Source organism: Aphelocoma coerulescens, chromosome 1A, assembly GCF_041296385.1.
Source record: "Aphelocoma coerulescens isolate FSJ_1873_10779 chromosome 1A, UR_Acoe_1.0, whole genome shotgun sequence".
Classification (NCBI taxonomy): domain Eukaryota; kingdom Metazoa; phylum Chordata; class Aves; order Passeriformes; family Corvidae; genus Aphelocoma; species Aphelocoma coerulescens.
In genome coordinates, this window is record NC_091014.1 from 63,349,772 (window position 1) to 63,631,129 (window position 281,358).

Consider the following 281,358-nt stretch of genomic DNA (forward strand, 5'->3'; position numbering starts at 1 on the left):
GGCCACGGCGATGCTGCTGTGTGCGCCCACCTCTGATCCCTGGTCAGCCAGACGTCCTGCCGAGCACACCCAGGGAAGACGAGATGGACACTCGGCAGCTGGGATCTGCTCCCAGAGCTCCCAACCCAGGCAGAGGATGGGACAGCGGTGTTCCCGAGGATTAGAAGGGGTCCCCATGTCTGCTGAGCCAGACCCGACCCTTCTCTAGTCTGGAGCACCCTGTGTAAACAGAGCACCAGCCTGGGCAGCCCAAGGCCTAAGTGCTGTCAGTGGAAAAAACACGGAGGTTTCATCGATCCTAGCGATCGATTCTTTTAGTTACCACTACAGTTACAGCCAGCAGGTTAACATGGGAATTTTGGAAGCGTCTGGCGCTGCCGCACGGTTCGTGTTTGTGAGGATTCACCCCAAAGCCGCAGCGCTGCTGTTTGCATCCCGTTCGTTTCTCGCTGGAATGCCGCCGGCCCCGCGGTCCCGTGTTTACCCCGCCTTTCCCCGCTGCCGGGAAGGACCCGCAGCCCCCCCGGCAGTGGCGTCCCACCCCATTCCACAGCCGGGGGTGCGCGGGGCTCCTCCTGTCCCGGCGCTCGCGGTTCCCCGCTCCCGGGACCGGTCCGGCGGGGGCGGCGCCGCCACTGCGCTCCCGCGCCACCAGGGGGCGCTGCTGCTGCGGCGGGCGGGGCCGCGGCGGAGGGGGCGGGGCCCGAGCCCACGTCCGAGTTCCCAGGGCGACGGGGCGGTCGCGCCGTGACGTCACGGTGCTTCCCGGTGACGTCAGGCAGGCCCATTCGCCGTGGCCGCGGCGATTCTGTGTGACGTCACGAGGCCGGTCGTGACGCGCCGGCGGCGCTGGGAGCGGGCCGGGACCGCGCTCGCCGCCCGCCCCTCGCACTACGGGTCGCGGCTGGGGCCGCCCCGGCGGCGGGGACGCGGCCGCCCCCGGCCCCGCCCTCGCCCCGGCGCTCCGGCCCAAGATGGCGGCGCTGAGCAGCGGCGGCAGCGCGGAGGGGGCCTCGCTCTTCAACGGGGACATGGAGCCCGAGCCGCCCGCGCTCGGCGCCGGCTACGCGGGGGGCGGCAGCGGGGACCCGGCCATCCCGGAGGAGGTGAGGCCACGCGGCGGCCGCGGCGGCCGCCCGCCCCCGGGGCTCGGGCCCGGCCGTGCCGGGGGCGGCCCGTGCCGGCGGGGGCAGGGAGCGGGGGCCGCGGTGGGGATGGTGCGGGTCCCGGCCGGGTTGCAGAGAAGCCCGGCTCGGTGCCCCTGCGGCCGTGGCTGCCGTGCCCGGCGGAGGTTTTATGTGGGGCTTTGCCATCGTTTCCCTCGATGGTTTTGAAACACTCGAAATGCATCTTAAAACAAGGTTGGGTTCGCTTCGCTTTGTGGACGTGCCTTTTGTGGACGTTTCAGCACAAAGCGTCTTAGGAAATGTAAACGGACAGGGCACCGTGGAGGCAGTGAGGATGTCAGGCCTCTGGTTGGTGTCTTTTCTTACATACTTCCTGTGTTTTTGGGGCTTATTACTTAACTTCCCAATCCCACGGGGAGCGAGCGGTACTACCTGTTTTGCTGGGGTTGAAATGTGAGTTGCGAACGCTTCTGAAATGTTTTCGGAAGGGGGAATAAACTGTGCGGTAACAACACAAGGTGCTTCGCAGATTCAAGCACTGTAGGCATCCAAGGCAGACCAAACTGCCATATGCCATGCCTCGAGTCTGTTCTGGAGGTAAATACAGATGCCAGAAGCTCTGCTGTTTTGTTCTCAACGTTACTCGCTGGAGAGTATTTCAGCTCAGCTTTCCCTGGTGTGTCTGTGCAGTTGGTACGCGACCTCTCATCTCTGAGCAGCCCTGTTGCCCTGTGAGGAGCCCAGCCCACCTGCTAGCCTCCCCTTCTGGCTCTGGAGGGAGAGCCTCCAGCAGGGAAAATGAGCTGGCTTGGATCAGCCACTCTCAGAGGGGTCCAGTTTGATTTTATTTATTAATAGTATACTGGATTATAATGGAATTAGTGAGTTGAGAAGTTTGAGAAGTGCTAGAGCTCATGCTGGGTAGATAGCCAGAAAGGAGAAATAGGAAAAGAGTCCGTCCCTTTGGATGTTTGCAAGACGTGAGGTTGATTCCCTCATCTTAAGGAGTTCCTGACTTATTTGTTGAAGGCAGGCAAAACTCAGCAGTACACATCTATTTTACACCTACCCAGCATGGTGATTAAATGCCTTGAGTAATGCCAGTCCAGTCTGAACTTTCCTGAGTAAGGAGAAACTCTCAGCTGGTTGAGAAACCCAAACACCTGAAGAGTGGGGTTTAACAAACGCATGCTTTTAGCAGCAAAAGGTTAAAAAGCTTCTGAATTTCTCAGTTATTTCTGCCATTTAGAATAAAATCTATGGAATTAATCCAGTAACTGGTTTATAGTGTGGCCCTCGAAACAATAACATCAATACAGCTGAGCTGCTTAGTTAAACTGTAGTATAAGAGAGAAGAGAGGGAAAAGCAGTTGCAAGAGGCAAGAATTTTTTAAAAAATAAGTTTTCATACTAAAGGGGGTATTTGTGACACTGCACTAAGTCACTTGAACCTCAAAAATGTTTTAGAGTACGTCAGTCATTAGATTTGATTCCAGTTGGTAAATTACGTAGTGTGGCTGCTTCTGCTCTCATCCTGAATATCTCCCCTGGAGGAGGCAGAGACAAGTGGTCCACCTGCCAAGCAGAAAGGTTGATGTGTTGTTGGTATGGGTGGAAGTATTTGGGAAGTGTGTGGGGGCTAGTCTTGTATTATTTAAAAGCCAGCTTCTTATGTGTTGGAAATACTGAAGCACACAGGTCTCAAGGCAGAGCTGGTTGTAGAGTTTTTATTTTCTGATGTGGTTTTGTTCTGTAGTTAGCTAGTTCTTCCTCAAGTTGTAGGTAATTAAGTTTTGTTTACAGTATAAGTCCACCTATTACTTCACCTAGATCTGTACCTTAATGAAGTTCAAGCCCAAAAAATTGCTGACACAGTTAAAATGGAAACTATCCTTAATACTAAAACAAGCCAACCTAAAGTGTAATGCAAGTTCAAAGTGACATAAGTCAGAAAAACACCGAAGTGCTTGTAACTGACTCATGCTTGTAATGTAAGTACATGTTCTAGTGTTTTGTTTCATTGCTTCAAGACAAGGTAAATCTAGGCTTAAAAGTAACCTTGCTAGGGAAGCCTGTCAAGGACCATGACCTTACTTATTTAAGGTGATACCTGAAAGTGTTTCAGTTCCTATAGTCTTTAGGGAAATGCAGTCCTGATTTCCAGAAGGCAAACTTTCAGTCCTGCACTCAGTTTCTGCTTTTGAAAGGGGAGCAGACAAGAAGAATTTCTGACAGATGTTGAAGTCATCTTACACACACTTGTATATTAGAGCCCTCTGGTAGAGGAGATGTTCTGTACTGAGATTTTAATCAAGTGCTCTCTGTTGGTTACATCTATATCACTGGCCCTTATGAATTCTTAAGGGTTGGGGCTTTGAAAAAGAAGTTTAATCAATGTTGTTCAGCTCATGACCAGTTCTTAGTCAAATAGTGAATTTATGTCTTTAAAAGTTGCTTTGGTAGCCTAAGTACCATTACTAAAAATCTTCTAATAATGAGTATTATAACTCTTCTAATAAATAGTATAATAATTACTAAACCTTTTTTTTCCCTATATAAAATTCAAAGTTGGTAAGGGTAGTTGCCCATGCAGTCATAATGATGTAGGAACTGGGTACTTATTGGAGACAGAAGGGTTTGGAAAGGGTAGGGGCAAGTGCATTTAGCAGGAATTTTTTCCTCTTCCACTCATGGTTTGGTTGCTGGTCCTGGGAGGCCTTGGATGCGAGCTGGCGTCTGCAGGCACAGAGGTTGGCTTCTTCCCCAGCATGAATTCTCGGGACAAGAGATTGTTTGGATGGAAGGTTTTCAGAGCATTACAGGGTTGTTGATAATAGTAAGGAGTGTGTGACAGCTGGGAGGAAGGGTTCTGCTCTTGTTGCTGGAGATTATTTACACTAATATTAAATAATTCAAATGGGATTTTCTGTACTCGGAGCTTTGTGCCCTAAACTGCTCTTTGTAAGACAAAAATTACTTTGAAGGCTGTGAAGTGAGGGCCTGAGCTGCTGGATGGTCATTTTCTAGGCAGCAGTGCTGGAATTTATCCTGCATGAATATTAGTTATAAATTTAGAAACCTTAACCCTATGAAACGGATTTAAGAGTAAAATGGAGAATGGATGAAAAGATATATAAAATGAAGATAGAATGAAAAGGCACCTCTAACCTTACAATGTGAAGTAAGTGGTGGGTTCTCATAAGGCAATGTAGGTACATGAAGCAAAAGTGGGGTTGATTTTGTTGCAGTAACATTTAGGGAGCCTCGGTTCCTGGGTATTAGAACAACTTTTCTTTAGAGTATCTATTTCTCTAAAGAGTTTACAATTAAACATGCTATTTATTTGGAAACTTGAAACCATATGAGTGGTTTTTTACTTCACTGCTTTTACAGTTTTGGGAATACATTTTATGTTCAATCTCAATTGTTTCCTTGCATTTGTATTTAGTTGTTGAACGAACTTCATAATCTGTGAACGGCATCCTATTTAATTGTGAGGACAAGTTAAAGTGGAGCTGCATATGAAGCATCTTGTAGATAATATTCTGCAGTAATATATCTGAAAAGATAAGTGAAATAATTGTTTCTTTTACATAGCATGGGAAAGGCTGTAGCTGAATACTATGTCTGACTTTGGGTCACAGCTTCAAGAAATGCGTGGTCTAGCTGAGGGGAGTCTAGAGTAGAATACTAGCAGTGATGTAAAGTCTAGAAGGTCAAAGCTTTGAAGACTCAATAAAATCTGAAGTTGTTTTAAAAAGAAATGGAAATTGTCAAGTCTGATGCAAAGAAGAATGCAAATAACCTGTTTGCCAGGCTTGTGGTGATTACTGCCAGAAGTAGTGAGTTTAACTGGTGGCAGAGGAGATGGTTCCGTGTTACTATGAGATGTTTTTCTTTATGGCTAGGAATAGTGAAACATGAAAACAGACTTACCAAGCTTATCTATAAGCTGTTCATTAGTAGACTGTCACCTCAACGGGCAAATATATGTCAGGAGTGATGGGGGAAGGTTGATCCAGGTGTAAAAAAAGTCAAAGACTTTGGTAACCTCTCATCTTCTTTTCCATAGGTTTTTTATGATTTATTTCTAGCAAGGTAGATTGAACATTAGAACACAACCTTGAAATACTTAGGTTTAGTGGGGGTAGTAGAAACTTCTGCTTATGATGCTTTTCCCAAAAGGGAATAGGATTAACATCTCTGTCCTGTGGTGGCTTGTTTGATTACACAAAACTTGCTTAATAGAGTGGTGGCTCCTTCTGGAAAGTTGTGATGTCTTGGGAGGCTTGTTTCTTATCTGTGTGAATATCTACAAACTGGTTGGGAACAAAATGTTTACTACTGATTTTTTTTTTTCTGATTTATGGTCTTGCTTCTTCATTCCCATTTGTATTTTGTTGTAGTTTTTAAACTCAAAGATCTCTTATTTTTAAAGCTGTTCTAATAATACCTTTCTTGACACTTGCTTAGCCAGGAACGGCAACTCTTGTTGCATGAAGTTAAAAGTACTGTAGACCAAATGAGATTTGGTTTGTGGTTGGTTGTTTTGTGTTTGGTTGGGGTCTTCTTAATGCAGTTATCTTTTAACACAGACTGATAACCCCCAAAATTTCCTTAAGGCTGCAATATTCCACTAACAAATCTCTAGTTCAGTTTAATTGTTACATCTGTAGAAAAATTTGACTGCATGAAGTATTTTGGAGGGAATTTTATTTAGAAAGAAATCTAATTTTATTTTTACTTACAAGGGAAAAAAAAAAAGGTTTTGATTGACCATTAAATTGCTAATTCTCTTCCAGTCCAGCCTTCCAAGGAAGCTGTTTCAGGTTTAATGGAGGGGATTTTTTTGAAACACAGTTTTGGCCAAGTGCAAGTTTTATTTTCAGTTTGAACCACTCACTTCTGAAGGGTGGTGAAATGTACAGTATATCAGAAATGCCCTGTCATAATTGTAGTCCCTATGGTTGCTGCTGCTCCCTGTCACTGCAGTTAGATCCAAGTCAACCAAATGGTGCTGTGAACACGCAGAGCTGGAGGTTTTGCCCTTTCCTGTGCCCACGTTCCACCTCTCAGCCAGATCTACTCCCTTGTGCCCACTTGGTACCACATAAGTCCTGTCCTGAATTGACTGCACTCACTAGTACTGAAGAAAATCAGCATTGCTTTTGCTGGATTCATTTTCTGCAAACTCGGTGAATGCAATCTCCTCTACGTGAGGTGCACCCAGTGAGTTCCAAAATGCTTGTGACATCTGAAACTAAAGGAACGTGGTTAGGGGGAATAGTGGTAGTATGGTGTGTGTGTCCCCCCTTTTCTGTTTGGTTTTTGTAAATCATTTGTCCCATAAAGCTGCATTGGGGCCTTAATTTTTTTATATTTGAATGAGAAGTTTTGCTCAGATGAAACTTCCTTAGCTGGACTTGGCCAGGTTTAGGTCCTGACACCTTAGACTTTATGGTCTTGAGCTTCTCCTGCCAGATTGTAACAATCTTCCTTGGTCTCTCTGGAGTCCTTCTGAGCATGCCTTTTACAGAAATAGGATTGCATGCCATAGCTTTGCCAGTGTGCCAGGGATGTGAAGGTGTCTGTGAGCTTCTTGTGTAGCAAGTGTTCGTTTCCAACAGCCTTGACCACGTGAGAGTTCTGGGTACAGTATTTCGTTTTGTGAGGTGTGAGATGCTTTTCATCATTTTCAACTGTTCACACATCTGCGTGTGAACACAGCTACTTTCTCATAGCTAGTGCAGGATAAAGTCAGCATGCAGTATACATTTTCCTTTGCTTCAGCTTTTTTATTCCAGTTGCTCTTGAGCTTTTTGGGCATACAATGGAATCCTCCTAATCCTCCCTCCTGTGCACGGCTTCTTTCCAAAACGATGAAACACGTATTCCTTCAACTGATTCTCTCTTCTGTGGCTAGTGCTAACGAAGGCTGGTTGATGCAGAATTACATGCCTTTTCTTTTTTTTTTTTTTCCTCCTGCTTAAGCCCCCCCTTGCTGCAAGGGTTTGGCTTGTTACTCCACCTTTTTAGCATTTGCGAGTTTTGGAGGAGTGGCAGCAATGCCTTTCTTTATTCTGTTTCTGATGATGTTTTATGAACATGGACCCCAGCAAAAAAGAGCAAAACAGGCAAAAGTCTAATTTGTAACCTTTCTCTTTGACTAGGTGCTGTCAGTTCAGGCAGGAGTTTGGAGGGAGCAATGCTGCCAGTTATCCCACCATGACACTCCCCAACCAACATGAGCATTTAAGATCAGAAAACAGAAACTCCCTTCAAAATGGAGTTTGTTGTGCAGTGCCAGATACAGTGCTCAGTATCAAATGAATTTTCCACACTATCTGTATGAAATTCAGGAGATCATATGAGTGTGTTTGAGCACTGAAAGGCACTCTTGTTTTTCTAAGGCTCTGATTGAGTTAAATATTTTTGTGGGTTCTCCCATTATACCTGCACAAAGCTTAGCATGAAGGGGCAATTCAACTTCTACATGAAACATACCAACTTGGTTTAAAATCTTTCTTCTGGGAGACAAGCAAAAAAGGCTGGTAATGAACGACTGAACTTAGTTTTCAAAATGTATTGCATAACTAAGTGGCTAGGAATTTTTTTTTTTACCCTAGAAAGGGGGATACCAGCTCTAATATCTTGATCTGTTACATAGTGAGGCCTCTTGAACAGTATAGTTATTAGTAAAGCTATTGTTAGATGCATCCATAAGTAATAAAGTAAGTAGTAAATACTTTCCAAATGCAGTTACATTGTGTTCAGGCAACATTTTCTGACACTTGGAGCACAGACACGGTAATTTTTTTCTCCCCTTTAGCTCAGATAAAGGGTTTGTTTTGAAGGCAGGCATTTCTGGAGGCTGAATAGTGTGTCTAGGTTTTTTTCCTCTCTCTAGGACAAGTTATTCATTAATGGTGTTTGAAAAGTGCTATAAAATCAACCTGAAATAAAATACATCATTATGACTAGGAACTTGGTAGTATCTAGATGTTTGGAACTGGATGGTTGTATATTGGTACCTCAATCTGTGATCTGGTTTTGCAAATTTATTCATTAAACTTAATAGGTCAAATATTCTCTATAATAGGTTTAAGTAATGTAGATTTAAATATGAGTCTTTAGTATCATCTGAGGTAGCTTTCAGAAAGGATTTCTTTAAGTGTTCTATGATTCTGCTAGAATAGTTTGTACTGTCTCTTGTGACATTTTTAAGCCTATGTAAATCATTGAAAATTGATGTAACTTTTTCCAGATTCTAGGTTAAGTAGTTAGTGTAATTTTTTTTAACTCTCCTAATTCTACAGTGGGTGGCAAGGAGCCAATTCTGCCCTTTAATTTATTTCATTTTCCGAGGTGGTACTGGAGTTGCTAAGGCAGGGTGGTCTGCTGAGTAGAACACAGAGTGCCATTAAGGAGAATGTGGTTTCTGTGGCAGTTCCTGCTTGACTGTTTCCTTTGACTAGGAGCATATTACTTGTGTTTTAAAAATAAAAAGAATAAACCAAGTACGTTTGCTCTATTTCAGCTTTGGAGATCTGTTTGTGATAAAAATAGGATACCTTAATTTCTTTATTGGATCAGAGATATTTCTAAACAAGCAGAATATATTTGTACTTGACCAACAATTCCAGCTGTCTTGTACATTTTCTAATCAGCTGGTAGGAAACTATGCACAGTAGTTACTATGTAGCAACAGTTTAGTGGTGGAATATTGCAAAGTGTATAACAAATTATTTTATGGATTGATAATATGAACTTTTAAATAGGTGCTGATTATCTTTTCTGGATAGTCTAATTAATTGTGTACTCCAGCAAGGAGAGAGAAGAATTAAGTTCAGCTGAAACTGAGTTTATTTGTTTTGTCATTTTAATGAATGTGGCCCAAGCTGTGCAAGAGCTCTGCTGGACGAGCATTTACTTCTCATAGGCAATTATTGTAATTAGCTGTCTGGCTGCTTGCTTTCCATCACAAATGTGACTTGTGTTCAGCTTAAGGTGTGCAGAGAAATAGTCTGGTGTATTCATGATAATCTTTTTTAAATGTCACGGATGCATGGATTTAGTGTTATTGAGATTCTGTGGTAGTTACCTGGCTAAAGCAAAATTACCTTCTTAAATGGGTTAGAAGATCTGGATAGTTTATTTCCTCTTTTATTTTTTTTTTTAAGCCTATTACTGTCTCGGGAGAAGGTGTTGAATTCATGCATGTAAATACAGTGAATTGTTCCCGAACTCGGTCTGTGCGTGATCCTCGTGACTACTGAATTAGTATCAAAGTGAATAAGAGGGACTAGTAGTACTGCAACACAAAAGCCATGAGAAATATGGAATTAAAGATTTAGTTGTGCAACTGGTGGTTAATGATTTAAATGAAGGGTAGAGGCAGCTCTTATTTTTCCACACACTGCTGTTCTACTGTGGTACAGAACATTTGTTAACTTTCCTTTTTATAGTGCTTGGAGGCAAATTCTACTTAGCGGCAAGCAGCAAAGATGGCAGGTGGTGGAAAAAGTAGGAGAATGAAAGAGAATTGAAACCTAAACAGGAAGGCTGCTGCTTCATGGTAGCCTGAATCCATCTAACTGTGAGCTATAGAGAGGAAAGGTGACTTTTTTCACCAGCTGAGGTGATCACTGGGTCCTTTGCCAAGCTGTTTTAACACAGTAGACTGGCAGAAAGCTTACCTTGACAAAGAGAACAATTTTTTACTTGTTTAACGTATTGAAATGGTTCAGCCAAAGGTTTGTGTTATGGAGAAGGAGTAAGGAAGAGAGCAGGGGTAAATAGCCAAGGACAGTGTGATAATTGCACCCACCATCTCAGCTGGTGTTAGCTGCAAAGCAGTCAGTGCCTAAGGCTTTTGGTGGCTTCATTCTTACAGAGAAACTGCTTGGTTATTGTTGCTAGCAACAGGTTATGTTACAAGGACAGACTTCACTGAGCTTTATGCTTTATAATTTTTGAATTTATTTTAAAATATGTTTTTAAACACTTGTAAGGAGCATTTGAAGTCTGAATTCCTTTGTTAAATAGGAGGCAGCTTAAGGGGCAAAGGCCTGACAGACTGAAAGGCTGTTTATTCTGCTTTAAGAGTAGAGCTAAATGATGAGCAATTGAGTTTGTGTTTAGAATTAATGAAAGCAGAAGACATAGATTACTCTCAGTTGCAACTGATGGTTTGCAAAGAAATGAGTTTCTGCTGTGAAGTCTTCGAAGATGGCACTTTGATACTTGAGTGTTAACTTAGTCAGATGCTTCCTAGTTCTTTGGAGAAGGGTGGAAGTTTTTGGGTGTTTGGTTTTGGGGGGATGGATTTGTTCAACAGGAGCAGTGTCAGACGCAGCTGGAACCTGCACTGCTAGTTACAGGTTAGTCTTTCCTTCCTAAAAATTGTTACCTGTTAAACAGAAAATAGATTCTCATCTTGAAACCTTTTTAATATTTAATTAACTGTTGTGCTTACAGCAGATGCTCACTGATCACATTACTGTATTAATTGACCTAGTTATGATCCTAGTTGTCAGACAGGATAGTACTGAAAATGTTGTACCTCTTCTTGAGGATTTTCCTTCCTAAACGTAGTCCTGTACATCTTCGCTAAGGCCATTCGTTGTGAGTCTAGAAAAATACCTTCATAGGCTTTTGTGGAAAAAGAGGTAACGAATCCTTTTTCTCCTGGCTGCAGTTGCTTCTGTAGATATTGTTGTTTGTAACTTATTTACTAGTCTGTGGTTGTAAATTTTACTGACTCATTTTGAACTGCCTACATACAGACTTTGAGAGTGTTCCATTGTTGGCTATCTCAGACATTGTAAAGGACCTATAAATAAAAAGGATAAAAATGATTCACTGAGATTAATAAAAAGTTGGGAACTAGGAACTAGGAAAGGCAAGCTTGATGTTGACCTTCATGTCACATGTGTAAACTCTCATGTGAGAGCCATTGCAAGCTGGTTTTCAATTCAGTGAAGTTTTTCAGCTGTTGTTTTCAAGTGTTGTCACACTTGTTTTATAAAAGCTTTAACTGCACTGTTGAAAATGTGGTAAGCATGAAGAGCCAGGAGAGTAGGAAAAGTGGAGAAATTAACACAGTGGATGTGCAACTTGCAAGAAGCTTCCACAGTGGGATGGAGAGGAGCTATAGCCTGGAATATTGGCAGAAGGAAAGGACTCTCCATCCCACTGGCTGTGCTTGTTGCAGCACATGCCTGCAGAAAATGAGAAGCAAGCTTAGTAAGAGTTAAGAGGACTTGGGACTAAGACAAGTGAGGGGGGAAAGTACCTGAAGGAGGTACCAAAGTGTGAGAGAGAGGCCACAGTGATTGTCAGCATAGAAACTCAAACCCACATATTCTGCATCCTGCCATGCAAATGGTTTGGTGGAGCACTCTGTTATTAACCCCATTCCTATGTCCTCTTGCCTATCTTTCACCCAAGCATCTCACTTTCAATTCAGTTAATATGTTAGTCCAGCTAAGGACAATCTCATACATGGCAGCATTCTTAAGTGTTTTCTGACAAAGTGGATCCTTGCTCAGTGGAGCAAACAATTGAATTGGTTGTGTAAGAAAGAAGCCTGAAAGGACTGATTGGAATAGTATTGGATAGATATTGATGATTTTGTCCTTCTTATGAAGCAGCTTCCAAATGAAATGCTTAATTTTTTAACTTGTTTGTTCTTTAATTACATTGTTAGTTCTATCAGAGTATTCTCTGTCATCACTAAGTGTGGTGATCCAAATTCAGGACGTACTGTTCCTGGACAAATAAAGGCTTTTTTTTTTTTTTTTTTTTTTTCTTACAGAATAGATTTGAACTTTCAGTGTCTTCTACCAAATATGAATCATACAGCTTAGAGTTGGGATGTGCTGCAAGATTTGAGTAGTGATGCCAGGTGCAGAAAGTATGAAAGATAAGTTTGCTTTGTGATGTCTCAGGCGCTGCACATTTTGACAAGCAGCAAGGGATGCGAAAATAACTTTGTAACTTAACCTTACATGTACCCGAGATTATTGTCCAAAAGGCTTCTTGAGCTCTCTCAGGCTTGGTGTTGTGACCACTTCCCTGGGGGGCACTGGAACAGGCTCCTGATGTGACTCCTGGGGATGGTCCTATGCAGGGCTGGGAGCTGGACTCAATGATCCTTGTGGGTACCTTCCAGCTCAACATATTCTGTGATTTGTGCAGCCATAGTCTTCCCTGAATAGAATGGGTTTAAGCTTCTACTGTATCTGACTTGCCTCCGGCTTGAAATAGGTCATCATCTTTATTGCATTGTAGGGGAGTGCTTATTTGCAAAATTAATGCACAATTATCCACAATAGGCAGATTCAAGTTGATATATTCCAGTGTATCTGGAATATTTCCAGTTGTCTGGCTGCCTGTGTCTGTTAGCCTGCGTCAGCTTCCTTGTGTCAGCAGCACTAAAAGGAGAATCAAATCTAATCTCTTGTGATAGAGAATAACCTTAACCTAATGCTACAAGATAGGCCAGAAACATTTATTTGATGCTTTTTTTGGAAAAATGATATGGTTATCCAAGCTGTAAAGGATTCATTACTTTTTTATAGAACTACAGTTCAGACAGTGTCTCAAATCCCTATTCTGTTTGCTATGGAAAGGGACCGGACTCGCATGCGGGCAGTACTGGATGCACTGCAGGTTTACTTTAAAATTCATTAAGATTTCCAGCAACTGTCTCTGAGGCTGCCATCGATTTTTGTTTTTCTGTAAGATATTTCACAATTGTGGTTTTACAGTTTCCTACAGGTGTGGGTTTCATAAATAAAGTGGAGTGCTCATAAGAATAAGAAAAAAATAGGTCTGTTCTTTCTTAATAACTTTCAGGCAGTTTTCTTTTACTTCTCAAAAAGTGTGAATAAAGGGTGGATAAAGGGATTACTTTAATCTTTAAAAACTTGGGTTTATTCTGTGTAGGAACAAGCTCTTTGGTCCGGAACCGATTGATGAAAGGATTCCGTATGCCATGTTTTCGGTGTCTCTGTTGTTAGGCAGTTCTTTGCTGCTGTCCTGGAATGTATGGGCTTATGGGCAATGAGACCCTTGCTAGGCCAATTTTGCAGAGTTGGATTTTATTTGGATAGTTTAAAGGAACCTGTATATCTGTGAGTGCTGCTGAACTCCAGAGGTGTAACTCTTAAGAGCTTTGTGCTTCAGGGTGCTTTCCACAGCGAAGATGGGGCTCTATCTTGGCTCAAGTTCTGCAAGGCTGGGCTGTGCTTATGCCACAAACTAAGCTGAGTTGTCTGAACAAGCAAATCTGCAAGGAGGAAAGATGGGCTGAAGTTGCTGGCTCTGCTGTCTGTGAAAATGCAACAGAGATGGTGGAGTTTTCGTGAAGCAAAAGCTGTGGGTGCTGTGGTGGGCAGCAGCAGACTTTTCTGAGTCACGTGAGGTCATTTGTTCTGGGTTCCAGTTAGGAAAAGACTCGAGTTCCTTCAATTGAATTGAAGTAGCAATAGATCCTGCATAGTAAGATGCAGTATACCTGCACAGGGGTTATCAAGCCAGCTACTTAAGGATTGCTCTGGACCACAAAAAAATATCTTAGAGTATTCACAGATGTGGGAAGCCAGAAGGTAAATTTGCTCTAAGTAAGTAGAAGTTCAAGTTGCCACTTAAAAGGAAATTGTGAAGCTTGGAAATTTGTTATGGCATATGTGTTCTTGTGCTAGAATATGTGTTCTTAGGCTAGAATATGCTAGTCAATACTAGATTTGTGAAAGTTCTCATCTTGTCAGAAGACTTTTGATGAATATGGCACACAAAATAGCTTTTCCATTTCTATGAACAACAAGTAATTATTTGTTGCTATGGCTGACTTTGATAAATTTCCTTCTGCCTTCAGTGTACTTTTAACTATATGAGGAGCCTTTCTAAGATTATAGAAATCCATATTAAGTTTGACTGTAAGATTCACTTGTGAAAAGGCTCTTGGTTTACTGCAGAGATATATACTAGGTAATTCAGGGCAATGTTTTCTGTTCCTCTGAGAAATTTTGTCTTCCATTAAACTGTAATTTCAGCTTCTTCAAGTAAAGATATTTTTACAGTGAGTTTACATTTTTTTTTCATCAAAAGATCACAGAATGGTTTGGGTTGGAAGGGACCTTAAAGATCATCTTGCTTCAACTGCCCTGTCATGGACAAGGAACCTTCCACTAGACCAGGTTGCTCAAAGCCCTGTCCAACCTGGCCTTGAACATTGTCAGGGATGGGGCACCCACAATTTTTCTGGGCAACCTAAATTAGTCAGGTTCCACTTGTCATGATACTAACTTTGCAGGAAGATCTCTGCCCTTGTTAGAGGCTGTTTGATTCTCTTGCCAATGTTTTCAAAATAACATGCTTCCATTGTGCATATTGCTGGTGGTGTTATATTTGTTTTTTGATATTTTTACTGTAAGAGAAGAGAGAAGCGAGGTTCTGGTTATGGGCACAAAACAGAAAATAACATGAGCAGAGAAGTTACTCATTATCAATAATGAAAAAAGTATTTGGAAACTCATGTGGCAGGGGGTCATTCTCCTTGGCACTGGTGAGGCCTTGCCTGAAGTACTCTGTCCAGTTCAGGGCTCCCCAGTACAAGAGAAACACGGTTATACTGGAAAGCTGTGCTGGCTGTACTGTCCAGTGAAGAGCCACAGAGATGATGGGCAATGGAAAATGGAGCAGGCTGTCTTCAGCAGTGCCCAGTGACAAGACCAGAGGCAGTGGACACAAAATGAAACACAAGGAGGTTCCTTCTGAACATCAGGAAACATTTTTACTGTGAGGGTGACTGAGCACTGGCACAGCCCCAGGGAGGTTGTGGAGTCTCCATCCTTGGAGATATTCAAAAACCATCTGGACATGGTTCTGGGCATCTTGCTTGAGGAGGAGCTTGGACCAGATGACCTCAAGAGTTCCCTTCCAACCTCAAATCCTTCTGCAATTCTGTGTTGCTTTGTCAGTGAAGAATCTTCCCTCTTCACCTTCCTCATTGCCAGGCAGTTAAACAGTAAATTGTTCATTTTGATGAGGAAAACCTATGCTGGGTAAAATTCCCAGAATAACCAAATAACTGACATTTCATTAGGTACTAATAAACCTATTCCTGAAGGTAATCCTGAGGTAATTCCTAAGATTGCCAGGAATTTTCAGTATCTGCAGCCCAAGTTAACAGCATGTTACCAGTTACATGGTAAGCAAACATCCTAATCCTTATATTGAACAGGTTGATTGATACAGTGTTGATTCATGCTTGTTCTTTTCACCAAGCATACAACTAGCCCTTGCCATCTTGGGAAAAACCAACCAAATACAGAAAACCTTCTCTTTGCTGCTGGCTGTCAGTCCTAGGTTCAGTGATAAATGATTGCAAGTTGAGAAGCAAGTTGACTCCCACCATTGCCTCAAGGGAATTTACATACGGAATACTTGAGTAGCACATTCTTTGGTATCCCCCCACTCTCACTTTTTGTAGTTTGGTTTGCTTGTTCCTGAGTGAACTATTTTTGCTCAACTGTAGCTTCTTAATGAAATCTTTGTTCTGGTACCTGTTCAAAAAATTGGGCTAGAAGTGAATCAATCATTAGTTTACTTCAGGAAATTGCTGGCAGATAACTGATACCTAGAAATAGAATGGGTAAATAAGGTGATGTGCAAAATGCAAGTTCAGTATTTTAGAATTTATTTGTTTATTTGTGAACTTCTCAATTTACATATTAAAACTTGTTTTGATCCATCTTGAATTGCATCCTATTATTGGTGCCTACTTTAGAATATGAAGTTATTTGCATGGGTTTTTTTGCTGAGGTAGGTTGTCACAATTTGTACATGCAGACTTGATCTTGAGACTATATATTATATGTTATAATGCATGAAGTAGAAAAGAGTTAAGCTGGAAAAGGTAACAGGAATCTTTAAACTATCTTTGGAAGAAGCATCCTGGGGTGACCCATCCTAGTTCTAAAAACTGATTGAATAATTTTTTCTGATAAGTAGTCTGAATTACAGTATGTATGAAGGAGCAATTCTCCTCTCTTCCTTCCTCATCCTCTGCTATAAGTTTCTCATTTTGCTTGGACTTGCTTCTTACATCAGTGTGGCATTATTGCTTTAAAGGTTTAGTCTTGTGCTTTGCTGCCTTTTTTAGGTATAAATTTGGATTCATAATACTGTTCACCTACAGTAGTGTCCAAGTCCTAAAGTGAACTCTTCCCAGTTGTGAAGAATGAGTAGCAACATGAGTGCTTTCACAGTACAATGCTGTAGGTCATCTCTGTGCACAGGAGGTAAATGTCTTTTTCAGGTCATGTCCAAGGTCTGTAGCTCGCAGGGTAGACTGAATATGGAAGTTGAGATACAGAAGGTGCTCTTTAAAATCAAGACATTCTATTGCCATGTAAATTGAACACTAGGTCTGGGTTTGTGAGTGTTGTTTACATACGTTGCTTAAGGTTTCATAGAAAAACTCCTTAACTAAATGCTGTAGTACTGTACAAATTGGCTTACTAAGTCTTGCAAGGAAAATACTTAATATGATTTATAAACAAGGAAAACAAGCCATTCTTAGAAGTTGTTTATTCAATAGGTCCTGAATTTTAAAACTAAATTTAAGGTTTTTTCTGTTTATTTCAGAAGCAAGCTGTTACTGAAATTGGATGAACAGGATAGCCTTTTGCACTCCTTTATTGATAATTAAAATTTTTATTATGGACTTCTCTTACTAAATATCAAGAGATTCTCGTTTTGTTCTAAGACAGGTTCTGTAGGCTTCTTTTGATGATTAAATATTTTAATTTTCTGTTCTAGGTGTGGAACATCAAACAGATGATTAAATTGACACAAGAACATATAGAAGCACTGCTAGACAAGTTTGGAGGAGAGCATAACCCACCATCAATATATTTAGAGGTAAGTTACATTCAAACAAATATGGTTAGATTAATGTTGTGTTATCTTCATCTTATGGGAAGCATCTGAGGTTAAAGCTGAGAATACCTGCAGTAAAGGGGAATATTCTCCTTGTGCATTACAAACTTTACTCTTTTCTAAGAGATAGAAAGGAACTGTATAGGATTCAGTAGGGGAAGATCAGTGGCATGGTGTAAAAATAATGTTGGTGCAATTGAAATGTCAAGCCCCTTTGTAGGGGCCAGGGGAAAGAAGATTGTGTTTATAATGGAGAAGGTCATGCTCTGTTAAAAGCCAATATATACACATGAAAACATTTTGTAAGACTAGCTTTGCCTTTAAAGCAGCTGACTTCCCTTTTTTTCTCTTTGAAAAATGATCATGTATAATCCAAAAAATTGCATAAGTAGAAGGGGACTTCTTAAAGAAATACATAAAATTGTGGGGTGGAATAAAATTTTTAAGCCATTTTTAATTTGTAAACTAACTACAAATTCAATGTGTGTATTCTTTCATCATTCCAAATTCACAGTTTCATTGACATAGGACCATTAAGAGCTTAAAGAGCTGCATGCAAAAGTTACCTCTATTAGGAATTAAATGGGCATCATGTGCTTCAAACCTGCCCTTCTCATACTTCTCTCAAGTATTGAAATAACTGGAGGTCAACCAGATTTCTTTTGTAGTCCTTTTATTTGTAATTGCTGCCTAAAGGTACTGGGTAATTAAAAATAAAGATCTCATTATTTGAGGTACTTCTAGCTTTTAGCTTAATATGTCAGAGCAGGGTGCTAGGTTGATTATACAAATGTTGACATTACGTCTTTAAGGTCAAATGAGGCCCTCAGCAGTTGCTTTACTTATTGCTAATGTGAAATGGGAGTATTGAATCAGTACTATCACTATTTTATCCACTCTGCTATATTTAAGCACACCTCTGTTTTCACATGAACCGGTTTGTTCCATATATCTAGAATTATTATTGCCACATGCAAGTGGGTTTTGTTAGATTGTGTATCAAACCTCAATAATAATAATAATGAACTTAGTCTGTACTAAGTCTGGATTTCAGGTAGGGAAGTTGTTAGTTCATCACAGCCATTTGTCACTTGCTTTTATTGAAACTCTAACCAAGATCCATCACTGGAAGCTCTGTGTTTGTTCTGTGGGTCAATGATAGGGAAAAGAGCATTTGCAGTTGTAAATATGTACTGGGAAATTATTATGGCAGCATAAAGAGTAAGTCTGGAATAGTTGGTGACCATAAACAGTGAAGCTGAAAGCAATGAGCACGTTCAGGGGATCCATGTGCCCCCTAGATGAAGCTGCAGCTCTGGCTCATCAGCGTGGTAGGGCAGCCCTGTGAGGCAGAGCCGGCTGTTCCTCTGCTGCAGTGAGTTCCGCTGGATCATGAGCGGGGCTTGGGACAAGTAGTGCTGGTACTGACTAGGGAGCCACAAGCCATTGGGAGGAAGGTGAAAGGGGCTGACAGTGTGCTTTTTCAGTTGAGTTATCCCATGGGACAGTGAGCCCTGTGGAAAGAGCCTGCCATTGTTGAAATGAAAAGCTTGTTCTTCCCAGCTCTTTGCTGTGTGGTTCTTCCGCTTCCTTTGTTCACGTACTTGCAGTACTGGCAGTGACTAAGCCACTGCCAGTCACTAACCTGTAAGGAAAATATTCTGGTTTTGCTTGATTACTTTACCATCCAGGTAGTAGTTTGAACTTGATCATGATGAAGTCAGTGAACCCCAAAGCTGGGGTTAAGATGAGGAAAGGGAAAAGAGTTTGCAGCTGTGAGCCAAGAACTAGAAGATGGTGTGAGAGAGGAAAGGAACCTTTTATTTGGATGGTCACTAGCATAGATTAGATCATCCTCAGATGCATTTATCAAGGTGAACAGGATTAAATGCTGCAGACTTGTAATTTGTTTAGTGTGTAGGCTTCCTGTGGTAGAACTAAAGTGTGAAAGAAAAAAAAAGAAGAAATCTATTACTGAGTGCCAGATACAGTTAGAAGCGAGATTACTCTCTACCCTTGACTGTTCGTTTCAATCCAATAGCAGTTGTCTAGTGTGTCCTTTCTGCACCTTTCCCACCTTTTGGCTGCTTTTGGCTTGGTCAAGACAGGACTTGCTTTCTGTTCTCAGTATTTACTTGGCAGCAATTTATCTGAATCTAACCTGTCACTGCTAGAGCTCATGACTTCCTGTATTCCATCACTTGTCAGAGAAAGGGCCAGAAAAACTCTGGTTGCAGCATGGAAGGACAAAGCTATATGTAAAAAGTTTTGAATGTAGTGTGATAAAGTGTGAAAGAATGTGTCTGCCTCTAGGAGATGCAGAACTAAGAAAACACAGTAGTTTTGATACAAATAAAAAGATGTCTGTCTGACATGTGTTAGAAATAGCAAACTTCCCATGTACAGAGTTAGTGTGTGATAGTGAGTTTGGGGCTCAAGTTCTGTACCTGGGTGTCATCACTGGCTTCTGTGGAGGGCTCCTCTTTCCCCTTAAGCTTTTACCTCTAGTCTGTGTCTAGGTCTTGGTGCTGTGGTCTGTGTACTCTCACCAAAATGCTCAAGTGGGAAGGTAATGGAACTTAGACTCTGTCCATCATCTTCTGAGCTTTGTATTTTTATTGCTTTGCCAGAGATTCATTTCTGGCTGTAATATAGTCCTGCTTTTACACAGAATCTTTATGGGTAATTTTGCTAGTGTGTTACTTGAATTGCATCATCCTTCCCTTTGTTGCCTTAGATTCATAGAATGGGTTGGGTTGGAAGGGATCTTTAAAGGTTGTCCAGTTTAACCCCCTCTGCAATAAGCAGGGGCATCTTCAACTACATCAGGTTGCTCAGAGCCCCATCCAACCTGGCCTTGAACATTTCCAGGGATGGGGCATCTACCACCTGTGCCAGTGTTTTACCACCCTCATCATAAAAGTTTTCTTGCTTATGTCTAGTATGGATCTAATCTCTTTTAGTTTAAAACCATCACCCCTTGGCCTGTCACAGCAGGCCCTGCTAAAAAGTCTGTCCCCATCTTTCTCATAGATGACCTTAAATATCAAAGGCCCTTTAACTATTCCAGGCTGAACAACCACAGCTCTCTCAACCTGTCTTCATAGGAGAGGTGCTCCAGCCCTCTCACCATCTTTCTCACCTTCCTTTGTACCCTCTCCAACAGGTCAATGTCCTTCTTATATTGGGAGCCCAGAGCTGGATGCAGCACTCTGGTGGGGTCTGACAAGAGCCACACAGGGAGGCAGAATCACCTCCCTTCACCTGCTGGCCATGCTGCTTTGGATGCAGCCCAGGATGTGGTTGGCTTTCTGGGCTGAGTGCACTTTGCCAGCTCATGTCCAACTTTCCATTCACCAGTACCTATTTTGCAGGGTTGCTCTCAATCCCTTCATCTCTCAGCCTGTATTGATACTGATTTTAAAATCCTTCTGCTGCTCTAATCTCTATGCATTTTCCATAAAACGTGAGTGACTCTTAAGGACTCCTGTAGATTGTGTCTCTTGATTATCTCTTGATGTTGCTATCAGCAAGCATGTTGTCTTCTTTTAGCAGAAGCTGAAATTAGCCAGAGCTAATTGCTAGGTAAGCATCTGCAAATGAACACTTTTGCTTTCACCTATATTGCCTTTCACTAGATGTAAACATCTAGTTTTATTGTAATGCTTTCTGCAAAAACATGGCTTTTTTTACGCTTCTGACAAGTTTGACAGCTGTCCATCCGTCTTCCAGTGTGTAGATTTTCAGTACCATAGCGTTTGTTTGGTTCTTTTGTACTCCTGTCTGGCTTTATATCTCTAATTTACTACAGTTCTCACTACCAGCTTGTGTTCAGAGAACTTGCAGCACCCTGTGCACTGGCTCCTGGCCTGTGTTGGAGCTGCCTCTGAAGACCTGTCAAGAGAAGTTGTGGTTGAACCTAGTGACAGCATTGCCTTCCAGTTAAAAGTGAAAGGAAGGGGTGGGGGGAGCAGAAGCTCATGAGAAAGCAGAAGAATTCAACAAGAAAATAATTCTGAACATTTAGCATTCAAAGGTTATAGTAAAATTATTTGTGCATTGAATATAAAACATACATCTCTTAAAAATAAAAAGGAATTTATGCCATAGTTACAGCTGCTCAAGACTTTTTGAAGCTTTTGTTTCTATGTTCATCTGAGAGTGAAGACAAAATTTTCACCCCCCTCAGATTTTTTTATTTCCTCCAAATTCAGGAGAGGGTGTCAACGCATTTTACGTCAAAAGAACTTTAAAACTGACAGCTGTTGTTGGAGCCATCATTTTGGGTTTCATCAACTGACTACGAAAGAGGAATGCTTTCCTTGAAATACCGAAAGTGATTGACATGTGCTGTGTTGAGTTCAGCATATATTTAATTATTCCTGCAAGAGGGAATACTCAGATGTAGGGGTATCTCCCTGCTTTGATCCATCACTCCTCAGTGATGGTCTTATAAAGGTGAGTGTGGAGCAGGGGGAGTAGAGCAGAGAGTGCAAGCCTGGGTGGAAAATGTAGTGTGAAGCTGGAGGGCAGCAAGTTGCTTGCCTTGGTCCTCCCTGGGCAGGAAAATTAGGGCTCAGGAGGGAGACCAGAGCTGCAGAGAGACTTCTGAGTGTTTGTCTAAGGTACAGAGGCAGGAAACAAAATGTACAGAAAAAAGAAAAGAACATTTGTCATTAACGACACAATTTTCTTCTAATCATTATAATTAGTAATAGCTTTGGGAATCTTGTCAATGTTCTCTAATATGATGTTAAGAAAAACTTTTCTGTTTGTTCTGTCTGAAGGAAAGAATCAATCTAGTAAGCAATGACTGTATTAAAATCCAAAAATGGCTTGTAGCCAGATTTCCTTCTTATGTAATCTTGGCTTTTAACTTCTGCCAATCACTGTGTGTGAACTCAGCTCAAACAGACCCCTGGAAATCACTGTCAAACCACAGAATGGTTTGGGTTGGAAGCAACCTTCAAGATCGTCAAGTTCCAACCCCCCTGCCGTGGGCTGGTAACCTTTCACTAAACCAACTAGAACAATGGCTCAAAGCCCCATCCCTAGAGCAGTTCACGGACAGGCTGTCCTCAGTTTCTCTGGGCAACCTGCTCCATACATCACCATGCTCAGAGTGAAGAATTTCTTCCTAATATCTAATCTAAACACACCCTCTTTCAATTTAAAGCCATTGCCCCTTGTCCTGTCACTACATGCCTGTGTAAAAAGCCCCTCTCCAGCTTTCCTGTAGGGCCTCTTTAGGTGCTGTAAGGTCTCCTGGAGCCTTCTCCAAGCTGAAGAACCCCAACTCTCTCAGCCTGTCTTCATAGGAGAGGTGCTCCAAATATTTGAAATAACTGCTTGACTCAGTAGATGTAGAAATATCATTAATTGTATTTCATTTTCTCCTCGAAAAGAGGCTGCAGGAGCTTCTCAATAGGTTTTACCACACTTGTTGGAAGCACTCTGTATCTTGGTAGCTGAAAACATCAATGATTTTTGTCTTCCCACATAATTTCTTAGTGCCTTATATCAGTCCTTGAAGTGCTGTTTCCCAAAATACATAGTTTGTGACTCACCATGGAAAAACCCTTTTCCTAAGGGTTTTTCTAAGCATTGTAAATATTGGAAATCTTTACTGCAAAGAAGGCTGCTATTATGATACTGGCAAAACCTGGGATTCACTTAGCAAAAATGGTTAAAATATGCACTGACATATTCTTTGGAACGTCCATCAAAATTTGTATTTCTTTTGTCTCTACCAACAAAATACTGATGAAAAGGATAACCTGAGTTAAGGAAAGGAGAATAAAGGCCTGTGTATTGGTAACAAATGCAGTGTACAAACTGAAATGGGTTGCACAGACCCAGGCTGGCCAGAAGCACTCAGCTCAAACTCAGAAGGTAGGGATCGTGGTTAAATGACTTAATCAGATTTGTTAGCCTTTGTAGACTCTTAATGACTGTTCAGGGAGGCCTTACCTTTTTAAAGTTCCCAGCTGCTGTGTCCTTTTTACCCCATAGTCATGTGTACAGTATTACCTACCAGCACTTACCTCTGAGAACTGAAAGAGTTTTGGCCCATTCGCATGTAAATTCTTGTCTGGGATGGGGTTGCATTCTGGACCAGTAGGTTACTTCAGTTAACAGTCCAAGACTAAGCTGCCAGGTCTTTTGAGGTTTGTTTGGTTTGATTTTGTTTTTTTAATTTGGACTCCACACAAAATGGAACATTATGCAAATGCACAGAATTACAGTGGTATCAAAATAAGTTTTAAAACTCGGTCAGCTTTCTAATACTGTCTTGAAGGAATCATTCTCTTTCTTACTCCTACTCTTGGAAGCAATTTAAAATGAGAATCGTGGGGGTAGAGGCATGTTTGCCCCCAGCTACCGTGATTTTTATTTTTTTCCTGGCTTTCTCTTTGCCTGCATGTGTTTTATTCAGAGGCATTGCTGTTCTCAGTTTTGAGAGTTCAGCTGTTGAACATCAGGAGGGTATTTAATTTCTTATTCCTGTATATCTGAAGAATCCATGCAGGAGGTCAAATTAGTTAATTAAAGAAGATTACCTCTTTGCTGATCTGAAGTATGCTTATTGCAACAGCAGGCAGGTACAGTCTGAAATAGATCTTGGTGATGAATCTTAGATTGTTCCAGACTGTGGGATTCCAGGAAAATGCTAACACTGCATACAGACACTGGGAAACCTGGTGGCCCTCTGGGGAATTTCAGATTGGTTTTTACCAGGCTCCTAACAGATGCTGTTCAAATATTTTGGACCAAAACTGGAGTGTCTAAAGTTAGACTAAGTACAGATTTAGGAGTCTTACTAAATGAAGAAGTCGTGACATATGTTACTGTCTATCTTCAGCTCCCATTTAACTTAGTGGGATTTGCATTTGATCAACAGCCTAAAAGGTCAGACATCTTTTAAATAGAAACACAATCTCAGTTTCAAAGACCAGGAACCTGCAGTTCAGGCTTTTAAGTCTTGTGTGGATAGTATCTAAAGTTGACTGAGGAAGAGAGGGAGCGTGACAAAGACAGTTACCTGCTTGAGTTTAGACTGGTGTTCTAACCAGATGTAGTAAGGGGCAGAGAGAAGGAGAAATCACATTTTTCTACTTGGGTTTCTCACTGATTAATTAAAATTTTTAAATTGTTGCTTTTTATTTCCTTAGATGATGTCACTAGAATGTATAGCCTGGTCATGGCCCAAGAAAACAAATTTCAAATAGAATATAAATTATATGTAAGAAAAAAATAGGCGTATTTTTGATAAAACCCTTTGTCCTCATCTTGTCATCAGAACTCTTTTGGCATATCTGCATTACATCTTTCAAATTCTGTTGACTTCTGAGGTCATTTTCTTTTGTCAGTAGGTTGCAACGTTTAGGAAGTAACTTTAAGGTTGCTGCTCCTGAGTATATACAACAGTTAAAACTGCAGAATGTATACAGCAGAATAAGACAGCAGTTGTATTTCAGCATGTGTGCACACTGAATATAAACATGCCATCTTATAATGCTTTAGTTGGACTTTGTAGCTTATCAGGCCTTGATGCCTTTTACTTAGCTGAAGTTTCAGGGGTATTCTCACATGTATAAGACTATTATATGGTATGCAAATATACTGATGTGCAATATAATTAAAATTCACTTTTTGTTCTATTTTTGATAGCCACAGGATTATGTGTAGATTTACAAGTTCTGCCAATTTTAATCTAATATTCAACTTTTCAAATACATACTTTGTGAAATAAAACTAAGTTCACATTAGGCTGGGAGCAGTCTGAGCTGTCAGTGACCCACCCTGACGATGCCAGCAGCAAACTGCACGCTGGGCTGCATCAGCAAATGTGGCCAGCATGAAGAGGCACCCATCCATCCACTCATTACCTGTGTGGCATTACCTGTGAGGCCCTGAGCAGCCTCATTGAACTTAAAATAATGTCTGTGCTAAACACTTGTTTGGACTAGATGACTTCTGCGGATATCTTCCAACCTTTTTTATTCCTTTTTTTTTTTTCTGTCTTGTGATTCTATATCAAGCAAGATTTAAGTTTTACATAGAACATTACTTCTTAATGGGAGTATGTAAACTGATTGGATTGCAGTCTAGATTTCATAAACTCTTCCTTCTGAAATGCCTTCAGAATCCTTGATTTAATGGTTTGTTTGAATATTCATCTTATGATTCTGTGACCTAATTTTAATTTTTACAGTTTGTTTTTGAAAAACACTGTCAGAAATAAACCTCATGGTTGACCTAGAGGGCCTTGACTGACTTGAAGGTTTGTGTAGCTGTTGATGCCCATCTGCTAAGGTGGCTGTGCTACTGCAGATCAGTTTTGTAGATAGCCAAATCTGCAGTATAATCTTTCTTTTAGCTAGAAATACTTGCCATATGTCAGCTTTGCTGATGTAACAATCATTGAATTTAACTCTGTAGAGTAATTCTGTCTTGACTGGGTGCTGTTGCCTTTTTAAGGTCTATTTGTGGTAATCATCAGATGAAACTTTGTTTCTCCAAAGTACTTAACCTTAGCGAAATGAAATTTTATTGGAGGTATTCTGTTTCTGCTGCATGTACTGTTGCTCTTTTTGTATAAGGAGATTTTTTTTTTCTTTTTTTTAGAGAGAAAATTGTACTTAAAGTTCAGCAATGCATTTCTGCTTCCTTTATGTTTTACTAGGGGATCTTCTGCTATGACACTGAATTGCTGTAGCATAATTGAGAGCTTTTGTTCTCACAAAAAATACAGGGCTTTTTGCAGAAATCAGTGGTATAGAACCCAAAGCCAGCAGCAGCTCCCAGCTTTCCATACTCATTGTTTATTCTCTTAAGATAAATCATTTGACTTGGAGTTTGCATTAGTGACAGATTAAGCTGCCAATGTAAACATTGTAGGATTGAGTATTTTGAAAGTTGTGTGTAATTTTGTGAAGGAACTAACCCACAAGTGTCCGGAAGCAATGTAATGTTGCGTGTGTTTGAATAATATTTTGCAATGTTCATGAGAAAGGGAAGTAAGTATTTAGAGAAGTATTGGTGAAATGGTAACAGTTTATGTTTCCTAATTTTTGTTTACTGAAAATAATTTCTTGACACATGGAGCTTTTACTCAAGTTTCCATTAGAGGTTGATCCTGGAAGTAGGAGAGACACATGTGTTACTCTAAAGCCAAAAAATGCCATTTTTTGTAACCTTTCAATTTACTTTTTGACAGTACAATTGGGTTAGAGTGAAGATGTTTTGATTTTAAGTCTCAGAGTTTGGGGTCTATTTGTGAAATGCTAGACATCTTCTGTCTTAAAAGAAATAGAAAATAGTTTTCAGTTTCTTGCAGCTTATATATGTTTATCAGAAGTGGAACCCATAAAATTTAGAATTTGCAACTGTGATGTTCACCACCATTCTTTAAAATGCTTTTTCTTTCTTATTCCTCACTGTCAAACTATCATTTCTTTGTTAATGCTGTTGGGGTGATGACTCATTTTGAACATAGGTCCATCCTGGGAGGATGCTAAGCTTTCTTAAAAAGGGAGGGGTGAGCCACTGTTTACTCAGCAAAACCAGTTTGGATTAGATGAGCCTGCACATTTAACCTGGAGAAATAAATTGGAGAAATAAACTCCTAATAAAATGTCATACTTGTGGCTACAGTACTGAATGCTGGTTATTTTTTCTCTATTTTTCTTTTTCCACGTGTAGATGCTGCAGACTTTTTGGTCAGTTAAATTCTCCTGTAACTTTAATTAGCAAGATGTTATGAACAAAAAACTAGGAAAGGAAATAAAATTAATAATTTTAAACAACAGAACCAGAAAGTATTTTTCTTTTGTATAAATACACTTGAAAATATCATTGAAGAATTTATGCATATTGGTATGGATCTTGGCCTTGCTGTAGAGAGAAGTAGAAAATTCCGTTCCCTATTGCTTACGTGTTAGGTTTGGAAGATCTTTGTTTCTTCTTTTCTGTAAAGGTCTAAACATTCCAGTTAACACTGACACGCTTCTGTAGCGTGAAACACAGGTTGCTAAACTGTTTCAGGTTTTTAAAGATATTCTACTAATTTATATACTGAAGAAATGGTTCTAGTACTTGAATACTTTTCTTGTTACAAAGTTGTGGGTAACAAACTTGAAATAAAAATATATACTGATTATGTATTTGTTTTATAGATCTTGGCACTATTGTTTAACCTGACTACATTTAATAAAGACTTAATGGGCAAATTTAATATTACTGATTTTTTTGTTTGTTTGTTTAAGAAACTTGATCTGTGTAATCAGGTTTTACATAAACATGCTGAAAAGATGTTAAAAAAACTTTCAAAGGAACACTTTTCCATGTTTTTCGTTGGCTTTGAAACAGGGCAAACTATGTTGTGTTCTAAATGAAAAACATTTTTTGTCCCATTTGGTATGAAAGGATGGTGCCAGAGGTGAACGATGGTGAACAGTGAGCTAGGTGAGTTGTCAGATACAGATGATTAAAAGCAGATTTGAGCTTTCTCTTAGTTATTGCATTAGAGGTATTTAACTGTCATTCCAACAGAATGATAAATTTATCTGGAGCACAGTAATTTCAGCAGTGCAGCTGACAACATTTGTTAAAGATTTCAGGTTTTTTTTAAAGAGACTGTGTATTAGAATCTTCAGTGCAGGTGCTTTGAAACTGTAACTTACGATTTCTTTTATCCATTTCTTCATCTAATTTATTAAAACATTACTTGTTGGTTCAGAAGGTTTAACATGATGTATTGAAAGCCATTCCTTCATTGTGTCCTGAAAAATTTGACCAGGCCATTTTGTTCCTATTCCTGGGAAATTTGTATTAGTTTAGGAAGTGTTTTGTTTCGTGTTTGTTCCAAATTTAGATTTCTGGTTTTGTCTGAGGCTACTGCTTGATTAAAACAGCTGCTGTTCCTTTACAGGCCTATGAAGAGTACACCAGCAAGCTCGATGCTCTACAGCAGAGAGAACAGCAGTTACTGGAATCCATGGGGAATGGAACTGATTTCTCTGTCTCCAGTTCAGCTTCTACAGACACAGTTGCATCATCTTCCTCCTCTAGCCTCTCTGTAGCACCTTCATCCCTTTCAGTTTATCAAAACCCTGCTGATATGTCACGGAATAACCCTAAGTCTCCACAGAAGCCTATTGTTAGAGTCTTCCTGCCCAACAAGCAAAGGACTGTGGTGAGTCAGTTTCTATTCACATACTTGTAGCTTGAATATTTCCTGTATCTCTCTCCCTCTGTATGCAAAAGTTAATTTAAGAGCTGAAAAACTACCTGTGAGGAGGTCAGAGAAAGTGTCATGATAACTGTGCTCTGCCACACTCAGTTGTTTTGATCTAGTGAATGTTTTTGACAGGATTAATGCAAAGAAGTCCATTAGAGCAATAATACAGAATACAGAACCTTCAGGAGTTTTATAACTATGGAGATACCTCAAGAAATAGTCTTCTCAAACCAGCTTTTGGATAAATAGTAATTTACCATTTTACAGTAGTTAGAAAGGGACAGTGAGGGCTATTTCTCGTATTATACAAAATTATTGACTAGTTTAACAGGGCAAGATGGAGGAAGTGTTTTCTATGTTGTCAGAGTTACTTGCAGCATTGGTTCTTTAGAGCAAGAACCAGCCTCTTGCAGCTAAGAAGGGCTGTGCAGGATTGCTTGGGGGTTTTTCTTTTTTTGTTTTTCCTCCCTACTTACTGTGGTGAGTGTTTGTGTGGAGACCATGATGCTCTCAGGCCTTGTGTAGAGAACTGGCATGGGGAGGGGCATGGTTGCTATTAGAGGGGTCAAGAAATGTTGCCCACAAACTGTTTGAAACCTGGCATTTATCAGTTTTGACAATGTTACAGTGATTCCTGAAGTCATGGAAGAGTAGTTGACTTTTTGCTGCTAGAGAAGGGATTTTTTTAATCAGTTAAGAGCTGCCAACTGAAGAGCCTTGATATGTGCTTTAGAGTAATACACTGCAAACTGTGATACATGAAATTATTGCCAAGCCATAGTCTAGGCTCTATTTTGCAAGGTGGTACGTAATCCAAATTTAGCAGGGGAGCTGTATTTCCAGAGAGGGTGGGAAATGAATGGACAACAAGAGTCCATGTCAATCCAGGATGTTTTGCAGCGGTCAGTCAGGTGTCAGCTATCTCTGGATTGTTACTGCCTGTTGAAATTGAGTTGCTGGTAAAAAGAAGATAACATAAACTGAGTAGTGCTGAGCATTGGAACATGCCCTCACCCTTTCTCTACCACTTTCCTTTCATCCTTCCCCCACCCTACTGAGCAAGAGACTTAAAGTGGGAACAGCATTGGAGGGCGGTTGTTTTCACCTGATTTTCTTTTTTAATATTGCTTAATTATTCAAGATATTGCTGAAGATTGAAAGTAATACTGGGTTTTTGACCTAGGGAATGGGAGTTTAGTGTAGACTGTGACCACTGCAGAATGTACAGTGTAAAGCCAGGTGATTCTGTTATCTGTCTCTTGAGGAAAGTCTAAGCACACAGTACTACCCACAGAGTAAAATCTGGAGAGAAGGTACTGGATTTTGGAGGGACTCTGGTTTCTTCATGTGTTCTGTCCCACTCTGTCTGGCTATTTGCAGCCCCTGTCATGGGGCTCACAAGTCGGTTTTGTTTCTTTCCTGTAAAGGATCACAGCATATCACTTCCTGAGCTGTTCTGTGCATTACCTTTTTTGTCTCTCCTATGTGTTCTCCTGTCCTCTAAACCACATAGTATAATTCTACTCTTACTCTTTTCCCCTCATCTGCAATACTCTTGTTCTGCTTCTTTGTCTCTCCTTTTTTACCTCCTCCTCAATCCTGTTCTTTTTTTCCCAGCACTGAATCTAGATGCTCCTTCTAGCAGGTCAATGTGGTTTAACTTGGGTATAGTCAGGTAGAGGCTCTTGATTCTGTCCCCAGCTTTCTACTGGAGGCTGAACAAGTCCAGCTTTGCAACTAGTTTCCAGCTTGCTTTGGTTCTTTTTATTTCAGTTTTACATATTGCTTGGATCAAGTTGTGTTACTAAGTTGAACTTTTTTCCTTATTTTTTTTTTTTTTCAAATACTGTTAAATTATCTCTGGTTTAAAGCTGAGAAATGGTGCTTATAGGAGCTCTTGAGTGTGGGGGTTATTGGCCTTGGAACTGAAGTTCATTTCTCTGAAACTTGAACCAGTGCTCATTTTATTGAGAAAGTCAGGAATTTCTTATATGATGACTCTTAATGGAATTACTTTGGTTTTAGTATTTATTGATCCTATATATGTAGTCTGTTGGAAACTGAGGAAATGCCAGGAGCAACCACAATTCAGAAGGAACTGCAGCAGCTTACTGAATGCTGGGGAGCATCAAGCACAGCATCACTAGCTAGAGGTGATTCTCCTCCTCTACTCAAGTGTGGCCTCACCTTGAGCACTGTGTGCAGTTTTGGGTGCCATAATGTAAGATTCTGTGATTTACAGTGCAGTTTTAATGGCTAGCAGTCAGATGATAGGTTACTAGCCTAAAAAAGCATCCAGCATTTTTTTCAGTAAACACTGAGACTGCTTCCTTCATTCTCTCAGTGGATAGAGAAGTGTTGCACACATTTGTCTTCCTTCGTAACCTCTGGCTTCAGAAACAGACCGGTTGTGTCTCACTTGTGCCCATTAACTGAGCCATTTGCTTATGTAGCTGTGATGGTAGTTCAGCATGTTCAAGTATACCGGGCAGCTTGTGATGGGTTGAAGCAGGAAGATGATTCCTTGTGGAAGTACATGGTACCTGCCATTAGAGCCTTCCCCCTGCCCTAGTTCCCATTCCTTATGGCTGTTACAGTAAGGCTGATGTGTTCTACAGTCAAGCAGGTGGCTGGAAAGGAGAGATACTGGTAAAGTTGCAGTGTTGCAGCAATCTTCTCCCCACCTCAATTGCTTTCAATTAATACTTACTTCTGAAAGAAAATCTTGTTAATAACACCATAATAATTTCAGTCTTTACTTCCAGTTCAGGAGGGGAGAAATGTTGTCAGATCCTAAGGAGTCTGTTTATTTTTGTCTGGGAATGCCATAACATTTCTTAAACTGACTTAAAGTGACTGGAATTGAGTTGGTAATGGAGAAACAACCTTGTTATTTATCTTTGATCACTCTGAAGCAATCCCAAGTGCTCCAACAGCCTTCTACTATTTGTTTAGAGCTCCTAAAAATGCAGGAAATGGGGGGGAGTTGCTTGCATATCTTACATTTTTGACTAGCAACTGCCTTGTTAGTTGAGAGTTCTCTATGTGTTATTGTTTGTGTAGGATCAAGCAAATACATCTGTTGGAGCTAACTCCAGTTCAAAATACAATTTAAGGAAACTGATGGGAGTACAAAGAAATGAGACCGTGGTGTTCAGTGTGATTGTGGTGCAGAGGTGGTGTAGCTGATGGGAAGTTTCTTTGTGTGTGTCATGACAAGGCAGAGTGTTCACGAACCTTTTCCTCATGGAGGACAAGGTGTGAAGGTGCTTGCCTGAAAGCCTGACTGGTCTGTGGCAAAGCCTAACGCTGCTCATCATTTTGGTTCAGCTCGCTACAGGACACGGTTCAGAAGTAACTTTTTTTTGAAAGCAAAACCACATAGTCACCTCAGTGAGCTGGAGGGGAATCAATGAATAAGTAGTGTCAGAAATAAAATATTATTTTCCTTGGCCTGGAAAGGGACGAAGAGAAGTTTCTTTCTCTGAACAACTTCCTAGAAGAAACAAGATTGTTTTTTCTTCTCTGTGCTGGGGGAATTTTTTCCCCCTATAATGCAGAGAGATAAACATGTATACTTCTTTCCTTATTGGCTTAGTTCAACTGGCAAGACACATGTCCTTTGGAGAAGCATTCCACACAAATATGACTGGGATAAGTCTGTGCAGGTGGGTTTGTTCCATTTTGTTCTAGGCCAGAGAGGAGGATGCTGAAATCATAAAAATGCAAGATGGTGAAAGTCCACCTGAGATGAAAAGTTGCTTTGTAGAACAAGTTGATGAGGCTTATCCAAGCGGTGGCAGAATTTGGGGAAATACTAGTTTAACACTGGGTTAGGAATCTAAATGTCTGTGGTATGCATAGTAACAACTCTGCTAATTGAGGGAGAGCTTCTGGAGGTGGAAGGAAAGTACAAGAACTCTGATATCCTGCTGAATGCTGAAAGTCTGAGAGATCATGTTACATGCTAAGACTAGGTTTTGGTAGAAGGGAGCACAGCCTTGGGCATTCTTAGTTGTGGTGTGGATTAGGATTTTTTTTCCCAAATTGTCCGACTGAATGTGCATGCAGAGAGAGAAAAGAGACAGAAGACAGTGCTCATGCAAATAAACAGAAGTAGACACATAGCTGCTTGTTGAGAAGGGACAGTAATTCAAGGAGAATGGTGATTATCAACTGATCCAGAGGTATGGAACAAATAGGATGACTTCAGCTTTATATAGGAGGAAGAAGACACTGAAAAAGTTTAAAATGAAGTGAAGGAGTTACAGGCAATGAATATAAAAACTTTCTGTGAGTGTAAAGAATACAGGAATGTGGTATTTGCATATAGGGCAGGATTTAAGCATTTTGTGGGATTGCTTTGAGTTGTGTGGGGATTTTTTTGGGGGGGAGGATTGTTGTTTTGGTTGTTTTGTTGTTTTATTTTTTGTTTGGTTTTTTTCTTTGAGGGTTGCGGGAATGTTCTTTGAGGACCTGGGTAAAGTATCTTTTGTACATCAATTTTTAACGGGTAGATTTGGGATAAGGAAAAAACCTCCATTCCCAATTGCAAAAACAGATCCGAGTTTTGCTCTGTGGAAGCTGACAAAATAGTTTAAATGATTAATCCAATTACATTGCTTGCTCACTGTAGACCTTAAAATGCTAGTACAAATTTTTAGACAGTTTTCCTGTGGTCCATCAGTTGATGCTGGTCTCTTGGAGGAAAGCATTCTGAAACCTGGAATGGAATAAACATTTTGTGGACATATCTGGAGTATCTCTCTGTCATGATGAAAGAGCAGAAGAATAGGTCAGGCATGTACGGTATTTTCCGTGGGTTGTCTTCCAAATTTGAGCTATTTGTCACTCAGGAATTTTAGGAGTTTAAGTGTTTTCTATTTGGAAACGCTCTGTTCAGCCTCCATTAAATGCATGCTATGGATACTAGAAATTTGTGTCTTGTGGTTAGGAATTCCATGGGCGTGGTTACGTGTAGTGTGAGTAATCATGTTCTGTGCCACATGCTGCTTTATACTGAGTGACATAAGGGCTTCTGAGAAATGCCATTTAATGCAAGGCATGGTATAAAAACAAGTAGCTAAAACTGGCCATAACTCCTCAGAGGAACAATATTAGGAAGTTTCTGATGTTGTAGTGAAGTCCTAGCAAAAGGGAAGAAGGAGAGAATTCTAGGAAAGGAGAGTGCAGTAAGTGGGATTCTAACTCAAGTACTTCATGAACAAGATCATATAACTTGCTGAGTAGCAGCCCTGAATATTTCTGATTACCCAAGAAATCCCTTCTGGACAACTACTTAGAGTGGGAAAAAATCCAGTCTGAAAGCAAATGAACTCTACTGAGTGATGGTATGGAACGTGGAAAGTTACAGGAAAACAGTGATGAGGTGTAAGAAATGATGGGCATTTGAAAGGCATCAGGTGGTGATAGGTCTTGTGCTTCATTGCTGTAGTCTGTTGCTGCTTTCTGCACATTACCAGCTTCCAGAGGATGTGTTCACTTCATGTCTTCTGGCCTTCTTGGTGGAGTGGCTGTGAGGGTGGTAAGGAGTCTCCACTGCTCTTCCCAGTTGCATTTATAAAGGATCCTCTCCCAGCTCCAGTGCCTTCTTTCTCTCTGTCAGCATGAGCAGGGAGTGGATTTGGTCAGTTTGAATTCCATTTCTATCTATAGTGATCTGAGGGGGGACAGTGAAGCAAGGGGGAACAAAAAAAAAAACCACAGATGCTGTGCATGCTTTGAGAAAGCTTGGTGGCCTCCAAGTACTTCAGTTGCCTGCAGATTCTTGATAGGTAGGATCAAACCATTGTGTGTTATCACCCAGCACAAGGTCAAAAAATTTCCATGGTAGCTTCTAAACTGAAAGTAATGCTTCGGGTAACAAAAGAAGTTACCCTTTCTTCTATGTTCAGCTACAGAATATTGTGTGGGCTTTGGTTGTTCTTTGTTTTGCTTTATTTTGAAGTTTAAGAGTAATTAGAGATGCTTTGTGTAAAAACTCAGCATAAATCTGGGCCAGCAAAGCTTTTCTGCTTGGTTTTGTGTTGGTATGCTTCATATGTGTCTCATAGTTACACATATATTGGAAAGTTAATGGAAGTTCTCAAAATGTGAATGTGAGACTGTTTTTAAAAGTGACAATTTGAACATTTAAGAGTTAAAGGAACTAAACAGGACTGTGAATGCTGTGCATGGGGACAATTCTTAAGTGTCTCACTCTTGTCACACCTTGGTTTATTAGTACATCTGCCTTTTAATTAGGTAAGCAATCATGTGATGATCTCTGCAGTCATGAAGACTAGAAGAATAAGCTATTTTTATTCTATGTAAATTCTTAGCATAAATTAATTCATCATGCATGCACAACTGGGATCCTTCAAATATTCTGTTTTTAAATCTGGTACTTGATTCATTTCTGTTGACTTCAGATTTGCATCTTGCTTTCTGTAGTTTATGCTATGAGTTTGTGCCTCAAGCTTGCTAAGTAGTAAGCACTGGATTTCTGTAGGCATTTAAGCTGCCCTACCAGTTTCACCTGTCAAGTATAAGGAAAATTTAGAGAAGGGATGTTCAAGCAGCTGAATAAACCAGTTTCTTGCTTTTAATTACACACCTGGTTTGACATGATTAGGTTTTTCTAATCAAAAATACAATTAAAACCTCCCATGTTATATCAAACATGCAGCGGAAATTGAGTTTATTTTTAGCCTGTGCCAATGGCTGATTGCTGAATGTATCTGAATACTTTGGAATTTTATGCATCTTATTCACAGACTGGTGGCATGAAATAAATGTTAGTTTACTTTCAAGTAAATTTGACTTGATACTTCTGTATCACTAGGAAAATTTATTCTGTCACTTATAAAATTGTCTTTTATCCTCCCAAAGGAGTTTTCTTTCTTTTGTCCTTCCAGTTCTCTTCTCCCCTCCCACTGATAAGGGAGTGAGCAACCAGCTAGGTGGTGCTTAGCTGCCTGCCAGGGATAACTCACCACAAGCTACCCTCAAATGCTGGATAAATTCAAAGGCATATGTGTTGAAAAGAGTAATTTAATCTACTACAGTTTTATTGACACACTGTCTTAGATTGCAAAGTGAAACAATTTTGAAAACTTGCCATTATAAAACTGATGGCCTGTCATCTGGAATGCCATGTGCAACATTGATCGCTGTTTTTTACTCAAGTAAGGAGTGTTTAGTGATTCCTTATGAGATGAAAAGTCTTTCTGTCGAAAGTAATGAATGATAGAAAAAAATACTGTTTGGAGCATGCTTCCTTTACCTCATAATGTGCTAGGCAGGCACTCAGTGAAATGGAATGCAAGTCACAAATCTGAAAATAATCATAATAAATGTTTTAATTCCATGTCTAGTAAGTAATACTTAAATTCATGCTTCTTGTGTTGTTTAAGCAAACTAGCCAGAGAGAGTTTTAATATTTGTAGAGAATGTCTATACTACCTGAAGATGGTTTTAGGATCAGTTGCAAGCGTTTAGAGAAGGATGTGAATTTTAGCCCTTCTGCTGTAGTTTCTTGCCCCCACGCTTCCTTTAGAGCACTTGGAGTGTGATCAGCTGAGACAGAAATCTAAAGTGAACTCTGGGTCTGACCTATTTCAAGGATTTATTTCAACTATTTTGTACCTTAAATTTCTAATGCCTGTGGGTTTTGGTTTGGAGAGCAGCCAGCTGACTTTTTTGTCTTTTGAACAGAAACCACAAGGTCCTGGCATTTCATGCCCGTTTAGTGGCTACAGCTATTTTTCTAGATGAGCATTTCTCTCAAGTCTGAAATCTAAAGCCATATTTTCCAAACTTTATTTTACTAGAAGGTCACTGTCAGCCTTCACAATTTCTGCCACTGGTATTCACCCTAACTAAAATTTGAAGATGGTGATCTGCTCTCCACTGTCCCCTTTAAAATGATCAGTACTCTCCGGAACACAGTTCAGGAGCTGTCTCTCAAAAGCTTGAAAAATTATACGTGGAGGGCCTTGATTAGGTACAACAGGTTTCATCCAGTGTGGTTGAGTGATGGTATATTTTTGAGAAAGTATTTCTGCACTGACATAGATCAGTCTGTTGTGTTCTACACGCAGGGACACATAATTGCATCGGAGGTGCCAATGGGTGCTGGTAACCCATGTCTTTACAAGTTAAAGGAAATGCATTTGATTTAATGGTAACAGCTTTGTAAAACAGGTAAATTCTGTTCAATTTCCATTGGAAAAAAGATTTAATGCAATGAAACTGCCTCTCATTTGTCTCACTAATATGCTTCATTAAGAATGTGTTTTCTTGCTGCTTTCTCCTGGAAACTGGACAGAGCTTCATGTCCTGATATCCAGAACAGCTGTTTCTGAAAGCTGTGCTCTTTGTTTTCTAGAGGATGTGATGTTCAATGTCATCTTATGTCCTTTTTGCCACAAAGGAGGGTAATTTTATCTGTTAGTGCTGTAGGAATTGGCTTACTGATTTGGTGAAATATTTGTCCTCCATAGGTAAGATGAAAAATTAAATGTGGATCTCATGTTTGGATTTTACCAGAAAACCTGACATGCTGGCAGGCCAAACTAATTATTTGGCAAAAGTACAGTTTAGCTTAACTTTCTCCCAACACAATGAATTCTGTGAACATGTGGCTGAAATTTTTTAGTCTTGGATATCGAGGAGAAAAAAGTGTGATCTTTCAGAGGGTGTATGTTGTGGTAAGCAAATACTTTGAAGTGATATTTCAAATCCATTCTACTTGGCGTATTTCCACTGTTGTACCCAGTAGTCTGCTTGATTGTTTGGAATTGCTCTGAATCTCTAAGGTATATTACGCATACCTTACATACCATACATACATTACACTTGGCTAAAGTGAGTTGAACTGCAATGCTAGGCTGAGGGAAAAATAAAGCCAGCTAACTAGGTTTGAGAAGTGTAATACTGGATATTCAGGGCTGACCAGCCTCTCCACTTTCAGAGAATACCTTTGCATTGCTTTTTTGAGGTACTTCTCAGTCTCTTCAGTCTCTCTATTGCTCTAAAATATTGGAAACTACACTGGTATAAGGAAGCATTTTTAACTTACTGAGACTATGCCAGTTTCTAGTCTGATGTTAGAAAAGTGATGTAAGAGTTATTTAGGGACGTAGCCCTGAATTTCTTACTGAATCGGGAATGACCTGATTTACAGAAATAAATTATTTATTATGCATTGCTTAAATACTTGTGGCTGCAGTACTAAATATATATCAATAATATTGTTACAAATACTTACTGTCCTTAGAAACAGTTCAGGTGAGTAAAAGAAATGAGGACATTAAGGGCTATAGTTCTGTTTAATCTGTCTAGGTAATAAGACTGCTTTGAAAATTTTTACAATCTGGAATAATTTTCAATCTTATTCCCTGGGGCTTAACATTTGCAAACTTGAGCATGTGTTTTGGTGTCTCCCTGAGTTGCTACTTGCCAATTTAGGATGCTCAAGTAAATTATCTTCTCTGGTGTTTTATTAAGCTACACACTGAATACACCTTGCAGTGTGTGTTGGCAGCTTCTGAACTGTTTCTTAGTGTTGTATAGCCCACACTTTCATACTCTTCACTTTTGAAAGTTGCTTGCTGAATCAACTTTCTAATTGCTATAAAAACCTAAACCTTTTTTGGTCTACAAACCTTAGGTATATAAGGAACCTGAAAAGAAAGCCCTTAACAGTCACGATTTGGAAGTATATCCCCTGCTCAGCAACATGAGTTTCTAGGTGGTAACCATTGTGAAATATATTTGAATTGTCTTAGTTATAAAACAGAGGGATCGAGAGATAATGGATGGATGCAAACAAAATAGATTTTAAATAATATTAAATATTCTGTGTTTCAATAAAATGCCAGCTTTGTCCAGTGTAGTGGATTGCAGGCCTAAGAGTGCTGTGTTTTGGAGTCGATGAGAAATTTTCTCCTGGGGAACTGATTTTGTCGAAAAATGCTGATGTGATTCAGTTAAAAGGCTCTGTGGGAATCCTGGCAAAACTCTTGATGGAATTGATAACCCGCCTTGGTGCCTTCCTGCCGTGCTGGAGCTGCCGGCTCCTGGCAGGCACACGGGGGCTGCGCCGTGTGGGGCTCCTGCTCCCCGCTCCCCTCCCAGGCTGTGGGGCCACGCACCCTCCCTCTGCCTGGGGGTGAGGAAGAAGCTGTTCCGAAACTCCTGCTTCGGAATCAGCAGGAGTCTATTAGCTGGGAAAAAAGAGCTGCGTTTGGGTTTTGTTTTTCTAAAGACCGAGGTGGTCTCCAAATCACTTTCTTGGAACCAGCTTTTTCTTTTTATTTGCCGTAATTTGGGGGTGAAAAGAAGATGGGGGCAAAAAGAGGTTTCAGAGGGAATGCTTTGGAGGGTGAGATTTCTGATTTACAGCAGGCACTAGTAGGGACTGAAGGAGGGGGCTGAAGGGCTACATGCACAGATGGTGATAGACCATGCTGTACCAGTCTGGGAAAATGATTAATCAATACTACAGGGACTTATTCTAGCACTAAGTTCTTTTAATTTGGCCTTATGTTTCTCTGCTCAGGAGCTCTGTAAGAGAATGTTCTAAATGCGATGCTGATTCAGGATCATGATGGTTTTTGAAAGTAATAAAAACAGATCTTTGCATTTTAGCTGGATCTCGATGCAAATGGCAGTGAAGAGAACAAATGTTCTACCCATGTTTCTAATTGCAAGTTGCATAAATAGGACTTGGATTTTAATGAAGGGGACTTGGGATACTAATACTGAGGAATAGCAAATGATAAGTGATCAGGGTATTTAATGCACTTGTGTTGCTGTAGGTAACCTTCATTCTGATGCTTCCCAAATTTTGAGAGTTTGCATTTCCAGCTTTATTGATCTCTTAAAAGAAGCCCTGTAACTTCACAAGTCTTGTTTTTAGCAAAATTAAAAGGAAAAAAAATTACACCAGTGTAATTAATTAATGCCATTGGAACTTCTAGGTTCCTGATGCATTTCTTTGCTTCATGAGTTACTGGAGGATGTTGTCATCATTTGTGGAGGATCAGTGCTGCAGGAAGAAAATGTTTTCCAGTGACCACAAGACTGCTTATCTCTTCTTTAATGTTAGTCATCTTCCTACTGCTTGACTTTTCCTCCTTGTCCTGTTCCACTCCCTCACATAGGTCAAGATTTTACTAACCTGGTTGCCTTTAATCCTGACTGCTTTGGAGTTTTCTGCCTAAGCTAGAACCTCTTCCTACTCTGTGCTGGGTTCTATTGCTGCTCTTAGGCACTTCCTTCCCCCGATGTTCCTTGTCCAAAAAAAGCCACCTTTTCTCCTAATCATAGCTTGAAAGCTTCCTGTTCAGGATGTACTTCCAGTACTTCCCCAAGTGTTGGGAAACAGTTCTCCCTTCAAGGTGGTTCATCACATCTTTTTTTTTCCTGCCCTCAGCCTCAGCTCTTCAGTCTGTCCTCCCTCTGACTTGCATGTCTAATTCCCACCAACCTGCTGATTAGCAATTCCCTCTCCCAGTATACACATGCTTTCCCCAGTAAGTTCCTAAAGTTTGTCCTGGCCCTCTCCTCCCATTTCTCCTTCATGCCCAACCTCTTTCCTGACTCTCTTCATTCTCCTTTCTGTCCCCATCATCTGTCTCCCACCTTTGAAGTATTTCAGTTTCTTCTGCCACTGTGGATATCAGTGGTGAAGTGACTGAGGTTGCTGGAAAGGCAGACCTGAACTGTCTGTGGGGACTCAACCTCAATCCAGCAGGAGCTATACTTTGTGGAAAAATAGCCTTGAGCCAAAGACCACTTGCTTCCTGCATTGAAATGGCTTGTGATTGGATCTAATGTGTGTGGGAGGTTGGAGCACACCTCTGAAATCCTCAGAGATTTTAGTCAGATTGTTAAAAATATTTACTCTCTATTTGTAATTATGTATATTGGAGGCAGGGAGAAGGACACTTAAGGGACAGACAGGTTCTTTCAGGGAACTTTGGCAGAATGATGATGGCACTAAATCATAGGGACAATTAAAGAGTTATTTTCTCAACAATCTTATGATTAGTATAGCACAGAATTTATTATTAGAATGGCACATGAGTTCTACAAGCAGAATCAATATTGTGCAATGTATAAGTAGCATAATACAGAATTTATAATAGAACTTCAGTTATAATTTCTAATCACTTTTGCAGATTAAGACAAATCTTTAATAGATGTTTTACTGTATGAATACAACAGTCATAATCTAGACTCAATATTTGTATGAAAGAATACAAGCCACACCTTCCATCCTTGCAGAATGGAGAGGACTTCCCGGGCACTGGTGGGTCCCAGGTCTGTGTCCAGCAGCTGCTCTGGTCCAAGACCCTCATTTAGACTGGTAACTGCTCAATTTATACACAGGGCTCTGGGTGCTGTTACCCATCCGTGTTCTGTGACCAGGCCAGCACCACCTCCTGGTGGCCATGTGCCCTTGGGACCTTGAGGAGGGTTGGCAAGGGAAGGAGTAGTCAGCTGGGTGCCCAGGGACCTTGAGGCCAGTGGGGAGGGGAAGAAGAAATCTCTTCTGTTGGTCACCTGGGTTGACAGGACCTTCAGTATCTGATAATGAGGGGAAAGAGAAAAAATGCATGACCCACTCAGTCACGGGGAATGACTGCATGCCTGGTAACATGGTGCTGGTTATGCTAACCACGTGTCCAGGTCTTGGGAGCAGGGGCTACCAGTCACAGAACAACCCTATAAAAAATGGTTTCGGTGTGAACAATTAATTTGAAAAAAACATAAGCAACAGAGGGCTAGTTTACAGTGGAATGTTGTTGAGCATGTTGACAATAATAGGTGCTCCCAGGCTCCCTCTTAGTACCAGTGATGGGTATTATTAACAATTAAGGATGTTTTATGCTGGAAGAATGAGCTACAGGTGATTGAATACCATGGTGTTAACTTCTGGGATGGGAAAAAGTTACTTAGATTAATAAAAAGATACATTAAAAAAGAATGCAATGTGTAAACCAAAGTCACCTAAGGCTGAATATCAAGACTATAAAGTAGTACGCTATAGAATGTTTTTACAAGGAATTAAGAAAAATTCCCTTTTTTTTTAGATGTTTGTGTTGACCAATGAAATGCACAAATATCCTGTAAAGAGGCACTTTGACATTAATGAGAGAAAGAGAGTGAAGCAAAATATTCCTTTAATTTGTATCTTCTGAAAGAGCATATGTTTGAGCTCTAGAAATGCAATAGATAGTGTGACCTGAAGTGGTGTTCACAAAGCTACTTGAAACAGACTGCTACCTTGCACTGTCATGCTTAAGTAGGACATAGAGCCCCTAAATACCCATGGAAATTTAAACACGAGGAACAAAAACTAGGCTCTGATCCAAAGCCAGTTGAAGCTGATTAAAAGACTGCTTTTGGCTACTGAGTGCTCTGGCTTAAGCCACTTGCAAGCTAGAATTGAGTTTCAGGTGTTCAGACAGACTTGTCAGGTTTGTTAAGTTGGTGGGTTTTTCTTCTGATTTGTGTTTGAGGTACTGTCCATGATTATAGGAGATATCCCAGTGTGTACAGTGCCTGAAGCCTTCAATATTTTCACTATTGAGTTCTAAAAATAGTAGATAATATTCAATACCTTAACTACACTTAATCACCAGATCATGTATTATTCTTTTTTTATGGCTTGTAACTATACGCAGTTAAATGACAGGTATACCTAGAGATGATCTACTTACTTGTGTAAGATATACCTACAATTAGAATAGAGGTGAGGAAAATACCTTTACGTAGTGTGCAGTTCTTGATTTGGCTAGTTTTAATGTGCTCCTCCATTCTTCCCATCCTGTTAGTTATCTGAACTTTTCAAGCAAGGAAACAGAAGAGAGTAATACGTTTTTCATTTAAGACGTATCTGTAGAGTTACAAATATAGGTTAAAGTGAGTGGTGATGGTCTGCCTGACTCAGATGACTGTTTTGTTTCACTTGTTTGCATGCTTATCTTCTGTTTTAGAAATAGAAAATAAAATACTTACATTTTATCATAATGGTTTTTTGAGTGCAGTCCAAGTTAGTTCCTTCACTTAATTTCACTTGGCATGTTTCCCCACTTATGTTCAGGCCAGCCTGTAACATTAAAGCTGTATGTGGTTACTAGCTCTCTGTGAGCTGTGTCTCCAGTTTCTTCCAGTTGAGTGAAGTTTGAAAGTCACTTTTGGAACTGAGTGAAGATTTCGTTCTAAATGTTAAAAGAAGTGTAGAGCTTGTTCTCTCTTTTAGCTGAGCTCCTTTCCTCATATACTATTCAGCAATAAAATTTGCCTCAGTACAAAAAAGGTTTTGAAAAACTACTCTGACCTACAATTCTGTAAAGCATCCTCATGAGTGGGTTTTAGCACTTGAGAGTCAAAATGTTTGCATCAGTTTGGGGGGATAAATTGGAAATTGTTTTAACTCATTTCTTTTATATTTGGCTTCTAGGTTCCAGCAAGATGTGGAGTGACAGTCCGAGACAGCCTAAAAAAAGCGCTGATGATGAGAGGACTTATTCCAGAATGCTGTGCTGTTTACAGAATACAAGATGGGTATGGTTTGTGTAGGGTGCTTTTTTGCTCTTAGAATCTCTTATTGGAGCTACTCAAGATGGCGAGTTGTATCCAGAAGCTGTTTACAAACTTCAGAATTAGTGATACTTTGCACTAAACAGTTTGCACATCACAGGTGTGTTGAAAAGAGTGTCTAACTCCTAGGAAAATGCTCAGAGAAAGGAAAAATAATATGAGATTATAGCAAAACACTCATTAATCAAACTCAGGCTAACCAAACAAGTATTAGATAGGTTGTGTTAACATCTTGGTTTTGTTTCATTTGTCTATAATGCATTCTTAACTAAAGACAGAGTTCCCTTGGGATGAAAAGAGAAAGAGTCTTCAGCCCTAAAAATTTGTGTATTATCTTCATGTAGACAATTAGCCATCTCTGTTGGAACTCTTACAAAACAGGTACCTTCACAAACACTTTATCTGATCAAAAAGGCATCTGCCACGTTGGAAACAAGGAATTGGCCACTACTGGAGCTGGTTGAAAAAGTGCATGTCCTTCATGCAGTTTGTCCAGGGAAGGTGTGTTTTGTTTGCTATGTACTGAGCCTAAAGTCTTGCTTCTGAAGTTTCCTGCAGGTAGACTGGGTAGCAACCCCCCACAGTGTAACTTTTTAGCTGATCTCCCAACTTTGGCAAGAGACATGCAAGGGCTTGTGTGCTGATGCTAATGAGAGGCTTATTTGCACTTTAGAGAGAAGAAGCCCATTGGCTGGGACACAGACATTTCCTGGCTCACGGGAGAGGAGTTGCATGTGGAAGTTTTGGAGAATGTGCCACTTACGACACACAATTTCGTATGTACTGGGTTTTGTGAGATGTTGAGTGGGGTTACATCAACTTTGTACTTTCAAATTCAAATTACCAACTTGGAATATTTTGCATCTGTGGGATGTGGTGGGAGTTGCAAAAGAAGTTTTTAATCACAGTAGCTTAAGTGAATTAGATAGAATTGTATTTGAAATAAGTGATGTTAGAGTACTTGATCACCCTTAAAACTTTCACATTTGGTTGGAATACACCCTCTAAAATCTATAAATGTAGGGGGTTTAAATCAGCACTGCATTGCAGAGCTGTAATAATAATCTACTATTTTTGTATTGCTGTATCTATAAAATGTATTCTGGGCCTCCCTGCTGGCTCTGCAGCAGCAATTAACTAATGAACTAACTATTCCCAGAGCAGTGCTGACATCATCAGTGATGCAGTGCACAAATATGTTTTGACCTGATAAGGCACCAAGTAAATGGAAGCTGCTAAACAGAATCTGTCTAAATGTTTCCAGCTACATACAGAATCCTGGAAATAATGTTTGTCACATCAGGAAGAAAGACCTTCTATTTCAGTTTAAAACAGCAAAATTCTATCTGCAAGCTGAGTCAACCTCAACAAGCTGTTTGGGCTATGGCTAGTCAAGTGAACTCTAGTAGGCTTGACATTTTGTATATCCCTCTGAAATTCTGATTATCACATGTAATAATAGAACTAAGAATGTGTTTTTAGGGTAGGTATTGCTAAATTTGAAAATTAACTAAATCATTTACCCCCTATAATTTGGGGATGATGCATGATCACTTTTCTGTGAGTCTAAATGTTTGAGTTTCAGTAGTCAAAATTACAGCTCTATGTGTAACTGTACACTGAAGCCCTGTATATATATATACACATATATCTATGCCAGGGTGTATTTCCAGTCCTGTGAGTATTGGATAGAAATGTTCTTTGGCTTCTGGAAAAATCAGAATATGAAATAATATTTCAGCAGCTTTTGTTTTTATAGGTTGTATCCAAATAAATTCTGAATGTTTATGTCTAACATGATAATAGTGAAGTTCTGCTTCAGGTTTTTTGCTCTTATTCTTACTGCTAGTGAAGTAAGCATTAATTCCAAGAAACAGTTGGAAAAAGTTTTAATGCATGAGAACTGTTTAAGAAGGAGACAATCTTTTGTGTAAATCTGTTTGATACATAAAACTGTAGCTCCAGCATGACAAAAGAGGCTTGTAATTTCACCTGAGGGAGGTAAGAGCAAATAGCCTATCTTGGGCTTACAGAAGGACTCTAGGTAATTGTGACTGTTTTTGACAATGTAGGTACGAAAAACGTTCTTCACGTTAGCGTTCTGCGACTTCTGTCGGAAGCTGCTGTTCCAGGGATTCCGGTGCCAGACCTGTGGCTACAAATTTCACCAGCGCTGTAGTACAGAAGTGCCACTGATGTGTGTTAATTATGACCAACTTGAGTAAGTAATCACAATTGATTTTCAAGTTGAGCCTTTTAATGAGTTTACAGCTGTCAGTGATTTCTTGTGTTAAATCTGTAATTCAGGAAGTCAGAGGAGGTGCCTGAAAAAAAAAAAACAGGAGTTCAACTGTTCTTGTGAGACTGCTTAATTCATACTCTTTCTGTGCCAGCTCAGACAACCAGTTCATATTTCTTTGCTGGTCTATGAAGTGGTTTTTTTTGAAGCATGAATAGGGTTGCTGAGTACTTGACTGTATCAGACAGACTTCTCATTGTTCACAGTTGTTATTATTAATCAAAACTGGTTCTTTATTATGTGATCGCTAGGCCCCTGTTTAAAATTTAGCTGTGGGTTTATTCTCCACGACCTTAGAAAGTGTTAAGAGACACTAGTTGATTATAGTGAAATTGCAGTTGCTTTTACAATAATTGAAAATAAATCTGCTAGCAAGATTAATGCCTAGGTAAGAAACATAAAAGAGAATGTCCCAAACACTCCAGTGTTCTTGGATAGAGTTACTGATCTATTTGTGTAAGTCTTTGATGTAGGTTTAGGATCTGGTGTAAACTGGTTCTGTTCTATTTGATTCGTTTCAGCAGAGGCTATTAAGTCTTTTAAATAGACTTTTGTATAAGGAATAATTTAAAATGCTATTTTTCTCCCCAAGAATGAATTTAATTTCAGTTTATTTTGGTATTTGTAACTGTTTCCGCTGGCATCTCTGGAGTTTGTTCTCAGGGTATAAGTTTCTGTACTCACAGATATAAGTTGTGCATTCTTGAAGAACCAGATGTTTGCAATTCCAGCTAAAAGATTAAAAAATTAATTTCCACAAAGTTTATATTTCAGGCATGATCTTTTGATCCTTTATGAAGCAAATAATACTTCTAACAAATCTTGAGATTTAATGTGTTAGTGTAATCTTTACTGTAAAATTTAGAATTTAATCAATGAGGTTTTGGGGTTTGGGGTCTTTTTTGAAATCTTTGAGTATTATATTGTGAAACTTCTGGGTTTTGCACAAGTTAGGTTGTTTTTGTTTTGTTCTTGCCTCACAGTTTGCTGTTTGTCTCCAAGTTCTTTGAACACCACCCCATACCACCGGAGGAGGCCTCCTTAGGAGAGACCACCCCAGCATCTGGATCATACCCCTCAGTGCCCCCCTCAGATTCTGTTGGGTATGACCTTATTCGTGCTGTTTAATAACATAACATTTCAGTACTGTGCTAAGAAACACTCAAATACTGCTTTGCAACTCTGCATTTTTGTAATCTGGCTTCTCATGCAGGTATATTCACCTATGCTTAACCTAAAAAAGTGAATGTTTTCATTCACATGAATTCTGTAAATTAGTAATGAGCCTAAGTTAAATGTGTGTGTAACTGTCTGTAGAATTGGGGCATTACCTGTTAAACTGATTTCTTCTACATGATATCTTAGACCTGGTCTAAACTGGAAAGATTTTATACTTAAAATTAATATAAACAAAAATTATATTCTCACAGATTCTCTTAGTTGGTTGTCAAACTACAATTTATATGCCTTGAAGTGTCATACCTCAGTTTCAAAATAAACCACATTATTATAAGGCTGATGTGAACAGGTGCCAGTTTCAGGTTCATAACACTGCTTTAGTAGCTTTTCCACATACACTGCTCTAGTATCCTCCAGACCAGCTGTCTTCTTCCTGTTCGTGTTGGGGCATACCAATAGCAATTGTTTGCTGCAGCTCCAGGTTTTGTAAAAGCAGACCTCTAAAACTGACCATACCCCTGTATTTCCAACAAAGATTCTGGACCCTTTCTCCACGAAGAGATAAGGAACCATATTTAGATTATGTTCCCAGTAGCAAAGGGATCAATGACACCATCCACCATTAGGTAGTTGAACAAATCTCCAGGGAAGAGTAACTCAGGCATTTATACCACACTCAAGAAATTTGATGCATATTTATTAAGAACACCAAATACAGAAGCCTTCAGAAAACCATTCCCAGGACATGTGTGCTGTGTGGAGTTGAGCTGAATGTGGCAGAGATGCTCTCCTGGAATCGTGAACATTGTTCCTAAGCTAAAGCAGAAACACACTGGAAGCTACGCAGGCACCTCTGGACTCTCAACCAGAAGATAAATTCTCTGGACAGCCAAGACTGTTTTATGGAAGATCAAATACAATGTCTCCCAGGAAAACAGATTGACAGTCCTGCAGAGCATACCTCACTTGGTAAGTACAGAGATTATGTTCTTATTTGTTCTATTTTGTGCAGATTCAAGTGAATTCAAAAGTACTTCTTCAAGGTAATGAATGTTGCCTTTAGATCCTGTGGATATTAGTACACCAGAGTGTGGACAAGGCTGCTTGTCAAGTCTTTGTCAGGGTACAGCCAAAATTGTAACTGGGCTAGAACTATTAATTCATGAAGCAACTTGTTCATACCAATTGCGTTAAATGCTAGTAGATATCAAAGGCACTATATAGCCCTAATCCTGATATTCTGAATTGTCCTGCTTTTCAATTGCCTTAGCCTCACATTGGTCCATTGTTACCAGCTTGTGAGGTTACAACAATATGGATTGTCTTGACACATGCACTACTTCAGGCAGTCTTAGTTTTGTGAAGTGAAAACAGAAGGAAAAAACTTGAGCCCGAAGCTGATTAATGCCTTGAGGTCTTTAACTTCATATATATAAAAATGTTAATATTTAAATATACTTGCTGGTTGCTGTTCAGGAGCTTTTCCCATGTTGCATCTATAAGTGTTTGTAATTGCAGACGCTGTAAAAGGTTTCTTGTTTTCTCCTTTTTGTTTTGCTGTACATTTTGTTAAACAAACAAAAAAAAGGCATACATCATGCCTGCAAAGTCATGTTCATTTTGAAAATGGTTTATGATTATCAGCTGGTGTTCATATGTAATACGCTTGTTAGTCATACAGTTTTCCCCAAGCATCTGTGCATGTAATATTTCCTTTCTAGAAGTAGCTCAGATGTTACTGAATGAGCATATAGCACTGTCCATACATCTTTCCAGTTATCTTTCTTGCCTTTCTTTAATAATACTTCTCTGCTTTTTAAAAACATAATTGAGGAAATGTTAATCTAGCTGAATTTAAAAAGCTTGCCTTTTCTATAAAAACGTATACTCACCTGTGGTTTTGTTAAAGAGGACTGCTACAGTATGGGAAAACAGCTCAACTGGAATAAAAAAAAGGCTGACATATGAGCTTATCTTGTCTAGGAGGAGAATACAGGATTGAAAGTTGAGAGTTGAAGAATGGGATGGAAAATATGAGGAACTAGCACTTTAATAACTCTTCCTAGATTAATAATTGTTCCTTTGATTTCTCTGTTCTCCTAGCATCTTTGATGGCACAGCTCACAGAGGAGGGGATGTTACTAATCGTTTGGTAAACCTGAGGAAAGAGAAGGCAATCATCCCTCTTCATCTCTAGCCTTGTGAAGGGATCCCAGCGGGAGGCAAAGTGCCCAAAAGAAGGAAGTTTGTGTTGCAAGACAAGTTGGAGAGCAAAGGCATGTGTGACATGCTGACACACTGTCAAGGGATCAAATGGAAAAGTTTGAAAGAGAAAGGAACATAAAGAAAAAGACCATTGGACATGATGCAAAAGCTGCTAAACATGCTGGAGAACTGTTTCACTTTGCTCATGTGTAACATCCTAAAGCAAGCCTTTTCATTCTTCCAACTGTGAGCCATAGGCAGTTCCTCCAGGTTTTCCACCCCAAGATGAGGGAGCACATATGGTCCCATTTCACATTTCTGAACCTCTTATAAAAATGTGTCCAGCCTCCACATTAGGTTTTGTGTCCCATTTTGGTTCTTTCCATTTGCAGTATCCTGTTGTGCTAAAACAGCCATTTGAGTTACAATCTGCAGTTAACTGGAAAGAAGAGAAGTGTAGGTCTCCCTGCTAAGAGCCATTTGTAATAAAATTGAAGTAAGCAAACTGTATATCATACATTGTATTTGTTTCATTCGTTGCACTGTCATGAAGTTTCTTCTCCATCTTGGCTCATAAAATATGAGCACAGAATTTCTGTGAACCCAGTTCCCTCAATCTCAGATACATGAAAAAGAGAGAAATAAGCAAGTTGGCAACATCTTGGCTCTTTGAAAAACAACATTTCCCAATATGCTTCATCTTCTAAGTTGGAGGAAGAAAAGGGGAATGTCTGGTGCACCATTCTTGGAAGCTTGCCAGTCCTTGCCTTTGAGCAGGCTCCAGCTTGTGATTAAACACCTCTGCTTTCCTTTCTGTCTTCCAAATGTTCACTGATCATTCTGCTTCAGCCAAAGATATTTGAATGTCTAGAAAACTTCTGAAAAGCCAAGGAAGCAAAGAATACTGTCTTACGATATTACATTTTATACTACAATGCCATTTAGATCCTGTGGTGTGTGAGTTAGCAAAAGCTTTGTGTTTTAATTCATGAAACAATGAACATTTTCCCCTAAAAGTTCTGGCACCAGGCCTTTTCCAGGCTTCTCCTTGTAAATGTTCCCAAAGTTCCTAAAATATGCAACTTGATATGCATTCTTGCTGGACAGAAAAGGTTTGGTATCAGAATCTTTAGAAAACCCTTTCAGTCCATACAACAGGTGAGGGAAGCCTCTTGCTCTCCAAAACTTTTTTTGCAAAAACATGCTAGCAAACGGGAGCTGGTTTGAAGGACTAACAGCAACAGTGTGGGTCTCTTGATAACCCCTGGTATGTGAAGCTATCGGGAATTTTAGGTTCATCAGCTTTGGTATGTGCCCAAAGGCCACTGTAAATAAGTGCACCCCATTGTAATCATCCTGGCAGTTGTTTTTCACCTACAAGCCAACATGGATGAAAACAAGTTATCCTGGTGTAAAAATCTGCACTAATGTGTGAGGTAATGGCTGTTACAGAGCTGTCCCATGGCACTTCCAGACTGACTTCAAAGGGTGCTGCAAGAATGATTTTTACCTTGTCGTTCCAAATTGGTACTGCTGTCCATTTCTCCAAATCAGCGTTTGATTTGGGATTATTGAGTATTTCCAGGCTGCAGGGATGAGGAAAGAAAAAGATTACAGTGTTTTCTGGCAATGTCTGTGGAGTACCTCAATAATTAAATCAGCACCTGTTTGGCCTCCACAATTTAGATTTACCAGCTTGCTACTATAGCTGAAATACCATTGTATCCCAGATCCTTAGCAGTCCTTAGAAACTACTTGGAACTGGAAGTGCACTGTGTTCTTCATTAACAGCAGTAACAAAAACCAAATCCAGTCTGATCTTAACACTCTGGTGTAAAGAAAAAAAAATTTAAAACCTTGATGCTCATTTTAGCTTGCAGTAGGTTTGGTTTGGATATGAGTGTGCAGCCTGCCAGGTAAATAGTGTGTGCAGCACTGAGCTCCGTGGCTAAACTAAGGTGGACTTGTTCAGGCTGTGAGGAGGAGAAAGAAATCTCAGTCTGGGAGAGATGCTGTCATTTTAAAAAGGAACTGGTACATGCCTTGTAATTGAAGCTAGGTGAATATGAATTTTCAGTTCAAGCATTTGCTCAACTACAGCAAAATAAAAATACAGTCAACAAAAACTTGAATCCCAAATGCACCTATTGTAAGAAAAATTTCAAGAAAAATCTTTCCTGAGTAGACCAGCTCTTAAACACTTGAAAAACATCACATTGGTGAGTAAAGGACATTGAGGAAAATCTGTATTAATATTTTATTTTGCATTTGTAAAGTGAACTAATTTATATCATTGCAAGTTCTAAAATGAAGTAGACATACTGAATATGATTTTAAAAAAATGTTTGTTTATATGTAAGATAACATGTGCAGATACTTTCCTGAGTTATCTTACTCTTTCTTGTGGACCCAGTTTTGTGGAATAGTAAATCTGTGGACACATGGGCACTTGCTGTACTTGGTAAAGGGTATAAAAATTTTACATCTTATCAGTTATTCTTGTTTCCTGATAAAACATCTTTCTGTTTTGCCTGATAAAAAGGGAAGGAACAATGTGCTAATCACAAACATATGGTCCAAGGTAAAAAGCATGTTCTGTCATACTGCCTGGAAAGGTTATAACATATTAGATTGAGATTGGATAACTATCAGCTTGTTGCCTCAGAAGCAGAGAATCATTTGTTAAAAGAATGCCCACATCTAGGAGGCTGGGAGAAAGTGATTAATCTACTTACTTGTAGAAGGTCTCCTTTACCAAGGTGGCTGTAAAACCATTCACAAAGGCCACAGGAACAACAGAAACTGAGCTCCTGATATTCAAACTGCATGTTCCTTTAAGTCATTTATTTTTTGGGATTTTATTTGATCTTTATTTTTGGAGAGATTGGGTTTTTATTTGTTTGGGGGGTTTTTTTGTGTGTTTGGCTCTTCTTGGGTTTTTTTTGGGGGGTTGGGGTTTTTTTTTGGTCGTTTCTTGGGGTTTTTCGCAGTGTGTTTTTTCAGCACTGTGCTTCCATAGCCTAAGAACTAGTTTTGGAACTGGCCTGGAATAGACAGTGTCACCCTTTTGCAGATGGTGATATCTGGCCCTTTGAGTTCCAGTGTCACTTCTGCTCCTCTCGAGTAGTTACAATTTAGGAATACTGTAGGAAGGGCCTTTTGGTAGCTCAGAGGATCACTGCGTTCTTTGTGGTGATGTGCTCTAGATAGGTCAAGATCTTGATGCAGATCAAGATCCAGCTTTTACCACACACGGGCAGAAACTGAGCTTGTGATCTCAGTAGGCTGTCTTAGCTAGCAAACCCCTTGTCTCTTTTACTTCACTAGTTATCTTTTTCAAGAAAAATTTCCATTTAGCAGAAATAACCTACTTTTTTCAAAGTGTCTCAAGGACATCCATTAATAAAATCATTATGGAGCACATGGCTAACGGCTTCTGAGGTTCCCATCTCCAGATTCTTTGTTGTCTAAAGCCCAGAGACACTCCAAGTAATAGCTTAGAGACTGGGAAAAAAAAAAAATCTTTACCATCCTGTAATTATTTTCTAAAGATCTGGACTTCCCCCAGTAAGAATTTAATTATTAGAAAAAGCTATTCAAGTTGTTTTTAAACATGGTATGATGTAGCATGCTATCTGTGTTAGCAATATGATGGACATGATGACCTGTGACCAGAAATACAGAAGTAGCAGATGACCATTTATGACTCAAAGGAGGATGTAATTGAAACAATATTGCCTCAATCTGGTTTTCTCTCCCTCAGCTTACTCATGATCACAGAATATCTGATGGCTTCTGTTTTTGTTATGTGGCAGAGCTCAGATGGTGTGTCACAGTCGCTCCTGGTGCAATGTTCTGATGGATGTTGTTATATATTTCCCTTCGTTTCCTTGTTACCTGAGAACTCTCAGGAAGTTTAAGCAGGAGTTACCTATGCCAGCAGTGACAGTATTGGCCTGGGGTTGAGACACTTTTTAGACTTCTGATGCTTTTGTGTAGCATTTGACACTCTTGCTTTAATATGAAAATAGAGTGCCTTTAAATGTCAGTCAGGTCCTGCATTTGGATCTGTGCGGTGTCCCATGTCCTGATGTGTGTTCTAGTTGCATGATTTACTTACAAAAACATTCAGAAGTTCAGAACTTCCTCACCTACAATATTTTACCTGAAGGCACTTGGGTAGCAGTGAATGAAAACTTCAGTTTATGTGTATGTACAACAACTGCATTTTTAAATATAGTTCTGAAATTACAAACAACTTCTGAAATGCTGGGCTTTTCGAGGCCCTTTCTCAGAGATTTGACTATTGGTTGTTTCAGTTCATTGTTTCCCAGTATCTTTCCAATATCTATATCCTATCATGTGACAGTAGGTAACTGCTTTTTTTTTTTTAAGTTAAGCAGGGTTAAACCCCCTGCCTCTTCTCTCCTGCCCCACTCCCAATCATATTCAAATATTTCATTGGAAGACTTACTAGACTGTTACTTGAGTTAATTTGCAAGCACCTTGTTTTGCCATTTTCAATTGTGAGATTGTTGGCCAGGAAGGAAAAGATGACAGCTACTTGGGATACAGATAGTGCTGAGTTCTGGGATCAGTGCCAAACTGGATTAACTTTTCAATGAAAGATAGGATAGTAGGCTATAAAGCAAATGTGTTGCTGAAAAAATGCCAAGATCTCCTATTGAAAATGTTAGTTTCCCCAAAGACCTTTGGAGAGGCCAAGGAGCATTTGCTTACAGGAGGTGGCATCAGGACCTATTGCTGCTATATGCTGCTGTCTGTTTTATTTCTGAAGCTTCTCCCTGTGGACGTTGCCTTTGTGGGCATGGTAATTAATCCATGAGTCATTGAATGGCTGGAGGACTCCACTCCTGTTTTAGAACTGACAAAAAGAAACCAACTCTTAAAAACCTTGTTGTCAGATACCATGTATATTTTAACATAAAGTTTTCTTTGACAAAGGTGGCAAATGTTTTCATTAGCCTTTTGCCTTACATCCATTAGATTGGATCATTTGGCTTAACAGTGACTGACCTTGACTAGACTAAGAGATAATTGCCAGTTTATTGCACTTTAACAAAATTAATGGATAACCAAAGAAGTGACTTTATGCCTTTTTACAAACAACCCAAATGTTTAGTTGTTTTGTCTTTTGAATATTCAATTCATTATACCATAAATTAAAGACTTTATCTACATTTATGACTGGCAGCATTTGCATTTCTTCAGGAAGCTTGTTTGTGTATTCTGAACACTTATCTTTTAAGTCAAACCTATTGCATTGTAGCACTGTAAATAACATTTGAAATGTTGTGCTATTCAAAGTTATTTCTTAAAGGTTGAGGTTAAAAGGTGATATGTTTATTTTTAGTGTCAATAATACATTGGCCATGTTATTTTTAGTATCAATAATACATTATTATTAATCAATTAGGTTGAATGACCAGATTTAATTTTCACTCTGTCTTCTCTGAAAAATAATCCCATCCATACATTTTGTTTTATGACATTTTCTGACTGTAACATTAATATGAGATGTTAAGCATTTTTAGTTCTCAATTGCTTACCATTAAAATGAGTGTATTGCATTGACTCAGAGGTGAGGAAACTGCAGAGTACCTTGCTGTCTGCAATGCATGCTGGGCAGCATGAATTTTTCAGATCAGGATTTATTATTGCTAGTTTGGTATGGTATGGTAGAGTTTTCTTTGTTTTAACTCAGGACACTTCACAGCCATGTAATTAGCTAGTTGATGCAACAGAGAGTTGTTGCAATTGATCATAGGGGAGTAGAGACCGTTCATTATCAATTGTTTTTATTCAGGGCTTTAGATCAGTTTTTTTGTGTATGTATTATTATAGTTGAAAAGGACTTACCACACCCACTATGCAGTGCTTGAAGCCATTTGTAGACCTAAATCCTCTTTTTCCTTGACTTTGTTTCTCAGACCACCAATTCTCCCTAGTCCTTCTCCTTCAAAATCCATTCCAATCCCACAGCCCCTCCGACCAGCAGATGAAGACCATCGGAATCAATTTGGGCAACGCGACCGATCCTCTTCAGCTCCCAACGTCCACATCAATACAATCGAGCCAGTCAATATTGATGTAAGTATCACTAACAATTAGATCAGGAATAGTAGATTTGGTGTGTTCCTTGTGAATATCAGTGTGTTAAATTCTCAGTGTACACACAAGTGCTGTGTTTCTAAGATAATCCTCAGTGGTCTGTCAGAATCTTCAAAGATCATTCATTTTTCTTTTTTTTCGTAGATTCTTTTTTGCTGTTGACAGCTGTAAGAACACAAATAACCCATTCTCCAAAAGGAGAACTGCCTTTTGACAGTCCTGTCCTTTTCATTTTCAAAGAAACATTCTGCCCCAAACAACTGCTTTTTTTTCCCTGTCATTAGTCCCAAGGCTCATGGTGTTAGCTGTAGTAAGTAACCACTCTTGCAAACCATTCTGTGTGTTAAACACATTTTTATGCAAGATAGAGATTTTTTAGTATTTTTATTCCAAGTAATATTTTTGGCATTGGAGAAAACTAAATAATTAAATTAAGCTGAGTTCACATATACTAACAGTTCCTTAAGAGTTTAAGGAGCCCAGTATATGTTGTTCTGAGAATTCCTTTGGAGTGTTCAGAAACTGCTACGCTTAAGTTTTTTTCCACAATTTTGAAATCTCTGGATGGTGAAATGTAACTAATAATAATGGTTGGTGTTAGCATAAGAACAGTTAGGACCTTTCAAGATGTTGCCTTTTGCTGATTTTGCTAACATACACAGTTCGTATTTTAGCCCTAAGTCTGCTCGCTAGAAATTAGTCATTTGTCAGATGAGCAGTCTTGAAATCTGCCTGGACACTGAGGCACAAAATCTGTTTTACATGTGAGCTAAGGGAAAGGTGAAATGTTGATTTTAAGAGTTGTGGCTATGTAGACATTTGCACGTGGTATATGGCGAGTGGTGCAGCTGAGGCATAGCCAGTGCTTTTGGCAAAGCATAGGTGTGTAAGGGAACAAATATGATTATGGAACAAGAAGGGAACAAATATAATAATCTAAAAAAAAAAAAAGCTTCATTATGGAAACAGACATACAGAAGGAAACTGCTAGAATTTTCTACTTCTGTTTATAAAATCCTTAGAGTAGTTTGCTTTTAGTCTGGACATGTTGCAAAAGATTCTCTCAGTTCACAGAGGATTGCAAGTGAAGCAAGCCTTCTGCAGTTAGTCATTTCTGAGAAGAACAGGGTGCCTGGCTATGCAAATCAGGTGTGTTGTTACAAGAAAAAATGAAGTAGGACTCATTTGACTGATGTACCTCAGTACAGGAAATTGATGTCCCAGGTTCTGATAAGACAATTCAATTCATTTGTGCTACTGTAACAGGAACATTTGACTCAATATTTCTTTGTATGTTTTGGCCAACTGCATTTTTAAATCAATACTTTCCTGTCAGCATCTCTTTTGGGTGGTGTACATTTCACTTTACTACTGAGAGATGCTGTTTTAAAGCAACTTAATTTTGAGAAATGTGGTAGTTCTTTGGAGTCATTGATATTAGTAAGTCAGGGTAGGAAACCACTTTTATTTCATGGGCAACATATGACATTATGAATTCTCAAACTTATCAGTCTCAATTGATTCCAGAATATAAATGTTAATACCTGAATTAAACACAGTTTTTTAATTTTTTACAGGACTTGATTAGAGACCAGAGTTTACGAGGAGAGGGAGGTAAGTAGCATTTAAACTAACTACTGTGTTACATTTAATTACACAACTGCTTTGTCCCTTCTCATTACCCTACTTCTTCTACAAATCACAGACACAATGCAAAATATGACTAGAACAAAAAGTGAATTTACATTTGCTTGTCCATGAACTTAGTATTTGTTTCACAAAGAATTGAGTCATTTGCTGGTCATTCTGGGAGTGGGGGAGACAGAAGGAGAAAAGGTTTTGAAGTAGTACTTAGTTTTTTTAGTTTTAAAATTACTTAGTACTTTCACTTTTTTACTCTCTCTCACACACACAGATATACACCCACACTTATTCACTCACATGGCTGCACACAGATACACTACAACTTCCCAAAGATTTTTATGCCTGTTGTTACCTCTTCACCCATGGAAACAAAAGGGGTTTTCAACGAAAACCATTGTGGTAGATGGGCCTTCCATATGAACTGCTGCATCCTAAAGCAGCTTGAAATACTCCGGTTCTTCTCCCCCTCTACCCCTGCTGAAGTTGCTGCTTTGCTGTACTGCATGCCTGTGCTATTCTTGGAAGTGGATTATTAGGATCTTACACTAAAGCCAGGTCTTTTTATGTTTCCTTCAGTAACTCACTGCTCTAATTCACAGTTAAGTCAGAACTAGTGCCAGGAGGTTTATTTTTCTTCATGTGTTGTGCACGGGCCTCTTAAGTCACTTCTCCCACTGGTTGTCAAGGTCCTAAAGAGGGCTTCTTACGTGCTGTATTTATTCCTATGAATATAAGAATAAAGCAGAAATATTGAAAATAGAGAAATAGTAAGTAGGGCAGGCATATGACAGTTTTTCCAACTCCAAATCAGTAACACAGTTGTCTCCTACTAATTATAACTTGCTTCAGCCATAAGTATGGTCTGAATTACTATAGAATACCCTTTTCTGATCTCAATGGTTTTGTACTGTGGGCTTTCACTGACTTTGTTTCTCCCATGCAAATCTGGTATTTGGTAGGATGTGTTGTGTTTGATGGAGCTGTCTTTAATAATGCCAGCAAAATGCACTTTTAAAAAAGAAACTTCCTTTACTCCTGCAAGCTTGTAATTGAAAGTTGCCAGTTTAGCTATTTTTGTATGTGTTGATAGGTGTGGCTCTCCAGAGTTTTGCCCATTTTGTCCAACATTTAAATGTTGTGCAATCATGTTGGTTTTAACTTTTGATCATAAACTGTCTGCTTGGCATCTGAAAACAATTGGCTATTCCAGTCCTGAAACGGTGTTCTTGGGAATTGACTTTTTTTCCTTCAAAGTACAGAAGCAATCTATGATTAGGAGTCAAAGCATCCTAGTTATTTCCCATGACTTCTTTCATTTCTTCTGTATGTCTGTCTTTCTGTCTCTGCCTGCCCGTCTCTTTCTCTCTAACAGCCCCTTTGAACCAGCTGATGCGCTGTCTTCGGAAATACCAATCCCGGACTCCCAGTCCCCTCCTTCATTCTGTCCCCAGTGAAATAGTGTTTGATTTTGAGCCTGGCCCAGTGTTCAGAGGTAGTTGGGCTCTTCTTTCTTGTTTTCACCCAAACAAAATAAGTAAAACCACAGATGCTGTTTGTGCCTCACCCTCACACCGTGTGTATGTAAGTGTGTGAGTTTATCAAAACACCTCTGTTTTTTGCTTGGCCTGGCTGGAATGCTTTGAATGTGCTTTTCACACATACTCACTTTCACCTTTACACGCTTGAAAATTATTATAAGTGAAGTCTGACTTAAATCTTCAAAAGCAAGGAATTTCATAGTTGAGGTTTTTCTGTGGACCTTAACATAATTTTTCTAAACAAAGGTCATTGGATTGCATTGCAGTGATTTTAAAGATAAAATGATGCCCTTAACTTAGAATTTCCTTGACTGTTCAGTTTAAGTCAGTTCAGTGCTATAACAGTCTTCTGTATTTAATATTCTTTGTTTTGAAAAGTAATGTAGGAAATCAAATGTGAATTACGAACATTTCCATTGATATCTTGTTAGGTCTCAAGCTTTTCAAGTAATGTGTCATGTCAGCTTTCAACAAATACTTCACTTTGACAATGTGCTATTGACACCACATCAGGGCTCTAGATGGTTTGAGTAGTTTTTATTTAGTTAGTAAATTTGACTGAAACAGTATTTCTGTCCTGTACGATGTCAAATAAGACACTTAGATTTTCATGTCATTGACCGTGGGGGTAATTCAGGCCTTAAGCTGTCAATGGATCTGTTGTATTGCACAAAATCCCAAAAAACCTCTGTGGGATTTCACATGCTGGAGAAACCAACTATTGAAGTAATAGCATGAAATGTTTGTACCTGTGTCTATACATAATACATGTAGAAATGGTTAGTTCAGTGCATGTAGTGTGGTTTTCAAATGCTACCATCTTGGCTGTTTCAAAGACTTTTGTTTCAGAATATATCAAGAGCAGTTCACCTTTTGAACTTGTAAAGATCTTCCAGAAGTCTTTGTAAGAAGACAGGTGTTCCCAACAAGCAAACTGGCTACAGAATGAAATATGTTACATGCGGCTTCAGAGTCCAAGCTATTGACTTAAATCCAGCATTATCTGAAGTATTCTACTCTAATAACTTGGAAAACAGGCCATCTGGTATTATTATGAACAGATTAACTACAGTGTTCTGCCGTGTGCTGTAAGCGTTTTTGGTGAAGGGTGAATATTGTGCTAGTGTTCCTATATTGCAGTATTAAAATTGAAGTAGGAGATTTTAGTTACTACAAAGAAAATGCATCCCAGATCTTTGCTATTGCAGAGAAAATCTGTAGCCCACTAAACTTTTGGAAAATTGCTCATGTTCTGGGAACATCATACATTTAATTCCATGTATGTTTGATTTCAGATGAATCATATAAAAATAAATGACAATGTAGTGGCCGTAACATGATCATGAGTCCATCCTTCAGGTCACTGGCTTCCAGCTGCTAATAAATGTAGTTAGGATGCCCAATATGCATCATTATTGTTGCTTTAATATGTGGGACAGAGTTTACAGATGCTGTGTCCCATTTTGTATTGTTGGTTGTTATTTTGTGCATCCACTTCTACGTGCATAGATTTTAGCTTACTGAGTCCAGTGATGGATACATATAGTCTAATAAATTAGCATGCACTGAGTGACTGAACTTAAGCAACAGTTTTAAAAGTCGCAAAGTTGGGTTTTGAACTCTAATTGATGTTAGGAGACACTTTTTGCTTAAGAGGGGAGCTTCTAGGAGAATGAGGAGTATTGTCTTCCACCACTTCCCAGAGCACTGATGTGAGAGAAAGCAGTGGAATGTTAGAGGTCTTGTTCAATGACATACATTGTTTAGCAAAGCAGCATGAATTTAATTAACAGTTGACCCTATTTTATGTCCTTTGCATTGGAAGGGTCAGCATAACCTTGTTACGAATAATTGTGATGTATTTTAAAAAGCAGTGTCTAGGTGAAGTGCTCTATTTGAAAAGGGCCACTGGGGCTCTGAAACAGCTCTCTTAGTAACATTTTCCTGCATAGATTTGTTTAGATAACCTACAGGCTACAGACATACTGTTCTTTTTGTGTTTCCTAGAATATGCTTCAAATAGCTAACTAAAGTACTTGTTCTTTTTTAATCCTTTCTAAAGTCTAATATTTATTTTTAAATCATAGTTCTCTGCTAACAGATAGCTTTAAAACAGCCAAATCATTTTCAGGTGGCACTTGGAGACTCAATCAGAAAACAGTTCAATTATTTGCACTTAGTCTATTTTGATTCCAAAGTACAGTAGTTCAGCTATTTGTTGGGTTCCTAAAAGCTTAGCTACAAGAACTATCAGAAGTAGATGCTGCCAACTAAAATGCTACTGCTCTTCTCAAAGAAACAAATGAAATTTAAAAAATACATTTTAAATTATTTTTTTCTTGCTTAAAAAGACATTGTCCTTTTGTTAATTCATGAACAAGAGACTGGGGACTATCTATACAGGGATGTTTGCTATAGACTTGTCTCTTCCTGAAATCAGACTTGAGCACTAATCTAATATTAGGGCAATATTCCTGTGTATGTTTGTTCTTTCTTAACATTTACATTGATGTTTAGAGATACTGCATCTTAAACACAAATCTTGCAGCTAATGTCAATACATTCTTGTAGACTGCATTCTTACTGATAAAACTATCCTGTTTCTGAAATTTAGGCTCAGCTGCAGGCTTGTCTGCAACACCTCCTGCTTCTTTGCCTGGGTCACTAACCAATGTGAAAGCGTTACAGAAATCACCAGGACCCCAACGGGAAAGGAAATCATCCTCATCCTCAGAAGACAGAAATAGAATGGTAAGGGAAAGATCAGCTGTTTTCTTTTTGTAGAAATATTACACAGCCATATTCCTCTCACTTTTCTTTCACCCAACTTTTCTAAATTATTTTGAAGATGACTATGACAATGATCAAGGACTTGAAACCAATAGATAATAGAGTGGGATAACCACTTTAAAACCACTTTAAGCTAGTAAATAATTGTGGGACTGATATATAAATAATTTAAATAATTGACTAATTCACTTTGACTGGTGTGCCTCATATTGTAATGCCACTTTCCCTTCATATAAGAGCTTAACTTTTCCCACCATGATTCATAAACTTTGAAAGTAATTAATGTATGTAACAATTCATAAAAACATAAAAAATCCACTTTTTTTAAATTCACAGTTTAGTATTACGATTAAGAATTTAAAATCAAATACTGCTTTCTTTTTGGTAAGCATGTCTTAATATTTTCTGGTTTTAACACTCCCAGAAAGCTGTTGCAAATGTTTCATGCCAGGTAATAATTTGGCATACCCATGTCCTGAGATTTTGTGTGTGGCTAACTTAAAAGTCAAGAGACAACATGTGAAAAAGAAAACCCTTTTAGGACATTAATGATGGGAAATGCTGGTGAGAAATTTTTAACAAAGGAGCTGTTTTCAGAGACATTAATGCACTTGTTTTCTCCCTTGTTATTGTTTTTGCACATACATGAAGAAAACTCTTGGTCGACGGGATTCAAGTGATGATTGGGAGATACCAGATGGACAGATCACAGTTGGACAGAGGATAGGATCCGGATCATTTGGAACGGTCTACAAAGGAAAGTGGCATGGTATGTGGCCATCACAGCAAGCAGCTGTTCTTGAGGAGGTCACAGTGCCTGCCCAGGCACACCCAGCTGGACAGCAGCTTCCCAGAAACACACCTGGGGTTCTGGTGGGCACAGGAGGCTGAAGGGGAGCCAGCACTGTGCCCATGCCACAGAGAGGGAGGATGGGGTCCTGGGCTGCAGTAGGCATTGCCAGCAGGTTAAGGGAGGCAATCCTCCTCCTCAGCACTGGTGAGGCCACACCTGGAATGCTGGGTCCAGTTCTGGGCTCCTCAGAACAAGAGAGACATGGACATAATGGGGAGAGTGCAGTCAAGGGCAGTAAATATGATTTTTAAATTAATACGTAGCGTGCTAAATAACTAGTGTAAAAGCTTCATATTGCTTAGAAACTCAACTCTTGCATGTTGTTATGAAGGGAGAAATTATTAGGGCAAAGATGAAACATAGAAAGGCAGGAAGAAGTATCCATCTTGATGAATGAGGATTTCAAATGTGTATTTTTAATAGCTTTGGCTTGGCTATGATTTCTCAGAGTAAAGTAAGAAGAGTATTTTTACATTTGACTGAATATTGACTTTTTTTAAAATTGTATGATTTATTTCATGTAAGCTAAAAATCAGGGTATCCCAAAATTTCTGATGCTCCGTATAGCATTTTCTCAAGAGAGGAATATGTATCAATGGCACTTACTAAAAATTGCTGTTTTAAAGGTGATGTGGCAGTGAAAATGTTGAATGTTACAGCACCCACACCTCAACAGTTGCAGGCTTTCAAAAATGAAGTAGGAGTGCTCAGGTAAGAATATTTTTAATGGCATAAAATAATGTGTGTAGATTTGTGCTTCATTAATCATTGAATTTTAGCTCTCCATTAGAACATGTTGGTCTCACTCCTACGTGACGATGCTTCAGGCAGAAAAAATAGCCATTTAAAAATATTTCTTTGTACCCACTGCTAGTTCTTCCCTGTATGTGTTTGTCTGCACATCTGTGTTGTCAGTACATGTATGTCCAAACACTCAGGACTGGTTTTTGCTATTGTACTACCCCCAGGGTACAGTCAAGCCTAAGTGTGAGCTGTAGGCCTTTCTTTCCTCTCATTCACATTTTGAAATTGAAGGAGAGCATGACTAATGGCTGATTTTCAGCTACAGTACTGCCCATATTATCTGTTGTTTAATAGTTTCTGTTCAGTAACATTAATTTCTCTGAGGTTGTTTTTTTTTTAATGTAATTCTCGTGAAGTAACTTCTTGATTTCCTTTTCTCATGTCTACTGCTTCTACTATCTCAGAGGAGGTATTTGGTTTGGGTTCAGCTCTTAAAAGAAGATCCATCAGCATGATATGATAGAAAATATATTGTAAGGAAACATTATATCAAAGTACAATCTTGACTAGAGTCGAGCTTAATTCTGTTTTAAGAAACAAAATAGCAAGAAGGTTTTTACCCCTGGAAACCTGATGTGTTGACCTGGGCACCCATGCTGCAGAAGCATCCCAAATAAGCTACATGGTGAAAGGGAATGGTCAGCCTTTTACCCCAGGAAAATGTTCGTTCCAAAAACTCTTATGCTCATGGTTGTGGAAGTAGAGGCATTCTGAGGTGTGCAACTTTGGATATCTCTTCATTTTTTGGACAGAATTTTGACAGAACTTAAATCAAATCAAACATCTTAGTCCAGCTTTCTGCTGGGAGTCCCATAGATGGAGTCCAGCATTTTTGTTTGTTGATTGTTTCAGCACTTATGTAGTCACTTGTTCTATCCTTTGACCCAGACAAGGCATGTAGTTGTGCCTACTCCATTATGATTCAACATTACATAGCTTTGTGGTAGGATTTGCAGGGAACTGCTTATTTTTTGTTTCCTCAGCAGTTACTCTCAGCATCACTTGACACATTCTTCAACCTGAAAAAGGCACAGTCACATAGCACAGAACTGTCCTAGTCCACATTGCTGCAAGGGCAAAGGCTCTGGGACACTCTGGGATGCCATGTTAATTTTTTCATACAAGAAATCATAAAAGAGCTCTGACATTTTTCGCCTACCCCAGAGTAGTTATTCCATGTTAGTATGATAAGAAGGCTAACTGCAGGAGTAATTAATTAAATGAATCTAGCAAGAGGTTATCATGTTATCTTAGTAACAGTTGAGATTGACTCAACCCCTTCTGTTTGGAAATACTTATGTAGACTGTGATAGATCTGCCTGGGTTTTTCTTATTTCCTGATCTGATTTCCTCCTGGTTCTTATTTTTTTGTAAACAGGAAAACACGACATGTGAATATCCTGCTTTTCATGGGTTATTCAACAAAACCCCAGTTGGCCATTGTTACACAATGGTGTGAAGGGTCCAGTTTGTATCACCATCTACACATCATTGAGACCAAATTTGAAATGATCAAGCTAATTGATATTGCACGACAGACTGCACAAGGCATGGAGTAAGTATTGAATTACTTGTCTGCAAATGAGCACTGGGGCAATGTTTACTTATCCCCTTCACACTCTGGCTGCCATTGGCAAATAAGGCCAGCTCTTTGCTCACTTTGCTGAGCCCAGGGTCCTGTGTCAATCATCAAAGCATTTGGTGAAAGTATCAGAGCTCTCTAAATAACAGGTTTCAACATCTGAAGAAAACATACCTATTTTGTTCTAATGATTGTAAATAATCCTTACTCCCAGAGAGGGTCATTGAGTTAGAATTTACAAAACTAGGCAAATATTGTGTGTCAAAATCAGAACACTGCTGTAAGACCAGAGAAATCACACTCCAGCTGAAAAACCACTATGATTGCAGTTCATTGTGCCATTCTTCTACTCAGTACTCCCATTACATTTTCAGTCAACAGGTGTGGAGGTGTTTGCAGCAACCAGCCTTAGCCTTCTGTTAGCCTGTGCATCTCCCAAGGCTCCATCTGTAGGTAGGGGAGATGCAGAAGCTGTTTTATGAACACGATTCAAAGCAGAGACACAAATTGGGGCTTTTCCCACAGTTTTGTGCCAATCTCATTGACTAAACAAAGAGCCATGGGAGACTAGTTGCCTAATTCAGGCTGTATCTGCTGTGGGGCAAGTACACTCCCCTGTGTTCCCTGCCATCTGTTTATCCAGGCTGCAGTCAGGAGATCTTTTTTCCACTCCTCTACTAAAAAGCAGTCAGTGTATCTGAGTACACATTGAGACTGGGAAAAACATTTAGCTGCTGCAATTTAGAAACACCTTATCTAAAGCTGTGACTGGCTCACAAAGTGTCTTGACAGTCACCATTAAGGCTGGAAGGCAGAACTTTCAGCGTGGAATTGCATGAAAAAAATTACTGAAGTTCTTTTTACTGTGAATATTGAGTTAGTATTGAAAAGCAGAAGTTGGAGCATAATTGTTATTCATCAGTAGTATCAGATTTGAGCTGAAAATTTTTAATTTTTTTTTTTCCTGTGAATGTTCCAGGAACTGTCATGGGTAACCGAAGTTTTACTACCTGCATAAATGTGCAGCTTGAATGTCTACAGAATTTATGTTTCAGTAGTACAGTGAATTTTGAGTTGTTGATTAGTGACGTATTACCTAACCCACCTAATCTGTGATATTACTTTTCAGTTATTTGCATGCCAAGTCAATCATCCACAGAGACCTCAAGAGTAATAGTATCCTTTCCCAGAGCTGTAATTCTGGAAAATGAAAGCATTCTTGGTTTCTTTTTTTTTTTTCTGCCAGAAATTAACTTACTGATGTGAAAAGCTGTTCATGTGTGAATATTTGCCAAAAAGAAATTTCGTTGAGAAGGGGTAATATCACTAGTAACAAAATAAGAGATGCTTACTGTGTCTTTTGATTTGATTGCAATAACATAGGGAGTTTTAGTTGGTATCACAAAGATTTTTCTGCATCCTTTGGTTTCTTCATGTAATGAAAGATTACGTGAGCTGGCTCATGGAACATTTTCAGCTTTTCTCATACTTGGCACTTCAAGAAAGCCACCTGGCCATGGTCTGTTCAGCACTGGCCCAGTCATTACTTATGTAACCCTTACATGCCATAATTCACCATGCTGGCTGCCTAACACCTGTGTGATATGGAAACCTTCTTCAGTGACAGTGAATGGTTAAAATTGTCGTGTTCGTGTTGCAAATTTGTAGCTGTTTATTGTTTTTTTAGGACAGGCACAGCACTGCTTGTCTGTTTTCCCTTAACATTCCCCCCTTAGATATTTTTCTTCATGAAGACCTCACAGTAAAAATAGGTGATTTTGGTCTAGCTACAGTGAAGTCACGATGGAGTGGATCCCAACAGTTTGAACAGTTGTCTGGTTCCATTCTATGGATGGTAAGCAAGGGGGAAGTGGTGAGCTTGTTTCAACAAATTTATTTACCTTTGGCCAAAGTTTCTGCTCCTATGCCTCTGGCATGCTGGCTTAAGCTGGGAAAGACAAGCAGTAATGCAAAGTAGTAAATGAATGTTTTTCAATTCTTCTTTAAGCATGTGTTTTCCAGTAGTCAGCAGAAAAACTGTAGTGTTTCCATCTTTTATTCTGAGGTTTAAACTGAAATGAAAATGGTGGCTAAGGAAAAAGAGTATCATTAATCCAGGGCTGAGAAGGTGAGAAAAGCCTTGCAAAACATCCTGCAAAAGAGTAGAGGAACTAGCTCAGTGAAAAGTAAGACGGTCTTAAGTTTTAAGGATTCAAGAAGAGTTACTTCATACTGCAATCTCCTGTGCAGCTCCACTTCCTCCTTTTCTCCCTGGAAAAAATTAAGTTCTGTTAGCTGACATTATTTTAAGTGTCATTGGAATTCTAGTTTCTAAATACCTTCTCAGCCTGGACAAGGTCATTTTGCTCTGTCACAGAGGAGTAAAAGGGATCAGCAAGCTGAAATGAAGCAATGAATTTTGAGATTCATGTCAACATCCACTCTCTTAGGACCCAGTAACATCTGAAGGCAAGAGTGGGCCTTGCACCTGTACCCTGGACAAGTCCATGTTTGTTCCTGGTATGTGAGGTGCAGCACAATGTAGAGAAATAAAAACTAATTCTTGCCTTTCATGATACAGGCACCAGAAGTTATTAGGATGCAAGATAAAAACCCGTACAGCTTTCAGTCGGATGTGTATGCGTTTGGGATTGTTCTCTATGAATTGATGACTGGACAGTTGCCATACTCCAACATCAACAACAGGGACCAGGTAAGGGGAGGCATTGACTTCAGTCAAGTGTAGCCTGAAACAGAGATTGATTCAGCCTTGGGTGGTGAACATTCTGATGTTCTGTGTGTTTGGTGTTTCTGATTCTGGTGCTGTGAGATGACATTTCTGCATTTTCTAGATCTGCCTCAGCCACATAGCAGCAATTTACTTACTTCTCTTGAGGTATTTTTTGTGTTCTTTTTATTTTAAATACAGATTTTCAGCTTCTGAACTGGTTGCCAGGATACTTATTAGGGAGAGAGCAGATTACTTAATAGTGATCTAGTTTAGAATAGTTCTGCAAAGTGATCCCCCATATATGTGTTCAGTTATTCCTCTTGTTCCCCCCACCTCTCCACTTGCAGTGAATAACAAATAGTGCAGCTACAGGATTAACAAAACAGAAGAGCAGTCATCTCACCGAATGTTTTGTATTCATTTCTACTTTGAGAGAGCACACACACCATCTAACTGAATTGCAGGATACCAGCATTTCTCAAATCCTGCTTGATGGAGTATATAACTTTCCAGAGTGTGGGAATCCTGTAAGAAGATTACTTAATTGTGAACAAAGATTCCTTAAGTCTTAATGATCCCACACGCTGTAATACATCTCCACAGGATAGGCACGTTTGGGAAGGCATACCTGATTCATTATTTCTGTCTAACCTGAAAATAGTATCTATGCATCAAGATCTTTGGTGTAAACTATTCTGTGTCTGAGCAGTGATGTATTTATGTTGCTTCTGTGTCCTCATCCCTTGTTTTTTCACTGTCAGTACTTGAGAATTGAAACCATAGCAACGTTCATCTGTGAATGCCGTTTTATAAGGCTGCTTCCATATCTGCCAGAACACTTCATCCCAATTCATCAAATTTGGAATGACTCCTTTTTAATTTTTTTTTTCTTTTTTGTAATTTTGGTTTTGCCTTTTGAAAGAAAGGAAACGTCTGGATTCCTGGCCAGATGGATCCAGCCTTCTAAAAACAGTATTTGGCCTTGTTTAGCTTTTACCTTTTGAGATCTGAAAGATGAACCCAGTGATGTGGGTGCTTACAGTGAAGTGCTGAAACAAATTTTAAAATGCAAGTGAAGCCAACATATAAGATGTGATCTAATATCTTGAGTTTTGTCACTCCTTGTCTATTATCTGAGAAGTTGTGAATATTCCTCACTCTCTGGTGCATCTACATAAGCTACTATGATACAGCCAAGCTTCTTAGTGAGCAAAGTGTCATTCTTGTTATACCTCAGAGTGTTTCTCTCACTTTAACAGATTTTTCTAGACTGTTCTTGTAGTGATACTCTCTTTTCTCTAGTTTAAAATAAAAGATTAGCCCCTATATTATTTGTAAAGAAACTATTTAAAACATAAACAGTAATGAATTTTGAATAATTTCAACTTGTACCATTATTTAGAAAATACTAGCTGCTAGATAATGGTAAGTCTGATTCCAATAGAGGTAAGGGATGCAGTACACAAGTCTCTACTACGAAATCCTGCTCTGGCACATGGGGATTTCTAAAGAAACCATATGGGAGTTTTCTATTCCTCCTTGATGCCAGCACAGATGCAACTGAAGCAGAAAGTTAAAAAAGGACTAGGATTGTGTTAGTATAAATAACATGTACAGCATACTTGAGATGTGAGGGGTTTTCTGTTGGTGTTTTTTTTCCCTAGTGTCAAGGTATGAAATAGTTACACTTCATTAGATAGAAGGTGTGGTATTACCTGCTGGGTTTGTCTGAGTACTCAGAAAAGGCAGTGATTACTGCTGCAGCATGAATGGGTCTATGATGAGCTGGTTTGGGAGGGCTTTTTAGTATCAGTGCTACTGCAGTACTCAAACCACATTGCAATTGACCTTGGCTTGACATGATGATGTTTGATGGTTTTTTTATATATACAAGAGATGATTAACCATATTTGTTTTGTTTTCTTGCTTCCTATCTTTGTTGTTTACTTTGTTTTATGCTTAAGTTTTATCCTTAGGCAAAGTATAACATGGTCTTCCATGTTCAAAGAATTACTGTAAAAATACCAAGCCTGTCTGTCTCCTCTTCTACAGAGAAGAGGCAGGTTCTGTTTTTCTTTTGTGGGTTTCTTTTTTTTTCTATTTTTTTGTGGAAGTGGGGGAGGTGGTCAGATGTCAAGAATAAGCTTTTGTGTTGGAAAAGTATATGATGGAATTAATTTTCAGAAGGTGAAGGGTTTTAACATCCGAAGTCCATGTGTTTCTTCAAATACCTTTCAATGTGAAGTTGTTGTTGATTTGTAATATAAAACAGAATATTTCTTTTTACAGAATCTTTATTTTTAGACATTCTGTTGCTGCCACAGAGTTGCTTATTCTTGTTTTTGTCAGTTTTTGATACCATAGAACCATTCCTTAGATGGTTATTGCTATAAATGGTAACCATTTACTAGTGTTCAAGTTTCACAGAAATCTCCCTGAGGAGGAGGAAAGATCTGATTTTTTTTCTCTGTACTAAATAGGTTAGCAAGCATTACTCTAAGAAATTTGTCAATTCCAATACCAGATAATGCTTCCTGGGAGCAGAAAGCTTGCTGCTGCAGCTGAAATAGTCTAGCAAAATGTTCACCTTTTGTTACTGTTTATTTTATCAACTTAGCTTCTTCCTCTTTCATCTTTTTTCCCCTTAAATAAAGATAATTTTTATGGTGGGACGAGGATACCTATCTCCAGACCTCAGCAAAGTACGGAGCAACTGTCCAAAAGCTATGAAGAGACTAATGGCAGAATGCTTAAAAAAGAAAAGAGATGAGAGACCCCTTTTTCCACAGGTGAGAAATGTTCCTCTTTAGCTTTCAACAGACTTTACAATTCAAAGTTGTGAACTCACTGGCCAGTTAAAAATTTTTTTGATTAGTGCTATATCAGGATTTCATAAGAGCACTGGTTCGGTACCTGGTTAGTTCTGTTTAATTAGAAATGCTCATTTTAATTTCAAAATGCAGGTATTAAAATGACCTGTGTATTTGGAAAAGTATTTACATGTTGGAGAAAGTTTCAGCTGGGAGATAATGGAAGTAATAGTCACAGTTAGACACACAAATTAGTACTTGGTGTGTGTACTCAGAAATGCTTACACTGCCCTCGTTGCTCTCCCCTAAGTTTCATGAGGGGAAACCGATAGTTTTGCCACAAAACTTGATTTTTATCATGCCTGCTGAGGAAGGTTTGGGTTGAAAAAGCTTGAGGGGGAGGAGGGCAGTAATCTGATTTTTTCTGTTTCAAATGTAACCAAATCGTTTTCGAAAGATAAGGAGCTCCCCCTGCTGACTTTGCGGTGAATGTTATTAAGCAAAATGCTCCCGGAGCTGGGTTTGTTTGCAGCAGTGGCAGGTACAGGTACTAGGACACAGACAAGGAGCCCAATAAAAAGCAAGTGTTTTCACTGTGCTTAGAGGGAATCGGTGTGTCTTTATAAACGGGGAAAATCCCCAACTGTCCTTTTCAACTTCCTTAGAATATATACATCAAGAGTGCAGTGCAAAAAGCTGTATTTGAAAAATTCTTTTTTTAGTATGTGTTTAAATATTTTTCTGTAGTTAATTGATATTGTGCCTTTAGTTTTAAGAGAGAGTTACAGCTTTGGAACACCAGGTTTGATCACTTATTTTCTGTGTTTTAGATTCTTGCCTCCATTGAGCTTCTGGCCCGGTCATTGCCAAAAATTCACCGCAGTGCATCTGAGCCCTCACTGAACAGAGCTGGCTTCCAGACAGAGGATTTTAGTCTATATGCTTGTGCTTCTCCAAAAACACCCATCCAAGCAGGGGGATACGGTGGGTTTCCAGTGCACTGAAACAAAATGTGAAAGCATGTGCCTGTGTGTCCGTGTGCTGGTGTGTCCTGTGAATGCAAGGTGCTTTTTCTCAGTTCCTGCCAGCTCCGATTGTAAGGTTTACTGAGGGAACAAAGACTCACTTCCTAACACTGGGCATTGAATGTTCCCAGCACAGAGTCTGTGTTGGTAACGAGTGCCCTGGGAACAGCTGGCACAAGAAGAACTGTAATGTCACATAAGAGACGTGGGAAAAGTCACTTCAAAACAAGCAAAAATCTTCTTAAGGTCATCAGGTGTCATTTTTGCCTAGTTTATTGATTGGAATTAGTTACTCAGGAGTGTATTTGATTTTAATCTACTCGAGCTGTGGTGGTGTGTCGTTTTGGGGTTTGGTTTTTTTTTACTTCAGTTGAGGTCATTATATTTGAGCAATAAGCTTTAGATTCTTCATTTTGTAGTGCTACTCGTGGGAAACACTTGGAAAAATAAACTTAGCTTCAAGGCTGAGCACAGCCAAAACTTTATTGTGGTCAGCAGAAGTAAGCAGATGCAACACAATCCAAAGAAAGCCCTGAATAACATGTGACTCTTATCTTGAAAGTTGAAGTTTAAATGAGTGCTGTTCAGGGAACATCTCTTCCTGCAGAAGAGTGGTGAATGGGTTGGGGTTTTCTTATGTTACATTTTTCCCTAAGTGTTCTGACCTGCCAATGTTCTGTTACAATGCAACACAGAAGAGATTCTGAATCCGCTTTTGCCAAGCTGCAAGGCTACTACTGGTAATGGTGCCTGTATCCTTCAATTAGCACGGATTTCAAAATTTAAAAAACATTTTAAATCTCAAGCATGACCAAATGCTTTAAGAAAAAAATGCTGCTAACACCCATAATAGGAAAAGAAGATTTGAAAAAGCAGTTTTGTTCATGGAAATCAGTGTTATACCATGAATTTTGTTAAGATGAAAGGTGTTAATTATTTTAATATTGTTAAGAATACACTGAACATGCTTCTCTTCGGTGACAAATTGATTTTCTCACTTCCATGTAAAAGCTGCTAGTTTGACTAGGCAGAAGTGAATCAGTTAGACTAGATATCTAACTGAGAAAGTTAAATACCTTACCAAAATCCTGCCAGCTCACGTTGGAGACTGTATTTTTCTCTGAAGCGTTGCTCAGAAACAAGTGCGTCAGAGTAGTGGTTCAGGTTATATCAGCCTTTAATGTCAGATACAAACAAAAAGATGTACTGACAGTGTTCTTGCATGTTTTGAGATGAGATATGTGGTTTTACTTGGATTAAGCTGCTGAACTGTTAATTTTCACAGATTCCTCTGCATTAGAAACAATCTATTGCTGCTCTTGTTAGGACTTCAAGGGCCAGGAGTGTTCATAGTGGCTTCTGATTTACATACTCGTGGAGAAGTTTGCGTGTTGCTAGCAATACGTTTTTGAAACAGATCAGGAATTCCAAAATGTTTTGGTTTTCTGCTGTCTGGCAGCTGAGCCTTTTAAAATGGGAAGCAGAGTTAGCTTGAAGAGGTATAGGCAATTTTTACATTTTCTGAAAGGATTGTAATGGTCTTTTTGGCTTCTGCAGTTTGAGTAGTTTGGGAACTAACTTTTCTCATTTTCTTAGTCAAGAAAATTTAGCTGTTGAAATCTCTCTCTGTGGAAGTAGTTCTGGAGGACAAAAGTTGTTATTGTTACAGAAAATCTGTTTCCCACGTTCCTGGTAGCTTCACCTCATTTTGGCAGACTTACCTTAAAATGAAAACAGGGCTTAAGTGTTGTTTTCCTCTCTCATTCTTTATGTATCTATTCTACTAATGATGAGGAGTGCTTTCAAAGCTGTGGGGTATGGTACTCAGTACAGAGCAACAGGATGCTACTGGGTGTCATGCAGAATCTAGAAATGGGGCATCCCACACAGAAAAGTCTTAACCACACAGGGAGTTGCAGAGAGTGCAGAGCAATCACCATTGCCCTGCCCATGCTTATTCTTTTTCAGGTCTGCCAGATCAGTTCAAACCAGTTATTCCTCGGAGTAGTGCTATCCTTCTTGTTGTGAAGATTGTTCATCTGTGCTTTAGGAGCTACAGTTATAGGGGGGGAAAGTGCTTCCATCCTTAGACACGTTTGGCCCCATTCCTGTTGTATGGTCAGTGCATTCTTCCTGTGTCACCTGTTCTTACACACTGAGCATTTTGGGGTCCATGGCCACCATGTGATTTTAGCTTCTCCCTAAACATTTTATGGAGCCCAAAAGGAGGCTGTGTTTTGTGGATCATTAACTTTATCTGACAGAGAGGCATTTAGAGGCCTCATTTCTGTAAGATGTAATTGCTGCTTCAGTGAGATTTGGGAGTATCTGTGGGGTGAAGATGCCTAACTACACCTGTGGATTTGGGTCAGAGTTCTTAAAAGTGTTACTCAGCTGTATTGTTTAGAAACAGATACCTTTTGGTTCAGAAAACAGGCCTGTAGGATCCTAGGCTTTTCTAGAGGAGTAATTTATACTAGGTGAGATTCCTTTTTATTTTACTTCCTTATATATCAGTACAGAAACAAAATCTGTCTTGGTACCTTCAACAGGTTTCACAATTTTATTTACCCAGTGGATAGTACCCATACTAAAGATGAGCACAAGGTCCAACAGAAAACTACCTCTTTTTTTTTTTTTTTTTTCTGTGTCTGTGAATGTAATGCAGGCATGGTGTTGGAATCTGGTGTTTCCCTTCGGGAAGTCAGTCAGTCTCTGCTTCAGTAGATAAGGCTGGCACAGGCCTGGAAGGGAACCATTCTTCTCCTTTTGATTCTTCTGAGAAACATGTCATCTACCCCAGGATAAGGAGTACAGTTAAGATGATGTGTGTACACCTTAGTAACCTCATGAATTTAGGTAACTTACAAATTTGTGAGAGTACAGGATGGTAGCTGCATTTTAAATCCTTCCAGGAATCGGGGGCAGCAGGTTCACTCAGAACATGCCCTTGTAATATATAGTTGGAGGCAACATGAAAGATCTTGATCATCTTTTTAGTACAGATATTTTGAAAGTGTGCATTTAAAATAGTTTCCACTTGCTCTGCATGAGACGAGCACGAAAAGACTGTAGTAGCTGACTTGAAAGGCATTTATAAGAAGTGTGTATTTTCAGATGCTATCCATTCTTTGGAAAGGAACTGCTTTGCTACCAGTCAAAGCAAGTATGCAGTTCTGCTTGATAAAAAGCACCTCAGATGTCTGGCTCACAAGGAATATAAATATCTGGGTTTTTTTCACGTAGCAAGTTGCTAAGCATGTGGTTTCATAGCTTGATGTGGATAGGTATAGCCATGTACATACCTCACCTAGGGAAAGCTGTCACTGGCAAGTGCATTTTATACATGTTCAACCTACATAATCCCCTTTTTAGATGACCATGTTACCTATTTTGGTCTCCTGTTGATTTGAGATCAGATTAACACTGCAATTTTGAAAGGGAGATTTAGCATTAGCTTGTCAAAGAAAATATATTTGCTAAGGTTTCATTTAAATGGCAGGAAAGTCTGAAAATTACCTTTTTAAAGCTACTATTCTATCTCAAATAATTCTTTACTTCTGGTGCTGTTTTTCCATTGCCCTTTCCCAATTAAAGGTTCATCTTTTTTTTTTTTGAAGTCCCTATATGACTATTAAAATCTGAATTATTACCAGAAATGGGCAGAAGGACAAGATGAGTAATGAGGGAGCAATCTCTTGTTTATAAATTGATCTTTAATCAGCAGTTTAGAAAGGCAGACTGAAAAATAAATTAAATAGAGCATGTTTTGAAAGTGCAGCTAAGCATGAATGTCACACTTAAAAATTGGCCTCACAGGCAATACTTGATGACTTTTTTGTCCTTCTCTTAAAAGAAAACATGTACAAAACTTGAGGTGTTTCTAGAAGATACTGTGAAGAGAATTGGAAGGTCAGTGAAATGTAGCAGAAGGAAGCAAGGAAAAATGATCCAATATTTAGAGTATTTAGAGCAAGAGTTTCATCTGTTGGTGGAACTAGTAAAATAGGCAATTAGATCCATCATGAAGCTTTTATTCTACTGTTGTTATAACTTAAGCCTGCCATCACAGTCTATAAAGACACACAGAGGTTGAGGTTTGTCACAACTCCCTGTGCCACCCTTACTTTGGACTTCAGGTGTACTCCCTTCTCATTTCCTACAAGACACAGCCCTTTCCCTGCTTTCTTGAAGTTCCCTTAGAACTGGGTCAGCTGTTCCTCCCAGGCCTTTTAGATGCCTTCCCCCTCCTAGTGCGGACTGCTGACGGCTCTGCTTGGTTCTCCTCTTTGTAGAGCAAGACATTCCACAGAATTAATGCTATAAGCCTCGAATTTTGTTTGCAGGGATGTTTCTCTTTTGTTCCCAATATTCAGAATAAGAATCTTGAGAAAAAACAAAGCCAACAATACAGTCACTCTTGAAAAGATGGAAGGACACCAGATAGGGAGCAGCTGTTTGAATGTAATGGCTTTCAATACACTTGTGTTGAACAGAACAAAGGCTCTCTTACGTCTGCTTATCATTCCTTCAGTATTGAGAAAGCTCTGAGAAGTGCTGTCAAGAAAGTGGCATAAACTAACCCAAAATGCATATGAAGCCCAACATGGGAAAGTTATATGTATGTTTCTTTTCTTTTTCCTGAGTCCTTTTGATTATGCTTAGTTAGACATCCCTCACTAAAAAGTCCTATAGAATACAATTTCTTTGTGGGTGGCAGGGAAATTTTTTTTTGTTAAAGTATAGGATTAAGAGGATTAATACCTTAGACTCAGCTTCTCTTCAGTCTCTGTCAGACTCCTTAAAGACTTTGGGTAGCAATTTTACTCTGTGCCATAGTTGCATCCCCTCAGAAGTGGGACTACGAGTCTGTCTCACAGCATGGTGACACTAAATAAATTATGTAGGATTTCAGGACATCATCACATGTGAAAGCACTGCATATGATTATTCAGTAATTCTGAAGGAAGGATGGAGTTGTTTTGTTATCTTCCATGTTAGTGAGGCCTAATTTCTGGTCTGGGATTGAGTAGACAATTCTTATATTTCTCTCAGTAGGTTGCTATGTTGGTCTCTAAACCAAATCCTAGCACTCTGTAACACTGGTTTTCTGTTCAGGCGCTTTACTGTGTACAGTCTTTAAAGCATAATGGATGTGTCATATAGTTCTTTGTTATTAAAGTAGTTTTACAACAGACCAGAAACTAGTTTGCAGTTGGATGCATTTATTGAAACTGTTGCTTCTCAGGAGGACATATGTGCAATAAGGAATTTAAAGTAAAATTAAGCTGACACGTTTAATTTTCAGATGCATGATGACTTAGACTTTGCTTGAACTTTCACTTTCTTGGGAAGAATGGGTATGGCTTGCTTTCAAGAAATCCTTTGTTGGTTAAATATTCTGGGTCTGTATTCAATGTTCTCTCACTGTGTATTCTCTTGTGCTTTAATTTTAACAGTTTGCATTTTTTAACATCTTTTATATTCAACCTGATGTTCAACTAGTCTAGTAACTGAAATCACCTTTTTAAACCAAGCTCTTGTCCTCCCTCTACAGGAGAATTTGCAGCGTTCAAGTAGCCACAGCACCATGGCAGCACCCACTCTGTTATTTAAGTCTTGTGTTCCTACAGTTTCTTAACATCAAAACTCCATTCTGCTCCGCAAAACCTAAAGTAATTTAGAAAAGATATCCATAAGCTTAAAAGTGGAGCAGAATGGAACTGCCAGTCCAACACAATGGGAAAAAGTACCTTTTTGGGAACCAGAGTCCTCTGCTGCCAGTGTTTCTCCTTCAACACAAACCACCACGTGCATTCGGAGACCTGCAGTGGCTGCCTGTGCCGTTGGCCTCATTCCCAGGAGAGCGGAGAGGGCGCTCGTGGTGTGACTGTGGTGCTCGGGCGTGAGGGGATGGAGCTGCTGCTGCTGCTGCAACTTAGGAGACTTGCTTTGGATGGTCTGCTGGTCGGCTTTCTCCCTCTAACAGTGTAACCATCAGAGGCTGAACGTCTGATGAGTGCTAATTTCAGAGAATCATTTTCCATTCTGATCCTTTTTTTCCTGGTGTACTTACTGATTTATGGACAACGCAGTATCCCCTTTTCACTGTATTACAGTGTCAAACACCTCAATCTGTGTATATTACTGGGTTTTATTCCTTTAAAATTAAAAGTGTGGGGCAGTGGGAGCTGGAGATGTTATTCTGAAGGCAGAGAGGTTCATCTGAAGGAAAAGGGGATGCTGCCACACCTCTTCTTCAGATTTACTTTACCACTTCTTAAAAAGAACAAACAACAACCACCATCCTTAACTTTTTTCCTTTTCCAGTATTTTCTTGGTGTGTGCATATACATCTTATTGAAGGATTAGGTCAATCCTTCTTTTGTTGGTCCAGCAACAAACTGAAGTTTAAAAAAAATGTAGCGAGATTGTCCTCTCTTTTATTTTTTTTTGTATCATATGATACAATGTATTTATCAAAGATGCTACTGCAGCATGTAAAGTCTGTAGAAATCCTCATACAGACTGTGAATGGTGTATGTACCTACTTTAAAAGTTTTATTTTAAAAGAGGGTGCAGGTTAATGCCAGGTACCTTACTAATACGTAATGTTTTCATAAATGAGGAAAAAAGTTCTCAGGTTGAATTGAATACAAATACAAACCCCCCTAGAATTAGACATTCCAAAAATTATGTTTTGGTACTTTCAAGAGCTTTTTTTAAAGGATTTTTATCCTGTTAACTAAACGTCCTCTGATAAGTGTGTGTGTATATGTGGAGCATCTTGTCCTAATGGCAAGTTGTTAGACCAAAACAGAACGGTACTTGCTGGATCCACGCTGACTACTCCTCCTCTCATTGCTTTCCTCCCTGTCATCTCTTCCCTTCTGTTTGTCTTTCCCTTCTGTACACTTTGCAAACTAGGGTGAAGGTGGCGGTATCTCCATTAGAGAGTTTGTTTTCCTGTCCTCCAGTTCTGGTTTTCAAATGGTAGGTAGCTTTTTGACAAGTTACCCAGTCAGGGAAAACAATAACTCATAAAGTTCTGCACATCATTTACCTCTAGTAGAATATCTCTTGGTGTGAGCTGTTTGCAGAGTTCTCTGGTATGTGGTATTACCTGTAAATTATTTGTACAGAGGCAAGGCAGACCACATTGGAAAGAAACTCAAGCTCAGACAGAAGTTTCCAGAATTTGATTCGTATCAGCCCTGTACCACTCCAGGTGAGGCAGGAGAACTGACCCCCCTCTAGCAGGGAGGTTCTCGCTGGGAGGAGGTGGGGAGTGTTTAACAAAATCGTCACAAATAAATGAAGGATTTAAATGTGTGTGAATGTGGTGTCCATGCTAAACATGGATTTACCAAGTGAGGATGCTGTCCTTCCCTGCGTAGGGAAAGTTGGACTGTTCCTGTCTGCAGAAGGTTGCTCCCAGATGAAGGGAGAAAAGCACATTGAAAGTAGAAGGTGCTTTTAATACCCTGGAATTTTGCGGTGTTGCTGGTAGTCTGTTACGTTTTCAGTAAATATTTACTGGGGCTATAGGGACCGGACTAATCTGAAGTGGGAATTAAAACTGAAATACTGTGTATTCATATTAATTCCACAAACATTAGCAAGATAGCAATAGTGAATGACTTAATAGTCACTACAAGAATGAAGCGATTCATGTTGGTACATGAATAGAATTGATTTTGTGTACAGGACGCATTTTAAAAACAAAGGGAAAAAAAAGCACAAATTCTTTTCTTGTCTGCTGTGGGTCTTCAGATGCTGTAAGGTTTTTTCCTTATTGCGATTGGCAGGAATTTAAAACGTAGCAATAGCCACTTTCCAGTGTGGAGAAGCTGATGCACGAGCAGTGCTGTGCAGATGGTGCAGTCAGAGTGCTCCCTGGTGATCATCTGAGGCCAGTACCTGAGAGGTGGAGGGAGCCTGGAGCCACTGGTGTCAGCAGGCAGGTGAGAGCATTTACCAGATACAGGCTCCTGGAGGAGGAAGCAGTCACTGCTTCTCCTTTCACCCCGTGCTTGGCTCCAGCCCTTCTGGTGGTCCCATTTGTACATGTCGGGGATACTGGGGTAAATGTTCTCTCGAAAGAACAGAGCAAGTATGGACAGGTGGTTCAACACTCCTTTGTTTCACAGAGCTTCTTGAAAGCCCTTGTTTCCTTCCACAAAGTCATGCTGGCAGAAGATTTGCTGTTAGGAACTTCATTCTGTCTTTGCTTAAAATGAACTTACTTTGGTGAAGATTCATTACCATTAGTCTACAATATGCTTCTTGAGCCCATAGGAAAAGCACAAGGAAAATTGCTATCCTTGTCCATGCAAAGCACTTTATAAGTAACACATGATCTCTGGGGTTTTTTTTATTGGGGTTGGTTTATTTGGAGTTTTGTTTTTCTGTTTTGTTTCTGGTTTTGTTTTATTTCTTTTCCCTGAGGAATGTGCAAGTTGTTTGGCTGCTGTTTAGAGAAGTCCTTTCAGGATGCATTTCTACTGGTTTTCTTTGTTTGTTTGTTTGTTTGTTTGTTTCCCTCCAGATAGCTGTAGTAATGTGTGTTTGTCTGTAAGAGTTCCCAGGTAATGCTCATGCAAAACTTTGGAAGAAATGTGGTTTGTAAATAATTGGGATTATTTTTGGTTTTATCTTTTCCTTCAGGAGTTTTTTCTGGATGTCTTGCATGCCATCAGAACCAGTCTTAAAGATGCCCTGTAGATGTTTAGTGAATGGGGAAACAAAAATAGGTGAGAAATGAGTACTCTCTGTAGCAGTGGGATGAAGGAAGTAAACTGAAATGACCAATACATTCATGCCTGTTACCCCAAATTCCTTAAGCTTCTTTGAGGTGTCCCAACCACAAGCACATGCCATAACATGGAAATGTGAGTGCATATTTTGTGTGCACATGTTGGGACAAACTTCTAGAGAGTCATACTGCTTATTTTAGCTCTACAGTATCTTGTATTTCATAATCATTTGCAAAAGTACCAGTATCCAGTCCCAGCTATTCATGTCTTTATCAACCAGGCACAGACCTTCCCCTCTGCCTCTCCTTTTCCATTCACTTGACAGAGGCCTGTTACCTGTTACACCTTCCTGTTCAGTATGTGTTTCCCCTGGCATATTTGCTAGAACTGCAACATTGTGGAGGAGCTCAAACCAAATGGGAGGAATATACAGACCAGGTTACTTTGAAAGTAATTTCTGTGTCAATTAAGTCCTACATGGCCCCAGATAAAATCAGCCCAGTCATTTCTTTTTTTTGCTAAACTCATGCAAGTCATTAAATGAATCTACTTCTGGTTTTTATGCTTACCCAAAATAATCTTTTCTTGTACTTGAATGCTCTAGCAGCTGATGATGATGCAGAATGTTTGAGAACAAACACTGCCATTTTACAATGGCATCATAGCATCGCTTGGATTAGTATGTGCTCATTAGAGGCAGAATTTGGCCTTTGTGACATAAAATGAGTGAAATTTTGATTGTTGATAAATACTATGTCTTTCCATAAATGCCCAAATTGGGGGAAAAGTACCCTGAAGATCACACATAAATAGCTTTTCTTCTGTGCTTGCCTGGTGATATAAATACATCCAGCATTTTACAGAAGGCTGAGGGAAGCCAGATCCCCAGATGCCTCACAAACAAGTACAGATTGAAGCTTCAATATCTGGAGGGGCTAAATTTAGGGAAGAAGCATGTGGACATTTCAGACTTTTGCAGCCTCTAGATTTCATTCCCTTCTTGACTGTGAGTGCAGCGTGTGTAGCACAAACTCTTCGTAGTACTGTAGACAACATGTCCTCTGTTGATAAAATGTATCACCAGTAGCACAGTGGGACAGGCAAAGCTTCTAGGTACAGTCAAGTTAAAAAGCAGCTGCATGAGTGGACTCCTATGGCATCACTCTGAAGGTGCTGAGTTGTTCTGGTTTTCTGTGATGCATTTTACGTAGAAGTTTATGAAACAAACTTTGTTTACTGCAGGTTTGTTACTGTGCATTTGCACTTGGTGTTCGTTTTGGCATGCATCTGAAATACCTTTCTTCACTGCTTCATTACTTCATACCAACTTCATACCCACCATATGAAGTTTGACAAGGGCAGGTCCCCGATTCTGCACCTGGGATGGGTAACCCTGGTTGTGTGTATAGACTGGGGAATGAGAGGCTGGAGAGCACAAAGGGACCCTGGGGTCCTGGTCAGTGGCAAGTTGAACATGAGTCAGCAGTGCCCTGGTAGCCAGGAGGGCCAACCCTGTCCTGGGGCGCATCAGGCACAGCATCACCAGCTGGGCAAGGGAGGGGATTGTCCCCTCTGCTCTGCACTGGGGCGGCCTCACCTCCAGTGCTGGGGGCAGTTTTGGGTGCCACAGTATAAGATATAAAGCTGTTAGAGAGTGTCCAGAGAAGGCTGTGAGGATGCTGAAGGGTGTGGAGGGGAAGCTGTACAGGGAGCAGCTGAGGGCACTTGGTCTGTTCAGCCTGGAGAAGATGAGACTGAGGGGAGACCTCATTGTAGTTAACACCTTCCTCATGAGGGGAAGAGTAGGAGCAGATTCTGATCCCTTTTCTGTGGTGATCGGTGACAGGACCCAAGGGAATGGCCTGAAGTTGCATCGGGGATGTTTAGGTTGAATATCAGGAAAAGATTCTTCATCCAGAGGGTGGTCAGACACTGGAACAGGCTTCCCAGGGCAGTGGTCACAGCACCAAGCCTGACAGTTCAAGAAGCGTTTGGACAATGGTCTCGGGCACATGGGATGATTCTTGGGGTGTCCTGTGCTGGGCCAGGAGCTGGACTTTGATGACCCTTGTGGGTCCCTTCCAACTTACCATACTCTATGATGCTATGATTCTTACCTAATAAATTATCAGAAGAGCAGAGCCAGGTTGTTAAAATGAAAAAGTTTGCATTTAAGTTTCAAGGATGCTAACACAAAAGCTACTAAGTCAGCACGGTGACAGCAGTAACTACAAGCCTGTGGAAGGAGGAAGCTTTAAAAGCTGCAGAATACAGACTACACCAAGAGTGAACTCAGATGAAAACTAACATCTCTCTTTTGTTTAGAAAAGAGAGCTACTGAGACCCTCTGTTCAGTGGTTTACATAGGGATCCCCCAAAACAGATTTTGTAGTTTGCCAAATGCTCATGTGCCTTTGCAACCTTAAAAAGTACAATGGAATGTAAACCAGGTGCTTTGTAACTAGAGCAGTGTCTTTGGTTTACATCTGCTGCAGTAGTTTTTGTATATAGCTATCCCTGTAGGTAGGTAGGTTGGAGTTGGTCAACTCCTGTAAAGGAGCAAGGAGGGCAGAGAGCATTCCCCAAAATACCTATTAGCATTTCAAAGCTAAGAATTGAAGGGTACCAAATTTAGTTACAGCAAACCTGCTGCTTGAAATCTGCTCTGTCAACAGTTAATGAGGTTCATTTAACTTAAAAACAAGCCCTCCTTCCTCTCCAAGGATGCAGAGATCTTGTTAAGGAAAGCTCCAAAGAGGCCCAAAGTCACACTCTCATAGCATCTTGGAGTGAGATGGTAGATGAAGAATGAGAGCTAGATGAGGAGAAACTGATGACTAGTACACATGTAATCAAAGTTCACATGTATCAGGCCAAACAATTAGTTCCTTGTCCCAGAAAATGCAGTAAGTTTTGTTTCTAGAATATCAACAGGTTTCCTCAGTTCTGCCTTGGGCCTCTTGTAGTTGCTGTTCAGTGATCACATCCTGTTATTGCACATGAACTGTGGGAGATGGTAGGTGTCTTGTCAGCTGAGGGACAACCAGTAGGTGTGAATTTGAGTTGTTCAAATTTCAGGCTGGTGACATAGACTTCTGGCAGTACCTACATATCAGTGTCATATTTAACCTACTTGTCCATGAAGGACAAAATAATCGGTTTGGATATTAGTGCTTTTTCAGATCTTTTCCTTTTCTTCCTTGGGGCAAGACTTTTGGCATAATTGTAAATTATGAAGTTATGTCTAAATGCACAGTTCTTATGAAATATCAGACCGATTTTAATTTGGGTTTGTTCCTTTTAGAAAACAAAGCATAAAGATGTTTTACTTAAGTTCCAGTAACTATCTGGAATCCTACCTACTCCAAATTCTGCACTAAAAGTACACGTGATGGTTATTTTGTCTTTTTGTTGTTGTTGGTTTTGTTGGGTTTTTTTTTGTTTAGGAACTTCTAAACTACCTAATACTTGCTTCATAGCATCCAGCAGCAGTGTGTTCAGCTCACCCAGCCTCCTCAAGAGCCAACAGTGGCCTGTCCAGTCATTTTGTCTAGTTTGTCATGTTTGCAGCAAGCAGCTGTACTTTAGAATAAGCCTTGTGTGACATTTACTTTTGAGCAAGTAAACCACAAAAATAACTGTTTTCTTTTTTTGTTGTTTATTTGGGTTTGGAAGATGGTCAGGTTTTGTTTTGATAAATGTCATTCTGTGTTGCATTTGTGTATTCACCCTTGTTGAAGAGAAAAATCCATCTGTGTGTCTGGGAGTTTAGTGGAACATTAGAAGAATTGGAGCCCATCATCTGGGCATGGATGTTGTGTCTAGGGGGAAAAATGGACCAAACTTGGGTGTTGGGTTATTTTGGGATGGTGGGGGGTTGTGAGAGCATAATTTAAATTAACTCTGTCTAAACTAAAGTGTAAGTGCAATAAATGTGCTTTTTTATTCAAAGCTGTGAACCTTTAGGAAAAAAAAAAAAACAAAAACACACAAAAAAAATCAACCAAAAAAAAAAGCACATCATTCTTTCATGAGCCTTGTGTCCTACCTGCCTCCCCTTCCTCCCCCTGTCCTCACTTCTCAACTGACAGAAACCTGACAGTGGCCAACTTGCATGTGTTGGCAACCCAAATTAACATTTCTGTTCTAATCTCATTTGTTGGGATTGGGGAAAGTCCTGCCCCCTACTTCTTTTCCACTCTTGAAATCCTCTTGGGATCCAGTACTGCCCTGTGCCTCTAGAACAGGGTCTACCACTACCTGGGATGCACGAGCCAGCCCATCTGCTCTGTGGTCATCCTGACTCCAAGTGCAGTGCTCCTCCTGGCCCTCCATTCTCCAGGTGTACCCCTCCTCCCCACCTCACTCCAGGTGCAGTGATGGGTCTCCCCGGGCTGGGCAGTGACATCCTTCTGGAGCAATTGCAAAAGGAATCAGCCAGCAGCTGCCCAATTGGATCCCTTTTCCCCTGCCCCAGCACACATCCAGGCTGGCCACTGTTGCCTTCTGTGACTCTGCCTTGTTCTGCAGGAGCAGGTGTAGGTGTGTGTAACCTGTTGTGCATTACTTGCACTGTCTCTTTTTCTTACTTGAGCACAGGCTGCTTTTCCTAGATTAGGAAAGGGGCACAGGTCTCCTGGGCTTCCCAGGAGAGCGCCATGCATTGAGCAGTGACGGAGGGGGTAGCACTCAGTGGTTGGACCCCAGGGGGGAGTAAGAGACGACTGGCTTGTTTAAAGTTTATAGATACCCAGATCTATATCCTTTAAACTTTATTATTTTTATATATAGTCAAGACAATGGCATTACCTCATAATACAGAGGCTTGTTTATGAGAGGCAAAGTACGTAGTAAGGAGAGGAAAGGGAAATTTATATACAGATTTGATTTCTTTTGTTTGTTTGTTCCTTAGTGCAATGAAATGTATGTCCCACCACTTTAAACTCTGTGCTAACACATTCCTTTCAGCTGTATTCTTTTTTTTTTTTTTTTTTGACCACCAGAGGTTTGCAAGGGGCTTATGACTGCAAAGTAGAAGGTCCAGTCTGGTTACTTAAAAAAAAAAAACAACAACCCATTGTGTTAGTAGATTTCCATAGCTGCTTTTTAAAATCTACAATGGAGTAATTGTTTTGAAACCTGTATTTATTTTTTAATTCATAACAAAATGTTTATTTTTGGTTTCCTGTTATGTGGGTCATGGCAACTCCCCTTTGTTCCTTCTCAAGTTTCCCCTGTAATTGCCAATACAACTTATTTTTCTTGTTTGTTCCTTCTCCCTTTACTTTTGTTGTCCCTTCATTTGTACTTTGGAGTTTTTCTCATGTAAATTTGTACAATGGGAAATATTGTCCAGTTTGGTTAGAGAGCATGGAGACTTAAAACATATTAAAATTTGATAGCTGAATTCAGATTGAAGAAAACTATTTCAGTGTAAAGTTATTTAAAGAACTCTGTATTATATGAAAGGCAAAAAGTTCTATGTACTTGATGTGAATATGAGAATACTGCTATAATAAAGATTGACTGCATGGAAAAGTCTGAAGGAGATTGTTTATTGTGTCACATATGACTCTGCCTCTCCATGAAGTTGGAGAGGTGCAACTAAGGTGGCTAAGGGGAGTGAAAAAGTTACTTTAGGATGTAACTCTGGAAGGGAAAGAGAAGGAAAATAATAAAATCAAGGGACTCCTGCAGTGTAACCCCCCTCCCTTCAGCTTCCTTGAGCTGGATCACTGCCTCCTTTACTGCTGTGCTGAGCCCTAAGGCATTTTTACATTTACTTTTCTGAACTTTTAAGTACCCAAGAGAATGAATTCACCTTGGGAAAAGCCTGGAACCAGCTGGTCTGGGTTCTCTTCTGGGTAAATTCTCCTGCTTCTATGCAATTTCACCTCACCTCTTCACTGGTTATTTGGCAGAACCTTTATTCATAAGACTGTTACCTCCTATGCTTTTATGGACCTTATTTCTTGGGGCCAACACATTCTCTATCAAGCAGGCATTACAGAAGCTCATGTGTACTCAAGTACCACAACTTTAGAGCTATCATGGTCATTTTCCAAAAATTCTACTTAAAAAAAACAAAAAAAACCCAGTTCAGCTTAGACTTTGTTTACAGTTTTATTGACAGAAGGACCCAGGAGCCAAAGATTTGGTTCCAGGGGTCTCAGTTCCAGGAACCTGAAATTAACAGAAGAGAAACCTGAGAACCTTTTCGCTCATCCTTTTCCCACCAAGTCGAGCCTAAGGACCTCCTCAAGGCTGCCTTCAGCAGTAGGTGAAGCTGTTGGTTTAGAGCTGTAATGTGTGACACAACAGCTTAAAAAAGACTCGGTAATTAAAGAAATGGAAACAAAACCCTCAAACGTTTAAGGAGACATCTAGACAGATCTCTCCAGCCAAGGTTAGATAATGCTGGGTCTACAGAACAGCATAAAGAAAATAATTTCGAACTGGTACCAGGTAAGCTGCAACTCATAACAAACTCAGTTACACTGCAGGCAAATATATTGCCAAAGCAGGGCTACGTGGTCTCAGGCACCCGAGACAGGTGTGTGAAAGCAACGAGCAGTGCGGACGCTGCCTCCGGTACCGCTGAGGGTGGGCAGTGCAGCCCGGGCAGTGCACAAAGTGCGAGCAGGGCCCCTGCAGCGGCACCAGCAGGCGCCAGAGCCGGGCACGGGGCCCCGGGGCTGCACCGCAGCCGCGGGCCGCGCTCAGGGCCGAGGAGGGGCGACGGGAGCCGTACCGGTGTGCTGCTATTCCTCATCGTCCGGAGGGATCCCGAGCTCCTCGTCCGTCCAGGCCGAAGCGTCGGGATACGGGAAGTGTCCCTGGGAGAGAGGCCCGTCAGAGCGTGGCCGGAGCCCGGCCCACGCCCCCCGCCCCTGGCCGCCGCGCCGGCCTCACCAGCACCATGTCCGAGTTGTGCCAGAAGTGCCAGAAGATCCAGAACCACATGAAGCCGCTGAGGATCTCGCCTCGAATCACCTGCGCCCGCGTCAGCTCCGGGAACTGCCGGTACCGCGGCGGGATGTGCACCCCGCCGCCCGCGCTGCAACACAGCACGGCCCCGCCTCACTCCGGGCCCCGCCGGCCCCGGCCCGCCCGCCCGCCCCGCTGCCCGGCCCGGCCCGGCCCGGCCCGCTCACCGCCGCCGCCCGGGCACGGCGGCCCCGGCCCGCAGCAGCCGCCCCGCCGCCCGGCCCAGCGCCGCCACCACCATGGCTGTGCCCAATGTCACCCGCACCGCCCAGCAACAGCCCCGCCGATTGGTGCGACCGCCGCCTTCCGGGGCGGAGACAGCACCGGGGATCCCGGGAAAGGGAGGGATCCCGGCGTTCTCAGGCGAGGCAGCTCAGGGCACGGGGGTGTCCCGGGGCACGGAGACGCGCCACACTGCCCCCGCACATCTGCCTCCTCGCTCCCCACAGCACTTGGGAGCGCCGGGGCGGCACCGAGGGCAGGTTCTCCGTGAGTTCTCCCAAAAGTTGGCGTCGCCCACAAGGGGCGCAGAGCGGGGCGACCTTCTCAGCCAAGCCGCTCCTTTTAGGGGGCGGGGGGAGAAGGCGGTTCCAGCTGCTGGTGTTTAAGGAAGGGGCTACAGGAGCATCGCGTCCCTCTTTCCCAGCCCGGGCGGCCGGGCCGGCCCAGCCCAAGCTGTCCGGGGTTGCGCAGCAACGGGGCACGCGCGCCATGGCGGGGCCGGGGTGCGGGAGTCGCCCTCAGGCCGGGATGGCGCGAAGGAAGCGGCGGGTGCGGAGCCTCTTCCCGCTCTGTGGGGCGACGCCTCAGCATAGGAACACCCAGTACAGAATTCCCACCTGTCCCGCTTCAGCGAAGACCTGCGCATCTGAGAGGGTTTTGTTGTTCTTTCCCTTTTTGCAGCTCCCGCAGGTGTTACAACGGTGTACCTGCCCGGTTAGTGCTCACTCGGCAGTGTTCCTGGAGCTGCAGCCTGGTTTCAGCCGCAACACTTCGAGGATGATGGAAGAGCCACCCTGCCGGTGGTTGGATCTGTTCACTGACATGTGCCAGAGCAAGGGTCGGAGAAATTCTTCCAACTTCTTGTGGAGAACCAGTTGCATCCAGTAGTACAATGTGGTATGCCTTCTGGGACATTCAGAAGCAAGTAAAAAAATAATGAAGAATGTAGCCAGACTATCAGGGGTATCCTTTCAAGGAATCAGACACACCCCTACTCCTCCTAACAAGGTATGATGCCAATGTAAGATGAATCCACACTTGTTAGTTCCTCCTGAATCTTTATTGGATAACACACCACAAAGAAGAGTTTCTGTGACCCTCCTGAAGGTATTTTAAATAAGTAACAACATCTTCTCAGGCTGCTAACATCCCAAACACCTGACATCCTCAGCTGAAACAGCAGTGAATGGCCTTGTAGTTAAGGGATTTTGATTTCCCTGCTCATCTGAATCTTGTAAGAGCTCTAATGCAATTTCAGCAGCTGGTTACAGGGAATAGCAGCAAACTATTCAACCACTGTTTTTACTTACCATGTGCACCAACATGTTGCAACCTTTCAAGGTGCTCTGTACCAAGTTTATGGTTTTCCATAAAAGCTGAATGCTTTGATATAAAGTTCATGGTTTTATTGTCAGCTCCACCTTCCAACTGCCTTGTATTTTGTCTGTCTGCCTTCTTGCAGTCCCTGGCATTCTGTTCCCTATGTCCTTGTTCTCAAGCATCTCAGGTTTCCCATCTCGCTCAGGCCAGACGTTTCTGCTGCTGTCTTTGACCTGCAGAGGCAACTTTGTCCCCCTAAATTCAACCCCCACCTTCTTCACTCTTCCTTGATTTCAGGTCCTTTCATTGACCTTTCAGCTTTGCTTTCCAGGGGAGCTTGGAAGCTGTGTAAGCAGCAGCAGTGCACACATGGCCACGGGCTGCCCACCCCTGCTGCATACCCTAGCAGCTGAATAGAAACCAGGTGCAGCACAAGAAGGGGTTTATCATATAGTTCTTACCTTTTTTTTTTTAATATTCCTTCTTTCCAAACTTAATTTCTGAAAATCAAAGCCATTTGTGATGAATTTACAGATAAGCAGCATAGTACCACAAGATATGGTGGAAGATTTATAGAGAGAAGTAATAAAGTGAAAGTAAATTTCAACTTTATAAACAGTATTCCTGTTTAAGGATTTAAGTGTTCAAAAATCATGCTCATTTTCTGCTTCCATCTCCTCCTTCCCCCTTCCAGGTAAGCTCCACGTCCATCTCACGTGTCCAGTGCTGTCACACAGCTGATAGAGATTCCTGTGGCTCTCTGCCGCCAAGATGTCCAGTAACACAGTATGCTCATAATCTGTAGATGGGTCACTGGAAAAGCAGAGAAGAAAAAGCTGGGAAACTAAGACAGTTATTGCAGGGTGGGGGCTGTGTTCCACGTTGATTTGGTTTGTTTTCACTGCAGTAAGTTGCAGAGTATCTGTTGCCAAGGTTTTCATTACTTCTTGTATTTTTGTTTTCCACAGCTGTCCTGTTTGTGCATGGAACCCATGTCCCTTTTGCATGGCCTTGATATCCTCAACCAAAAGGAATTTCATGGGTTCGTCCCCGGAGGCTTCTCATGTCCTGAGGGGAGCTCGTGTGTTGGCAAGGAGAGAAACTGATGGCTATTACTACCTGGGCCACATTGTCCAGGAGGTGAAGGTAACCATTTATTGGGAACTTGGCTGAGAGGGCATGTATGGTTTTTCCTCTGTTCTTCCCATACCTCACCAGTCCCAAGCCCTCTCTGTGGGGTGGCCCTCCAGTGTTACTGTGCACTTCATAGCCACTGTTGCCTCTGCACATCCTATTTTCATCTGTTACCTGGTGCTGACTGGCTGTTTGCTGTGAGGAGCCCTGCAAGTAAGAGCAGCCTGGAGATCAATCCATTTGTGTAGTTATAATGAGTTCTATTCACAGACAGACAAAACAGGTCCCTTATCCCTACTGTGTACTTTTCCCCAGCATAGCAGCAGAGTTGGTTAGCTAAACAGCAGCTAGTAATTCAAAATATTTGTCTCCAGAGTCCACTTCCTCTTTACCAAACTGAGAGCTTTCCTCATTCTTTTCCGTCTGTATTTCTGGGAATTGCGAGATGATTTTGGATGCCAGATGGAAAATCCCCCCTGCAGGTTTTCTTTAAAAATAAAGTTCATTTTGCAGGTTAGTTAAATAAATTTTGGTGATGGTATAGGTGAGGATGTCTGTAAGCTCAAGTGTGGGGTAGAACAGATGGAGACAGCTACAGGCATGAGTGGCATCAGCTGGAGTAGGAGCTGACAGCATTATCTGTGTAAGTGCACTCAAAGATCTGCAAAGAAGGCTGAGATTTTGGCAGTAGGTCTTGCCCTCACCCACTGCTGAAGGCTTCAATTAAAGTATTTAAATTTATGACAGTTGTGACTTTTTACTGTTTGTTATCCTTCTGATTGCTGAAGGATTGTTTGTTATCCTTTGGATTGTAGTGAACTGCATCACACACAGTTTCTTTTGGCTCCTTTTTCTGATGAGAGGTTTTCCTGGTAGAGTTCTGCCTTAGCTTGCTAACTGTGTTCTTACTAAAATCTAAGTCCGAAGTGGAAGGAAGAAAAAAGTCTGTTAGCCCCTTAAGCCCCAGCTTTTTATTTACTTTTAAAGTGGTAAGGACATAGTACAGTGAAGCCCTGGTAGAAGAGGAAAGCTGCATCCCCAGATCACGTTCCACTTCCTGGGATTTCTGCCACTTCCCTCTTAGCACTTAAGCTTGGCTGTTAATTGGACCCAGCTGTCTGCCTTGCAAACCACATGTTTTACTCTTGCAGGGCTCCAGGGAAGGCTTTTTAATTGAGTTTGACCAAAGTTGTGCTCTGAAGGGCAAGGTCCAGCTCGGCCTGCAGGAAACGCCTCTCTATGACATTCTCCACTATGAAGATGCCCGGCGACAGCCTCTTGCTCCAGGGGACAGAGTCTTGGCACCATGGGAGGCTCCAGCCAAACGTTTTGGCCCTGGCACTGTGCTAAGGGTTGTGGAGACCAAGGAGGCACCTTTAGGTACTGGGTGTTCTGGTTTTCTTAGCAGCACTAGGCTCTCCATGGGTGCTGGTCACTGTGCTGGGAGGAGAGTAGGCTCCGGCACGGATAATTGACCTCCTGCTGCTTGGGTTCTCTTCATCATATTTTTATCATTGGCACTGAGCCACTTTTGCAGGGTCGGAATTAACGCAGCTCACAGAATTTACCTTTGCTTTGTTCCGTGGGTGAAAATTTCCTAAAAAGTTAGGGGTTAGGGGTAGCATCTTCCCAACACGAGGCAAAAATTCGCCTGATTATCTGTTAGTCTGCTTTCCAGCTATTTCAGGGTAAAATCCCACCCACTGTGACAAGTGAGATTTTTTCTATCTGCTGTCTCCTCGCAGGAAATTCAGAAGGTCAAATTTTAAACCTATAAAGAATAAAATCATGGAAGTTGTTACAAAACTGTCTGAAACACAAGTCATTACTTTTACCTCCTGCTCTCTAGGAGATAAATCACACAGACTGACATGCTGCTAATACATGACTTGCCTTTGTTTTTTTTTTCCCCCAATATGTACAGCACACAATGAAAGAGGAGTGCTTGTGAATTTCTGGAATGGGCAGACTAAGGAGGTGTCTTCTGCCCAAGCTCTGAGGATTCCCCTGCCCTTGAGTGAACGCATCATCCTGGAGCTGCAGATGCCCTTAGCAGCCAGGCAGATGGTGGTAGATTCAAGTGTGGATTACCCATACCTTGTGCCACCGGGTTATAGAGCCTCAGGGCACTACAGACAGGGTCACCTGGACCTGGATTGCTACCCAGGGGCTCTGTATTCCACTCATCCCTGTGCAAAATGTAGCTGGGGATGTACCTCACTTCCCGAGTGCTGCCTTGGAGCCTGGGAACCCACGCGGCCTGCAGGCTGCAAAGTGCAGCAGGAAAATGCCTTCATCCCAGGAGGAAGTTTGACTGAAGAAAAGCTCAGCAAGAAAATAGAAGAGGAACTGTCTGAATTGAGAATTGCATCTTCAGAAAGTGTTTCTAGAGAGGAAGAGAAAAAGGAGGAGAAGAGTTTGGACACAGAAGATGTTCCGAAAGATGTTTGGTCTTGTTTGGAGGAGGACCATGAGGTTATAGAAACTGAGAAGGTAAAAAGTGCTTCACCCTGGTTCTTCTGATAACATATGGTCTGCTATTTGTATAAATATCTGCTTTGTTACTTCAACTTTACTGCACATGGTACCAAACAATTACTAGAGGTTTAAGGCCTGGTCCTTATGCCTGCCTGCTAAAGAATGGAGAGACTTTGCACTGTCTTTCTGATTCTTTGATTGGGGTACAAGCTATAATCTGTCATTGTCCCTGGCTGGAGCAGGCTTCTAGAACCTCTTCCACAGATGCAGAATATGAGAAGTGTTGCATAGCCCAGCTCCTCTCCATTCTGCTTCTGTGTGAAGGAGGTAAGGCAAAAGAGGAAAAAGTGTCAGAAGACTTGACACTGGATAAGGATTACAGTAAGGATTGTTCCAAACCAAGGCAGTCTCTTGCATAATTCAATTAAGATACTGCTCCACCCTGTTAGAGGTGTTCCCTTTCCCAATCAAGGACCACAAGAGGCTTATGTAATCCTGAACAGCTGCTTTGGTGCTTGTGAGCAGGGCACTGGGTGAGGATCAGTAAGGAGGAGCTTTATGTGCGCTAGCTCCTGCCACACTTATCTCCATTGCTCTGCAAGGGTTAGAATCCAAATTCTGGCATGTGCCAGAAGCAGTGCTGTCTTTCAGCCAGAGCTCCTCTGGCCTGGTCTCTTTTGTACCAGTTTGGACCCTTTCAGGCAAAAGTACTTTAGGTCATTTGAAGACATAGAGAAACTCAGCAAGTGATCAGAAATTACCTATGAGGTGTTTCTTTAATAAAGAACTTCCCCAAAAATTTGTTTTTTTTCATTCTCTCTTAAACTTCAGTCACAGCTTAAGATCTTATGCTGTAAATTCATTAAACAAACCTATTCTTTTCCCTATCAGGTCTGGATTATGATTGCATTTCTTGTTATTTCTAGGGCCCTCAGAGGGAGATGGCTCGTGCTATGGTTGATGCTGCTGTCAACACAGACAGCTGGTTACTGGAGACAGATCACAAGGAAGAAGCAGAGAGCAGACAGCAAGATACTGAAACTGAAGCTAATTTTGAACACGAGCATGGTATTGGAACTGTAGCTCTTTCACCCAAACATAAGACTTAGCACATAATATCAGTGCAGAATGGCATCAGGTATAAGATCTGTTACCATATTTCTTGGTGCTTCAGAAAATACCATAATGCTGTGCTGTGACTATAGCACCATTATGTAGTATCTTTATATGTAGATATTAATGGTGCTATGGCTTGAGAAATTATTCATCTTGTTCTCAAGGAGAAGGAATTTTCAGATGGAAGTTGGGAATTTTGGGTTTTACAGCTCAGCTACTGCAGTAGCTTTTGGGGTTTCTTAACTTATGTCATAGAGCTCAGTATAAATAAAAAATTCCTTTAAAACTTAATATGTAACATTAACTATGACTGTGTATAGCAACAAGATCTCACCAGAACTGTTCTGCAGTTCTTACCTGTGCTGAAAATTATTGCTTTATAATGGCACTGAGTAAAATTTGTTCCCTTAACAGCCAGAAGGGGCTGGATCATGATTTTAATCAATTTGTTGCTGTTTTCTCAGCTTTGTGACAATTGCAGGATCTAAGAGAGGGTTCTGAAAGCCTAAAGCTTTCTCTGTTTCTGCTTTGTGACACTGCTGGAAGAGGGAGAATGAAAAGTCAAACAGGAATGCATATTTCCTCCCAGCTGGTGTTCCATGCAACAGCTGCCACTCAGGTCTGCCCTGTCTTTAGCAGAAAGGTGTGAGCAAACTCTGCTCATGTTCTGAGTTACCCAAAAGCTGCGTTAGCAGGGTTGTGCCCATGCTAATGTCTCCTGTCTCTCAGCAGGATGTAGAGCTCAGGCTTTGCCCTATCAAAAGATTTACCATTTTCACTTGTCTCAGAGCAGCTCATGCCTGTCTGTGAGATACCATGTAAACAATCCTTTAACCTGAGAAGCTGTAAGAAGAGTTGGTGATCTCATCTTCCCAGGCAAAACTCTTGCCTAAATGCAGTTGCAAGCTTGTTTCTGGAAAGCTGGAACTTCTTTTGTGGAGACTAAAAAATGTCCCACTACCTCAGAGGAAAATGTTACAAAATCCTTGCTCAGACATATTTTATATGAGCAGACCTTTTGTTCTTTTAATTTGCTTGCTTTTTATAAGCTTCGTATATTCTCATGTGTCCTTGTCCTAATTTATTTGAAAGGCCTTTTTGAGTCCCGAGTGGCAGAAGCTCCAGTCCAGCATTCCCAGAGGAGCCCTTCTGTGGGAAGCAGTGCTTTGGTTCCTTTTAGGCTCCAGAGCTTCTTTGCCCAAGTGAATCAGTCACTGGAGAAAGACAGCCTGACCATCAGATCAGCCCTTTGTGTGCAGAGACCACACAGTACCACCAACCTGCTGGCTGGGAGATGCACACATCTCCCAAATCTTCTAAAAGACAAAAGCATCACAGTGAGTATTTGGTCCAAACCAGATTTAGTTCTTAGGATGAGGAGATTTGTTTATGTCATGTGAGAATGTTCTCTCCTTTGATCTTTCACAAAGGTTTTTGCTGCAACAAAAATGATGCCTGTGTAGAATAATGGTTATGCATAAATAGAAATTTAAGGACTCCACTTGGGAACCCATGTTGTACAGGACAGGGCACTTGTGGTATTTTTGCTCAGCACTTTTGGCAGAATGTTTTTTTAAGTTAGATCTAATCTTTTCTAAATAAACTTCTCAGCCAGCTCTACTAGATAGCAAAAAAATTGTTTCTCTTTTACAGATACTGAAAGCAAAAAAAGAGACAGTTTAGGCAGTCATCTGAGTCCCATAGCAAAGAGTGTGTGTTAGGGCAGGGGTGGAACTAGAAGTCTCCTGATCCTTAGGCCAGTACTTTACCTGCTGGAAAACATCATTTTTTCACCTCCCACCTATAAACACCTTTCATTCTTTCTTTGATCTCTCCTTGTGCGTGTCATTAAACACAAACACCCACAAGGTACATTTTTTTTGCTAAGACTAGCAATACACTGGAGAACAAAGCTGTTTACAGCCCCTGGGAAGCCATGCAGATCAATGTGTTAAGGGAAACCAGTTAAAATGCTGTGTAAGACTGGCAGGAGCATTATTTGAAAGTCCTGTAGTGTTTCCCAGCTTGTGGTATTCGAGTTGTCCTCAGGAAAGCACTGGAAGGAGACATTCTGTTTGCAGAGCAGCAGCTGATATTAGGTGCATGCTAACTGCACCTGGGAATAGGAGGAAGGAGGATGCATGTGACAGAGGAAAATATTTTGGGGGAACTCTGTTCCAGCCCCAAACAGCTCTAGCAATGTAAACTGGAATACACGTCTGAAGTTACAGTGGTGTTTACTTGCACTTCCCTCATAAAGGGCACTGTAGGGAGTACAAAAACAAATAAATATTTCACTGTGGCTGTGAAAAGAGGCCTTGTAGGTGCTCCTTCATCTCTGTACGTGGAACAGCGCATTTAAAAACACAAATCAGCAACACTACAGCATTGGAAGGAAGCTACTACTGAAGAAAACACAAAGACTGCTGGAGCATTGGTAGAAATCTCACCCAACAGGAGCTGAAGAGTTGGACCACCTGCAGAGAACTCCGGGAATGTTCTGGGTTTGGCCAGAGGGGGGCAGGTATTTCTTTTGCTAATAAAATCTAGTAAGGAATATATAATATGTTTTGTGGTCCGAACCTGAATTTTCCATCCAGTCCAGAAGTTGACCCAAAGACTGGAGAGTTTTAAGCATTGGCTCAACACCAGAACAGCACAGCCTACTGACCTATGGAGAACTCTTAAAACTGGATTTCAGGTGCCTCTTTGTTGGTTAAGCCTAATGTTTTCTACAGGTTTTAGCATCATTCTCAGCTTTTTCATTGATAGGAATCAACACTACAGTATTTGTGAGCCTTTGTAGCTTCTAGGCCTCGGGAGTGACATTGGAACTGGACTGTTCTGGTTTTGTGTGTTTACAGTTTGCATTAGAAAAGTATACTGATGGGACTAAGGGTCAGTTTGGTTTTTTTATCTTAGAAATCAATCCTTAGTGCTGCATCTCAGGAGAGGTGGAAAGAGATGGACTTCAACAGAGCCAAGATTGAGCACAAAAGGTGGCAAGAGGAACAGAGGCAGCTGAAGAGGGAGCAGCGGCAGGAGGCAGAGGGCATCCGACGCCAGCTGCGCAGGGACAGCCAGAGGTGATGCTGGGAACTGACTGCTTTGTGTGCTAAATGTTGGAAGGTTGGTAACATCTGCTCCCTGCTGCTCTCCTTCAGTCCCTGCACATCCCATGTTGTGCTTATTCTGGACTTTGCAGAGGAGTCACAGTGGTTCCCTAACGTGAATAAAATTGGTGCTTGAGGTGTGCGGGAGTGGGTACACAGCATTATCTCCAAGGGCAAATTCCCTTTAATCCTCTTGTCAGACCAGAAGTGCTGACATCAGGCACCAGCCCATTTGGGGATTTTGCTACCTCTGTTTGGGACACAGGTTTAATCCTCCTAACCTAACAAAGAGTTCTGGAATATTAACTGAGCACGGATTGCCAGAATATCTGCTTTGTGTCTTACGCACTGTCTTTCTTTTTTTATTGCTCTTTCTTTATGAGAAATTTGAGAAATTTTGTTTTGGAAACAGGCAGCGATTGCGTCAGAGAACATTGCAAGAGCTGGAGAAACAGCTGGAGCACAAAGAGAGAGCTTTGCAGCACATGGCACTGCTCCAGGCTGCTGGGGCTGAGAGGAGCAGGAAGGAATCCTTCTTTCGAGAGGAGGAGGAGAGGAAGGCAAGGCAGAGACTTCAGTTCTTAAAGACAAAGCATTTGCAGAGAGAGGAGTTGCAAGCAGAAAGCAATGAAAGGAGCTGTGAACAAGAGAAAGAAAGGCTGGTAAGGGCAATTCCAGAAGTTATTTTCCTCTTCTGCCATGTTTCCAGCATTATTACTATCTGGAGTATTTGTCTTCCACCTGTTTTACATCCAATATAACTATATCATTTAGAGATAAGAAAGGGTAACATTTTTTTGACATGTGTATAAAGATGAAAGGTGGAAAGTAAAATTCCCTATTTGTGCCATAAAAGGAGTCTTTCTGCATGCAAGGAATGAATTTCCATAGATTATATCCATTTTTGACTTCTACTAGTGAGAATCATAGTATTGTAGGATGATTTGGATTGTATTCATCTAGTCTCAGCCCCCCTGCCATGGGCAGGGACACCTTCCACTAGAGCAGGCTGCTCAGAACCCCCTGTCCAACCTGCCAGGGATGGGGCATCCACAACTTCTCTGAGCAAGCTGTGCCAGGGCCTTTCCACCCTCACAGGAAAGAATTTCTTCCTAATATCTAATCTAAACCTATTCTTTTTCAGTTGAAAGCTATTCCCCCTTGTCCTATCACTCCATGCCCTTGTAAAAAGTCCCTCTCCAGCTCTATTGTAGTCCCTTTAGGCACTGGAAGGTGCTCTAAGGTCTCCCCAGAGTCTTCTCCAGGCTGAACAACCCCAGCTCTCTCAGCCTGTCTCCATAGCAGTGGTGCTCCAGCCCTCTGAGCATCTTCGTGATCCTCCTCTGGACTCACTCCAGCAGGTCCATGTCCTTTTTATGCTGGGGACCACAGAGATGAAAAGTGAGGATGAAATTTGGCATGAAGGCTGACTGTGCAGTTTTCAATGTCTTTATGTAGGACTTCCTAAGGAGCAGAATGCAGTCACGGCAGGAAGTGCTGGAACAAGAAGCCCAGGAGCAGGATAAAGAGCAAAACCAGCACCAGGCTGCCAAAGTGAGAGTGTTCCAGAGGAGAGACAGTTCTCGTCTGAAGATGGAAAAAGAAGGCCAGAAACTCCGTGCCCTCCAGCAGTACCTCAGGGAACAGAACCTTTTGCTGCTCCGGGCATCCCTGCTTGCCTAAGGAAGCTGCACAGTGGGTGAGCGAGGCCTGGAGCAGTCCACAGAGCTGCTCTGTGCTGTCAGGTGTGAGTCAGTGTGCCAGGGCAGAGTTGTGACAGGTGGCATTAGGATTCCTGGAGAGGTCTTTAATCTCCCTTTCACCGCAGCCAGAGTGCACTTCCAGTGCTCTGTCCTTTACCTGCCTTCCTTTCTGGGGTCACTGGCTTTCCCCTCCCCTGAGAGGGAGCAGCAGGGCACATCTAGAGGTACTTTTCTGCATTAGAAAGGAGGGGTTTTCTAGTGCATCACAGTGTGGTGAGTGGAGGTGCCAGAGAGGAGGAGGAGGAGGTTGTACTGGTCGCATCCTGAAGTGCTCTCTCTTCCTCACGTCATCTAAGGTACAAAATACAGTGGTTGTGTTTCAGGGAATGCTCTAATCAGCTCTGGGTAACCAGAAATTTCAGATGGGTATTTAGGAAAGGAAAATGGACATAGCACAATTTATTTGCTGAAACAGTCAGAGCTATATGGAAATACCTTTATTTTACACAGAATTATGCTAAGGTAAATGCAATTTATGTGATACCTTGTTTCAAGTAATGCCTAGAACCAAACTGGATACAGAATTTAAATTCTGCCCGACATTCTGTGTACACTTAGAAACATGATACACATTTTCTGGCACATTTTAAAAATTTATGCCTCTTACAAGAATACAGCACCAGTGATAATGGCAGTTTCTTTAAAAAAAAAGAAAAAAGTAAAATTAAGAAAACTTGTAAAAGGGAGCTCGTTTGAAATCCTGCCAAATCTTCTGAATGGCCAGCAGTTTCCTAGCAGTGTCAGACTGCCTTCCTCCAGGGATAATGGAGAGGCTGTGCCTTCATCTTTTCCCTAAAAAGACAAAGTTAAGTCTCTCATCCAGATGTTTACAAACTACTCTGAGGCTTTAATAGCTAAAATGGGTATTTTTAAACTTTAGGATCCATAATGTGCATGAGCCATCCTCAGATTTTTGCTTAAAGGAAAGATGAACCTAAATATAAGGTGAAGGCTTTAACAAACAAAATGTCAAAGTCTGAAAAAAATATAACTTGCATCAGATTATGGAAACTACATGTGAGGCACAGTTTTGCATTTTAGACATGAAATCCCATTATTTGGAACAGTTTCCACTGTCTAGAAAAGTTGGCTGGAATTTGCTCAGCAAGAACACAGATAGTTGTGCCCCAGACCTGGCACGCACCCTACTGAGGGAATGTGGGTGCTGGTGGCACATGGAGATTTTCTTTAGGGTAATGTTTGGGGGTTTGCTTGCTTCTCTTCTTGTTTGAGTTCTTTTTCATAAAATCCTGTGCTAGTTGGGACAATGCCTGCTTATGACTCTAACTAGACTTAAAGAAATAAGCCTAAAACTTAAAAGGTGTTAAACTCTACTCCTGCTTTTATCCTTATGCACTTGGAAATGGAATATGCAGTGATTAAAGGAAAGTATATGAAATATACTGAGCTGAATCTAAACTTATTTTTCAGACTTCATTTATGTGCTATTAATCATTACTTTATAATCACCATTAAACAGCAGATTGTCTGCTTATGTACTTTCTCTTCATTGCTTAACCACCTGAGAACAGACCACTGCAGAGACCCTGCTCTACTGCTATTTCACACAGGGTAGATCTGGGAATATATTTAGTACCACACTATTTCCAATCATTCATGGACTCTACTTCTCACTATTAAAATGCAGCCATAAAATAAATTTAATACTGCTATTAAAATAACTGACTGTAAATGCCACGTATAATCCAGTTCTTCTGCTGGCTTTGATTTTAAACATTTGCAATGTGGTTTTGATCCAGTAGGAAAACGCTTGGACTGTGGTTTGAAAACGCTGGAAAAAAACCCTAAGTATCTGCATATCAGTTAAGGTTTTGAACAGAGTGAAACCAGGGGAGCACCAAGGAGGGTAGTAGAGAAAATCACACGGTGGGGGGTGGAAAAAACCTCTTAAATTTCAGAAACAGAAAAATTAAGACCAGGACAAATATTGCCAGAATTTGTTTTTTATTATGGAATTAGGTTTCTCTGCCTAGGTAGATATTTTATTATGCTGTTTATAATTCAAACTCCTATCATAGTGTACTAGAGTACAGAAGTTTGAACAAAAATTGAAATAGTCTGTTTTTGTCATCCAGAATGACTAAGAACAGACCACTACATGCAGGATGTTAGGACACTTCTACAATAAAAGTAGAAGTTAGAAGTACAAAAGACAAACAGGTTTATTGGCTTTTTTCAGCCAGAATGTGTTCCTTAGGTGGTGCTAGAACATCATTTCTCAGACCACAGTGACAGATAAGTCAGTAAATTAAATATTTAACCTGATATATTTTAAAACAGACTTGATCGATGAACATCTTTTTGAAGATGTTTTTTAAAAACTACCAGAGCACATTATCTCTTAGAACTGTGCAGTGAGTGGGAAATGTCCAGTTGTGCAAATTCTTCCTGCTTTCTGGAATAGACCTTTCATGGATCATCCCATGGCTGGTGCTTGGCTGAAATGACTGAAGGCAGCATTAGTGGAGAGCAGCCACTACACAGCATCGCCCTGGGGTACACGTGACGTCTCCCCTTCAGCTTCGCTCTGTGTCAGCTCACAGGCAGCACAGGTCATCCCCCACAGGGAGAGGGCAGCAGTGACAAGAGTCTATTTGAGGGCAGAAGCTGCAGTTTTGATGAGCAGTGGCTTAGCTGCTTCCAGGATGTCCAGTTCAGGGTCCAGTGAACGTCCTAGTCCTTCCAGAACCATGATGGCAAAGATGATGGAAGCAAAATTGCTCTCGAGCTTCACCTAGAACCACAATAGACTGAATGGACTCAATGGACCTTCTTTTCTTCTGTACCCCTTCAACCAAGGTACCAGCTCTGCCTAAGCTGAGAGGGAAGGGAAGAGGCTGGGGAGAGCATTTGCACACCTGAAACTATAATGTAACTCCACCAGTTGGACTCTGCAGCCCTGTGGCTGACAACCTTCTCACCTCTAGGTCTCTTGATTTCCAAAGTTGTTTGCAACTGTGGAAACTTGTCCCCCAAGTAATCAGTTTTAAGGAGGTATCTATAGTCTAAGGGACTATAAAAAAGATAGGAAAAACTACGTGTTACAAAAATACTCCTTTTGGTAAACAATATCAACCATTAAATGAAGTATTGAGACAAAAAAAAAAAAACCAACAAAACAGAAATTTGGCTTGGCAGAATGTGTATAAGACCTGAGAAACACCATGCCTGCAACACCTGGATGCACTCCTGCAGTTCCTCTCCTAGCAGTTTGTTTCAGAAGTCAGTCCCCCTCGTTAGCCTGTCATGTTCCCAGCAGTTCTCCCTCCTGAGATGAACTTGCAGCTATTAAAGGCAGACAGTGACAGGAGCTCACCTTATGGGTCATCAATAGTTTGAAGACACTTGAGAGGAGATTTCCCACCTGAAGCTGGAATACACAAGGAGAATTCAACGGCTGATCAAAAAACCCTTTTGTTTCAGTTTTCAGTGCCACGTTGCACTGAATTGCAGGTAGGTGAGGATGTGACATTGTGCACTTGCCTTTCCCAAGGCAATGGTGTTCCCCCGGAACTTGGTCACAAGTTCTGCCATCTCAGCCTTGAACTGCTCGATGTCCTGGCACTGGTTGGCACGGGCGTGGTGGAGGATCAGCTCTGCCACCCTCTCCCCCTGAGAAACAAGTTGAAAAGCACAATCAGAACTTGCTCACTGGTGACTTGCAATCAGATGCTTGCAGTTCTTGCTTTTAGTAGCTGAGAAGTGCCTCTGGCAGCACAGCATGGGCCTGGATACAGGGTTTAGCATGGACTCCTTGGCATGCTTCAGCAGACCAAGACAAAATGTGTCCCTCTTGAGGTCTGTTAGTGAGCCCCTCACCCTGCAGCTGAGAGACAGCAACAGGCAAGTAGGAGCACAATGCTTGTTCTCAGAATGAGCAGGAGACACCAGCACTGGGTTCTCTAGTCCATCTGATAGTGTGTTTCAAGTGGGCAGGAGGATAAAGCAGTTCCCCTTACATGGAGGAACCTAGCAGAGGTCAGACCCCCCCTACACACACACCTGTTTTGCTTCCTCTCCTCTACAGATACTGACACAATGGAGGAGGGCATTATGGGCCTTCCAGCAGCAAGGCTGCAGAGGGGAACACGTGTGGCAGATCAAGATATTACCCCACTCCCTCCTCTTCTCTAGCAAAACCCGACAGATTCTGCAACAGTGGCTCCCAGGCACTCATAACTTGCAGCAGAAGCACTGCTAACCAGGAAGTGCCAGCCAATGCTTCCCATTTAGCACCTTCTAGTTCCTGGGGCCCTGAAATTGCTCTACTCTGGTGGCCTCCCTGCTGTAGCTGAACATCTTATCCCTCTGTTTGGGAATAAGATGCTAGCAAGCCTTCTTGCCCCTCTTAGCACTTGAAGGGGAAATGGAGAGAAAACTCTCACTCTGGCTGTCAGATTTCCCAGCCCCATGCCCGAGGGGCCTCACCTGGCCCTGGACCACGGCTGTGAACACGGCACGGAAGTTCTGCATGTCGGCGCTCTGCAGCTCGGCCACGATCCCAGCATCCAGCAGCACCAGGCGCAGCTGCCGCGGGGGCGGCCGCACTTCCAGCACCAGGGTGTCACACAGGTCCACCACGGCCACCTGCTCTGGGCGGGGGCTGCCCGGCCGGGCCGTGCCTTGAACCAGGATGTTCCCAGGGTGCAGGTCAGCATGGACAAAGTTGTCAACAAAGATCTGGAGGACAGGTAAGTCTGAGAGCAGCTCGTTCCAAGCAAACCTGCCCATACCAAAGCCCCCAGGCAAACGGCAGAGACTTGTTTGTGGTCTGTTCTCTGTCATTACCAATGATGGGGCATCACCCTTGGCAGCACCACAGCAGGTGGATTCTGCTGGAGGCCAGCTCTGGTGACAGGGCTGGTACTCGGGGAGTCAGCAGAGCTGCGTGAAGCAATCCAGTGTGTTTGCTAGAGGTCAGTAGGACAGCCAGGACTCCCAGCAGGGAATGACACTGCCCTTTGGCAATTAGCCCTAAATTAGGGTACACTGGTGGGCCTTAGCAAAGAGTAATGCAGTAAGAATAGGCCATTTGCCATTCAGTGGCAAAGGTTATAGTGAATGGTTAAGTTTGCCCAGTGCAGGACACCAACCTACATTACAACTGTATTGAAAAGTAAGGAAAACAAGAGAAGAGGAAATAAATCTATGTAGCTCTCCTCTGACTCTGTTAGCACTTGGCACCAAAAAGGAGTGGCAAGAGGACAAGAACAAAACAGTACTTCCCCCCCCAACCCTCCTGGCAACCTGGGACTGCAGGACTTCTTGCCCCAAGGAGTTTCTTTGTATTTCATTGATTTCTCCTATGAATTTGTTCAACTGCCATGTAAAAAATTAGAGCTGTGTGAAAAAAAAAAATTTTGGTGTTCTCTGAAAAGTATTACTTCTGCTAATTTTATGTCCTCCTCATGGAGAAACTGTACACAATAGATCCATATTCATTCTCGTGCACTCATGACTATAATCTCTGTCATAAGCTACTCATCTTTCTGCTTTCCAGAGTTAAGAGTCCAAATTATTTCACCATTCTGGTATGGAAGCCATTCCACATGAGTAATCATCCTATCTGCCTTCCTCTGCACCTCTTCTAGTTCTACTACAGCCCTTGAAATGGAGGGTCCTGGACAGCGAGGGACTAGAACTGCAGAGTACTCAAGAAGAAGTATTTGTTTTACTTCCAGACATAATGTCATTTCTTTGTTCTTTAATTCTTTCCTACTCCTAAAATTTGAAACCAATCTTAGCATAAAACTATTCTAGTCCCAGCATTGCTTTTCTGAGTGGTAAAAGCTATTTCAGAACCTGTCATACTACATGGAGCCAGAACTGGAGGCTCACTGCTGCCCTAGCACAATGCTGCAGTTAGCAGCAGCATTTCATCTGACACACACTGCCCACTCACTCGGTATTGTCAGGAGCTTTTGCAACTCTTCCCTGCTGGTTCTCCTGGCTCCTCACAAGAGACTTGCACCACACTCTTAACACTCCTTTCTAGATCATTTGGGATTATTTCAGATACAGAGGAACTAGATAGCCAGAAGCTGAATCAGCCAGGTTTGTTTTCTTTACTCCAGAATTAGTTATCCCTTACAAAAATGCAGTTTTAGAGGAGTTGATAAATGAAGAAACCAGCTCACTGATTTCCCTCTGAGTCACATCCACGATCTCTGCAGAGCACGTGACATTTGCTAATAATGTTGCACTTTATTAGTGCAAGGTACTTGGGCAATATGTGAATATTCATTGAATGGATTCGTGGGTGTCCTAAGCAAAGGCTGATCAAGGTGCACAGGTCAGTCCTACTGTGTGCAGGCAGACAGTAGTGACAGAGCCCTGTGTCAGAGCCTGAGCAGGGGTGTATCCAGCACAAGCTTTACACAGACCAGGTACAGGTAGGAAGCAAACGGGTTCTCTCTTCAGCCCCATTGTCTTATCCAAACTGAATAGCTTCTGCAGGAAAACAACCTTCACTTGCAGCCCCAGCCAAGTGCCTACCATCTTTAGCAGCATGTCCATGCCCATCTTGGCCAGTCTCTGCCGCAGCTCTGTGCCAATCTCCACGTGCAGGTAGCGCGAAATGGGCTCACTCTCCTGAAACAGAGACAGAGCTGGGGTCAAACACCCCCTGCATCCCACCTTCAAACACACCTTTACCTGGGTGCCAAGAGTTCAGGGAACGGGATAACAGTACCCTACAAAGGACTGGCCAGCGAGAGGCTGTACCTAGTGTGATGGAGAATGTGAGAGAACCAAGGGTTTGTTCCTTGGAAAGACAGACAATATTCCAGGGCCAGAAACACCCTTGTCAGGATGACATGCAGGAAAACTAAGCCTGAGAGTAGCTTTGGTCTGTGACTCAAACCCACAAGGGAAGTGAGGCAAGAATCACAAAGTGTCAGATTGCTGAGCTCCTTGCTTTGACCCACCACAGAGGAGAGGTGAAGCGTGGTGTTGGTTTGCAAAGTACAGGCAAGGTGGCTGGACACACTGATGGTCTGCTTGGCTTCAGGCCAAGTGTTCACTTCTATATGGAATTGTCTGCTACCTGTCTTCCGGGATCCACTGCTTGCAAACAAAAAGAGCGGAATAGACACTAAGGACATAAATCTCCTTAAGAAGATAAAAAAGCATCCTTCTGCCTCCAATCCCTCCTTCTCAAAAAACCACTTCCTTGCCATGCTTTCCTTGGGGCCTTCTCACTCCAACCATTGCTCCCAGACCCTGCAATTCTTACCTCAAATGTTTCCACTAGAACATCTGCCGTTACCAAGGGCCAAAGGGGAGTTGGAAACTTCACAAAATCGACATCTAGGAAATTTTGTCGGAAGCGCTCCAGATTTCTGGCTTCGTAGCGTAAGTCAATCTCAAGGGAGAAATAGAAAAGCAGGTTGGAAATTAGATCAACTAGGATCTTCAGGATCCTGTGTGAGGTGCAATACTCAATACCAACAGAACTAGTCAGAAAGCCAGAATGGAAACAAAATAAGAGTGGTGCTTCTTACAAGCTTATAGCTTCCCTGATGGAAGAGGAGCAGACTGGGTAATGGATGCTCCACAACCCAACACCTTTGAAATAGGGGGGCCTTACTAGAGGCATGGTGTCTCAAAATAGACCAGGAACACATTATATTCAAGGATACAACAAGATCCTGAACTGAATCCTATCCTGAACTGAAGCCTGCTGTCGAAATAGCTGGGCAGGTAGACAAAGAAACTGCAGCCCCAGCCTCACTTGACAGAGAGGCAGCCATAGAAGGAAGAAATTTAATGTAACACGTACAAAATAATCCACTATGCCAAGTCCAGGCCCTGGTTCTTCAGCGATTCAGTGTCTTGACACAAGGGCATCTCTCCTACTGTCGGCTGCTGCTCAAGGAGGAAGGATAACCTTGCCTCACCTCCCTTGTCTGGCACTGGGGGATATCCCAGGAATACTTCCTGTTCACTCAAAGCAAAAAAGCTACAATGTTCTTCTAATCCTCAGTGTTCTGCACATCCACCCAAGCTCTGCCGAACTGGTACAAATGACCTCAAGTCACATCTGACCCCAATCAACAGTTCCCATCATGGATTTACTGTGTAGAGGTTTTGCAATTGTAGAAAATAATTAAGACTTCCAAAAGCTTGTTACAGACTTCAGACTCTGCAATCTAGACACAAAAATGAAATTAGCAGATAATGGCTCATTTTATAGAAATGCAAGCCTAATTAAGCCTGCAGTAAGATCTTTGTCAGTTTGATAGCCGCAATGTCTCACGACTGTGTCTTTTTAGAAGACATTAGCAAATCAGGATGTTTTCAGATCTGTTTGCAAAATTTTAATGACAGTGGGAGTCTGATAATACAAAATAGAATGTGTTATTAACTTATGTAAAAACATAGTATTTATGCCTCTATAGATATGTATCAGTGCTAACAAACATGACTAGTGAGTACAGATTGCAAACATATATGTAGAATTATAGAAAAAAATCCACATGCCTGACCACTTGCTTGGACAGATTATTTTCCTAAGGACATGTGCTCACCTTTCACAATGCTGCAAGAAGGACTGTGTCTATGGCTAGCTAGCTGTTCAGGCTGTCCACTAGAAAACACATTCAAAGTCTAAAAATTATTTTCAAAGTCTAAAAAATATTTTTAGATCTAATAAAAACTGCTTTTTCATTGCTTTTCTACTTTGTGAGCATATGAGCTTTCTTAGAGTAACGTTATGTGATTTGATTAGACTAAAGAACATAAGTAAAGAGCAAGCCAGCCTTCATCTAACCATTTAAAATGTAGTGGTGTGAACGGAGTTAGAGCCAGCCAGTAGCAAGACAAAGGGCAGCTTTGTTTCAGTAGCTGGGGACCATGGCATGGCACATACCTGCTGCATCATAAGCTTCTCAAACTCCTCCACAATCTCTGTCAAACTGAGCCACTTGAACCCAGGGAGAAGTCCAATGATGCGGCTGCCCATCTTCATGAGAAGCAGATCCATCTGCACTTGGTGGACCAGCCCAGGGTGCAGGACCTGCACAAGAATGAGCAGTGGCAACATTAACCCCCCAGATGCTCCATGCAATGAGCTCAAGTGATACATTTCGAATACACAGAACCCAAGTTATTAGACTGGGAGCCAACCAGCTTCCTCGGCTAGTCCTCAGAAGAATTCATATTTTGCCATTGATTAGGTTGTAGGGAAACATTTTATCATTGTCAAATGCTGTGTATCTGTGGTGGAGACTACAGTCTCACCCAAAGACATTTTCCACCACTTTCAGTCTCTTGCCCTGTCCCTGACTAGTATTTGAAGCTGCTCAAATACAAGGTTTCTTTAAATAAACTTTGTATTGAAAGCACTTACATGTTCCAGGTTTCTTCATGTGAGCAGAGAAGGGGGATCAGTCTCTGGAAGGTGCAAGCAACCTTAATATTAATTCTTTTAATGTAAATTGGGCCCTTGTAGGCATTCCTACTACCCACATGCCACATCAAATCTTGAGCTCTCCATTTGGGAAGAGCAGGGGCCACTGCAAGTGTGGATTGTGGCTGGCTGGAACAAAAGCCCTGAGAAAGGACACCAAGACAGCATCCCTTCTTGTTCTACCTGGCCCTAGCCAGCTACTCCTCTCCATGGGAATTAAAATCTGACGGACCTCAACCAGCACACTCCCTTTCATTATACCTACCATTCAGGTACATGACTTACTTTAATGGCTACGGGCATGAGATGTCTGGCTGATGAAGGATTTGCATTCAGGAGTGGCTTGGCCATCTGCTCCATAAGGGACATCCTACTCACAGGACTTCCCTGGGAGTAGTCTGCAGAACTCAGTTCCTCCCTGCTCCTCTCATCCCGTATCTCCTTGCTCTTCCTCTTTCTCAGCCACCCGAGGAGGCCTCTTAAGCCTGACACTTCCCACGCTTCAGAGGCGGACCTGAACTCCGAGTGTTGCTCCAGCTCCTTGGCCCGGGAGCCGGCAATAGCAGCGAGGTCAGCATAGGCTTTATACACCTGGGCAACGCAGCCCGAGCCGACCGGCTCCCGGCTCTGGAACTTGAGGATGCCCATCCAGTCCTCACCGAAGGCCTTCCTCAAGAGCTCGTCGGTGTGGCCCCATGGGTGCGGGCTCACCTCGACGTGCAGCTTGGAAAACTCGTCACAGAAGGCCTCGGAGAAGAGGTCCCTGCGGGTGCTAGCCCACTGGCCCAGCTTGACACACGTGGGGCCGGCAGCCTCGGCCGCCCGGCGCAGCAGCCGCAGCCATCGGGCGCCCATGCCGGGCCACAGGCGGCTCAGCGGGTAGAGCAGCAGCAGCGGCCCGAAGCGCAGCAGGAGCCCGCAGGCGCGGACACCGAGCCGCAGCACCAGCCCCAAGCGCCGCAGCAGCCCCCGGGGCGGCCGCTCCGCGCCGCGCTCCGCCGCCCACGCCGGGCCGCGCTGCCCCGGCCTCTCCTTCCAGCCGGTCCCAGCGGGTACGGCCGCGGGCACGGCAAAGGCCAGGGCGCCCCAGCGCCCGGCGCGCAGCCCGGAGCGCCCCGCTCCCGCCCGCCCGGGCAGCGCCGGCCTGATCCTGGCCGCGGCGGCGCGCGCGAGGAGCGGGAGCGGGAGCAGCCGCGCGGCGCCGCCGGCCACCATGGCGCGCGCTCCCGCCACCACCGCGCGCGCACCCACGGCCCGCGCCAGCCCCGCCGCGAGCAGGGGGCGGGAGGGCGGCGCTCCCAGCCAATCAGCGCCCCAGAGCGCGGCGGCGCCCCGCCCCTTAAAGGGCCAGCAGCGGGAGCCTGGCGGGAGCTCACGCGCGGGCACGCGGGCGGCACCCGAGTGCCGCGAGGGAGGCGCGTCCCCGAGCTGTCCCCTCCGCACCGGGAGCGTCCCCTCGGGATCGGGCTGTACGGGACGGTGACAGGCGGGAAGGGGCTGCGCTTGGGCCGGGGCCTTCACACCTCCGTCTGCTTTGAATCATCGAAACACTGAATATGCTGAGCTGGACGGGACCCATCGGGATCATGGAGTGCGACCGCCGGCCCTGCACAGGACACCCCAGGAATGACACCGTGTACCTGAGAGCGTTGTCCAAACGCTTCTTGAGCCCTGTCGGGCTTGCTGCTGTGATCACTGCCCTGGGGAGCCTGTTCCAGTGCCCAAACACCCTCTGGGTGAAAAACCTTTCCCTAACACCCAGCCTCATGTCAGCTGATAGAAATCGTGTCGTAGGTGTGAGGCATTCGTGGCCAGGTGCTCCCGCGCGATGAGTCTGTCACCCGATCAGCCTCGGGAAGCCGTGGCAGTGACAGGTGCTGGGTTGATAGCAAGTCAGGACTTTCTACGTTTCCTCGGAAATCTTTCAGTTTGCAACCAGACCGGCGGGTTTTCACTCAGCTCCGGTTTGTCCCGCTGGCCTCGACACCGGCAGCCCCCATCGTCTCCCTCGGGCATCCCCCTTCATCCCGGGTGGGCAGCACAGGACGCTCCATGCCCGGAGCGGGGGGCGGGCGCGGCTGCCTCGGCGGCGGGACGGGGCGGGGCGGGGCGGGGCGGTGCTCCCGCCGGAGGGCGGCCGGGGCCGGGGCCGGGGCCGGTGGCGGCGGGGGGCGGGCGGGGAGCCCCCAGCCGCGGGTCCGCAGCCGCCAGCCCGGCGCCGGGCGCCGCCGCCGTCATGCCGGGACACGGCCCCCCCGCTCCGCCGCCGCCGCCGAGGAAGGTAGGGGGGCTCCGTTAACGCGGGAGAGCGGGCAGAGGTGCCGCTCCAAAAAAATCTCTAATTCCGTCTTCCCTGCCGCCCCACAACTTGCTTTTCTTCACCCCTGTGCTGCGTTCGGCTGCAGAGAGGGAAAGCGGAGGCCGCGAGCCGAATTCCCCCCGCGCTCCCGGGCACCGCCGCTTTCCCGCCGGGACGGGGAGGCTGCTGCTCCCGCCGGGCGCGGGAGGGCCGGGCCCGCTGCCCCAGCGGGTCTCGGCCGGGGGAAGAGGGGCCGAGGGGACGTGGGGAGCTGCTGAAAAGCCGACCCGAGCGGGTCGGGAGCTGTGGGGCGGAGGAGCAGCGGCAGCCCCGCCACCCAGCACGGGGCCCCTGGGTGAACTCAGCCCTGCCTCGGTCTCCAGCACAAAACAGAGGAGGAAACGCTAAACGCATTCTTTGGGGGAAGCCCGGGCCCTGCTGGAGTTCTCGGTTAGGCAAAAACCTGAATCCCCCTACGATATTAGCCCTGCAGTTCTCTGTCCCTGCTCTGGACAGCCTGCTTTCCTCTTGCTTTGCCCTCGGCTGGAAGAAGCGCCTGCAGTTGTGTGCAGCCTGCGGCTTAACAGGGTGGCATTTCTGACTCCCGCTGGGGATCGATGGCAGTATTCACCTGTCCTGGGGAGAAAACCGCTCGCTTGCCTTCTCGCTCTTGTACGCAGCAATGATGAGTGCTAATGGGTTAGGCACGGAGTTGGTGGAGGGGAATGTTGTTTGGGAAGGGAACAAGGAAGAAGTTAGAGCTGGCTGCTGCTGTGGTCCCAAGGTGTCAACTTCAAACTGGGGGGTAAAACCATGCCAGGTGTATTTGGAATGCTTTCAGAGGTTTTGGCTTTATGAGTGTCCAAGAAGCATGGCTCTTGATGGTCAGGGCTGGAAAAGTGATGGTCATGCTGGAGTGAGACTTTCTGACTGCTTGGGTCTGCACTGGAGCCTCCTCACAGGAGCAGGAACTAAGTGCTAAACATGGGCCCTTAATCCTGCTCTTTACAAGAACACAGCTTGTTTCCAAGACAGGTCAGCAAACTGTTCCTGACCCTGAGGTACTCCCAGGCACCTTTGCTCTTGCCATTTAAGTAGTTGTTTAAGTTTGTTGCTTTTGGAGAAGAGCATCTCCAGCCTGGAACTCAGCTGGGAGGATATAGAGATGACCAAAGGGATTTCCATGGGGCTTTTATTTGCTACAATGAGGGGAGTTGCTGGTGTTGGTGGTGGATTAAAAAGCTGTTTTCTGTGTTGGCTGCCACCTTACTGACCGCTGGTTCTTGGTGTGTGGTAGTGAGGTCCAGTAATGTGTACTGGCTCTGTTTTCTGATCCACCGAAAACGGAGTTGTTACTGCATCCTGGCAGAGGAAAGGAATGCATTTCCTCCACCCTTGTGTTGTGTTCTGAATTGTTGTCATTGGGGTAGTGTTTGTGGGGTTTGGTGCTTGTTTGGTTTGAGGGATTTTGTTTGGTTGTTTAGGTTTTTTAAATAATCCAGACAGTGTTTCAGCCTGTGAAAATGGATAACTACTATGTTGGGTCAGGCTTGGAAGCAACTGAAAATGCTAAGTATGGAAATGAGAGGAAAGCCACAGGACTTCCCAGGGTAATAAGGCGCCTTTTTGAGAAACGGAAGAGAAAACAAAGGGCGCTGGAGTGGCCGAGGATGTAAAATGCAGACCAAAGATTTATGGCTCTGCTGGGACCACTCTCTGCCTGCGTGGGTGAGAAGGTTGTGCGCTGAAGCCTGGGTTGGCCCTCGGCACATCCACGTCCTAGCAGTCCACACAGAAGACACTCCCTGTCCATCAGCTCAGATCCAAAGTGCGATATTCGTTGTAGACCAGAAGTGAATGTGGAGTGTCCCAAAGTACTGCCCCCAGCTCGCTGCCTTGGGAAATCTTTTAGGACATTTTGTCTGCAAAGACAACCTCTGTGTGTTCTTTCTGTTCTCCAGGAACAAGAGGAGCATTTAGATCCTTTGTCAGACGCTTACAATAGGCTTGTCTTTCTCTCATGCCTGGTATATTTGCATGTTAGAAATACTCATTTTGACAAGGAGATAATAAATAAAGACCATGTAAACTGTGTTTTTTAGACATGATCTTAATTCAGGAGTAGCTTTTCCAATCAGTTATTCTTAATATCAGCCATAACAACTAATTCATATGGACAGGACTTAAAATCTCTATTTTGCTGGGCACTCTGAGGGCACAGAAGCAAGCTCAATCCTTCCCCAAGTTTAAGATATTTGCCAATGAAATCATCACACAACAGAGCCAGTCTCTTAAACATGGAGAGGTGCTGGGCATTTCAATAGTGTCTGATAAGTGTCATGTTCTTTTGGATCCCCCTGACTGCATTACTCAAAGCAGCTGGTTCTCCCTTCCTTTTGTAGCACCTGACATTTATTTCCTGGCTGGAACTGTGTGGAAGCTGCTCCTTCCTAAGTGGAGGCCAGACCAAGGGGAGGAAAGGCTCTGTAGTGCACCATTAAGCCCACGAGAGTGGAGAAGAACCTCTCTTAAACTCTTGTTGAAACTGGTTAATTGTGATGATCTTAGGCCTCCAGAACTGGGGTATAAGCTCTTTAGGGAAGCATTTTTTAGCTGAAGGATTTAAGTACTAGTGGCTGATATGTCTGTTGGCAGGATCCCAAGAGCTGGCTGGAAGAGGCCTCTACTATGAAAGAAATGCTGAAATAGGACTTTTAACACACTTGCATAGCAGTTCCTTACGGGCTGAGGAGACTCTCTGCAGGGAAGAAGGGAGTGGGATGTAGCTGGAAAGAAATTTCTTGTTTCATTCAAGTCCTGACAATAAATGAGTGATCCTGGCTTTGCTTAGATACAGCTCAACTAACATTGTATCTGAGGTATCTGTAAGCACCCTTTTACCGCACAAGGCAGGAGAAGAGACAATGTTTTCTTGACTGTAGCTCTGAAGTGCAATGGAGAGGGCAATAACATCTTGTTCTTGCTTATGGGATTTTTTGTTCTGGTTTGCACCCTGGAGATGCTTTATCAGCTATTGGGAACTGAAGCAGAGGCTGAAGTGTGAGGATATGCATGGCATCTGGGGGTGGCTTCATCCCAGGTTTTAGTGAAGATGACTGTATGGCTGAACCCCTGGCTGTGTGAAGGCTGTGCTTTTGAAACGTAGCTTCTGCAGGGGCCTTGGGTGACCTTGAAGTTGAGTGCCTAAGACAAGCTGGAGTCCCTGGAGCATCTGACCTCTACAGCCTGGGATTTCAGCTGAGGCCTGTGTCCTTCGGTGGAAGCCTAGCACAGAGTGCGTTGAGGATCAGTGCAAGGTCTCTGTTAATAAAGCACTAAAAGGCATCATCACTGTCTTACATCAATAAATACTTAAGGTCCTATAGGCTGCTCCTATTCAAGATCTCTCCCAGCCTTTACATGGTTCACCACTCATTTGGACCAAGGTACCTTGTGTCTCTGGACATGGCACTGATGAGGTGAAAGTCATAATTCCCCTGGCCTTTCCTGATCAAAGCAGTGATTATTTACCAGTTAATGTCATTCAGTGAGCTGGGAGCTCAGTGGGAACTCATGGCAGCAAGACACCTTTGGGGTTTTGCCATCATGATGGTCCAGTCCCTCCTGTGCTGAGACAGCTCTGAGCAGCTCGGAACCAGATCATGTGGTTCCAGCCTGTCATCCTTGCAGTTGCTCACAGAGGCTGTGCTCTTGGGATAATCCTGGCATGATGGCTGGGGTGATCCTGTGCTGAAACCCCCTAAGTTTGTAGTGCTCTGAGGTAAATACATTGCCTAAACATTTTCTGGGCAAATGTGGGGTGCTGTGTGTGTGCAACAAAAACTCCAAAAGGGGGCTCATGGGAAATCTTCATTGCAAGATGCTTGAAACACTGGTACTCCTTTCTTTAATGCAGATAACATGTATTAAGAACATAATTTCTCTCTTTTCTGAAAATAGTACTGTCCCATGGTAAAGCTGATGGAAGTCAAGCATAGTTGGAAGGGCAGAGGCTTGAAAGAATCATGTCCTGCTGGAATGAATGCTGTGAGTGCTGGTATAATCTTCATTCATTGCTTCAGTGCTTTTTCCCCTCCCCAGGTTAGGGAAACCAGCTGCAGCTGGCATATTGTTATTTTCAAGGATTTAGAAAGCAGATGCAAGAGTTAGTAGTGATTAAAGGTCAGTTTTTACTGATTAAACTTGTTAGGAGCCAGTATATCTCTGAGGCCTTCTTGTGTGCTTTAGGCAAGATGGTCATCCCAGTGCTGGGGCACTGCCAGTCAGGTTTGCTTGGGATCTCCTGGTTTTCTTGTTTTTAATAACTGGTACAAACAAGAATTTGTCTTGACTGTTACCTGCATGCGCTGTTATACATGACCTTTGCTGAATGTGAGATGCTTCTGTGTCTGCCATCTAACAAGCAACTCCTTGGTTGGGAGCAAGAGGGCTGGGAAGGGAGGTGTTTGCACTGCAGCTGAGCTGCTGTGTCCAGCCCGGGCAGGAGTTGCTTGTCCTCAGTCCCCCTGCTCTGCAGGCAGAGCTCTGGCTCAGCCCTGTGCTCCTGGGCTGGGAACTGGCAGTGTTTACGTGATGAAACGGAGCAGAAGATGGCTTTTCCTGAGCTCTGCCTTTGCCCATACATGCACTGGCCCAGAGCCAGGATGGAAACTCTGTCCTCATGAGCAGAGAGAGGGAGATGGGAGGAGCGAGAGATGAAGAGGGGCCCAGAAGCAGAGGGAGTTAAAATAAAAACACCAACTCACAGAGAGCAAAGCCTGTAACAGATGGGCCTGGCCATGCCCTGGGCTCTTCATGCAGTTGGCTCCACGTGCAGTGCTGACAAGATCTCATCTCGGAGTGTGGGTCAGGGGCCCGGACCATTTTGAGATGTGTGATGGAAGATCAGAGTAAAAGGCAAAAGGAAGGAAGCTAGACAGGTAAGCCAGCTGTAGTTCAGCCTGCTCTTTGGTGTCTGGACTCTGGGACTTGCTGCTACTGGTGCTGTGCCACTAAGAAGGCAGGTGCTGCCATGTGAGCCACTGTAGGAGCACTGCTTGGTTTTCAAGTATGGCATCCTTTAACTGTGGCTGCTCTTGCCTCCTCTGTAACACAGCATTGCTGATGCTGGTGGAGGTTTGCTCCACTGCTCTCATTCCCTCTAGAATACGTACAGCAGAGAGCCATTGATCTGAATGGAGCCTCGTGTAGGGATAGGTTCTGCCAGGAGGTGCCGGCAGCTGTGTTTTCCGATGCCCATCTCCTCATCAGGCATCGTGGTAAGTAATCAGATTGACTGAACAGTTCAGCATATGGGGTGCTGACCCTGCTTGGAAAGGCTTTGCCTTGGTTGGATATCTGTGCAGGAGACTGTGCCTGGCAGAAAAGCTGCTCTTGGAGAAGCAGTCAGAAATACTTTGCTCTGAGCTTGTTTGCAAATCTGGCCCAGATACTTAAAATGTCAAGAGCTGATGATGGTTAGGGGTAGCTTGAGTGTGGAAAGGTGCCACCTCACTTGGAAGTGGATGAAAGAGTTCTGGATGAGACCTTGCCAGACCTTGAGACTCCTGATCCTACAGATCCCAGAGAGTAGATGGCTCCTAACCAAGTTCAGGCACATAAGTTTTGTTACCAGTAATTTACTGGGGACTCTGGCAATCCACTGGAGAGATTGTTTCAGGGGGCGAGGACTTGCTGTTCTTTGCAACCAGAATAAATGGCTACATGCTCTGTGTTTTAATTAAATTTCCCTTTGGGAATAAAAGTGGTGAAGTGTTTCTGTGATCCTGCTACACTTAAATATTCTGTACTGTGCCCCCAGTCTGGCAAATCGTTTAAGCAGACATGTAGGTCACGGCGCATGCTTAAATCCACCCATCCGAGTGCTTTGGCTCCCAGTGCAGTTCATCATTCCTGCTCTGGGGAGTTTGGGCTGGACTTCATACAGCCTAATTGAAGATAGTGGGCTTTGAGCATAGACTTAAAATTAAGCATGTGTTTCAGTGTTCTCCTCATCAGAAGTGGTCTCTCACTCACCCACTTGTATTCTGTAGAATCATTTTATATTAGCAGTGCCCTTGAACATGGATCTTCTCTTCTTGTCCTGCAAGGCCTCTTGCCAAGTGCTTGCTGATAAGCCATGTTACTGTGAGCAGTTCAGGTGAGATGCTGTCACAGGCCTGGTATTTTGGAAGCATTGTGAATAGGCACGCATATGTGAATGATTAAATCAACTCATCAGGGTGTCATCTGGAGAGGAACAAATGCTGAGCTTGCTTTGCAGGCAGAGAGGGGGAGGATGAGATCCCCCTCTATTTTTTGCTGAAAGCTTTTCCCCTCTGCAGATGTGCAGCTGCTGTAGTTCTTTGCCAAAAGGCAGCCGTGACTTTCAGAGCTGGGGAACGTGCACACATCTGTTTGCAGAGGAGAGCAGCAAAGGGGCTCCCGTCTCCTGTCCCAGGGGATTATGTTGTCGTGATAGATAGGGCTGACTGTCATGGAGGGAAATGGCAAATTTCACAGGGCACTGAGAGGGCACTTCATAAATATGAGTTTTCTTGCCAGTGTCAGCCAAACACCACCTTTCTAAATTAAAAAGGAAAGAGCTCCCAGAGACTTTTCAGACTATTGGAGATTTCTCTAAAAACATTAAGCCCCTGCAGAAGATGTGTTTCCTACATACAAAAATACAATGTATTTCAGCTACAAAGGATGCTGTGATCCCAAAGGCTTCACAGGGGATTTTGGGTAAGACTTGAGTCTTGGGTTATCCAGAGCTCAGAGTGGCTTAGTAGCAAAGGGAAATAAATGTCCCTTACTAAAATTGAGAAGGAAGTCTCTGCACCAGCACACGGAGCACTTCAAAAATCAACATCTGGCCAAAAACAGACCCTGGAGCATCCTCCACAGTCTCCTGGTCCATGAGAGCTTTTTCCTTTAATTCAGGGATCTTGGGATTAAGTAACAGAGAATCTGGTTTTCCCTGCCTTGACATGCTAGGCTGCAGGTACAGCAATCCCTAGTCAAATTCTACAAGACAATTTCTTGCTTTAAAGAAATGTGTAAGGTATTGAGCTTTTTCCAGATGATGTCAGAAGCCCTGATCTATCTGGTTCTTGTTTCTCAGCTTTCTCAAACTCTGAGAGGCCTAAGAGGTTTCCTACAGGGAAACCAACACATGGTAACTGTTTTTGCCTCAGATTTCTGTCTCTGTCCCCTGAGATTACCGTGAGTGACTCCAAGTTGAAGTTTTGCCATGGTGTCACCTCTCACATAACAGTCCTGTACTTGTGGTGGTGAAGGATACTGACAGCTATTGCTGCTTAGTCTGTGCTAAACCTTGCCCCATCAGTATCCTCTTGTTTGCACAGTAGGAAACTTTCCTTATAGAATGATTTAGCTTACTCAAATTCAGTGGGAAACCAAGGCTTTTTCCCTGTTAAATTCATAAATTCCTCCACTAGTCAGAGACCATTTTGGGTATGTTTCAAGGAAAATTAGGATCACCTCTAAAAGGCACAAATTTCATAAAATGTTGTCAGAATTTGAAGAGGTGTTTTTTTGGTTGTTTGGGGTTTTTTTTAATAACTTATTCTGACATGTAATATATTGCTTCATGTTCCATTTGCTTAATGTTTGTTTGTATGGGGTAAAGTTATTTTTCTCATCCAAAGCAACTTGGAAACATTATCAGAAACAGAAACTTGGCATGTCAGAGCAGTGAAGGACTTCCAACTGACCAGCAACCACTGCAGGAATACAAATTCTAGCTTTTCTGTCCTTCAGACCAGTATTCCCAGATGCCTAACCCAGTCCCTCTTGCCATTCATGCTCAAGGCAGCCTTTCATTAGAATTTTATTATTATTATTACTGTTAATAGACTAGACTAGACTAGACTATTTGAGTTTGGAAGGGACCCACAGTGATCAGCGTGCCCAGCTGCCTGACCACTTCAGGCTGACCAGAAGTTAAAGCATGTTATTAAGGCACTGACCAAATGCCTTTTACACACTGACAGACACAGGACACTGACCACCTCTCTAGGAAATCTGTTCCAATGTTTGGCCACCTCTTGGTAAAGAAATGCCTCCGAATGTCCAGTCTGAACCTCCCCTGCTGCAGCTTTGAACCATTCCCATATGTACTATCCCTGGGTACCAGGGAGAAAGGCTGAGCATCTCCCTCTGCACTTCCCCTCCTCAGGAACCCGTAGAGAGCCATGAGGTGTGGTTTATTTTTACTTCAAATCAAGATCTCCTGTTTGAAAAATCAAGCCTGAGCTTGGATTACATTGAGCTAGCTTGCTTTCTTTTGCTATCCTTTTCTCTCTCTCCCCCCTCTCTGTCTTTCTCTCTCTCTTTCCCTGGAAACAGGTAATCACCAACCCATTCTTTTTTCCTGACAGACTTGAGCAGATCAGCTGTTTCACTGTCTCTGTTGCACATGTAACTTTTTTTCTTTTAACATGTAAACAATGGGAGGTTTTTTGATGTGGGAGATTTTGGTATGATTTGCCATGAAATCCTTGAATGCAGAATTAAGCAGAAGAATGTATGATGCACCTTTTCTTCAGCAGTAGTTTCACAGAGTCAGCATGGCTTGGGGATACAGTGATGAAGCACGGTGAGACGTGTGGATGAGGTCACCCAGAAGAACAAGGTGATGTCACTGTCATTGCTCCATTAACTTAAGCTGAGCAATGACCTCGAAGTGAGGTTAGCAGCCTTTTGATGCTTCGGAGGAAATTTTGTGGTATTGGTTTTTCAGTTTCATAATTGAATTTAAAGAATTGTAAATAACTATTTGGAGAAAGGTGGCAGGGTAGCCCCATCTATTTTCTTCCCTGCTTTTTTCCCCTCAATAAAATAAATAGGAAGGAGAGAAAGCCTAAATAGTGTTTCAGCTCCTTGTAAAGGGAAGGTTTAACACACACCCCCTCAATTTAGTTAAATTTTGGTAAGTAATGTCATTTCACAGTAAAGAATCTGACTCTTGTAACCTTCCTTCAGATTACCTCAAATATTTTCTTGAAAGTTTCTCTCTCTATTGGGTTTGAGGTTTTTTTGGAGCATACTGAATTTAGATCAAACTTGGCAAAAATTATTTAAGTTAGTCAGAAACCATAAGTAATTTACTCATCCAGCAACACTCAAACCTGTTTGTTGTTCATGCAAATTGAATTGCTGAGACCATGCAGCTGCATTTCAGGTATGCGAGTGCATCTTGAGCAGGTAAGTTAGTTTCTGGACCATTTCTGATCAGGTAAGAGAAACAGGCACTTTGACACTGTGGTTCAGAGTTTGTGAGATGCTACTTCAGGAAGAGAGAGTACTTTTAGACCTCTTGGGAGTATTCTTAGTTTTCTGTGTGTCTTGGTTTGAAAGACACACAGTCTGCCAAGGAAGGCAGGAGCCTCCCTTGAAATGAAAAATGTAACCCCCTTCCCTCCGAGCTATTATAATTTTGAACTTAAGGGGCTTTCAGGCAAAGATATGAGGAACAGGAATAACAGTTCTTTACTAATATATATCTATATGTGTATAACCAGTCAAACAAACAGCAATAACTCTGGCAGTACCAGCAAACAATCCCAAACCCAGTCCCGGCCTTCTCGGCTGTGGGGCCCTTTCCCCTCGGGTGCAGTTCCGCTCGCAGCCGGCAGGGGCGCTGGCGGCTCCCGGTGAGCAGGGCAGGTGCGATGGTTCCCCCGCGGCTGCAGGGGGCGCTCCGGAGCGAGCTCGGGGAGCACACGGCAATGGCGGCCTGGGATCCCGGGAAGGGATGGGACAAAGGCTTCACAAACCCCTGGGCAGCCGATCCCGGTGTCCGGCCTGACCCTTGGGAACAGCAGGCTGGAACGGCAGGCTGGAGCAGCAGGGACGAGCACAAATTCCTGGTGGCTGACGAGATGTATTGAACTCCGGAGCTGCAGTGGGAACCCCCGGAGGTCTGGGCAGGCAGGACATGCAGGGCTACAGAGCAGCGAAGGCTCGAAGCAATGGCGGGGGCAGGGAAAGGCAGGTTTGGGAATCCCGGGCTTTCTCCCAGAGGCACCCCAGCAGATGGTGAACAGTCCCTGTTCTAGTAAGGTGGAGTGTGAGGGTCCCGGTGCAACAGCCGCTGCAGCGAGCAGGCTCCGCTCACGGCGGAAGGAAGGCAAAGATGGCAGCGTCTCTCCCTCCGAACGCTGAGAGCACCAACCAGCCCGGGCTGTACCCAACCCCCAGGTGAAAGGGAGTAGCCAGATGGACCCCTCCCCCCACTCTGTGGCCAGGTCTTTTGTTTTTCTTAAGCACCCAGTAATTTTTTGCCCTGGCAACATATATGGGGAAAAGTCTTTAAGAGAAAAAAGGAAACAGGAGAACTCCTAGAAACCCCAACACTGTGGTAACTGTATTTGCAAACACTGTGCCTCTCTAATATCCTTTTTGCTTGGGAAGGTGTATAAGCAAAGATAACTTCTTGCTAACCTATTTTCAGGGCTGAAATTTCTCCTGTGTCTTACTTATCTTTTTAATATGAATGCAGTGAACCCACTTAGGGAAGGTTTTTATTAAGTAGATGCTATGCAGTCTGAACATTTGAGTTATTACATGCAGAAGAGATGGGAAGAAGAATGCCTACTTGAATGCCAAACATTTTTTCTTACCAACCCAGAAGTAAATCAAGTATAGCATTACATAAGCTCTTCTCGTTCCTCTTCTAATGGAAGAAAACGTTTGGGGAATTTCCCCTGAAAGAAGAAGTTTAGGTTTAGTTTTCCAGTTATGTCAGTAGACATTCTCTTTTCAGTAAAGAAAATACAGTTATTATCAAAACATCCATTGTGTTCAACTGCTGATAACTGAGGCAACGTTGGGCAGCTTCTACCTTTGTATAAAGAATGTGGTTCGTGTGAGGAATATCTAAAAAAGTATAATCTAAAAGAGGGGAGATTTAGATTAAACATTAGGAGGAAATTCTTTATTGTGAGAGTGGTGAAGCACTGCAACAGGATGCCATGTCCCTGGATGTTGTGGATGCCCCGTCCCTGGAAAGGTTCAAGGCCAGGCTGGATGGAGCTTTAAGCAGCCTGATCTAGTGAAAGTTGTCCCTGTCCATGGCAGAGGGATTGGAACCAGATGGTCCTTAAGGTGCCTTCCAACCTAAAGCATTCCATGATCTAACTGTTCATAGAGTATTTAATGTATGGAAAATGTGCATTTGCTGCAGTCACCATCTTTTACTGGGGGGGGGGAACCCCATTGACAGACAGCCTCTTTCCTGAGCCAGATCTTCAAAGCTGAATGTGTAACGCTGATGCTTTTGGAACAGTGGGGATGGGAATTTCACAGAGCAGCTTGCAAGTCATCAGGGTGTTATACCAGGTGGGTCACCCTAGTGCTGGCCCTCTGCTGTGGGAGACCTCATCTCTTGCTGTGCAGGAAACCTTTGCATTCTTTTAACATCTCATGAGAACCTGTAAGAGTTGTCCCATCTTATCCAAAGAGGTTTTATGGACTTGAGCAGAGGGGGCTCTGCTTGTGTTTCTGTAGGTACATGTGTGTTGGGGATGAGCAGAAATGAGGTGAATGTGGAGGATGAAATGAAAGCCACACCATAATCACTGCAGTCACCTTCAGTGCAGCTGGGATTTCCCCTTGCATTGGACTGGAAATGGCATCTTTATAAGCATTTAAGATGAAAGGGGATGATGTTTATTGAATAGTTCAGCGGACAGGGCTTCTGCAAAGGGTTTAACTCCAGAAGACTCCTACTTTGATATTTTGTTCCTGTAAAAAGGGCTCTTGTGAAAGGCAGTCAGTGCTGACTGCTTTGTAGTAATGAGGTTTTTCTGTGCACAATAAACAGTATCAGGGCCCAGTTCAGCACAACATCCAAACATCTTGGGTGGAGTATGCCCTAGTGGTTACCCTGGAATACAAAACTTGGATGCAAATTCCCTGGGTTGGAAGCTTATGTACAAATAGCTCTGCTTCAGTTGTGAGATAAGGGCTGATGGAGACAATTGTGCATGGGTGCTCTGCTTTTGCTCCGTTATCCAGCAGTGTGATGTATGTGAAAGAAAGTAAACAATGGAAACTCAAGTCCTTTATGTATGTATTGGCTTTAGCACATCCCTTGGAAGAGAGCAGTGAACAATATGTTCTTGTTTGATAACTCTCCAGTTTCTAGGTTTTCTGCTGCAAGAAGCCCAAAGGAACACTTCAGCAAAGGAAAAAACCAAATCTCCCAAATAAGTGCTTTCAGTATTTCTCACTTTTGTTTTGTAGTTGGTTGGTTTTTAATTTAGTTATGAAGTAACTTTAAGCTTTTCAACAAATTGTACCTTGATCTCTCTGAAAGTGGAATGAACTTAGGAAGAAAACATTTTCCTTTTCTAATAGTGAAAATTTATAGCATTCATCAGTATTTGCTGCCAAGGCAGCATTATTGGTAGATTCATGGCCTCCCTAATAGCTTCCATGGAGCTGTTGGAGTTTGTTAGGCACTGCAGAATGACTAGGGACAAAAGACAGTGGAAATGTGTTAGGGATAGCATAATTATGTATCTTGTTTTGGCAGCCATTTTTTACTGCTTCCTTGCTGATCAGTTGGAGGAAGACAAAAGAATATCACTTGGGGAGGAAAATGTCTAGTAATAATGTTTTGAAAGGGATTTTTTGTTGTTATTTTCCACAGAGAAAATGAGAGTGATTGCTCACTTTTACAATAATTCATGACATGTTAACATAGGATAATCCAGATTTGGAGGGATTACAGGAGGCCTGTACTCCAGTCTCCTTCTCAGGTCTGAGCTCAGACCAGGTTACTAAGGGGCTTTGGTTGGCTCTCGAAAACCTCCAGTACTGGAGACAGCAGGGCTGTTCCAGAGCTCTCTTTTCCTCATGGTGAAAAGAGCTTTTTTATCCTCATAATGAAAAAAAAATTTTCCTTATATCAAGTCTTTGTGTTCCCTCTCATCTTGTCTCTCATCCCTCAAGAGAGAAACAGCCAAGGAATTTGCTTCAGGTCACACACTGTGCTACACCAATGGTTTTGTTTTTATGAGGAAAAAAAAAAAAGATTAAAAAGTCACAACAGAATGTGGAAACCTGAGTCATGTCTCTGAAAGGGACCGGGCACACAGGTCTCAGTTCAGATCTGACCTGGACACGCTTAGGTTTAGGTTTGTCAGTCTGTCCTCCAAGCTGCCAGATATGAGGAAGCTCTTTAGACATATGTAGATTAATTATTTCTTCTGGAAGTTTCCTTTTCAGGACTGTGATCTGTTATCTGAGGCATCTCCCACATTAGCAAGCTCTGCCAGCTCTGTGGAGCTGGATCTGGCGCCTGGTAAGCACCAGAGTTTACGAAGGTGCGGAGAGATGTGCTCTGGATTTCCCCAGCCATACCTAGATCTCTCTCCTGTTGCAGTCAGTGAAAAAGGAATGTGTGCTTAAAATTCTTTGAAAATGTTAGCTACTTCTACGGTCACAGAACCATTTAGGTTGGCAGGGACCTCCAAGATCACGGAGTCCAACCATTAACCTAACACTGCCAAGTCCACCACCACACCGTGTCCCTAAGCGCCACATGAATACAATGTGGAGCTAATTCAGTCAAAGCTGGGACTTATTTGGGAGTTAAGATAAGGAGATGGAATTGCAAGTGTAAGTGCAAGCCTAGTAGGAAGGTTTGTTTAAAAAAAAAATCTGATCCTTGGTTGTGAAAATGGGTCTTAAACTTCAAAGTCGTGTAGCCACTTTTGAAAATCTTACCGTTTTCTATTTTATTTATTTCTTTCCCTGGGGCTTTTCTACCACAGAAAGTGGCAGAAGAACATGACACCAAGCCATCATGATGTTTTGCCAGCATTTTTGCCTGGCACTACCAGGAGATCAGATCTTTTCTCCCCTCTCTTACAAAGTTTTATGATCAGAGGCTGTATTGAAGCCCTGGGGCAGAATGTAGGGATGGTTATCTGCATCAGACTTGCTCCTTATTCTCTGCCCTTGTCTGCTGGGGTTCTGCTGGGGTTGGGGAGCCTTTTAAGAGCAGAGGGTCGTTCCTCACGTTGTTTTGTGCTCAGGTTGCCAAATTCCTGGTTACAGAGAGGGTGTGGGCAGACAAGCAACACGGCGATGTGAGTTGATTTTCTCTCTGTTGGTTTCTTGTCCGGGCTGCCTTGTGCTGGTTTCCCCAGGCCATTGCCCACCAAACCCCCTCCTCTGCCAGGCCGCCTCAGCGCTTCCTGTGCTCGGGATCACCCTGCGAGGGAGAAAGTATCAAACCGCATGTGAAAGGGTGGAGGAGGAAGAGCGATTTTTCTCTAGGATTTGGGGGTTTTGGTAGGGCTTTTTTTCCCCGCTTTTATTGGCCACGAGTGCAATGACCGCTTAACCACAGGGACCGGGCTGGCTCCCTCCCCCACGCTTCCTCTCCCTGGCAAAGCAAAGTCGCTCAGATTTCCTCCCAGCACGGGCGGATGGCGGCTCTCAGCTGCATTCCTCTCAATACAAAAGGAAAGGAAAAACTGCTCTCTGCACGGGCAGATGGCCGACTGTTTCCTGGCAGCTCCGCTCCACTGTCCTTTTCCCCATTGTCCTGACACAAACACACGCACACATGCACGCACACACCCACCGAGAGCAGCCTTCCTCCTGGAAAAATAAATAAATGCAAGCCCTCTTTGCAGAGGTTTATTCCTCCGTGGAGCTGTGCAAGTTTCCTCCTCGTGATGGCTAAATCTTGGGCAGCTCACGTGCTGCCTGGCCCTGCTCTCTGCTCAGGAAGGCTGAGCGAGGGGATGATGTGCTGTACTGTGGTTGGAAGAGTTCCATAAAGAATAAGATCTGCAATAAACAGATTCTGCCTTTGTGATGGCCAAGATACGTGGGAGAGTGAGGGGGAGCAAAGAGGAGGTTGAACGAGCCAGAGGGAAGCGGAGTCTCCTGAACTGAAAAGCAATCTGTGAGTGACTTTTTGCTTGAGCTCAGAAGGTGATGCTTGATAGAGACAGACTGTGGTGGGAGGTCATGGACTTGGAGCGGGTACAGGAAGGTCTCATGGAGCATGCAGATGGTGCCCCAAGGTTGTGGTGATGGACACTTCAGGAAGCTGTGTGCTAAATCCTCATCAGGAGGGACAAGAGTCAGCATCCTGCAGGGTGAAGGCCACCGAAGGAGAGATTTGCTGAGGCTCCATTTGTCTCCCTGATGATAACTTATTTTAGAAGAAGTTGAGGTTCTTCATTTTAGTGCTCTCATTTCCTTTCTGAACGTGAGACAATTTGTCTTCCTGCCAGGAAACTCTTTGCAGAGTTGCTCTCGAATGGACCTCTTTGGGTCCCATCTATGTTAGAATAGCAGAGATTATCTCACCACATCAAAAATGAATTCCAGTGTGGTTCATGAGCTGAACACTATTTTTTAGTGACAGGTTGTTTCCTATGCTGTCAAATGTTTGGGTTTCTTATAAGCATAATAACCCTGAATTCTTTCCAATTCTTCTACATTAGAGGTGATTTACTGGTGTTGTAGGACTGGTATGTTTGTAACACAGCATTCCTATTAGAGAAGGGAAAAGCACCTACATCAGTTAGCTACACTGGTAGAAATGAGTATTTGCCAACTTATTTTTGACTTTGTTGGGGCCTGAAGCCAGTTCCACTGCATCTGCTGGAATCCTGTCTTTCCATGTGGCTGATAGACGATTCTGCTGGCAGATGTGTGCTTGTGTGAATCTGGGCCATATTTCTTTTGTTTTATTCTGTATTGACTACAGTCGTCTTCTCTGTGGGTAGTTTCAAAGCCAAACAAACCAGGTATGGATCACCATCTCCACTGATGTAATCAGCAAGCAGGGATACACCACCAGTGTCTTCTTCAGCCTTGACTTCAAGTAACTGAATTTTCATTTATTAGGCTCCAAAGCAAAAGCAAATACTATCAGCCCTTCAAAGGGGATGAGCAACCCCACTGTGTGCACACATGAGCTAACACAAGGCCTTAAGCACAGGGAGATGATCTAGTAATGCCAGGAGCTGTCCCAGAAGAGTTGTCCTCGACTCCTGCCCTCACTTCTCAGGGTCTTGGTCTCCTCATCTGGAATTACAGGGTTTTGCAATCTTTTTTCATTACTTCCTTGTATAAAGCATAGCCTGAAACACAGAATTGCACTAAGCATTGCAGTCATTTTAGCAGCCAGATTGGAAAATACTGAATCATTCTCTTCCTTTCCATGTGAATTTTTTCTTACTATTTGTTAACCTACCTGCAGGAGTGAAGGCTCATCATGTCTCTAAGCAAAGTTGTACAAACCATACTTGCCACCAGGATGAATGGCAGTATTTACCTCCTGTGCATGCAGGACTAAATCTGTGACTGGGAGCAATGAATTAGAAAATGAGTGCTTCTGCTTCTTTTGACAGGGTCATGTAACATCCCACAGCTAACCCTGAAAATGATGCGTTTTTCAGCTGAGGGTGTGTCTGCCAAGGAAACTGAAGAGTTGTCAAATACCCTTTGAGATGTTTTTTTTTTTTCTGTTTGTTATGAGTTTAGAGGGAAGAACAAAGAGAAAATAAGACAATGGGAAATGTGGGACAAGCTTAATAATAGTGGGTGCAACGAGCCCCACCTTTAACAGAAGACAATTCACATTGTGAGACCTTGTTTTTGGTTACTCTCTTCAGGTCAAGATTTTATTTTTGTTTCAGTCTGCACTTTTCCATGCTGAGCATTGCCTCTGGCTGAATTACTTTTGAAAGCCTTCAGCCAAAATGGTTCAGCTGTTTCAGCTTGGAGCCTGGGGAGAAAATTGTTGCTGCTTCTCCTGTGTTTAAAAAGAACATCAGGCTTTTCTTTTGCTAAAACTTATCCTATGTTTTGAAACAGAAGTGCAGTTTGGATCAGGAATTTGTCCTTTGCCATTCCTCAATCATCTCTATCCTAATTTTTCCAGGGCTCTGTGGGAAGAGAGTTTCAGCTGGCACATGATCAGCAGAGGTTTTTATAGCTACCTTGTTACCAGATGTGCTGTCTTTCCAGCTCCCTGTGTCAGGCAGGTGATGCTGGTGATGTCCCTGGAGAGCTTGACCTACAACCTTCAGCAAATGGCTGGTGGAGGGAAGTGATGGACAAGAGGTGAGAGTAGTTTCTCAAGGGTCCATCTGCTTTACTACAGAATAAGGACTGTCTCGGGATGAAGTTGAGACCTGGGGTGACCTCCTAATATTGCCCACAGCAGGGCCTGCTAGCTCCCTCCTCTCATTTCTGTGGGTTAACTTCTTTACAAGCAGAGTCTTGTTGCCAGCCCTGGCAAGGGGGATTGAAATTCAATGATCTTGAAGGCCCCTTCCAGCCCAAATCATTCTGTGATTCCTTCCATGTGCTTCAGTGCTCATTAGGTTTTCCCTGACAGGTGACTGATGTTGCTTTCTGAGTAGAAAACTTTTTGCTTCCCCTGCCTTTTATTTCTTTGCTGGTTTAGTGAACCAGGCAGCTTGTGAGCCTGTCCTAGCTTGAAAGGGCTTTACAAGCATTGGAGCTGATATACAGCAAAAGCAAGGAGGGAAGAAAAAAGTAGGCACACCGTTAGTCAATGGCAACCATCAGATGTGATCAGGCACAAAGGGCAGGGATGAGACCACCTTGCTGGCAGCCAAGGGAGGAGCAGGGCAGGCCCTTGAACCCTAGTAATCCTTTCAGTCAGATTAAAGACATGTAAGCAGGCAGAGTTGGTTCTGTGTGCTTAGAGAAGGAGAAGGTCAGTAGAGCGAATTATATCATAGAATTAAAGACATGGCATAACAAACATTCAGCACAGCTCTTCTGCACGCAGGCTGGGCACGGCGAGTTCCCGCATTCCTGGCATTGCAGCGTTGTTCCCCTGGCCTGGGGGGGGGCTTGCACAGAGACAGAGGTTGTGGTACATTGGTTCCACTTGGGGTTTTTGAAAATACAGTTTGTTTTGACACATGGGATTCTCCTGACCCCCTTGTAAGGCCTGTGGTGTAAGATATGATAGATCAAAGGGAAAAGTTAGGACAGAGTGGGGTGAGGGGAGTAGGAGGCTGTGTGGGATTTGGCTCCAAAAGATACTGTAGGAGTATGTCACTTCCCAGTCACTGGTCATTCATCAATATGTTTGCATAAGTTTATCCTGCTTTTTTCTCTTTAACAAATGACTTGGTCCTGATTATCTAGAATTACCTACAGTTAGGATCCCATTACAAGTGTGATGAGCTGAACAATCCTGCTGTTTGTGTCTTCAGTCTTCATGAGATTCGCGTAGCCAGGCAATCAGTGTCTGCAAAGAGGTCCTCTTTTGCCTTAAACCTTGCCCTAAACTAACCGTGCCCAGCACAGGATGGTAGAGAGCTGAGGTGGGAGATGGCAAGTACAGCCCCATACTCAGAATGCAGTCATGTAGAGCAGCTTGTTCAGGACATTGTCCAGTTGGGTACTGGGTATCTCCAAGGGCAGAGTCTCCACAATCCCTCTGGTCTTGGTCACCCTCTTGGTAGAAAGGTTTTTCCTCGTGAGTAAGCTGATTCATCCTTTCACTGGATGCACTGAGAATCCCTGTTGCTGTGGAGGTGGCCCATCTGCAGGGCTGACCAGGAGAGGAAAGAAGTGGACTTTGTGTAAGTTGCCTGAAGAGAAGCTGTTTGGGCCATCAGCTAGGAAAGGCTGGTGCACGTGTTGTGGAGCTCAAGTCTGAGAAAACCCTCGCCTTGCTGCTGGGTTGTTGTTGGGCACCTCAAGTCAGTGACTCCCCCATGGAAGCATCTTGTTTCACCAAGGGAGCCTCTCCTGGGTCCTGTTGCCCTTCTCAGCTCTGGCTGCATCCCTGCCTGGCTCATGTCCTCCCTGCTGTGCAGGGGCTCGCTCCCTGAGGTTACACTGTGCCAGTGACCTCAGGAAGGCAGCGTGTTTGTGCTGGGAACACGGACACTGCCTGGTGCTGGGGCTGTGCACGGGGCCCACGCAGTAGCTGTGTGTGTGTGAGCCCAGGCACGCATCCTCATGCCTGCTTCTTCCCCCAAAGGAAAACAGGCTCCAAACAGAGCAAGGGCTGGGGGAGGGAGCCTTGAAGGCTTTAACTGTTGGCTTCCCCTTACTCATGTTTTTCCTGTTAGTGTTTTGTCTTCTTGGCATCCTTCCTGTTCTTTATATATATATATATATGTATATATATATATATGTTATATATTGTTGCCTCCTTGTTGCTGTCTGCGCTGCACCTTTGTTCTGTAAAGCACTGGAGCAGGGAGGCATTACTTGAAGGCTGCTCGGAGATACTCAGTTTTTGTGAGCACCAAGGAGAAAGACAACATGTCTTTTTTCCTTCTTGGAGCAGAGTTGGACCAGCTGCAGGTTGCTCCTGCTGCTGTGAAGCCTTGCTGTTCATATGCACCAGAATTGTGTCTGGCATTCACTTGTGGATGTGGATGAAATTTTTGAGGTGCAGGGTAAACAGAGCAAAGGAAACGTTGAGGTATGGCCTCCAGCACGCAGCAAGGGTAATACCCGTCCCCAAACCACATACCTTCGAGGTATGCTTGGTTTATTCCCCACGAACAAAATGGCAAAGAAGGGAGGCCTGGGAGTCTTGCTGCCATCGCTGCCTGACCTTCTCAGAGACAAGGCTCCCCATGTATGGCCTGTGTGCTGGCTGTGTGCATTTCTGGTGATATGGACTGCAGGGCGTTTGCGCTCCCCTGGCTTTTGTCATCATCTGGTGGCTGCACCAAGTGCAGTGGGCAAAGCTGGCGTCTTCCTCTCCCTGGAGGTGTTCCTCTGGAAGCCTTCTCTGCCCTTTGAGGATGGGAGCATGCCTCTTTTTTATGCACTGGTTGCTCTGGAAACATCGGGTGATATCCAATGCCCTGAACCAGATGTGCGTACTCCGAAAGCGTTTGGATCGGAAGTGGGGAAGAGGGCACTGGGGAGGGGGGGGGGGCAGGAGGAAAACTTAAATTAGAAGAAAGCCAAACAGCTATTGCTGGAGACAGATGACTACAGCTCATGTCAAGGCTGTTTCCTGCATGCCAGTGATAGATCAGTAAACAAACGCCTCTTTGCGAACACAAAGCAGGCAGGAACTCTGTTTGGAAGAGAGAGGTCGGGGTAGGTCTCCCTTCACTTGGTAGCAGGAAGCCCCAATCACATGGCCCTGGGAATTGCGAGGCCGGGTGCATGTGGGAGATACGCTGGGAGACTTCACATCCTTCCCAGGGTCCAGCCAACAGGTTTGAGAGCTCCCTCCCCTCCCTCTTTCCTCCTGCCTCCTCCCCTGTCCTTCCTTTCCCGGTTTAATTTTGACACGCTGTCAGATGACTGCTTTGTTCCCCCAAACAATGGCAGGGATTACTGAATAAATTGCAGTGGCAAGGTTCTCCAGATGGGGCTCAGTATCTTCTCTCCCCTTTTATGGCCTTGATGTCCCGCTCCAGGATGTACATGCCAGGTGCAATGGTCTCAGGCTCAGGTTGCTCTGGGACCATGCCTCCCATTGCTGGTAGAAAGTTCTGGTGTGGTTTTTAGAGAAAGCAGCAACCATCAAGAAGTACCAGCTTGATGGATGTGTCTATGTCCTTGTCGGGTCTCCTGCTAACTGAACTCAGCCCTGCTTGTTTCTCCTGGGCAGTTTGTGGGGCCCTGGTCACATTGCTCATGAGGCAGGAAAGCAAAGCATTTCAGGTAACACTTCTCAGCCTCTGGCAGGTCGCCCTTCCCTGGCCTTACACACACACTCGTGCTCTCTTCCCACTGCCCTCCATCTCTTTCCCTGCTGTCCACACAACCTCATTACCTCCCTTGTAACAGACTGGGTTTGTGTTGGGCCCCTTCCATGTGCTGCTTTGTCAAAAACTCTCAGTGAGCTGTAGCAGGTCACAGAGATGCTCCAAAGAGCCTGAGCCAGCACACAGGGTAGCGTGTAGTTGATTGTAGGAGAGATGTGGGCAGTCAGGAGGAACAAGAGTTCCCTTTGCCCTTCACAACAAACTGTCGTGTTAGTTCTGGGTGCCTTGTGGAGCCAAAACTTGGAAAACAAAAGTAGATATTCTCTGTCTACTGGAGGCAATTTTCCATCATTGCCATCACAATTCCTCTGGTCACGTGTTGGCAATGCCTGTGGGTCAGGCCTTCAAGTTATTTCTATTGATCTTATTATTGGAAGAGATGATCATATCACCTCTGAAGCTCATCTGGGCTGATGCTTGGCCCCAGGAAATTATTTGACTGTTGGACATATTGAGAGATACCTTATTATTTTCTGCTGTTTCATTCCAGAGGTGTCTCATTTTCCCCTCATGTGTCTTCCAGTGTGTTTGGATAAATATTTACTCTTTTGAGCAGAACCAGCTAATGTGCTGCAATAATCCTCTAGGTGATGCTGAGGGCACCATGTGTGCCCTGCTACCCAGAGGGAAGGCGCAGCCACCCATGTATCTCCTAGGGATGACTTTATTCCCTAAGCAGTGAGTGTTGTCAGTGAGGGTGTCAGTAGGTACCTGGCTGTTGTCACAGCTTTGGAAGCTCCTGGACCACTCTTTAATCTGCCTAGTGTGAGTGTGTTCCTTTGGTTACTCCAGCCACCCTTGTGCCTGGAAGGGACAGACTTCCCTCTGCCCTTGGTGCCAAGTCATGCTGATCTGCTGCTTGCAGTGGTGCTCCTTTCCCACAAGACTCTTGCAGCACTCAGCAGCTGTTTTGTGGCTCACTTCTGCAAACCAAAGCTGATGGAGTCTGTCCCATCCAGCACAGATGAGGAAACAAGTGCACCTCTTATTCTGCATCCTCTTCTTTTCGGCCTGTCCCCCAGGGGGCCCATCAGGGAGCTGGCTGTGCTGAGCATCAGCGCACATCTGCTTGTACCCCGATGTCCATTTTCAAGGCAGTGTTTGTTAGGGGGGTGTTGTGAAAGGCTGAGAGATGGAGTTTCCTCATGGGGAAACGGGGTGATGTTATGAAGACAGAGGAGTGCATCCCCAGTGAATATTCGATGTTTCAGCAGAGCCACAGGGATTGTGTGTGTGGACACAAGAAATGTTGTTTTTCTTACTGCGAACGGCAGCGATGAGGAACTGCAAGGCACCACATGAGTGCTGAGAGAAGAGACTGTCCCTGCTCTAGGGGTGTTGTAAAGTGCAGAGCAGACTCTGTTGCAGCTTTGCAGGAATCTGCTTTGGCTGCCTGGGTGAGTCATTCTTTGGCCAAGGCCACAAGTATCATTAGTTTTTCATTATTTTCAATCCGTAACAGTTAACGGATAGATGAATAGATTTTGTTCCTTGGGCTGGTAAATTTTCTTGACAGTGTTGCAAGGCTGCTCTGTGTCTAGAAGTGAAGTGGGTGTTTGTTCCAGTTACTAATGAGGGAGAGAAGCCAAGGGGGTTTATTGTCTGGGAAAAGAGAGTCTGCTAAATGGTTAGCAATGAGCTGCCCCGAGTGTGTACACATTGAGTTGACCCAGAGTTCACTCCTCGCCTCAGGAACATTGCCAGTATGGAATAAAAGGAGGGAAAGAAAACTGTGAACAAACAAAACTGATTTTCCCCCACCCCCCTTTTTCCTTTCTCTGCCCAAAAACTTGAACAGTGGAAACGAGAGATCCTTTTGTTCTTTACTGTTTCTGGTGTGGTGGGCCATGTTTTTTTTTATGACAAGAGGCACTTGGTTTTGTCAAATGCCAGGCATGGCAAGGCAGCATCTGGCAGGCCAGCCGGCAGACAGATCTGAGAGCCTTTTCCAAGTATTGCCTACAAGATGGTGAGCCTGGTGTCATTGCAATGCTTTAGAGCAGGCAGACCACCCTTATAAGTGAGCAGAGATGGTGCTGCAGAGTAACAGAATAGTTCTATTTTCTGTTTAACAGAAAAGAGCATTGCAGTGCAATAAAATGGAGATGGAGTCTGTTGCATTGACCAGATAACAGTGGCACTCAAAGAGAGGGACAGTCATTCCATGAGTGCTAGAAATCATGAGGCAAACAGAATGACTCATTTTTGTGAATGATTTCTCTTATCCCCACGAGGAGTTCTCCTCTGAAATGAGATCAGTAGCAGGCTAACATGGCCCACCAGAGAGAAGGCCAGTGGCTGCAGTGCAGTGTCTCTTCAGGCTAAAATGTTTTCTGTCCCAAGCTGCAAATGTTGTGACAGTGTTATATGCCCAGCAACCACTTCAGACATGTGGCCTTAACACAGGTTGTTTTAAAATGGTTTTTGTTTTAGTCTTCTGCAAGGGGGAAAAAAACCCCCTAAATCTGCTGAGATTTTGACAACAATAAAAGCCTTCTTGAAATGTGCTCCATGTTTAAGTCAAGGTGCAGCAATTGATGCTGAATTAAAGACAATTTTTGCCCTCAAAATCTGTCAAGTCCTCACTGGGCTTCTGAGGGGTAATGCTATCACCCTTCTTCCCGTTTTGCAGGGGAGGTAGCCTAGACTGTCATCAGAAAGCTGTCATGTCTTGCTTCAGCTCCTCTCCTGGATTTCAAGGAGAAATGTGTGTGTAGAAGGAAAAGAGAAGGATGCTGAGCAGAGAGCAATGCTTCTTCCTTGTGTCTGTCCACAGGTGACCTGCTGCCCTGCTGTGTGCTGACATGATGACAGCAAGCAAGGCGGCCGATGTGAGCAGCAAGTCTGGGGGTGCTGTCTGCAAGTCTGTTGAGAGGTGAGAGCTTTCCCTGTTCCAGTGCCAGTGTTTATTATCCCCAACACAAAGAAAACCAGAGGAATGAAACCTTCCCTCTGCTGGGCACTGTCCCTCTCTCCTCCCACATTAAAACTCACTCCATAGGTCCCATCTTGTGATTCTGTGTATTACATCACTCAGTCAGACTTCTAATATTCCAGACTCACAGTGCTGGAAAAGGTCTGCCCCAAGGCAAGACCATTTGTGCTGATGGTATCTCTGTTAGTGTTTGCCTCGCCTGCACGTGAAATCTTCATCCCTGGGGACTCCTCAGACAAGCCCCACTGACCCCACCCATTGCAGGGTGGCTTCTACTCTGAGGTCCAACCACCAGTGGCACTGTGAAGCCCATCTTGGGAAAGACCGTGGTGTTCACAGTGCCAGCTCTTAACCAAAGCACAGTGTCACTGCCACAGCCAGGGGTTAAAGATCTGTGAGTCTAAGGAAGAACAGGTCTGGCTCAGGTCCTGTTTCCACTCAGAAACCTGTCCCAGACTCAATTTGCACCACAACCAAGTCTGAAATGGCTGCCAGCATTGCTTAGCTCCAGGACAAAGTTCCAAGCCTGCCAGCACACAGGGTATCCCCATGGATGCTCTTAGGACTGCTAAGTTCTGGAAGAGGCACAGTTGACACATTTTAGTTAATGGGACATTTTCCCAAGTTGAATCTTAGTGTTGGAATTGTGGTTAAATGGGACTAATGATATGGGTTTTCATCCCAGTAATTACCTTTTGTTGTCCTGGTGCTCTTTCCCAGGCAAACCTCAAAGACATGGCCAAGTGCTTCAGGTCAGAAACATTTTGTGTTGTAGTAACTGCCTGTTCAGCTGGATATTGATAAAATATCACAGTACTGATACTGTGATATCACACACTTGGAAATCCCTAGACTAAATATATTTGGGGTTTTTGTCACACTTTGGACCCAAGCAGTGAAGGTGTTTAATCTGAGGATGTTGAATCTCTCTGCTATGGGAGTGTGCCTGGGTGCATGGGAGCCTAAGCCCACGTGTGGACTGCGATGGTAGAGCCCATAGAAATGGAATAATAAAAGTGCAGTCTTTGGGCATCAATATGCATTTGGGGAACATTAGGATGGACTGAGAGAGATCCTCTGAGCAGGCACTGGAGGAATGCCAGCTGTACCATATTCTTTCTCCTCTGTGTAACAGCAGTAATTTTGCTGCTGTTTGCAAGTGGTCCACTTCATGTTTGCTTAATGCCTCATGATGTCCAAAACTCTGCTGCACTTCTACACACACACATTGGTGAACCTCTCATTGGGATCAGCATATCTGATGTACAAAAAATACCTCTCTCACCTGCAACCTACTTCTGCCACAGAGAAAGGCTCCATTTCAAACCTCGTCTTAGTTTTAATGAGAGAAGGGCAGTATGTTCTCACTAGAAGGAGCTTTACCTGAACATCCTCCCCTCTAAGCCCATGTCAAGTGCTTGGTTTGAGCATCCTCTGCCATCAGCTTTATGAGTAAAACTTGAGGAGCTGATGAATTAAACTGAGGATGAGCAATGGCTGTGAATGTTTCTTCCCTTTTTGTCTTTGATATGCAGGATCAAGCTTGCAGATAAAAACAGTACAGCAGCTGTGAAGGAATTAGAAAGACCTTTGTGTGGATTTTTGGGTGAGAAATGTTCTGAAGATTCCTCTGTTGGCCTGGGTTTAACACCTGAAGAGGAACCAGTTTTGCCTGTGGTGAAGAACCCACTGGGAGCCTTGGAGAACTTGATGCTGGATCCAAGGCTCGACTGCTTTCAGCAGAACATGCTTAGTCCTAAAATGATCATCAGTGACCCATCTGTGGATCTGAATGTCAAAGAAAACAATAAAATCATCAGGAGACAGATAGGAGGCACTCAGAACATACGGTCACCTGTCAAAATTGGCTTGAGGAATAAGTCCTTCAGCATCAAGGACAAAATTTCAGAATGGGAAGGGAAAAAGGAAACGCAGTCTGCTCCTCGCAGAGAGGAGGAGCCAGGAGTTAAAGAGGAGCACAAGATGCCTTCTGTAACTGAGAAGATGAGTGGGGAAGCACTGGTGACTCGGAAAGTGGAGGCCAAGAGACTTACGAGCTGGGAACTGGAGTGCAAAGGGGCAGGCAAAGAGAATGAGCGGAAAGCAGGAACTCAGAAAGGCACAGGGCAAGCAGCAGAGCGAAAAGGGGAAGCACCGAAGGATGAGGAAGTGGAGTTCAGCCCTGGAAAATGCAAGGAGGTGAAAGGTGGGAGGTGGGAGGTCCAGAAGGAGAATCTTTCAGTGCTTAGTCAGGTCAAGAAGCTAGAGCAGGCTTTGAAAGATGGCTCAGCAGAGCTGCAGCCACAGTTGCCTGGTACTTACTATTCCCCACAGTGCTTGCAGGAGAAGGCAGCACAAGGGCACACCACTCCCGAGGGCCATGAGGGCATATGTGGGGCTGAGCTCAACAAAAGGCTTCTTGGCGTGGACTCTGAAATCAGTGAGCCAATTTTTGGGACTCTAGAAGAGATAAGGTCTTCTCATGTGAAATCCAAGCACTGCACGGTGGAGAATGTGTACACAGAGCCAGGGGTGCCAGAGAAGAAGCCCTTCATCAACCCTCTGCCCAAGCCTCGGCGGACTTTCAAACATGAGGGGGAAGAGGACTGGGTGCCAGCAGTTAGGAATAAAAGAAACTTACCCCCTCTGCCATCCATTCCTCCCCCTCCTCTGCCCTCATCTCCTCCCCCATCAGCTGTCAGCAGGAGGCTCTGGAGCGGGAAGCACAAGAACAACGCTGACCACAGGTATTTGGGCTGTGTTTCGTGAAGCTGTTGGTCTTCATGGTGGAGTCCCACCTTCCCATCTTTCTCTGAGAGAGACAAATCTTCCCTTTTTGCTCAGAATCTCCAGCATAACCAGCACTCAGTCATCTCTCCGAGAATGTATGAGTGGCCAGCACAACTCCACAGGGTAACTGTGGAGGAATAAGTCATGGCAGATTTAAGGTCACTGTATTTACATGGCTTAACCTTCAAGCCTAAAATGGAAGGGTTTGGGGTTTTGTTTTGGTTTTCTTAGCAGAAACTATTTAATTACAAAATGACCACAGCTGGTCTGGAACAGGGTTTGCGATGATAATCTCTAATCTCTGCTGCAGCATTTTCACTGTCCATAGTAAACCTCAGTGAATCTGGTGTGTATATATTCTTCTGGAGTGCTTGCTTGCCTTTTATCCCCTCCCACATGATTGTCACACATTTTTGGGGTGGGGAACATAAAATATACGGCTTTTCTAATGCCCTCTGGATAAACTGTCACTTAAAAATTCCTGGCTCAGTTGCAGAAAGGAAATCAACTTGCTAGGTTTGCTCATGAAGGGCATGGTTTTACTTTCTACTGTTCTGCAAGCAAGTTTTGTTTTCCTGTGCTGCTCAGAGAGCTGATTTTGGGGCCCTCTTATGCCTTTGGAGGGTGGTATCTGTGCTCTAAATGGGACCTCTCATGTCCTAAGGTTCTGTGCAGTGTTCCAGGATGTGCCTTTTAACACTTGCATCTTCACAGTGTGCTATTGCCATGACAACCCAGATTATCTATGGCACCCCCAAATGCCTTTATTTGCGTGGCTGATAAAACCAGCCAATCTCAGTATTGCTTTTTCATGCTTTATATGAGATGAGGCTGTGAAATGTTCTCAGTAATTTACTTTGCCAGCTGTGTGGCACTTTGGAGAAGTGAATTAGCTGTAATTTGGTTATAAATGCTGGTTAACTGCATCAGCCTCCTCTCTGCTCCTCCTCCCCTCTCTGTTGTGCAGGAAATCGTATGAGTTTGAAGACCTGCTGCAGTCATCATCCGAGAATGGCCGGGTGGATTGGTACGCGCAGACCAAGCTGGCCCTCACACGCACTTTATCTGAGGAGAACGTCTATGAAGACATCCTGGGTAGGAACTGTGGCCAAGGAAGGGAGCTGACTGCTAGTCCTGAGTAACAGGGACTCGTGGTCAACAGGCATTCAGCAGAGGTGCTGAGTAAAGTATGTTTATTATCCAAATGTAAACCAGGACACATTTTGCACATATTATTGGCAAGTAATAAGAAAAATGGATGGGATACTTCAAAGCTCATCAGCTTCAAAGACAAACCTGAGGCATATGGGAAGCAGCTTTTATTTTTTGCTGGCATCTCTCCTCTGCCTTCCTTTCGTCCTGTGGATTAATTCTCACAGCTCTGATCTGTCCATCGTGGTGATTTTGTCAGTCTGAACAGTCTGAAAACATAGCCTTGAAGTCAGTTCCACAGCTCAGGAACAGGACTGTGTATGGCTTCAGGTACCATTGCAATTAAGAATCTAAGTCCCACAGTCTTTGAAATTGAGTTTTATTTAGTTCTCTAACTTCAGTGTCATATCAATGCCATTTTGAAGATTATTTCCTGTAACTCTCTCCATGAATATAGTGGTTTTTAATATTGTGAGTTAGGTGGCCTTTGATGGAACGTAGAATAGAAGTGTCCCTCTTGAAAAAGCCTTAATGAGTTTTAGTAGCTGTAGGCTGGTTCTGCATGAATCTCTTGGCTGAGTTCAGCAGATTAGGAAGGGAATAGCTGCATCAGCTCTTGCCATGCAGCTGTAATCCTACAAAGGTGCTCTGTGTTGTTCAGTGTGGGAGGAGCTGCACTTTCCCAGGAGCAGGCCAGGCATTATTATTTTGATATGAATAAAATCTGATCATAGTTGATGAGAAAGGACTCTTAGAGGGATTGTGTTCCTTTGGGACTGATGGCAGACAAGGCAAGTCCAATCCATTCTTTTTGACATTTTTGAAGCTGTTGGCCTCATTTGTGGAGCTAAGGGCCTTGTGTTTGCTTTTTTTCTTCTCTTCACTTGGGGGCCCAAAGGAACAGGGAGTGTCTAAGCAGCTGCTATGGGTTTTTTGTGTTGGGGCATGATGGGAGGTCTCAGAAACTACTGAGTAAGGGTCACCTTGTCAGCTGGAATAACATGGATAACATTACAGAGTGGCTGTGAAGGCAAATCCATCTATTCAAACACAAGCACACCCCTGTGTCCCAAGTGTGCAGGGAACTCAAATATCAGCCTGAAATTCCTCTCCCCTCTGTCTTTTAATTGCAAAGATTAGAAGAAAACAAGGTTATGGGTAATTGTCAGCTAACATAGCAGGTTTGGTTTTTTGTTTTCTTGCTGCATGTTAAGGCTTTGCCTGGAGTCAGTGATCTTTAATTGGTTCCTGCAATCCTGGTGGTGTTACCATGGAAGCTTGGGAAAAGGGGTGGACAGGGATAACTCAAAATCAAAAGCTGCAGTTTTGTTTTTCACAAGACCACAGACAAGTTTAATCCACAAAACAAACAACCTGTGCAAACCTCACCAGTGGAGGGGGAACCAAGACTTCAGCCACAGGGCACTGCTGCTGGCCCACAGACAGTCACATGTGTCCATCAGGAGGTCCAAGCACACACATGCACACACTTGTGTGACTTAGGGGGGGCTCAGCTGCTGGTGGGATAATGGTTCCACTTCCCAGCAAGTCACACAGATTTCCTTCATGCACCCTTTTTTCCCCTGTTCACCATTGCTTACCTGGAATATTGGAAGCTGGCAGCTGGATGACTAGGTTTATTTGTAAAAAGGAGGGACATGGTGTCCTTTCTTCTAGACTGAAGCTAGTTGGACTTATTTAGCAGTTTGAGGGTGGGACAGGCAACAGAACCCAAGCTTGTTCTTTTTTCTCCAGTCTTCCCAGTTGCATGACAGCTGAAGTATATTTTCAGTATTGAAGAGGCCATTGAAATTAGAAAGTGGAGCCAGTTTCAGGGACAGGAGAATGTTTGCTGACCAAGTGTTAGTGCAGCCTTGCTTTGCTGGTGTCACACCTGCCTGCCTTCTCCTCCGTGGTGAATTTGGATCTCCCTCTTGAGCACTGGGTGTCACCAGCCAGTGGAGAGAACAGTGCTGGGAAAGACTTGGGTTTGTGTCCTTGTCTCAAGGGTTCAGCTGCACTGCTGCCCCAGCTGGGCAGGCAGGTGGGAGTGCACTGGTTAGACAGATCCCACAGCCATTACTGGTCCTGCTGCAGTTTCTTGCAGCACCACTGACTCCCAGACTTTACTCTCAGCCAAGTATTATGTGACAGCTAGAGAAAGGCAAGTGCTTCAAGTCCCAGCTGTTCACTGGGATATGGCATGAAATGAGGGCAATGAAGAGACAAGAGTCATAACACATCATTTGCCTGTGCAGATGCTTGGGCTGAGCCTTTGTCAGTGGTTTCTTAGATGCTTGGGTGGAGATGTCTCAACCTGCTTTGTCAGAGTTGTGTTCTTTTTGAACACACTTAGGCTTACATTCCCCAGCACTGCTGAAGAGTGGGATATAAGAAGTTCATTATATATGATTTTGGGTGTTTAAAACTCAAATTAGTTGTGTGCCTCATCTCCAGAATTACTGGGAAGGAAGGAACCTACATCTACTTCAGAGGTGTGTGTTGTGTCCCACATCCCCTCCCCCCAATCTTCTTCCAGGGCAAGAGCATCCTGACTTTGGGTGGCTTCATCCTTCCCTCTTTCTAAAGTAAAGTGTGTGAAATTGAAGTTTCCAGGATCGGTAGATATGTTTGAAATCCTGGAATGTGTGATAGGCACCCACGTTCAGAGAGTGGATTAAATCCTTTGCAGTCAGCCCAAGAGCAGGGCACCACTTCAGCCCCAATTAAGTGTTGAGCAGGGGTCCCCCTAAATGTGGGGCTTAAACAGACATTTATGCTAGGCTTCAGCTCACAGTTTCATTTGAGCAGCTTTAAGCAGAGGACTGGAAAGAAGGAAGTACAGTTATGAACTAATGTGCATGAGAGCATCACAGCTCTTCTGGAGACAGGAGAATGAACTTGAGGGCTCACAGAGTCTTTTCCATCTGTAGTATCTATAATACGTTTCTATGGCTGCATTTGTCTGTGTCAGGGTTTGGACACTGCCCAGCAAGCAGCTGGACTTCTAGGGCTATGGAGAGAATGAAGCAATTGCAGGAATGCTTGAGAACAGGTCTTTATGTCTGATGTGGGAGGTGGGAGAAGACCAGCAGATCCCCAAACAGATTTTTATGGCAAACCTCAGAGATTTTCTACACTTACAATCTCCTGCCTTTGGCTCTTTGCTGCAGATCCACCATCAAAGGAAAACCCTTATGAAGACATTGAAACTAACAGCCGCTGTTTGGGGAAGAAATGTGTCCTGACCTTCCCAGCATCCCCCACCTCTTCTGTACCCGGGACTCCCACAAAGGTACTTTGATTCAAGTGGCCACCTCTTCTGCTCCAGAAAGTTTTTGGGTGAAATCCAGGTCCTGTGTGGAAAAAGTGAACACCTTCATCACATTAGGGATTTTTCCTTTATGTCTTTTGCCACAGAACACAGTGCGATAAGAGATTTACTGCCCTTCAGTGAGGTAAACAAACAAACCAGCATTCCCTTATATAAATGGTTTGTTTGCTTTCACTTGTTTTTTCACTCCAGGATTGCCTTCCCTGGCGGCGTGGGAAGACCTTCCTCCCCTCAAAGAGGGCATGGAAGTATTTGGGTAATCAAGGCCTGCAGTAGCCTCCTCTCAGTGTCTGTGGGCAGTGCAGTCTGCCCATGCTGGTGCCCGGGTGCCTCTGCAGCCCCCTTGCCTCAGGAGGCCTTTTTTGCTCTCTCCATGCTAAGACAGGTTGCTGGTAAGTAATGCAGTGCAGTCCCCTGGGTGGAGGGCCAGTCTAGAAGGGTGTCCCCACCACAGCCCAGCTCACAGCTTGGTGCCTTTTTCTTCCTTGTCCATGGAACCAAAAGAAGAGGTAAAACTTTGGTTGGCACTGCTTGCTCAGAGCTCAGGGTTTTTCCAAGGCCAGCCCTGCTCTCTCAGCCTCCCAAGCTGCTTTGGTTGATTCATGTTGTCTGTTTAGATAGTCCAAGCCTGGGACAGCATGACAGCCAAAGTCATCTTGGCAACAACTGGGTTTGGAGTGGATAGCAGGGATCTAAACACAGCTTTCCTGACCAAGGGGTTTTCTCATGCTTTCCTAGTAACAACTATTATTAGAGCTGTGATCCAACATTTCCAGAAGTTTTATGTGCAGTGTTTCTTGACATGCTGCTCTTTTACAACCACCTTAATCAGCAACTAAGGTGTCTTTGGATAATTCAGCTCTTCAAAGTGAAAATTGTTCTGTGGTTCTCAATCCATTCTCCTTGTTGCTAGTTAGGTCTAGAGCAGCAAGGGGCTGTGTGAATGAGTGTTGGGATGAGGTTGATTTCCCTCAGAGAGCTTTGCAGTCACCTGTGCACCCAGATTTCCCACATGTGCTATCGAAAAGGGGCTGCAGCACTGCCCAGGAATGCCTTTCACCAGAGATACTGTTCCCAGCAGGAGAGCTGAACAGGAGTAATTATGTTACAGCACAGTGCTTTGGGGTCTAAAAGCCCCCGTCTGCATCAGTCAGAAAAGAAATGCTGCAGCTCTCTTGGCAGCTAATGGGTTTGCAAATGCAGCATGCATCCTGCTGGAGAACCTGGCCAGGCTGCAGTGATGGGGAAGGGGTCTGGACAGACTTGCAGTAGCAGCTCATATCCCAGAATGAGTGCAGAATGAGATTCTTCAGTGCAAAGACTCCTTACAGCCTCATTTTAACATGACTCCTCTGTGGGTGGCAAACATTTTTGTGAGCTGAGCATCTTCTGCTGAATCCAGAGACACCTGAGCTAAGCTGAATGAATTAATTGGTCTGACTAATAACTGCTGAGTATGTCTGCTGGTGGAGTCAGATGGTGATGCTGCCTCAGCTACAGTCACAGTGCTGCTGTGAATTGTTCAGAACTAGGTTGGATAACTCTCCCCCACACTTCTTAGTGCCATGTAGATATGTCCTCTGGCATTGCAGATACAGTTCCCACAAAAGGTGCAATTTACCTTGTCATCACTACTGGGAAATTCTGTAGGAGAAGATAAGAAGTGTTCTTACTGAGCATCTTTCTGGTGAGAAGTGGTTTGCCCTTCTTTATCTGGAGCTGAGTTTTCTACTTCTCTGATGCTATTTTTGGTCAGAGACTTTAGGAGCTTTACTCTGCTACTTAAACATCTTCTGTTGTGCTCCCACTGAACCTAATAATGAGTTTAGGAGGAAAGCAGTCTCCATAATTGTCTAACAGCATTTCTTGTACACTCTGAAATATCTGATTCTGCCTCCTGTCAAAGGCAGCCATACTGACAGTGCTTTTTGCCTGCTCTCACTGCTTCTCAGTTCCTCCTGGCTAGCTGCTCCTTATCCCAAATGCTTGTGGTTGGTTGGTTAGTCTTGCCCTGTTTACAATCCCAGCCTCTGGATTACCCAAATCCTGGGAGATTTTTTTTCACACTGGAGCAAGGCCTTCTTGGCCAGCCCCTGAGCTTATGTTCTGTTCTGGAATGAAAATGGGATGGTTCAATTGCTGGTCAAGCTGGTGCTGGTGTAGTCCAGTGACTGAAAGGGTTTCTTGCGTGTGCAGAAATCTGTGGGCACTCTCAGGCTGTTTTGACAACTGAGTGCTGTGGCTGCCCCTCTGGACTTACTGCTATGACAGTGTTAGCAATCTTAGAGTAAAGATACATGAGGTACTGTGCTCATTCATTCCTTCTCCTTCATTTCCAGTTGCTTTCCAAACCCATGTTTTTCCGGCAAAACTCAGAGCGGCGGAGTTTCAAACTGCCAGACATATGGAAACTGAGCCGTGATGGGACTGGGTCACCATCCAAAATCAGCCCTCCCTCAACCCCCAGCAGTCCAGATGACACCTTCTTCTCCTTGGGAGACTCCCAGAATGGCAAGAGGAGAAGGAAGATTCCCAAGGTAAATCCAGGGCTTTGTCTTTTTTGTTTGGCTTCTTCCAGGCAGGAATGTGAGCATGAGACCACGTTTTCTTTAGTTTTCAGTGTGGCAGCCCTGCAGTATAGCTGATGTCCTGGCTGTTGAGTTAACTTGTGTTTAACCCCCTTTCTGCCTGAAGGAGAAGGCACACAAAACTATCTGCACCTTTTAAAGAAGTTATTTTTCCATCTGAGAGTTCAGGATTTTCTGGATAGATAAATAATAACGAAAAAAAAAAGAAAGCATTGTAATTTTGGGATAGAAGTTGAAGTATGTCTGAGAGGAAAAAAAGGCAGAAAAGTAGTTCATATTTTGCAAAAGATATACCCCATCATACTTCCTTCTGTGCTTCCTGGATGGGACAGTCTGAAATTGTCTGTGTGTTGTGTGTTTGTTTCCTCCTGGAAATCTGTTGTTCTTTGCTTGGTTTGATTCATGCACTGGCTGTTTCAATTCCAGGTAAGGTGTGATTGTAGGTGAGCAATGAACATAATGACAATTGAGTGACAAAAGGACTTTTCTCCAGTTATGAGCATTTTTTGCAGTAACATTTCCTATTTCTTACTTGGATGCAGCATTACTCTGTTTAAATTTTATTTTCTTTTAGATTTGGCAGGATGTGTATTCAGCCCAAATGAGGTTTGGCAGGAGTCTATCAATTGAATGTTTCAAAAACACAGTTATAAAAACACAGTTGCTTATCCCGGTCTTTGCAGGACAAGCAGAGGCTACTGGGGACAGTCTGTGGTGATTTTTTTCCAAACCCACAGTTTTAATTTGGGGAAAATGGGATGTGTTTGTGTATCTTTTTTGTTTCCTGGTTGCCAGATCTGTGTTCATGTTTGCATATCTGATTTTTGAATGCCCTCTCTGTGTGCCTTTCAAGAGTGAGCCAAAGACTGCAAACGTCTGGGGTTTTCTTTCCCAGTATGTCTACACATCTGTGCAGGGGCTTGAGCTCTGTCAGTGTGTTCACACATACTTTTATGTCAATTGAAAAGAGGATTCCAAGTATTTATTTACCCCACAGTGCCACTGAGCAGTCTTGCTTGAGGGCCAGCTCAGAACTGAGGTTTACTATGTCAAGGGCAGCATCACCTGGGGCTTGAGCTGGGCATCTGTGTGAAGGCTGCACTGCCACATCAGAGCATCCTGCCTTTGCATTTGCATTCACAGATGCCTGACCAAGTAGGTGATGGGTTTGTCTCACCTTGAGCTCTCAGGACATGTGTGGAAGGAGCACAGGCTTTATGGAATAAATCTGAATGCTGTGGCCATGTCCTGTTGCTCCTGCCTGGGACTTTGAGAAGGAGGCAGGTCTGCTCAAGCAGGAAGCCTGGCATGGTTCTGCTGCAATTCCCCTCCCCTTCAGGAATGGACAGGGACACCAGAGGCACTGAATGAGCCACTAAGCCCAGCTATGTCCAACACTGAAATGTCCTCTCTCTTGGTCAGCTGGGAGGACAGGGATGACAGGATTTGCAAAGGAAACCAGTAGTGTAAAATACTTCAGTATCACTGGCTTCCATCCTTCTCAATTTCTTTAGTCATCCTCCAGCCAGTTTTCTGCTTCCAGACCTGCAGACCAGGACAGTGTGCCAAGGGACCCTCTGCTGCTCCCTGGAGCATGGATCATGGTATGGAGAGATGGACACTGTCAAGCTTACACAGCTGCACAGTGTGGAAGTGCATTGAGGTGTGGCCTTTCATCAGGCCTTGTTACCCTGGGCTCCTGCTGTACCAGAGGGAGCATGGCCACTGGCAGTACAGCATAAATCCTGGGAATTGTGCATCCTGGAGCATGAAATGAGGAGTTTCAATAGGGCCGAGGTTGGGAAAAAGAACACTTTGCATGAAATCCTAACTTAATTTCTTGCCTGGGGAGGAAATTAACCTTGTTTGTTTGTGTGTTTGCTGAGCAGCTTGTGTTGAAAATCAATGCCATTTACGAGGCCCGGAGGGGAAAGAAACGTGTCAAGAGACTGTCACAATCCACAGAGAGCAATTCAGGGAAAGGTAAAGGAGTTCCAAACCATCCTACATCTAAGACTTCCTGAGGACTTGCCTTGGACTTTAGACTGGCTTAGTGGTTTATGTGACACTTTCTAGCACTTCTTCCAGTCCAGACTAAGGTTGAGTTGGGGTTTCCACTCTTTTTTTTTGGTGAGATAAGGGCTGTTCCTCTGCCCAAAGGGCTTTGATTAAAATGGAAGTTTTCTGTTTTTCTTGCTTCATTTTCATTCCATGCCTTTGCATGATAACCTTATAGGTCGCACCAAACATGTCCCCTCTTTTTGATGTTTATTTCTGGAACATGCTGGAAGCTATGGAGAGGAATGTTCTGTCCAAAAAGTCTGATTTGTTGAGATCAAAATATTTTGTGGGAATCTGTCACTTCAGTGAACTGTCCAATGGAAGAGAGTAGATTTTGGAACAGCCCCGGTTCTTTCACCATCCCAGTAAACAAATAGCCTCAGTTGGGAATCAGGGTTTCTACAATTGACTGTAGGACCATCTCCATCATAGCAGGATTGAGACTTTCAGGCTTCCTCTGTCAATTAACAGCTTGCCCAAAGCATTCAGACACTTCAGAGCAATTACTTTTAAGCATCTCTTTAAAAATTAAGATTGTCTTTCCAATGCAGTGTTTTTTTCCAAAACACTTTAATTTCCAGCAAAAGGTGACCACCTCTATTTGTTTCCCACAATTATTTGTTACTGTTTATCCTATTTCATAAAGCATAGACAGCCACAGGGTGGATGAATGTGTTTATATGAACTTTCAGAGGAGGCATCCCAGACTTTTTATACCCCTCCCTGAAGCATCAAAAGCATTATTCAGAGAAATAGATCACTGGACCATATAGACCTTCAGTTTGATTCAGTCTGATAATTTTTTTGTTTCTTTCTTTCTTTTCTTGGTTTTATCTCACGTCCCACAAACTAGTGCATATTAACAAGTATTTTGCCTTGGTGTTGTGCTTATACAGACTTGGATAAAATACTGTCCTGGCATTTTATTCTTATGCAACTCTTCTGGCTGTGCAAAATTGATTTTGTTGTTGTTGTTTGTTTGGGTGTTTTTTTCCCTAAATGAATGGGAGGATACCAGGGTTGGAAAGCTAAATGTCTGTGGGCATGTGGACTCTTGAAAAGAACAAGGCCCTTTGGACCTAAACTGCTTCCCCCTGAAGTTTCCAGGCCTGGCTTTCTCATGCCAGTGATAAGAAATTTACAGTTATAAATATTTTCCTTAATTCATCTTCCCCTTTCTTTTTTTCCTAGTTACAGATGAAAACAGTGAATCAGACAGTGACACTGAAGAGAAGCTGAAAGGTAAGGCAAAAGTGTGAAGAGAGCAAATGGCTCCTGATAAACTCTGCTCTGAGGTCCTGGGACAAGATCTCTCCTCTGTGTTCTGCCTTTGGAGAAGGACCTTGTTTCTGCATAGAACACAGTGAGAAGACAAAGATCTCAATACTGCAGAAGGAAAATCCGTGGGCTATAGGAGCCCAAAACAAACATCTCTTCCAACTCCCATCAAAGCTCCTTGTTGACTGACTTTCCCAGGAGGAGTATTGCACACTGATGAAATACAGTGAGATTTCTTTAAGTGTAGAGTCAGAAATGTGTGACCAGACTGGCAGAAGCAGTGTTGCATGGGACTGGATGTCCAGACACCTCACCACATGCTTACTAAGGGAGAAAAGCCACCAGCCAGACTGGCTAGCTAGGAAAACAGAGTTGCACTATGTGATTTATTGCTGGTTAAACTCTCCTGCACTGGCTGGGTTGGGATAAAGCACTGCATTGCTTTCTTCACTCTTGTAGGATTATTTGGTGTAGTGGTCTCCATAATACTCTCCTGAAACCTTCTTGTAGTGGTAATTAGCTCACGGACATGATGAGGACATTGGTATCTTTTGGGAATTTGTGTGGCAAATTCAAAGTCCTGGCAGAGTTAGAATGCAAGATGGAAACTCCCTTACATTCCAAAGTTCCCTGACTCACAGGCACATCTGATCTGGATAGCAGGTCAGTTCCAAGCTGAAAAGACAGGCATGAGCAGCAGTTGGGCCATGTATGAGCCACAGTGCATTGTGTGTGGGAGTGCTCATTCTCACCCTCTTTCAGGTTTTTAGAAGTGAAAGCTCAGACTGAGTTCCCTCTTGTGAGCACAGCTTCCCACTCAAGAGCTACAGTATCCACTTGCTTTCCTCTGCATTGAAATCTTTTATCTGTGTTGCTATGTTAGCAAGATCAAGCTGAAAATTGCTGCCACTGTCTACCTTTTGACAAGTCCTGAGGCTGGCCTGGAGACAGGAGAGAGGGTTTGCACCACGATGGTGCAGAAATTACATTCACAACTGTCCTGAAATGTGATGTTGTGAGATACAGACCATGTTCAGATTTAGTTGAGAAAGCCAGTGTGGATGTGGCCAGGAAGACTTGAACTCTTGTCTGTTGCTGGTTGCCATAGTGAATCATGTGCATCATCCTGGGTTTCTCTGTAACTGCAGCTCAGAACTCCCCAGAGAGAGGATGATGGAGATCATATGAAATCACCTCAAATCCAGCAGCACTGGGCTCTGAACGATATCCAGATCCAGACCTGGGTCTGAGTGACTATGCAAGTCTACATAAGTTTGAACAGGAGCTCTGGCACTTGCTGTTTGCTCTAACTACACCTGTATTTTGCTTTATGCCTTGTTGAACTGTCGACTTCCCTATTTTTAAATAGGAAAGTGAGATGATTTAGCAAGTCTCTTGTATCTGGGACTTTAAGTACCAGACCAATCACACCAGCCAGTTACTGCTGCTTGGCAGGTCACTGTACATCATCTGAGACACAGTAAATCATGAGGCTGTATGTCAGAACTGGAAGTGCTGACCCTCAGGAAGGAAAAATGTTGGAAGACAAACTCTGCCATGATGACAGCAGTAAAATTCTGGTATCTTTAGAATATAAACAGTGCAGATCTCGAGCAAACTTTTCAGAAGCACTCAGCATTGCTGTGACACTGCTCCTTTTGAAGTCCGTGGTGAAACAGAAACCACTTCTGAAAACTTTTGAAGCTTTACAGCCCTAGAGCAAGTAACATAATAGGTGACAAGAGAAAGGAGTCTAAGCCATCTTTCCAGGGCTTTAACTGTCCAAGATTTTTTACACTTTCTGATTTAAGAGGCACCTCAAGATTGCTTTAAATTACATTGTCGGGAAGAGTCCATGAGTGGCACAACTTTACCAGACAAAAGATCAACAAGTATATACCATCTCTCAGGAAGTCCTGTCTCCCAAGCAGATATCTTGCATATTGGAGTTCCTATAGTGTCTCTGTGGTTGTTGTTTCCATCAAAAAGTTGCATTGCCACCCACCTTCCCAAAAAGCAAAGCTGTGAGAACGTGCTGTAGTCTCTGCTTGTAGTTAATTCTTTCTTTCTTTTGTAGCAGGGATAAGGGAGACGTCATGGAGATTTAATTTGGGATGCAACTGTAAAACGAAGCAGGGGGGTGGTCTCAGGGAATCTCATCTGGTCTCTTCTCAGCAGGCAACTTTTCATTACTTTCCATGCTGGAATGTTTATTGTCCCATGGCTCATGTGTGTGTTGCAGTTACAGCTTGCTTGGCAATTTTTCTTGTTTTCCCATTGTTTTGAGTGAATTTGTAGAAGCATGGCACTGAGAGATTAGTTTTAGGCACAGGAAGAACTGGCGTGAGCTACCATTTTTCATTTGCACCTCTTTTCACATGTTTTTTGTTGTTGGCCTGCAGCCCAGCCTGTGTGCTGAAGCTGGGAGTCCCCAGCATTACTCAGACAGCAGAGCCCTGGCCTGACCCAAGTGCTGGTCTTGTAAAACCGTGGGGATTGCTGCCCACAGCCTCCTCTGAGCAAAGGTGGTCAATCACCTCACTGTGCTGGCTTTGAAAAATGCATAAATGTGTGCTAGGATGAACGCCTGGACATTATCTGTTACATCATGTCCCCTGTGGATCTCAGCTTGGGCTGTTTCAGCTGTAAAAGCTATCCATGAAATCCTTCTGCTGCCAGAGTTCTTCAGGATGATGGCACAAGGTTATGTCCCTCTCTCTGTCAGTATTTATAGTGCAGCTTCCAAATGGTTCCCACCTCTTACTCAGCCACTGACAAAGCCACTGCAGTGAGGTGTTTTGAAGTTTATCCCTCAGTCTCTGCAGAGCACTGTGCAAAGATGCTCTGTGCATAGAGTCAGACAAAGTCAGAATCTCTCTCCCTTGTTTCCATAGCTCACAGCCAGCGCCTGGTGCACGTGAAATCCCGGCTGAAGCAGACCCCGCGCTACCAGACCTTGGAGCGGGACCTGATCGAGTATCAGGAGAGGCAGCTCTTCGAGTACTTCGTCGTGGTGTCGCTGCACAAGAAGCAGGCTGGGGCTGCCTACATCCCTGAGGTCACCCAGCAGTTCCCACTGAAGGTCTGCCTGACCTGTCTCGGGTTGTGTGGTGCACTTGGAGAGCTGGAAGAGCTGCAGCTTCTCTGTTGACCACACATTGTATCTGCTGTGACAGTATTAAGGGACACTGAAGGGGGGGGGCTTCAGTCCCTACCTGAGAGCTGGCACTGTACTGCTCACTGCTGAAAGAGCAGCTGACTTCGATCTTTTGCTGCCCTTGGCTATGGCTTTTACGTAGCTATTCCCTTTCTCCCCCTTTCCTCTGTAAAGAAAACTGATGGTTGGGAGAAGATACGTGTGCTGAAAGGGAAGGAGCAGCTTTCACTGATAACCTAGCTCAAAATGGGGAAGGAGGAGTGGGAGAAACACAGAGCCAGTGTGACAGAGTGTTTGTAAGTGGGATATGACCAGAGCTGCCCTCAGACTTCAGTTCTTTTGCCACTTGCTAGAAGTTGTGTCCCTGATTAGAGGCACAATGTAGCAGGGGCAGGTGCTGCAGAGACAGGGCTTGGTGGAACTGGGGGCACAGAGTTACCTTGAGATATCTAAAGATTAGCTATTGATTGGATTAGATTCTGAGCCAGAATCACAGAAATTTTAATATCTTCCAGGATTTTAATATCTTCCAGGCAGAAGCTTAGCCTCTGTCATCACCTCTTCATTTGTCACAGGAAAAATATTTGAAGTCATTCCATCCCCACATGACTAATTGGAAACATTCCTTCTCTCTGTTCTGCTAGCTTGAGCGCTCGTTCAAATTCATGCGTGAGGCAGAAGATCAGTTGAAAGCTATTCCTCAATTTTGCTTCCCTGATGCAAAGGACTGGGCCCCCATCCATCAGTTTGCCAGGTAAGTGCAGTACTTTGTATCCTGATCCATGAGAAACAGATTTCTATATCAAGCTAATTAAGTACAAGAGCTGTTGCAGTAGAAGACTGGGCAGAGCTCTGAGAGGGGTGTTTGGGAAATGCAGAAATGCTGTGGGTTTATTGGATTTGTATGGCAGAGACTGGTAACGTGGCTGATGGGTATCTTGTCTTTCTGATTTCTCTTTCTGCAGTGAGACATTCTCATTTGTCCTGACTGGGGAAGATGGAAGCAGGCGATTTGGGTATTGTAGGAGGCTGCTGGTAATTATCCCTGGGTTTTTTCTTTTCCTAGAGGTGCAGCCTTCTGTGGGGTTGGTGTTGCTGGCACCCATTCTGGAAAGTGGAAAGCTGCTATTCTTCATTCCAGTGTGGAATGAAAAGAGCAGCAGCAGAGCAGCTTTGCTCTCTTCTGTTCAGTGCCAAAGTCCCTGTCTGCGTCCCATCCTCCACTCCAGGCATAACTCTCTTGCATTTTCCTTGCACCAGCACCCAACCATGACCACGGACTGTTGTTTCACCCCTAAGCTGAAGACAGGGTTCATCCCCTTTAGGTTTGGGCAGCTGTTAAACAGCAGTTGGGCAGTTGTCTAAACCTGTGCTGGTCCTATAGGTTCAGAGTTGTCTCTGTAGAGCAGTCTGCCCTGCCTTTGTCATTTGGTTTAGGTAAGCTGAGACCATACTGTGGATGTACCCATTTCTCCCCACTGTTTCTGGTGTACGAGGGTTTGAGCCAGGTTGTCATCATCACCATACTGTCAAATGTCTGCCAGTTTCTGAGCCAGCCAGTGAGATACACAACTAAGAGACCAGTCACTCTATCTTTGCAGTAGTTATAACTCTGACATTTCCTTGGTGTTTTTTGTGTGTGTATTTGCGTTTGTCTTGAAAGCCCAGTGGGAAAGGGAAGCGTCTCCCAGAAGTTTACTGCATTGTGAGTCGCCTTGGATGCTTCAATCTCTTCTCTAAGGTGAGGGGGGAGAAAGAGAGGGAATTTGTGCTGTAGGTCAAGAGGGACCTGAAAGTGAAGCCAGCACCTGAAGAATGGGGATCAGGGAAGCCAATATCTGAAAAAAGGGTCTGAAATCGTGTAGGTGAGGCAACCACATGCTAATTCCAGAACCTAGCAAAAGCACAGTTAATAGGAAAACTAGATTGTCAGCTCTTGCCTTTTTCCTTCAGCAGAACTACCAGAACACAAAAGAGGTTCAAAGGTGGAGTCCTGACTCCGAGTGTAGCGGAGTTTGCAAATTTTCAGCTCTACAGTGACCTCACTGGAGCCATGTTTCTCGTGATAAAGGAAATGAAGGGTCTTCAGTTGCACCTTGTGCCTTCTTTCTCTTGATACAAAGCTCCATGTCAATACTGGGTTAAGGAGAGGACATAGATGCTGGTGTACTTCGTTCCTGGTGTTATCTCCTTCCTCCTGATTTGCATGTTTTTGTGTGTTCATGCCTTTATTTCAGATCTTGGATGAGGTTGAGAAGAGACGGGGCATTTCCCCAGCCCTGGTGCAGCCTCTCATGAGGAGTGTCATGGAGGCACCTTTCCCAGCTCTGGGCCGGACAATTACAGTCAAGAACTTCTTGCCAGGCTCAGGAACAGAGGTAAGGACACCTCCTAGAGAGAGGGAAACAGGCCAGCAAATGGTGCAGGACTAGCAACTGGAAGTTGGGACCATGACTGGGGACCATAGCACTGGGGATCTTCAAGGACAGATGATCTGGCAGCTGTGGGGGGAAAGTGGGGAGTAAAACAGGGGACCAGAGGGGATGGTGTGGAGACTTCAGTGACCTCAGAATCAAAATAGAAATCCTATGGTAAAAATGAATGTAAGGACACAGCCTAATATAGCAAAAGGAAACAGGACATTGGCCTTGAGGCCAAGAGGCACAGACAGCAGGCCCTGTGCTGCCCAGCATATGACCTTGGATCTGCTCAAGGACACCACACTTAACTTCCTAAAGACAGCTTCATACAATGTGCTCCAGCACCCTTAATACAGAACCTCTGTTTGTGTGGATCAGGTCAAAAAATAATTGAAACCACACCAGGCTAATGTTGCAGCCTTTGAGAATGGCATTTTCACAGTGAGGAGGTGAGGATCTGTGTTGCATCTCATACAGTGCAGTGTGAGGACAGCAGGAGGTTTTAAGAGTGCAGAGCTTTAGGGTGTAGCCTTGAAGGACTGTGGGAGGATGGAGACAAACAAATTGAATGTAGTTTTGGCCATACTTGCTGCAAGGCATTCATGCCTTGAATGTGAGAGGGAGGAAAGTGAGCGGGTTGATAAAGTTGTGTCTGGGGTCTTTCAGCATAGCACAACCTGAGGACATCCTCTTCAACCCAACTGAAAACAGTCCCAACTAAATGAAATTACTGCAGAGAACATGCAAAGCTGGTTAAAAATACATGCTGGAGGAGCAGAGTCTCAGTGGTGTGCCATGAGAACGTTGTGGCTGGTTTGTGTCTAGGATCCTGTTCATCAGTTATCTGATTGATGGCATAAACTTCGTGTTTACACAATACAGCACTGGGATCGGTTGCAGGCATTTTGGAGAGTAAGGGATTAAAAGTCAAAGTGCACGACTCTCCTAAATTCAAGAAGCACATTCAAGTTTTCAAGAAATGACAGGATGTGGCACTGTGGTCTAGTTGTCATGGTGGTGATCAGTCAAAGGTTGGACTCAATGATCTTAGAGGTCTTTTCCAATCTAAACAATTCTGTGATTCTGTAAATGGAAGATTTGGTGTGAAAATCAATACAGACAAGATCAAAATGCTGGGAGGAAGAAAGGAGTAGTCTAATACAACATGAAAGTAACTGAGCAAGCAGCAGTACCTCAGAGAAGGATCTGGTGGTATAGTGGGCCATAAAGTGAGCAAAAGTAACAGTGTGGTATTATTTAGACAAAGTCCTTCATTGTGAAAGTAAGTGAAAGGACTGCTTTCCAGTACTGATGGAATTTTATTTAGAATATCATTTTCCAAAACATGCAACCACTAGGAGAAAGCCCCAGAAGGGTAGTTCTGCTTACTAAGTGATCTAGAAAATACAGGCAGAACTTGAGAAAATTGTTTACTTAATATAGAAAACAAAGGACAAAGGAAGACACGTGATAACCTTTCACTACACAAGCAGTTTCCTATGGAGAGGAATGTGACCAGTTGCTCTGAGTGTATACTGAGAGTAAGACAACAAGTAATTGAAGTAATTTGCCACTGACATATTTCAGCTGCAGGGTTGGTGTTGGTGAGGGTAGTTCAGAACTAGAGTAATTTTCTTGTGGGATTTATGAAATGTCTGGTGTTGGAGGCTTTCAAAAACAATTTAGATAAGCATCTGTCTAAGATAAGGAGTATGAAGTGCTAAGGTGCTATGACAGGCATTATTTAAGTAGATATGAGCAAAGAAAAATACCCACAGGCTGCTCTTGTCTGTAACTGATATAAAAAATTTATGGTCAGGAGGTTAGACATCCAGATTCTTGCAGTAAAAAAATAAATAAATCGCAACTGTAAAAGTCAGAGTGTGGATTTGAAAGGCTCCATGACATTCTGCTGCCTGAATACCAGAAAGCCTGAAAACCACTCCTAGCTGGACACAAACTAGTTTTCCTCCTTATGAAGAGCTCCCTGTCCTCAGTTCAGTGGGAAGAACTTGTGGTCGATCTCATGCTGTGCCTATTGGAGTGGACTCTGGATCGTCTTCATCTGGAAGAAGGATTTATGGGAGGCCTTTGGAAAGACTGTCTTTGAGGACTTACTGCTGCATGGTGCTCACCAGGAGTCAGTGAGGGCTGCTAGCTGTGAAAATACCTGCTGGGTCCTTGCTTGGCACACTCTGGGTGGGCAGCAAGAGCTCACCTGTGCTCTTTTTGTCCCCAACAGGTCATCGAACTGCGGCGGCCCCTTGACTCCAGGCTGGAGCACGTCGATTTCGAGTCCTTGTTCACCTCCCTCAGCGTGCGGCACCTGAGCAGAGTCTTTGCTTCCTTGCTGCTGGAAAGGAGGGTGATCTTTATTGCAGACAAGCTCAGGTACCCTCTTGCATTTCCTTAAAGAAAGCACTGGCAAGGAAGGGAGGCTGGGAAGGCCTCTGCTTTGTTCTTTTCCTTCTCTGCCCTTCTCCAGCCTCGTAATGACGTGAATAGGGCTGTTCTTCCCAGGAATGGGGAACTTAGGCCATGAACCATAATTTTGTTTTGCAGCTGGCAAAAAGTGCTGATTCTCATCCCCAAGGAGAACCAAATCCCACTTCCTCAAGACAGTTTCAGAGCAGATCCCTGGTGCTAAGGAAGCAAACCCCCTCCTTTTGCTCCATGATGTTGTAGTGTTCCCTGCTGAGCTGTGCTTGGGATTCCAGGATCAAGCCTTGTGCAGAGATCACTGTCCCTTCTTGAGTTTTTCCCTGATGTCACAAAATCTTCTTAAATTTTCAGCTTGTATTTTCATATTGGTTTCTAAAGACTTCTTTTTTCTTATGGGGATGAAAGTAAAGGATGCGGCGAGGGGAAATGAGACAGAGGACTTCCCCCTTCTATTCTGAATCTGCTCAACTCGCTCTTTTAAAAATGCATTTGTTTGCTCCCCTAAATTATGAAAAATGGGTCCGGGTTTCTTTAAGATCTTGTGCAGCTGGGGCTGGCAGCTCTCCAGCCCTTGAAGCACTTGAGGATTCAGGGAGGAAAGTTCGCCAAGGCTGGGGAAAGAAAAGCTGCCTGGATGAGTAATGACACTTAGGAGCACGCTCAGGTTTCAGGAGTGTACAATGCCCCTAAGCTGTCTGTTTTCACAACTTCCAGGCAGCAGCCTGCAGCTCTGGGACTGAGCACAGGGGCAAAGAATGGAGAGGCCCCTTCCAGAGGAAAATGAAGGGGAAAAATTCATTCTGCATGGATCCGGGGCTCTCTGTGGGCAGAGCTCAGGCAGTCTCATCACAGGAACAGGAATGCTGGGGAGAGAGAAGCTTGTAGCACTGTCTGCTTGCAGGTTTTGGCAGCTGTCTTGGTTCAGAAAGGGGAAAATTTGCCTCTTTATAATCACTGATATATTAGGTGTGTAGAGACTTAGTATTCTGGATACTTAAACCACACATTTCATGCAGAGCATTTAGACTTGTATGAAAAGTGAGAGAATTCATCCAAACACTAGATCTCTATGTAACATATATGATTTATGACATAATCTATGATCACAGGCTCTCAAATATTTTTCTCTTTCTCTGTAGGATAGATTTTACATTCTGAGAAAATTTGTTAAGGACACAGATTGACATTGTAATCTCTACATGAGAGCTGGCTGGTATCAGGAAATGGCAGGGAACTTTTGGGGGGTGTTTGAAGCATCACTTTAGAATGAACATTTATTTACCAAATCTTTTCCTATCACACCTTTATATGACAGGACAACACTGTATTCTGAGCATGGGGTGTGATAGCTCTGATTCAAAGCACCTTGATGGGTTTTGGTGTTCTTTTCCCAGCCCTGTATCTTTTGTCAGGTTATCTGGGGTCCTTAGGAATTAATCCAGCTGCATAGGCATGTAAAGAGAGTGGGAGAGAGCTATAGAATCATAGTTTCTAGACTCTCTCAATATATCATAAACAGCTTCTTTTTCCTGTGAAAAAGAATTGTTGTGTTTAAAAGACCCAGGGTCTGTTAGACCACAGGGCTCAGATTCAAATATTTACTGTAGATTTGCCAGCTCTCTATGAGACTTTTAATATTTGATGTTTCTGAGAAGACCTTGCTCTGAGCAATTTCAGGAGAGTCTTTTCCTCTTACAAAATATGAAGTTTCTCTGGCTCATTTTTGTGGAGCAAAAGCTTGGAAATGATCCCAAAGGATTGTAAAGGCATGAAAATCAGAAAACAAAGTAAATCGCCTTCAAAATTAAGTAACTACTGTATTTTAATCCAGTTCAGTGACTTGAATGGACTGGCTTGGTGAGCCTTTCCTAAGGTGAACAGTGTCTTCTCCTCATTGGTGGACATTCCATGTTTTGAAAGCTGATACTATTGTAGATACAGGATCTTCTGTCCAAATTATACTTTTCCTGGGACAGGAACACATAGAACTCAGTGAGTATTAAGTAGTATTCACTCTAGGAGGGAAAATGCCAATTTCAGAGGACAGAAAATAAACACTTTTTGGAAATAGCTAAGAGAAGGAAAAAAACTATAAAAGCAGCTGTTGGAAGCTGCTCAGAGGTTAGGAATGCTAGAAATAATCCAGCTGAGATGGATTAATGGGAAGAGTGCAGGTGACATTGTGAAAGATGCACAATAACTTACGTTTATCATTCATCTTTGTGGTTGTTCATGTGGGCACTATCAAAAACTATCTGTCCATGTTTGTGTCTGGGTGTGAGTGACAGAGAAAGGATGTGTGCAATTTATTTACATCTTTTAATTGCTGTAAAATCACTCTGTGGGAAAAAAAGCTGAAAGGTCTCTTGCCAAATACTGCATGAACTGTGAAATGTTTTCAAGCTGAGCCAAAAAACGCATCTAACAAGTGTACAGCAAGTGAAATACTTTGTCTTTTCCATCTTTAGAATGAGCATTGAGTGTTTAAATACCTGTCAATCCACAGCTTGGCAGCGGAAAAGGAAAGAATTTGGTTTATTAGTTTTTGGGTGGGTTTTCTTCTCTGTCACTATGGATACTGGGGTATACATTGCCTCGCAACCCAGGAAAATGACTTTGTTAAAACCGTGTTGGTCTGTGTAGTCTCCCCCAGCTTTTATTCATTCCTGCACTCTTAACTTTAGTCCTGGGGCAGTGGAAACCATGGCACGGGTTAGACACTGCAGCATGAGAGCTGCTTTTGTTTCCAAGGGATGTTGCCTGGCATGCAGCTCCAGGCACCGCTGACCAGCCTTTTAGAAGGCGTCTTTCAGCTAAAATCACCTGATGTCACAAGGTACCTAGAGCTAGGCAATTTTTACTGGCCTGAGCAGGAGATCTTTGAGATTCAGAAGGCTTTTTAAAAAGAAAACCTTGCACAGGCTTAAAAATCAAGGCTTCCTTTTTCCAGATCTCAAAAGCTTGTTGTGGATCTGACCAACTCAGGCAATTGCCTCTGTCCCTGCCAGAAACCACAGCTGTATCAACAACACAAAGTGGTCATTGTTATCAAAGGCAGATCTGAAAGAATTAGAGTAGACACTTTAAATGTGGTCATCCCCAGCAAAAGGTAATTAATCATCAAGAAGAACCTTTTACCATGTGCTACAAAAACAAATCTGGGACTGCAAATCTCAGCCTTGCAGGTTTCTCCCTTTTTGCCCGCTGATTAAGGAGAAGAAGAAACCCAAGGATGAAGTTTGGATGTCAGATAATAGTGTTGTTTCTTCAGATCATCTTAAAGCTCGCTTCTTCACGTACATGAACCTGCCACGTTGGTGGGAGTCAGTGAGGGTCCCCACAGAGCTGGTGGAACTTGGCATCCTCCTGGTGGGATTTGCAGCAGTGCTGTGTGAAGTCATGGGACAGTGCTTGAAAGCTCCTGTGCCTGCTAAATGTTGTAAACCAGATCTGTAATCCATCATAAGTAAATCCAGATGTGACACAGTCTCAGAAATCTGAAGGTGTTTGTAAAAATGAGTCCTACTGTAGCAGAGCTTTAAAAAAAAAATTAAAAGATACATATTCAAACAGTCTTAAGTTGCCAAATGCCAGCATATTTTGAGCAGTTTGGTTAGTGCAGGGACCACAGGACTTCCTGGCATTAAACTACAGCAGGATGTTTGACTCGATGGTGTTTTTCAGGAATCATCCAGTATCCTAAACCCAAAAAGGGATTCAGCTTTGGGGGCTTTTTATCACACATGCTTGTCTTTGGAGTGGAAAAGCAACCAGGCTGAACAGCAGGTGTCCCTCCGCAGAAGCTGTTGCAACTTGTCAAGGTGCCTTTTAGAGCAAGTCAAGCTAGTCTTGGAGCAAGTTTTCCCAGGAGAGGAAGAAGGTTTCTATGTAGTTGCAGCTGTGATGTTCAGTTTCTGTATTGGCCACCTGTGTCCCGCCTGTGGCTACCAAGAAGCAGCAGCTTCCTAGGGTGCTGTATGGTAGGTTTGTGCACAGGGTGTGGTGGGAAGGCCTGTTGTTTACGCAAACAAATGTCAGAGGTAACTGCAGTATCATTGTTCTGACCAAGGGTTGCTTAGCCAGAGAGATCTCAAGTCTCAATCCAAATCAGCCCGTTAGGGAGGGATCTGAGGGTTCTTTGTGTACCTCAGTACTTTTTAGCCTCTGTACTATTGACATCTCAGTCTCAGCTGTGAGCAACATGCAGCTCAACCATGTTCCCTGCAGAAGGCCAAATGAACCTGTGAAAATGCATTCAGCATCTTGAAAGTGTTCTTCAAAGACCTGCAGTACTTTAAAGATTACTGATGAAACCAAAAGCCTTAAAACGTGGTGTCCGTGTCCCCTTTGAACAGCTGGACTGAACTTGTGTGGCCTGAGGGTAGTGCATGACAATTCCCAGAGCACACTGCAGTCACGTACGTGGCTGCTGGCTGAAGAGCGCCATAGTCACACAGGTGGCATAAATGGGATTTATCATGCTGGATTCTTTTGCAAGGCTCAGCAGCCTGGTGTGAATCAGCAGTCCCTTAGTGTTTGTTGCAGTGCCAATTGCAAGAGAAAGAGAGAGCTTAAGGCTTGAGTCACTCCAGAAGGCCACGGTTCTCCTGGGCTCCTGGCAACCTGCAGCTCCCTGAGACTACCTGCAGAGCAAGTCTGACATGTGAAAAAGTTACCTCAGTGATACCTCCTCTGTGTCCATCCCTGAACTGCTCTGCCTAGAAAGGAGGCTCAAAGACCCCAACCCTACCAGTATTGTTCCCTGCAAAGGTCTTCCACAGTGAGAAATGTACGGGAGCAGAGATCACTGGGTTTCACCCTGGAGGCGATGAGTCATCCACAGATGGAGGGGTGGAAGGGGAAGTTATCTTTACTTCCCACTGCCTGGTGTGTACAATTTCAGACTTAACACAGCTCTTTGACTTCCACTCACTGGAGCTCAGCCATCTTTCCTCCCACTCAATCTCTCACGTACCATGTGTACTCGCTGGGACTCGAGAGCTGGGCTGAGGGAAGAACAAGCTGCCATAAATATAGCAGGAGACAGCTTGCCATAATATCTCACCATGCCATAAATAACCACATACTTCAGCTGCTCGCTGTTCCTCTGTGGAGCTACCTGGACTCAGATGTTTTCCACTGGTTTTCACGTGCTGTCTGTAAATTCAGGTCCCACGTTGAGGCAGAAAATTTGGATACACCTTCAAAATAGAGGATTTGTGGCAACTGTAAAACTTCTAACACTTCCACATTCACCCTCTCCTCACAGAAGAGGACCAGTGGGTGGTGGTAATGCCCCACTGCTGTGCACAAGTGATGAAAGGTGCAGTTCTTTCAGCTTTCGCTGTGCTGCTGCTGCTATTACCAGGGCTATTATCAGTCAGAAATCGAGGAGTGGAAAGTACGCTCTGCAGTAATGGAGAGGAAGAGAAGCTCCTGCTTTTCTATCTGCTAACATGACCTGAAATGTATGAGTAGCACAGCTTTGAAGGAGATGGTTTTAAAGGATCTCATTAGCTTGGAGTGCACTTCTAAGATGACACATTCGCTTTTGTTGCAGTTCCTTTCAAGATTAGCTTGTATGAAAGGTACAACAACAGTCATCTACTTTGATATTATTCCCACTTTTTTTTTTTTTTTTAGTGTTTCTGTTTCTTGCTAGGTCTGTGTTTTCTCATTATTTTAATTTTGCTTCTCTCAGACTCATTATCTACCTTGCATTTGTGATAGACACAGCAAGGTGTGGGCTTAGAGATGGTGGCAGGCACAGCTGGAGAGCAGCAACAGAGAGGCAGCCTGGAGGAATGAATGCAGACAAGGGAGGGAGATACACTCACACCTTCCCAAACAAGGATGTGGAACTGAAGGGTTTTTCCCATTTAAAGGCTTAAAGCTACCAGTCTGTTACACAGCCTTTGAAGGCTCTTCCTCTGTTTTTACAGAGTATCCCCTTAACAAAAGACAACCCTCTGGGAGTGAAGGGAGAGAGAACTGTCCCCATTTTGTGAAGAGACTTTCTCAGACACCTCCCAGACATCTTTCCCAAGTGCCGGTTCCCCACCTGTTGCAGTCCCAGATAAAATTTTCAGGTTAAGCAGATTCCAGCCTCTCCCCTGGGGTCTCCTTATCTCCAAAAAGTGTCATGTGTTTACCAGTGTTTGCTGCCTGATTACTTTGTACTGTCACACTGGTGTCCCAGCAACTACAGTTTTGTTCTGCTAAACTGAGCTTACGTGATGGAAGCCAGCCAGCTGTCCCCCAGCCCCACCACTCTGCTCAGCGTGCCCTAGTGATTCAGCACAAGGATGCACTTCCACCAAACTTAACTGGAGTGGGGAGGGGAGGGAAAGCAGGCTTCACTTTCAGAGCAAGCTCAAGTCCACACTCATCAAACCCCTTCCCTCTCAAATCAGCAATAAATCTATGTGACTCCTTGTTCCAGTTTGGCCAAATTTAGAAATATATCCTCTGAGAGAAGGCACCCCAAGACACTCCTCCATGCTGTACCAGATTCCCTCCTCTAGCTCCCCTCCTTTAGTGGATACTGGTAAAACAAAATGATGTTATACACACAGGGTTTATAGCAGCAAGCCTTCCCCCTCCCTTGACACATAAAAATGCTTCTAGACCCAGCATAGATGAATAACTGATGCCCTGTGGCAAGCTCTGCCATGGCTAACTGGATATCCTGCCTGACTCCTACTGAGAGAGCTGTGGGAGAATAAACTCATTTCTCTAAGGAAAGGCAGTGGCATAGAAGATGCCGTGTTTGTCTGATATTTTCCATCAGGACACTGGAGCAGCAGATCTCTGATTCTGTGGGACCCATCTCTTGTCATATGAGTGTGGGCTGGGGTCATCTTTCAGAAGTCATTGCTTCTGAAGCTGAAAAATGGGGTCAGAAATGTGGGGAAGCCCCTGGTAATTAGAGAGATCAGTCGGGGAACAGTTGATTTCTAGGAAGCACCCCTCATTCCCTGACTGACCAGCCATTGTCCTTGGTTGTGTTTTGTCTTCCAGCACTCTCTCCAAGTGTTGCCACGCCACGGTGGCCCTCCTGTACCCCTTCACCTGGCAGCACACCTACATCCCCGTGCTGCCGCCTTCCATGATTGACATCGTGTGCTCACCCACCCCCTTCCTCATCGGCCTGCTCTCCAGCTCCCTGCCCCGCCTGAAGGAGCTGCCGGTGGAGGAGGTGAGCTCTGCATCCACACCATGGCCTTACTTGAGGGTGCTTCCCATGGGCTGAGCTGTCTTCTGTCCCTGAAAGGCTGCTCTCAGAGCCTGCCCTGGCAGCTGGCAGTGCCAGGGAGCAGAGCTCTCGTCCTCTGGCTGCCGTGAGCACGGGGTAAGGGCAGAGGCAGACGTTCCCCCAGGGAGACGAAGGTCTGTATTCTGCCATGGCCACAGCTTGGGAAGGCAGGGGGCTGGAATCTCCCACTGTGGGGCTGCTGCCCATAGGAGATGGTTTTATTAAAGTTTGTGCTGGTTTCTGCATAGTGCTGTCTAGGGGCTGTGTGCAAAGCCTGTCGGTCTTAAAGCGTGATTGCTACAGCCTGGCCAGGATAGCTGCCCCTCGGGTTAATACAGGTGCCTCATGATAGCAATAAATAACTAAGAATTGGATTCCTGGTGCACAAGGGTGAGCACAGCAAGGCTGAACGTGGTGAGGGAGGGATTTCCCTCCCTGCCACCCAGGAGAAAGTGGTGCAGCACACAGGGAGAAAGGATGAAGCTCTGACCCCGCTGTGCGGTGAGGAGCGGTGGGCTGGGCCTGGAGCACAGCCTCCTGTTGTCCAAGCTGTGCAGTGGTTTGCAGTGATATCTCAGAAAGCCACAACAAGGACTCTGCTCCTGGGTCATGTTGGGTTCCTCCTCCAGCAGCAGTGGTGGGTAGGAGGAGCAGGCACAAGGCTGAAGTGTTTCCTCCAGAGCAGTTACAGATTAAGATAAACTCTGATGATGGAAATAATTACTTCTCATTTTATTTCTTGCTCTTTCATTCTTAGGTCCTTGTTGTTGACCTTGTAAATAACCGGTTTCTAAGACAGGTGAGCAGAGCTATTTCATACCCTTTTCTCCCCTTTTTCCTACATAACTTACCTCCACCTGGGTTTGCTGACCTGCCTGCCTGGATGGATCACTTTCTCGCCACTCAAAAACTGAGGCAGGACTTGTGGTTGGCAGTGTTATAGGGGTTGGTTGCTGTGTATATATGTAACATCAGCATCCCAAACCACAGCTCTTGAGGAATAAATCATTGGGAATTACCTCTTTCTTGTTTAATTTTTGTAAGAGGGGAAATGGTGGCACTTGAGCCCTGTGGGTCCTTAAGTGTTATCCTGTAAGGCAGAGGACAGAGCTGGAAGGCCTTGGCTCAGCACTGTGTGCTGGGAAGCAGTGGGACCTCTTCCAGCCTGTGTCCGTCAGTCCATCTCCCATCGCATCCTCTGCCCTGAGTGGGAAGGGAGCCTTGATGATTTTTTAAAATCCTTACTGCCTCAGGAGCTTGTGGTTCCTCACTCCAGTCCTTGCACTGGATGGATGGGTCAGAAGCAGGAAGATGGTACATGGGAACTGTCTGTTGCTCTGTAGGCAACATTGTCTGCTGATTTTCCCTTCCCTTTGTTGTGGAGAGGATGAGTGGGAAGGGGAGGAGGAAGGGAAGAGGATAAATGAGCAAACATACTCCTGGCCCAGGAAGTTCATTTTCCCAGAGCTCTTTGGCAGATCACTGAGCAGCGCTGGCAGCATCGCTCTCTGCCGTGCCTCAGCCCCATGACTAAGATGGGATGAGTGCTCCTCCTGCTGCAGGGAGCAGCGTGTGGGTGAAGGCCAAGCCCTCCCCCAGTCCTCGCCTGCCAGCTGCCTTAGCTCTGGGGTAATGCTTTACCTTGCACCTCTCCTCTGGAGGTTTAAGCTAAATCAGCCGACTCAGCCAGGGCTGGTAGGAGCTCTGCACAGTCACTGGCAGTTCCTTGGCTCCGTTGCTGCCTGGGAACTCCTTATGCCTGCGTAAGAGGCTCTGCTCGGTGCCTGAGCAGGGGCTCTGCTCACCTGGCCGTGTGCCAGCATTGTTCAGACACCTCCTCTTTGTGGTGTGGCCAGTGCTCGTGGGCGGATGGTGGGGCCATGGGTGAGCCCTGCCCAGTAGCCTCTTGGGTCAGGCATCTAAAATTCCTCCAGAACAGGGGAATATTTAGAAAAAGACACCCCTTTTCTCCTTCCTCTTGTGCTTCTTGATAGTACTGCACTGGGTGGTGCTGGGAATGTGCCAAGCATATTATGCCTTCTCCCTCTCCTCACGGTTCATTTCTAGTGCTCCCCCTGCTGTGCTGGGGAACAGAGTAGGAGAAGGTTTTGTCCCAGCCCCAGTTCCTGAGGAGTTGGCTCTGTCTTACAGATGGAAGATGAGGACTCCATCCTGCCCCGCAAGCTGCAGGCCGCCCTAGAACACATTTTGGAGCAGAGGAATGAGCTGGCGAGCGACAAGGAGGAGGGCCCTGTCAATGGCAAGCAGGGTAAAGCACAGTGCCTTTCAGCTTAGAACCATGTCTTTTCCTGCCCATTTTTTGTCTGTCACTTCTTAGAGGAGAACTAGACTTGTATTGAATTTAACACCACAGGTGTTGGAGGCAGATCAGGATTTTGGCTAAGTTATATGAACTATTCCATCACACAGGGGGCAGTTCTCTGTGTGAAGAGCAACAGTACTTATCCCTTCCCAGCTCTGTCCTTCCCTTACAATTCCAGGGAACACCTGTACTCCTTTTCAGAGGGGTTTCTTAGGCTTCTCTCTGCCATGAGTGATGCATGCCTCTCCAGGGGACAATCACCTGCAGAGCTGCAGACTTGAGATGGCCATGTGGCTCATGGGCTGAGACAGCCCTCTTGGGGGCACAGTATGGGCATCTCCTTGGTGCAGAGGAGCCTGGAGAGTGTGCTGGTTTTGGCTAGGACAGCATTAATTTTCTCCATAGCAGCTGGTTTGGGGCTGTGTTTTGGATTTGTGCTGGAAATGGTGTTGATAGTACAGGGATGTTTTAGCTGTTGCTGAGCAGAGCTTGCGCTGAGCCAACACCTTTCTGCCTCTTATCCCACCCCACCAGTGAGTGAGCTGAGGGTGCACAAGGAGTGGGGTGGAAACACAGCCGGGACAGCTGACCCCAAGTGAGCAAAGGGATGTTCCACATGGAGTCATGCTCATGGAGTCATTCTCAGCATATAAAGCTGCAAGAAGGAGGAGGGAGTAGGGGGAACATTTGGAAACAGGGCATTTTGTCTTCCCAAGGCACGGGTACTGGAGCCCTGCTTTCCTGGGGAGGGCTGAACACCTGTCTGCCCATGGGAACTGCTGAATAAATCAATTCTTTTGCTCTGCTTGCATGCACAGTTTTAGATTCATCCATTAAACTCTCTTTTATCTTAGCCCATAAGTTTTCTCACTTTTACTCTTTTGATTCTCTCCCCCATCCCACTAGAGAGAAGTGAGCACCAAAACAAAGCTTGATATCTTTCAAAGTAGTAGCAATTTGGTCTACTCCCATGGCAAGCACTTCCTAGGAGGCTGTCTCTCTTGAGCAGCTTTTTCTGCTCGGGCTGGATCTGAAAAAAGCCAGGGATTTTTTACCCAGGGATTTTCTTAGCACATCCTTACAGCATTGTCCTCACCACTGCTTCTTTATTTTTTCCTTAGAAACCAGCCCTTTGAACGAGGTGGTGTCCGAGGCCTTTGTCCGTTTCTTTGTGGAGATTGTGGGCCACTATTCCCTCTTCCTGACCCCCACGGAGCGAGAGGAGCGGACCCTGCAGCGTGAGGCTTTCCGCAAATCCGTCTCTTCCAAGAGCCTCCGACGCTTCCTGGAGGTCTTCATGGAGACACAGATGTTTGGGGGCTTCATTCAGGAGCGGGAGCTGCGGAAGCAGGGGGTCAGAGGTGAGGGGCTCCGGCTGGGCTCTGCTGTGGTGGAAACTGCTGCTGCTCCTACGAGAGCGGGGAGATGCTCCCAGCCGCCACCTCCATCCCCAGTTCCATGGCTGCAGTGTCTATACAGGAACACTGGAGGGAACCTGGTGGTTTCTTGTTGGGATTGGGATTTCAGCACCTTTCACCCTTGCAGTATCCTCCATGTGTGACCTCTTCCATTTTACACTGAATTCCAGTGCTGGAATGCTGTTTGTTCTTGCAGTCCCTCATGTCCTCTTCTTGTGTCTAGAGGAAGAATGGGCTGGATTGGTCATGGTTCTTTTGTCAAGGAGAAAGCTTGGATGCTCATCTCCTTCCCAGAGCTGCTCCTGTGGTTTTACTCCTGTTATTCCACAGTCCCAAGGGCTCTACTGGCAGCTGAAATTTCTTATCCCTGCTGCTGCTCAGTGCTGGCTTAGCAGCTTCCTCCCAAGCATTAATAAGCAGGGGATGCTTGAATAGGTGGCTGAGTAAAAGAGGTAAATTCTGCATGATGATTCCTCAGATGATGTCACTCCCTGGACTTAGCTGTGTTCGTAGCAGAATGAAGGGAGGTACATTCTGTACCCTGAGCAAGGTACAGCAGCTCAGTCAGCCTTGCAGTGGTGAGGGAGGGGGCAGACCAAAGCTTCTGTGCCAGATCGGGGCTCAGCTGATGGAGGAGGTGGGGTGAGTTGTTCCCTCTCATGTGCAATAATGTGTGGGTAAGCTGGGACAGTACACTTTCAGGTGGGCATTCTTACTTGGATTTATAGAGACACAAAATAGAAGCTGTTGACTTCTTTCTTTCTGCAGGTCTGTTCGAGGTACGGGCTCAGGAGTACCTGGAAACACTTCCCAGTGGGGAGCAGAGTGGAGTCAACAGGTTCCTGAAAGGCCTAGGTAAAGAACCAGCAAAACCCTTGGCTTCTCAGGAGGGCTGGGCTTTTTGTTGCCTTCAGGCTGCGCAGCACAGAAGCTGCCCAAGGGTGACAGGGCTAGTAATGATGTGTGGCATCCAGTGCCATGTATCCCTGTGCTGGCACGTTGTTGGCTCTGGCCGTGGTCAGTCACTGTCTGGAGGCTGGTGGAGAACCAAAGATTGGGCCATGAGCTGTATCCATGTCTTCTAAAGGAGACAGGTGGATCTGAGGAGGCAATGGAGCAACCAGTGATTTGGGGATGGTGGCTGCAGGTCCTGATGGGGGGCTTGACACAGTTTTCATTGCCTTCACATTTGCCTGTAGGGATCAGCAGTGGGAATTGCCCAGGAGTATTCTAAGATTAATCTATTTTCCACTGTAAGGGGAACTAGACAAGAGCTCCAGACTGGGGTTAGAAGTCCTTGGATAAGTTATTGGACACTGTGGCTGAGCTTGGTCAGGTGTTTAGATCACATCCCTGGCTCTCTTGTCTGTTCTTGGCCATTTAAGAGCAGCAGTGCCTGAGGGGCTGGTGTGCCCTGCCCACACATGCTCTGGCCAGGTGAGCTTAGTGCACCTTCCAGCACCGCTGGGCAAATGGGCTCTGGAGGGTGTGCTGGGGGCTCACAAGGTCCCAGCTTGCAGCACTGCTCCCAGGGAATTTGCAGAGCCCTGCAGGCCCCTGCTTCCACCTTTGCAGAGCAGTTGGCTGTGGACAAGGAGCCAGGGATGGTAGCAGGGCCAGTTCACTGCCTAGGCCAGAGGTGGTGGGAAATGACACTTGTTTTGCCTATCACTGTGGGGAGTCCATTTTCTTTTCTCTGTCTGTACAGGCAGCAAAATGAAGTTCCTCCACAAAAAGTAAGAGCGAAGCACATCCTCGTTCCACAGAAGAGAATGGCTTTACCATTTAGCAGCAATAGATTGGACTTACCAACCATTCCCACTCAGCCTGCTCCCAGGAGCCAGCAGCCTTGGGCACGCTGGCCACGGCTGGGACGTGCTGCACAGACCTGTGGTGCTGCAGGAAGATGGGATGGCTGCGGGGCTGCCGGGACACGTTTCTGGATGTCTACAGTAGCAAGCACTGGACCAAGCACTCTCTCTGAACTCTGCACTAGCACGTTGCAGGCATCCCGGCGGATTGGATCTCTTAGCTAGTCAATTCTTTATTTGGTTGTATTTTTCTATTTATATTGGGGTTAGAACAATTATTAACCGATGACTCTTGGCCTGCCTCCCCTCTGCCTGGTGCTGCAGGAGGCCGAAGCGGGACTCCCATGGGACTGAGCAAAGGCAGAGCTCAGGCATGGAGGGGAACAACAGAGATGGATGAAAGTAGGTCTCTGCAAAGCAAGGACACTGAGGGCTTCAGGGATGATGTGAACTGACCAGGAGGGCATCCAAGCAAGAGAAAAGGGTGAGGGGGAACCACTAAACCTACTGAGGACTTGATGGGCCAGCCAGCTCCCTGGGTGGCTGTACCAGGGAGTCTTGGCACAAGGAGAGGCCTTTCCTCATGCAGCGTAATTAAAAGCGAGTTGTGTAAAAGGCACGTGGATCCATGGTGTTTTTGTGGAAAGGGATGAGCTGTCTTCCCACCATCCCACCTAGCACCAAGCATGAGCCAGAGAGGACATCAAGCAGCTGGACCCATGACTTGGCCAGGCCCCCAGCTTCCCTGTGAGTCACAGAGGCTGGGTGGCCTTGTTCCCTCACCTGGCCGCTTGCTGGGGGAGCCCAAGCTGGAGCTCACCTGTAGGATCTTGTCTGGGAGACCTGCTTCCCGAAGGTCAGATGGCCTCTCCCTCTCCTCTCGTGGGTGTTGCTGCTGGGCAGCACAGCAGGAAACAGGCAAGGCCGGAGTGTCTGCTGCTGCCTTCTGTGCTCCTGGCTGGGGAGGAGGTAGGGCCTCCTGCTCGCCTCTCCTCTGTCTGTGGTGACCTCCTTCAGTGAGGAGGTATCAGGGAAGTCGAGTGGAGGTCGAGGCAGGGTGAGGGCTTTTTTGCAGCTGGCATAAAAGCTGTTACACTTGCACTGCTTGTGAGGGCAGGGTCAAGGATACCTGGAGCATCCTTGAGTCTGTTCTTTGGAGGACAGTCTCTTTCCCAGCTGCCATGGGGTTGCAGGGTCAAAACCATGTATAGGTACCTTTGTTGCAGCTGTGCTACACTGGGTTGCACAGGACTCAGAGGTTTTGAAAATGATCCCCATGCTCCTGTGGTCTGTGGGCTTTGCCAGGTGAGAGGACCTTTCTGACTAGCAGTGGGGTTCAGAGGACCTAACCTCCATTCCACACTGGAGCAGAGGAAGTGGGTCCAGTGCTGCTCTGTGACTCTTTTGAAAACTGCATTTCCAGAGTTTCCTACAGCAGCCCCCTCTTCCTGTGTGGTGTTTGAGGACAGAGGAAGTGAGTTGTGATGGGTGGTGGCAGGAGCACGTATCTGCGTGGGTGGAGGGGTGAGCACTGGGGCAGATGGTGACATGTGCCACTCTCTGGGGACCAGGTAGGTTGGGCAAATGGCTCTGGGTAGCCCTGCTTGAGCAGGTGCATGGCCCAGGTGACCTCCATGCATCCCTTCCTTCCTCAGCCTCTCTGAGGTTCTGTGGTGAGCACAGTAAATGCTGGAGAGCCATGGTGTCACACCAGGCAGGAGGCAGGCAAGCAGCACCTGCAGCTCTGTGCTCCCCAACTTCTGTGCAGGGACAGAGGAAGCAGCAACGGAGGGGCTCAGAGAAGCCAGCAGCATTTACTCCCTGCCCCCACCCAGGTCAGGCTCCCGCAGGGGTGACCAGGTGGAGGGTGTGGGGGCTGTCCCTCGGGTGTGCTGAACAAAACTGGCACCAGTCACAGGAGCTGGTGGTGGCTCACTGAAGGGAACCGCAGTGGGGTTTGAGGTGAATCAAATGCTGTCCTTTGGTTCTCTTTCTAGAAGGAGTTTTTAATGGAAGCATTATGAGGCTTTGCAAAGCTGAGGTGCACCCCCCCACGTGTAAAGGTGGCCAGGATGCCTGCAAAGCTCTGTGGGGTGCTAAATAAAGCTGATCTGTGGCTCGGCTCCAGCCTTCAGAAGCAGGTCTCCTGCGTGGTCCCACAGTGCCAAGCCTGTTCCTGGGGACTCCACATTCCTATCCTGAAGTGATGTTTTCAACAGCGTGGGACTTGGCCTTCCTTGGCAGCAGCAGTGGTAAGGAGCGGGGAGGGATCCCAGGTTGCCCAATGCTCAGCTCAGCTTGAGTTTGTGTGTGAGCATGCTGAGATACTGGCAGCTTTTACTACAATATCCTAATGGCTCAAATTAAGAAGGGTTGTGAAACAGCCCTGTTTGTCTCACTGGGGAGCTCCAAGGGGGTTCTGGCAGCACAGGGCTCCATGACCACTCAGTGCTTTTATTGGCCACTCTCAGGAAGGTGGGAATCAAGCCTACACAGTGTACAAAATCCAAAGGGGGTGTTAAAAAGCAGCAGCATGAGAAGTACAATGAAAGAAACATTTACAACTGTGTCATTAAGGATTTAAAATCAAACTTGGACAGGAAGTGTTGATCTCCAGCTGCAGGACAACCTCTTCAGCTTTATTTTGACCTGTGCTGCACCAAAATGAGCTTGATTCCCCATCTAAGGTCTCCGTATGCTTTGGAGGAAGCCACCTGTAAAGAAAAGCCATAAGATCATCTGTGCTGGGTCTGTGTGTCCTCCTATGGAAGCTGCCAGCAGCAGGTGACCAGAGAAGACTGAACAGACCCATATACTGGGGATGCTCTATGTGCTATACACACACACACTATACTGTACACCCCCAAAGCATTAAACTTGCCTACTGTACATGCCACAGCCAGTGGTTTCCTGCACCAGGGCTGGGTCTCTGTGTATAGTAGCCTTGGATGAGGTTTCTATTCCATGACCATGTGCATGTGGGTGTAGGCAAACATGCTGAGGCAGGAGGCCAATCTGGGGACAGTATGGGTTTACCAAAGGCTACTGGAGAACCAGGACACTGGTTAAACATTAAAAGATGTGATCTCTGCTCCCTGACAGTTCCTGCCTAATTAAGCAGCTCTCACACACCAATGCAAGCAGCTCTGCAGGGCCCGTGATGTGCAGGACTGCACTTGCTGACTCCCAAGCTACTGGCAAAATCCCAAGCCTTGTACCCCTCCTTGGTTTTCCAGCACAGGCTCTTGGTGTCCTGCAATAGCTCAGGCCACCTGTCAAATCCCAGCCCTCACAGAAATGTTTTGGAATGTCCCATCCACCATGCAGTTGTTCATTCTGTAGCTACTGCTGGCAGGACAGACAGATAGCCCTGGGCAGTCAGGAGACCAGACCCAGCCCTGCACAGGGAAGTCAGACTTGGGACTGGAGTAGTGCAGCCAAAGGCATGTGCTTGCACTTTGCTGCATGTGGGGATCCCTGGGGCCAGTTGCCAAGGGCCTTAGAACTTACCTCTCTGCCTGGAGACAGATTTCAGGCTGCAGGTGCCAGCAGGCAGCTTGCAGGTGTAGAGCCCCAGGCAGCCACCACAGTCAGAGGGCTTCTGGCAGGGCCGGGACTGGATGCTGTGGCAGGAGTGCTGCAGAGAGAGGGAAAGTGGTGGCTGCAATGCCCGTGGCAGCCATGCCCAGCCTGGGAGCAGCCCAGTCACAGCTGCACCATCACTCTGCAGTAGCAGGACAAGCAGCTCACCAGGGTCTAGAGCAGCAGCTTCATGCAAGGAGCTGGAGAAGCTGGGACCCAAGGAAGCACTTCCAGGGGCAGTTCATTACTGGTTTTGGCTGAAAGCATGCTAAGCTGTTCCCCACAGACACAATGCACACCCTTCCAGTGCCTCTGCTCTTTTGCTGTGGTGGCACCCGCCCCAGCTGAGTGGCACCTGGCACAGCATCACCCAGCACTTCGTGGTTAAGGCAAGGTCTACTTGTGTGCCACCAAAGTGCGGTTGGGGTTTGATAAAGGAGAAGTTGGTTTTCTGTGGGATGCTGTGCTGAGCCCCTGGAGCAGATTTCCCATGGGCAGAGAAAGGCTGTGCCTCCCTCAGGGCAATTCTGAGAGGAGCTGTGCCCATTGGGGCATCAGGGCATGGTGCCCCATTGCAGAGCTCGGAGAGCTTTGTTAGCACTGCAGGGAGTGAACATGAGACTTTGGAGAACACTGCAGGGGCTGGAGCTCGAGCAGGACTGTCCCTGCAGCTCTGAGGGCAGCACATGGGGACAGCTGCAGCCAGACCTGCACCCTCCTCCTGAGCTGCTCACCACCTGCACTCACAGCCGTCGGCTCTGCTCTAAGCCTTGCCAGGTACCAGCTGGGGATATGGGGGTGCCACTGCCCAACTCCCTTCTCAGCACCCAGAGCCACGCTGTGTTGTGAGACCATGTTGTGACTGGCACATTTACATGCAGCTTACAAGGAATGGCCTTGAAAACACCTTTTCTACCTGATGTTTGCAGGATCATGGCATGCTCAGCACCTGCTCCTGCTGCCCTCCGTCCTGTCTGATCCTGACTGGTACCTCTGCTCACCCCGCTCACCCTGCAAACACCCGCCACAAACCCTCTCCCTCCTGACCAAGGGCAGGCTGTGCTTACCGTGTCACTGTTGAACTTCCCGTAGTCCTTCAGGTGGTGGCTCAGCCTCGTGATCCTGCTGCGGGAGGGCTGCAGTGGGAGCCCCCAGGGCTTGCCAGGGAGAATCTGCTCCCCACTGCCCAGGAGGGCTTTGGCCGCGGCCTTGCTGGGGGACCTGGAGCTGGGGTGTGCCTCTCTCATCACTTTCCATGCACTGGCCAGAGGGTGGCTCCTCTCTGAGCCCTGTCCAGGCACCTTGTTCCCTCCATCTCCGGGTGGCCAAGGGGCTTCTCCAGGGCCCCCAGCCCCTGCCTGCCTCTCCAGGTTGCTGGCTTGGCTCCCCAGCACCCCAGATGGTGCTGGGGCTGAGCACAGCAGCACCAGGAGGAGCGTGGTGATTGTCAGTGCCTGGACCTTCATTCTCAGGTCCTGCCTTTGCTCAGGGTCCTCCTGCCTGGACAAGGCTGTCAGAGTCAGTAGCAGAGGTGGAAGCTGCTTTTTTCCCCTGACTCTGCATCCAGCTGAAGTAATTTTTATAGTGCAGGGACATACCTTGGGGGCACAGCTCTTTTCCCCCGCCCCTGGTGTGTCCCACCTCCCAGCTTGCGAGCAAACCCAAGTGCTTACGTGGGCCCCAGGCCCCCTCCCTTGTGCTCCCAAACATCCCAGCACATTTCTGCCACAGCCACCCTGTCCCTGCTCGGTGCCAGGTATACACATGGGTGAGTGGCATCTGAGCACAGAATCTTTCAGCTAAACCACAGCTGCAAGCAAGGTCTTGGTAAAGGGAGAGCTGATGGTAAATGTTTGTGTGTCTGATGGAAGGGTGGCAGGCTCGGAGGGAAGGAGTTGCTATGAGCCTGGTGGAAGTGGTCTTGGGTAGAGGAAAGGCATCCAGGTAATGCCTGCATCCATTGCAGTGGGAGCTCACTTGTTAAACAGCAGAGCCCCCCAAGGAGAGTGGTGTTAGAGCTGCCCTGTTCAAGCTTTGGTTGACTTCAGTGCCATGTCAGACACCAGGGATCTGCTCCTCAGCCAAGGAGCCTCACTGATGGGTGGTCTCTGGATGAAACAGAGGGAGAGTCTGTACTTCAGGTTTGCTATCAGTCGGGTTCAAGAACCAGCTGGCACCAAGACCCAACTCTACTAGAAATCAGTTTTAATGAGTTTCAGTGTTCACTATCTGTTGGCACCTGCAGCTGCATCCTGTGCACATTACATGCCTAGAGAGAGAAGGTGACTTTTCCTCACTGCATCCATAGGAGATGTCCTTGCTCCTTCTGCTCTCTTTCACTTCAGACTTGCTCCTCTGGACTAAAGAAGGAAGGAAGCCCCAAGCTCAGAGGAAGGCATGTGGAACAAGGGGCTGTCATCTTTTAAAGGCCGCCAGCTGGTCCCTGGTCACTCTCCTTTACTTCATCTTGCCTACTTTCTCCAGGGGCATTGGACTTCAGAGCAAGAAGGTGTGGTGGTTGCTGGCTGGCTTGGGAAGACCAATGAGGTTATCCTACAGTGTCCTGCTCCTGCCAGTTGCACCCTGCCACAGGTTGTGATCCATGGGATCTCTTGGATAGGAAAGGGTAAGCAGCAAGAGCAGATGTTGCTGCTGGGCCCAGCTGAAGAGACATGGTCCTGAAGATCCCGGAGTCGATGACAGAGGAGCTACTGTGATAATGGACAACAGTGATACAAGGTGGAGGAAGAGAAAATTCCCTCAATAGAAAATCTAGAAGGCCTGGAGGTCTGAAGGACCAGAAACCAGATTTTCATTCCATAGAAGTTCCCTGGGTTGGGGCCTCCTTCCCTGAGGGTTTACTCAGGACCAAAACAGATGAGTGTTCCCATTAGAGTGGGTGAGATAGACTGTCAATAGACAGTGCACAGAAGAACCAAGCTGTGGTTGGCTGTAACCCGCCAAATAAAAATAAAAAAGAAAATAAAATTTTAAAAAGGAGAGGACACAACAGAAGACAAAATATAAATGTGAGCAGTGCAATATCAGTTGTCACCAAATGCACTCCACAAAAACTTCACCTTCCAAAAAGTACTGACACAGAAAGTCTAAGTCCAGTGATCAGAGCCCAGCTTTTGAGCTCAAAGCTCAAAACACAGTCCTGTTCCTGGAAATAGGAATGCTGGGAGTGCAATGAGGTGATAGATGAGAAAGCCACAGTGTTCTAGTCCATCTTCCATACCTTCACCTCTGGCCAGCTCCTGCTCTTGACCTGCTCCTGGCTGACACTGGAAGTGCTGATTTCTGGGGAAATGGGCTCATAGGAACGGAGAGACAAGCTGGCAGCCAGCAGACCCATCCGGACACACGTGCCTGTGTCGTGTTTAGCAAGCACCCCTGCAAGGATTCCTGCCATTAAGCTGTGGAGAGAAAGAAAGGTGGTTTTGCACATGGCAGGAACAGCTTTGAATCCAGGAATGTGGCTGATCATTTGCAAGGGCTTTCATTTGGACTCCAACTAGCACTTACAGCAGCAGAATATGTCACACAGGAGGGCTGAGGTTATAATGAATGGGTTTTGCTTTTTCTACATCTATTTTTAAAGTACAAAATAGTGTCATTTATTTGCATTTTTTGTGCTTCTCATCTGAGAAGTTGAGGCACTTCCTCTTGCACTATATTTTCTATTCTCCTCAGTTTTCCAGGTGACATAGGAGAAAAGAAAGGAGCCTAAGAAGGGAATAATCCGATTTTCCCTTGCTCTCTAGTTATTTTGTCACTTCTCTGCTCCTTCTCGGTGCCTTGTTATGTCCTCCTTATGTTGGTGCCTCCTCTCCCCAAAGGATTGGATGGGGTGAGAGATGAAGTTTCCATATCTATGTGAGAGGGACAACATGCACAGCTGGAAAAAGAAATCCAAAGCTGAAATTACATTGGAAAGCCATATTTTTGGGAAGTATTTGCTATGTTTTTTCATTTGAGATTTCCCAGTAAAAATGATGTGAGTACAGTGTTTGGGATAGATTGGGAGCAACTACTCTGTTCACAGCAACTACTGTAACAATGTTCAGAAGCTAAGAGAGGACAAAGGAGAAGGGAAAGAAAATGGAGAAGACAATCACATTTTAGAGGAAGAAGCAAGGACAGGAAAATGTGATGGCAGGGAGGATTAATAAGCACATCTATGGGGAAGGTAAAAGGAGCCCTTACTTTGTACTCCACCTGATTACCTCAACATCTTTTTATCCATAACAAAGGCACAGAAGATTATAACTTTCACAAAGTGTTCAATCTCTCAACAGCTCCAGGAGTTGAGAGTAAATATTTGGGGGAGCATCCCCTAGCAATGCCATGTGTGGGCATGTGGTGTTAGGTTGTCATGGCAGCCAGGGGCAAGGAGCAAACAGACACTGCGAACATGCTCAGCTCATGGGCAGATCTCTGGAGCTGTAGAAGAGCCACAAGCTGGAAGGGAGGCATGAAGTGCCCTGGGTCACTGGTTTTGGATTGCATTGTCCCCTGACCAGTGCTTCTAAAGTATGAAGGTTCACAGGGGCTAAGCTGGGGAAGTGTTACATTTTAGATATTAGGAGGAAATTCTTTACTATGAGAATGGCGAAACATGAACAGGTTGCCCAGAGAGGTGGTGGATGCCCCATCCCTCGTTGGAAGGGGCTCTGAGCAACCTGATCTAGTTGAAGATGTCCCTGCTCATTGCAGAAGGGTTCAAATGAGATGACCACTAAAGGACCCTTCCAACCCAAACCATCCCGTGTTTCTACAATAGTCCTTTGGAAGTGCCACCAGGCTGGGCTTGGGACACGTTACCAGTTTATGTGTTGTGAAGATGGCTTGTATGGCAATGCAGTGTCCTGGCATTTCCAGCCTGTTTTGCCACTCTTACTCTGTAGAACAGGGATTTGTGGAGTTCAGGGGAGCAGTTGGGTTTATTAGTAAGAAAAACCCTGGATGAACAAGGGGACTATGGAAATTCCCCCACATGGCCTTGGGGACTCTGGGGAGAGGAACTTTCAGGCCAATGTTACTTCAGGAATGGCAGCAGCAATGGGCCCCTGGCTTTCATGTAGGTTGGAAGGAAAAACAAGCTTCCAAGTTCTCCAGTATAACCCAGTGGAGGTGGTTTGCAGTGGTACATTTTATCTCACCTATGGTCTTCCCTTGAACTTTATAAAGGGAAAGGAACCCCTAAGAAAGACATTTAGTTTACATTAGCCTCTAGAAAAAACTTGTCCTGCAGTAAGGAGCACTTGTGTTCTGAGCAGATAGTGCAGAGAGGAGGCTGTGTCCCTGGACGGGCTGGCTGGGGACGCCCGCCAGAGGTAGTGAGCAAAGCTGAGCTTTCCTTAGGACAGGCTGATCCCACGAGGCTCCTCCAGCCCCAGTTCCTCTGCTGTTATTACACCTATTGCTCCAAACAACCCTTTGGTCTTCTTTGGAGAAGACCAGCTTGCAGCTGCAGTCAGCTCATCTCAGAGGTGATCTGGGACACAAGCAGCATGTCCTGGTGTTAAGCAGGCAAGAAGTTATTGATTTTAAGTAAAATATTGAGGATTCTCTATGTTAAGAAAAAAAAACCCCAAACACAAAACCCTTTTCATTCTGCCCACTGGTAAGAGAAAAAAGAAGAGTTGCTATGTTGAGTTATTGGTAGGTAAGAGTAGAAGGGAAAAAGGAAATATCTGTCCCATACAGACTATTGGTCTAGCCCAAGGCAATGAAAGGACAGAATCAATTACTGCACCGTATGAAGAAAGAAGAAAAAAACAACCTGACTGCTACATACAGTTTGTCAAGTTAACAAGGAGCATAATAAAATATTACTCTGACAGACTGAGAATTGATCACTGGGGGTAGGAATAATAGCTGTCATTTCCCACTTCTGTGTATGGCATTGTGTGAACAGCCAGGCGAATTATACAGCAGACTCTTTTGAAGCAAGAGCTTCAAAATTGCCAGAGGCAAATGCAGAACCTGATGAAATGCTTTTACAGGGCCGTTTTAGCTCTTGAGTGGCAGTTCCACTTCCATTGGAGAAGTGTGGAAGTAAGGCAGTTAGTTAGTAAGACAGCTTTGATGTAAGGTGGTTTACTTTGCTTTTAGCAGCTCAGCCCGGAGTAATTCAGAATTCTTAGATTGCCAGGAAAGGCTTGGATCTTGAAGAAAAGCAAAACTAATAATGGCAAGCCTGGCTTCCAAGATGCTTCGGGGGACATTTTTAGCAAGCTTTGCAAGGAATCACTGTAACCAGCCCTGTTCTCACATCCTTAGCGTCTCTTCCTCAAGCAGCAGGGTGTCGTCGATTTTACAGGGAATTTCAAAGGAATACGATCATGGCCCTTTCACATGCAGCTGGAGAGGACAAAGCAGTGAGCGATACCTGTCACCAGCTCCTGAGACGTTGACTATCTCCTCCCTATTGATGGGGATGGCGGGGTAGTGGGCAGCACAGAGCCCGGCAGCAGCAGCAGTCTGTGGGGGGAGGGAAGGGAAGTTAGTTGGAATTGCCCAAGCTGATAAGGCCTGATGCGCCTGGTGCCAGATCTGCATGGATGACAAAAAAAAAGAGAAAAGGCTGAAAAAAAGGCAATAATCTTTTTTCACACTTTGGTCATTTAAATGAAGCTTCCTGCAAAGGAAGCTCGCACTCATGAATATTCACATACGCACATTTAATTCTAGCTGACTCTAAACACTGCTGCTAGGAGCCAGCAGTATATGGACAGACAACTTGATTTTCTTTCAGAGCTGTGTATTCCACCCCCCCAAACACATACATTTTCCAGCAGTGATGCTATGTTTCCCAGGATTGCTGCCATGCCACCAGAAATAGCAACAGTGCCATATGGTCCAAGAAAGAAGCAATTGAGAGCTCAGAGTTACTTTTCCATGCCCTTACCTGTTCTTGAGCTCCTGGATAAAGCGAGATGCTCCCTCCCAGGCTCTTGCCACACAGGAGGACACCGTGAGCACCGAGGGTCACCACCACACAGTGCAGGTGGGCCAGCAAAGGGCAGGCCAGGGCCACTGCAGTCTGGACAACATCCTCCAACCTGGATGGCAGCTCTTGAGAGAGAGGGGAGGGGAAAATGTGCTATAATGGTAAAGGTCCACAACCAGCCTTTCTGTGGGCTGACAGCCTATTTATGAGCACTTCTACTGCTATTTATAGGCACTTCTGAAATGTGGTTGGTAAAACTTTTTTTCTTTATATTATTGGAAACATGGAATTCTCCAGAGTTAGACTTCCACACTGTACTTCTATGCTGAGGAACCCAGCTCTCAAGGGACTAAGCATATGTCTGTAGAGATCAAAATTCTGTCTTGAAGAATGGCTTCCTTGTCTTAATGCTGTTGGATTTCCACCTGCATTTGGTGGGGTGTTTCATTTCTGCACAGGGTGGTACTGCTGGGACAGGTGCCCTCCAAACATCATGCTTCAGGGACACTTTGACAAACCAGATACTGCTCCTGTTTAGGTGATGAAGTGAGGCAAATGGGATCTCTGGTTTTGGGCAAGGAGCTCTCCCAGGCCTGTTGTGGTCTCTGATAGGTCATCAGTCCATACAGCCCATGCAGAGATGGCTGTAAGGGGCAAGACACCATGAGCACTTACGAATCCCCACTGTGTTATAAACCAATTTGCTTGTATTATGGACTGAAGCAGAAAATGCTCTTCTCCGGGATCTAGGTTATCTAAAAGTCTGACTGACCCTTCTGAGTAGTCAATACCTGCTGGCAGAGGGTTCCCGAGGGTCTGATTTATTGCTCTCAGCTCTTGCAGGTTGGGGGAAATGTATGTGAGTGCTTTCCAGCTGTCCGAGAGGAACGGCTTGGAGGCCTTGTTCTCATCTGTTGGCTCATAGCACACTTCAAAAGAACAATGCAATTGATTAGTTAATTAATTAATTAGTGGTTCATCTCTGTGTCAGAGCAGGATGCAGCGTAGAACACTTAGAATAATCGGCACAACTGGAGTTACACATTTAAACTATTAGAAACTTAAATATTATTTCCCCCAAACTTGGGACAAGGTCTCCCAAGGTTTCCCTCTCAGTGCTCAGCAATGAGACAGCTGCTTCTGGCCCTGGATGATATAATCAGACTCCACTTTTATTACTCCAATTAGCTGGTTTTGGAGCCTCTGCCAGGTTTTTAGATCACTGTGTCCTTCTTTGGGACTTGATTTTAAAAAGGAAAGTTTAACTCCAAAGGTTTAGGAAAGGTCCCCAGCATACCAGTGGAGGGGGGCATTTATTTTACGGGAATGGAAGAGAATTCCTCTCAAAATATGCTTTAGCACTTTTTCTGAGAAGCAAACTATATTGCTTCTATCAAACTGGCAGAAGTGCTCAAATTGCCACTTGCCTTGAGATTAAAAGGCTCAGAGAGCAGCATTCCCTGGCCTTATGGCAGTGCTCAAGGGCTTTACCAGCTATGCTTCAGGAAATGTGGTTCAGCTGCAGAAACAGGAAAACTCAAGGGAAATCAGAAGTGTTTTATCCATTTGAAGCAGAGTAGCAGAGTACAGAAAGAGGTGCTGAATTACCCAGCATGTCAGACAGTAATGGGTGTCTCCAGCAAGCAGCAGGGGTGTGCCTGGGCTGTCTTGGCACACGTGCTGTGGGGGCAAGTTCTCCTTACCTGCTAGCTGGTGCTCTCTAGCTAGCTGGCAGATGTACTGAATAGTGGAAAGAGGCACATTTCCATCAATGCAAATGAGCGGGGCCTGACACAGGTTCTCCTTGAACTGGGACACCTAGTTAAAATCCAGGACACAGAGGAGAGACAGTTTGAGTCATTGTAGAGGGACAAAACCATTGCTAGTCAGACTCGATGTAGGATTTTGATTTGTGTTCCAGCCTTTAGGTGCAGGCATGAACCTAAAAGAGTGATTCCCTAAGGACAAAGGATTTTTCCATTTGCCCCATCTCCTCCCCTTCTCCTTCCCCTGCTCCTGGCCATTCAGAGCTGGACTCAGTTGGCAGGGCTGCTCCAGCAGAGAAAGATAATTGCTGGTCCTCACTAGACCACTACAGGGAAATGGAATGCTGCTGTTTAATGCCACTGTAGGATTCCCTGGGCCATGCCTGGCTTGACTACACCTTTGCTCACTGTGCATGTCGTCTGGATGTCCTCTCTGCACAGTGTCTCCTAAGAGAGGTTGTTCAGCAGAGTGTTTTATACCTAGGCCCCACTGAATCCCATATGGATGGGGTACAGTGGAGCAGTGGAGTAGGGAGCTGCTGTCCTCTCCTTTGGCTCTCTGAGGCTGCACAGCCATTTGCTGGGATACCAGGCCAGTGCTATGGGCATTCCAGCAGCATCCCCCCATGTCTCTGCCAGCCCTGGTGGAAAGAGGGGCTGCCAAAATGCACTTTGCAGCACAAGACTGGTTCAGAATTTCCACTGGTCACAGCTGCTTTGTAGAGCTCAGAAGAATTAATCCCTCATGTAATGGCTTTCTGTGCCAAGGCTTGGGGGAGGCAGGGTGGGGATGGAAGTGGGAGCAATGACCATATTTTTCTCTAGGAAGGCTCCACCTCACGGAGATGCCACTGGTAAGTAAGTTGCACTTAACTTCCATGTTGCTGTCAGTCATGAAGCGCAGGCTTTTGTTCTGTCAATAAAAGGTTGAGTAGGAAAGGAGGGTGCAGTGATGGGGCTTTCACTGAATCACTCCTTAATCACTGCTGCCATTATGCTTCCCTGATGTTTTTGAATGTTTGGATGTGCTGAGCAACAGTTTCTGTTGATACAGCTCAGCATGTAGAAACAACAGGGATGGTGGGGAGGGGATGGAACAGGAAGACTTGTTTTAACCAGTGTTCTGTCCACCTTTTTTTCTGCTTTTCCCTAAGGGGTGAAATATAAATCCTGTAGGTGGACCGGATATATTGCTGGCTTTAAGGTGCAAAATTATAAGTTAACTTGGACAAGTTAATGAAGAGGATTCTGGCCTACATATCATGGATGAGGGTAATGGAGATATTTATAAACCAGAAACAGATAGAAACTCCATCTGGGTCAGCAGCAACAGAGGGCTCTGGTAGCTTTTTACGCTGCTATGCCAGTGGCCAGTGTCTGGGGTTAATGTCAGCCTATCCCATGTCCCTCTGCACAGCCACTCCCTCCTGGTACAAACTTCATCCATGGCCCTTTGTCACAGGCCCACATTCTCTCTTGTAAGAAAAGCTCACAAATCCAAGGAAGTGCATACATATTGCTCTGTTATCTGGTGGTGGATGTCCATGTCTCCCAAGCCGACGCTGAGCTCCCCAGCACTGGTGATCACAGCACAGTAAGAGGCTGTGCTCTTCCCCTCCAGCTGAAGGATGCCTCTCATGTCCTGAAACAGGGAGGACAGTTACACACCCAGCATGTTGCTCTTCCCTGCCACACCCGGCTCACTCTTCCTGTGCCCACCTGGTCTCCAGCCCAGCTCACTGCTCTCCCTTGGGACAAGCAGCATGTCAGAGGTATCTCAGTCTAGACAATGCTGGCACATGGCTATTTGTTAATATTTGCAATGCAACAAATGCTGCAGGTTAAAGCAATCCTTTAGTAAATGAGTGGCAGGTCTCTGCTGTGCAGTTTCACAGGTTGTGTCTCCTGTAGCAGAAGAGTGGTCTGTCATGTGGATGGAGAAATGTATCTAGCTCAGGAGCTGACAGAGAAGCTGGAGGTTTTAGGGAAATGGTGGGAATGTGTTCTGTTACAGGCAAGGATTGCTTGGTGGCTGGCCAGCAAGTCTACCTTCCCCTGGGGGATTGCTCACTTGGACGGCACAAACTGTGCTGTACAGAGAAGAGATTGTAGACCAGCCATGGTGAAGCCTTTATAACCCAAAATGGGGTCCATGTTCTCATTGCTTCATTTGCCAAGTCACTCAGGCAGCCAGAACTAAGGCCCCATGGGCTCTGTTTGGATCCCAGGGTCATGAGGGCACTGATAAGAGTCAATGACCTTGACCAGCCTCACCTGGGGGCTGCACTCACACCCTGCCTTTTCTCCATGGAGCTGCCTGATGCCCTAGGTTAGAGCTGCCCTCCTGGCTGTTTTTGCTCCCTGCTGGGGTGGTGATATTCTGCATCACTGTCCTGGGGAGCTCCTGCTGCTCCCAGCTCCCTGACCTGTGGAGAAACTGCTGCTGAAGCCAAGTATTCCCCTGGGGCACAGGTAAGAGGTGGATGCAGCTCTGTAGAGGATCCTGTTCCTCTGAGCTTGGGCGGTGTCCAACCTGCAATTCCAGTCTCACATTTTCTTTCTCTTGGGCTTTTACCAAACCAGGTTAATTTTGGCAATGCTTAGCGTGTCCTCAGGTTCAAGGTTTACACATTTCTCGCTATGTTTAGCATTCACTAGAACTGCCCATGGTTGCTCCTGATTTACCTCTATCTCCTCCAAGCACCACTTCCTGGACCTGAATTCAGACTGCAACATAAATCTAGCCTGTGCTCTGGAGGTGGTTCCTTGCCTTCTAATCGTCTGTAGCTAAAGAAGCATGGAATTATTCCTACTCTTAGCCTGATGGAAGGTGGCTCTGACGTCTGCCAGGGTTGGGAAGAATTTTGCCTCTGTGTAATGTCATCTCTCTCATGTTTCTGAGGTGTCGCTTCTGTGCAACGTACCATGTGGTGGCAGTAGTGCAGGACAGACTCTAAATGCTCATCCTTCCCCACAGCTGATAAAAGGAGAGGAGCTTGTCCAAGACGGCTTAAACAGTCTAAAAAGCAAATGGAAACAAAAGCTATTAAATCCACCAGAGTACTGTGCACACAGTGATAGCCTGTGCAGCATGGGTGTCTCTAGGAAAGCCCTCTCCTGAAAAACTTAATTCTCATCAGTCCTTGCCTAGAATGATGTTCAAGATGAAATTGAGCTGTAGCTGCTGCAAATGACTGAGTTATTTGGGGCTGAGTGAGGTATCCTACAGAGAGTTGAACCAACACCCTGAAATTTAGGATTATTTGGAACATCTGGGAGGGGAGGAAAAGAGGGGGAAGACAATTCTAATCTTTTCTGGCATCATCTCCTTTACTATTACAGGCATGTGGGTTTTCCCACACTGCCACTGAGCACAGCACTTTCTGGTGCTGGCCCTCCACACTGCTGCTCCCACCATGGTATCTTACCAGAACCACTGAATCTGAATGCATTAATGGGAAACCCTTCCTCCTCTCCTCTCAAGTTACCACAAATTGTACCTCTGTAGGTGGCATGGGTATTTTGATTTTCTTTTTTCCCCACTCAAGCTTCTTCATTAGTGATCTGAAGTGGCAGTAGATTTGTGTTAGGAGATTAGGAAAGGTCTAAAAGATGGAATAATCCTAAAATCTTTCTGTAATCTGTCCCTGTTAACTTCAGTACAAGAATACTGGTTTGCTGCTGCTCGTGGTGGAGCCCCAGGTACCGTGTGATCCTCTCCCATTGCCAAGGAATGTACCCTTTTCTCTTCTACAGTAACGCCCGTACCCCACTTCCTTTTGTCCATGGTATGTGGTTTATCATTTTGGAACTGTGATTATTCCTTTCAACTTCTGGCTCTAAGCATGCTTCTATAGTGACTATATCCTGGCATTAATTAGTCTGAGGCTGCTCAGTAGTCATTGGAGACGCTGATGCTTATTTCCCTTTGATTCGGGGTTACTGCACTATGTGCTAGTTAACTTCAGATTTGTGGACCCTCCTTTTCCCAATGTTAACTCCCTCCCCTCTTATTTCTTGGAATGGGCCCTGCCTTTTCCAGGCAGTCTGCCCACTGGTATATTGCCTAATGTGTCCCAAATCTTGTCAACATTCACCATCTCCTGCTGCTGAAGGAATACCAAAGGACAAATCACAGCTGGCATGCACCCGCAGGCAAACCCAAGCACCAGGCACCTGCCAAGTTCCTTCCAACACCGCCAAAGGTTCGTCTCACTCTTCCAGCATTTGTTTGCCCACCACCCTGGAAGAAAAAATTGTTAATTGGCAAAACTGGGAGGGCTGCTTGGCATAGTTGCTATGTTTCCATTATCATGTGAAGTTGATATTGCTGAAATATAGAGCAGCAATCAGAGGGAGCAGAGGGCATCCAGCTCACAGATTGAGGGCAATACAAACTTCTAGAGCCATCTACTGACTTAAATCTCCATGACAAAGGCCTGCTTTCAAGGAGGGGAGACCCACTTGACCACCCCATGAATTGCTAGTTTGGTCTCATTTGCTAAGACCTCCTAGAATGGCTACTGAATGTTTCAGTCAATGCGAGCAGCCCTCTGAATTTACCTGCTCACAACAACCTGGGACTCCAAAGTTGCTGGGGCTCTGCCTTCCAGGCCACTCAGCTCCCACCTTAAGCAGTTTGTGGGAGTTATTTATTTATTTATTTCCCTCTTTGAATGTAAAATGAGATTTGTTATCTTTGCTGTACTGCCTCTGTACTTTATTAATGGAAGAGACTGAAGACTTTTTCACTCACCCATTGCTTCCCAAACATGTCTCTCATTAAAAATACCCTTCTTTTCCACATGTGTGGCTATCAAATTCTTTTCTCTTGCCTTTGCCTTCCACTCCTCTGTCCATCTGCCTCTTTGTCACAGATAAATTGTCAGAACGCAGGCGATCGTTCACCCATCTCATTCTAATTCTTCTGCCGGAACAATTACACCAGTAAGTGCTCAGATCAGTTTGGGCTTCATCTGACTATCAAATGGTTTTAGAGCTCTTGTTTCATAAAATCCTGAAGAACGTTTTCCATGTCTGAAGACAGCTTGCCACTGGCAGTCCTAATGCCTGTATGCAGAAGCTCCTGGCCCAGTCCCTCTGCCCTACACCAGCCCAGGTGCACAAGAACACCCCTGCACATACACATTTATCTTGCTTGTTAACACCACTATCCGTTCTAACCAAGAAAATGTATTGCCATCTCACTGTAAGACATATCCTGCCCCCAACCCATCACTGCGCTTGGGCGTTCTCAAAATCCATACTGAAGCTCCCCAAGGATTCTTCTTCCCCTGTGTGAAGCTGCATATCTGTCCTTTGCACAGATGCCTTTTCCTGCATCCAGCCCTGTGAGAGGCTGCTCTCCCATCTAAATATGATATTTAGATCTTTTATTTCTCTCCTCTGACCTCCAGGCTCTTTTTATTAGCTCTGACTCTCCCCAGTTCTGTAGCTTGTAAGACTTGGTGCTAATTTTTGATACCTTTGTTTTTCTGTCTGGCAGTTCTCCAACCTGTTTGGGCCACCTGAGCAGAACTGCCTGTATATAAGCAACCTATGGCCTTTATCCATCTTGGCACTGCTTGTCACTCCTCATTAACACAAATGCCCCTCCCTTGCATTTGCTTGTGCTCCCTGGGAATTGCCACTGGTACTGTTGGGAATGAGGATATTTCCATCTGTATCCTGTTGAGAGTTGCAGATTTCAAAAGCAAAGTGAGCTTGGCTATTTTAATTCTGAAGCTCACTCTGTAATACAGGCAGCCAAGGGGAAAAAAAACCCCCAAACCCCAGCACCCCAAAATACAAAGCAAGGTGCTTTTTTAGGCAAATCAAACGACATGGCTTTGAACACTGGCCCCTATTTCAGTCTTAAAAGAGGGTGCTAGCTGCCATCAGCAATAAGCACAAGCTGCAGTTTATGTACTTCCATTATCTGTGTTTTAAAACCGATGCCTGCAGGAATGGTGAAAATACTCATCAGCTCCTTTTGCTGCCTGGCAAGCTGATGCTCTCTTTTAGTTCCCCCTACACTCCAGAGGCAGTTTCTGGGGGGGTTTTATGCCAAGCCTTGCCCTAAGAACAGATGTAGCAGCCTCCTGCTCAGGGATCCTGCTGTGGGTGACCTCTGCCATTGTACAACCCCATAGGGCCTAAAAGAAATGAAGATGCTAAATCTCTCTTTAAAGTAGCAGGTGGGTACAGTGAGAGAGAAACCAGCAGCTGGCTCTTAAAGAAAAAGAAATGAGCAGCTCTCATCACACTTTACCAACTCATCTGTAACTCCAAGTCTGAGTGGTATTCAAATACCTCTTATTGGGTTTGGGTGGGGCTGGCTCAGATTAAAGAATTTAGGTGAAAATGGTCTTGCAAAAGTGATCTGAAGTGAGGCTGGGCTGATGCTTTCTGGCAAAGTTTCAGAGAACTGAGAAAGTCTCTGGAACTTTCTTCCATGTCCTAAGAGATTTGAATTCTTAATGTTAAAAGGAGACTCTGCTCATTTCTGGGTATCTTGAGAAAATTATAACCATAATGCCTTTTCCAGCAACTTTCTCTCAGCAAAATTGTTCATCCTTCTCAGCAGGTCAGATAGTTACATATTAAGCATTTAGCTTCTGGGTAGCCTTGAAAGCCATGTGGGAATTACAACCAGGTCAGAATACAGCTGCTTTCCTGCTGAGACAGCATGAGGTGTGAGTGGTACCCAGTGCTCTGCAACAAATCCAGCAGGCATAAAGGTGGGATCTGTTGGGTGCCAAGCTCTTTGAAAAAAAGTCTTTAAAAAGCTAAAACAATGATGTTGAGAGGGGCTTTTTCCTTGTGCAACATTAAAAGCCTCCTTTTTCTCTTGTCAGCTGTTCCCAGCAGGATCTACACTGGTCCTTGGCCCCCTCACCATGCTGTCAGTGGTCCAGGGATCTGCACTCATGTCTGATGTGCCAAGGAGTGCCTATCCTTCCTTGGACACAGCTCAGCTCCTTGTCCTGATGGCTGAGTGTGGGCTGTGTATGGTATTGGTTACATCACAGCTGAAGCAGTTGAACCTTTGCTTTTCCAAGCCTTCATAACCAGTGCCACAGCATATTTCACCCTTGACCATTATAACATTGTTTGGCCCCTGTATCATTAAATAGTCAAATTCCTTACAGATGGCTTCCCCTGCACATTTTCCCTCTCTGAGTGAGAGGATTTCACAGGCTGCCCTATCTGATGGCAGAAGCTTCCTGCCTTGGCTATCATCACAGAGTGATTTGAGACACCAAACAGTTTTTGAGTAAGCTTCACCACCTCAGTCTGCAGTACTTCATACAGCTCGACAAAAATCATACAGGCCATGCAAATAGCTGTCATTTGCATGGGGGAGTCCCAGGTTTGGTCCACTTTAGCTGCTTCTTTGCTTCTTGTTCAATCCAAACTGAGAGAAAGGGGTTCTGGTAACATTCAAAATGTTCTATTTTTTTAAAGCTTTTTTTTTTTTTTTTTTTTTTTTTTTTTTATGGGGGAGGACAATGTTTGTGTGTGTGTGAGACTCAAATCCTTCATGAGTACTCTGCACAGAGAGTCTTGCTCCTATTCATCCTGCTTTCCATAGCTAAGACAGCCTCAGACAGCCAGAGCTGGCTCTTACCTGAGGGTCTCCTCCCTATGGGGAGATGATATGGATTGTTTTGTCCCTCTCTTGAGTGTCAGGGATGGTGATTTTCACCATGGGGACAGAGTAGGTCAGTATATATCGCTCCATTATCCACCTAACCAACCCCAAACATGCAGCACTACACCTCCCAAATGTGTGCATACACACATCTGGATATCATACATGGATAACACCTTCCCCCCAACCCCTTTGGCTTGGCAATCCTGTAAAAGTAGCTGGAAATACATTGGTGCTAACAAAACTACTGCAGATACAGTACCAGAATGTCAGGGTTCTGTGCCTTGGCTATAAAATCAACGTTGATACCTCCAATCACCACCTTTAAGAGGGAAGAAAAAGGTAAAAAGTGGTTGGAAGGACTTCAGGAAAAAGTTTCCAAGTCTTCTTTGCTTTGCCTAGTCACTTTTCCCACCCTCTTGAAAGCTCTCTCACTTACAGTGTAAGGGCCAGTGCTTATTTTGAATAGCTAGACACAGGTTTGTGCAATCCCAACCAGAAAGAATCAAAATCTCTTGTCTTTGTTGCTTTCTGAACTATGCCTGCTGACAGCCAGCCCCAGCGTGGCAGGTGGGATGTTACAGCGGACACACAGGGATGCTGATGGTTTCTCTGTGTGATATACCAGGCCTCAGAAACATTCAAGCACTGGTGTGTAAAAGAAAAGAAAATGGGAAAAAGTGGGCAGAAAAATGCAGCCCTTTCTTGCAAGCTCCCAGGAGAAACTGCCATACCCAATGACACTTTACAGATCACTTCTTTTATTGTCCTACAAAGCCAGAATAAGCAGTTCAGCTCCACAAACAGGAAGTTTCCAGATTCTTTGGGGACATACAGCTGGTTTTTTTCTCATCAAATGCTAGGTTATTGCCTCTAGAGTCACTGCCCTCTTTTATGTTGACAAATCCTATTGCAAACGGGTTTCAGAAAATCTTTCATGCCTCTAAAGACCACCAGAATAGATTTCCTGTAAATAACATGGCATGCAAAAAATCCAAGAGAGTGAATAGAGTATTAGGGTTATAGTAGATCTTGTTCAGGATGTGCTGTAACTCTTGTGATTTTGTCAATCATGAGCAGGAGGCCAACAAAAAGAGATATTTATAAACATTTATGGCTCAGCAGCTCAAAATATCTCTCCCCACCTTCTTCCAGGTCTACTCCTGTAGTCACAAATTCCCTGGCACTAAGAGCAAAAGAGCTGAAGCTCTACATAAGGGCACAGTAAAAGGTGAAAAGGTGATTAAAGTTTTAACGGCCTTGATGGCCTAAGACTTAATGAGATTAGGCCATTGTCAGTGTTTACTCCATGTAAATGTGGATAGGCAGAGGGAGGGAAGACACTTATTTTTGAAGAATAAAAAGGGAAACTAAAGGGAGAATGTCTGAGAGTGTGAAGGAGAATGATTAGTCCCTGGCTGAGTCACCTTTTACTTTTGGGAACAGATATAAATTTATCTTGTGCTGTCAGCAGAGAGGCCTCATATGGAGACCAGCAGAGGACTCACTGGTTGGGGTGGGGTCATGTTCTCTCCTCGTCGAGGCAGGTTTCCCTTCCTTCTGGCTTTCTGTAGTTTGCTCAGGGCCACTGCAATGCAGCTGCCCACTCTGGCATTGTTCTGGATCAGTGCAAGGTCTGTTTGGCATTTCTTTGAGGAAAATTAAAAATACCAGCGAGTCTGACCTGTTAGAAGCTTATGTAGGAACTGTTTAGAGGGAGAAAGCAGGAAATACATGCTGAGACTTGATAGGTTTGATTCCCCCATACCATAATCCTTTGGGGACAAGTATAGTGGGTTACAATGCTGCATGAAAACTCTGATTTTTCTTCCCTCAGTGTCCACAGAGAGGAAACCTGTCTTTGACAGGTGGGGAATAGAAGCAAAGGCTTCACGGAGAAAAGAGAAGTGAGTAAATTGCAGCAGAGAGCCTAAAAACTTTAGAGGATCTTGGTCAGCTTTTCCAGAAAGAGATACCTACTGAGATTTTGCCAACTCACTATAAGCAATTCTTTTTTAGCAATTGCACCGGGAGCAGAGTATCAGAGGCTTTGGAAGCCCTACTTTGTGGCTGCATATAGCTCTTATATCCAAAAATGCCTTTACCATTCTGCCCTGATCGGTCAGGTCTCTTAGAGGGCTGGCAGCAGAACCTGGATGTGAATCTGGCTCTCCCAGATTCCCAGCCAGTACATCTGCTTTCTCTTGGCTGTGCAATAGCATTCCTGCTCACCCAGGGGTGTTTTCCCTCCAAGCTTCTCTTTCTCTATACCCACACGGAATGTTGGATAAGGCAGTGTGATGTCCAGCACAGCGCTCTGGGAAGCCTTTCAAGGAGCTCCCAGTGTGCAACCCCAGCACAGATAACAGCATCCAGAGATTCCATCACAGAGCAGGCAAGCTCTGGGTCAGATGTGAGGGATTTCTTTGGGCTTTGGAACACCTGCCATCTGTGCTGTCCTCCAATTTTTAATGGAAAAGGGGATGAAGACAGTAAGGATGTTCCTGAAAAATCAGGATGCAGGTCTCATCTGTTTGCAGACCTGAAGTGTTTGCTCCTTGGTAGATTGTCAATAAAGTGACAGTGTTTCCTACCAGGCATTATCAGAAGAGATAGGAAATACACTGGAGTACTTTCTTTTTCCCCCCATTTAGTAAAAGGATACTGGAGTCCAGTGATTTCCCATCAGTTAATTGTGTGAGCTTCTGTAACAAAAAGGGGGTCACTTCTTTGCCTGTGATTCCTTTGGACCTTCAAATATAAAAAAAATGCCCACAGATGAGCTGAAATGGCATCAGAGGAGAAGCACCATTGCCAGCAGATACTTTATCTCCATAACCACATAGCATAACAAGTCCTGTAAACAAGCTTTGGGTTAGATAAAGCTACAGTCGTGGGCTCACCCATGGCCAAGGTTAGGCTGTGCTACGGCTGCTGCAGCAGCATCCCTGAATTTGTTTACTTCCCCAAGACCATGGACTGAGCTAAGGAAAGGCTTAGGTTGCTTCTCACCTGGCTTGGCTGAGAGCTTGCTGGATGGCCTCCTCGATGGCCTGGCCCTCGGCAGCTCGCTCCTGGGGACAGGGCACTGCTATCAGCACTCCGCTGCTCAGGCCCAGCCCCAGAGCACTGTCTGGGAGAGGATGGGAATACTGTTAGTGACACTCCTTGGAGAAGTCAGGTGCTGAAGGACAAGGGCAGAGGAGAATGGGCACAGGGTGTAGGAGGCCTCAGAGCTCTAGCTCCATTTCTTAGCTGACGCAAGATTAAGATATTCTCCAGCTACCAACCAATTCTCATCTGCCTATTTTGAGTATGGCTGTACAGTAGATGGAGCAAGGGGTTTTTTTTCTTTTTTAAACTGATCCCCCTTCTAAAGGCCCAGAAGCTGTTTTTGTCAACATATTATTATGTGTTGCTTCCACTTCACTAGGGTGAATAAAACATGAATGAACATGCCAAGCTGGCTGCAGCTGGCTTGCAGTTTTACTTGCTGTAAAGGCTGGACCTCTCTGCTACTGTATTTTCAAAGCACTTTTGATGCAGGAATGGGGGAGGTGGGATGGAATATTTTTCAGGGCAAATTCTTCTGCAGACTTAAAGGAAGTGCCTCATCCAGGGTGATTCTTGTGTCCTTTTCCAAGACCTTACATGGGCCTTTGCCATGTGAAACACACCAATGAGTTTAGCTGCCTCCTCTTCATCCCGGACCTGATATGGTGCTTGGAAGCCACTCTGGCGTGAGAAGAAGGCTGGGAACTCTCTTGATTCTCCAAAGGCAGCCACGCAAACACCCTGAGTCTCCTGCAGCAGTGGAGGTGAGACAAGCAGGTGATCAGTGGAGGGAAAGGGGAGCCAATTAAAGAAGGGGACTTTTTACTTCTACCCAGAAATAAACTGCCTTTCTTTGGAACAGGTCTTGGTTATTTTATATGTCCCATTCTATTCTATTCTCTCACCAAGAGCCAGACGTGGTAAGTGGCTAGATCAGATCTGGCTCACTGAGGCAGGGGAGGCATGCACATCCTTTGTGTGTGCTCGGAGCTGATCCAAAGCCATGCAGCTGTCACTGGCACCATCCTGAGTCCAAGATAACACCCTGGGATCTGAAGATATGTCATGAACTGACAGGAATATAAAAGAGTTCTGCTTGAGATTGAGAAATATCAATGTTGGCTGTCACATGAATTGCTGGCTGTGGTGGTTTCCAACATGCCAAACCTTAAAAGGTGACTACTGAAAATCATCTGGATTCCCTTTTTAATTCTGATTTTATTTTAGTGTTTGATGGATCTATCTTCCCTGATCCATCAGTTTCTGGGAGCATCATCCCAGAAAAGCAAATCTCATGCCAAAGTAAAAGGACATGGCTAGCACTACCTTTGACCTCAGCTGGAGCAGCTGCTGTAACAGCCCCTTGGGGATGGTTAGATTTATGCTAGGGAGCAGCCAAGGGCTTGTACAGTCCCAGGACTACAGAACTGTAAATATGGCTTCCCATCCTCTCAATAGCAATTTCTGAAAATCTTTGGCTTAGGACCCACCCCAATGCCACTGGGCACTCTGTGCACAAAGAACGACATCATCTGCTTTCGGACACCACAGCCCATGCTACCTACCAGATATTCCAGTGTCCTGCCAATATCAAGGATAGACTTGGCTCCTGCAGATACAACAGCAACTGGAGTTCGTCCTAGCTCTGTCAAGTCAGCACTCACATCCAGAGCTGTCAAGGGACAAGCAGCATTGTGTTGGTGATTGTGGTATGCTCCAAGCTGAAGAGATCTGACCTCCCAAAAAGCCATATATGCCTGGGATGTCACAGCCTGACTTTATAACTGCTTAGATCCACAAGCAAATATTAAAGGTTTAGATCATGCCTTTAGGTGTTGAGATTGAAAGAGGTATTGACAAAAAGAAGTCACATGGCTAAGGGCAGAGGTGCAGCCTTGTACTCTATCTCTTGGCTCTTTGATCACATTGATAAAGAGCATGCAAAAATTTGGTAGAAAAGAAAGAAAAAGGTGTTTTATGGCAAGGATGAAGTTCAAGGAGATGGAATATCATTGAAGTAGACTTTGAGTTTGGAACTGACAATGCTTGCAAAAAAAGAAAGTACCACAGGAGTTGACCTCAGGAAAGTTCCTGGTCTGGAATTTACATCACAGCTGAAAGGGATGGCATACAACAGGGCACTGGACTTGTGCTGTGTTGGAAATATATATGGCTGAGATGAGAGAAAGCACTTAAAAGCCACAAATACACAGCCAAGACTGGGCCATTTTCCAGAGAGGAGCACACACCTCTAACACAGAGCACACTCTTTTGTGGCAAGGCTCTTTTCCTCCTCAGCTGAGAGAGCTGATAACAACATTGTGCTTGGCAGCCAGTATCAGGTTATCCAGCCATTACAAAGAGGGAGAGGTGCAGTCAGCTCCTGTTGCACCAGAAAACAGTATCAATATAACCCCGTGCAAGCAAAGGATAAAGAGAAACTTCCACCCCCTTAACTGCAGGAGCCAAGTCCAGGACTCAAGAGGAATATTTTGAAGCTTCTGGAAAGGTGACATAAGGGAGAAAACAACCACAGTTGTCATAGATCAAGAAGAATTTTAACTTTACTCTTCTGAACAGATAGTTACTGTAGGACCGACTGGGAAAAAGAAGGAATTAAAGAAAACTGTAGCAACAGAGAGAAAAGTAGAAGGTATTGATGTTCTTACTGTTCTCCCCATCCCGATGGACACCTCCTATGCCACCTGTCACAAACACGGGAATTCCTGCTTTGTGTGCCGCAATCATTGTTCCAGACACGGTAGTGCCACCAGACAAACCCTGTCAGGGAATAACCAGTCACAGTCAGCACCCAGGGTGACATGGAGAAGCAGCTATGGCTGTGGTCTGCCACACAGCAGTGTGAGCAGCTGACCAGTGAAATTCTAACATAAATATTCTTTTAGGCAAAAAGGCAGAGGAATTCACTTAGGAGTTGGACTCTGTAATCCTTGTGGCTCCCTTCCAACTCAGACTATTCTGTGATTCTATGAATCATCTGTTGTCCCTGCTATATAAACCATTCTTGCCCTGACAGCAAAGGCCTTTGCTCTCCAGGGTGTTCCCCGGGAAGCTAGTTGCACCTTTAGCTGTCCCTTTAAGCTTGGGATGGCCTATGTGTCCCACAGTTTACATGCAATGTGAAAATGTCTTATCATGCCAGTAAGAATATTCTTAGCCAAGTGCCCATGGCTTGCCAGCACATCCAGAATGACTTTTCAGGAGCCCCATTTCAGGTATGTTATTCCCTCATTCTTCTGTATTTTGACTCTAGTTAGGAGCACTTTTGCGCTTACCAATAAGATACCACTTTCCATGATATTTCTGAGAAGTTGAAAAGCCAGCTGGCTTGAAGCTGCAGAGCCCTATACTGCCACTAGAAAAGCAATAGACCACTATGCTTCACTAGGAAAGACCACCCTAGAAAGTCTGTACACCATACCTGGCTGAGGACAAAAGGAAAATCTCTGCGAGACACTTTAACTGCGTTTTTACTGCTTGCCAAGAACTCGAGTTCCTCGTCTGTGAGTCCCACGTGGATTTGGCCCCTTAAAATACCTACAGTGGCTGGCACTGCTCCATTTGTTCTTACAATTTCTTCCACCTCTCTGGCCATGCTAAAATAAGATAAACAAGACAACAATCACAGAATTAGGGATGCAAACAATCGGGTGAGAATACTGTCATGTTTGATGGCCATCATTCACAGTTCTTGTGATTTCAGCTACGTCCTATTCCTCTTGTGTCTGCCTCATGGCAGAAGTCTTTGCACTTGAACTTGCAGAAGTGAAGAGCTCCCATTTTCAAGGATGGCAATGTCTGAGCTCTGTGCTTCATTTTTGAGAAAAATCATTTGGTTTACTAGCAAATCTGGTTGTACAATAGACTACTGAAAAGAGAGAACTTCTCAAAATAGGACTTTTCTGTATCTTTTACCTGTTATTTCTCTGACATCATAGACCTTCACAGAAATCCCAGGTAGTTCAAGTCCTGCTCAAATGACCAGGATATATTTTTCATAATACAGTCAGATATAGAGTAATAACAGTGCCAAAAAGCTGCTGCCTTAGGGTACTCCAAGGCTGCAGGCCAAGTCTTTCTAAGTTTAACAGATTTTTTACTTGATCATTCATACACTATCTTTTTTAAGAGAAGCTTCTTCTCCCCTTCTGAGCTATCTGGACATATGCTAGGCAATCTTTAACTACTGAAACTACCTCTCCCCCAAAACGGAGTTTTTAGAGCTTCATTTTAAGACCGAATGTCAGGCAGAATAATGGCCGGGTAAAAAGCAAGATGGAAAATCAATACCAAAACCTTTCTGTGCTTTCTGGAAGCAAGGATGGAGGCGAGAGTGCAACGATTTCTGGAACTGTAACACAATGAAACATGAGTCTACTGAAAATTGATAAATAAAGAGAAGAGGTGTGGGGGCTCCATTCAGGGTACAGAAGACAGTGAGAAGGGACCAGGAGCTCTCAGAGTAGCTGCTCTGAGTGGGTTAAGGAACAGATTTCACTTTTGTGTTTCAATCCTCTTTGCATTACAAAAGAGACAGGAAAGGAAACTGCAGAGTGTCTGTACAAACCATGCAGCTGAAAAGGCTGATAGTTCTCTTTTAGAGCAAGTGGTGACATTATCTGCTGCTCCATTTTAAAGGAAGAAGGAAATTTAAGGTGTTGGATAAGGAGATAACTAGGCTAGGCCATATTCCTCCTTAAAAGTCCAAATACAATTGTTTTACACTTGAGCTCATCATCTGCTTGCCTAACGACCTGACATTTCCATTTGTTCTTGCAACAGCTTTGGCTTGACCAAGAATAATGATATCAATCCAGTAAGTTATGTGCTTCATTCTTACAACTTCACTGAATGAGGAACATCAAAATCCACCACCTCAGATTCAGAGGATAGGCCATGCCATGTGTAATGATGGTGCTTTCCAAGGCTACAACTGGTCTCCCCTCCACCAGAGCTTCCTGTACAGAGGGATGAATCCTGACATAAGCACCTGGGGATAAACACAGAAGAGTGAGTTATTTGTGTGGGTATTTGCAGTAACTACGGAGCTGTTTTATAAAAAGCAAACTGTCGTCATCACAACAAATTTATCCCCCTCTTCAGCTGTTCGTTGGGGTGAATTTACAAATAACTTTGGGAAGACTAAAGCTGTGTTTTATATAAGTGAAATGTGTGCAAAATATGTCTACTGTTAACATGAATTACAATCCTCACCACCATCACTGAAGGATCCTCTGCCACCATTTTTGCAGTTGTATTGTTACTGGCTCCAGTAACATTACTTGAACATTACTGTGAACAAATGAGTCCTGCAATCATGCCTAAAGATGGGAATATGTTTTAAAAGAGTGGAAGCACCAAGGATACCATAGTAACTCAATATATTTTAAGACTGTCATACACCAAGGCTATTGTGGCTCTTTGCTGTGCTCCAAGAACACTGCCAGCAAGGTCTCTGCTGAATTCAGATGAGGAAAATGCTTTCCACCCAGGAACTGTTTCAGAATGCACTACTCACCATGCAGAAGTCTTGTCACCTGGGTGGTCCCACGGGCCATGGAGGACACGTGTCTTCCCAGGCTGTAGGTCATCTTCCTGATCATCTTGTACATATGGTCCTGAGATAACAGATGCCAGGTGAAAAGGAAAGATGTAAGTTACCAATGATGTGACCCTGAGAAGCTAAACATATCAGCTCTTGCCTTGACCTTGGAAGGTAGATAGCCCTTGCCCAGGACATTGCCTGGAATCTCCTGGTGTTTCCAGTATGAACCAGGGTGTCAAAACAAAATGTTAAGCTACAGAAATGGAGTTGGAACGGGTCAACTGACCCATTGTCAATGCTGGGCTGAAATCATGATGGAGCAGAGAAAAGGATGAGGAGTAACAAACTAGGGAGAATTCTGAAGTAGAAAACCTTTTAAATTCCAAAGTGACCTGCTCATGATAGATTTCAGGCCCAGCCCCTGCAACCTCCAATGTGAAAGGTCACAAGGAGGAATCTACAAGGCAGAATAGTGCTATAGGGATATGAACCTGGTTTTTGCCAGTGTCTAGGAGAAAATAAGCAGCTCAAAAAGCAGCTGAGAACTGACAAACCAGACTGGAACTGCAAGGAGGAGAGAGAGCAGCTTTCCCTAGACCCGGGAGTGCTTTATGCAGGCTCATGTTACATCATCCTTCTTAGCGCAGTGCCTTGGAAGCAGAGCGGCAATTCAGCCCCAGCAACAAACTCCAGAACTCCTCTGGTCTCTTAGCAACTCCTTTTCACTCTAATTAAATTCATTCCCAAACAGAGAAAGAGGGGGAGAGAGCCATAAATGTTAAGAGAGTGGTCTGGTCTGAGCCTCGGGGCAGTTTCACTCAGTGCCTGGCTGCTTCACATACTTTCCCTGGGCTTTTGGCCATATCCTTCCAGTCTCCCTGTTCCTCACCCCTTCACTAGGAGGAACGGATTGCCTTCCTCAGTCCTCTGTACCTATTGTTGATTCAGATAGCAAATTAATTAAAATACAGTACTGGGTCATGTTACAGTTAGCAGAATATGGCTCTGCTCTCAGTACAGTGTGTGGCACTAGAGCTATACAGAAAATTCTCATACCCAGGGAGAGTGTATTTGCCCAAATCTAGACACTTCAACTATACAGGACAGCTCGGGCTGTGTTATTTAAGAAATGTGGGACTGGATCAACTAGACACGACACCTGACTGAAACACTAAGATTTTCCACTTTCCAAATCCTTTTTGTGCTAAGCTCAGCAGCTTGAGCTGTTCATGGGTTCATGCAAATGTTCTGGTATTGCTGTGTGTGTGCCTACACACCCCTCGCTCTCTGGGGCAAAGTCAGCTTTGGAATAAATTCATTAAGCCAGCCAGGGATCTGCTGAGCTGCTCGAGTTGTGCTCTGAATTTTAACAACCCCTCAAACTCTGAAGCACAACAGCCAGGAGTGCCCAAGCTGTGCTGGCCAGTGGATAAAAACCAGCTGCTCACCACCTGAAACCCAACAGGGCTGCGCTGATATTCACGGGAAGCTCGGCCAACATTCAGCCTGAGCTGCCTCAAAGATTTTTGAATCTTGGCAAGTTTCGCAGCAAGGCCCATACAACTTTTTGCTTTGTAACCAAATTTTGCAGATTCATAGTGCAAGTTTCAGGCAGCTCGAGCACAGAGCTGCTCTCCTCCCACCTCCCCGGTGACCCCTCCGGCATATCCAGCCTCATGGAGCAATGGCCTGGTGTCCCTTACCTCTGGGTGTCCGTCTCATGGAGGGAGGCAGGGTGGGTACTGGAGCGGTGCCTGGGCAGCCCTGGGAGGAGGTGGAGGAGGGGGTGCGCTGGCCAGAACTCCTGGCCAAGAGAGTCTATTTATTATTAACCACAGGCACAGCTGAGCTCCACAACTGCTCCCTGCCCAGGGTGCAGGGGGCCATTTCACAGCAGGGCCGCGCAAGCTTCTGTGATTATTTTTGTTCACGCAGAGCCAGATTTCCCCCTTGCTCTTTAAAAGACTTTTCTCATTTTTCAGATTCCTTTCCCATTAGATTTTTTTAAAATCAGTGAATTCCTTGCTCACTAAAACAATGCCTTTGCAGACTGAGCCCCTTTGTGCTTATTCCTAAAAAGCAGAGGAATCACATTCATGCCTCCCCCGCAACTCTGCCAAATGCAGCTGTTAAAGCTCTTTCTTCTCAGGGTGAGAGCTCTACCCAGCTCTTGGCCTCTCCAGCGAGGAAAGCTGTAGGTCTAAAGACAGTTGTGGCCACAATTTTCTCCCATGCAGTCACCTGGCTACATCAAGAACACAAGTGGTGTTCACAGAAAAAAAACTCTTTTAGTCTTCTCCTATAAAGACAGCCCATTCTAGCAGTTCAAGAGCAGCTTTGAACAAGGACTGTGAAATTAATAAATATTTGTCCCCTCCTAAAAAAACCATGATACTTTGATACCTAATGCACTGGTATTGTACATGTTTCAGTTTTATATTCTGCAGGAAATATCAGAGGTGAGAGTTAAGATGTCCATGAAGGAATTGATTTACAGGTTAAAAGACAGACATGATTCTGTGCAGCTTCCATGCATAACATAAAACTAGCTAAAGTAATTACTAATGTATTGCTGAAGTAATCAGTGTCAGGGAACTGATTTTACTGCGATCCATTAATCAGGAAATTGTAAAACATAGGTTGCTAAAGCAGTATTTGCACTCTACACTCGTCCCTTTCAAAAGAAATTTCTCACAACTTTTGTTTAACCCAGCAGTAACAAATTGTGTCTTATTTTCTACATCCTTCCAATCTCTTCAACTAAACACATCCAAGGAAACTTCAAACAAAGCTTGCTGAGTTACAAAGACAATCTGCTTCTGACTTCTGCTACTTAGTCTGGAGGGAATTTAATTGCAGGAATGATAGATTGCATCCTGAGATACCATAAATGGAAGCTGAAGATTTTGTGAATATTAGCTTTTTCCTGGGAGGATGGGTAGCCAGATATATTGGAAAGAAAATGTGTAGGTAAACTAACATTTGTTAAAAATACACACGAATTGTAATGACATAATTTTGTTTTCCATTAAATCTATTTGGAAAGACTTCAGTATTGTAGGAATCTATCTGGACCATCATATTTTTGACATACTCTCAGACAAGACAGTTTAGTGACCAAGCTGGTCACTCAGTTTCCAATTCTCAACATCATCTCAAGGCGATCTTATGCAGTGGGCACCCAAGTTCAGCCTGTCATATTAGGTAAGTCAGGTAAGGATGTTTTGCTTGATGTACCTTTTTTTTTTCCTTAAACCCAGTGGAAAATCAGCCTGTTGGATTTTCAGCTCAGCTTTCCAGCATGAACCTGTAGGTCTCTGAGACAAAATGGGGCAGGTCAAACAGGTCTCTGAGGGCATTACTGCAGTCTTGTGCAGCTTTCCCAGCTCTGGAATTGTTCCCAGCAGGCTTCTGCAGTGTGATATATGGCTGGTAATAGTGATGATGAGGTTTGGAAGCAGCCAGTAGGCGACTGGCAGGAGAGAACCCCCTGGAGAGGAGCTGGAGACAGGTTTGTATGAAAGTCTGGGGCACTGCACAACTAGCTCCAGCATTAGCTGCCTTTCCAGTCCTGTCTGCCTGCCTGACCCAGAGCTTGCTGCTCCTACTTCCCCCTCCAGGCCTCAGAAGTAAAAGTTAATATTAAACAGGTTCCTGAGTAAAATGGGAGAGGCTGGGAACAAAGAAATTGCCATGGCAAATTCCGACTGCCTGCTGGGATCTGGGCCCTCGGGCCACCCTGGCATTTTTCTTTCTGAGTGATTCCTAGAGCTAACATCTCCCCTGAGACCTTTCTTCTCTCAGGGGCGTCACTGCAGAAGGCATTATGGAAATGGAAAACTCCACATTACTTTTGTCACACTGTCACACCTACGATGGGACAGTATTTTCCTTTCCCTGTGTGCCTGATTTCTAAGAGTCTGTTTACAGTGGTTAGGCTGGGATTTGCTCACTGGTGTTCCTCTGTTTTTGAAGCTTGCTTCTAGGTTGCAAATATCCAGGAGACCTCCTAGAGACATGCAGAATCATACAGAACACATTTAACCACTCATTTATTTTACCTCAGTGAGAACTATGGTGCCTGGAACTCTCTGTCTTGTCAGGGCAACAATCTAACCAATATGAAGGTCTGACAAAGTTGGTCTTTAGCGATTTAACTTCTTTAACTGCCTGACATCCTTCCACTTTCATCAACAGATTTTCATGATCATTCTAATGGATCCAAAATAACTTCCCAGATTACCTTAATGGCTTAAAAGTATTTGATTTTTTTTTTCCTAATATGCAGTATTTTTTCCTCCAGCTGTTTCTAACAGAATTCAAGACTGAACATACACACCTGCTGCAGTCTTTGAACTTTTATTTCAATGCTGAACATTGCATGAAAAATGCTCTGTGATGGAATCAGGTGCAGAAAATAAGTTTCTTCTTTTAGATATTGAAAAGGTCTTCCCAATTCTCCTGGGACAGTTTTCCATTGAACGTCCAGGCTTTCTCATAACAGGGATTTGTGGAACTGAATTTATAAACTATTTGGCATTGATCACTGTGCTGATAATATCAGGAGGGAGTCTGCTGCATAGAGATCCTGGATGAAGGTCTTTATTTGGATGCTCTGTGTCCTGGATGAAGGTCGGTCTTATACAATCATTCACAGAAGTTGTTCATTCCAAACCTGTTGAAGTCTGTTAAAATTGGTATGTATATTTCACCTCCTCTTAATTCAGAGCTGTGTTAACCCAGGTCTGGATTCTGCATATTCCAGAAAATGCCAGCAAGTATTCCCATTGCCTCATTCCTTAGGTAGTTTGAGGGCACCCAAGTCATGGTTTCAAGGCAACCTGAAAACAGATTTACCTCTTCTCTCCTGTCTACTGCTCTTCCTAAAGTCCAGCCATCCTAGGGTGTTGTCCTACTGCCTATGTTTAGAACAAAGGCTTCATCTTAGTATTTTCTGGAGTGACTGATGGCTTGGATACGTTTAATTTTTTAATATATTTCCAGGGAGAGAGGCAAAGTATCAGTAACACTGCACTGACAGGCTTCTCCATTCACCTTGCCCCTGTTTGTCGCTGTCTTTCCGGAATGTGTGAAGCGCTTGGCTTAAGGCTCTAGGCAGTAGGAAGCCAAGGGCACCATGTGGATCAGGCAAACAGTAGTTTCACAACCAGGATTTATTAGAGAATAGGTCCGGTTGGAGGGGACCATAGTGAGTTATCCGGCCCCACCTCCCTGCCCAAGCAGGGTCGTCCTAGGGCACTTGACACAGGATCGCGTCCAGAGGGTTCTGGAATATCCGCAGTGAGGGAGATACTACGGCAGAGGGACGCGATGTGTCGCAGCCAGTTCGTGCAGCACTGGGCGGCTCAGTGCCAGCTTTCGGGCTGGGCCTTCGCGGCGCCACTGTCCCCTTTTGCTCCCCGCCCCACGCCGGCGCCACATCGCCGTTCCGAGTTGTTCCCTCCTGGAAAAGGCCCTTTCCCGGCGCCGGCTGATCCCGCCGGGGCGAGGCGGGCCCCGTGCCCGGGCGCGGGGCTGCGCGGGCGCGCTCCCGCCGGCGCCACGGGGACGCGCGCGGGGCCCGCGCTCCCAGCGGCCGCGCGGGGGCAGCACCGGCGCAGCCCCGCCCCCGGCGCGTTCGCGCGCGGCCGCCCCGCTCGGCCAATGGGAGCCGCCGCTCGGCCGGGGGTGGGCGGAGCCTCCGCCGCGCCCCGCCCCTCGCGGCCGGAAGGATCCGCTCCCGGAAGTTCCGGCGCTGCCGCCGCTCTGCGGGATAAACAGTAATGGCGGAGGCGGTGGCGGCGCTGGAGACAACGGCGGGCGCGGCGGCCGCGGCCCTGGGGTCACCCACGGCGGCCGCGGGAGCGGCGGCCGTCGCCTTCGACTTCGCGGCCGTGCCGCCGCCCTCCGCGGGGCCGGCGGGAGGCGGCTGGACCAAGCAGGTCACCTGCAGGTACGCGCCGGCCGCGGCGGGTGCCGGGGGCTGGGGGGGGGGGGGGAAGGGAAGCGGGCGGGCGCCGCCGCCCTTCCCTATCCTTCTTTTCCTTTCCCTTCCCTTCTTCCCGCACTGCCCCCCCTCTGCCCCGGGGCCTTGCCCCCCCCCCCCTCCGCCGCCGCGCCCCCCCGCCCCTCCCCCCACGGTCACGTACGCGCCGCGCGCGCCCGCCCGCGCCGCGCGCCGGCCCCGCCCCGCGCGCGTTCCCGGGGGCGGCGAACGGACCCGGCCCCGGGCGGGAGCGGCCCCGGGCGGGGCTACCGGCGGAGGTGGCGCGGCCGCGGCGCCGCCATCCGGGCCCGCCGGTGGGGGCGGTGCGGCCCGCGGGCTCTCTGCAGCCGCGGCCTCGTGCGAGGCTGTTCCTGCGGCCTAGCGCCTGCGGCTGCCGCGCCGGGGCGCCGGGAGCGTTCCCGTGGCCTCACAGCGAGCCCTGGGCCGCCCTTCATTGTGCGCGAACGGGCCCGGGGTGGTCGGCGCGAAGGACGCCGTGTAAAAGGAAGTCCTGCAGCCGCGTTCCGCAAAGCGCGACAAAGCAGGAAATGCAACGTAATTTAAATGCTTGTGCGTTTCAATCGAAATTTAAAATTGGGAATTCATTCGTGATTGATATAGGGAAAGCTATTCATTAAACCGGAGAACAGGAATAAGTCAGGACATGTTGCAGAATGTTCCAAGTGGCTCTGCCTGTGTCACATCGAGATTCTGTGTGCTGCGTCATTTCCTATCTGTGTTTTGCCTTAAACTATATTTCTGATAAATCTTCTCTCTGGGGTTATGCAAGCCGAACTGCGTGTTTTAAAGCTTGCCAGATGGACTATTTTTAAACCTACACTGCTGGTCGGTTGGCAAGCAGAAAGGAATTTAAAACAGTTTTGTGAACGTAGACATATATTAGTTAATATAAAAGCAAGGGATAATCCAAGATTAACATCGAGGAGCGTCTCCTGATTTTTTGAAATCTACTTACTTAAATAAATTTTTAAAAAATTAAATTACATTTAACGTGTTTCTGGGCAAATGAATTCCAAGTCACTTGGAAGCAAAAAGGAGTATCCCTTGATTAGGAAGGAAGAGGCTCCCGATCTTCATTGAGTGTTTTTTTATATCTCTCCTGCTTGTTTTTTTCCCCCATTTGTTCCAGTGGCCAATTGCAGCAGCAGCATGAGGAACCGCTGCTCGGCTTTCGCAGGGAGCTCGCTCGCTCTGTGTTTCACGTGCCCTGCAGTGTTTCAAGCGTCCCTGTTCGCTGTTGCCCCACATTTATTTTGGCTAATGCCCAGCTAACTGCATCCCTTTGGGAAGCACCGTTTGGCAGCGCTCTCGGGCTGCTGCTGCAGGCAGAGAGTTTCGCCTGCGAATCCCCGGGTTAATGTTTGATGCCGGTGATGAGGAAATGACCGGGAACCGTGCTTAGCTCAGCTTTAAGTGAGGCGCAAGGTCAGTGCTCGCTCTATTTAAGTTTGCCTCGTAATTTCTAGAGCTCGAAAGGCTCAATTAGGCAAATTGGATTCGTGAGACAGAATAGGTATAGATGCAGGATCGATTTACTGAAGACAGTGACTGCCATAGTACTGATGCAGTCAAGTTCATCAGTGTCCTGCAGTGCAGAGAGTCTAGGGAATAAATTTATTTGCAAACACTCAGGCCGAGTGGGAAGCTAAAGCTACTCTTTTGTAATGGTTAATGTGCTTTAATGTGAGCTTAAACAATGGGATCTTGGCCTTGGATCTAATGAACGTCTCCATTCTTTGTTCTCTTAGGCTAATCCTGCTAGTTATCCCATTGCTTGCTTTATTAATTTTTATGGGAGCATTCAAGTTGGAGGGAGAATAGCTTTACTCAGGCTTTAAAGTGAAATTAGCAATTTTGGCTTGCCCTTCTGGGAACCTGTGATAAAAATTTTGGATTTCTGGGTTTGGTTTCAATAGGATGTGTTCATATTTAAGAAGATATGTTTTTTTACTATTAAATTTTGTTTTACCTTTATAAATGCGCAGGAGGATTTAACAGTGAGATAAAGGAATTAAATTTCAAAATGAAGGTTTTTAGTGTAGGAGGTAGAGCAGTTTCTCTTTGAGTAATGCTGCACAATTCTTTTTGTTCGCAGGCTTTTTTAGTTGAATCATCATATGGGTGACAGTAAATGCTGCCTCAGAAACTTTTGGGAGATAGTCCCTTCAGTATAAGGAGCTGGCATGTGATGGCTGGTGCAGAAATAACTGCTGTTTTATCGGAACTGGAAGGTTTAAAATTGGTAGCGTAAGTTCTTGCTGCTCCTTTGAATATCTGATATGATAAATAGGCTGGTTAATGAGTTTTAATGCACCAGTGTGGTATCCTTGGGATGGGTGATTAACGTCTCAGAGTGACAGACACAGTGACTAAGATGAAGGACTTCGATTTCTCCTACACGTACAGTTTTGCTGCTGTTACCCTTCTCCTTTTCTTGCAGCTAAAGTTTAAAAGTCTTAGGGTGAAATATAGGAAATCATGTTCCCTAAGAGATGATGAAAAGAAGTTGTTTGGTTTTTTTTTTTTACTTTTGTGGTTTAGCAGTTTCAAGGCTTGCATTTTGTAAAAATTTATACCGTTTTCATCTGGAATAAATAGCAGGGGAACAAAGCTAATTCCAAATTAGTTTAATCTTATGATCTTTTTCTTATTGATATATTTGAAATAAGAAAAAGAATGGTGGTCCTTACCAAGTTCCTCAGTCCTTCCAGTTCAGATGGCTACATGGTTTTATGGAGCAGTGCTATAGCTAACCTTTTTTTTCCAAAGGCTTGACAATGTTTGTTCTGTGCTTGTGTTTTCCAGATGTCATGCGACATTAAAAGTCATCAAGTTGACGTAAACAAATAACATTTCATTTATTTGTTTGAGAACTGAATGTAAATAAAACCCATAGTGACTAAGTGGTGTATTTTAAGAGCTGTCTATGTGTTTGTACCTTAGCTGTTTTTCCTGAAAACCTGGGTCAGGTATTCTTCTTTCTTTTCACGTGAAGAATGTGCATCAGTAAAGTAATGCCACCTTAATTCAGTGCAGCACCAGGGATGAGGTGTAGGGCACAAACCTCCTGGTAGCCTGCCTGGATTTCACGGCTGCTCTGGTCTGCATCTGATAACTTCTGAAGGAGGTTATGGAGAAGGAACAAGGAGCTAAATGCTATTAAGATCAACTTTTTTTCCCCCCTTTTTCTTCAGGTTATTGACTCCAGCAGAATTTCATTAGCCAGTAATGTGGCTGAATGCCCACGAGCTGTGCTAGAGCAGTGTGCTTAGCTTCCTCTTTCCTGCTACTGTCTTCCCAGGAATTCTCGGTCTCTGTATGGCACCTGAAGAAGCTTATGAGTGCAGATGGCTGTTATCCTGAGCTTCCCCATCTGCCAGTCATGGCAGTGTCATGGGTTTAGAAGGAGATTTGCTGTTGGGTTGGGTGTAACATTCTTACTTAGCTGAACCAGTAGTTTGATAAACAAATTAGCATTACCTGAAAGCAGAAACCTGAAGAAGAGAACCCATCTGAATAAGGAAACCCATTGCAAGCTTCCTAAGCTCTAGAAGGAAGCATTGCCTATTGAGAAATACCCATGAAAATCAGGATATGCTATTTTGATCAAGGTATTCATAACTAGACATGTGTTGAACCTTTTTCGGTGATAAAATGCCAGTGCAGGCAATTATTAATTTTGTCTGGTTGTTCCATGTGTTGGTGTCACTCATGTCTTGTACAATCATGCAGTGAACTGAGCTGGGGAAATGTTCTGGACTTAGACCCTGATGAGTTCTCTGGTCTGGTTCCCCAAGCAACTTAACCAAATGACACTCGTATATTTGAATTGGAAGGACAGAGAGCACTGCCAGAATAAGTGCTTTTTTGGATGACAGGATCACAGAGGCTCAGCGAAAATCCAGTTCTTGGATACTTGTCTTGATCTAGTTTTATTTTTTCAGATGAAGTTACATGTGTTCTCTGACTACTTGACCAAATGCAAATTTCAGATGTCCTTCTACATGTCACTGTAAAAGGCAGCTAACTCATATTTCTCAGTTTTAAGGATGCTTTCTTCCTATAACCAGAATGAAGAGGGTGGTATCACTGTTGAGTAGGGTTAAATTGAATACTCTGCGTGTGTAAAGATGCTCTCCAAAATAAATTTCATTATCTTTTCCCAAAAATAATGCACTCTGTTTATTTTTTACATGGCCAAAGTATGTTTTAGCCAAACACTGCAATTTGACATGTAAAGTGTTAAATTCTTTGTGACCTTAAAGTAAAAATCTTACCTTTCAGTGAGGAGGAGGGTTGTGGAGGAAGTTGGGGTGTAATCCTAAGACAAATACATTTTTTTCCCTCCCACTCCAGCCTTCTTGTTTAAATAATGTTAAGTTTGCTGTATAGGATCGATGGCCTTTAAAAGTGATGTGTGAATTACAGCCTGGGAGTGTTTTATGTTTATTTTTTTCCTTATAGCCTACTATTTCAATATAATAAATTGTGACAACTTTCAGAATTGTGCAGAATCTGTATTTGCAGAGGATTTTTTAACATAAACTGGGAAGGAAGGAAAGGGATTTGGAGCTTCATTTTCCCTATCAAGCAGTGGGAGAATCTCATTTTGGGGCTTAGGTACTTAACGTAAGTCGTGTTGACCAAATAGTTTCTATCAGATATCCTCACTTCAGGCAGGTGCCTTTCTGTCAGTCACTTATTTCAGCTGTAGTGGTGTCCCAACACTTTGTTGGCTCAAGGAGCAGAGTGGCTGTGCAGGGTGGCTGGGCAGTGATCTGATCCAGATTAAAAATAACCGTGGGGGCAGCAGAAGGAATGTCAGGTGCCATTGCAGCCATTTCCTGGTCTGTGTCAGCGGGTGGCTTCGAAGTTGCTGCCCCAGCACATGGGGAAGTGATGCTGTGTGGAAGTGAGCAAAGGGTGGAGACAGCACTTGTTGAAGAACAAAGGTTAAACACCCTGCATTCTTTTCTTTTACCCTATTGGTGCAACTCCCACTTCTTGAAAGCAATTGAGCCAGAAATTCCAGTTATATTCTGGTTCCATTACTTCATGGGTGGTTGGGTTTGTTTTTGGTTTTGTTTTGGGTTTGGTTTTTTTTGTGTGTGTGTTTGGGGGAGGAGGGGGATTCAGTAGGGGTTTTTTCAGTTGGTTTTGGTTTGGTTTTTTTTCTTGCTTTTGAGGTGGGTCTTTGTAGGTGGGTTATGCTGTTGGGTGGGTGGGCGGGGGTTGTGGGTGTGACTTTTGGGGGTTTTTGTGTGGTTTTTGTTCACAGTGGAGAGTGCTGATTGTATAGCAGGGATGGGTCTTGTTCTGTTTCTGCAACACGCTGTTCCTGGTGTGTGCTGGCATAGCTGTTTGTGCTGCCACCTGACCCTGCAGAGCCTCATCTGGGCCTTATAGTGCTTATTTTTTATGTAGGATCACATTTCTTACCTGGTTAATATGTGTCTACAGGGTACAGGCAGGGGATTTGGAGAGTGAATTTGAGTGTGAATTGCAGCCTGATGGCAAGTGTCAGCTTGTGGTCTGTAAAGCTAGTTTAGATTTTTTTTATTCTTAGTCTGTTGAATACACTGTTGGTATTGCACATGGAGGGTTATCAGCTCTTTAAACACTCGGCCTCAGGTTTTAATATTTCCTTAAAACTGGATTGCAGGGGTATCTCTGCTTATGTCACTTGGTGCATTGTTCACTGGTTTTATCTGACTTTTAAGAGTACAGTAGACTAAGTAGCTCTGTAGGAGTGCATGCAGTTCAACATCTTAGCACCTTTCCTGGCCAGGAATATCAGCTTGAATGTACTGCTTTGTGAAGAGTTGTCCTAATCTTAGTTGTGGCTGCTGAAAGATGATCCCCGTGTCTCTTGTGCTGGCTGTGAGGCTGCACTCAGCTGCTTGGAGGGCCTGGTTCTGCTGACTGCGCAGCAAAGGGCTGGAAGTGTGCAACAGGAGGAGGGCAGGACTGCCCCATTCAGCAGCAGCGTGGGCTTAGATGGGTATAATCTGCTTCTCAGCCTTCCCTCAAGTGGTGTTTTGTAGGAGACCTAAATCCTCACAAGTTTTCTTGTTTTTACTAGGTCTTCATATTTCCAGTGAGTTCAGAGTTTGCAACTTACTTGGTACCTGGGGGCAGTGTGGCTTCTTTCTAAACTGAAGTGTTGGTAAACATTTATGGATTCAGTTTTTACACAGGATTTTTTTTCCCCTTTTTTCTTGGCTAATACTTTTATGTGGATTGGGAAAGGTGTACCTGAACTTCTACTTTCAGTTGTGGCTTTGATGTGAATGTACTGAATCTGAACAATTATGGTGCATTAAATTCCAAGAAGCTTGTTCTTCTAGGTTAAAATTTAAAAAAAATTGAAAACTACTCTTCAGTTTTCTTTAATAACTGAATTGAAGATGCTAAATTAAACATGTGCTATTTGACATGCTAAAATTGATCAAACTGTCCTCAAAAGCTTTGAAACTGTCCACGTTTTTCAAGACAAGCAGGACAGTATTGAAGCAGGATGCTTTGATTATTGATTTGGTTCCTATTGCAGAACTAATGTGTGTGTTTTGTCAGATGTAATTATCCATCATAAGCATGTTTCGCATTCTTGGAGAGGAAATCACATTTGATTGAATTATTTATGAATCCAGAATAGATTTAAAACCTTGGGCAATTTAGGGTGTGTCTGGGTTTGATTCTTGTATTCACTGGAGAGTTTCTGTAAGGTTTTTTCTTGTGTCAGAACTTAGGGTCTACAAGTAAAACTTAGTGCCCATCTACTTGGTCCAAGACTCTTTCCTCTTCGTGTCATAGCCCAGGATAACTTTGCTTTACAAGTTTGCTTTTTTTCCGCCAGGCTTTTATAAGAGCAAGTCCCGAAATGTGCAGCACAGTTCATTGGAGTAGCTGAGGCTTCATCTTTCCTCAGATGTTCTTATTTTTATGGTTATACTGGGGCAGGGTCCCATGAGTCTTTAGTGCTGTTCTTAGTGCAGCATACCTTGATTTATAGAATAACAGGATCATCCAAATACTTTGTTTACAATTTCAGTGCTTCTCCTTAAGCCACCATTTTCTTCTCTTACAGGTACTTCATGCATGGAGTCTGCAAGGAAGGAGACAACTGCCGCTACTCCCATGACCTCTCCACCAGTCAGTCTGCCATGGTGTGCAGGTATTACCAGCGAGGATGCTGTGCTTATGGAGATCATTGCAGGTAAAGAAATGCCCCAGGCCATCCTGCAGGAGTCTTTTCACTGTATTTCTGAGTAAAGAGCTCGGGGAAAACCAGTAAATCTTCGTGTTTTTGTCTTTTGTTGCCACTTCAGGAATTTATAAGAGTAGCTTTTCACAGACTGTCTTCTCTTGGTAAATACCAGTGTTTGCTATGCAAATAAATGAGCAAAGGCAAGGTGATAACTGGTTTTCATAAAAGGGATAGTTGTCAGGGCATGGAGTTTTATTTTTCATTAATAACATGAGTAGATAACTGAAATCTGAGACTACATTCAGACTAGCTGAGTGGATGAAACTGAATTACACTATTTAAGTGATCATAATAGCCTGAACAGGTAAGAATTTATTTATTTTCCTGGTGTTGTCTCTTGAGGAATTGGTACTCTGACACTGGAACTACCATTTTGAAAAAATAACTGGAGTTTGTCATGTAAGTTCTAAAATGTTGCCCATACAAAATAGCTTTACTTTATGAAAACATACTATGAATTAATCTATACCCCTGAAATTATAATTAAAAAATAGTGAAGAAAGAAAACACATACTTTCCTGGTGGAGCAAAGCTTTACAAGGGCTTAGGAATGTTTGTATCATCATACATTCATTTTATTAAAACTTGTCAGAAGTTTTAACATTCTGTCTTACTGCAGCTCTAATTTATGATTAAACATTTGCATCATGATTTTATATGGCAATTCATAGTTGGCTTTGCTTTCATTTTAATGTAGGATTGCTGTGTGTAAGAAAGATAAGAGAAGTCTTGTATTTGCTAGTGTTGTTTTTTTGGTCATGTAGTTCAGTGGTCTTCAAACTTCAGATTGTGCACCCTATCAGCTCAAGGTTTTTGAGCTCCCACCAACATGAATATTTATTTATAGTTTACATATATATCTATCTATCTACATCTACTGTACTAATGTTATATGCATTATAAAACATTATTAAAAAATCAGAATTTTAAAAAGGGTGTATTAAAGGTGAAATGAAAAATATTTAATAAATATTTTATGAACAGTTCAAAACTATCTTTACTGTCGCTAAAAGCCTTCTTAATAATATTTTTTTTTACTGACAGATTCAGTGGGCTTCCTTATTTTTTTAAAATCTGAGTGTAACATTTTGTTAAACAGTTACTTGAAGGTCTCATTCTAAGTTCAGTTTATTTCAGTCCTTGGTTTTAATGGTGGTAGTGGCTGAAAAAGATCTTTCACAAAGATGTGCAGATCCAAAAGGAAGTGTATTGTTGGCTACATGTACTAATGTGTGATAAATTTAGCTAGTAAGTTTCCACCTTCCCTGATGTCAATCAGCTGCTAGGGCAGATTAACTGGAAGGTGTTGCATTTTTATATTTTTAGCAAATGGGTCTGAAATACACTGGAATTCTGAATTTGAAAAAATTTTAAACATGTTAGAAAAATCACTTTCCAAGTTTTTTAAGTGTACAAGATATGAAAGGTTTTTTGTAGTTGACACATTTGGGTAGTTTTTGGCAATAAAATCACATAATGGTGGAAATACTTAATTTTCAAAATGTTGTCTCCATACCACAAATTTCCTTCAAAAAGCAGTTTTCTGTTCATAGAATGACTTTATCTTGGAGGGACAGTTTGAATGTGGTTGAGTTTGGTTCATTTGGATTTGTCGGGGGTTTTTTTAATATCTGCTTAGCAGCATACTGCTGGCAGTGACTTTTCATGACAGAAAAGGGCAGCAAATTTGGACCACTTGTCTTTGTGAAATAAATGTGCATAACTCATTTGTGATGCTTTTTAAGTGCTTTACCATGAGATAATCAGCAAACCTCTGTGTGGTACAGAAGATTTTCCTGGTGGCTCTCCATCTTATAACTGGGGTAAACATTTGACTGATTAAAAGTCTGTATTGGTGACATTCTCTTGGGTGCTTCTGGATCCATCTTTGCTACAATATCTTGCCTATGAGTGATGCAGGGATGATTTTCTGGTTGTGTGCTATCCCTGTAACCTTACCCTGGAATCTCTTTTTGTGGTGAGAGCAGCTGCTCCTTCAGTGATTTTCCTAGCACAGTTTTTCCATAAAGCGTTGTTTTTATTCAAGTAGTTGTCTACTGTTGAGAATATATCTCCTCCAGTGAATCTTTTTGTCTTTATTAAAGAAGCAATTTGTTGAGAATGTTTCTCTTCTGGTGCATCTTTTCCTTGGTCTCACAAAAAGTAGTTCAGCATTGAAACAGAATCTAGCAAGTATCATAAGCTGAGACATGTGAAAAACATCTGTACTTCTGCCATACAGCAAACTTCCCACACTGCAAAATTTGTTCTACTGCTTGTTTTTTCAAATCTCTAGCAGTGTTTTCTGTGTTTTCCAACAGTATTTGCTAACAAAGGAATGTGTTTTACTTTGTCACCATATTGTTTTCCATGAGTTATTCAGTCATTTTTACCACAGCAGGAAGAAAAAGTTGACCAGTGGCATATGGTTTTTTGTCTTTCCTTGTTATGTAACAAGCCTCAAAAGAGGCTTCTAAACTCTTATTGTGAAGTTCTGCAAAGTACTGGATTGAGTGTTGCATGACTTGAAACATCTTGGAAAAACTTGTGGAGGTTTGTCTTTGTGTTCTGGATGTTTTGATTTTCAATGTCTTGCTAGTGGAGATGGCTTCATACTTTCAGTAGCTAATATCTCAAGGTACAGTACTGAGGGTACGGTTCTTCATTAATAGTAGTGGATGTAAATCCATATTTCAGATTGCCTTCTTGGTAATCTTGATTTATTCTGTGGTTCCCCTCCTCCCGAGTTCAAGATCTGATTAGGTTGGCATTGTTTTACTTCGTAGTGTGACTGATGAGGAGCTTGTAGTAGGCGTAGAAATGTTAGCTCTGACATTTTCTTGTTGGCTTTTGCTCACATTATCAGTGTTGTCACCAGCCCACAGTTGCAGGCATCTTTTCAAGCCACTTGTTCACTTTGTCAGGGTTAGTTTAGGTACAACAAGATCAGATAATCTGTTGATTCATTAAGTGGGTACAAGCAAACTGCAATATGTCACAATATGCTGAAAGTGAGCAGATAAGGGGGGTGCCACTGTCAACCCACTGGGTGATGGAACACCTGCTCCTTCAGGGCACCTCACACGTACCACACATGGGCACTCTGGCATATGGACTGTGAGGACACTGCCATCAACATGGATCATAATAATAATAATAATTTATTGTATTTTTTAAGGGGAAGAAACCCACTAAGTTGTAGTATTCTCTTCCTGCACCCCAGTGGGTTGCCTTGGGCACCTCGTATGGTGGACGCACATCTGAGGCCACAGATGTACAGATCTGAAGGCTTGAATTTTAAATTCATGCTTCACAGGATTAGGATTTCCAAGCTGACATTTGGTTGGGAGCACCTCTTTAATATGCAAGAGCTGGGACACTTCATTGTTTCTAATCTGACACAAGCTAAATGAATCACAGTCACATCAAACTTCTGTATGATCTCAAGAAATTACCTCCTGTTGTCCTTGAAATTAGTCAGCAAATATCTAAGTCTACAACGGTATATTTGTAATTTATTTTTCCCATGTAGTCCCCTAGTTGCTGGAAGACAGATTTTTGAGGGAAATGGTGCCTTCCTGCTTACTGTGGGTGTTAGGGCTCAAAGTGTTCTGATCATCATATTCCACAATGAGCTGAAAGAGGCATTAGAAATAAGTGCTTAAATTCAGTGTAAGATCTGCATGAGGCAAGATGCTTAGACACAGGAAAGGAGTCATTTGTATTGGTGGGGATCTCTGAATCTGTGCCAGCAGAGGCCAGGTTGCCCAAGGCATTGTCCAGTCAAGTTCTGAATGTCTGCAAGCATGAAGGCTATGCACCCATTCTAGTGTTTAACTACTCTTACAGCAATTTTTTTTCCTAATATCCATACCTGTAACTTCCCATTTTGGACTGATGTCTACTGACTGTCAGCCTATCACTGCACCTCTTAGAAGATTCTGGCTGATCTTTCCTGTGGCTTCCCATGAGATAGTTGGAGACAGCAGTGTCTGTCCTTATCCTTAGTCTTCTCTTTATAAAGCTGAACAAATTCATTTTTCTCATTCAGTAATACTGTACATGTGCAAGAGGTACCTGACCGCTTTGGGACATATTTGAAGCTTGTTCTGTGTAAGTTAAGTAAGAATTGTGTACACTGCTCTTTTTTTCTCCAAAATTTCAGAGTAACTTGTGTTTCTTTGAGCAGTGCTGACAGATTGCACAAGTGGAAGCATATCTCTATAAAGGGTCATCAGTGTCTTTCTCTTCCAAGCCATATCTGGATCCTCCTTCCACACAGCATGTTTACATCTTCCTTAGTTTATTTTCAGTACCTGGGGCTGCTGTCTGGAGGTATTTTTTTGTGGAAAGTTGACACGATGTGTTTTAACTTTTCAGGTATGAACATACCAAGCCTCTAATACAAGAAGAAGTGGCTGATGTGAATCCAGAGGTGGAAATCTATCCATCAGTGTCCTCAGACTTTGCATCGCTCCCTGAAACAGTTGAAGAATTTATTGCTGAGATAGAAGATGAAAATACGGATCTGGCAGCAGCAGGAGTAGGGGCTGAAGACTGGGTGAATGCAGTGGAGTTTGTCCCTGGGCAGCCATACTGTGGACGTGGTAAGCTGATCATGGGAAAACAGTGAATTCCCATCATGGCTCAAAAGTTTCTGTATAGTGCATTTATTTTCAGGCTTTTGAGTACAGCTGTTCATATTTATTGATCAGTTCAAGTGAGCTTAGGTTTTCCAACATGAGTAGTCGGACTGACTGTTCCATTCTGAAACCAAATAGGTGTATTTCATGTCACTCTCTGCATGACTGACTTTCTCTTGCTATGTTTCAGAATGACTTGAGAATCTCCTTAGAGGTTTAGGTTGCCTATGGGATGGGAGATGAAATTACTGGTCATGCAATTAATATTGCTACTCTGGAGAGATAATCTGCTGCCTTTGTGTTTTGGGTTGGGTGATTTGGTTTGGGGTGGTTTTGCAGTCTTGTAAAGGTTTTTCAGTGGAGGTACAGGTTCCTGTAGAAGGAATTGAAGCCTAATGCCTACATTTGTGAATCCTGTGGCCAGAGGCTGAAAATGATTTATTCTAGTTACCTTTCTGGAACTCAGCTTTCTAATACTGTGACATAATGAGCTATTAGAAATAGCTCATTATGAGAATGAGACTGAAGAAGCTCATTGAATGGGACCAGACTGTTTGAGTAGCATACTTGTCATCTGTTTTTCCTGCCGAAGGATAAGAGAGTCTTAAAATTTAAGTGAAAAGTAGGCTGAAGGTGTTCACTTTACCATAATTTCTAATATTTGTCTAAGGCATGAGGAGGCCATGAGTACTTACATAATTGTTTGAATTGAAAATGGACAGCTTGCATCCAGAAGAGTTTGAAGCAGTCAGAGTGCTCAGATTATACTACTTTGTCTCCACAGCACTGCTCAGATTCTCAGGTTTGAAAAGAGAATGACCTCAGTGTTACAGGGTGCTGCTTGGAGCCTCCTGCCTTCCAATTTGAGGAGGGTGAAGAGAAATGGTCTAGTGTTGTTGAGAAGTTTGATGATGGAATTATATAATAGATCTGTGACTGGAGTATATCCCAAAGGAATGAAAACTTGACCACTATCTGTTAATGTGTCACCTTACTGTCATAAAAGATACAGCTTCTGTGCTTGTTGAGACAAAGGATTTTTGAAAATATTTTAATCAGAATATATTAGTTTAGATTGGAAGGAACCTCTGGACTTCATCTAGTTAATTTCCTGCTTAAAGGTTGCCAGGGGCTTTGTTCAGCTGAATCTCTATCCTCAGAGATGTTCAAAGGGCCATAACCTCTGGGTATCCTCTGCAGTGTTTGACTTCTTTCACAAAGAAAGCCTCTTTCCTAGTATGTAATTGGATTTTTCCCTGCCTCAGCTTGCCTTCTGTCTCTTGTCATGTGCACATCTGAGAAGAGTCAGTCTCTTTTCTTGGGCTTCAGCCGCATTAATGACTGGCTGGCCCTCCACTGGAATCAATTCATTGCTAGTTTGAACAGCCAGAGATCTTTTAAATACACACAGTCCTTACAGAAGAGCTGGTGCTTCTTCCTGAAGTCTAGGTAATTCATTATACCGTTGACTTAGTTACTAAAGCAGTTCCTTCTTCTAGGGGTTAGGCTTATTTTTCATGGAAACTTGTGCCAGATTAGGTTAAATAATATTCTCTTGTGTGAAACTTGTTGCAAATCTCTGTTTTACAGCCTTTGAAACTTGATGTATTTTAATGTACAAGCATACTGATCTGTTTCTGTTCTGAACAGTGCTACATGATGCTAATTCCCATGGTGACTTTAAAAAACACTTTACTTTTCGTAAGCAGATGTCTTTGTTAAGCTACAGAAATAAAAATGTGTGCAGTGTGTTCTAGTGAATGCCTTAAAGCAGATTATTCTTGTCACATCGCTGGAGAAATGTACAGATACGTGGAAACTTGAAAGTGGAACTTATTTCTCAAGGTTACCTAGAAGCCTGTTTGTTTAAAATTGTCTTACAAATGATAAAGATTCAAGGTTGCCAATTTAACTGTGCATAGCTTGGACTATAATGCTCACCTTTTACCATGATTCTCTGATTTGGGACTAAACCTGGTATCTTGAAGATGACTTCAGGACCTAGCATAGAAAATAGTGATGGTTCTTCAGGTATGAAGAAATGGAAATATGACACATTTCCATACTTTTTCTGCAGCTATTGCTGCTCAGTGTTCTGCAGTAATTGAGGAAGAGTAGAAAGGCAGAAATACAAGAAACACTCAACTGGGTGTCTGCTTGCTGTTAATAAATTAATTATTAATGTCTTTGATGCTCAAAGTGTGTCCTAAAGTGCAAGCAGGTGGTATGTGAATCAAAGGTAACAAACCAGTTTTTCCATGAGCATGAATTTAACCCTGTTGATTGGGAAATGGGCAGTGAGAAGGTGGGGATTGAGTCCACCTACTGGTGAGCAGAGATTTGGAAAACAGCAAATAGAATCATAGAGAACAAATGCTACTCTGAGGGATGTTGGATTTGTAAGTGCTGAGACAGTGAAGCCTTCTGACTTTTTCTAATTGTGCTTTCAAAGAGGAAGTGAAACAGTAACTGATACAGTGCAGTGCATACAGAGGATATACACACTGTTCTAGCTTCACACTAAAAGAGTTTCTTCTGAATATCTAATCTAAACCCACCCTCTTTCAGATTGAATTTTAGTTTGAAGCTGTTACCCTTGTGGTATTACTACATGCCTTTGTAAAAAGTCCCTCTTCATCTTTCTTTTAGGCCCCCTTCAGGTCCTGGAAGGCTGCAGTAAGGTCACCCCGGAGCCTTCTCTTCTCCAGGCCGAACAGCCCCAACTCTCTGAGCCTTTCCTCATAGGGGAGGTGTTCGATCCCTCTAACCATCTTCATGGCCCTCAACTAGGTAAAAAAATCTGTGACAACATTAACTCGAGCAAACACTGGCAAATGCAACAGTTGAGGGAATAGAAACTGAATGGTAGTTGTGAGTTTTATGTCTTTTGGAAGTGGAGACCGTGGATTTCAAATGGGAGGGCAAATGGGATTGCAATAAGTAAGTACATATTTTCATGTTACGCTGAGCTACTCAGAAGAGTATGTAGAGCCTAGTATATGGTTTCTTGTTACTTTTCTTGGTGCTGGTTCACTAGAACTTGTTGGGAGGAGGAGTTAATGAACTTAACTTTGTTTGGGAATCTCTGACTGAAAATGAGTGATCAGGTTGCCAGGTGCCCTGTTACTTAGTTACTCACCTGCTTTGAAAAGTATGTTTCTAACAAACAGATTGCTCCAAGATCAGCCTGAGTGACCCCTACAATTAGAGGTGGTTCAAGAAGCAGACTTGATCTATCTTTGAGAGCTAATATTTTTCTGCACTAATCTTCAATATTTGCATGTCCCTCAAAACTTAAGTCACAGGGAGCTGCATTGCTTTTTCTTTGTCCTAAAACTAACAGACTGATACATGCTTATTGTTATGTCTTTGCTCCATGGGGATGAAAACTGTGCGAGTGTGCAGCCTCTGATTAATTTTGAGGAGGAGTCTGTCCTTCACTTTAGCTGATCCAAGTATGCCTTTGGTAATTTTTGCTTGTTTCTCCAAATCTGGTGCTTGAATGGCTTCTGAAAGTTATACCTTCTTATAGCATCGATGACTTGTTACTCTTGTAACAGCTTCTGGTTGTGTAAATGAACTCCAGCTGCTGTTCTTCCTGGTGTTTACTCTGAATATAGTAATGCTTTATGTTTATTACATCTTCAGTTTCACACTGGCTGCTTTTGTCTTGTAATTCAGTAATCATCCTACTTATGTAACAATCTCAAAAGGCTGACCTTGTGGTGAGGCAGGCAAGCATGTGTTTGAGGTACAGGGAGAAGTGTTCAGCTGTCTAAAGGGGGAAAAGATACAGATTTCAGTTCAGTTTAGAATTAGGTAAGGGAATTTACTTAGGATTTTGCAAAACTGATGGCTAGCTTAGAATGCAATGAAAATAGCCTGAATTTCAGTTTCTTAGGTTCATGTATCTGGTTAATTGACCAGATAGATACCTGTTTAGGACAGGCATTTTGGCAAATAAGTAGAATGGAGTTAGTTTGAGAGGCGTGGACACCACTTTTCTGTCAATCCTAGAGATGCATGGGAGTCCAGAAATGAAAGTTTGTTCAGTGTTCAGGCTAAACAAGAGTGTGCTGATTAGCCTGCACATTCAGAAACTGCTGATATGGTGTTGCCATGCTAGCATTTTGTTATGCTGGATACACCTTTATTACTTCAGCTGTGTAATTTCTGGGAAAAACCTGTTAACTTTAGCTGATGTGAAAATTTTAGCTGAAGTGAAATTGATTCAGTAAGAATCAATTGAAAGCAGTGAGAGATTTGTAGCCTTATTTAATGGTTGCTGAACCAGAGTCTGTCTAAGGGTGTATTTAAGCTGCTGAGGACTAGTGTGATTTTTCTCGTGTGGAGGTAGCCTGTAAATGGATCTTCCCTGACCACTAAAACTTTGATAGCTTTAATCTTGTCTGGGTTGAAGGATGAAGAAACTGGTCTTGAAATTTCTTGAGTGGGGACAATAATTTGGTTCAGGTTGAGGGTGTGTGAACTTGAACTGAAATGAAGCTAAGTAGTTTCTATTATTCTGTTTGGGTAACCTGAGTGTTCTTACTCCCGGTGCTCAGAATCTGAATGTGCTGCCTATTGTTCTTAATTCTGTTCCTAGCTGCTCCTTTCTGTGCCGAAGCACCCTTGCAGGAAATGGTGATTGAAGAAGAATACGAGAAGCAGCAGGCAGATGTGGAGATGAAGAAGGAGCTGTGCCCCTACGCTGCATTAGGAGAATGTCGTTATGGAGAAAACTGCGTGTACATCCATGGGGATGTGTGTGATATGTGTGGCCTGCAGGTCTTGCATCCCATTGATGCTGCACAGCGATCTCAGCACATAAAGGTAAGCCAACAACTGTCTGGTGTTTAACAGCTGTAAGTTATTGCTTCCTAGCTCCCCTCAATCACTTGTTACTAATTCCCTTTCATTTGAAGGTGTGTGCAGGTCAGGCAGTGAATGACATTCTTGGTTGTAAACTCGACTGTTTCCTGCCAGGGCCATACTCAAAAGCAGCTGGATTTCCTTATCTGTCTTGGGAGAGCAGTCTGCTTAAAGATACTGAAGCTTTGTTCTTTGCCTAGTAAAAGTGGATGGTCTTTTAGATTGCCTTTTCATGTTTAAAAGCAGTGTCTGAAGGAAGGAATTTGAACTCTGAATTGATTGTTCCCCATTACTTGAGCAAATTTTGAGGATAAAGATTTTTTTCAGCTTATTTCAATATGCAAACCAGCAAACTGAGTTTCAAAACCTGCTTAGACCTCACCAGGTGACCAGTTGTCTCTGTAGTTGTTTTCTTTGTGTCTCCTTTTCAGTCTTGCATTGAAGCTCACGAGAAGGACATGGAGCTTTCCTTTGCCGTCCAGCGTAGTAAAGACATGGTGTGCGGGATCTGCATGGAGGTGGTGTATGAGAAGGCAAATCCTAGTGAGCGCCGCTTTGGGATCCTCTCCAACTGCAGCCACACTTACTGTCTCAAGTGCATCCGCAAGTGGAGGAGTGCTAAACAGTTTGAGAGCAAGATTATAAAGTGAGGCACTTTCCCATTTCCATTGTGCTTTGTTACTGTGGAAGAACTTAGTAACTTGTGACAACTTGTAACAGACTTCCAGATGCAGACTACACAGAGACTGCATTTAATGCATACTAACTTTTAGTTTAGGAGTGAAATAATTGTTAGGGATAACATTTACACTCTGATTTGGTTAATAAGGGTTAAGTTTGCTAAACGCAATGGTAGTAAATAACTGTTGTTTATTTAGTAGCATGTTGTCCAGTGGTTACTGTTTATGTCTTGGACACCCAGGCAGGAATCTGGAAACAGATTAACCAGAATGTATTAAGAATGCTTAATTCATTTCTGCCTTAGAGCATTATTCAGTTGGCAAAACATTTCTCCGTTTAAGACTGTTCTAGAAAATACAGAGTTCCAATCAAATAAATATAGGAATAATATCAAAATAAATTTATTTAATTCTAAAGAAAAAGGAGTCTGTGTGAAGTGTTTTTTCAAGCTTTTCTGAGCCAAGCTGACCAGCTGCCATTGCCATTGAGTTCTTGAAGAACAGTTTAGGTTATCTTCATGTATAAGAGAGTCTGGAGTATATGAGTACAGTACCTCTTTAAGGATGGATATTTGCCATGACTTATTATATAGGAGAGAGAGCGCCCTGTAATGTGGAATTTTGCAGCACAGTCTGTTCATTTCCCAGGTCCTGCCCAGAATGCCGGATCACATCTAACTTTGTCATTCCAAGTGAGTACTGGGTGGAGGAGAAGGAAGAGAAGCAGAAACTCATTCAGAAATACAAGGAGGCAATGAGGTATGAGCAATGCAGCCTTTTATCAAACTGAGACTGCAGAGATAAAGACACACATGGAGAAGAAGGGTGTTGATGTAAAGTCCCTTGTCACACCTCCTTTCCACCACTGTGTGTGAAGTGTGTCTTTACCTATCTGCCCACAGATACATGCACACAGTCCCAAAGGTATTCCTGTGTTCTTTCACCCCAGTCTGTCCCTTCTCTGCACAAAACACTGGTGGTGTAGCCATAAGACAGTCCTAGCTCATGCACTGCACACCACTGGTGTCCCTCTGCATGCATCAGTCCACACATAGTGTAATAAATAATTTCTGCATGTAGGTCTTCTACTCACAAAATACCACGTGCTCCAGGTACCTGAGATCCTTGTGGACTGCAGGTAAATGGAATTCTGAAATCTGATTGGGCTCTGCTGTCAGTAAGGCTTGCAATATTTTCCTTTCCAGCAACAAGCCGTGCAGGTATTTTGATGAAGGCCGTGGGAGCTGTCCATTTGGAGGGAACTGTTTTTACAAGCATGAATATCCTGATGGCCGCCAAGAGGAGCCACAAAGACCCAAAGTAGGAACCTCAAGTAGATACCGGGTCAGTGCTGCTGTTTAATTGCCCTTTCCATAGAGAGAGAGCAGAAGAGGGGTGTACATTATGTCTTCTGCCTTGAGAAGAGGATAGGGAAATATTGACTCTTCTTTTTTCCACTTCTGATAGACCTCTGTAATGGTGAATTTGAAGGAAGCGGTGCTCTAAAGTTTGTGAATGCTGGAGGCCAAGATGAAAAGACTAAATTTTAAAAACTTTCCTACAACATACTTGAAGTAGAAATGTTGGGTAGCATTAATAAGGGTGTGTAAGGGTAAATTCTGCTGGAGGTCAGTATCTCCTTGGAAGAGAAATGTGATTTCTTGCATGTCAGAAAGTACTCCAGGGGCACTGTCAGCCTCTGGAAAGGCTCCTGCTTTGTACCAGTTGGTTACCTGGGGAAATCCTTGTGTTCCATTTGCAGGCCCAGCGGAGGAATCGGTTCTGGGAGTTCATCGAGGAGCGAGAGAATGGTGATCCCTTTGAAACCGACGAGGATGAGGTGGTGACCTTTGAGCTTGGTGAGATGTTGCTTATGCTGTTGGCAGCCGGAGGTGATGATGAGCTAACGGATTCCGAGGATGAGTGGGACTTATTTCATGATGAGCTGGAAGATTATTATGATTTGGATCTATAGCACCTGTCAGTGGAGTGTGGACTGTTGTCTTGGCTTCAGGCAGTAGCTATTACCTGTGGTGTTGTGGCAGTGCCTGTGTTTCTCCTAGGCAGGCCGATCAATTCCAGGTGCTGTTGTAATAACTTTTACCCAGGGTCTGTCTCTTCCCCTCCCCTCCTCTCCCACCCCAGGAGTGTTGTTTTTCCTCTGTTTAAACAAATAACAAGAAATAAATCTTTAAAATGTTAGTTTTTGTAAAAATAAATTTAACTGTCAAACAGTTAGCTTAGGTTTGTTGCTTCATCTGTGTACCCAACAGAGTTCACCCAGTTCCAGGGTTAAAGTGTTTACAGGACTTCCACACTCATTTTGAAGAGCCCAGATACAAAAATGAGCAGTGGCCATGCAGTGGGGATGTAAATTGGCTGATGGCCTTTATTCTTTGTACCAATATTTCTGATTTCAGGCCAGATAAAAATATTCTTTCTGGAATCAGCTCCGTTCCAGCCCCCTCATGTACACGTCTTCATTTGTGACTTTTGGTCTCTGTTTACTTGCACATTACTATTACTACTGTGTAACCAGAACCAGGTGTGAACGTTCTGGATTTTTACTGTGTTTAGCATGAAAGGAAAATGTCTTTGTGAAAGGAGAACTCTCTATGTGTATATACAGATAAATGTAGAGTTGGACCTCAAGGATGGGGAGACTCTGTGTAAGTTAAAAATAACAAAACCATCTTTCATCCCCTCTTGGTGCATGAAGTCTAGCCTCCAGTTGGACATGAAACTGGTCTAGTGGTCTCAGCCCAGACTGGGAAACGATCCTGACTATCGCTTAACTTGATAGATGGCACTCCCTTAATACACCAGCTCTCTTTCATGTGTATGATTAGGGTTGTCCAGGAGCAGAAATCCGGTTAGCCAAGGTGGGGTCAGAGGAACACCAGAGAGGACCCTTTAGCTTTATCGCTCTGTAAGTTTTAGAACTTCATGTAAACACTTAAGCCGTGAGCTTTGCTAGAAACTCGCTGTGCCTCCCAGCTGCTTTGGGGTACCTGTGCCTCTCTGCAGCTGAGATGGGCAGGTTGCCTGGTAAAGCTGTTCAGTTTATGTGAGTTACTGCTTACAAAGGCAGTCGTGCAGTTTCTGGCTGTAATTTGCATTGAGAAATTACTTTGCCACCAAAGCCCCAGCACAGGAATTTTAACCTTGCATTACATTATTGCTGTTTTTTATTGACTTGTGGATGCCCCGTGATCTGTTCTCCTGCTGCTCTTGTCCCCTAGACTGCCTCTCCTTTCACTTTTAAATGGAATGAGAAATTGTTCTGAGGTCTATAATGTATTGTTTTGCAGCTGCCTTTTGTAAGAAGCACTTTTCCCAAATAAAAAAAGTAAAAAAAAATTAAACAAGAAGTCAGTCTGTTCTTTTAAGTTTGAAGTGTCTGGTTTTTAACTCACTTTTGTGTGTATTTCTGTAAATACCAAGACATTTATGTCACTTATTCTTAACTCCTGCAGAGCCATGTTATGCTTAATACAGGATTCTAGCATTGTTAGAGCCGTTCCAGCAAAGAGCCTGTAACACAAGGGACACATTCTGAACAGGCAGCTGAGACAGCTGATATATTGAAGGAATATCTGGGGCCATTAGTAAGAACAGACATGTCATGCTTTCTCAGAAGTAAGTTCTACACTATTGTGTTCATTCTGTTTGCACTGAACAAAGCCAGCTGCAGGATATACCCTTATCCATAGTTTTGTATCATAATGCTGTTTGGACAGCAAGTCCAAGCACTGCTACAGGCCATTTCCTGAGGCTCCACGTGCTTGAAGTCTGTGTGTGTTCAGATAGAAGCATTTTTCTGCAGAAATACACAAAGTTGGAAGTAAACTGCTGGAAGCATACTCAGATGCTGGGGGATATGATTAAAAAAAAGTTTAAGTGAGCAGAGTAAAAGCCTTCCTGCCCTACATGGTGAACATTAGTTTCTACATCCTATTGGAAAGTTTGATTCAAATGTGAGTTTGTAACAAAGCTGTGTTCTGATGGAAAAAGGTAATGAACTTACCAGCCAGAACACACATGTGAGCTTGCTTTCCTAAGGGGTCAGCAGGGGTGTGCTTTCCTCTCTGCCTGGCTGTACGTGTGGCACTGTGGTGGCTGCTGCTCCCAAAGCTTCTTCCTGTATGTGTTAGAGAGGAGGCTGAGAATACCCAGATGAGTGATTTGCTTTGGTGGAGGCTGGTGGGTGGAGCTGCAGGCCACTGATGTGTTCATGTGCATCCTGACGAGTAGTTCCTCTTGCTTTGAACTGTGCTGCGGTTCCTGTTGTGCAGGTTCAGGAACTGCCTGTATTTGTCCCCAAGCCAGTACTGCTGGGTGCTACTTCCCGTCTGAACTGTGCTCTGGGAGGCTTGTTTCTCAGCTGGCTGGAGCATTGTGATTCCCAACCCCACCAACCCCAGACTGGGACAGCTGAAAACAGTAGGGCCTCTGAAATAAGTATGTTAGTAGGCTGCTTTTCCTTTGTGAGAACAGGAATAAATTCAGCAGAATTAACACAAGCTTATAAGAAGATTGAGGGTGACAACTTAGGTTGTGCTATATTCTCTTCAAGGAAATACTTAAAGTACAGAAACTGAAGAGGCCAAAGAGAGTACTGTCAAGATGGAAAAGGTATAAAGTCTCCATAAACTTGGACCAGCAGAATCTTAATTTCACATCAAAAATCTTAAGATGGATGCTCTCACTTGAGGTGCCTTGACTTTACTCCCTAGGCCAGAATATATACATTTAGTTTGATACAGACCTTTTCCTCTTGTGGGAAGTGCAGAGTGAGTGTGCTACCTGTTCTCCCTGCTCTGAACGTGATCATACAAGGTAAGGGCACTTGTTAAAACTTCTGCTGCTTTAGTTCAAATGGTGGTAGCACAGCTGGCCTTGGTGGCCCAAGGTGGATTGCAATCTTTGAGGAAATGCCTCAAATGTGCATTTAATTAAATACTAAGTAACTTTCCTGCTACTGCAGGTACAGAGGAGCTTTCTGTTTGGAGGGTACCATGAGCTATGGGGTGTCTCATGTTTGGAACAAAATTTGTGTAGATGAAATTATTAATGCTGCAGCAACTTAAAATGAGGGAATCCACATGTAATCCTTTAGGATTGAGATACAATACAGGGCTGTGCTGCAGGGATCAAGTAGCTACAAAGTCAGTTTAATGCTAGCATTAGAAAGGCATTAAACTGTAGTTGTGGTGAGCCTCACTTCACATTAGCAAAACTAGACTTAGGAGTGAAAACTGTATAAGCAGTGGTGTTCATGGACACAGCAGTAACAAGGAAATGTGGGATTGCAAATATGCTGACCTCTTGCCCTGTTACCCAGGGGTGTGCTGTTTGTAACTCTGTCAAGCCACAGTCAACCCCTGCTTGATGTGACTGCATTGACAGAAGCTGTGCAGGCAGCTGAGTGAAGGTTGATTTACAACAGCAGCATTAGAAAAAGTGCTTTAAAAGATTTTTGAAAGCCCTACCCATCTGAAACTGAATTCCTATTACAAGGTGAAATACTCTTAAGACAAAGGGGCTCTTGGCCTGTCTAGAACTATTCTCAAAGGACTGTCATATCCCAGCATTGCCTGTTGGTGTAGTTCTGGTTCTTAACACAGTTGCTTAAGAGTGGTGCTTGAAAATTTTTTCAGGAGCCAGTTTGCTGAGCAATGACTATTTAGGCCCCTCACACACACCTGCAGGCAAACGTGGTGTTCTGGGAGCTGAGAGCCATGAAAATGCCTGCTGGCAGCCCACATCAGGAAGGGGCAGCTGTAACAGCACTGCTGTTAGAGCACTCACCTGGCTAGGGGAACTGCCAGTTCCTTGTCCAAAACCACAGGCATGCATCTTATTCCTGAAAGAAGGCTCCAGGATAGAGTGCTCCACTGCTGTTCAGAGTCTGAAAATTGTCTCCCTTCCAACTACACTTAAACATTAACTGGAGTGATTAGATAAGAACCTCAAGCTTTTGTAATTGAGAGCATGTCCTCTGCATATGAAACAAAGCTTGACCACATAGGCAGTGCTGTGTGCCTTCCACATCATTTGGCTGCTGTTGTGTTGGCTTTTAACTAGTCAGCTTCTGGGAGGTGTCAGTTTGGTACATTTTAAAATATTTCTAATTATTTTTTTACCCTGTTCCACCAATAGGTACTGCTTCATCTCATTTGGCCTGGTTGTGACACCAGTGCAAGTAATGTGCCACAGCAAAGATCCAAATACGTCTTCCCAGTAGAAAAGAACTTAATAAATGAGCTCATCTTCAAGCTGAATGTGCAGCTCTTAAAAGTGAAACCTGTGGGACAGTAATAGTTTTCAAAATAGTGTTGTAAACAACTTTATAACCCTTTGTACAAATACATTAATGATGCTGTCAAGAAGCACTTGGAATTTGATATGATTTGCATATGATGCTAGGGAACAAACCATTAACAGAAGGTCCCATAGCAGTTAATGCTACTTTGCCTTGTCATAGCTGTGTGTTTCCATCTGCTCTCTGATGGGGAACAGCAGAACCACAGAGATTATGCTGAGCTTGTGTTTTAATCTAGTGGTTCTCACAGTCTAGAATAACAGGCTATAGTAAGGGGATTTTTTAAGAGATCATAGCTTCATGTATTACCTCATGAGTAACAGTGTTACCAATATACTCCGAAGAACCTTGTTAGCAAGTGCTGCTCTTCACTCATGCCAGGACATCTGGAAAAGCGACCATGTGGAAACCATTCAGTGTAACTGCCCAAAGGCCTCGTGGAAAATGCCAAATGGAACCAACCAAAAGAGGTCACGCTCCTGGTATTGCTGCACAATGGGTAGGTGTCTAAAACTAGTTTCTTGGAGGAGTAGGAAGCCTGTTAGACCTGTTAAAGGAAAGGGAACAGTCACAAGCCTGTTCTCCCTGATCCTGTGTTGCACAGCTTTCTGCCAAGGAAGGTCTTGCTTTGCCAGTAGCTCCATATGTGTGGGAAGGGAATGGCAAGAGCCCTGTAAGCTGGCAGTGCTGGGCACTCAGGATCACATCAGCCTGCAGAAGTCTCCATAGTGAGGGTAAGCAAAATAACTTCATATAGCGGCTAATTAAGATGGTAAACCAAATGAACCGTGCAAAGTTAACACACTGCTGGTACCATCCTTCCTCTAACTCTTGACCAATGAAAGATTGTAACAAGATGAAAATACTTTTTCTATTGCAGTCTTCTGGAAGATACTATAAAAAAAAAAAAAAGGCAAAAATGATGGATTACGAACCACTACCAGGAATAGAAATATTAAGCTTACATTTGACTGCTTTTGTAGTGACAAGAGCTGTAGAAAGTAGTTGTTTGGAAGCTGGCTTGCCACTTTGAAAGGCTATGGTATTTACAGTTGCTTAAATGTGCAAACTGAAATGCAAGTACTAGGCTAGTAAAAATGAAGAAGGGATAAAGATTTAAAAAGTAAACATGAGAAGGAGGAAGCCTGAAGATGAAGCTTTCTCCACAGCAGGCTATAGTAAGAGAGTAGCATGGATGATTCCTCCCTCAGTTTACACAGACCTGCATTAACCCCTGCTCTTTGCATGTAATAGCAAAGAATCTAGCCAGAGAAAGCATTAAGAATATTAGAAATATATCCAAGACTATTATTCCATGATTCATTCTCCTTTATTTTTTTTTGTGCTTCTCAGACAAGATTTTCCAGCAATACTTGCTACATGTTTTTCCCTATTTTTCAAGGACTTAGGAAAGAGGGGCAGCCAGCCATTGGGTAAGCTGGCAACACCCCAGCCTTCCCAAGGCTGCTTTGCATGTAACACAAACTGTGTTTTATCATTACAGAGTTTGAGTTGCAGTTCATAGCTTAACAGTAACTAAGTGATATACTTTGGTACACATGGACTGCAGTCAAAAAAACTTCATCTGATATTTCTTTCCTCCTCCTCCTTCCCTGTTTCCATCTACTGGGAAAAAAAAATTGCAAAAAAACAACAGAAAAAAAACCCTCAAAACCCTCACCAAAAAAAGCCTCAGCCCAAAGCCTTCATTCAGCTCAGGTATACAGAAAAAGTAAGCCCCAAGTAGCAGAGCTTGCAACTGAGAGGAGCAATCCAAACCCTTCCATTGCTACCACAGTGTTCAGTCTCCACGGCAGTAGCAGATAACTCACCTAGGGCAGCTCTCTGGTGCACCCCATACCATTGCCTTACTGCTCTAACACAATTCAGATTTTTAATTTTTTACCTAATTTAAACCATCTTACCCCTCGCTGAGTTTTACAGGAGCTTGCACCCATCCTTCACACTCCCTTGAAAATCTACAGGCAAAACTCTCAAGCTGCCACTGGCCCATCACACAAGCTACAGAAGGCTTTTGGTTAAAATCAGCACATCAAAAGCAGGACAAGGTTAGCAGGGAGGAATGGAAAAAAAGGTCCTTTCACTGGAAGCTTCGCTGCTCCCAGGAAGTCCACGTAGCAAGATGCAAATCAGGATTGGAAACAATCCTGACTATAACAAAGTGAAAGGCAACTTTTCTCACCCCAGGAAGAAGTGTATCATATTCTGCCTGCTATGCAACCCCAGAGATGTCTCCAGGTTTGTCTGGTGAGGAGCTCAGGGCAGATGTGAAATCCTGTACTCTTTCACAAATGTTATTAAGCTCCTTGGGATGGGTGGCTACCTGCCTGACATCAGGAGAGCTCCTAAATCAAAGTTTAGGCAGGAGTGGGTTAGTGCTGTCCAAGCATGTGTCAGACTTTTTACAGCTACTGCCAGAGAGGAAAGTGCTTGTACTTAAAACCAGCAACACAGCTTAGAAGGGTCAGTGCAGAGCTCTGGTGCAAATTTATCTTCTGACACAGCCAGAAAGACATGTAAGGATATAATTAAAGGCAACAATTTTTATAGTTCTCTTGGGTTAAGGCAAGGGCTGGCAGCTTCCTGAGTCCTCTCAGCTCAGAAGTTGCTATGTTCAAAGCAACCTGTGCTACCAACAGCAACAATGATCTCTGAAAATACTCACAAGCCAAACTGCAAGGTAGAAATATCAAGAGGTGGCTTGAGGCCACACAGAACACTTTCATCAACTGAATAAAATTGAATCAAACAGCCTCAGAAGAATGGCAATTTCCAAGTTCTCCCTGAAGTCTCTCTTCAACAGGAACACTGGGTCTTCTCCACACTTGGACTGGCAATCACTGGCCTGGAGTCAAGACTGAAGCTGTTTGGAGGGTTCTCCCCATGAAGCTGTAAGGTATTTCGGGCTATCAGCTCCTTAGCCATTAATGTAAACACCTCTTCTATGTTTTGAGCTTCTTTTGCTGATGTCTCCAGCACAGCTAAGAGCCCATGCTTCTCTGCCAGGGTGCAGGCATCTTCAAACAGCACTTGGCGCTTGTCCAGCGAATCTGATTTGTTCCCTTAAAAGAAGGCAAAGAGATACTTCAATCACTTAGTCTTTCAGAAATTTATTTTTAAATGCAATGCATTAATTCAGTTTTGTTAAACAATAGATTTATGTTGGGAGTAAGAGTTACTGGAAAGAACAAGATGTGAGTATATCAGAGCCACAAATACAGGCTGCGGATCAAAACTGCAGCAAATCATATGACAGCAAATGAGACGAAATCCAAGAAAAAACTAAAAACCTGTGTTCATCTAATTACTTAGTGTAGGTAGTGGGGCTAAAGGATTATTTGGCAGCAACTGTTGGTCCTATTCCCTAGTGGGTTTAAATGTTAAGTAGCATTTAAGTTGAATATTTTTTTTAAAATCTTTTAAGATTATGTAAAAAGACAAGAATTCAGATCAGCTACCTTAATGCCTACAATATCTACACAAGTTGTTTTTGCACATATAGATTAAACTTTTACTTGCAGCACTTTAGTCAAAATCTATCAGAAGCCATGAAATACCTCAGACAAAATACCTTTGTATATTTAGGCAGTTGCTGCACATATGGATTCATCAGTTCTAGTAGATGGCTGAAGTCTACATTCATAGTTTCAAGACAGCTCTTCATGAAATTCATGTCTTGAATTTGAAGCTTATGTAAGCCAACTACCCTCCCATTAAGTCCCTTTCAGTTCTTCTAAAGGAAAAACAAAAAAAACCCGCAAAGCCAACCCACCCCACAAAAGAAAAAAAAACCAACAAAACAGCCAAAAAACCTAAAAAGCTCCAGCTTGAGTGTTATTTGCCTTCTTAAAAAGAACCCATCCACCTTTTCCTCCTTCAGTTCCAGATAGGAAAGTTAGGTTTCTTAGCCTTACCCTCCTGCTAGAAAGGTGTATAACATGACTAAGTGTAATTAAACGTACAAAGACTTCTGCCAAAGTAAGTAAAACAAACAGCACCAGCTTTGGAAGAAAGCACCAAGCTGGATCCTTAACAAAAGCTTTATTTTTACTAACTTCAGAACTTATCTCTTTAAAAAAAACCAACAACCACCACCAGCCTCCACCACACACAGATAAGTCTCGTTCTTTAGATTCATGACGGAAGTTAGAAAAACCCTGCCAAAGTGTAGTGATTTACACCTCCGCTGCCCCCAGTTCCAAGCACTGCATTAGACGCAGGTCAGAATTTATCGTGTGCTTCTTCCAGAGGAAGGACAGGCGGAACCCCCGCCGCACAAGCACGGAAGGTGCTGGGAACAGAAGCAGCCGCTCAGGGGCCCTGCCTGGGGCTCAGCGCTGCCCCAGCCCGGGCTGCGCCGGCTGCATGCGCTGCTCTCTGCACACTGCGACAGCTCAGCCTCGGGAATGTAAACAAACGCTCTGGCGTCTCACCACACCAGCGCTATCACTTGCAGCTTCTTCCTTGGGGGAAGGAAGAGCAATAATAACCATGAAACCCAAGGGAAAGGAACCACGCGGCTTCCTACCAGCTCCATTCCCGGCAATTCCTAGTCATTGCTTTCCTCAGGAGGCAGTTTCCTGAGTGCTAGGGGAATGCAAGCAGACTACTCCACGCTCTGCAAAAGCCGTCTCCCCAGCTATTGTCTTACCTGCTCGGAGTCCCATTACAGAGCAATGCGCATGCATATCAAGAGAACAGAGAAGAAAGATGAGAACCGGGAGTTGTGTTGCTCTGTGCATTCCCCTTCACCTTGAATTATTGAGCTGCTACATTCCTGTGCATCAGGAGTACAGCGTCAGGCTTACTGCAATTCTAACCTCAACAAGGTGGTCCCTTGCCTCCAGCCTGGCACCAAAGCTTATTGTGTTATTCCAACAGGAAAGGAACAACTGAAAAAGGTTTTGCTGTTTGCAATGGGTTTGGTCCTGTCAGGACCAGGCTGTGACTTTGCTCATTTTTTTAAGCTTAGGCTAAATTGACACACTTTGTGATCTCTTTTAATTAGAACTGCATTCTTCCTTAATGCATAGTGTATAGATGCTTCAAGTAGTGGTAGGAAACAAGGGAGATTTTATATTAAAAAGCTACATAACACGAGATTTAAAACTAAAATCCTACCAATTAACATCATGACCAAGTTTGCAGCACCATACTTTTCAATTTCATGAATCCAATGAGGAATGGATTCAAATGTGGACCTCCTAGTAAGGTCATAGGCAAGGATGGCCCCATGGGCGCTCCTGTAATAAGACTGGGTTATTGTCCGGAAGCGCTCTTGACCGGCTGTGTCCCACACTTGGATCTGTAAGAGAAAGGACAGAAGTTGTAAAGACCCGTGAATATCACTTTCCTGCGTGCTTGCCATCAGCATTTGAAACCCTTTGTCTAGAAGGCAGCCAGACCTGTCCCAGCTCACTCTACTACACCAGTGTGGCTTTGCCCTCTCTAGATCTGAAAAGTCATTTACAAGCCTGTAAAGTCAATCTACACAGACCAAAGAGAAAGCTGCAAGGGTAAATCCAGCTTTGCAAAGAGGCCAAGAAGCCCAGTTTCAACAACTGTAGTAAAAGATGTAGAACATTACAGGCTTTTAATAGCAAAAGAAGAGCAAAGAACCCTAATACAGGACTGGGCAGAGCAAATCTATATATAAAGGGCAGGCATCCAAAATTTCATCTGCACACAGAGGGAAGTTCTAGCTGACAATTTCTTCTGGTGTTTGTCTTGGAAGTCTTCTTCCCTCAAATTAAGCACGCATCAAAGTGGAGCCTTTGCAAACTTTGGGGGTTTTCCCTCCTTGGTGTCCCAGCTCAAACCCCCACACCTCTGGAGGGAAGAGACATCCCCTCCCAACTGGAGCCGTCTTCCAAAGAACTCCCTGCACGCAACGCACGAGTCCTCTTCTCAAAGCAGAGAAGTCACGAGAGCAAGTATGTACCCAAATTAGGGTGACTGCTTCCCCCAGGGCATCTTCCTGAGAGAAAGCTCCACTAGCAAACTACCCTGGTTAGAAAGGCAGTCAGCTTTCTCCAGCTGCCTTCAGCAGGGCCGAGCAGGAGATGCTGTGCATCCCGCCACTTCCTGGCACCTGCACGGGAAGGATGGCACGACCAAGGTGCTGCTCGCCAGGAGGCTCGGGCTCGCTCCCGCCACCGACCTTTACTTTCTTGCCGTCGATATCCATCGAGCGCACGGTGAAGTCGACGCCGATGGTGTTCTGCTGCTTCTCGTTGTACTGCCCTGTCTTGAACCGGTGCACCACGCACGTCTTGCCCACGTTGGAGTCGCCGATCAGGATGATCTTGAAGAGGTAGTCGAAGGCATCGTCCGTGCCGGAGCTGGGGAACGGCATCGCGGCTCCCGGGCGGGCCTGCGGCGAGGCGGAGGAGGAGCCGCGGGCCCAGGAAGGAGCCCGGGCCCAGGAAGGAGCCCTGTCCCCGGCGCTCACCTGCCGGCGCTGCCCTGCCGGGACAGGTAGCGCCGCTTGGCCCCGCCCGGCCGCGGGGCCGGCGGGAGCTGTAGTCCGCCCTCTGCCCTCCCTTCCCTTGCCCGCCGCCCCGCCCCGGGCTCGGCCGGGCCGCGGGGCCGGCGCCGCTCGCTCCCGCCCCGCGCAGGGGGCGGGCAGGGCCCCGGCGGCGGCCGCGGCCGGACTACAGCTCCCGCCGCTCCGCGGGACCGCCCGGAAGAGCCGCCGCCTCCTCCCGCCGACTTCCTCCGGCCGCGCTGGGCGCCGCGCACGGTACGCGGGGCCGGGCGGCTCCCGGGGCGTGGGGCGGCGGCCGAGGTGCGGGGCCGGGCCGCGGCGGGGCAGCGGCGGTGCCGGAGCTGGGGCGAGCCCGGCGCTGCCCGCTCGGCCCCGCTCCCCGCCCCGCCCAGGACGCGGCCCCAGCGCCGGGAGCGGAGCGGAGCGGTGGGGCTGGGCTGGGCTGGGCTGGGCTGGGCGGCCGTGCCCGGTGGGGGGAGCGCGGCCCGGCAGCCCGGATCATGGTCGGAGCATCCCGGTGCTCGGGGCAGCCCCTTGTCCTTCCCGGACAGCATCCGTCTGGGCATCCGCGGTGACAGACGGTGGGCTTGTGCTGGCTGCGGAGGGCCCGGCGTGGGTCTGGGGTTGTGCCACTGTTCTTCTGTCTGCCTGGAAAAATGGCATACGAGTGCGGGGGGTTGTTGGTTTGGTTTTTGCTGGGGTTTTGCTTGGTTTTTTAAATTACTATTATTTTGGAAAAAAAATCCCTTCGTTTGTTTTGCACATTGGAAGTCCCAGGAATGTTAACGCTGCACTTTCCTGCCGGCTTTGGAGGGCAGTAGGGTAGCATTAAGGATGTTTGTTTTGAAATTAAGGTATCTTATTTTGACTTTAAGTGAAGGGATAAGGCAGAACACCGAGGAGAGCTTAGCAAATAAGGGTGAAAGCCTAACAAAAGCTTACTCAAAATTCCGGCTGGCTGAAGGTAAATAGTGCTAAGTAGTTAGACAAGGCAGTCTAACATTCTAAAAGCATGCCTTCCTTTCTTAAAGGTATGTGCTTCATTGTCTTGAGTTCTGTAGGTCATCTTGCTGCCTAGTTTTTGTTTCTCCTCCACTAAAAAGTTATTGTGGTGTTCTCACAATAATTAGAAGACTAATTTTAAGGAATGAACTGGTTGCACACTTTTCTAGCCTAGGGAGAATGCCAGTTTTGAATATAGGAAGGGCAGGATGAAGAAAGAGGGAAAACACAATCTTTTGTGGTTATCTCTACACTGTGAAAGTGTCCTGTGCCAGAAGGCCTTCTAGAAAACTAGCTGAGATTGGGAAGCTCTGAAGAACAGATTGTTTCAGTAGTAAATGCTGTTAAAAAAAAAAAAAAAGAGGTGACTCTAAGGTCAAACCAGGTCTTAGCTTTAAAAGGACTCAGTATCTTGGACAAATAAGATCTGTATTTGCATATGTTGACATGAAGCAAGTAGTAAATCTTGTGCTTTGGGCTGCAAACTGATTACTCAAGGAAGGAACTTTTCCCCACAGCATTGCACAACTAGCAGAGTTTTGCTTTCCTTGGGACAGCTCTGTTATCTGCCTGGTGGGAGGGGAGGGAGAGGCAAGGAAGCTCTTGTGTTTGACCAGCAGAGCGTATGGTTCGCAGGCCTGTAAGGACCAGGGAGCTGGGAAATTGGAGTGCCTTGGCTTCCCTTCTCCGTGCAGCTTGTATGGGACTCAGCCCTGAGCTGTAGGGGTACTGCTGCCTGGAAGGGAGTAGCACCGTGTGATACTTATGTAGCTGCTGAGTCTTCAATCACTGATGCTGAGAAATGGTCTGGGGCCTCAGGTGAAGGTAGTATCAAGACTACTTGCAAAGCTGCCTCTTCCAGGGCTGGTCTTGCCTTCTCACAGCTCCAGTTGTAGGCACTTTTTTTTCCTCTGTGTGAACCCAAGCACTCTAGACAGGTGTTCCTGCAAGGAGGTGCCGGTACACCGGGGTGCTCTGTGCCAGCTGGAGCAGTGGCAGTGTGGCTCAAGTGCACCTGGGCTGTGTAGATGGAGACAGATGGTGTCAGGTCTTGTACAGACTCACTGCATTTGTGCTGGATGAGAATGGAGGTGTTCAGGTGTGGTGTAGGATAAACATGACTCCAGTGTCTCAAAGCTGTCGTGGCTGGCCCGTGTTACTCAGAAGGTCTCTGTGCCACACTCTGTTTTGGAGGTCAGACGCGATGTTGGTTTCCATGATGGTTCATGTATCCAGCAGTGGCTGGATATTGCTGTTAGTCAGGCATGTGTCATCACTGAGAGAACAGGGAAGGGAGGCTGCCAGCAGTGAAAGGTGTCTTGATGAACCTTTAAAAAGGAGGAACAGAAAGTCTGTGTGAAATAAATGGTTTTCAGCAGCAGTAATTTGGATGAGAGACTGGGCAATGACATCCACTTTCTCCAAGTGAGGTTATGAAACTGAACTTGTAAAATCTTCTATCAGATGTGCAAATAATTACAAACCATGCCTGTGGATACAGAAGAACACAAAGGCATTATCTTCTGTGTTATTTCAGTGCTGATCCTTTGGGGAAACAGGGGTGGTGCTTTATTGTACCTCTCCTCAGCATTCAGAGTGTTTGTGGTGTTGGCCTGTCTTCTGAAATGTGTGGAGAGAGACTCACCCCCTCACTGCCAGTGGGGCTGTTTCCCAAAATCTGTTCGCAGAAATGGTCCCTTGGCCATGCCAGTGCAGCTGGGGGAGTGGAGCAGTGTGACATGGAGCAGCATGAGGAAATTGTTTGTCTGTCATGGCCTTCCCTCAGTGCTGATAATTTCTGGTTATCTCGAAGTTGAGGCAGATGTCACCTGTGCCCTACAGGTAGGGACAGGAAGGTGTGACTTGTCATGTGCTGTATTAATGAGTTAGTGACAGATGGAGCTGTAGTGTCAGGCTTGAGAATAAATAGGCAAAAATTCCAGCTGTTGGATTTCAGCACTGTCCTCACAGTTACTTCCCTTTTTCCATCTATGCAAGTCCACTCTTGGAAATATTCTTCCAATTAATGAGGCAGTCAGATCACAAACTCTTCTCCACCCATAGCTAAATGCTGCTCTTGTGGCTTCCATCACCCATCTGTGTCCAGCCAGGTAGCAGTGGAAAGCTTATTTATGGCCACTCTGTAGTGCACCATGTGTGTAAGTGGTGCAGAATGGTCTTTAATGGGGGAATGCTGGAAGCTGGTAGATCCAGGGGGTATTCTTTGGTCCCGGGCACCGAAGAGGCATCTGCTAGGAGAGAAACAAAAAAGAAGTGCCATGAGGGTACTGGGAGAATGGGAATAACAAGACACCTTAAGCCATAGAAGGTACTGAGGAATGTACAAGTGATGAGATGGGTAGTGGTGTGAAAGTTGGAAAGGCATGGCATAGAGTTGTTCCATCTGAATTCGAGCTGTTTGGGGAACAGAGCTGTACTTCATATATGTGTTTTAGTTCAAATGTGTTTTCTCTTCTCCTCCCTTCCCACCTTCTTCTATTTAAGTGAGAAGAAAAATGACCTAATCACCATCCAGCCCTCGTGGCCAAGGCAGGAGCAGGGATAGGGCTGCCAGGAACATGGCTGTGCCTGGAAGCTTCCGGAGGCAGCCTGCCAACAGAGGCCTTGTGTCCCACTGCACCCACCATCATATTGTTGTGTTCCTGCTGACCTTCTTCAGGTAGGTTGAGTGTATCTCTGCTCAGAGATTTGTATTTCCACTATTTCCCCCTTGACATCCAGAGAAAATTCAGCCAACCTGTGTCTGTGTGTTTTCTGGCAGTTATTCCCTGCTTCATGCCTCCAGAAAGACATTCAGTAATGTCAAAGTCAGCATTTCCAGCCAATGGACTCCCTCCTGCCTAAACAGCACGGCCCCTGAGCTCCGGCCATATGAGGTAAGGACACAAGGGAGAAGGAAGTGCAAGGAAAGGTGGGCAGCTGCCAGTGGGCTGAGCTTGTGGGGCTGAAGAGGCCCCTTAGCTGTTCCTCACTTCTCAGAATGTGAGGGGGAACTTTAGGAGTTGGCATTGTAGTGTTATGGATCACCAGGCAAGGCTGAAATCTTCCCTAGTGGTACCCAGAGGGAAACTTCTCAAGAAGCTACAGTGTTCCAATGGAAGTGGGGGCCCCAGCAGAGTCTGCAATAGCCAGCAGCATGGAGGAGGGGGAAACAGGGACTCTTCCTCTGGAGCATTGGAGGCAATAAACCAAAGCAGTTAATGGGCTTACAGAGAGTTCTGTGAAATCCTGGCTGTGCTTTCTCTGTGGCAGTGGTGCTGCTGCCACTCTCTTAAAAGGATAGCCAAACCAGGAGAGAAGAGAGCTATCTGAGCATGCTAGCTGCTTATCCTAAGTTAATAGTGAAGAATGATGTTTTATCTTGCATGTAAAAGGTCTGATTTCCATGCTGAGCATCCAGTACGCCTTGTCTGTAAAATCCTGGCTTCAGTGAAAGCAAGTGGGAGTTTGGCAGTGCTTGCTTGCAGGAAAGGAAGTTTTAAAGTGCTTGGTTCTCACAAATGGGAATGCAAGAACTACCTCCTGGTTCCTACCATAGGGTGTTTAGGGCCATGCTTGCTTTTTGTAATGCTTTGTCCCAATGCTTTTGAGAAGTGGAAGAAATCTCACATTAACAGCTTGGTCACAAGCCATGAGATCTATTAGAGCAGGGAGTTACAAGTCAGCTGCTGGAGTGTTGCCTGCATTAGAAATCATTGGTTATTTGAATGTTTGACAGAAGGAACAGAAGGATGATAAATGCTGACTTCTTGTGATAAGTGAGAATAGTAAATTTCACTTGTAATGTGTTCAGGAATTTATAGTATGACCAAAAGGAGCGAGCATCCCAGGGATGCTAAAACAAAATCCAAGGTGTTTCTATTTAGTTCTTTAACTGACTTTCAAACAACTAGTATATTTTGGAAGCTGTTTTGTTTTGTTTTTTTAATATATAGATGATTTGGTGTTTGCTGGATGTTGAGATGCATGTCTGAACAAGAAAAATGGTCAGACTGGTCCTTTAGGTATCAATTTAGGTTCCATCTGTTAAATTAAGTGGATGTATGATTAGTGTTGTCTGTACAAGATGTTCTGGAGAGCTAGAATCAAGCTGAAACTGATGATATTTGAGTTAGGCATATCCGTAGGTTGGGCTTGGGTTGGGTTTGTTTGTTTTCTAATGGGGGCATGGTGAGAAGGGAAGAAAACTTTGTTCTGATAAACTTTATTCATTCTTCAAGTTATCCTCAAAGCTTGCTTTTTTTACCTGATTACATTAATCTTTCTTTGGGGACAAGTGAGACTTCTCCCCTTTTTTTGATCGTATTGAAAGTAAAGTGAAACTCAGGGTAAGCAAAAAACCTAACAACATTAGTGACTGGAGTTTGTTGTAAATAGTTTCCAACCAGTCTATTTCTTCCCCTTGTTCCTTTTGTGGTCTTTCTTTTCTGTTTGTTTTCTGTCATTTCTTATTTTGGCTGCTGCCACAAATACTTCAAGGGAATTATTTATTTAATGAAGACAGCGAGAGAAGTACAGAAGAGATGCTGCACATAAAACAGAATATGCCTTTATTGTATTATTCATTAAAATGCTCATCAGTGTCTCAGAGTAAGAAGCTGTCTAACAGTTGCATGGTTGTTAGAAGTAGGGTTTGTTTTGCCAGTCGTTTGTCTTGATCCAGGTGAAAGGAACATTTCTCACTTCTGGTTTGCTAGCTTGCCTTTTAGAAGTGAAACAAAGTGTCAGTGGACATTTTCTGCTGGAAGATAATGCCAGAATTGTTCCTGATTTGATAATTAAAGTCTTGGAGGAATGGGATCTTGCTTGGGCCAGATGCTGTTCTGCTTTGGAGCTGGGGTTTCCACTGAAAAAGAGTAGAATGAGCTATGCCTCTCCCTGTTCACCTGTCAAATTTTTCTCTCTTTAGCTCTGGAACAGCAGCCATTTATTTCCTAATGCAGAAGAAGCAACTCTCTTCCTGGGGACACTGGACACCATCTTTTTGTTTTCCTATGCTGTGGTGAGTAAAGCTAACCCCAAGCTGCTCAGCTTTGGTTGACTCTTACTGGGAACATCTCACCCACAATAAAAAGCTTAGTTCAGAGGCAAATCTTTTCTCTTTCGGTTTCTGTTAGTTCTGCCCATGCCTGTCACCCATATGAAGATGCTTGTTAGCAAACACAAGGGAAATACTATCACTTCAGAATTTCTTACACTCCTGTCACCAGGGAGGACTAGTTCTGTCTCTCCAAGAGTTCTCAGCTGAATTCTTTCAAACAAGAAATGTAATGAGCAGCTACGAGCAGGGTTTCTTTGGTGACAAGAGAAGTGGTGAGAATCAAACTATAAGTTGGTATAATGGCAGTGTTTGGATTAGTTTGGCCTTTCTATGTCATTTTAATTCTTACAGCTATAGGGTGCAAATCTTCTGGCTTTATTTAATGCTGTGTTTTGTTCTCAGGGTCTCTTTGTCAGTGGCATAGTTGGGGACCGCCTGAATTTACGCTGGGTTTTGTCTTTTGGCATGTGTTCCTCTGCTCTGGTGGTAAGTTGGAACATAGGAGTGGGATTTAAAAGTCTTCCTTAGGGTTTCTGGGCAGGGTTTTGCTGTAGGGGAGAAGAGGCTCGTTCTGTTTCTGTGTGAATGTGCTCATGAGCTGTAGCTGTACCTCAGTGTCTCAAAGCCTGCAGGTATCACTTGGTGCTGGATGCATGCACTGCATTGTCTAAAGTACTGAGCGTAGATGACTCTCCCCTTCCTGAAATGTCTAGTTCTGGACACTGTCAGAAGGAAATTCCTAAGTCTGAGGCACTGCCTAGATGAACAGTTTTTGTTCAAGATTAGTGTATTTGGACTTTTGGGGACTGTTTTTTGTAGTATAACTTAATCTCTGAGACCATGTATGTTGTTATCGAGGCTTTTGCTTCCAAACACAATCTTTGCTCTGTTCTTTAAAGAATGTGCTAACAATCCCAGGCACTCATGTACTTATTTTATGTAATTGCTGGGAGGGTATGTGTCAAAAAAGAGTATCTGCTTAAAACGAAAGAGTTCTTCAAGTTCAAACCACTGCAGATAAGTGTGAATCTGTTTTATCTCATGGTGGTTTTCTGGCTATTAAAGTAGTAGTAAAGTGTGTGGAGTGTGTTTGATTTACCCAGTGGCTACAAACCCTCCTGTGACCTATTGGGCTCTGCAAACACGTGACTACAAGTGTGCCTCAAGCACCCTGTGCCACAATGTGTGTTTATTTTGGCTGGTTTGGGTTAGAGCACTTAGTAATTTGAGACCTGGCTGTAGTATTTATGTTAAATTTGGTGAAGATCCATGACCTGTGAGGGTTCTGTGTTTGCAGAGAGCCTCATGGATTAGGATGTCAGTACAGCAGCAGATCAAGAGGCTACTGTAGTTTTAGTGTTGTTGCTGAAAGTATTTGTCTCTTCCTTCTCCTCTGCTCTTGTAACTGTGCTGTTTGGGGAGACAAAAGTCTTTTGGAGAGGAAGTGCCATGATAGCACATTTGTCTCTGGAGTCAGAGCTGTGCTGGCTCAGCAGAGGGTGCTGTGAGTCCTGTGCTGTGTCTCAAACAATGCCAGCCTGGCCTCTGCCCTGGCCCTGCACAGCTCCCTGAAAGCTTGTTCCTTTTTTTAGCACCCCACTCCTGAATGTCTTTCACCAGTAGCCTCAGGGTGTCTTCTCTGTTTCCCCCCTGCTCCTCTCTAGGTGTTCTCCTTTGGCACACTCACAGAATGGTTGCATTTCTACAACAAGTGGTTCTACTGCTGTCTCTGGGTTGTGAATGGCTTGCTTCAGTCCACTGGCTGGCCCTGTGTGGTTGCTGTCATGGGAAATTGGTTTGGAAAAGCTGGGTAAGTTGAGCTGTCTTCAGTGACTCACTTATCTGACCTGCTGAGCAGCAGATCATGCTGAAATTCTCAAACCAGAAAGGCCAACTGTTAGATCATAATTAAAATTAGGTAGGATGAAGTATGCCTTACTTGTTACATTCTCTCTCTCTCTCTCTCTCTCTCTCTTTCTGTTTTTTCTGGAGCCACAGCACAGCCTGGTGTGAACACAACTGAGTGTGTTAAAAGCACAGAGTCGAACTTCAAAACTCCTGTAGAGTGACTCAATTTTAATTTTCATACCACTGGAAAACCTTTCTGTCTACTTACCAATAAAGAGAGCAAATAGTAACTGACTCATGGTAGATTCTACTCTCTCTCTGGGGTATTGCAGATGAGCTCTAGTCAGTTTGTAACCTAGTTGCCAGCTCACTCTGCTTTAAGACAGATGTTTCAGTGTTCCTTGCTTATCTGTTTGACCCCTCCAAGTTATTATGTGTTTTGTTTTAAGTGAACTTTGCGTCTCTCTGAAGTGGTCAGGGAAAATGGTGTAACTTTATTCATAAATTAAAGTTCACTTGAATGTTCTGCTTTTGTCTTGTTTGTAATGTCATCTGTCCTCACATTGCCTGCTTCAAATCTTTTTCCCCTTCTGCAGGAGGGGTTTTGTGTTTGGACTCTGGAGTGCCTGTGCATCTGTGGGAAATATCCTTGGGGCATTCCTTGCCTCCTGCGTTCTCAAATATGGCTATGAGGTAGGTATTGCTGCCTGGCTTCTAGCTGCACCTGCATGTCTGAATGGGTTATGAGACACTGGTTTCTTATCCCATCTTTGAGGGGCAGCAGCCTCCTGTGTCCAATTTCATCTTACTGAGTTCTGTGGAGGTAAGCAGTAGGCAGAATAGAAAGGCTGTTCCTTTCCTGACTCTTCCAAACTGGGAGAAATGAGCCTGAGACTCCTCTGTAAACAGGACTGATGTTACTGAGGAGCTCTAGTGTCACATTATACCTTCTTCTGATTTGGGTGCCTTCAAGTGCTCTTCAGAGTCATCCAGCACAGGTTCTCAGTTGACTGGAGTCACTGGAGCTGGAAGGGCATGGAGGCATAGCTGCTGTGAGTGGGAAGAGGCCAGGCTGTCCTGTGGCAGTGGACAACTGAGCACAGGGAATGGGAGTGACCCAGCACATCTCGCAGCATGGGGTCTCTGAGGACAGGCTGGCAGAGCTGAGCTGGTCACTCTGGACATGAGAAGGTTTAGGGTACCAAGAGCAGCCTTCCAAAGCCTGGGAGAAGATTGCTGAGAAATCAGAGCCAGACTTTTTCCTGGACTACACTGTGAGAGAGTGAAAAAGCAGTGGGTATACAGTGAAGCAGGGATGGTTCCAACTGGATATTTGGAAAACTATTTTCCTATGATGTAAAGCAATGGAACAAGGGGACAGAGCCTGTAGGATCTGTCTTTGGAGGATTTCAGGATCTGATTGACTAAAGCTCTGAACAATCTTGTCTGAATTTGGTGCCTGACCCTTCTTTGAGCAGTCCCCTCCAATAGAGCTGTATCTCTGGTTGTGTTGGCTCAGCTGCTTCCTCACTGCTGTCACCTCAGTACAGATAGGCCTAGATAGGACCCAGTCTGTTCAGGAGATGCAGAGATCACTTGTTTCCAAGTGTTATGGATGCAGTCTGGGTTGTTGTAGCTGTGTTTGCTCTCTAATGAGGCTGGAATGTAAAGAAACCCTCATTAGTGAGGGAGGTGTGTGTGACTGAAAGTGCTTTAAAGGAGAATGCTTTATTTATTCCTCCTCAGTATGCTTTCTTGGTGACTGCCTCCGTACAGTTTGCTGGAGGAGTCATTGTGTTCTTCGGGCTCCTGACGTCGCCGAAGGAAGTAGGTGAGTGGAAGAGCTGTGCTATTTCAGTCCCTTCATGGAAAGCAGAGCTGCAGCTTTCCAGGTAGTTCTACTCATTCTGACAGCATTTATCCTCAGGGCTCTCATCAAATGGTCTTGCACCTTAATGCATTTAATGGAGCAAATGCTTTACTTGCCAAGATCACACTAAATGCTACCCTGCATCACGTGAATAGGGTCTGGATATTTTTTAAAAGCAAAATAAAACGGCCTGGCTTTAACATCTCCATTAGGATATGCCTAATTATCAGTTTTTCTTCACCTGAAACATCAGTATTTGTTAAAGAAACAGCAGACAAACTGATAACTGGTTGTTGTCGGAGAAAACTATGGCAAGCCTTAACTGTGCAAAGGGAAGGGAAAGTAGTTTTGGTCTGCAGGACTGCCACAGATAAATAACTCTTGGGTTGGATGTGTTTCTTCTCTGAAAAGGTGGCAGGCAAGTCAGAGTGTAGGAGGAAAACAAAAGAACTTTGGGGCTTTGACAGGGCCGTGGAGGAGGTTTCCCAGGTGCCTGCAAAGGCTGTAAAGTTGGTAGCACTAAAGCTGCCATAAAGAGTGCTCATAAGAGTGCTCTGCATCCCAGGAAGCACAATGCAGTTCCCAGGCCTTCCATTCCAGCAAAGGCACGAACAGGCAGCAGGTGTCTGTGTCCCTGCTGCTACACTCGGCCTCCACATTCAAGGGTGGTGGCACCCAGGAGCCAGGGCTGAGGATCCCAACCCCTCAATAAGGGGGGAAATGCACTAATTTGTTGTGTCTTCCAACTAATGGCCAGACACTCAGAACAGACAAAGCCGACGCCAGGATCAGACAATACTTTCAAGAGCCCTAGAAGACAAAGGGTAGAAACTGGCGGCACTGCAGAACACCATCTAGAAGAGTTTCTAAGCCAAAGGAAGATGGAGGTATGGGAGAGCAAGGGAATTGCTAGAAGGTAGAATTGCTTAAAAGAAGTGAGCATAGCTTTAGAGTGGGGAAAGGGTGAACAGGCTGTGGTCTGTTTTTCCTGTTGCTTATTCCTTGTAAAACTTAGGCCTCCCTGAGCTTGGAGCAGATGAAGATGAAGTCAGTGTGGAAGAAGATGCCAACAGACCTCTGATGGGCAATGATGATGTAGATGATGATGACCGGAATTACTCCATTCAAGCAACTGACAATGACAACCAGCCCAAGGCCATTGGCTTTTTCCAAGCTTGTTGCCTTCCTGGTGTAGTACTGGTGAGGACACAGGTTCTTAAGTAAGAGCTGACTTACCTGTTAAATGTAAAGCTGGCTTTTTGCAGTGTCAGGATTTGTTCACATCATTGTTAATATGTTGACCATATGTTGTAGTGGTTGACATCTGATGTCTCACACTGTTGAAATGTTGGGGTTGGGCCTGTTACCCTTGTGTGCATGGATGATTCTGTCTGGGTGTGTGGTGTGTGTTGCTCTTCCCATCCTGCTTCATGGAGTGCATGTAATGAGCTGGGGAAGGGGAGCAGAGATCCTGCCCTTCCTGCTGTGAATTTGGAAGGGAGTCCATGAGCAAAGGTGGCTGTAGGATGCTTCCTTGGTAAGATAGATGCCTGCCCTGAGGAGTGAGGTTCTCACTCCTAACTGAGCATCACACAGAGCTCTGTGGCACTGATACTGAGATTTGGGGTTTTTTAGTTACCGTAAAGCAGAAAGCTGGCCTGAAAAGTCTGAATTGGCATGATGTGACAGCTGGCAAAGTGTGTGGGATTTCTTAGGAACAACAGGAAACCAAGGCCTGGTGATGCAGTTTCCACATATCCTTGTCCTGACCTTTGAAAACTTGTGCTTCTGTATCAGCAGTATTGCCCAATTCATGTTCAGCTGAAAAGTTAACCTGTCATTAAAAACCAGTGTTAACCTTCTGCGTCTGTGGGCTGTCCCCTCTGAGTACTAGAGCCAGTACAAGAAAGGGGGCAGAGTGGCTGGCTCAGCAGAACAGTGGGAACTGTCTGGATTTGTCATGGAGCAGAGCTACTGAATGGGCAGTGTTGCCAGGTACCCTTAATGAGCAAAGCAGTTGGCTGTTGTGATTAAAGCAACAGGAAATCTGGAAGGGATGGGTGGAAACCTAGAAGTGTCCGTGTGTTGAGTGCAGGACAACCCCAGTTCTGTTGTTAAGGCCTTAGTTGAGGGATGGCAAAAGAAAGCAAACCCATCTTGAGTTCTTTCCTCCTCTGGTAAATGCCTCACACAAAATGTTAGTGGTGGCATCTGCCTCAGTTGATATGTGACCTTTTTCACTGGCCTGAGCAAAAGGAGATGGCAGCAACTGAGGTTGCTGGCTTTGTACTTTGGGTTTTGAGGACACGTTCCACACCCTAATCCAGCAACCTGAACACCTCTGAGTTTTATCTGATGTCAGATTAGTGCCCAGCCAAACAGGGATACCATGTCAGATTGATGAGAGACCAGATACTGAGAGAATCTCCAAAGCCTTGTCAAGATTCTACAAAGAATTTATTTGACATATTTTTTCTGTAGCTTCTCTCATCTCCTGCTGAGTGATACAGTGGAAGAGTTTTAGTGCAGACAGCTTTCCCCTGAGCCTCTAGGAATTCAGTGTTTAATCACTCAGACAATCTGGTGGACAGTTTCTTAGTGCATTGAAATAAATATCACTTTGTACAGTGCATTTCTCACACCCAGAGGCAGGAGAACTCTGCCAAACATCCCCATGTCTTCCATATATGGTGGAAATTAGTTTGTGTCCTGTAAGAGTGAAAAGGCATTAATAATACAGCTAAAAAAGTCTGTATCTATTAAAATAATATAAATTCAGAAGAGATAATTTTGTGGAGTTTAATATGTAAAAAGATCTGCTTTTTAAAATTCAAAGTCAAGTGTCCATATGCACACAGTCTCAAAGGCTGTGCTTTAGCATCTTCATCCTTGTTTGCCTCTTCAAGTGGGTTCCTTGAACTGCTGTGTTGGTGTTTATCAGGCAGCTTTACTGAAACAGTGTGACCTGTCCCTCTGCATGCTGGGCCAGCAGTCCCTGAGAACTAATCTTTGCCACACACATGAAGGCTCCTAAGGAGGAGATCTGCTAGCTAAGGACAAATTGAGCCCAGCAGCCAGAAGAAGGAGGTTGTCTCAGTTGTTGGGTTTGAAAGCCTGTGCTCAGCTTTGGCCACACCTTTCATCCCGTGTCCTGGAATACCTGCCTGGGGATTTCGGGTGAAGCTTTCTCTTCTGGTGCTGTAAGCAGATGAGCCTTTTGAGCAGCACAAGATAGCACAGAGGAACCACTTCACATAACTTTTCTCAGCATGATGCACAGATGACTAAATCTCAAGCTTGTTTCATGTCACGTGGTTGGCTCCCTTCTCTTCAGAAGGTGAATTAAATTTTCTTTGGTTTTTTTGAAGCCTGATGTCATCTCCTCTCAAGATTACACTGAAAGTGTTTTAACCCATTGCATTCAGTGATAAAAAAATAACCTTCTTGACAGTGATTTTTGTATGCCTGAGTTCCCTTTGATGTTCAGCATTAAGCTTTCATGATGCTGCCTTCTTACATGAAATTCAGAAGCGCTTTCCCATGAAAGCTTTAGCTGGATCCAGAGCTTTATGGGAATAAGCAGAAGTGCTGTTTGCATTTCTCAAGTGCTAACTGCTCACTGGCCCTCTCTTTGTTCCAGTACTCCTTGGCCTATGCCTGCTTGAAGCTGGTGAATTACTCATTCTTCTTCTGGCTGCCCTTCTACCTCAGCAACAACTTTGGATGGAAAGAAGCAGAAGCTGACCAGCTCTCGATCTGGTATGATGTGGGAGGAATCATAGGTGAGTGAGCAGGGGAGTGACATCTTCTTGCAGCTGCCTGCATAGTGTTTGAGAATGAAAGACAGTGAATGCAGCCAGAGCAGTGGTGTTCAGTGGGATCTAGCTTTCACTGAATGTGGGAAAGGTCTAGTTATGTATGTGGCTGCTTGGCTTTTTTTTTTTTTCCTTAAAAAAGTGTATGACCCCCTAAAGAGTTTACATTTAACTGAAGGGCACTGTCACACTCTTTAAAATTACCCCCAGCTGGCAGTTTTCTTCATTGATTAGGACCTCTTGAAAAGTGCTGTGTACAAAATGGGGCCCCTGCTTGCTACTTCCTTTCTGACAGGTACCCTGGGGGAAGATTTAGATCTGGGCTTAGTGGGTTCTGTACTGTCCTGTCTGTCCTATGTTTTTAAGGACAGACTCATTGCAGATCTCAGCAGAGCAGGCACCAACTGTGTTATGTTCAGAAATTAAATGTAATTGCTCTTGTTTCTGCTGGCTGCAAAATCTGACCCAGTTCCTCCAGAATAAAGAATATATTGTATATGTGTTTAGACTTCCAATCTCCTGTGCTCAGGTTCTTGCTTTATTCCTTTGTCCAGTTAGCTTTCCTATAATAGACATCCTCATTTGGGTCTGTTCAGGGTCAGTGTTTTTGCCTCTGTGGCCTTTTCTGCATTAGGCTTTCTCAGCATTCTGGCTTTTACCAGCAGAGCAGTTCCTGCAGAGGTAGCAATGGTACATAAGGTGATTTTTATTGGCCTTTGGCATTTGTTGCATTCAGTTGCACCTGCCCTACGTAGGTGAAGACAGCAGGGAATGTGAGGCTCCTGTGTAATAGTGTTTTCCCTGTGAGAAAGAGCTGCCTGTTCTTGCACTTTCAGTTAAAGGAACGAGCCACAGTGTTCAGCTCGCTTAATCCAGCGTTGTGGTGGTTGTAGAGTTGTGATGGTCCTATGTGGGAAGAGAAGGAAAGTAGGAGTTGCATGCCAGAAAAAAAGAAGGAACACATTCCCAATAGAGCACTATGAGTAGTTTTCCCTGCTTTATCTGAGACACTTAAATTTACTGCTGTCTCTGTGTCCTGGGCAGTAAGGGCAGGAAACATAGCTCTCAGGATTTTAGAGGGAATGTCTATTGATGAGGAAGCCAGAGGCCACTGCACTCAGTGAAATGAGCTTTGTTCAAGGTGTCAGCATCCTGATCCTGACAGTGATATTTTTCTTTTTGAACAGGTGGGACTATCCAGGGCTTGATTTCTGATGTGCTGCAGAAGAGAGCCCCAGTGCTAGCAGTGAGCCTGCTCTTTGCTGTGGGCTCTCTCTTTGGATACAGCCGTGAGTATGCGTGTGCTGCGCAGGGATAAGAGGTTCATTCAGTGCATCCCAGAGAGAACCAGAGTACAGCCTGTTCTCATTATGTTTTCTGGTCTTGAAACTGCTTCTGGATCAGAATGGTGCCTTTTGATCTATTTTGCTCAAGTGCAGCACTGCACAGAAAGAAATCTGTTCTCTGGTTAATGGGGTGGAAATGAATTCTCTGAGTGGCTGGATTTCCCTATAGTGGTGAGTTATGGTACTGATCCTTCTGGTACTGATCCTCCTTCAGTGTCAGTGAGATTTTTGGCATTGGCATTGTGTCAACACCATAACTGGTAGAGCAAGAAATCTCGGGTGCTTCCCTATGCTATGAGGAAAGAGAATCTGTGGACAGAGCTGTGCTGGAGTACATATACACTACACAGAGGCAGGAGAAGCTCTTAGACTTCACCACTTACACTTCTGTAAGTGGTGAAATTGGAGAGTTTCTGCCTCTTTTATGATAGATATAGTTCTTGCTGTCTGGCTGTTGAAAGGAATCTCAGGAAAACAGAGTGTAAGGAGATAGGAAGATGTAATTCCTGTGAAACATTTTATGAAGCACTTCTAGGGGTGACAGGTATGTGTCTTCAGACAATGTCCTGTGGTACCAGAGTGATTTAACTCACTGGGATGCTGTTTCACTTCTCTGTGTGATCCTCCAAAATGGGGTGGTGGTCCAGACAGACTTTTTTAGAGCACTTTGAGATCTGTGGGTAGAAAACTGCCAGAGCTGGACATGAGAAGTGTGGTTTTTGGAAGCATGAAGGCTTACTCAGATGGTCTTGAGGCAATGTCAGTAAGTTATTGAATAGCAAGGATTGGGTTTGGTGGAGTTTTTGTAGGCTCTTGTGCTAACGCATTGCTTTAAAAAGTGAATTGGAAGTAAACATGAAATTATTGCTGATGAGGTTTGAAGTTTGTACTAGACAGCAGAGCAGCCAGAGCACCAGGTGCCTTGTGCTTAACTCAAAATGTGCTGCTGTCCAGACAGATACAGAGGTCTCAGGTGATCCAAGGTTCCTGCAGTGTGATAATTCAGCTTCCATCAGCCAAAACAGGAAACCTTATTATACCCATAGTGTGTTGTACATAAGAGTAATAGTGGCCTGAGAATCTGTGAAGAGGGTACACCTTGCCTTGTGCAGGAACTCGCTGTGTGTGGGCCCTGAGTGGAAGTGAGTAAGGAATTCAGGTGATGCCTGGAAGTGAGGTATCAGGGAAAACTCAGAAAAGCACTGAGGGACTGTAATGGGAAACTAGCTGCATGTACATGTGCTGCTGGAAAGGCAAGGAGAACCTGTAGGTGCTCAGACACAGCTTTGTAAAGAGGAATTAGGAGATGGGGGTTTGCATGTTTTGCTTTATTGTGCAGCATTGTTTGGGAAGTTGCTGGATTACTACCTCCAGGTCCAATCTCTGTATTTTAAAAAATGTTTTGGAAAATGGAGAATGAGTGAAAAGGCTTATTCAAATGCTGAATACTTTATGATGAGAGAGTTTGAGCTGAGCCTGACTTCCCCAGAGAGACAGATGAAGGATTCTCTTACTACTCAAGTTTATTTACCTGGTCTTTCTCTTGCAGGTTCCCCAAACAGCAAACCTATCAATGCTGTGATCATGGCAATTACAGGTAACTTCTCAAAAGCCACTGTTATGCTGGTAGACATCTAAATGTGTTGCAGAACAATCAGTAACACCAGCCAGGTGGTGGTAAGGTGTTTGTGTGTGCTGCCATCTCTGATGATTTTGCAGAAAGGGTGAAAACTGGGGCCCAGTTTCTGTTACCTTTGGAAAACTGCCTTACAGAAGGAGGTATAGAATACAGACTGTATAGAATAGTGGCCTGGAGCTGAGGGGATCTGCCTTGGCTCAGTATGATGAAGGTGGATTTATGCCAAAATACCAGTGATCTTGTATCTGAGGAACTGGGTATGTGGCAGTCATGAGCTGCAGCTCAAATTTGAGGGTGTTTGTCACAATCCAAAATACCCTGTGTACTGTGAGAGGTCACAAGCTTTTTGTGCCACCACACATACTGTGCTGTGTTATGGAATTAAGCCTGCATGAATAGAGCCTTTCTTTCCAAACACTCTTATTTCAGAACTCTGTCCTCTTGTTGTGGGTCCTTTTTTTTTTGCCTTCCATCTCCTCCTCCATGAACTGTTGGAGACTGAGGCTGTAGCATGGGGGTATGCTACTCCAAAGTAATTAAAACGTTCTTGTTGGCTGTTTCTGTGTGGGTACTCCAGATATTCAGGGTGTTCCATGACTGTATGTTTCAGGTACCCCTCTGCTTGCAGTTACACTCTGAGCACTGTCCCTAGACTTAATTCTTGTCCTGAGCTTTGCATGGTAGAAAATCTGGGTTTTGAAGGTGTTTTGTTGAGAATCTGAGTATTTGTTTTGCACCAAGGCTGTTGTCTTGTCATTTTCAGGATTTTTCATTGGAGGTCCCTCTAACATGATCAGTTCTGCAATTTCTGCTGACCTGGGGCGTCAGGATCTGGTGAAAGGCAGCAGCGAGGCTCTGGCAACAGTCACGGGAATTGTGGATGGAACAGGCAGTATTGGTGCTGCTGTGGGTCAGGTGAGGCTGCCAAAGGAAAAGAAAGGTCTGGGGAAGGAAGAAAAATGTCTGTTGTGGTTACAGATGTTAGTACATTCCTCAATCCAGAGTTGTATGGGGAGAGAAAGAGAGGGTTGGAGGATTTTAAAAATAATTAAGAAACAATGAAGGGAACCTGTCTGTTTTAACTAAGTTTCCAGTGGAAACAATGTAATTAAGAACTAAACTAAGTATTAATAGTGCTAATGTTAAGGCACTTTTGTAATTCAAATGAATTTTAGAGACTTTCATATCCTGAACTTCAAAAAGCTTCGCAAAGAGTGAAAAAATATTTTGAAAGTTGGAGATTTTTTTGTTTTGAGGTGATAGGAAAACCTTCTCTTACAGAAAAGCATATCTCTATAACTGAGTAAAATTGGAATACTTTTGAATGTTACAGCATTTATGAAGTGATTTAAAATTTGCTCTTATTTGTGCTTGCTCTTTTTATCTGTGGATATCTTTTACACCTTGTAAATCCAGCCCCACTTGCTTCAAGAGTCCTTACAGTATGCTGCCAGAGGTCTGAGGACTAGAGTGTTGCAGAGGAGGAAGCTGACAGTGTGCCCACTGGGGATGTTTTCTTCTCAAATACAAGTGTTAGCTACGTGAAAGAGCACAGTGGTGCTTTGGGGAGGATTTAGGAGAGACATTGGAGCCAGTTCTATTCCAGGCATCCTGCAGTGGTGGTAAAATACCACGGATGCAGGCAAGGTGTGCGAGGTCCTTTTCTTGAAAGGGATTTGGGTTTGTGCTTGCCATTGATTGCCTGAAAAATACAATCATTCAGTCACTCCTTTGTGGGATAGATGCTGCTTATCTCCTCTGAACATGGAAAATTACAAGTGCTTTGAGGACATGTATAAGTGCGCTGTTACACTCAGTGTTCTTCTGGCATCCTCTCAGTGTTTTTGTCTTCCCACACACATACCATCCAAACTCACGTCATCACAAAAATTGGGCCTTTGGTTCTGAGAGATTCCACCTGCCTCCCCTTCCAACACTGCATTTATTCCAGCAGAGACAACCACGACGTCATTCTGGGGGTGTGTGAATAACAGCAAATGCACAATGAGCGTGTTAGAAATTCAGATCCTGTTCTGATACACCCAGAAGTGAAGAAGGGAGGCCCTTGTGCAGCATCTGAATATAAATCTGCTAATAAGGGGTACATTTTCTTGTGTGGCCTGGGCTGCCCAGTTGAGCCAGGGTGCAGCTCAGAACAGAGTGTAGTCTCAAGTGTCTTGCCTGGATGAAGGGTTAAGTAGTTACTGGTTGCACAACTCTTGAAAATGTGTCTTGTGTAATTTATAAGCCATTCTAGAGCTTTTAGTTCTTCTGAGAGTACTTACATCCACTTATGTCCCAGTGTTCCGTGCAAAAACCTCGTATTCAGCAGAGTCAATTTGTCACCCTTTGAAACTGTAGTGCAGTTCTGTCGTTGTGCTGCTCTGAGTTACTGTAAAGCTTCAGGATGGTGTCTCTGCTTTGCTGAAACTGTGGGTTTCATACAGAAAAAGGCTGCTGTCCTGAGTCATCTCTTCTGACAGGAAAAGACCAGTTGGAAGATTTTGTGATCAGCTCTGTGTAGAGTGTCAACAGCCCACAAAGTCTAGGAAATGAAAGTGTTATGCCTGAAAGTCATGCTTATCTCCCCAGTTTGAATAATATTTTTTTCATTTCTATTTAGTATCTAGTGTCTTTGATCCAGGAGAACCTGGGATGGATGTGGGTTTTCTATTTCTTCATTCTAATGGTAAGAAATCACCTTTTTTAAAAATTCTTTGTCAAAGCTCAATTTGCCATAGGAGGTTCTTGTGAGAACCTGGGAATGGTGACTTCAGATACCATTGTCAAAGCGGCCTGTGGTGTGGCTTTGCCTCAGATTGTCTAAGTCAGGTGGGTTCATTTTGGATCCTTTAAAGTCCTGTTACCCAACAGGAACTGAGATTGTAGCAGAGGCACAAAAATACTTGCCCAAAAATATCTGTATGCATTTCCTAAAGCTTGTACCACCTTACTGACTTCCAAGGCTGGACTTCTCCCTCCTGTTTCTCCATGATACATAGTTCATAGTATGTTCAGAGAGCTGAAGTGAAGCTGCTTGTTTGTTAGGTCTTGAAGATTAGTGGAAGGAGTGATGAGGGTATTGAAACTAAACTGAAAATACCTTGCCCCTGTTTTGCTGCTGGGGCAGAGAATGGTTGAGGCCCTGATGTCCACTCAGCATCACCACAGTGGTGAACACTGCACAATTCACTTGGTCTTCCCTGCTGGAAGTGCCAGGAGAGGTCTTTGCATCTGTGCTGACAAGGGAGAAGGCCACTTTGGTAACCAGCAGAGGTGGTGAGGAGGAAGGTCACTGAGGAGCTGAAGAGCTCATCTTTATGAAAGGATGATCATGACAGCTGAAATTGTATGAGCTTTCCTGCAAGCTCAGTCCTTCCTCTGCTGTGCCACTCTGTCATTCCTTCTCTTAGCCTGTATCTCTCTGGGATGGCCTTGGGTGCACATTGGAGCGGGGGTGGCTGCAGCTCTGGTCGCTCTGTGCTGACTGTCTTGGATTTGCTTCTTTCCACAGACGAGTTCAACAATCCTGTTCATTTCACCATTGATAGTGAGGGAGATCAGGTTGCTGCTGCACGAGCGGCGCCTGCGAATGCTGGCAGAGTGACTTCTGCTCCCCTCTGGAAGGACTGCTGTATGGAACTGACAGCTGAGACACTCATCAAAGCCCTGGGAGACTTTTTGTTACATCCTCCAGGTTTGGACTGATTCAAAATGACTCCACAAGACTTGATTGAGTCGCCTTAGGCAAGCTCAGTCATGAAGTACCAAATACCCATCCTGAGACCACCCTGTCACGGAGCTGCTGACCTAAGCCAGACAATCCACGGGACTGACGGATTGTCCCAGCCTCCCAGGCTCTTCCATGCCAGCAGTCACACCGGGGTCCTCTGTTGGGTGTCTCATTCCTCTACCTTTTCTTATTTATTTCTGGATGTGCTGACCAAAGTCAGCTGTTTGAAACTGACGGTTTTTGGGAGGCTGTCTTGCAATGAATCTTGATGCTCTTTTGTGCTGGTGAAATCATACAGTGCAGTTCATGGATAGTCCTAAATTTAAGATCACCTTAGCTTTTAGAAAGGGCAAAAATAATTATTTGGAATTTACGCTGTCCAGTTGTTTAAAAACTGCTGTTGCTAAATCTCTGCACAAATGGACTTCTGCTATCCCCTAGTTATTAACTGTTATATATTCCAGTAGAGTCACATGGAGAAGTTACCTCTGTACTTGTTTTTAACATTTTTTAATAATGTTACTAATCTCTGAGAAATGAGATTTCATGTTTTTTTAAGCTATTGAATGGCGTGCAATACTTTACTGTGATCTCTGAAATAGGCCTTAGTAGGTCCTTTGTGTCTAAAGGATCCTTGAATGGCTTCAGGGATCAGTAATGGGACACAAATACTTTCACTACTGCTTTGTTTATTGAACCTGATCAATACTGACCAAAATGGGTGTGAGGTGACCTTCTGAAGGAAACTGGTGTCACTGACTTCATACTCCTTGGGCAATTGCTCATCTCTAGCAAAGAAGGATCAGAATGGAATTAAAGGAATTCAAGGGACCTGTCTGCTCTCAGACATGGGCTTCCAGACAGGGACTGAAGCGTACTCGTGGAGTTGCATTAACGAGCAACTGCTGCTCTCTTCCCCCCACGCTCCTGTAGCTATGGCTGCATAGGGGACCTCAAGCTCCAGGGTTTGAAAGCTTGAGTTGTATCTTGAAGGGAAAGGTAGCTGCAAGTCTACCTGCAAGCACAAAAACCAAGTGGCTGCACTTGGTGTGGTGTTGTTGGAATGCTTTGCAGTACTGTGGTAAGCGGGGTGACCGACTGACACCTCTAACATTTGTTGATGATCTTAAAGGGATCACTGAGTAACTTCTCAAAAATTGCTTTGTGTTTATGCCTTGAGATGTTTTATTGCAGTAGGTCTGTGTTAACCTGCAGAACTTGTGAGCAAAGACTCCATCTAACTAGTCAGCAATGCCTGGATGGGGGTGGGGAGCAGCAAAATTGTTGGAGCTGAGAATTTGAAACTTTTTAAATGGGAACAGTTGCCTTTTCAAAATGTACAGTGATTTAATTTTATTTTTTAATTGATGAATGTCAATTTTTAGTCATGTGTTGATTGTAATGAGTGGAACATCATTAGTGCCTTACGGTTTTGCAGTTTTGAACAGTTGCTTGGTGATTGCTGCTTCTGCAGTTATATCTCCATGCACAGCTTTGCTTAATGTGGAACTCAGTTGCTCCATTTTATACTTTTGTTGAGTCTTTCTCTCTGGGTGGAGGTAATTGTTGCATCTTTTTGTTAACCCTCAGAATATTTCAGTGCTTGGGAAAATGATGCCATTAAGCTGATACGGGACCTGAGTCCTGTTCTTGACTCTTCTCATTCCCATTCCAATTTTTGCCTGTATAATTAGAGCCGGAGACTGAGAATCTATCATCCTGTTCTCAGAATTATGCCCTGGGGTTAGTGTTCACATCCCAAGCTACTCATTAGCCCCTGTACAAATAGAATGAAAACTCCCTGAAATTTAGTTCTAAAATTGATGGCGGCACCGTTTACCCCAGCCACGGCGTCTGAGAATCTCTGGTTTCAAATTCCAACCTGGATGAACTTTTTGGCTGCCTCTCTGGGCAGCAGATAAGCTGCTGATGAAAGGTGGGGTGGGAAAGGGATGTTGCTGGGGTCGGGGGGAAGGAGAGGCCGGCCCCTGTAACAAATGGCTTCCTGTAAACAGTTCTGTCCCCTCTTGAGAAGTGTCAGGAGTGATGGAGCGCCGAGCCCAGCCGCTGCATCCGAGCGTGCGGCGCTTTGGGGCCACCCGCAATTAGTGAGGCGTGCCTATGGCCTCAGGATTGCTGCTGTTGTTGTTGTTCTGGATTTTCACTACTGTGTGTTTCTCCAGGGTGCTCTGAAGGAGAAAGGTTTTCAATCTGGTCATGTCCGAACTGATCTCACATGAATAAACGTACTTCGACTTGATCTGGGCTTGTTCTTCCGTGTGCTTTATTCCACTCTCCCCGGTGTGGTTCTGCTGAGCGTCCTCCTCTTCCTCCTCCTCACAGGTCTGGCTCTAGCAGCTGCTTTTCACTCAACTACTGTGAAGGCCTGAGCCCTGGATAGTGCTGAAACCAAACCTTCATCCCAGCCTAAAAGGGGACCATGTTCCCTGGGCTGCAGTTTGGCACTCTTCCTGATCAGGCTCACAGGAAGTTTTGTGCGAGTCCCCTAACAGAGATGCCCATAATGGTATAATTAATGGTCTTAAATAAAGGAACCAGACCATATACTTGGTTTTATTAATTTATTTCTTTGTTGATCTGCATGTAGAAGTCAGGTGTTCTTCCCCTGGAACTAAATGTACCATGTGCCTGTGAGCCCTGCTGTGCCTTCTCTCCTGTGGCTTGTTCCTTTAAACATGAATCCACATCTTTGCTTAGCTGTGTTTAAATGGACACAGTGGGGAACTTGGTAATTATGTTTGTGTTTTATAGTTTATATTAAATTCCTAGTTGAGCACAGTACCAGACCACTGGAGAAACTCCTGTGCCTGCATGTTCTGTCCCTCAGCCCTGAGTAGTTTGGTGGTGCTAGGATGCTATTCCTCAAGAAAACTAACAGTTCATATTTTTACCCCTTCTCTGTCACTTTTTTCCCCACCTACTCATCAGGAACTTTCCAGCCTACTCTGGAAGTACTCTGAGGAGTAGAGCTTTGCCTGAGTATCTGAAAATGCTGAGTAGCAAACCCCATCACCACCGCTGTGACTGTGATCTCCAGAGCTGAATGTGTGGGCAAGCAAGAGAGGAGGAATTGCTTAACTTCAGAAGTGCAAAGGAAATGCATAAGGAACTGATCTCTGAGTGTTTTAGACAACACCAGGATGTGACAGACTGACCAAACTGGTATTAAAAGAAAAGGTGTGCTTCAGCCCCATAACACTTGTCTGTATCAAGGAAAGGCCTTGCAGTAGATGCCCTACAAGCAATGCTTCTGCGTCCTGGTTTTCTTGGAAGTCTGGAACCCAAAAGATCTGGATGTCTGCCTGATGGGTACCACAGTGCTCTCCAAAGCAGGGAGAATTGAGCTGCTGCCCTAAGTGCTGGGCAGCCTTGTGGAGCACGTGAGCTGCTTGTCCTCACCAAACCCAGGAGAGCAGCTTTCCCTTCTGCAGGAGAGTGGGAGGAGAAGCAGCAGCATGCTTTAGGGGTTGTTTTCTGCCAGAGGGAAAAGGACAAAAAGTATTTTGAGATAGTCCCACAGACCTCACCAGTTCAAGCACTGGCTGCTCAGGGATGTCTCGGACACGCTGCTCTTTGGTTATTCTCCTGTAATTTAACCCTCTATCCAGCTGTGGCCAAAGTGCTCTGCCAAACCTGTTTGAAATTTCTCCCCTCCTTCTTTTCTAGGTTCTTTTCTAACTGGAATTGCCTACAGGGATGTTTTGGGTTCTGTATTGCAAAAGTTTTCTAAGGCACAGCATGCCCACCTTCCTGCATCTTTGTCAAGCCTTATCTAATCCTTTTAGTAAACAGCCTCCCGCTCGCAGGAGGCTGTAAATACAAGCTCTTAGGAAGCTGTGTGAGGCTGGACTGGGGCTCCCTGTGCTATGTATATGCCCGTGAAAACATCCCCCATCCCTGGAAGTGTTTAAGCCCAGGCTGGATGGGCTCTGAGCAATCTGGTCTAGTGGAAAGTGTCTGTGCTTACAGGAGGGGGGTTGGAACTAGATGAACATTAAGGTCCTTTCTAACTCAAACCATTCTGTGATTCTATTAAAGCCTCTCTAAAGGAGAGTTGCTTAGTACAAAGATGAATTTAGGCAATTACTGGGAACATTTCTTTTGGTTCTCCTGCACTGGTGATGATATTTGTATACATTTGGATCCCAGGAGGTTTTCTTGGAATGTCTCCTTTGTCCAGGGCTGCGACAGCATGCAGGTACAGTAGCCAAGTTGGAAAGTACTCCCGGAGCAGAGAGCAAGCTTTGTTACTCTCTTGTAAAGTTTAAGAGTACTGCCAGGAGAAGAAAGACTGCTGCTGAGAATAGAGAAGTCCAGGTAAACTATTTGGAGACAATCTATTTTGTTTGGGAATAGATTTTGAAGTGGCAGGTGGAGTTGGTGGACTTGGAGGTGAGTTGGTGAAGTCTCTGTCCTTTTGGTGTTCTTCCCCTGTTGTGAAGGAAAGGGAATCTGTACAACACCACCTCTTGCCCTTGAGGGCCACAGAAGTAGCAATAGAATTCAGAGTGTACCAGTGCAATGACAGCAGCTAAGGAGGAGATTACTTACATGTGCTAATTAAATCTTGTTTCTTTATAATGCAGTTAGCAAAGTATTGGGGATTTGGGCTGGGTTGCTTTCTCTGGGCTCCTGGATTCCAGCACGACCCCAGAGAACTCCTATACCTGGACACCTATGTCCTCACTCCTTTTCCTGTTTGTCAGGTGGGACCCGTTTCTAGAAACTCATTCATCTGCTCTGGGGTGCATGGCAGAGTAAAGGATGTTGGGCTGACAAGAGCTGGTGCTTGCCTGCAGCGAGTGCCAAAGATGACAAAGCAATTGGGTTTCAGCCCACTGCACTATCCAGCCAGAAGGATGGGAGTGTTTGAGAGGCACTTTCATTGGGACTGGCTCAGCTATCCATTTATCTCCTCTTCATCCTCCTTGCTCTCTGCTGTAACTCCTGCATCCTTCTTGGAACAGTAAGGTTTCAGTTCTTCCAGTCAGTAGCAGGTTCATCCCAGGACTGCTTATCAAGTCATGGCAACAAATAGGGCAGACAACAAGAAGCAGCTGTGCTTGTTCCTGTGGAAGGCAAAGGGGCTGTTCTGTGGGGATGGATGCAAAGGTGGGAGCCCTGCCTGTGACAGCAGTCCTGTGTCAGCACCAGGGACTTGGGAATCAGCCCACGCACCCAAAACGTCTGGAGCTTTGTCTCTGTGTGTATCTCCGAAGCTCCCAGGCTCATTTTAAACCCTGCCTTGGTCCTTTGTGCTCAGGTGGCATCAGGGGTGGTTTCCCTGAGGGAAGGAGGAAGGGGAACATGGAGCCATGGCTCCAGCAAGCTGGGTGACAGCCTGGTTATGAGGGAATCTGGCCTTTGCTCCCATATGGCAAAATCCCACTTGCTTTATGCACCTGGTTCCACTGTACTTCATCACCTGCCTTGACTGCTATTTTGCTCTCAGTTGAATGAGGATCTCTGCCTGTCTTCTCCAACTTCACTGAGCACAGTTTTCTCAACTGCCTTCACTTCTTACACAGAAAGGGAGCAGGGAGTTGTTTTGGAGGGTTTATGATAGGACAAGGACTAGGTTTGCTGACTCTTTTCTTTGCCCTTCTCTTCCTAATTCCACTGCTTCACCTCAGTTTACCTGGTTGACCTCAGATGTACAGGACCATTTTGTCTGTCCCCAGTCTGTTTTCTTTTCTCCAGCCTTTGTGGTAGCTTGTCTCCAGGACCAGCGAAGGAGACAGTATTTTCTGTGCTAACAAAGGCAGCATTGTTGTAATGCTGTTGCAGAGTGGGTGGATGTGATTGCCAACAGACATATTCCTTCTGCTAGGGTGTGGATTAAGGCTCAAGGTGACTTTATTCCTTCATAAATTCACTGACTTTCCCCAGGGAACTGAAGGGGCAGGACTGGGAGGGGAGAAGTATGATAAATGAAAGTGTCGGAAGGAAATGCACTTACATAGGCCACGCTACCTAAAGAACAAATGTGTGCTCTGTGAGGAGCTCTCACCATTGCTTAAGGTACCACTCAGAGGGTTAAAAAACCCGGGAGGATGTTTAGCTGATAAGTTGAGCACGGCTCCCTGCAGGCTGCTCTCCCAGTGTAATTGCCTGGGTAAGTGGATTAGTGAGCAGCGGCGTGGCTTGTTCAGGGTTAGGCAGGCTCTGAGGGAGCGAGCAGAGCCCTGTCCCTCACAAGAGGACAAGATGCAGGCAGCGCTTGCTGCGGGAAGCAGCGCTGCTCCCTTCCAGCCAGACGCGTTTGATGCCAAAAGCTGTGGCTGACGGTTGGTTGTCATTGCGGGGGCTCGCTGGAAGGGTCCCATGGAAACAGTTCCTTTCAGAGCTATCACTTGTCCTTATCTGCCGCGAGGTGGGTATGGTGACAGCAAATCACATCTTGGGACACTTCTTTGCCTTTGTTGCCATGGGAATCGGTGTCTTCCGCAGCTTTGTCTTCTGTGAAAAAAAAGAGGGGTATTGTTACCTCCCCTGGCTTGCCCACCAAAATGTGCTGAGGGTGAGAGGGGGGTTGTGGTCGGCCACAGAGCACCGGCAGAAAACCTCCATGCTGGGGACAGACTGTGAGGTCACTTTGCTTTAAATCTCACCCAGCCACGCAAGTCTCTCTGCGGTAGTTGCCACACCTGCGCTGTGGGGTGGGGATGCAGAGCACAAAGGGAGGCACCCTGGCCCAGGTGGCCCTGCTCCACCAGCCCTGCATGTCAGATGCTATCAGACCTTGCCAGAGTAACAGGGCTGAGACTTGCCCTTGCATCCACTCCATGGTTAGGTGGAAGAATCTGGGTCGTGTCTGACGTGCCAAAACATGACATTGGTTCAAAAGCCTGGCATGGCCCAGAGATTCAAACATGGGAACTCAGATGGGGTCCCCTTTGGGGGAGTTGTAGGGTATGGACAGAGGTGTACCACATTTGTAGGATAGCTACTGTGTTTTGTTTCCCTTCCTGGGTGACTGAGTAGCCCCAGCAGGGATGTGGGAGCCATGCAGCTGGTGCTTCCTTCACAACCAGGAGGTGAAGGCACTGCAGAGCCACTGAGGGGACCCAAGGATTTGCCACAAAGCAGGACCCCAGCTGGGTTCCTAACCCAGGATCTGCATCTCTCCTGTGATTCAGTTCATGATCATGCCCCTTAGAGTGTGGTAGGGAACTCCCTGTGTTTGTACCATACATCTCACCCCTTCTTCCTAGCCCACACTTGTGTCATGTCTTTAGAATTGCAACTGATCTCTATTTTAGTTACACTTCTAGTGTGGATTCCAATACGCAATTAAAAGGTGTCTATCTGCCCAAAACTCCTACGTAATACAGTGGTGGTGTTATTTCCCCTGTACTGAGGAACTGAGTCAGAGAGAGGCTAAATGACACGTCTGAGGTTACCCAAAGGGGCTGAGAGCTGCTGGGAACTACTTCTGGAAGTTCCTCTCACTGTTGCCAGAGCCCTCACCTCTTCTTATGTGGCACTGGATGTGGGGCATCGCCCTGCTCTGCCCCCAGCCTTTCATCTCAGCCTGGGCCCTTGGACTCTGACACGAGCCATAAATACAATCAGCCCCTTTCAAGGGGAAGGAGTGATTTATCTCAAGCTCTAAACTTTTGGCAGTGGAATTAAAAGTAGAATTTGAACTAGTCTGTGCAAAAAAGCCCACAATTACAATCCAGTGCTTTTGCTTAGGCTTTGATGTTTGTGCTGCTTCATGTTATGCAAAGATACTTTTTAATGTTCATCCATTCAAACTAGAAGTGGTTAAACATAGAAATATAGGTAAGAACTGTGGAAGTCTAGAGCAGCAGGAAAATACCATAGGAGTTTAATCTGGGATGGAAAGAAAACTTACCACTTTCTCCAAAGAGTGTGCAATTTTTTTAAATATAAAAAAACCCCCCACCTTTGTAATAAGCTGGTTTGAGTAGTTAAAAAATGCAGGAAGTTTCACTTTCTAGTCTAAGAAATGCATGTTTCCATGCTTATTCTTTTGCATATGTATGAGTATGTACACATATAAATACATGAAATGCTCACACTGTTGTAGCTCAAACAGTTTTTCTATGTTTTTCTCCCTTCAAATGGTGTTGCTTATTTTCTGAGGATATTCATCCCAAAACTCACTTTAACAGAAATGGGCTTCACTTACAGCTTGAAGCTGTTTTTGTTGCCTTTGACCTCTGCTTGTGATAGGGCTTTCTTGGAAGTAGTCACGGATATTGAAATAAAATGACGGGATAAAAACAATGAATAATAGAGGGTGGGCAACTACTGAGTCACCATGAAATACTGCCAATGGAACTTGCTGAGCTCCAGCTCGGCTTGGTCTGGCTACCTACGTCTCATTGCTGAGTTCTTCAAAATGTGCCACTACAGACAGCTGATGCAGCCAGCTAACCACAGGGAAATGGTACAGCTTCAAAGCTCTGGGAATAATAAAAGTCATGTCTGCCACTGTCTGCTTACTCACCCTTGAAACGAGCTGGTATGAAGGCAGCAGAGAGCAGTTTAGGCTCACAGAGTGACTCGTAGGCTGTGATGTGTTAGAAATTAGTCATGTTTCAGTCTGTGCTTCTGATTTTGCTCAGAGGTTGTCTGCAGTGCCTCGGTCTCTGTCTGCTGTCCTGGACATTGGGCAAGGCAGGAGAGGCAGGGAGTGATGGGGACAAAGGGAGGCCTCTGGAAAGGAAAACTAAGCCCTCTGATCTGCCCCACCACAAGTGGGGAGTGCACAGAGCAGCGCTGGAAAATGGCCCTCCGTGCCAGCATGGCTGTGTCATTGCCTCTGGTCAGGGATTTGCACAGCGAGGGATAAGAATTCCTGGTGCTGCCAGCAGGCAGGAATGATAGAGGTTGGGAAGTGCATGGATATGGCATTTGAAGGCACAAGGGGATGCTTTATTGGCATGGGGCTTCTTGTTCAGTGCCTTCCCCAGTGTGGACACCTCTACGAGGTCTTTTACCTTTGCCAGAAGAAGGGAAGGGAAGGTTGCCCCATTGTTCTCAGGCTTGAAGCTAGCTTCCCCTCCCTGAAACTGTGGGGCCAGCGGGGGGCTGCTTTGGTGGTGTTTTTCTTTCATGAGTCTGAAGTGGGTTAGCTTGATTTTCAAACACCTTCCTCCAGCCTTTCCTTATTGTACAGCCATATACTTCTGCTGGCAGGCTGTAAACCAGCAGTTAAACCCAAATCCCTTTCCGGTGGGCGCTGTGAACCCCCTGTCCCCCCTCCCCACTGCCTGGGGCTCAGCCCTGCTCTGCTGCTTTTGAAGACAGGCCTACAGAGGTGCATCCACCATGGCCACAGAGCTTGCTGGCTGCTGTGCCTAGAGCCCCGTTTAGCCTAGGGAGCTGCAGACACCATGGGACAAAGCCAGGCCCTTTCTTCCCCTTGTTCTGTCCCAGGAGCACATGAAGGCTGCTGGTATTTCCACTCACTGTCCACGTGAGTGAAGACCTCCTGTGGACATCCATCACACACGGGATACCAGCACTGAGGTGAAGTGCAGTGAGAAACAGCTAAGGGAAATGAACCCAGGGGTGGCACCTCATTGTCCTCACCCTCCAAAACTTGGTGTCCAGTGCTCAGGGAGGGAAAAACGGTGTTGTGGTACTGCTGGTGCCACATGGGGAATGCAAAGAGCCTGAGCAGTGGGTGGTCTGATTTGAGGGATGTGCAGTGCTTTATTTCCCCAGGTACTATGGGTGTCCTGCGTTGTAAAGCCTGCTGAGAGAGCTGGGTGCTGCTGGAGCCCAGTTCTTATCTAATGCTTTTTCTTTCTGCCCAGTACCAGGTCACAGGGGACGCAGGCAGAGTGGTGGCAGAGCAGCAGAGGGGATGCCCACCCACCTGGCATATTCCCCTGGCACGCCCACCGACAGATGTGGTGCTGCACGATCCCACCTGCAGCTCGCAGCTGTTATGGCAAGCAAACCTGCCTTTCAAATACGAGCTGAGCAACAGTGACAAATCTGAGCAGAAGGGCAGTCCTGGCTGTGGCTGTGTTTAACCCATAAGAGGCCAACTCGCAGGTGAGGGCAGCTCCCTGCTGTGGGGGCCTGCAAAGGGACCCCCTCCTAGGGTGGACCCGGTGCTGCTGGCAAAACACAGAGCCCTGTGTTGGGTTGGGACTGCCTTAATGTTTAACAGGCACGGGTGCACCTGTGCAGCACAGGCGGTGCAGCAGGAGGCCGGTGGCACTCAAAAGAGAGGGCGGTTTTACAGCCCGTGCTGCAGGCGCTTTCTGAAATGTTAATGTCACATCATCTTGCTTCTACTTTTCTGAAGTGGTGAAGCCCAGCTCGAGTAAAAATCTTCCATTGCAGCTAATGAGAGCTGCACATATCAGTTCTTTTCAGCAGCTGGGAATTAATACAGAATATTTTATCCGTTAAAATGCTGGGCAAATATTAACTAATCCTCTCAACACCCTTCTGGGATAGGTAAATACTACTCTCTCCCAGGTGCAGAAACTAAAAAATTATGTGATTTGCTTAAAGCCACAGAGGGAATCAGGTGGGGGTAGAGACGGGGGGAGCTTTTAACAGCTTGTGCCTGTGCTTGGGCTCATTACAGGTGCTACCTCTCAGACAGTGCTCTTTTATAAGCTCAGCTGTAGTGGTGGGGAAATGGGCTGGTGTCTGCTTCGCACTACAAGAAGCTACACTACACTACAGCTGATGCATGAGCAGCCAGGGTCTGTGAGTAGCATGGGCTAAAGGAGGGGCTTTCGGGGACAGGAGTTCCAGGGAGCACATGGTTCTGCAAAAGCCCTCTGACTTTGAAGTCAGTTAAATTTCGGCCCATCACCTTCAAGGCTGGATTTAAAACTTGTTTCTTCCAGGCTGAGTTTGCCATGGATGGGGAGTGCCCCGCAAGGGCTTAGTCCCAAGCTGCCTGTCTTTAAAGTGGGTGATAAATGTTGTCTGTAGAGCTGGGCTTGTTATCTTTGGTATTTACATCCCAGATAGGGTGGCGGGACAGACCCGTGTTTGCGGACCTGGAGGGAAAGCTGAGCGCCCATCCCGAGGAGGGGGCTGCTGCCGCTGCCTGGGCTCAGCCTTCCCGCAGTGCCTGCTGCTGTCCTGGGGTCGGGGCCAGGGTGTCTGTGGGGCAGCAGTGCCTGGTGCTCCACAGAGCCACAGGACACTTCCCTCTTTTTCTTCGCGGTTGGGATTTTAAATAGCCTTGTAGCGAGGGAGTTCTCTCCTTGTGCTTAATTGCACCACGCTAACCTCTCCCTGCTCCTAGTCCTAGGGTGGGTTGGTTCATCTCCTCCTTGCTTGTTTTCTCATCTTGGACCTGGCCAGGGCTTTAATTTACAGGTGACAGACAAAATTCAGTGGAAATGTTTGTCTGTGAAGCTGCTCCCACCTGCAAAGGTAAAGGTCACTTCTGTGCTTCCAAGTAGTGCTGGCGGTTACCGAGTGTTTGCCCATCGGACTGTGACCACAACCACTTCAGGGCAGTCGCCATCCATGGAAAAGCCCTTGTTTGTTATCCCCGATCCTGTTTCAGATGCAGTCTGAGGCAAGGCCATGTAGTTGGGGGTCTGTGTGATGGGTTGCCAGAGAAGGCTCCTGTCTCTGCTGCCTTGCGCCTGGGCTCTTTTAATTAGAGACACATGGTTCATTATTTAAAAGAATATGCTTTGCTGGTTGTTTGTTAGGATCTTGTATCTGAGAGTGCTGCAGCTTGTGAGCCTTAAATTAAGCTGCAGGAAGGACACTGAGCACCTGGGGAAGGGGCTGCTGCAGAACTGGAGCTTATTGTTCTCTCCCTGAATTGTGGGGAAGCTCTTTCCCCATGCTGGCTCTTTTACTTGGGAGCCAACTAATGCACACGGCAGTTTGCTTCTCTCTCCATCTGTTCCAACTTCAGTTTATTCACGGCTCTGTAGGTATTGTACACTCAGCTGCTTTTTTTTTTTTTTTTTTTTGGATGGGAGAGCCTCCCCTTTTCATGGTTCACTTACTCATTTTGTAGGTCTCTGGCTTCCTTGTCAAGATTTCTCTTTTGTGGTATTAATTGGTCTTAAATCTATAGTCAGGTGCTGCCTGCGTTCTTCCCGTGTACACCTTAACCATCTGCTGGGTTTCATCTCCATGGCACCCAGGCCAAATTCCAGCTCTGGTAATGACAACCTGCCTCCCTGCGTTCTTCCTGTGCTTTTAATTGGCTTTAGGTTCACTTCTTTTTTGTTGTTTTTTTTTTCCCCTGTCCTAATGTGCCCCTCCACTCAGTGATGGGGGTGGGAGGGGGAGTGGTTTGGGGTGGCAAGGGGCTCCAGGCTGCCAGCACCCACCTGGAACCAAGATGTCCAGCACCACAAGCAGCAGCCACAACACAACACGATGACTAGAGAGTGAAATGGAGAAAACATTGTACTGGAAACAAGATGCACATTTTCAGCACTGAAAGAAGTGGCATGACTTTCAGGGGCACACACTGAATTTTGCATTTCCCCAAAGTTCTTTCAGGGAGAGAATAGGTAGCTTTCTGAAACTGGTGCTGTTTCTTCCTGCTGGCCCTTCTGTCCAAACAGATCAGCTGTAGTCCCTGCAGGAGGGCAGAACAACAACTGATAATGTTTACCCTGGTCTTAGCACTCCTAGATTCTGATACTTGCAGGATAAAAGCTGATGTGTCCGAGTGATCCCAGAACATGTTGAAGGTCCAGGAGTCTGGCTGGTGCTGTCGCCTGGCTTATCTGGCACTTTAATAGCACAGCAGTTGTTAGCTTTACAACCGGGTTTTGGGAGGACCAGACTGATGTCTGTGTTTGGGAATTGCTCTGTGCAGCAACATGGTTTTCTGGGAGAGAGCAGGTTCTTGCTACTCTTTCCCCCCTCTTTTTTAAAAATACTTGAGTCTCATTATCATTGAAAAGATTCTCTAATGCTCAAAACTTGCTTAAAAGCATGGCCTGAACTCCTTACTCACTTTTTCTATTTCTTCCTAGCCTGGAAGCTTTCTCTTCTCTCTGCTAATCCTGTTACTTCCAGTGACAGCTCCAGCCATGGGGGTGAGCCACTGGTATGGCCCTGACTCACCTGTGCTCTCCAACTGGGGGTCCTTACTGTCACAGCCTGGCTCCTGTTGTCTCACTGCGTGCTGTATGTATGACTGTGGGCACCCAGACAGTGTGAGGGAGGCATGGAAGGACTCATGGACAGCCTGGAGCTGCTGGTACTCATTGAGAAGGTGGGTCCCTGCTGTGGATGGCAGAAATACCTGCCTCTTATCCAGCCTTTTATGGCAGGTAAAATCTTACTGGTCAAGAGCACAACAGTGGTAGAGACTGGATTGTAGGCAGGGCAATGATGAGCACCATTTTTTGCTTCAGTAGGCAAAACATCCATGGGACTTCAAATTCCTGGTGGAGGTTTCTACTGCTTTGGAAATACCAAAGGAAGGACTGGCATTCTGGGAGTATTCAAGGGAGTATTGCCATGTGAAGTTATATCACCTTCTTATGTGAACCAGTGGAAGGGCTTGTCCTTGCAGAAGTCCTCTTGCCCACCACAGACCTTCCCTTGAAAGAGCAGTAAGCTGCCTGTGTTCCCTTTCTCTTAGAATCAGAATTGCTTAGGTTAGAAAAGACCTTTAAGATCATCATGTGCAACCATAAACCTAGCATAGCCAAGAGGGTAAAGTACCTGTTCCAAAGTCTGCCCTAGCAAAGCAGCATTGAACATGGAGAAAGAAAGACTATCTCTTATCAATGAGCAAAGCAGCACAGCTAGCAATAAACCCAGGCTCACTGAAGAACCCTGCGAGCCCCAGTCCAACAAAGTCCTTGCAATATGAAACATTATTTGTCCTGTGAGGTCTTTGTGAAGATGATGGCCTGCTCAGCAGTGATAGGCATGCACACACGTGCAGGTAGGAAAGTGTCTGTCCTGAAGTAGAGTCCAAGTCATTGAAACAGGTGGCAAGGGCAGGAGAAAGGAAGGGCTGTGGATCCTATTTCCCTGACAGGGCGTAGGCTGACTACAGTTCAGATTTTAACAGTATTTGGAAGCATGGAGATGTAGGGAGGAGGATTCCCTGAATGTTGCTTGCTGGGACACTTCATAGCATGACCTTTGGTGCATCTCTGAGTGAGTAAATGTCCTTAGGGATTTGGTCTTTTACTTTTGAGACCTGGGACTTCAGCACCAACTTTCCAACTCTGAAATAGACTTTTAACCATGGCAGCATCCTTAGTTTGCTACAAGGTAAGGCTTCTAGATCAGCAATACACTGGGTCAGATTTGATTGTTTCAGTTGTGTGGGTTGGTTTACCAGTGTAGAGGGTCAGCACTCTGCTTGTGTGTGTCCCAACACCCTGTAGCTCTAATGTCTGTAGTGATGGAACAGTTTGTGAATCCTAGTGGATCCATCACTGCTCCTGTGAGAGAGAGAAGTGGGTTTTCAATTTTTACAAGGAGGTGGTGTGGCATAGAAGAAATGAGGCTTTTAAGCTCAGTGTCAGAGGAGAAGGTGCTGGCATGGTTGTGAGCAATACCTCAGGTGGGCAGCATCCTGCCTTTCCCATGGGGATGCTTACAGCAGGGCGCAGAGGTCTCCCCTGGTTAATGACTCTGTCAGTGCTCCCTTCTCCTGCCTCTTTCTCTGTTCCCACAGATCAGATCAGCCCTCTGTGCCACAGCCTGTCATCTGATTTATGGGAGCCATAAACTGCAGAGCAGAAAGAAATAAAAATACTAAACACTTAGTTTTTTAAAAGGCCAACAGCGCATTGAAGTCTCAGTGATAATTTGCTCATAAAGAAATATTATGCTTCAGATCATAATCCCAGGCTGCAGATGGAGGCTGAGGTCTGGCCTGAGTCTCCCACACTTAGGCTGTAAAAGGAAGGCAATGGGATGAAAAAAACACATAACGTGGGGATTAGGCTCTGCTGTCTTGCTGTCCATCACCTCCGGTGCCTGGGAGGTCTTGTGGAGAGGTGCTGATGTTCTCCAGAAAAAGATCTGTCCTGTGTTGGAAGGACAGTGGGCTCATGGAGGGATGAGAGGCAAGAAGGGAGAGGAGAATAATAATCCATGAGCAACAGTCAAACAGCTGAGATGTTGAGGGCTGTTTCCCTTGGACTGAGTGGGGGGCTCACCTATGTTGTCTGTAGTATTGTCAGCATGGCCAGCCAAATGCTTGTTGGCGCTGCTTGGGCAACAGTAGCCTTTAATAATTGTTGTTGAACACTGATTTTTGGTCAATACAGATGGGTGTCTTGGCTTCCAGAGGTGAAAACCAGCCCTCTGCCAGCAAGAGCAGAGAAACAGTAGGTGTGTTAGCAGGTGAGACCTGCACTGGTGTCAGTGTTTGACTGCTAAAGAGGTCTCCCAGCTGCCCCAGGCAGGGGCCTGTTCTGGGTAGATGAAATTCCTTTCTGGTTTGGCTTCCTGCTGCAAACACTGTCTGCCTGTTTACCTACTGGGCTTGCACTGGGGACAGGCACCTGGTGGTTAAAAGCAATGCATTTCTTCAAAGGAGATCAAGGACTGCACGGCCATTTCAGTGCAGATGTATTTTCTCCTATCTGATTTTCTCCACCTTACCCTGTCAAAACCACCTGTTAGTACGCTGCCATCCCAAAAGAATCTTGCTGTGATGCTGGTAGGGCTGTAGAAGGGTAGTAAGGTTGTCAACCATGTTTTTTTTCTTTTTTTCCTTCTGTCCTTTCCTTATGTCCTCCTGGCAGGAAGGCTGCTGGCAGCACTGTCTGTGTCCTGGACAACACAGAGCTTAGTTGCCTTTCTCAACTCTTCTTCCTACAAGAAACTATCCTTTGAAGGGAAACCTTTCTTTCTCAGATACACATCCTAAATATGGTGATGTAGGGCCACTTATAAAGACATGGGAACTGGGAGGAAATCGTCACTTAGAGTTTTTCCTTGATTTTTTTTTTTTCTCTAATAATAAAAATGAACAGATATTCCATGAATCCCTAACTCTTCTCTGGGACTCAGAACATTAATGAAGCCTGCTATTCCAGCTCTGTTCCAGGTGCTGCCATAGCAGTGGTGAATTATGCTCTCCCCAAGGCCTGCTGGCCACGCTGCCCCTGACACTGCCTGCTGTGCAGTTTGGGTTTGCAATGAGGGCACACTGCTACTCACTACTGCTACTGCTTGGCAAGCCTGTACCTCCCAGCTCCTTTTTCACTGGGCAATTACCTGGCCAGTCTGTTCCCAGCCCATGTGCATGCCTGTTGTTACTCCTCCCCAGGAGGGGTTCCTGTGCATCATAAGGCTGCTGTTGACCCAAAAGCTGAATTTCTCAAGGTAGTTTTGTATCCTTTTTGTTTGCTGACAGCATGATCATTCTCCCAGGCTACATTTAAAGGGTTGTTATAACTCTTTGAGAACTACTGAGTTCAGCCTTGCTGCTTCTCAAAGGCTTGCTGGCGGTCTCAGCAGACACATGTTAATGGTAACCAAAGGGGCAGGGTATTGCTTTTCAACAAGTACTTTCTTAATTAAAATAAGAAGGCTTTAACAAAAACAGATTCAAAGCATAAGTAGCCTGGTTGAAAAGGGAATCTGAAGTATTTGACTTCCCCACAAAGATGCCGCTCAGGGAGTTCTGGGGTGGTCCTGGGCTAAGCAGTGCCTGTGCTCCAGTGGCAGGAGCTCCTGCACTTCTTGTGCAAGCAGGAGGGTTTCAAACACTCTTCATCAAGGGCATGAGTCTAGTTTAACTCTCCCTGGGGAAAAAAAAAAAAGTCACTTTTACCTTGTAAATTAATCCAATCAAGAGTGTTCTCTCCTCTGCAGCCCTTTACAGCATTGACTACCATAGGAGAAACCTGTCCAAGAGAGAGGGCTCACAAGCCATTTCTCCTCTAGTTAGAATAGGCAGTTCATTTTCTTGGGGAAATCAAAACTTTCAACACTTCTGGCTGCCTCCATCTTTCCCCTAGTGTTTCCTGAAATGTTTAACAGCATCCTCTTTGCTTGTTTACCAGAGACTGAGTTCCTCTTTGAGGTCAAGGTTTCTCTTCCCTCCTCCTTAGTCACTGAGAAGTAAGGACCTTGTTAGTGCATCTTTGCAGGGAAAACAGATGATCCTGATGGTCAAAATGCATCATTTCTTCTGGTAAGTGGCTGCAGAAGTGGAACTTTGTTCCTTTCTCCAGTTGTATTTCCTTCTGCAAACATGAGGGAGAATGGATGATTGCTCCCACCAGACAAAAAGTAATTTGTAAGTGTGGTGAGTGTTTAGTGATGGCTTTTAATAGCACACAGAAAGGAAGAGGTTCTGAACTTCATTCTCCCCGGACCCTGCCTTTGATTAGAGATGGCAGGTGATGTGCCTGTGCAGGTTTGGCATTAGGCACTGGTACCATGCGAACAGCAACAAACATCTGGCTTCTAATAGGGCTGAAAGAGTGGCCCTTTATGGGTCTCAATAAGCAATAGAAGCGTGTTCTCATCTGGTGCCAGAAGTGGTTGATAAATCACCGATTGCTCTGACAAAATGCTTAGAAATGAAGAATGCTTCCAGGAACTTTACTTGGGTGTTCTTAACTCTGACCTTCACAGAGCACAGATACTCACAAAGAAGAATCCACAGATACCGTTCATTATAAAGTATGTACATAAGCCCCCTTTAAACAACAGGACTATATGCTCTCTGGACACTTGCAGGTCTGGATAAGCAAGGAAGCACACCTGTGCATCGTGCTGCAATTCTGTGTAGCCTTCTCTGTTGGCTATCAGGCCCCAGGCTGTTACACACACTGGTTTGGGCAGCAGCTGCACAGCAATTGAAACCTTTTTGGCTCTTTTGCTTGTGAGCCTGCAGGGAAGCCGAGGGTAGCAGAGGATCTTTGGCTGCTCTGCTGGTGGGGAGGGGGTTATAACTGCTGTGTAACCTCTTCTCGCTGGGTAACTTGATCACTGCAGCAGACACATGCCACAGTAAGTAGTGGTGATCCCAGGCCAGGCAGAATTCAAAGCATGCCACCTGCTCAGAAACTCTTTTGATTTGATTTTGTTTCTGGTGCCATCCTGCCCAGTGATCCCTTTGAAAGGCTGCACTCACAGCTCCATCCATCAGCGCTTCTCTCCCAGGTTTGATCAGCAATGAGCTCTCCCCTTCCTTTCCACTGTGTCCTCCTCGCAGGTCCTCTGTGTGTAGCCTTGCTGCCTCCAGTGGGGTGACCATTCTCCATGTCTGCCAGGGTCACTTTTCCCCCCAAAGGAAAGGCCTCTCAGGAGCAGCAGATAGAAAACCAGCCCTGGGAACTCTGCATTTCTTTTAGAGGTGAGCTGGCTTGTGTGGGCTTAATGGGCTGACAAGAGGCTGGCTGTGGGAACATTGTGTTGTTGTGTCTCCCTGCACACAACTCCTGGTGATGGGAGATATAGCCCTGTTGCTCTCATCTGATGCTGCGGTGCCGCACTGGCTCTGCTACCCACCCTGCTTGTCCAGTGGCAAAGTGATTAATTTTCTAAGTGACATCATATATTGAACACTTTAAGTTGGAGCACTGGAGGTGTTAATTAGATTAAGGTACAATTCCAGCTGAAGGGGAGACACTTAAAACATGCAGTGTAATCTGCCTTCTTGATGGAGAATTTCCTCCTAAACCTGGGTAGGCTTTTGGGCACCACTTGGATGCAAAACTGTTTTGTCGCAAGTGGAGGAAGGACCTTGATGGAGAGGGGTGCAGTAGTAGAGCAGAGCTGGCTCCTCAGGCACGAGGTGGTGAAGAAAGCCTGTCTCATGACCCAAAGTGGTGCAGTGGATGTCTCTGAGCAGATGGGCACTGTATGCTTTCTCTGTATGTCCCTTTTATTCCTAGGGAACCTGCACAATATGTTTTTCAAGTCTGGGGCTTCAGAAGAGCAACTAAACACCTGCTGAACTTTGATCATGTGAGTGTTGGTGTTAATAAGTTACAAACTGACCTGAATGCTTTGCAGGAGCCAAAGGCAGCATGGGGGAAGTTCTCTGCTTTTCAGTAAGAGGCGCCTTGTAAGAGTTACATCCCATGCCCATCAGCTTCATTAACTCAGGCAGCCCCTCCAAGCTCAGATTTCAAAATGGCTCCTGCATTAGTTCAGGTCTGGGCTGATGCAGCCGGTTCTCCAGCTGCTGAAATGCCACTCTGCAGGTACACCAGCTTGCTGCTGGCCTGGGGGAGCAGAGCTGCTGTGTCCCCTTTTGCCTGGGGAAATAGGGAGGGGTCATGGAAGAGGCATGGAGAGAGGCCAGAAGCTCTGCCACCAACCTGCTGCCCAGCAGGTCTTTCCCCTTTCTTTCCCAGGTCTTTCTGCTTTCCTCCAGTCTTTCCCCTTTCTCTGACTTTTTGAAGATGAAGGCCTTTTGCTTCTATGTGGCTTTTTGCTTTATCTGCTCTCACAGTCTTCTCTTATTTGGTGGCTTTGGGAACGACTGCCTTGCTTCTGCAACTTACATGTTGCTGAGAATCTCTTGTCCATCCAACTCAGTATGATTCCTGCTGATAAAGCACAAATATACTTTACAAGAGATGCTGAGGCTTCACTGTGAAGCAGGAAAACTCAAAGAAGGAAGTGATGCTGTTTAGATTCAAGGTTTCTATCGTTTTTTCTTTTTTTAAGTAGGAATTTTACAGCTTTCTTTAGCAAAAAATGTATTCCTGAACAAAGTGTATCTGGAGACCTCCTTGTTGGTGGCCATAGAAGTTTTTTGCAATAATTTATTTAGAAATTATTTAAAATAGACCAAATATAATGAAAAAATAGGAAGAGAAACTGCACTTTGGGTAGAGCCTTCCTCTTTAATGGCACTCCTTAGTACCAGAAAATGTCAGAAACTGTTTTCCCAGAACAAGACTGAGAAATGGGCTTAGTTATATGCTGTCTCCTCACCATCCCTATCCCTTGTGGACACCCTCAGGCTCTGTCAGCAGCACCCCTACAGTAAGTGTCCTGGTGCTTGTTCCTGGACCCTGTTGTTTTGTGCCAGAGCTCCCAATGCTGCTGTCCAAACAGAGGAGCAGGAGTGTACTGGGGCTCCTTTGTGGTCTTAGGTGCTGTCCCTTAGGAACAAGCTTTTCCCTTAGGTTTGGACCTTTTCTTTCTTTCTTTGCTTATGTTCCATTTGCCATAATGTTGAAATGACACCCAAATCATTGCGGGTATTTCTGTGCGTGGCTAAGATTGGTTGTGTGAGCAGTGCCGGTGGAGAGGAGCGAGACAGCCAAGGGTGGCCAGGGCAGGGACTGCACAAGGCAGCGTGCTGAGTCCAGATGAGCCATACCTCTCTGGGGCTCTCTCGCTGGAGCTGATCCATGAGTTACAGCTGGGACCAGGGAGCGCTGTAGTCCTTTGGGAAGTGGTATGGGCGCGGTGGGGACACCCTGATCCCTGCCCTGGAGAGACCTGGCTTTCCTCTTCTTCTCTCTGTCCTGGTCATTCCAGTGCCAGTGTGCAGTGGCAGTGGGAGGAGAGCTAACAGTTTGCTGTAGCTGGGGGCTGACCCCTCGGGAGCGCTTGACAATTAAAGCTCTGCCCTGAGACAAGGCAATCTGGATCCTGCCACCAGCCCTGCAGGACTTGGGGGGTTGCAATGCTGCAGCCACAGACGTGGCTCACAGAGAGGGTGCCACAGCCACTGCTTGACAGAGCAGTGGAGGTTTGGCAGAGGTGTTTCTGCTGCTCCTAAGGCTGGGAGGGATACAGGCGGCGTGATGGGTGCTCAGTGCATCCCGAAGTCCGTGCTCAGAGACCTGCTCCCTCACTGCCCCTTCTAGCCAGTGGCCCTAGCCCTTGATCAGCGACGGGGGGCTAGGGCAGCCCTCCCACGCCCCTCTGCAGGACCTGGTGACCATTCCACACCCACCAAAGGCATCACAGGCGTCCATCTGTCGGCACTGCTCTGCAGCCCCTGCTCCGTACCTGCCCTCTGGGGCAGGAGCAGTGTGGGCCCGTGTGCCAGACGGGCACGTACGGCCGGGCCAGGGCAGGAGGCTTTCCGCGTTCGAGGGCTCCCTTCAACAAAGCCGTGTCTGTCCTGCTCCCACTATTTCTGCCTGTGCGGTTGGGGACCGGGGGGTGGAGGAGCACAAAGGACCCCAGACAATAGGGCGAGCGGGAGCATTCCTCACACCCATGGCGGCAGGCAAACGGGCTTTGTCTGCAGCCGCTGCCTCCCTCCGTGGCGGGGGCAGGCGCTGCCGTCCGTGCTCGCTGCTCCTTTGTTCCCTCGCTGCCTGCCAGGGGTGAGACAGGCAGGTGAGCGGCGGCGAGGCAGGGGGCTGGCGACGTGCGGCGGCGGCCGCATATTAATGGATTTCTCCAGCCTGTCGCTGGGTGTTTGACTTGATTCATGAGACTCCTCCGTCGGATGCGGCCGGCAGGGAGAGCGAGCAGGGAGACAGCTATTGTCTGCCAGGCCTGGGGCCCTGCCGGTGCTGCTCCGGCGGCTGCCACAGCCCCAAAAGCACTTCGCACCTTTGCCGCGCTGTCCGTCCCGCCCGGGGTGTCCGTCTGTCCAGGCCGGGGCGCGGTGGGACTGTCTGGTACCCGCACCCCACGCGTGCCCCTGCGGCTGGAGCTGCGCTGGGGAGAAGGCAGGTGGGCAGCAGGCAGCTCCCCAAACACAGCGCCTCGGAGTGCGGGAGCATCATGCCCCAGTCGTGGTGGGCTGTGTCCAGGCAGGGCTGCATCCAAGGGGGGCTTGTGCAACTAAAAACACTTCCATCCAGTGTCTTAGTGACACCAGAAAAATGCTTTTGGTGTTTGTTTGTTTGTTGGTTTTTGTTTTTGTTTTTTTTAATGGCTGCTGTAGATGCCACATTACATTTTATGACTGGCTATAATTTTTAAACAAAGCAAATAGGCAGCTGGTGGACAGGTATTAACCAGGCAGCAGTCAGCCTGTCTTGACAAGGCTGATTCAGGTACAGCATTTGATAATGCTCATGTGGGAAGGGTGTGGATGATAATCCCAGAGAAGAAAAACAAACTGGATAGAGTGCACTCCATCATGCTGACAAAGACCTGAATTGTACATGCTGGGGTGCAAATAGGATTGTTTGCATATTCAGCTGACTCGCTCTTCCCTTTTCCCCATCCCCGAACATAGGTGGTGCTTGAGCTCCTTGGGGAGCTGTTTGAGTTGGGGGGACAAATGTGTATGGGGGAGGGGGGGTAAAGGAGCATGTGGAGGAGGAATGAGAGCAGAGAGGGTGCTGATTTCAGGGGCTACAATGGAAAGGGCCTAGCTGGTGGGGAAAATGCTTCGGGGATAGGATTTATCGGACTGAATATAGGAAGCTACAGATAAGCTTGTCTGACAGGCTTCCTTTTATATCCCTGACATGCAGTTTATCCCACTCTGAACTAGACATTTGCTCTCCAGAGCAAAATAAAGGTCCAAGGTTTGATTTCTTTTTTTTTCCCTTTCTTTCTTTTTCTCAGCTGTCAAGGGATAAAGCTGAACTGAGGCGGGGAAAGGAGCATTTATTCCCAGTGGGTAAAGAGAGGAAGGCTGAAATGAAGGATTTTCTCCAATGATAGCACTCCCAGAGCAGCAAACCCCACCTCTGAGTTTCCAGTAAATCTGCAGGGAGTACAAAGCAAACCAATCAAGATATGTCAAGGTGTATTTGCTGTCCTACTAACCTGGTGCCCCATTCCCTCTCTGGCACATGCTGGTGGCACACAAAGGTGCATCCCAATGCTGCGTGTCGGGGAGGGAGCATGGCTGTGAGCCCAGCTGGGGCAAGGTGACCAAATGGCTCCTGACTCCTGCTCTCCAGCCATCACAGCACAGAAAGGGGGTGCTGGAGGTGAGCCGCCTGTTTCAGGAACAGTGGTGCTTGGGGTCTGTGCCAGTCCTTTTTACTGTGCTCTCAACGAGGCAGAAATTTAACTGTAAAGAGGAACTCACGCACACTTATCTGCAGCTGAAGCCAAGCAGCTTATGTTAGAGATCACTTAGACTTGACTGCTGTCAAATACTGGCTGCAAGTGAGATGGGTTTCCTCAATGCCATATTTTACTTGGTAGCACATCTAGAGCTTTTGGAAAGAGCTTTTTGAAATAAGCTCATCTTCAAGTTTTTTGCTGGTGTCTTTTTTTCTTTTTCTTTTTTTTAGTTCTTCTTATAAAGAGAATTGGGCAATGACAGAATTTTGATGAAACTTACCTCTTATTCTCTTGCTTCATATCCCAATGAACAATAAAGGAAATGCTGATAAATTTGGTATATTCCCCATCTAATGTTCCTCTGCGCTGTCCTCAGAGCATGTCCTGCCCCTAGTTGCTCTGTTAACTTGTCTCTGCTTATAACACTCCGTACATAAAACACAACTGGGCGCTTTTCGCTCTGATTAAAATCATGCTGTGCAATAGGAAATACAAATTAGCTCTGGCCTTTGGGCTCCTGACAAGTTTCCAGTGCTGCTTTCAACACCACAGAGATTGTGTAACTCCATCTGTGCGTGCTCTGTGTGGTGACGTCTCCCCCTCCGTCATGAGCTGGGCTGGCTGCCACTCATCCAGGTTCAGCTATTAATACTTCAAGCAGCTTTTAGAACTGAAGGAGGAAGAGATGTTGCCAGCAGCTGGGTGAAATGCAGAAACCAGCTTTTCCTTGCTAGGGGACTGTGTGGGAAAGGTTAAAAGAAGAAGGATTTCCTAGGTAATTCCCTCAGTCTTGATGTTTGTGCAAATACCTCCCTTTTCAATGAATGATTGAGGAACTCAGCACAGGAGAGCCAATGCTTCAGTACAAGATTAACCCCTGAAGGAAGAGCACAGTAGCCTCTTATTCAAACTAGAGCTTAAGTTTGTGCTGCCATGAAGCGCACGGCACTTTCCTGCCTTCTCCAGGGCTTCAAGCCAGGCTCACTGTGTTACATCATTTCAGCGTTGCTCACAGAAGGGCTGAGGCTCCAGCTATCGTGCCATGTTTTTAGCAGAAACCTGTAAGTCTCGGCGACTTCCTCTGAGGATGCTGAAGCAAACAGTGCCCAGACCTGTGAGTGAACACGTTGCAAATGACATCGCCGGTTTGAAACGGTGCGTGGGCACGACGTGGGTGAATGTTCCCTGCGCTGGGTGTTTTCTAAAGGTCTCTGAAGCATGAGGCATGACTGAATGACTTCTGTTTTCTTTAAATGATGAGTGGGAGAATTTTGAATCGTTGGTCTGCTTTTATTTTTGTTAAACGTGTGTGGGCTGGCAACATGACTCAGTATTTTCTCTGCAGATAAAAAGATCATACTGCCAATTCTGGGTATATTTCTGACAGTTTCCTACAGAGAACTGGAACACTTTTTCAGTCCAGAGCTTTGCTTTTCGGTAGCCTTAAGCCTATTGATGTGAAAATAAGTGATTTTAAAAATGAGTGTTTTGCCAAAATGTACATAAATACACTGAAGAAATGACCAAACATAGGGAAAGTCCCTCTACCCCCATGTTTTCCCAACAGTTTATCTGATTTTTTCATGGCCATCAATGTCTGATTTTTCTTTCTGATTCTCCCTAGCCTCAGTTGCTGCTGGGCCTTCTCTTTGACTGCTGGATATCATCTCTGGTGTTTATTTAGCCATCCATGTCCTGCTGGGTGACAGCCACCATCCTGTGATTGATGGCTGTGAGTTGTCCCCAACTCCAAAGGGACAAGTAGGCATATTTGTGGGTACATGTATGTAGTTCAGGCAGAAGTCCCCAAAAACTCCCCTTTCTCCCTTCTGGCAACCTCCCTGCCCTGCTTCCCCTTCTTCATCCTCCCTTTATGCCATGTACAGTGTATGATGTGTGCTCTGGGAGATACACAAAGCCAGCCATGGGCTTTGGATGCTTTCGTTGTGCAACAATGAGTGCCCTCTTCTCCCATGCCCTCTTCTCCACTAATGTGCAGTGTGCTGGTGGTTATGTCTTTGATAAGAACAGGTTTCTTGCTAAGACCCCCACCTGTAATCATAACTCAACATTCTAGAGCTACCAATAAACCCCTTTTCCCTGCTGATAGCAGCCCTCAGCCCCGTGGACCTTGCTTTAGGTCTGTGAATGGCTAGAGAATAACAGACTAGTGGATGAAGGATGTTGCACAGCAAAGGTTATCTGTGAAGATGATGTGCCTGTAGATTCCTTCTGTAGAGTGTGCAGAGTGAAATGAATTCCATACACTCTGCTTATTTGGTTGCTAACTTCAACCACAGAAGAATTCCCACACTCAGTCCCTAGCAATGGCCTTGGCTAATGTGACCTGTACTTAGCACCATGACCCAAACCCCACTGTGATCCTGACTCTATACTGGCCCATACAACAGTGAGCTGTACCTGACCCGTATATGCACAAGCATGTATTACAGTACTAGGCAACTGTATCATCTTCCTATCATTCCAGTTCCTCAATCCTAAGATCTTCTTCCTGTTCTTGGTGGTTTTTGCACCTTCCACTGTCCACCCATGGCAATACTTCACCCCGAGCTTAAGGCTGAGCACATCCATCATCCCTACAGACCTCATCAGAAGCCACTTGAAGTGGTTGACTCAAGTGCCTTTGCACGTTTATCTCATAATGATAAGAAACAGGTAGCAGGCCTTATAGTTTCTCCACAATCTTCACATTATTCAGGAATAATCCTACACTTTAAGCCCTTTTTACCCCACAGCCTGATTCTAGCCTTAAGGATGAACTGTCAGCCAGCATTCCTTGAAACACAAGCAGAAGCACTCTGCCTTACTGAGTACCAGCACTCAGGCTTGCCCTGAAGAGCAAGAGGTGGTGCTCTTTAGTCCTTGGTGTCCTAATCTCTAACCCTGACTTCAGAATCTGAAGAGCTGATGCTCTTTACTTACAGCCCTGAACTTCTGAGTGCCAGAGCCACTCACCCCTGCCAGCCCCAGCCCAGACTGTGTTTCTAATGTTTTTGCTGGAATCTAGGCACGGAGATGGAAGCAGCCACTGGAACTTGCTTGGTGTACAAACTGTAAGTTGTGTTCTTCACAGGTTGTGCTTGATGGGGCAGAGCATGTTTTGGTGGATTTTAGGGTGGAAAGATTATGTTTGGGCCCAGCTTGAAGGACTAACTGGCTTGCTCAGCTGCTAAGGGGATGGTAGGCTGGGTACAAAATGGGGCATGGGGGACTGTAACAGTGTCTGTACATCAGTGAGCGAGCAGGGAGTCATGGTGTGTGGCACTGATCACTCTCCTTTCCTAAAACAAGCTTCACTGTTCCTGTCTTCTTACTGCCCTTCCACTGGCTCTTCACCACTGTCTCCAGCTTTTTCCTCCAGCCTGTGGATTTCCAGAGCTACCTGCTGCTCTAGAGTTGGTTCTCCAGCCCTCCCCAGCCCTGTGGCATTGCTGTCTTGCCTGCTTTTCGCAGCCAGAGCTCAGCCAGAGGCTGAGCATATGAACCCTATGTTGCCTATTAGAAGGTGGTCTGCTGTTTGTATTTCATGTTGGTGTGTCTTGCTGGTTGGGAGACAAGAATGGAGAGTGCTACAGCCCCAGGTGTCTTCAGGTGTCATTGTGTTCCTGTGAATAATGAGGTTGCTTCTGAAGATTTTTGGGGATTGGCCTTTAAACTTGCTTCACTTATTTACACTGAAGGTAGGTATTGGATTTTTTTTTGTTTCTGAACTGCATTTAATAAGACTGTCATAGAAAAGCTCTCATATTTCTGAGAAGAATACTTATTAAAAGAGGTTTTGTAATTGTTATGGTGCGCGGTCCTCAGCTTTCCTGAACTTTTGCTGTGTGACATTCAAATATAGTCTAGTGTGAGAAGCTTGGACTTTGAACTTTGAAAGAAAGCTTGGAAAGAGAAAAGTTAACAGCAGGTCAGACTGAGGGAGGTGGAGCTGGCTTATGCTGCTTTTTCTCCAACAGATGAAGCTGGTGTTCCCCACCTGCTTAAGGAGTGCCCGCAGTAGACTGAACCATCAACACACCTTGTTCTGACATAAATCACAGTGGCAAAACGATATTGCTTGTGGCAGTAGGCAAAGTGCTTATTAAATAGTGAGCATTACTTTGCATGCTTAAGATCACAACTACTCTCTTTAAAAAAAAAAAGTTTTTTCCATAATCAAGGCCAGTGAAGGGCACAGGGTGCTGAGACCAGCCTGCTTCCTCATTCTTTGCACTCACTGATGGGCTGTTTTCCTCTGTGTCAAGTGAAAACTTCCTTACCCAACCCAGTAGTGCTGCACTCACCCTGAGCCCAGTCAGGTCTCCTCCCCACGTAGCACATGTCTGGCAGCCTCGCCCCATCTTTCCCGGGAATACCCACCCTATTCCCGTGTGCCTTACCAAGGTGTTCAATGGGTTTGTCGCTTGTGGACACTTCCTGATACGCAACACGTGTGCATTTTTACAGCCAATTTGGATAAAGTCATCACTCCAGCTGGTAACTGCAGCTTCCAGATAAGACTGACCATGTGACAATGTAAGAAACACCCAATTAAGGAGCAAGGAATTGTCCATTTTCAGACTTCAGAGTGGCTACGTACACCAACACTTTGTTGCACAGACACAGAATAACAACTCTAACTGGAACAGTTCTCTTGGTAGTCGTTACACTGCCTGTAATTGTTTCTGCAGGAGTTTGCAGGCCTTACCATTAGAAAGTGACTTCATGGGTGTGCCTTTGAATCAGATTAATAAAGGGAAACACTATTTTTAATGAGAGAGCCTTTTGGTATGTATTATTTCCTGAAACTCTGAAATCATCATTTGTTAACTTACTGGTGGTTTTTTGCCCCTAATAAATTTTACATCAGCTTTTTAGAGGACTGCTGTGTCTGTGGCCACATTTAGAGTTGCTGAAATACTGGGATGTGTTGTAAGACTAAAGAGTACTGAAACATCCACAAATAATGTTCTGCAGGTCAGAAACTTGAGCACTTTCTAAATAGGTCAGGGTTTGGTTCGAGAATCCGGTGTTTTTTGAAGATACCCTTTACACTTCCTTTATTTCTCTGTTTCATTCTCCATTCACAGAGCCTGCATGCTGGATTTATTTGTTTTACATTTCTTTGCTGTCCATTTTGCTGCCAAATCATCATCTCGTGTTGCTTGTCTTATATAAATGTTAACATTAGCAAGCTTTACAGTAACAGTCTGGAAAGGAAACATTTACTTCTGAGCTTCCCTCTGCCAAACAAACCTACAGCGTTTGCTTTTTTGTGGCTACTGGTGGTTAAGGCCATGGGTTGTAAAATTGTAATACTGTAGGCAGTGTCTATTACAGTTATGATCACTGTAACATGCACTTCAACATATTTACCGTTTCGCTTTTAAATTGGTACATTCAGTGTGGAGGACATGGCTCCCCATTCCCTCATACAATATAATCTCCATAGGTCCTTGAAAGGCTGCAGGAAAAAAACCAACTCTGTTTTAAACGCTACGTTTTTGTTCTCGATGACACATAATGAAAGCATCAGTGTTACTTTTGCGTCCTGAAAGAAAGGGTGATAGCATGGAATGGAACAGTGATGCACACGTAGGCAGAGAACTTGACAAGAAATAAACCATTGCAACACTGAGTTGAGCAGCATGAAAACACACTGGCTTGTCCAGGCTTCCTAAAATCAGATGTCGCTCCGGGAGAAAGCACCACTGCACGTCCCCTAGCCTTCCGTGTATGGAATTCGCTTTGTGCCTGATGGCTTTGAGAAAACATTTTCCAGAAAGTGCAGCAAACGAATGCTACGTCACTGATTATCTGTGCCCCGTGGCTCGGTCTTCAATTGCTGGACCGCATAAGGAGAGTTCAGCAGGAACCGACGGAGGAGACCTGCGTGGGTCCCCGTGCCCCGAGCAGGGCCGGCCTGTCCCCGCCAGCGGCCGGGCTGCGGCCAGGGTCGGCAGCGAGGGGGCGAGAGGCGGCAGCACGGGCGCTGCGCGACCCCTGCTCCGAGCGAACTCCGCCGGCTCGTCAGAGGGGTGTCCGGCCGGGCCGGGCCGGGCCGGGCAGGGCAGGGCCGGGCAGGGCAGGGCAGGGCAGAGCCGGGCAGGGCCGGGCCGGGCAGGGCAGGGCAGGGCAGAGCCGGGCAGGGCCGGGCCGGGCAGGGCAGGGCAGAGCCGGGCAGAGCAGGCCGCCCCGAGCGCCGCCGCCGCCGCCGCGCTCGTTACATAACGGGGGGGGGGCCGGCGCGCGCCGCACCCCGCGCCCGCCTCCACGCGTGTCCTCGCGGCACCCCCGCCCCGCCCCCTCCCCGCGTGACACCGCGGGGGGGGGGGCCCAGCGCGTGCCTCCCCCCGCCCCGCC

At 44.5% G+C, this 281,358-nt stretch overlaps 9 protein-coding genes and 1 long non-coding RNA gene across 27 annotated transcripts; 6 read left to right on the forward strand and 4 right to left on the reverse strand.

The window, feature by feature from the left end:
* The first annotated feature begins 908 nt into the window (after positions 1-908).
* On the forward strand, positions 909-78,570 carry BRAF (B-Raf proto-oncogene, serine/threonine kinase). 2 transcript variants are annotated; one of them, XM_069003160.1, is made up of 20 exons: positions 909-1,106; positions 16,956-17,057; positions 28,009-28,272; positions 42,794-42,897; positions 43,607-43,709; positions 45,006-45,154; positions 46,216-46,335; positions 54,568-54,727; positions 56,326-56,362; positions 57,765-57,884; positions 60,545-60,681; positions 61,372-61,489; positions 62,200-62,284; positions 63,756-63,932; positions 65,089-65,135; positions 65,696-65,814; positions 66,541-66,672; positions 69,345-69,479; positions 70,331-70,484; positions 76,083-78,570. In XM_069003160.1, exons 1-20 carry the CDS (start codon positions 975-977, stop codon positions 76,103-76,105), a joined length of 2,418 nt encoding a protein of 805 aa, XP_068859261.1. In that variant the 5' UTR covers positions 909-974; the 3' UTR covers positions 76,106-78,570. The 2 variants fall into 2 exon arrangements, with proteins under 2 accessions (XP_068859261.1, XP_068859259.1); XM_069003158.1 differs by lacking the exon at positions 57,765-57,884.
* Positions 78,571-85,379: 6,809 nt separating this feature from the next.
* NDUFB2 (NADH:ubiquinone oxidoreductase subunit B2) lies at positions 85,380-86,539 on the reverse strand. 2 transcript variants are annotated; one of them, XM_069003171.1, is made up of 4 exons: positions 86,436-86,539; positions 86,194-86,338; positions 86,033-86,117; positions 85,380-85,464 (listed from the first exon to the last, which is right to left on the reverse strand). In XM_069003171.1, the coding sequence occupies exons 1-3, from the start codon at positions 86,507-86,509 to the stop codon at positions 86,043-86,045; spliced, it is 294 nt and encodes a 97-aa protein (XP_068859272.1). In that variant the 5' UTR covers positions 86,510-86,539; the 3' UTR covers positions 85,380-85,464; positions 86,033-86,042. The 2 variants fall into 2 exon arrangements, with proteins under 2 accessions (XP_068859272.1, XP_068859273.1); XM_069003172.1 differs by having other exon boundaries at positions 85,380-85,581.
* Positions 86,540-86,573: 34 nt separating this feature from the next.
* LOC138104211 (trichohyalin-like) lies at positions 86,574-99,093 on the forward strand. Of its 8 annotated transcripts, none has more exons than XM_069003161.1 (11): positions 86,574-86,757; positions 87,172-87,597; positions 88,505-88,596; positions 88,779-88,956; positions 90,096-90,324; positions 90,869-91,437; positions 92,349-92,490; positions 93,631-93,875; positions 95,461-95,624; positions 96,064-96,313; positions 97,110-99,093. In XM_069003161.1, the coding sequence occupies exons 2-11, from the start codon at positions 87,517-87,519 to the stop codon at positions 97,332-97,334; spliced, it is 2,175 nt and encodes a 724-aa protein (XP_068859262.1). In that variant the 5' UTR covers positions 86,574-86,757; positions 87,172-87,516; the 3' UTR covers positions 97,335-99,093. The 8 variants fall into 8 exon arrangements, with proteins under 8 accessions (XP_068859262.1, XP_068859265.1, XP_068859263.1 ...); XM_069003164.1 differs by having other exon boundaries at positions 86,575-86,757; positions 87,172-87,498; XM_069003162.1 differs by having other exon boundaries at positions 86,575-86,664.
* Positions 99,094-99,146: 53 nt separating this feature from the next.
* Positions 99,147-108,059, reverse strand: ADCK2 (aarF domain containing kinase 2). The gene is made up of 8 exons (XM_069003170.1): positions 107,130-108,059; positions 106,305-106,451; positions 104,670-104,798; positions 103,931-104,026; positions 101,864-102,115; positions 100,919-101,047; positions 100,752-100,805; positions 99,147-100,169 (listed from the first exon to the last, which is right to left on the reverse strand). The coding sequence occupies exons 1-8, from the start codon at positions 108,057-108,059 to the stop codon at positions 100,026-100,028; spliced, it is 1,881 nt and encodes a 626-aa protein (XP_068859271.1). The 3' UTR covers positions 99,147-100,025.
* A 963-nt stretch (positions 108,060-109,022) lies between these two features.
* On the forward strand, positions 109,023-167,518 carry DENND2A (DENN domain containing 2A). The gene is made up of 20 exons (XM_069003173.1): positions 109,023-109,125; positions 132,712-132,810; positions 134,406-135,617; positions 136,628-136,755; positions 139,986-140,107; positions 142,486-142,683; positions 144,624-144,717; positions 145,987-146,037; positions 148,968-149,155; positions 149,875-149,984; positions 150,196-150,265; positions 150,894-150,971; positions 151,468-151,608; positions 153,893-154,041; positions 161,113-161,290; positions 162,105-162,146; positions 163,499-163,616; positions 164,792-165,031; positions 165,857-165,943; positions 166,797-167,518. The coding sequence occupies exons 2-20, from the start codon at positions 132,740-132,742 to the stop codon at positions 166,826-166,828; spliced, it is 3,309 nt and encodes a 1,102-aa protein (XP_068859274.1). The 5' UTR covers positions 109,023-109,125; positions 132,712-132,739; the 3' UTR covers positions 166,829-167,518.
* Positions 167,519-172,671: 5,153 nt separating this feature from the next.
* On the reverse strand, positions 172,672-198,391 carry LOC138104215 (uncharacterized). Of its 2 annotated transcripts, none has more exons than XM_069003175.1 (19): positions 197,183-198,391; positions 195,453-195,552; positions 194,810-194,924; positions 193,356-193,530; positions 192,583-192,694; positions 191,479-191,585; positions 190,537-190,663; positions 189,872-189,992; positions 189,525-189,610; positions 188,368-188,495; positions 187,122-187,181; positions 183,382-183,448; positions 182,130-182,224; positions 180,719-180,847; positions 179,143-179,257; positions 178,231-178,368; positions 177,398-177,564; positions 176,879-176,970; positions 172,672-173,900 (listed from the first exon to the last, which is right to left on the reverse strand). In XM_069003175.1, the coding sequence occupies exons 2-19, from the start codon at positions 195,544-195,546 to the stop codon at positions 173,705-173,707; spliced, it is 2,124 nt and encodes a 707-aa protein (XP_068859276.1). In that variant the 5' UTR covers positions 195,547-195,552; positions 197,183-198,391; the 3' UTR covers positions 172,672-173,704. The 2 variants fall into 2 exon arrangements, with proteins under 2 accessions (XP_068859276.1, XP_068859275.1); XM_069003174.1 differs by having other exon boundaries at positions 176,879-177,042.
* Positions 198,392-201,224: 2,833 nt separating this feature from the next.
* Positions 201,225-222,310, forward strand: MKRN1 (makorin ring finger protein 1). Of its 4 annotated transcripts, none has more exons than XM_069003177.1 (9): positions 201,227-201,432; positions 208,574-208,702; positions 213,134-213,360; positions 216,046-216,186; positions 218,003-218,229; positions 218,700-218,914; positions 219,597-219,707; positions 220,154-220,268; positions 220,711-222,310. In XM_069003177.1, the coding sequence occupies exons 1-9, from the start codon at positions 201,263-201,265 to the stop codon at positions 220,921-220,923; spliced, it is 1,548 nt and encodes a 515-aa protein (XP_068859278.1). In that variant the 5' UTR covers positions 201,227-201,262; the 3' UTR covers positions 220,924-222,310. The 4 variants fall into 4 exon arrangements, with proteins under 4 accessions (XP_068859280.1, XP_068859278.1, XP_068859277.1 ...); XM_069003176.1 differs by having other exon boundaries at positions 201,228-201,432; positions 220,154-220,292; XM_069003179.1 differs by lacking the exon at positions 216,046-216,186 and having other exon boundaries at positions 201,225-201,432.
* Positions 222,311-226,579: 4,269 nt separating this feature from the next.
* RAB19 (RAB19, member RAS oncogene family) lies at positions 226,580-231,819 on the reverse strand. Its single transcript, XM_069003180.1, has 3 exons — positions 231,455-231,819; positions 230,416-230,599; positions 226,580-228,356 (listed from the first exon to the last, which is right to left on the reverse strand). The coding sequence occupies exons 1-3, from the start codon at positions 231,647-231,649 to the stop codon at positions 228,091-228,093; spliced, it is 645 nt and encodes a 214-aa protein (XP_068859281.1). The 5' UTR covers positions 231,650-231,819; the 3' UTR covers positions 226,580-228,090.
* A 125-nt stretch (positions 231,820-231,944) lies between these two features.
* On the forward strand, positions 231,945-252,067 carry SLC37A3 (solute carrier family 37 member 3). Of its 3 annotated transcripts, none has more exons than XM_069003181.1 (15): positions 231,945-232,036; positions 235,289-235,463; positions 235,566-235,680; positions 237,714-237,806; positions 238,248-238,331; positions 239,510-239,655; positions 240,290-240,386; positions 241,440-241,524; positions 242,579-242,763; positions 245,204-245,345; positions 246,566-246,667; positions 248,274-248,321; positions 249,127-249,278; positions 250,987-251,052; positions 251,878-252,067. In XM_069003181.1, exons 2-15 carry the CDS (start codon positions 235,363-235,365, stop codon positions 251,968-251,970), a joined length of 1,509 nt encoding a protein of 502 aa, XP_068859282.1. In that variant the 5' UTR covers positions 231,945-232,036; positions 235,289-235,362; the 3' UTR covers positions 251,971-252,067. The 3 variants fall into 3 exon arrangements, with proteins under 3 accessions (XP_068859282.1, XP_068859285.1, XP_068859284.1); XM_069003184.1 differs by lacking the exon at positions 231,945-232,036 and adding an exon at positions 232,064-232,081; XM_069003183.1 differs by lacking the exon at positions 231,945-232,036 and adding an exon at positions 232,301-232,362.
* A 10,650-nt stretch (positions 252,068-262,717) lies between these two features.
* On the forward strand, positions 262,718-280,874 carry LOC138104220 (uncharacterized). 3 transcript variants are annotated; one of them, XR_011147991.1, is made up of 7 exons: positions 262,718-262,824; positions 269,097-269,227; positions 270,257-270,397; positions 270,939-271,011; positions 274,543-276,147; positions 276,617-278,693; positions 279,463-280,874. It is a non-coding gene; the product is annotated as an uncharacterized lncRNA (long non-coding RNA). The 3 variants fall into 3 exon arrangements; XR_011147989.1 differs by having other exon boundaries at positions 274,543-278,693; XR_011147990.1 differs by lacking the exon at positions 279,463-280,874 and adding an exon at positions 278,973-279,081 and having other exon boundaries at positions 274,543-278,693.
* Positions 280,875-281,358: the final 484 nt, after the last annotated feature.

What these genes read in the sequence shown, in the direction of transcription:
- BRAF (XM_069003160.1), top strand. Translation starts at nt 975, where the DNA reads ATGGCGGCGCTGAGCAGCGGCGGCAGCGCGGAGGGGGCCTCGCTCTTC. An exon ending in CCAACAAGCAAAGGACTGTG is followed by an intron (nt 28,273 to 42,793) that starts GTGAGTCAGTTT and finishes TTTGGCTTCTAG; the next exon opens with GTTCCAGCAAGATGTGGAGT. An exon ending in CCCCCCTCAGATTCTGTTGG is followed by an intron (nt 46,336 to 54,567) that starts GTATGACCTTAT and finishes TTTGTTTCTCAG; the next exon opens with ACCACCAATTCTCCCTAGTC.
- NDUFB2 (XM_069003171.1), bottom strand. Translation starts at nt 86,509, where the DNA reads ATGGTGGTGGCGGCGCTGGGCCGGGCGGCGGGGCGGCTGCTGCGGGCC. An exon ending in GCCGTGCCCGGGCGGCGGCG is followed by an intron (nt 86,339 to 86,435) that starts GTGAGCGGGCCG and finishes GCTGTGTTGCAG; the next exon opens with CGCGGGCGGCGGGGTGCACA. An exon ending in ACAACTCGGACATGGTGCTG is followed by an intron (nt 86,118 to 86,193) that starts GTGAGGCCGGCG and finishes CCTCTCTCCCAG; the next exon opens with GGACACTTCCCGTATCCCGA.
- ADCK2 (XM_069003170.1), bottom strand. Translation starts at nt 108,059, where the DNA reads ATGGTGGCCGGCGGCGCCGCGCGGCTGCTCCCGCTCCCGCTCCTCGCG. An exon ending in TGGACATGCTGCTAAAGATG is followed by an intron (nt 102,116 to 103,930) that starts GTAGGCACTTGG and finishes CCTGTCCTCCAG; the next exon opens with ATCTTTGTTGACAACTTTGT. An exon ending in ACACCATTGCCTTGGGAAAG is followed by an intron (nt 100,806 to 100,918) that starts GCAAGTGCACAA and finishes TGTGTATTCCAG; the next exon opens with CTTCAGGTGGGAAATCTCCT.
- LOC138104211 (XM_069003161.1), top strand. Translation starts at nt 87,517, where the DNA reads ATGAATCCACACTTGTTAGTTCCTCCTGAATCTTTATTGGATAACACA. An exon ending in ACATTGTCCAGGAGGTGAAG is followed by an intron (nt 88,957 to 90,095) that starts GTAACCATTTAT and finishes TTACTCTTGCAG; the next exon opens with GGCTCCAGGGAAGGCTTTTT. An exon ending in AGGTTATAGAAACTGAGAAG is followed by an intron (nt 91,438 to 92,348) that starts GTAAAAAGTGCT and finishes TGTTATTTCTAG; the next exon opens with GGCCCTCAGAGGGAGATGGC.
- LOC138104215 (XM_069003174.1), bottom strand. Translation starts at nt 195,546, where the DNA reads ATGTACAAGATGATCAGGAAGATGACCTACAGCCTGGGAAGACACGTG. An exon ending in TTCCTTTTGTCCTCAGCCAG is followed by an intron (nt 192,695 to 193,355) that starts GTATGGTGTACA and finishes ATTCCCTGACAG; the next exon opens with GGTTTGTCTGGTGGCACTAC. An exon ending in TGCACTACTGCCACCACATG is followed by an intron (nt 180,848 to 182,129) that starts GTACGTTGCACA and finishes TCCCTGTTTCAG; the next exon opens with GACATGAGAGGCATCCTTCA.
- DENND2A (XM_069003173.1), top strand. Translation starts at nt 132,740, where the DNA reads ATGATGACAGCAAGCAAGGCGGCCGATGTGAGCAGCAAGTCTGGGGGT. An exon ending in GGAGAAGGAAGATTCCCAAG is followed by an intron (nt 142,684 to 144,623) that starts GTAAATCCAGGG and finishes TTTGCTGAGCAG; the next exon opens with CTTGTGTTGAAAATCAATGC. An exon ending in CACTGAAGAGAAGCTGAAAG is followed by an intron (nt 146,038 to 148,967) that starts GTAAGGCAAAAG and finishes TTGTTTCCATAG; the next exon opens with CTCACAGCCAGCGCCTGGTG.
- RAB19 (XM_069003180.1), bottom strand. Translation starts at nt 231,649, where the DNA reads ATGCCGTTCCCCAGCTCCGGCACGGACGATGCCTTCGACTACCTCTTC. An exon ending in TCGACGGCAAGAAAGTAAAG is followed by an intron (nt 230,600 to 231,454) that starts GTCGGTGGCGGG and finishes TTTCTCTTACAG; the next exon opens with ATCCAAGTGTGGGACACAGC. An exon ending in CTTGGTCATGATGTTAATTG is followed by an intron (nt 228,357 to 230,415) that starts GTAGGATTTTAG and finishes CCTTCTTTTAAG; the next exon opens with GGAACAAATCAGATTCGCTG.
- MKRN1 (XM_069003176.1), top strand. Translation starts at nt 201,263, where the DNA reads ATGGCGGAGGCGGTGGCGGCGCTGGAGACAACGGCGGGCGCGGCGGCC. An exon ending in GCAGCCATACTGTGGACGTG is followed by an intron (nt 213,361 to 216,045) that starts GTAAGCTGATCA and finishes TCTTTCTTTTAG; the next exon opens with GCCCCCTTCAGGTCCTGGAA. An exon ending in TCTTCATGGCCCTCAACTAG is followed by an intron (nt 216,187 to 218,002) that starts GTAAAAAAATCT and finishes TTCTGTTCCTAG; the next exon opens with CTGCTCCTTTCTGTGCCGAA.
- SLC37A3 (XM_069003181.1), top strand. Translation starts at nt 235,363, where the DNA reads ATGGCTGTGCCTGGAAGCTTCCGGAGGCAGCCTGCCAACAGAGGCCTT. An exon ending in TTCTCAAATATGGCTATGAG is followed by an intron (nt 240,387 to 241,439) that starts GTAGGTATTGCT and finishes ATTCCTCCTCAG; the next exon opens with TATGCTTTCTTGGTGACTGC. An exon ending in TGATGTGGGAGGAATCATAG is followed by an intron (nt 245,346 to 246,565) that starts GTGAGTGAGCAG and finishes CTTTTTGAACAG; the next exon opens with GTGGGACTATCCAGGGCTTG.